General features: G+C 45.0%; 2 protein-coding genes across 2 annotated transcripts; one reads left to right on the forward strand and one right to left on the reverse strand.

The window, feature by feature from the left end:
- Positions 1-28,102: 28,102 nt before the first annotated feature.
- TOM1L1 (target of myb1 like 1 membrane trafficking protein) lies at positions 28,103-228,054 on the forward strand. The gene is made up of 16 exons (XM_069752503.1): positions 28,103-28,325; positions 92,867-92,951; positions 93,904-93,982; positions 94,915-95,064; positions 96,227-96,358; positions 119,500-119,580; positions 121,322-121,438; positions 128,281-128,414; positions 130,677-130,731; positions 131,123-131,276; positions 159,207-159,309; positions 159,787-159,847; positions 165,117-165,360; positions 168,138-168,216; positions 178,829-178,899; positions 226,110-228,054. Exons 1-15 carry the CDS (start codon positions 28,268-28,270, stop codon positions 178,884-178,886), a joined length of 1,590 nt encoding a protein of 529 aa, XP_069608604.1. The 5' UTR covers positions 28,103-28,267; the 3' UTR covers positions 178,887-178,899; positions 226,110-228,054.
- A 17,174-nt stretch (positions 228,055-245,228) lies between these two features.
- Positions 245,229-273,186, reverse strand: CCDC86 (coiled-coil domain containing 86). Its single transcript, XM_069752504.1, has 4 exons — positions 272,854-273,186; positions 251,078-251,207; positions 249,944-250,018; positions 245,229-249,452 (listed from the first exon to the last, which is right to left on the reverse strand). The coding sequence occupies exons 1-4, from the start codon at positions 273,090-273,092 to the stop codon at positions 249,294-249,296; spliced, it is 603 nt and encodes a 200-aa protein (XP_069608605.1). The 5' UTR covers positions 273,093-273,186; the 3' UTR covers positions 245,229-249,293.
- Between the last annotated feature and the right edge of the window lie 15,172 nt (positions 273,187-288,358).

Below are 288,358 nucleotides of genomic sequence, written 5' to 3' on the forward strand. Positions count from 1 at the left end.
CCGGACCTGCCTGACTGGAGCTGCGCTTCGCACCTTCTCAGGAGCCAGACGCCTCCAGGTGCCCAGGGGAGCCCAGCGACACCCATGGAGTTCCCCTTGGGTAAGTAAATTGCGGGGTTTTAGGATTCTAGGAGCTCCAGCCAGGCACGTCCTCCCTACTCCACTACATAGCCACGCCCCTTTTCAGCATCTTTTTACAGTCATTTTACAGACATTCTTCAATTCCATCAAATAATGAAGGAGACACTGGCATTTTTTGTTTTCTTAAGCAAAAATATTGAGAAAACGCTCAAAAAAGACCCTGGTGAAAGTCCCTTTGACTTTTATTGCAAAGTACTAAGCATCTCCCATGGGGAAAAAGCCTGAAGAATGTTTACTCATTTCTATTAACATTTTGGCGTTTTTGGAAATCTGTAGCAATTAAAAGAAACCCAAAAGCCTAAACTATATGCACAGCAAGGCATTTTGAGATAGAAAGGGATAGGAAGATTAATTCTGCATTTTCTGAGCACATTTTAAGGTGATTTTTGAACTGGGCCAACTCTAACACACCTGCAAAAATGTCATATAATCATGTGCTAAATATTCAGCATCTTACAGTGTGATTTTGTCATGGTGTTTTTCATATTTTTTGTGCAGTTTTTTTGGGGAGTGGGGGGAGTTAGAGCAATGTGCTTTAAATGCGGTTTATTTTTAGTCATTTTCTGTAGGCCTTTCTACTGGAAAAAAAAAACATTTCATAAAAGTTACAGAATATGCTTGTAAAAAAAATGGATGATAATTACAGCTTTTTAACAAACCAGAAAAAATGGCAAAAAAACATAAATGAGTTATCCTAAAAGTCAGCCTATCTGGTCAAACAAGAAAAGTGCTAAGGCCGGGGTCACACTTGCGTTTGGCTGGTCTGCGTATGGCTGTGTACATCCTCCATTAGGCTCCGCCTATTCCGCATGCGTAACATTGGGTACGCAGGGACATGCGTTGTATGTGTATGAATCCGCATGTGGCGTTTTGACATGCCCACCGTCCGCACTGGAACGCAACATTGATCTCTTGCAGTGCACAAAAGGTCATTTTACACAATGAATGATTGTTTCGCTCGTTCACTGGATAAACATTAGCCTGTTTACACTGAAAGATTGTCATGAAAATCCTAGCTCACGATGTGAATTTTGGACTTCTCAAAAAACTCCATGTAAACATAGCCCAGGGCTGGGACAAAGCATTTTGGTACACTAGGCAGAGGAAGCCAAAGGCGCCACCCCAACCCAAAGCAAATTAATAGCTCAGAGACTAAGGTAACATGACCCCTAGTGCCCCGCTTCCACAACGATGGGTTCGGTAGCAAACTCTGATGACCACTTCCATTAGAATTGTTACCTTTTTCACAAAAAAAGTTATCAAAAAGTTAAAAAAAAAGGGATGTGACTTAACAGGGAGTGCAATTTCAATGTTGGATACAGAATCAATCATTATTGTCTGACCATTTACACAATACAGGGGAAAAAATAGTGATATTCATCCCTGAATATCCCTGATGTAGTATATTTTAAATGTAGAACCCAAGGATAGTTATGGAAACTAATAAAGTTTAACTATAATCAGGGATGTATGGTTTCAATTAAGGTATCCAGCATTTGGCAAATACCCTAATAGAAAATATACAGACTCCTAATATAAATAAAGGGATACGTCTCATGTTTTTTGCATCCATCATGCAACAAAAAGAGCTTGCACAAAACTGATGTTGGTTCTGGTGATGTATTCCCTTTCTGATTACATATTCATGCAGTGATGGTTGTTCTATTGCTGTATTTGTGTAGTGATGATGATTTTACTAATATGTTCATCACCTGAATCATAATCAGTACATGAATACGAAACCAAAATCATCCTCAGTACATAATAATAATTATTATTATTTATTATAGAAACTTGACTCCAGCTCACCCAGTTGCTCTATGCTCATCCACCTGGGGCTCAGACAGCAGCCTCGCACTGGCCATTATATCAAGGATCATTGAAAAAATTGGAGTCTGGCTCAACAGGACTGGAATTTTCTTTTCTTTCATTTTTCAAAAGAAAATATAGTGCATACAAAAGAAAAATTTACACGGTCGACATGACCCAGTCGATGCATTTCGACTGGCAGTTGAAACGCGTTGACTGGGTCATGTCGACCATGTAAATTTTTCGTTTGTATGCACTATATTTTCTTTTGAAAAATAAAATAAAAGGAAAATCCAGTCCTGTTGAGCCAGACTCCAATTTTTTCTTTTATTATTGTTTATTATTATAGTGCAATTTATACCATAGCACTTTCCTTGTGAAAAGCTATTACATAACAAAAAAAGTACAATAATCTTGAACAAAATGAGTCACTGACTGGAACATTAGGAGAGAGGACACTGCCCACAAGTGCTCACAATCCACAACTTAAATAATTAGAGCACCAGAGCCATCAATAGTAGATGAATATGGCCCCAGAAATATCATCAGTAAATAAATACATCACCAGAACGACCATCAGTACATTAATGTCACCAAAACCACCATCAGTACATGAATACTTCACTAGAACCATCATTAGTACATGAATGCATCACTAGATACACCATCAGTACATGAATATATTCACAGACCCACCATCAGTCCTTGACTAAGTCACCAGCACAACCATCAGTAGGTTAATACATTACCAGAACCTCCATCAGTACATCAATGTCACCAGAACCACCAAAAGTACATGAATACATGACTATAACCAAGAGTACTTGAATACAAGAGCAAGCTTAGTACAACAATCTATTGTAATATCAAGTCAGCCTCATAAAAAGTATATCAAATGAACCTACAACCCTACAACAACTCCCAGTATGTTCTTAAAGAGGAGATTATGGGAGTTTTTATTAATAGCCATCATTAAACTACAGACCATGCAGGAACCACAGTACTGATCAGAATTAGTAAGTATCACAAGTAACCATTTACATCCCGGTACCTTATAGATTACATCTTCTCTGGAGTCATCTCTTTCTTTTTCTCTCCATCTTGTCTAGATGCCTTGACGACTTTTCACATCCACAGCCCTTCCCGGCAGACCTCCCTCTTCCCCAGTCTTTTGCAACACATCCCCCACAGTGCCCTTAAAAATGAGAGTGTTATTAAAATGCCGTCTGCATATAATTATCTGTCCATATTATGACCCTAAACAAGCCTATGGTATATAACCTCCACTCTGTCTAACATTATCATCTTTAACCACCACACCAATCACCCTTATGAACCACGGCATATACCATGGCTGTCCCATCTCTAATTTTCTATTACATTTTCTATATCTCCACACTGATCCCCCACCATGCTATCTACTCTCCTCATTGTGCCTCCATTTTACACTGTCCCCTATCCATATTCATTCTGTGCCCCTTGTACACTATACCCTCATACTGCCCACCACGCTGCCCCCTTCTAATTGTAAACACTCCTCACACTGTCTCCCTACACAGTATGATGGTCACCACAGCAAAACCAATATAGCAAGCTGGACAGAAAATATAGCAAACAAAAATAACATAAGCAGAACTTAGCTTATGCAGGAAGACAGGCCACAGGAACGATCCAGGAGGAAGCAAGACCAATTCTAGAACATGGACTGGAGGCCAGGATCAAAGCACCAGGTGGAGTTAAATAGAGCAGCACCTAACGACTTAACCTCATCACCTGAGGAAGGAAACTCAGAAGCCGCAGTACCACTCTCATCCACCAAAGGAAGCTTATGGACAGAACCAGCCGCAGTACCACTCACGACCACAGGAGGGAGCTTGGCCACAGAATTCACAACAGTACCCCCCCCTTGAGGAGGGGTCACCGAACCCTCACCAGAGCCCCCAGGCCGACCAGGATGAGCCACATGAAAGGCACGAACCAGATCGGCAGCATGGACATCAGAGGCAAAGACCCAGGAATTATCTTCCTGACCATAACCCTTCCACTTGACCAGGTACTGGAGTTTCCGTCTCGAAACACGAGAATCCAAAATCTTCTCCACAATATACTCCAATTCCCCTTCAACCAAAACCGGAGCAGGAGGATCAATAGATGGAACCACAGGTGCCACGTATCTCCGCAACAATGACCTATGGAACACGTTATGGATGGAAAAAGAAGCTGGAAGAGTCAAACGAAAAGACACAGGATTAAGAACCTCAGAAATCCTATATGGACCAATGAAACGAGGCTTAAATTTAGGAGAGGAAACCTTCATAGGAATATAACGAGATGACAACCAAACCAAATCCCCAACATGAAGTCGGGGACCCACACAGCGCCTGCGGTTAGCGAAACGTTGAGCCTTCTCCTGGGACAAAGTCAGATTGTCCACTACATGAGTCCAAATCTGCTGCAACCTATCCACCACAGTATCCACACCAGGACAGTCCGAATACTCAACCTGCCCTGAAGAGAAACGAGGGTGAAACCCAGAATTGCAGAAAAACGGCGAAACCAAAGTAGCCGAGCTGGCCCGATTATTAAGGGCGAACTCAGCCAAAGGCAAAAAGGACACCCAATCATCCTGATCAGCAGAAACAAAACATCTCAGATATGTTTCCAAGGTCTGATTGGTTCGTTCAGTCTGGCCATTTGTCTGAGGATGGAAAGCCGAGGAAAAAGACAAGTCAATGCCCATCCTAGCACAAAAAGCTCGCCAAAACCTCGAAACAAACTGGGAACCTCTGTCAGAAACGATGTTCTCTGGAATGCCATGTAAACGAACCACATGCTGGAAAAACAACGGCACCAAATCAGAGGAGGAAGGCAATTTAGACAAGGGCACCAAATGGACCATCTTAGAGAAGAGATCACAAACCACCCAAATGACCGACATTCTTTGAGAGACGGGGAGATCCGAAATAAAATCCATAGAGATATGTGTCCAAGGCCTCTTCGGGACCGGCAAGGGCAAAAGCAACCCACTGGCACGAGAACAGCAGGGCTTAGCCCGAGCACAAATCCCACAGGACTGCACAAAAGAACGTACATCCCGTGACAGAGACGGCCACCAAAAGGATCTAGCCACCAAATCTCTGGTACCAAAGATTCCAGGATGACCAGCCAACACCGAACAATGAACCTCAGAGATAACCCTATTCGTCCACCTATCAGGGACAAACAGTTTCTCCGCTGGGCAACGGTCAGGTCTATTAGCCTGAAATTTTTGCAGCACCCACCGCAAATCAGGGGAGATGGCAGACAAAATTACCCCCTCTTTGAGAATACCCGCCGGCTCAGACAAACCCGGAGAATCGGGTACAAAACTCCTAGACAGGGCATCCGCCTTCACATTTTTAGAGCCCGGAAGGTACGAAACCACAAAGTCAAAACGGGAGAAAAACAGCGACCAACGAGCCTGTCTAGGATTCAACCGTTTGGCAGACTCGAGATAAGTCAAGTTTTTGTGATCAGTCAAGATCACCACGCGATGCTTAGCTCCTTCAAGCCAATGACGCCACTCCTCGAATGCCCACTTCATGGCTAGCAACTCTCGATTGCCAACATCATAATTTCGCTCAGCAGGCGAAAATTTCCTGGAAAAGAAGGCGCATGGTTTCATCACCGAGCAATCAGAACTTCTCTGCGACAAAACAGCCCCTGCTCCAATTTCGGAAGCATCAACCTCGACCTGGAACGGAAGCGAAACATCTGGTTGGCACAACACAGGGGCAGAAGAAAAACGACGCTTCAACTCCTGAAAAGCTTCCACAGCAGCAGAAGACCAATTGACCACATCAGCACCCTTCTTGGTTAAATCAGTCAACGGTTTAGCAATGCTAGAAAAATTAGCGATGAAGCGACGATAAAAATTAGCAAAGCCCAGGAATTTCTGCAGACTCTTCAGAGATGTAGGCTGAGTCCAATCATAAGTGGCCTGAACTTTAACAGGGTCCATCTCGATAGTAGAAGGAGAAAAAATGAACCCCAAAAATGAAATCTTCTGAACACCAAAGAGACACTTTGACCCCTTCACAAACAAAGAATTACCACGCAGGACCTGGAACACCATTCTAACCTGCTTCACGTGAGACTCCCAATCATCCGAGAAGACCAAAATATCATCCAAGTATACAATCAGGAATTTATCCAGGTACTCTCGGAAGATGTCATGCATAAAGGACTGAAACACTGATGGAGCATTAGAAAGTCCGAATGGCATAACCAGGTACTCAAAATGGCCTTCGGGCGTATTAAATGCTGTTTTCCATTCATCGCCCCGTTTAATACGCACAAGATTATACGCACCACGAAGATCTATCTTGGTGAACCAACTAGCCCCCTTAATCCGAACAAACAAATCAGACAGCAGCGGCAAGGGGTACTGAAATTTGACCGTAATTTTATTTAGAAGGTGGTAATCAATACAAGGTCTCAGCGAACCATCCTTCTTGGCCACAAAAAAGAACCCCGCTCCCAATGGCGACGATGACGGGTGAATATGACCCTTCTCCAAAGACTCCTTCATGTAACTCCGCATAGCGGCGTGCTCAGGTACAGATAAATTAAACAGTCGACCCTTAGGAACCTTACTACCAGGAATCAAATCGATAGCACAAATCACAATCCCTATGCGGAGGTAGGGCATTGGACTTGGGCTCATCGAATACATCCCGGTAATCAGACAAGAACTCTGGGACCTCAGAAGGGGTGGATGATGAGATAGACAGAAATGGAACATCACCATGTACCCCCTGACAACCCCAGCTGGACACAGACATTGATTTCCAATCTAATACTGGGTTATGGACTTGTAGCCATGGCAACCCCAACACGACCACATCATGCAGATTATGCAACACCAGAAAGCGAATATCCTCCTGGTGCGCAGGAGCCATGCACATGGTCAGCTGGGTCCAATACTGAGGCTTATTCTTGGCCAAAGGCGTAGCATCAATTCCTCTCAATGGAATAGGACACTGCAAGGGCTCCAAGACAAACCCACAGCGCCTAGCAAACTCCAAGTCCATCAAATTCAGGGCAGCGCCTGAATCCACAAATGCCATGACAGAATAGGAAGACAAAGAGCAGATCAAAGTAACGGACAAAAGAAATTTCGACTGTACCGTACCAATGGTGGCAGACCTAGCGAACCGCTTAGTGCGCTTAGGACAATCGGAGATAGCATGAGTGGAATCACCACAGTAGAAACACAGCCCATTCTGACGTCTGTGTTCTTGCCTTTCAGCTCTGGTTAAAGTCCTATCGCACTGCATAGGCTCAGGTTTATGCTCAGATCATACCGCCAAATGGTGCACAGATTTACGCTCACGCAAGCGTCGACCGATCTGAATGGCCAAAGACATAGACTCATTCAGACCAGCAGGCATAGGAAATCCCACCATGACATCCTTAAGGGCTCCAGAGAGACCCTTTCTGAAAATAGCTGCCAGCGCACATTCATTCCATTGAGTGAGCACGGACCACTTTCTAAACTTCTGACAATAAATCTCTATCTCATCCTGACCCTGACACAGAGCCAGCAAATTTTTCTCTGCCTGATCCACTGAATTAGGTTCGTCGTACAGCAATCCGAGCGCCAGAAAAAACGCATCAATATTACATAATGCAGGATCTCCTGGCGCAAAGGAAAATGCCCAGTCTTGAGGGTCGCCACGTAATAAAGAAATAATAATTTTAACTTGTTGAACTGGGTCACCAGAGGAGCGGGGTTTCAAAGCCAGAAATAGTTTACAATTATTTTTAAAATTCAAAAACTTAGCTCTATCTCCAGAAAATAACTCAGGAATAGGAATTTTAGGTTCTAACATAGGATTCTGAACCACTAAATCTTGAATGTTCTGTACTCTTATAGTGAGATTATCCATCAAAGAGGACAGACCCTGAATGTCAATGTCCACACCTGTGTTCTGAACCACCCTGATGTATAGGGGAAAAGAAAGACAGAACACAGTGCAAAGAAAAAAAAATGGTCTCAGAACTTCTCTTTTCCCTCTATTGAGAAGCATTAGTACTTTGTGCCTCCAGTACTGTTATGAACAGGTAATTCAGAACCACAATGGACCTTGAAGTTCAGAACATACAAAGTGACCTGACATTTACCAAAAACATATGACGAGCTCTGAGACGTGGAAACTCTGCTGACCGCAATCCCTAATCCTATCACACCACACTAGAGGTAGCCGTGGATTGCGCCTAACGCTCCCTATGCAACTCGGCACAGCCTGAGAAACTAACTAGCCCTGAAGATAGAAAAATAAGCCTACCTTGCCTCAGAGAAATTCCCCAAAGGAAAAGGCAGCCTCCCACATACAATGACTGTGAGTAAAGATGAAATACAACACAGAGATGAAATAGATCTAGCAAAGTGAGGCCCGACTCACTGAACAGACCGAGGACAGGAAAGATAGCTTTGCGGTCAACACAAAAACCTACAAACAACCACGCAGAGGGGCAAAAAGACCCTCCGCACCGACTAACGGTACGGAGGTGCTCCCTCTGCATCTCAGAGCTTCCAGCAAGCAAGAAAAACCAATATAGCAAGCTGGACAGAAAATATAGCAAACAAAAATAACATAAGCAGAACTTAGCTTATGCAGGAAGACAGGCCACAGGAACAATCCAGGAGGAAGCAAGACCAATTCTAGAACATTGACTGGAGGCCAGGATCAAAGCACCAGGTGGAGTTAAATAGAGCAGCACCTAACGACTTAACCTCATCACCTGAGGAAGGAAACTCAGAAGCCGCAGTACCACTCTCATCCACCAAAGGAAGCTTATAGACAGAACCAGCCGCAGTACCACTCACGACCACAGGAGGGAGCTTGGCCACAGAATTCACAACACATAGCCCCCAGTATGATGACCTCCACAGCCCCATATACAGTATGGTGATCACACCTCCTCATATATTTTGCTGTCCCCCCCTTCACAGCCCATCATTTCGTGGCCTAAACGGACATCCCCCGCACAGCCTCTTATTTCATGCCCCCTGCACAGCCCCTCATTTTATTTCCCCTCTGCACAGCCTCTCAGTTTATTCCTCCATCTGCACAGCCCCTCAATTTATTCCCCCATCTGCACAACTCCTCCATTTATTCTACCAGGTGCACAGCCCCTAATTTTACCATCCTCTGCACAGCCCCTCAGCTTATTCCCCCCATCTGTACAGCCTCTAATTTTATTAACACAATCTTCACAGACCGTTACTTTATTCCCCTCGAATGCACAGCCCATCAGTTTATTCCCCATCTGCAAAGCCCCGCTGTTTATTCACCCCATCTGCACAGCCCCTAATTTTATTCCCCCTGTTGAACAGCCCCTCATTTTAGCCCCCTGCACAGCCTCTCTTCTTATTCACCCATCTAAATAGCCCGTCAGTTTATTCTCCCCATCAATAAGCAAAAGAGTCGAGCGCACTGCTAATAACAAATGCCAATAGATACAAAACTATGAGGGTGCGGAAGCAGCAATAAACATGAACTATGTAACAAAAAAGAAAAGCATTACTGCAAAAATACGCACTCCATCAAAGAATACAAACAAAATAAATAAGATAAATAGACTGATTTTATTAACAGATCAAAAAAACACACTACAAAACGATAAAAACACAATTAAAAACAAGTAGACAACATCACAACAACACAGGTGATAAAGACCATACCTAGATGTAATAAGGCGACTAAACACAGACCAATTGGCTCATGGGGTATATGCGATAGTAGTGCCTAGAAAAAAATCAAAAAATCGTGCCATATAGGTCCCTAAAGAACCATTTAAAAAAATAGTGAAAATAAGGCACAAATATTTAATCTATAACAATAAAAATAGGCAAGATATGAGCCAAAGAAAGGGCTGAGAAGCCACCAATATACAATAATATAACTAGATATTTAAAGCATAAATAGGAGGAAACCCCCCATAATAATACAACCTGGTGGTACGATGTCCCCACGCGTATCGCCTGGCAGACCAGGCTTCGTCAGGGAAGGTGCCAGTTGAGCTGTCTATCAGCCTTAAATACTATTAACAGATTAACCTAATCCAGTTCCTGTGTGGGCCGGCGGCATGAGGTAGGAGGACCATAAACAACTGGGAAACAAGTTGCAGGAGAGGTAAGGATAGAGTGCCAACACCCAACATCAGCAGGCGAGCAATTAGCAGGTAAACATAAGCACATAGGAAACAAGCTGCAGAAATGACTCACATAGAGCGCCACAGCGCATAACGTCAGCAAGCGTCCAAGAGATGGTAACCAAGGCGCAAAAGCGCCTGCGCCGATGACTAGCGAGCCGGAGAGAGCCGCGCGTGCGCAAAGAGCCCCAAAGGGATAACAGAGGAAAAATAACCAAGGCGCATGGCGCCTGCGCCGATGAGTAGCGACCCAGAATAGACCGCACATGCGCAAAGACCACAAAGGAATAGCAGATATGGCAATATGCCATATACTAGAATAGGGACGTAAGGACTAATGCGTCCGTGGCAACGATGTATATATAAGTGCCAGTATACAAAAAGGGGGCTCATAATAAAACCCACCCTCACAAAGAGGAGGGGAAAAAAAAGGCATATGGGCTGCGAAACAATATATATATGTGGGCTGCAAAAAGATAAAAAAAATATATATATATATAAAAAAAAATAATAAAGGAACACAAATAACGCACATGTAGAGCCATACAGACCCAGACATCCCCCAGGGGCAACCATAAGCACATCTCACATACATCCAAACAAATCCAAAAATGAGACAACGCATTGCAAATATAAAATATTTGTGCATGAAAGTAACGCATACAAACATCAAATATTTGCGCATAGAACTGAATCCAGAATATAAGTTTATTAGAGCATAATAAAAATGGATAAATAATACAAAAAACCGACCATATTATATGATAACACATTCAAAAATAATAGAGACAATAAGACAATATAAGGACTGAAAAAGTATATATGTAAGAAATAAATAAAAAAAAAAATAAAAATACAATCCATGAGCCAATGAACTTTATAAAGTCTAATGAGCGCACCCCTTGAGCCAGACCTAGGTGTAGGTGGAAAGCAAAATATAAGGGAAAAAATCCCTCTATAAAAGGCAAACAACTAGGAGTAAAGGCACATATCCAAATGGAACAAAAGAAATGTGTAAGCACATGATAACAATAAAGATGCCACCGACAGCGGACGTCAACCAAGCTGTAAAGAGTGACCCAATGACCACTTATCCTAAGCGGGGAACACGGCTCCAGCCAAAATGTGCTAATCCCGAAAGCAGGAAGTCAACCGAGGAATCCAGTGAATAGCAGTTCTTCATTGAGGCCTGCAGGGGTGATAGACCCAAGGTTAAAAATCCATTTAGATTCCATCCGTAAAAGAAGTTGTCTATACTCCCCACCTCTATTAGACATATGAATCCTATCTAAACCAATGACCCTAGTGTTGGTGACCTGACCTCCATGTTGGGACAGAAAATGGGACGCCACCGGGGTGAGCACTTTACCCTTCAGGGAGTCACTTTGTGCCAAATTAATGGTAGAAAAGTGTTTTTGTATGCAGCGCCTAAGCTCCTGAGATGTCTGGCCGACATACACACGTTGGCAGGGGCAAATGATGGCATAAATGACAAGAGTGGTTCTACAATTAATATAGGATCGTAACCTGTGTCTACTCCGGTCCGTAGGATTCACAAAAAAATCCTTCGTTGGACACATGTAAGAACAAATATTGCAGTTGCCACATGCAAAGGAACCATGGAGCTCAATACCCCGATGCAACCTGACTGTCTGCCGCCTATAGTGACTATTGGTCAGGAGATCCCTGAAGTTGAGCGCTCTCCTAGCAGTAAGCTGTGGTTGATCGGTAACCACCCTAGATGTAGATAAGTCGGTGGTAAGAATACCCCAATGCCTCTGAAGAATATCTCTAATTTGTGACCAGTCACTGTTAAAATCGGTAACAAATCTCAATTTGTTGTCCCGTACCTTTTTTTGTGGCAGCAGCAAAGACTCCTGAGTATGGGCATTAGCCCGCTGGAAGGCTGTAGCAATGCTCCTCCGTGGATAATGCCGCTGCTTAAACCTATTGGTTAATATACGAGCCTCTTGATGGAAATCCAAATCCGAAGTACAGTTCCTCCTGATTCTTAAGAACTGTCCAACAGGTACCCCGTTCTTAGTATGCACAGGATGGAAGCTCCTGTAATCCAGAAGACTGTTCGTCGCAGTGAGCTTCCGAAACAACTTGGTAGTAAGTACCCCATCCGTAGCCATAACCTGCAGGTCCAAAAAGGTCACTGTAGAGGGAGAGAGGAAATGAGTCAGCACGATGTTGTGGGAGTTCCTATTGAGAAGGTCAATGAAATTGAGACACTCATCATAGCCACCAGACCAAACAAAAAATAAATCGTCGATATATCGACTCCAATACCGGACATGGCGCTTGAACTCCTCTAGGGGGTAGAGCATGGTGGCTTCCCACCAACCTAAAAACAGGTTGGCGACAGCCGGGGCACAACACGCCCCCATGGCCACCCCCGAGGTCTGCAGATAAAAAGACCTATCAAAAAGGAAAAAATTGTGCTTCATCACAAACTCTAAAAGATCGACCACCAAAGAGTCGTGCATTCGATCCGAATGTCCTAGTTGGTCAAGGAAAAATAGAGTCGCAGTAATCCCATCTTCATGACAAATGTTTGAATAGAGCGACTCAACGTCACACGTTACCAAAAGAGAGTCAGGGGATAAAGACACCTCTCGACAAATGCGGATAAAGTGAGAGGAGTCTTGAACAAAAGAAAGCAAATTTCTGGTAAGGGGCTGTAAAAAATGATCAACATAGATACAAGCCTTTTCACAAAGACCGCCAATCCCAGCTACAATGGGCCGACCTGGTGGTCTACATGGGTCTTTATGAATCTTAGGCAACATATAAAAAGTCGCCGTCACGGGAGCCTCCACCCACATAAAATCAAATTCATGATGACTGATGACGCCAAGATCTCTAGCCCTTTCCAAAAGTTGTCTAAATTTGCCTGCAAAAACTGCAGTCGGATCTGATGGAAGTTTCCTATAATACCTACTATTGTTCAACTGACGGTGAGCCTCCTCCAAATAGAGTGAATGTGGCCAAAGGACCACATTGCCCCCTTTATCTGCTTCTTTTATGATAAAGGTGTTATTAGCTCTTAAATCTTTAAGGGCTTGCCTTTCCTCTCTGCTAAGGTTGCCCAGGGTAGATGTACGTGGACGCAGGGCCACAATATCCCTTTTGGCAAGTTCAAAAAACACCCTGATAGCAGGAACAAGGGAAAATGGTGGTGCCACCTTAGATTTATTTCTAAAGAGACCAGGGTTCTTACCATCAACAGGGGCATCTTGTTCTCGTAGGAGTTGTAGTAAATCCTGAAAAACTTGTTGGTCCGTTTGTCCAAAATCTTCTGCCATGAGTGGCCTATTGTGCAGCACCTGTAGCAAAAGACGTCTACAAAATAAATATAAATCCTTTACTACAGTAAATTTATCCAGTTCCTGAACCGGGGAGAAGGTAAGGCCCCGTTAAAGTACAGACAACTCAATAGGCGAAAGGACATAGTCAGAAAGATTGAGAACCTGTAATACGTCTGAGGGTACCTGAACATGAGTGGAGGAATCAACCGCAGGGCTAGCGGTAGTTATTTGCACTAGGTCTTCTGAGCCCTCTGGGCCATTTGTCGGTGACCTCCATATCTCGTGGCCCGAGGTGGCGGGAATACGGCGCCTCCGCCCCCTACGAGTCCGGCGTCGGCGTCGCTCTCTGCTGATGATAAAAAATCACTCTCCGAGGTGTAATCGGTTCTCTGCACGGCAGTTTGTTTGGCATCACCTGTCTTATGGGGCTGAGCGCCTTGTCTTCGATTCCCATGATGTCTCCATTTAAAAGCCCTATTAGAATCAAAGTCATGGCGATCTCTAGAGAATTTAGATTTCTTTCTGGACATGACCTCACGGTCGTATTTGTCCAGGCTCTCTTTCAACTTGATCTTAAAGGGCTGTACTTGTGTGACATCATCGAAATTAGCCAATTTTACTTCTAAATCCTTGATATCGCCCTTTGTCTTAACCAAAAGTTCTCGATCATGTGTCAAAAGCATATTCATAATAATACTTGAACATTTAAGAAGACCCTGTTCCCATGTATCCCGAAATCCAGAGGAAGCTTCCCATGCTGGATAGATAGACACCCTAAGGCCACGAGGAGCAATATTGAGCTTAACATATTCATCAAGGCTGCGGATATTCCACCACAAACGGATGCCTGCCCGATGTGCAGATGTCAGCTCCGAAGTAAGTTTGTGAAAGTCTGAATCTGGCCTGGGCGACTCTCCAGCAGAAAAAACATCCATAGATTGGGCTCGCCATGCCGCCTCACGAGCCTCCCAGTCCATGTCCACCCGTATGAACAGGCCACAGACCGTAACTGAGAAATAAAAAAGAGGACGTACAATAAATAAGAGTACGACCAAGAAAATAATACTGTAATTCTAAATAGAATGCGTGCAGCCCGAAAAGAACACCCACCAAACGGTGAGTAAAACAACAGAAGTCAATAAGCAAAAGAGTCGAGCGCACTGCTAATAACAAATGCCAATAGATACAAAACTATGAGGGTGCGGAAGCAGCAATAAACATGAACTATGTAACAAAAAAGAAAAGCATTACTGCAAAAATACGCACTCCATCAAAGAATACAAACAAAATAAATAAGATAAATAGACTGATTTTATTAACAGATCAAAAAAACACACTACAAAACGATAAAAACACAATTAAAAACAAGTAGACAACATCACAACAACACAGGTGATAAAGACCATACCTAGATGTAATAAGGCGACTAAACACAGACCAATTGGCTCATGGGGTATATGCGATAGTAGTGCCTAGAAAAAATCAAAAAATCGTGCCATATAGGTCCCTAAAGAACCATTTAAAAAAATAGTGAAAATAAGGCACAAAGATTTAATCTATAACAATAAAAATAGGCAAGATATGAGCCAAAGAAAGGGCTGAGAAGCCACCAATATACAATAATATCACTAGATATTTAAAGCATAAATAGGAGGAAACCCCCCATAATAATACAACCTGGTGGTACGATGTCCCCACGCGTATCGCCTGGCAGACCAGGCTTCGTCAGGGAAGGTGCCAGTTGAGCTGTCTATCAGCCTTAAATACTATTAACAGATTAACCTAATCCAGTTCCTGTGTGGGCCGGCGGCATGAGGTAGGAGGACCATAAACAACTGGGAAACAAGTTGCAGGAGAGGTAAGGATAGAGCGCCAACACCCAACATCAGCAGGCGTGCAATTAGCAGGTAAACATAAGCACATAGGAAACAAGCTGCAGAAATGACTCACATAGAGCGCCACAGCGCATAACGTCAGCAAGCGTCCAAGAGATGGTAACCAAGGCGCAAAAGCGCCTGCGCCGATGACTAGCGAGCCGGAGAGAGCCGCGCGTGCGCAAAGAGCCCCAAAGGAATAACAGAGGAAAAATAACCAAGGCGCATGGCGCCTGCGCCAATGAGTAGCGACCCAGAATAGACCGCACATGCGCAAAGACCACAAAGGAATAGCAGATAGGGCAATATGCCATATACTAGAATAGGGACGTAAGGACTAATGCGTCCGTGGCAACGATGTATATATAAGTGCCAGTATACAAAAAGGGGGCTCATAATAAAACCCACCCTCACAAAGAGGAGGGGAAAAAAAAGGCATATGGGCTGCGAAACAATATATATATGTGGGCTGCAAAAAGATTAAAAAAATAAATAAATTAAAAAAAAAATAATAAAGGAACACAAATAATGCACATGTAGAGCCATACAGACCCAGACATCCCCCAGGGGCAACCATAAGCACATCTCACATACATCCAAACAAATCCAAAAATGAGACAACGCATTGCAAATATAAAATATTTGTGCATGAAAGTAACGCATACAAACATCAAATATTTGCGCATAGAACTGAATCCAGAATATAAGTTTATTAGAGCATAATAAAAATGGATAAATAATACAAAAAACCGACCATATTATATGATAACACATTCAAAAATAATAGAGACAATAAGACAATATAAGGACTGAAAAAGTATATATGTAAGAAATAAATAAAAAAAAAAATAAAAATACAACCCATGAGCCAATGAACTTTATAAAGTCTAATGAGCGCACCCCTTGAGCCAGACCTAGGTGTAGGTGGAAAGCAAAATATAAGGGAAAAAATCCCTCTATAAAAGGCAAACAACTAGGAGTAAAGGCACATATCCAAATGGAACAAAAGAAATGTGTAAGCACATGATAACAATAAAGATGCCACCGACAGCGGACGTCAACCAAGCTGTAAAGAGTGACCCAATGACCACTTATCCTAAGCGGGGAACACGGCTCCAGCCAAAATGTGCTAATCCCGAAAGCAGGAAGTCAACCGAGGAATCCAGTGAATAGCAGTTCTTCATTGAGGCCTGCAGGGCTGATAGACCCAAGGTTAAAAATCCATTTAGATTCCATCCGTAAAAGAAGTTGTCTATACTCCCCACCTCTATTAGACATATGAATCCTATCTAAACCAATGACCCTAGTGTTGGTGACCTGACCTCCATGTTGGGACAGAAAATGGGACGCCACCGGGGTGAGCACTTTACCCTTCAGGGAGTCACTTCGTGCCAAATTAATGGTAGAAAAGTGTTTTTGTATGCGGCGCCTAAGCTCCTGAGATGTCTGGCCGACATACACACGTTGGCAGGGGCAAATGATGGCATAAATGACAAGAGTGGTTCTACAATTAATATAGGATCGTAACCTGTGTCTACTCCGGTCCGTATGATTCACAAAAAAATCCTTCGTTGGACACATGTAAGAACAAATATTGCAGTTGCCACATGCAAAGGAACCATGGAGCTCAATACCCCGATGCAACCTGACTGTCTGCCGCCTATAGTGACTATTGGTCAGGAGATCCCTGAAGTTGGGCGCTCTCCTAGCAGTAAGCTGTGGTTGATCGGTAACCACTCTAGATGTAGATAAGTCGGTGGTAAGAATACCCCAATGCCTCTGAAGAATATCTCTAATTTGTGACCAGTCTCTGTTAAAACCGGTAACAAATCTCAATTTGTTGTCCCGTACCTTTTTTTGTGGCAGCAGCAAAGACTCCTGAGTATGGGCATTAGCCCGCTGGAAGGCTGTAGCAATGCTCCTCCGTGGATAATGCCGCTGCTTAAACCTATTGGTTAATATACGAGCCTCTTGATGGAAATCCAAATCCGAAGTACAGTTCCTCCTGATTCTTAAGAACTGTCCAACAGGTACCCCGTTCTTAGTATGCACAGGATGGAAGCTCCTGTAATCCAGAAGACTGTTCGTCGCAGTGGGCTTCCAAAACAACTTGGTAGTAAGTACCCCATCCGTAGCCATAACCTGCAGGTCCAAAAAGGTCACTGTAGAGGGAGAGAGGAAATGAGTCAGCACGATGTTGTGGGAGTTCCTATTGAGAAGGTCAATGAAATTGAGACACTCATCATAGCCACCAGACCAAACAAAAAATAAATCGTCGATATATCGACTCCAATACCGGACATGGCGCTTGAACTCCTCTAGGGGGTAGACCATGGTGGCTTCCCACCAACCTAAAAACAGGTTGGCGACAGCCGGGGCACAACACGCCCCCATGGCCACCCCCGAGGTCTGCAGATAAAAAGACCTATCAAAAAGGAAAAAATTGTGCTTCATCACAAACTCTAAAAGATCGACCACCAAAGAGTCGTGCATTCGATCCGAATGTCCTAGTTGGTCAAGGAAAAATAGAGTCGCAGTAATCCCATCTTCATGACAAATGTTTGAATAGAGCGACTCAACATTACACGTTACCAAAAGAGAGTCAGGGGATAAAGACACCTCTCGACAAATGCGGATAAAGTGAGAGGAGTCTTGAACAAAAGAAGGCAAATTTCTGGTAAGGGGCTGTAAAAAATGATCAACGTAGATACAAGCCTTTTCACAAAGACCGCCAATCCCAGCCACAATGGGCCGACCTGGTGGTCTACATTGGTCCTTATGAATCTTAGGCAACATATAAAAAGTCGCCGTCACGGGAGCCTCCACCCACATAAAATCAAATTCATGATGACTGATGACGCCAAGATCTCTAGCCCTTTCCAAAAGTTGTCTAAATTTGCCTGCAAAAACTGCAGTCGGATCTGATGGAAGTTTCCTATAATACCTACTATTGTTCAACTGACGGTGAGCCTCCTCCAAATAGAGTGAATGTGGCCAAAGGACCACATTGCCCCCTTTATCTGCTTCTTTTATGATAAACGTGTTATTAGCTCTTAAATCTTTAAGGGCTTGCCTTTCCTCTCTGCTAAGGTTGCCCAGGGTAGATGTACGTGGACGCAGGGCCACAATATCCCTTTTGGCAAGTTCAAAAAACACCCTGATAGCAGGAACAAGGGAATACTGTATACTGGCACTTATATATACATCGTTGCCACGGACGCATTAGTCCTTACGTCCCTATTCTAGTATATGGCATATTGCCATATCTGCTATTCCTTTGTGGTCTTTGCGCATGTGCGGTCTATTCTGGGTCGCTACTCATCGGCGCAGGCGCCATGCGCCTTGGTTATTTTTCCTCTGTTATCCCTTTGGGGCTCTTTGCGCACGCGCGGCTCTCTCCGGCTCGCTAGTCATCGGCGCAGGCGCTTTTGCGCCTTGGTTACCATCTCTTGGACGCTTGCTGACGTTATGCGCTGTGGCGCTCTATGTGAGTCATTTCTGCAGCTTGTTTCCTATGTGCTTATGTTTACCTGCTAATTGCACGCCTGCTGATGTTGGGTGTTGGCGCTCTATCCTTACCTCTCCTGCAACTTGTTTCCCAGTTGTTTATGGTCCTCCTACCTCATGCCGCCGGCCCACACAGGAACTGGATTAGGTTAATCTGTTAATAGTATTTAAGGCTGATAGACAGCTCAACTGGCACCTTCCCTGACGAAGCCTGGTCTGCCAGGCGATACGCGTGGGGACATCGTACCACCAGGTTGTATTATTATGGGGGGTTTCCTCCTATTTATGCTTTAAATATCTAGTGATATTATTGTATATTGGTGGCTTCTCAGCCCTTTCTTTGGCTCATATCTTGCCTATTTTTATTGTTATAGATTACCCCTTAGTGGCGGAGCCAAATTTTTGAAATCTGACCAGTGTCACTTTATGTGGTAATAACTCTACAACGCTTCAACAAATCCCAGTGATTTTGAGATTGTTTTTTCGTGACACATTATGCTTTATGATAATGGTAAATTTAGGTCAATATGTTTTGTGTTTATTTATAAAAAATATCAAAAATTTGAAAAAAATGTTAAAAAATAGCAATTTTTGAAGTTTGAATGATTATCCCTTTAATCCAGATGGCCATACCACAGCAAACCATTAATAAATAACATTTCCCACATGTCGGCTTTACATCAGCACCATTTGTAAAATGTTATTTTATTTTGTTAGCATTTTAGGAGGTTTAAAAATGTAGCAGCAGTTTTTCATTTTTTCAAGGAAATTTACAACATTTATTTTTTTAGGGAACTATCCATGTTTGAAGTGACTTTAGGGGTCTCATATATTGGGAACCCCCAAACATGATACCATTTTAAAAACAGCACCCCCTGACATATTGAAAACTGCTGTCATGTAGTTTATTAACCCTTCAGGTGCTTTACAGGAATTAATGCAAAGTGGTATGACAGAAATGAAAATGTGCATTTTTACCACCTAAATGCCTCTAACTTCTGAACAGGTTACTACAGCCGTCAGACTCTAAGGCCGCTATTTGGTCATGAATTGCCATGGCAAACATCAGGACCACAAAATCATGATCAGAGGGCACCAATTGGGATAAAGAGGAAGCCCCCACACTCTGTTAACCATTTATAATGATGTAGTCACAATTTACAGCAGCATCTAAGGGGTTAAACAGATTTGGACGGTGCAAACACTGACTGTGGCTGATGCAGAAAGTTGTCAGTCATAGTGCACAACCGACAGCTACTGGATTGTCACCTGTATGGGGATGCTATTCTCTTATATCTCAGGTCAGTTAAAAGGCGTATTGGCGGTCATTAAGGGGTTAAATCTTTGTGCCTTATTTTCACTATTTTTTGAAATGGTTCTTTAGGGACCTATATGGCACGATTTTTTGATTTTTTTCTAGGCACTACTATCGCATATACCCCATGAGCCAATTGGTCTGTGTTTAGTCGCCTTATTACATCTAGGTATGGTCTTTATCACCTGTGTTGTTGTGATGTTGTCTACTTGTTTTTAATTGTGTTTTTATCGTTTTGTAGTGTGTTTTTTTGATCTGTTAATAAAATCAGTCTATTTATCTTATTTATTTTGTTTGTATTCTTTGATGGAGTGCGTATTTTTGCAGTAATGCTTTTCTTTTTTGTTACATAGTTCATGTTTATTGCTGCTTCCGCACCCTCATAGTTTTGTATCTATTGGCATTTGTTATTAGCAGTGCGCTCGACTCTTTTGCTTATTGACTTCTGTTGTTTTACTCACCGTTTGGTGGGTGTTCTTTTCGGGCTGCACGCATTCTATTTAGAATTACAGTATTATTTTCTTGGTCGTACTCTTATTTATTGTACGTCCTCTTTTTTATTTCTCAGTTACGGTCTGTGGCCTGTTCATACGGGTGGACATGGACTGGGAGGCTCGTGAGGCGGCATGGCGAGCCCAATCTATGGATGTTTTTTCTGCTGGAGAGTCGCCCAGGCCAGATTCGGACTTTCACAAACTTACTTCGGAGCTGACATCTGCACATCGGGCAGGCATCCGTTTGTGGTGGAATATCCGCAGCCTTGAGGAATATGTTAAGCTGAATACTGCTCCTCGTGGCCTTAGGGTGTCTATCTATCCAGCATGGAAACCTTCCTCTGGATTTCGGGATACATGGGAACAGGGTCTTCTTAAATGTTCAAGTATTATTATGAATATGCTTTTGACACATGATCGAGAACTTTTGGTTAAGACAAAGGGCGATATCAAGGATTTAGAAGTAAAATTGGCTAATTTCGATGATGTCACACAAGTACAGCCCTTTAAGATCAAGTTGAAAGAGAGCCTGGACAAATACGACCGTGAGGTCATGTCCAGAAAGAAATCTAAATTCTCTAGAGATCGCCATGACTTTGATTCTAATAGGGCTTTTAAATGGAGACATCATGGGAATCGAAGACAAGGCGCTCAGCCCCATAAGACAGGTGATGCCAAACAAACTGCCGTGCAGAGAACCGATTACACCTCGGAGAGTGATTTTTTATCATCAGCAGAGAGCGACGCCGACGCCGGACTCGTAGGGGGCGGAGGCGCCGTATTCCCGCCACCTCGGACCACGAGATATGGAGGTCACCGACAAATGGCCCAGAGGGCTCAGAAGACCTAGCGCAAATAACTACCGCTAGCCCTGCGGTTGATTCCTCCACTCATGTTCAGGTACCCTCAGACGTATTACAGGTTCTCAATCTTTCTGACTATGTCCTTTCGCCTATTGAGTTGTCTGTACTTCAACGGGGCCTTACCTTCTCCCCGGTTCAGGAACTGGATAAATTTACTGTAGTAAAGGATTTATATTTATTTTGTAGACGTCTTTTGCTACAGGTGCTGCACAATAGGCCACTCATGGCAGAAGATTTTGGACAAACTGACCAACAAGTTTTTCAGGATTTACTACAACTCCTACGAGAACAAGATGCCCCTGTTGATGGTAAGAACCCTGGTCTCTTTAGAAATAAATCTAAGGTGGCACCACCATTTTCCCTTGTTCCTGCTATCAGGGTGTTTTTTGAACTTGCCAAAAGGGATATTGTGGCCCTGCGTCCACGTACATCTACCCTGGGCAACCTTAGCAGAGAGGAAAGGCAAGCCCTTAAAGATTTAAGAGCTAATAACACCTTTATCATAAAAGAAGCAGATAAAAGGAGCAATGTGGTCCTTTGGCCACATTCACTCTATTTGGAGGAGGCTCACCGTCAGTTGAACAATAGTAGGTATTATAGGAAACTTCCATCAGATCCGTCTGCAGTTTTTGCAGGCAAATTTAGACAACTTTTGGAAAGGGCTAGAGATCTTGGCGTCATCAGTCATCATGAATTTGATTTTATGTGGGTGGAGGCTCCCGTGACGGCGACTTTTTATATGTTGCCTAAGATTCATAAAGACCCATGTAGACCACCAGGTCGGCCCATTGTGGCTGGGATTGGCGGTCTTTGTGAAAAGGCTTGTATCTACGTTGATCATTTTTTACAGCCCCTTACCAGAAATTTGCCTTCTTTTGTTCAAGACTCCTCTCACTTTATCCGCATTTGTCGAGAGGTGTCTTTATCCCCTGACTCTCTTTTGGTAACGTGTGACGTTGAGTCGCTCTATTCAAACATTTGTCATGAAGATGGGATTACTGCGACTCTATTTTTCCTTGACCAACTAGGACATTCGGATCGAATGCACGACTCTTTGGTGGTCGATCTTTTAGAGTTTGTGATGAAGCACAATTTTTTCCTTTTTGATAGGTCTTTTTATCTGCAGACCTCGGGGGTGGCCATGGGGGCGTGTTGTGCCCCGGCTGTCGCCAACCTGTTTTTAGGTTGGTGGGAAGCCACCATGGTCTACCCCCTAGAGGAGTTCAAGCGCCATGTCCGGTATTGGAGTCGATATATCGACGATTTATTTTTTGTTTGGTCTGGTGGCTATGATGAGTGTCTCAATTTCATTGACCTTCTCAATAGGAACTCCCACAACATCGTGCTGACTCATTTCCTCTCTCCCTCTACAGTGACCTTTTTGGACCTGCAGGTTATGGCTACGGATGGGGTACTTACTACCAAGTTGTTTCGGAAGCCCACTGCGACGAACAGTCTTCTGGATTACAGGAGCTTCCATCCTGTGCATACTAAGAACGGGGTACCTGTTGGACAGTTCTTAAGAATCAGGAGGAACTGTACTTCGGATTTGGATTTCCATCAAGAGGCTCGTATATTAACCAATAGGTTTAAGCAGCGGCATTATCCACGGAGGAGCATTGCTACAGCCTTCCAGCGGGCTAATGCCCATACTCAGGAGTCTTTGCTGCTGCCACAAAAAAAGGTACGGGACAACAAATTGAGATTTGTTACCGGTTTTAACAGAGACTGGTCACAAATTAGAGATATTCTTCAGAGGCATTGGGGTATTCTTACCACCGACTTATCTACATCTAGGGTGGTTACCGATCAACCACAGCTTACTGCTAGGAGAGCGCTCAACTTCAGGGATCTCCTGACCAATAGTCACTATAGGCGGCAGACAGTCAGGTTGCACCGGGGTATTGAGCTCCATGGTTCCTTTGCATGTGGCAACTGCAATATTTGTTCTTACATGTGTCCAACGAAGGATTTTTTTGTGAATCCTACGGACCGGAGTAGACACAGGTTACGATCCTATATTAATTGTAGAACCACTCTTGTCATTTATGCCATCATTTGCCCCTGCCAACGTGTGTATGTCGGCCAGACATCTCAGGAGCTTAGGCGCTGCATACAAAAACACTTTTCTACCATTAATTTGGCACAAAGTGACTCCCTGAAGGGTAAAGTGCTCACCCCGGTGGCGTCCCATTTTCTGTCCCAACATGGAGGTCAGGTCACCAACACTAGGGTCATTGGTTTAGATAGGATTCATATGTCTAATAGAGGTGGGGAGTATAGACAACTTCTTTTACGGATGGAATCTAAATGGATTTTTAACCTTGGGTCTATCACCCCTGCAGGCCTCAATGAAGAACTGCTATTCACTGGATTCCTCGGTTGACTTCCTGCTTTCGGGATTAGCACATTTTGGCTGGAGCCGTGTTCCCCGCTTAGGATAAGTGGTCATTGGGTCACTCTTTACAGCTTGGTTGACGTCCGCTGTCGGTGGCATCTTTATTGTTATCATGTGCTTACACATTTCTTTTGTTCCATTTGGATATGTGCCTTTACTCCTAGTTGTTTGCCTTTTATAGAGGGATTTTTTCCCTTATATTTTGCTTTCCACCTACACCTAGGTCTGGCTCAAGGGGTGCGCTCATTAGACTTTATAAAGTTCATTGGCTCATGGGTTGTATTTTTATTTTTTTTTTTATTTATTTCTTACATATATACTTTTTCAGTCCTTATATTGTCTTATTGTCTCTATTATTTTTGAATGTGTTATCATATAATATGGTCGGTTTTTTGTATTATTTATCCATTTTTATTATGCTCTAATAAACTTATATTCTGGATTCAGTTCTATGCGCAAATATTTGATGTTTGTATGCGTTACTTTCATGCACAAATATTTTATATTTGCAATGCGTTGTCTCATTTTTGGATTTGTTTGGATGTATGTGAGATGTGCTTATGGTTGCCCCTGGGGGATGTCTGGGTCTGTATGGCTCTACATGTGCGTTATTTGTGTTCCTTTATTATTTTTATTTTTTTATTTTTTTTTTTTTAATCTTTTTGCAGCCCACATATATATATTGTTTCGCAGCCCATATGCCTTTTTTTTCCCCTCCTCTTTGTGAGGGTGGGTTTTATTATGAGCCCCCTTTTTGTATACTGGCACTTATATATACATCGTTGCCACGGACGCATTAGTCCTTACGTCCCTATTCTAGTATATGGCATATTGCCCTATCTGCTATTCCTTTGTGGTCTTTGCGCATGTGCGGTCTATTCTGGGTCGCTACTCATCGGCGCAGGCGCCATGCGCCTTGGTTATTTTTCCTCTGTTATCCCTTTGGGGCTCTTTGCGCACGCGCGGCTCTCTCCGGCTCGCTAGTCATCGGCGCAGGCGCTTTTGCGCCTTGGTTACCATCTCTTGGACGCTTGCTGACGTTATGCGCTGTGGCGCTCTATGTGAGTCATTTCTGCAGCTTGTTTCCTATGTGCTTATGTTTACCTGCTAATTGCACGCCTGCTGATGTTGGGTGTTGGCGCTCTATCCTTACCTCTCCTGCAACTTGTTTCCCAGTTGTTTATGGTCCTCCTACCTCATGCCGCCGGCCCACACAGGAACTGGATTAGGTTAATCTGTTAATAGTATTTAAGGCTGATAGACAGCTCAACTGGCACCTTCCCTGACGAAGCCTGGTCTGCCAGGCGATACGCGTGGGGACATCGTACCACCAGGTTGTATTATTATGGGGGGTTTCCTCCTATTTATGCTTTAAATATCTAGTGATATTATTGTATATTGGTGGCTTCTCAGCCCTTTCTTTGGCTCATATCTTGCCTATTTTTATTGTTATAGATTAAATCTTTGTGCCTTATTTTCACTATTTTTTTAAATGGTTCTTTAGGGACCTATATGGCACGATTTTTTGATTTTTTCTAGGCACTACTATCGCATATACCCCATGAGCCAATTGGTCTGTGTTTAGTCGCCTTATTACATCTAGGTATGGTCTTTATCACCTGTGTTGTTGTGATGTTGTCTACTTGTTTTTAATTGTGTTTTTATCGTTTTGTAGTGTGTTTTTTTGATCTGTTAATAAAATCAGTCTATTTATCTTATTTATTTTGTTTATATTCTTTGATGGAGTGCGTATTTTTGCAGTAATGCTTTTCTTTTTTGTTACTTTATTCTCCCCATCTGCATAGCCCATCTGTTTATTCACCCGCATCTGCACAGCCCCTCATTTTAACCTTTCTGTGCCCAGCCCCTCAGCTTATTCCCCATCAGCACATCACCTCATTGTATCCCATCCTCTGCACAGCCCCTCAGCTTATTACCCCTATATGCACAGCCTGTCAGTTTATTTTCCTCATCTGCACAGCCTGTCAGTTTATTTCCTCATCTGCACAGCCCCTTAGTTTATTCCCTCTCAACTCATTTTATTCCCCCATCAGCACAGCCCTTCACCTCATTTTATAGCCCCATCAATGCAGCCCCTCACCTCATTTTATACCCTCCATCAGCACAGCCCCTCATCTCATTTTATTCCATCAGTATAGCCCCTCCTGTCATTTTATTCTCCCATCAGCACAGCTCCTCAACTCATTTTATTCCCCATCAGCACAGCGCCTCCACTCATTTTATTTCCCAATCAATACAGCCCCTCATTTTATTTCCCAATCAATACAGCCCTTCCCCTAATTTGAGTCCCCCAATCAGTACAGCCCCTGCCCTCATTGTATACCCCCCCTGCATAGTAATATCAGAAAAAGAAAGAAACTCATACTCACATAATCTTGGCTAACGTTCACCGTCTCCTCTGTGCTGTGCAGCAGTGAATGCTGGATCGAGCTATGACGTCACTGCACCACGCCATCCAACATACCCTGTGTGCGCCTTCTCCAACAAGACACAGCCTATAAGTGGCCTGCAACTTGCTGGAGATCCTGGCAGAGCAGGGGAGATAACAGCTCCTCTTCTTCTGTGCCGCTAGCGTACACAGCAATTGCATTCACGTCTGATAGATGCAAATACAATTGAGAGCAGGAAGGGAGTGATGGCCGGGGAACAAGACATGGAGAGGAGTGAGCAGTGTCAGTGACTGACTGGCATCCGTGCCTGCACCCCTCCTCAGGAAGGCAGGAGAGAATGCTCCCTCGAGTAGGCAGGAGAGTGCCTACCCCGCCTACCTCTCATCTCGGCCCTGATAAAGGCTCATATTGCTTTGAATGTTGCAGACAAGTGATGGATTATGGAATACTCTTCCCTGAACTGGGCAAAGTGGGGCCCATGCTTATGGCTGTTCCAGTACAGCCTGTGTACCAGAACAACAAAAGATTTTGAAGCAGTGGCAACCCCACCATGAGCCTACCTTCCACCCAACATCTCACTTTCACTGATATTTGCATTATAGGGATGAAAATACCAGTGAATACATTGATGGAACAAGGACCTCACTTCTAATGTCACTGTTTAAATTGTCTTAACTCGTACCGAATTTATTGTTTGTACATGTCCCAGGTTAATTGTAAAGTGCTGCGGAATATGTTGGCGCTATATAAATTAAAATTATTATTATTATTATTATTAAGGGGCCTACGGCTCTGGTGTGCCTAAGAGAGCAGCAGGCTCAAGAGAGGGTGAGTTACATAATACTTTTTAAGGCGGCTGTGTGGAGTCATCACTCTGAGTGAGTGGCTGTGTGGGGACATACAGTATAAGACTGTGTAATGGGGCTTTGTGCGGACATCATTCTGTATGGGGGGCTGTGTGGGGAGAAAATATTGTATAATAGGGCTGTGTGGGGACATCGTTCTGAATGGGGGGCTGTGTGGGGAGAAAATATTGTTAGGGAGGCCGTGTGGGGACATCATTCTGAATGGGGGGCTGTATCTGTGTGTGGAGATAATATTGTGTAAGGGGGCTGAGTGGGGACATCTTTCTGAATGGGGGGCTGTATCTGTGTGCGGAGATATAATTGTGTAAGGGGGCTGTGTGGTGACATCATACTATTTGTGGGAACATCATACTGTTTGAGGTGCTGTGTGTGGACATCATTCTATGTGGACACATCATACTGTGTGTGGAGGCATGATATTGTGTTGGGAGCTGTTGATCAAAATAAAATGGATGAATAACACGAGCCCTATGATTTATTGAGTTTATAAACTTTATAAAAATAAGTAAATTATGTTTTTATTAGCTGCTACAGGTAAGAATACATTTTATTAGAAGCTTGATGATAACATGTATTAGCAGCAGCAGCGAGTCAACAGACTGCTCAATATTAAGTGATAAAAATGTATATAAAACAATAATAAGTAGAATTAATTTTGGCCGGTTGGTTCGTCCCTCCAGGACAATCACAGTTTCTCGTAAGGGCCCCTTTGAGAAATGAATGGCCCACACCTGCTCCGGACAATTATACTGTATGTGTATACACATTATGTACATCTCTACGAGGAGTTCAGAACTTCATCACAATGTCATTATTACCAGTGCAGGGAACAGTCATTCTCACGTGATAGTCAGTGCCGTGAGTTACCTGTCGCTGCTTCCTGGGTTCCTGTTACGCCCAAGTCCTCCCCCAGCCTTTCTCCTGAGCCAGGTACTGTAACTTCTGCTGACAACAGCTCTCTTCACGCTGAATGGACTAGAAAACTGCAAACAACAAATCTTTGGATTTATGAATTTTACTGTCAAGATTCTCTGTTGAAAATTTCATGATTGCAAGAGATAAGACACTACGGAATCATGGCTTTTGGGAAAACTTCTAAAGATCCCTTTAGCACCCATGTGGGGCATCTCATTGGTAAGTGACAGAAGATTTTATCAAATTCTCAGGGGAGAAGACAATCTGCCATAGCAACACCCCTTGGGGCTTTTGCACTCGTGCTGTTGACCTGAGGATGGCTTATGTACAGCGGAAGGAGCAGTAATCACACTAAATGCAACAATTTATTATGGTTGAAAGCGTAAAAATGTGAAAAAGTCTGTAATGGAATTTGACCTAAACTTTTGCATAAGATCGGTTGTGATTTGGTGAAACTCATTTTCAAATCTGGCAGTGCTTTATCCATAGATGGATGAAAACTGCCGATATCTTACAGAATGATCACAATACTGTACACATAAAACGTGGCCCCGTAATCAGGTGTGATTATGAGCTTGTGTCCTCTGGGGGCCACCAAGCACCAGGCTCAGAAATGACTGCAACCTCCGTATTCCCTGTAGCTACGCCCCAGCCCTATAGATTTACATGATGAGATCATTGCCGCTATATGTTTTGTGGTTATGTAACCTACGGATGTAACAAGTCATTAACCTCTGATGTGCGCTGTCATGCGGCGATAAGTATTTTTACAATAGTTCCGTCATTTCAATTATTACTAAATGTTGGATCTCATCTATATGATCCAAAGTGTTAATTTGATTAAGAAAAGGAGTCCTGACTGTAAAAGACGAAATGATGTAGCCCCCAGTGTAACCTGGGGTCCACACATTACATTATGGAGGGTCCAAATATTTGCTTACCACCAGGTCTGCTGTACAATATCTGCAGCTCAGCCTACACTTCTCTGTTCTTCCTTTAAAGAGAATGCATCATTTGAAACTAACATTATTTAAATTAGATCTTTATTACATGTGTACTGTCGTTTTTAAAAATCTTGGTGGTATTTTTTTATTTTTATATGCGATCATCCATAAAGAAAATTGTGTGCCATTTTTCAAAGTACCCAACAACATACAAACTCCTTGCAGATGTTGTCCTTGGTGAGATTCGAACCCAGGACCCAAGCACTGCAAAGAAACAGTGCTAACCACTGAGCCATACAAAACCAGTTTCAATCTAAAATATTAATGTTCACAATCATTGCAATGTGTAAGCATGTTCAGGGTTTGCGTGATTTTTTTATTCTTGCTCCAAAAATTGTTAGCAGGCGCAACAAGATGAAAAACAAGCAACCCTTAAAATGATTTAAATTAAAAAAATCTATTAAAAAAGAGATTATTGTTACGTATTTATAAAGCATATTTTGAATGTACTTCAACCCATGCTTACCTTTGCAAATGTATGTGCACATTTTAAAGGCACTTTATTGAGAGCCCCATTATCCGACTGGTAGTACAACAACAGTATACACATGGACTATGTATGCATGGTCTAGGATAAAAACAAAATGAGCAAATAACTTGTAGTAAGTAATTACAGTAAATAAAAAAATAAATAGTAATAGTAGATGTTAGGTCTCGAGTTCCCGCTTCTGCACAGGGGGAATCTCGAGCCATCTCCGCTGCGGTCTCCCATTCTTATCCAGCCGCAGTGGAGCCTGCTCAGCAGGGACGTCGGTCCCAGCGTCTTGCTCAGTCTCACTCTGTACAGAGAGTTACTGCTGCTTCTTCAGCTTCTGCCATTAAAGCCAGTGCTGGTCAGCAGCGAGCGGACTTCTCTGGGACTAAGTCCTTGTCTGCACACACTGAGCATGCCCAGGGCAAGATCTCCCGTTGGAGATCGAGGGTCATGTGCTCAGGCTCTGCAGCACATTCCATTGGTCCTCTTGGCAGGTCTTGGAAGGGCAAAGTTTCTGTGGCCACTTCCTGTGCTGCAACTATATAAACTGCGCATGACCGCACGGCCATGCGCTAGTGTACAATTGTTAATGTGTGTATGTTGTGAGTGCAAGTCGTCCTTGGATACCCCTACCCTATTGAATGTCTGTTCGCGGAAGGTGTATGGTTGCTATCTAGCGCCCGACTTATCCTACAGCACGAATCACACATTACAGTGTCCAGTTGCTGTGACCGCCAGTACGGCGCCGTGCACTTCCTCTGTGCTTTCCTTACCCAAGCCTGGGTGGTTAGTGGCGTTCGTCAGTGAGGCACCGCATGCACTCTTGTGCCTTAATATTGTTATATAGTTTCCTTACACACCCAGTTGCGGTGTTGTGCCAGCAAGGGTCTAATCGGACTTCAATCCTAGTTGGGGTTGAGTTCGCTGACTACTTGCTCGCGCTCTATGTGCGGTACCGCGGTCCTGTGACGCAACAGGATCGCTTCCTTCACGCTGGGTGAAGTTTAACCCACGTGTGTATACTTATGAGTACCGCCATATAGTCCGTCATTACTTGGCAGCAGGTTCCATCTCTGCACGGTGGACCCCTGGCTGCGAACGCACCATACTCTATCTGTCTTATTATTTGGTGCGTTCCGCTAGCCCTAACAGTAGATGTAAATAACATAGTGTACTTAGGGTACTTAGTTGACACTATTTTGATCAAAAAGGTGTAGAAGCCATCCCACCACGGCAAGAATGGACCTTAACTCTTGTAGTTCACCATGCTTTATGTCAGCAGACTTCAAAGTAGACTGTGACAGAGAAGGACCCACGTCTGACTGTTCAGACACCCGTCCATGGACTCTATATAGACAAAATGTATTCATGTTCTCTGTGTGATGCGGCTACAGTGCAGTTTAGTGCAACCTCCACCAGGGGGTGCTGGTGAGGGAAAGGAGGTTGCGCACTAACAGCGTAGCAACACTGAGCAGCTGCATATGTGTCACAGGTAACGAAAGAGTGGTCAGACGAGCAAAGTCAGAAACTGTCAGGAGCATAAGTACCAGAGGTTACAGCATGCACGAAGTCAGAGACAAGCCAGGAGTAAGAGCCAAACGGGAGTGCGGATTCCAAAAGTGAAACGAAGTCAGGGTACAAGCCAGAAGTCAAAGCCGGTTGGGGAATGAGGTATCAGAGACGGAAAGCAAGAGGTGGGGTACAGAGATCAGGCCGAGTCATACACTGTAAGGAAACCACCAGACACACACTACAGGGATAGGGAACAGGTCTCGCACAAATATGGGAAGTCAGAGGCAGAAGGATCACCAGGGTATACGGGTCAGCTGCTCTAGACTGGAAGCATGAACTATCACTGACGCTGGCCAGCAGACTGCAGAAGACTTAAAAAGCCCAGCCAGCTCCAAAGCGAGGCCGAGGGGATTAACCCCCCCCCATGATCAATCCAGAGAGAGCATAGCAGAAAATAAACAAACCCCAAACTGGATCATGACATCCTGGTGTTTGGGGGAAAGAGATGTCACCAACATGGCCAACTCAGGGACTGGTTGGTTTCAAATTAAAATATCTTCGACATTAAAAAGAAAGGCCCAAATACATTAATTATGATCTCTCCATATTTAAATCTAATTTTTAAAAATTAAATATATGCAAACTAAAAGACAATTTTGAGGCAGCTCAATTTTCAATTTGCATTTTAAATTTATTTTATCAGCAGGTCCTCCATATTCCATAATCCTCCATATGCATGACCTCTGAATAACCACCCCGGCATCACTGATGGGCAGCTTTCTGCCTATACACAGTGTACACAGAAAGCTGCCAATCAGTGGTGTGGGCGAGGTTATACAGAGCTCAGCATTAGAGAACTGCTAGACCTGCAGCAAAGAAAACAATGATTTAATAAAAACTGCAGCAAGCAGCCTAGTAAGTGATATATTGCTGGAATCAGGCTTTCCACCCCTACATCAGGCAGCACTTAGATAGGGTAGCAAAAACCTGGTGAATTACTCCCTTTAACCACTATAGAAGAACACTTGTGGCAGAGCCAGCAAATTAGGGTTCCTACTCATCTTTTCCATGGGTAGCTTCAGCTCCTTCTTTTAATGAGATGTTAGCCAAAAAATTAAGGGCAGAAGACCACGAAGGATAAGTAGTATATGAATATCTCCTCACTTACATGACAGGTTGGCATCTTGCAATGTTATCCCTATTTATAGTTTTTATAGTTTTTATTCTTCTCTATGTACAACCCGTCAAAGCTTATTGCCGTGCTAATAATTGGAAGAACAAGCTGACTGCTATGTACTACTATAATGGTGCTATGCAGAAAATGCTTAGCAAAAAAGCAGAAAGATTTTAACATTGCTTTTTATTTAGAGTGGTATCAATGGTTCTTTGCAGAGTTCATGCCTACAATTGTGATGTGTCAAATTTGCATGTAATTTACTTGAACACATAGCTGCTAGGATTTGCTTATTTTCTTGTACATTGGTGGCAGGGCCGGCTCCAGGTTTTCGAGGGCCCCGGGCGAAAGAGTCTCAGTGGGCCCCCCCCTTTAACACATACCCTGATTTATGATGCACAGATACGGCAGAGAAATGTATAGTACAATGCCAGATTTCACTTCTTACATGAGTGACAGCTATTGTAGATTCTGCAGTGTATATATACAGGAGGAAAGGTGCTGTGCAGTGTATATATACAGGAGAGGTGCTGTGCAGTGTATATATACAGGAGGAAAGGTGCTGTGCAGTGTATATATACAGGAGAGGTGCTGTGCAGTGTATATATACAGGAGGAAAGGTGCTGTGCAGTGTATATATACAGGAGAGGTGCTTTTCTGTTTTGAGTTTTTCTATGAAACAAAGACTTTTCTACATAAACAACGTTGTTTGGTTTTGCAGCCCCAACAGATCTGTGCTACAAAGTAACAGGCGGCTCGGGCATTAATGAGGGACCTGATGCTGAATCCTTTCCACAAACTCTAATGACCCAATTAGTGCCCTGTCATTAGAAGCTCATTAAACGCCTCCCTGTCCCGAGCAGTCATGTACAGTATGGGGGGATCCTGCAGCCCACCCCCTGACTGCTCCATACCATACACTGCCCTCTGTCGCGCTCACTATTATCCTGTGCATTTCTCCGTCATCGTTACCCCATGTTACACTTGTCACCCCCCACTACAGAGTAGCAGGGCAGCCAATGTCACAGGTCACCCCCTCCCGGACCCTAATGGCAGCAGGAAATGTCTGCTCCTCTATTGGGTTGGAACCTGATTTAATCAAGGAATAATGTGGATTTGTTGCTGGTGGCTGCAGGGGAAGGGTTAAAGGATGCCATGTCCTTGGTGGGAGCAGTGGGAGCTGCTGGGACCTGGACAGAGACAACCAATGTTGCTGTGACTGCACAGTGTAACCTGGAGGAGAGAAGCTGAGACTCCGGAGCAGAAATCACCCACATGCCAGCACTGGGCAAAGTCCCTCCAGTCTCCAGCCTGGGGCCACGGGGCCCCAACGTACAGCCCACAGCTCAGTTTTATCCATGGCAGCAGCTCCCCTCCCTCCTGGCATCTGGTTAACCCCATTTATGCGGGTCGGATTGTTATCTTTAAGGTTCAGCAATAACCTTCATACAGATGGGAAGGGGTTAAGCTTCTTCCTACCCCACTGGTGCAGGTTTGGTGCAGCATGCATGTATTCTGGGTGAGCTGGGCGGCTACAGGCTGCACCCCACCAGCTTCTCCTCCAGACATCACCCACATTTTTAGGCAGCGGAGACAGACAGCAGCAGACTGAGCCACAACTGCAAGATACCTTTGCACTCAGGCACTGGTAGAACGGAGCTCCTCCGGAATCTGCCTGATAAACTTCAGCACTGTCTGCAGCCAGCCAGGGGGGAGAGCAGAGAAGGTGCTCTCTCTGCCCACAATGTCACACTGGCTGCCTTCTGTTAACCCCTATGTGTGCCTGCCTGGCTGCACTGACTGAGTGAGAAGATGCTTGTGTCAGAGCTGGCACATAGGGGTTAAGAGAACACAGCCAGCAGTGACTTTGTGGGGGGAGAGAGCATGTTATCTCCTGCTCTGCTCTCCCAGCTGTATCTATGACAGCTAAGTGGGCCCCCCTCTCTCCCCAGGGCCCCGGCATTTGCCCGCTGTGCCGGGTGCTGACGCCGGCCCTGATTGGTGGCCAAGGTGTTTAAAGCTTCATTCCAACTATAATATCATAATAATTCTTAATATATGTGACCTATATTTTCAAGAGTCATCATCCTTCCACCTCTCGTGTCTCCCCTTTTCCCCATAGTTTGTAAGCTTGCGAGCAGGGCCCTCACTCCTCTTGGTATCTATTTTGAACTGTGATTTCTGTTATGCTGTAATGTCTATTGTCTGTACAAGTCCCCTCTATAATTTGTAAAGCGCTGCGGAATATGTTGGCGCTATATAAATAAAAATTATTATTATTATTATTATCCTGGCTTATTGGCAGTTACATTTTGGTAATGATATCACAAAGACTGATAAGTAGTGATAACTTGCGAACCTCTGGATGTTCGGATCCGGGTACCAGAACAGTACCCGAACCTTAACCAAACCCCATTCACATGAATGGGGGGGCCCGAACATCCAACTTTTGCCACGCTGTCATGTGCATGACAGCGTGGCAAGCACTGCCTGTGATCGGCGGTAAGATTAATACCACCGGTCAGAGAGCTGCGGTTCACGCGCTGTCAGATGATAGCGTGAGCCTGCAGCTGATACCTGAGGTAAAAAGTTTACCTCCAGTCACGGGCGTCAGATGATGGGACTACTACTCCCAGTTGCGGGCTTACGCTGTCAACTGACAGCATGGGAACCTCAGCGCTCTGACCAGTGGCAATGATCTTACGGCAGATCAGAGCCGCAGGTGTTTCTCGTGTTGTCATGAAGATGACAGTGCAAAAAACACCCAGTGTTCGGGGTGCCGAAACCGAAACGTAACATACACTTTATAGTGAAGCCCGTGTTCGAGGTCCATGCCCAAACAATAGGTGTTTGGTTCAGACCCCGATCTTTACTGTTTGGGTTCGCCCATCTCTACTGACCAGTATTCAGCAACAAGTGCAGATATAATATATGGGGGTGTCAATCAGAGGGCAGGCCACCCTAATGTACTACAGTACATTACTTATCCCCTATTTACACAATATTATTTTATTTCCTTATGCTCCTATAAATGGTGTACGCATAAATGGTAACTAAAATATATTTGTATGAATCATTATACTTGTTACCCAATGCAATACAATACGTCTTTGTTCTGCATTGGGTATGCAAAAATTGGGTGGGTACTATACCAATTGTTTGCACAACTAAAAGTGTGCAAGGTACACGTGTACTTGAAAATTCTTCTTATTGACATAAGAAAGTTACATCAACATTAATTTTAGAAGTATTTTGCTGCCGTCACATCACTGTACTGGGAGAAAAAAGTTGATATTGTAGAAAAAAAATAAAGATTTGTGCTACATATATTATTATCAGTCAGATGCAGTTTTGCTCCAACCAAATGATTCTAGCGACTAAATATCTATGTCCTATGCAAGTCTGATGAAATCAGCTTAAAGCCAAATTCTCAAGTTGTGTCTTGAGCAAATTAGAGCAATCCAGTTTCCTTACGGTATGTTTATTTCCTGGTTTCTGGTGAGACCGGCTCTTCTCCCTTAGTGACAGTTATGGTAAATAAAATAGAGCTGTAGTATTTGAGCTATTATTGGTTTGTTCTGAAATGTACGCAGTTATCACTATATTTACACATAGAGCTAAAAGGGCATTTAAACAAGCACACAGCTCCAGACAGTGAGAGCCATGAATAGGAGACCTGCGCTGAAATCTGCAGTTCATGGGGGCTTGACATTTTGCAAGATTTGTAACAGCAGCTTGTCGGGAGCTGAGAGTGAGGTGGAGGGAGATGAGCAGCTAACTGCTGTATAGAAATGATTGGGCTGGAGAGAGGTAGCTGGTATATTAAGAGTTAAACTCTTTTGCAATGTAACTACTGCACGCTCGGACAAGATATGGGCAGACACTACTGGTCAAGGTCCATAGAAATCAGCTGGACACTATGAAAGATAAAAGCTCTCATTGCAGTTGAATGACAGCAAATAAAAAAGCAAGTCAATTGCAAACTTGCCTTTTTTCATGCTTTTTAGGTAACTAAAGCAGTTTATTAGAAAGTCCCTTATTTGGAATTCTATTTGTCAGAGCTAAAAATATCATCATAGGCACACCAATCAGAAAATATCACACATTTGTTGTTGTATCTACCTACAAAGTGGAAAATCTGTAAGTATTTTTTAAAAAATATGTTTATAGAAATCCCTTCATTAAAGGAAACCTGTCACCCCGAAACTCGCGGGTGAGGTAAGCCCACCGGCATCAGGGGCTTATCTACAGCATTCTGTAATGCTGTAGATAAGCCCCGATGTTACCTGAAAGAGGAGAAAAAGACGTTAGATTATACTCACCCAGGGGCGGTCCCGCTGCTGGTCCGGTCGGATGGGCGTCTCTGGTCCGCTCCGGCGCCTCCCATCTTCATTCCAAGACGTCCTCTTCTGATCTTCAGCTCCGGTGCAGGCGTACTTTGTCTGCCCTGTTGAGGGCAGAGCAAAGTACTGCAGTGCGCAGGCGCCGGGCCTCTCTGACCTTTCCGGCACCTGCGCACTGCAGTACTTTCCTCTGCCCTCAACAGGGCAGACAAAGTACGCCTGCGTCGGAGCCGTGGCTGAAGATCAGAAGAGGACGTCTTGGAATGAAGATGGGAGGCGCCGCAGTGGACCAGAGACGCCCATCCGACCGGACCAGCAGCGGGACCGCCCCTGGGTGAGTATAATCTAACGTCTTTTTCTCCTCTTTCAGGTAACATCGGGGGCTTATCTACAGCATTACAGAATGCTGTAGATAAGCCCCTGATGCCGGTGGGCTTACCTCACCCACGATTTTTGGGGTGACAGGTTCCCTTTAAGTAATTAGGTACAATAATGGGCACACTCACTACCCAGTGTCCTAAACTCTGTAGCAAAGTCGTAACATGGATCACAGAGTTGAAGTGCTAAAGGTCTATATATAAAATGGATCTTTTGTGAACTACTTTTTCCATATCTTTTGTTAGGATTCTACAGTCTAGATAATTCTACAGGTATGGAAAAATTATGTTATTGTTATTTGTTTATTTTGTATATGTTTGTAAATGTTTTGGTGTGGCTAAACGTCACTATTACTCAGGGTAGTACTAGCAATATATTTATAGTTTACTGCTTAACCTCATAATATCATCTTATTAATTTATTATGTCAATATGCAGTATATTGTATTTTTCTTTTCTAGATTTAAGGGTACTTACAATAGAAGTACACAAATTACTTGTACTAGTAAGTCTGGGTTATGGCAAAAATTACTCCTTAAAATTTACTTTCTAAGGCCACGTTCACATGTTCAGTATTTGGTCAGTTTTTTACACCATTATTTGTAAGCCAAGATCAGGAGTGGAACAATCAGAGGAAAAGTATCATAGAAACAAGTCCCTACTTCTGCATTTATCACCCACTCCTGATTTTGGCTTACAAATACTGATGTAAAATACTGACCAAATACTGAGTGTTGAACGTGGCCTACCTGCTTTGCCTTGTATTTTCGAAACACTACAAAAAGCAAGTGTTCATTATCTAGAGGAATATAAAAGCACATCTGAATATCACAGCCAGCCTATCCTTGCATTAAATTGCTTGATTTTCCATTTAATCATAGCACCAGCTTCTACAGGTGTTTTTTTTTAATAAATTTAGTTTTACTGAAAACATGAGTTTGTTTTTCTGGTAAAACTAAAACGTTGCATCTGCATTTTATAAAGTACTCCCCACTATAAATATACATGTAGCACACAAACCCTAACAAGTAAGAGGTAATAATTAACTAGATTGAAGGCTTTTAGATAAGTAAATCAATAAAAATAGAAAATGGCTAACACACCCTCACAGCAGGATATACAAAATGAAATTTATGTGCAAAGTATCAATGACACCATATAAAGGTGATTTAGGTCAATGCTAACCTAACTTTAACTGAAATGACGTCCCTCCGAAAATGAAATAAACCAGTTAATGTATTCAAGGATTGCTTGGAAGCCAGGGAATCACAGACTGCGCACAAGGAAAAACATTGAATTTTATAAAGAGAAGATCCGCTGTCCTTTTGGAAAAGCTATGTTAGAAAGGTTAGTGTTTGGAATGTGTAAGGTGCTTCCTTCTACAGCCGCCCGTAGTGGTATTTCATTTTCCACTATAAATGTGTATAACTTCACTTAATGAAGGTATAATACATTTAGTACAGTGGAAATCAATCCTTCACACATGTGAATGTCTGGGTCTGCATGTGTATGTTAGGGAAGAGTTTGCCTAACTAGCACAAAGCCCTTTCTTACAGATAACTGGACAGCTGACACATGCTGCCCGATCCATGAGAATCATGTACCAGACACTGACTGCATGATTTCATGTATATCTTTAATTCTGTGGCGCTTCAAAGAGAGATATACTATAATAGCCGCCGGAGAACAAGCCGCATGGGTTACTAGCCGAACAGGCAGGTGTCTCTGGAGGCTTTTCCCTGCCTGTTGCCCTGAGTTAACAGGTCTCTCCCTATGTGCGCATATAAAGATGGACCTTTAACTCTAGGGCAGCAGGCAAGGAGAAGCCACCGGGGACCCGCCTATCTCCAGCACGGCTTGGTACTCGGCTTGCTTTTAAATAACATTTTTCTCAGAAGCACCATAGCATTTCAGAATTAGGGATATGCATAAATTCTGCATCTAGTGTCTCATGCATTTGGCTGTGAGCAGGTTGCAGGATGCAGTAACGGACAGGAGGCAGAGCAAGGGTTAACTATATTTTCCTTGAACAGGGGGTTACTCCACGCAGGGAGAGGAAGGGGTAAATAGGAGTATAGCTGATGGTATAAACACAAATAATGTGCTGGGTGAGTTAAACAACAAGAAAAAGTAATGAAGCAGTTCTTTAAGGGTTAACTTATCGGTCCGGCGGCATCCTGACTGTTGAGTCTTAGGTTCAAACGGTGGCGCCAAACAGCGCGTGATGAGTCCGGTGTCGTCCTGAAGGCGTTGATCTGGTTGCCAGCGGTGATGGAGGGTCCTTGGCATCTTAGATGGGGTCCTGGGTCCAGGGTTCGTTGTGCGGTATGAAGTACAATCTCCAACTCCATCGGAGCTTAACATAGCTTGACAGAAATAAGCAGGTGAGATGAGGCACAGTTCCCAGTGAGTCACTCGGTCCTTCCTATGCGGCACGCAGGCAGAACTTACTGGCCCGGAGCGTTTGGCACCTTCAGCTGGAGGAGCCACCGAGCACACGGCACGTTTCATGTCACAGTCTCTGTATCGGGTTGCAGGGAGTCTATCCCGTGGGCCTGCCCTGTCATGGGGCTCAGAGGACGGAGCACCAACTGCTGCGCGCTGCTTGTTCCCGCCAGAGTTGACTGCTTCCACTCACGCTCTGGCCTTTTTAGCTTGGTCATGCCCACTGCTGTCAAGTGCAAAGGTCAGTCCGAGTTTTTAAGCTTTCACCGGACAACAGAGGAGACAGCCCCGATAGTTCCGGACCTGGCGCAAGAGAGGTACCCCCGGTCCGGTCCCTCTTCTTACACGGCCTGTGGATCAGGCGGAATGTCTCAGCTGTCAGGTTCACTTTAAAGGGAATCTGTGTGTGTGCTTGGTGTATACATGTGTGTGCTATGTGTGTGTATGTGCTCTGTGTATACTTGTGTTTGTGTGTGTTCTCGGTGTGTATACATATGTGTATGTGATCAGTGTATCCATGTGTGTGTGCTATCTGTATATATATATGTGTGTGGAACATACAGTGTTTGTGCACATGCTGCGTGTGTATGTAGCAGCCATTTTTAAATACCGGCAGCGCAGATGAGAATACATAGGTGTAAACATGTCAGCAATCATCCAATAAATGCTGTCTATTCATCGAGTGATTGGATTGTTTATGCCACAACAAAAATCATTGTTCTCGGTAGCACATCGCCTGTTGAAAACTGCAAATATGCTGCTGTAACAAGATACTGTATGGGGACAGATTGATCTACTAGTGATCGTTCTGTCCCCATTATTGTTCCTCAGCCAGTGTAAAGTGGTCGGGAAACAAGCGTCGGACGACTTCAATATTGTCAATCGCGCTCGTTTAGGGGCCGGAACTCAGCGCTTGTAAATACAACGGAAATGTTTCCTTGTGAAGGTGCAATATGTGAGCATTTAGGAACCCACTTTATCTAAAACCGGCCCTGGCAGCCGCACAAGGGCCCCAAAGTGTAAGGAGGCCTCCTTAGACAGCTGGTGAAACTGTGCATTATTAGCTATTAAACTGAAAAGAGCCCACAAACTATTGTTGCACAGGGGCCCTCTTCTGTCTGTTCAGTCCCATAGAAGAACCAGCCACCAAGCCCGCCTGTACTGTAAATCCCATTATTATGCCAGACGAATGTTCAGGCAGGTTGACGCATGCAGTCTTTTTGTATATGATGAATGAATACTTTGTACTCTTCCTCACTGTGTGATTTCGCCAGCTTTTTCCTCTTTTATTACCGTCATGTCAATAGAAGTTATGTAATCTCTCCGAGGATCTCTCTGTAGCCCGGAGCTGCATACAAGTAGATATCCCCAAGCTCACCAGGGACTGCTGTGCTGTGGGTCACTGTCAGGACAGATAGCAGACTGCTCCTGAGAAACACAGATGGGCTGAGATTCTGTTCAGCGCTCCTGTGATGCACGTGAAGCAATCCCCTAGATAACTGATAGGAGCCATCACTGCGCTCTCGTGCTACCTGTGGGCTTTCACAGCAGGAGAACAAAAATCGGATGTTGAATAATATTTTTTGAGCGAGAAACGAGAATACAAAATAAAAAAGGCTGCAGTTATTATGAAGGAACAATTGGAATATCCAAAATCTCTGGTTATGTGGTAGATTTAACGGATAGCTGTCATTTTTGTTTCATAACTCCTTAGTACACATGAGAATAAGCAACTTTGTGATCTATCTTATTAGAGAAATCTGCTTCTTTCTCCTCCTGGACTGATCCTTCACTCTCAATTCATGGGGCAAAATCTGTCTTCAGTGAAGACAGATTATCACATTACTGAGATAGGAAATGACAGTTGGTTCTTTTAAAAACCTATGGAGGAGGAAGGAGCTAGAGGTAGACACAGACATTCCGCTGGAAGTTCTCCTGAAATGACAGTTACAGTTCTCCGTAGAACTTTATGAACACTAGCTGCCATCTCCTATCCCATTCACTGCATACAGATTTAGATCTTACCTGCGAATTAGAATTTTGAGAATGAAAGATTAGGTCTCGAGGAGAAAGAAAGAGGTTCAACCGATGGGATGAGTCCTTGCTATATAGTTTACTGATTTCCAGTTTAAGGCTCTCCAGCTCTTGTAAAAGTCCCAGGATGGATCATGGCAGGGCTCGAAAGGAAAGGAGCGTTGTTTGATTTTTAAAATGCAAAGTTGCGTAGAATAGTTTTAAGGCACCATGTTACATTTGTAGAGCCCCTGAGGTGCCAAGCCTACAGAAACTCAAATATTACCCTCATTTTAGAAACCAGACTACTCAATGAATTTATTTAGGTGGGTGATGAGCATCTCAAACCCACAGATGCGTCACAAATATTATAACATTTTCCATGACGGGATTTGGAAGGGAAGGAGCGCTGTTTAATTTTTGAAGCGCAAAATTTGCTTGGAATAGTCACTCCATTTTGGAAACCACATCACTCAAACCATTTTTAGGAGTGTACCGAACACTATGAGACCACAGAAACCTCAGAGAATTGTACAGGTCCTTCTCAAAAAATTAGCATATAGTGTTAAATTTCATTATTTACCATAATGTAATGATTACAATTAAACTTTCATATATTATAGATTCATTATCCACCAACTGAAATTTGTCAGGTCTTTTATTGTTTTAATACTGATGATTTTGGCATACAACTCCTGATAACCCAAAAAACCTGTCTCAATAAATTAGCATATCAAGAAAAGGTTCTCTAAACGACCTATTACCCTAATCTTCTGAATCAACTAATTAACTCTAAACACATGCAAAAGATACCTGAGGCTTTTATAAACTCCCTGCCTGGTTCATTACTCAAAACCCCCATCATGGGTAAGACTAGCGACCTGACAGATGTCAAGAAGGCCATCATTGACACCCTCAAGCAAGAGGGTAAGACCCAGAAAGAAATTTCTCAACAAATAGGCTGTTCCCAGAGTGCTGTATCAAGGCACCTCAATGGTAAGTCTGTTGGAAGGAAACAATGTGGCAGAAAACGCTGTACAACGAGAAGAGGAGACCGGACCCTGAGGAAGATTGTGGAGAAGGACCGATTCCAGATCTTGGGGAACCTGAGGAAGCAGTGGACTGAGTCTGGTGTGGAAACATCCAGAGCCACCGTGCACAGGCATGTGCAGGAAATGGGCTACAGGTGCCGCATTCCCCAGGTAAAGCCACTTTTGAACCATAAACAGCGGCAGAGGCGCCTGACCTGGGCTACAGAGAAGCAGCACTGGACTGTTGCTAAGTGGTCCCAAGTACTTTTTTCTGATGAAAGCAAATTTTGCATGTCATTCGGAAATCAAGGTGCCAGAGTCTGGAGGAAGACTGGGGAGAAGGAAATGCCAAAATGCCTGAAGTCCAGTGTCAAGTACCCACAGTCAGTGATGGTGTGGGGTGCCATGTCAGCTGCTGGTGTTGGTCCACTGTGTTTCATCAAGGGCAGGGTCAATGCAGCTAGCTATCAGGAGATTTTGGAGCACTTCATGCTTCCATCGGCTGAAATGCTTTATGGAGATGAAGATTTCATTTTTCAGCACGACCTGGCACCTGCTCACAGTGCCAAAACCACTGGTAAATGGTTTACTGACCATGGTATTACTGTGCTCAATTGGCCTGCCAACTCTCCTGACCTGAACCCCATAGAGAATCTGTGGGATATTGTGAAGAGAAAGTTGAGAGACGCAAGACCCAACACTCTGGATGAGCTTAAGGCCGCTATTGAAGCATCCTGGGCCTCCATAACATCTCAGCAGTGTCACAGGCTGATAGCCTCCATGCCACGCCGCATTGAAGCAGTCATTTCTGCCAAAGGATTCCCGACCAAGTATTGAGTGCATAACTGAACATTATTATTTGATGTTTTTTTTGTTTGTTATTAAAAAACACTTTTATTTGATTGGATGGGTGAAATATGCAAATTTATTGAGACAGGTTTTTTGGGTTATCAGGAGTTGTATGCCAAAATCATCAGTATTAAAACAATAAAAGACCTGACAAATTTCAGTTGGTGGATAATGAATCTATAATATATGAAAGTTTAATTGTAATCATTACATTATGGTAAATAATGAAATTGAACACTATATGCTAATTTTTTGAGAAGGACCTGTATAACATAAAGGCATAAAAACAAAATATGTTTTTTTTCAATAAAATGTTGTTTTAGTCCCAATGTTTCATTTTCACATGGAAAAAAATGGAACCCGAAATTTCTACTGAACACAGCAATACTCCATATGAGATTTTGTTTAAGAACATAGTAGAGCTTGGTAGTAAAGTAACACCATTTGCTTTATGGGATGCAGATGTTCTTGGAATAGATTGTGATGAGCACCATTAGTCGAGCCCCTGAGGTGCCAGAATAGCAGAAACCCCCTCTCCAAAAGTGACCCCATTTTAAAAACAACACCCATCTAGAAATTTATCTAGGGGTGTAGTGACCATTTTGTCAAAACAAGTGTCTCACAAAATGTTATTAAATTGTGCCGTGGAAATAAAAGAAATTATAGGAGACAATTGACCCCATAATTAATTAGTTACACAATTTCTCCCAAATGCAGCAATGTCCTATATGAGGTCAGAGGCTACTGTGTACTACATGCCATGCTACAAGCTACATGGCAGAGCTTGGAAGGAAGGAGCGAAATTTGACTTTTGGAGCACAGATTTTGCTGTAATAGGTTGCACATCTCATTTGCAGAGCCTCAGATGTTCCAGAATAGCAGATAACCTCAACATTTTGGAAATTACACCCCTCAATGAATACATCTATGGGTATAGTGACATTTTCTTGAATTTTTTATTTCTATGATATTAAAAGCCTGACGGACGGATTTTTATATATATCACATTTGCCCTCACTATTTTCACTCCACTAACCCTCACCCCTATCCTTCTCACACTATGAGAAACTACCGCAATCCCTCACACTTAAAACCTGTGCAACTGACCCCCATCCCCCTGCTTCTTCTCTCTGGAGCACTTTGGAATGCCCACTCTGTCTGCAACAAGCTCCACGTGATCCACAATCTCTTTACTTCCCGCAACCTTTCCTTCCTGGCCCTCACTGAGACCTGGCTGAAGCCCCCTCACACGGCCTCCCCTGCTACACTGAGTTACGGTGGCCTCCACTTTACCCACACTCCTCGCTCTGGCAACAGACATGGCGGAGGAGTGGGTTTCCTTTTTTCTAAAAACTGCTACTTCAACCAAATCCAACCCCTACCCTCCCTTATCGTCCCTTCTTTCACTCTGTCCGTATCTACTCTCCCTCTAATCTCCAAATGGCTGTCATATACCGACCACCGGGCTCAGTCACTGCCTTCATTGACCAATTCTCCACCTGGCTTCTTCACTTTCTCTCTGCTGACATCCCCACCATCGTAATGGGTGACTTTAATATCCCTACTGATACCCGCCAACCAGCAGCCTCCAAGCTCCTGGCCCTTACCTCATCCTTTGGACTTACTCAGTGGTCCTCCACAGCCACCCACACAGATGGACATATGCTTGACCACATCTTCACCCGCCTCTGTTCCTTATCTAATCTCACAACCTCTCCCATCCCACTATCTGACCACCATCTACTTACCTTCTCTTCCTTGTCCTCCTCACCCGCCCCCACGTCCAGCCAGTAGTACATCCTCGCAGAAACCTTGCACACCTAGACATTCACAGACTCTCAGACCCTCTTCTACCCCTGTCCTCCATATCTTCACTCCACGACCTGGATAGCGCCACTGCTTTCTATAACGCCACCTTCACATCAGCCATAGACTCAGTCGCCCCTCTCATGCATGGCAAAGTGAGACAAATCAATAGGAAACCCTGGCATAACAACCTCACCAAAAAACTCCGACAAGCATCCAGGGTTGTGGAGCGGTGTTGAAAAAAACACGCCTGGCAGACGACTTCACCGCTTTCAAACAAGCTACACTTGCCTTCAAACTAGCCCTCACTTCTGCTAAACAGATCTATTTCAGTAACCTTGTATCTTCACTATCCTACAACCCAAAACAACTGTTCAGGACATTTAACTCTCTCCTCTGCCCCCCACTGCCACCTCCAACTCCCCTCATCTCTTCTGAGGACTTTGCCACCTACTTCAAAAACAAGATCGACGAAACAAGGCACACCTTTACTGTTCCATCACCCCAACCCCTACATATACCAGACCTCTGCCCTTCCCCAAAAACTTCCCTCTCCAACATCACTAAAGGAGAACTTACTCGTCTCCTTTCCAAATCACACCTCACCACCTGTGCACTTGACCCCATCCCTTCCCACCTGCTCCCCAACCTCACTAACATGCTCATTCCAGCCCTAACCCATCTCCTCAACCTATTGCTATCTTCTGGTACTTTCCCCTCTGCCTTCAAACATGCCACCATCACACCCATCCTCAAGAAAGCTAACCTTAACCCAACTGCTATGCCCAGCTATCGCCCAATATCACTGCTCCCGTTTGCTTCCAAACTCCTTGAGCAGCATTTCCATGGTGAACTTTCCTTCCACCTTTCATCTAACTCTCTCTTTGACAACCTTCAATCTGGCTTCCGCCCCCACCACTCCACCAAAACTGCTCTGACCAAAATTACTAATGACTTACTCACAGCCAAAGCTAACAGACAGTTCTCCATCCTTCTCCTTCTCGACCTGTCCTCTGCTTTCGACACAGTCGACCACTGCCTACTGATACAGATTCTTTTTTCCCTCGGAATCAAAGGCCTTGCTCTGTCCTGGATTGCCTCATACCTTTCCGACCGCACATTTAGCGTTTCCCACTCCCACACTACCTCCTCACCCTGCCCCCTCTCTGTTGGAGTCCCTCAAGGCTCTTTCCTAGGGCCTCTACTTTTTTCCATTTATACCCTTGGCCTAGGACAACTCATAAAGTCCCTTGGCTTCCAGTACCACCTGTATGCGGACGACACTCAGATCTACCTCTCTGGCTCAGATGTCGCCTCTCTTCTGTTCAGAATCCCGGAGTGTCTGTCAGCCATATCCTCCTTCTTCAACTCTCGCTTCCTAAAACTCAATGTAGACAAAACCGAACTCATCATCTTTCCCCAATCTCGCGTATCCCTCCTACCTGATCTATCTATTATGGTAAACGGCATCACGCTCTCTCCGGCACCTGAAATCCGCTGCCTTGGGGTAACTTTTGATTCTGCCCTGTCCTTCAAACCACACGTCCAAACTCTTGCCACCTCCTGTCGCCTCCAACTCAAAAATATTGCCAGACTCCATCCCTTCCTCAGCCCACAATCTACTAAAACTCTTGTGCATGCCCTCATCATCTCCCGCCTCGATTACTGTAACACCCTCCTCTGTGGCCTCCCCGCTAACTCCCTTGCACCACTCCAGTCTGTCCTCAACTCTGCTGCTCAGCTAATCCACCTCTCTCGCTACTCCCCTGCTTCACCACTCTGCAAATCCCTCCACTAGCTCCCAATTCTCCAACGAATCCAGTTCAAACTACTAACACTGATCTACAAAGCCATCCACAACCTGTCCCCTCCCTATATCTCTGAAGTAATCTCCCCTAGCTTCCCTCTCGTAATCTTCGATCCTCCCAAGACCTCCTACTCTCCTCCACACTTATTTGTTCCTCACACAACCGCCTCCATGATTTCTCCTGAATATCCCCCATCCTCTGGAATTCCACGCCTCAACACATCCAATTATCCACCACCCTCGGATCCTTCAGACGGAACATGAAAACCCATCTCTTCAGGAAAGCCTACAGCCTGTGATAACCATTCTGCCTCTTCACCAACCACCCGAGCTGCCACCTCACCAACCACCCGAGCCGCTGCCACGTTACCAACCACTCGAGCTGCCGTGTCGCCACCGCCAGAGCTGCCGCCTCACCAACCACCTGAGCTGCCGCCTCACCAACCACCCGAGCTGCCTCCTCACCACCACCAGTGCTGCAGCACACCGACCTCCTGTCTCTTCCCCATTATCCTGAAGAATGTAAGTCCGCAAGGACAGGGTCCTCTCCCTCTGTACCAGTCTGTCATTGTAAATTTGGTTACTGTTAACGATATCTATAACCCTGTATGTAACCCCTTTTCACATGTACAGCACCAGGGAATTAATGGTGCTATATAAATAAATAATAATAATAATAATAAAATAATAATATATATATATATTTTTTAATTTTACCAGTGTCTTTGGCTGGCCCGTACCAGGTATTGCAAGGTACAATGAGGGAGACCAAAACTTAAGACATTTAAGAAACTATGGTCATTTCAAGTTCCCTAGTTTGATATGTCCCGTTACCCCTGGACTTGCAGTTGCTAGAATTCCTGCCCCCAGATCCCGTCTCTGGAGAATCACTCACACCTTCTGTCTCTCTCCTGGATCTCGCTATCCATTCCCTCGGTCTCTACTCACCCCAGGAACACCCAAGTTATGCAGCTTTGTTTACCTGTTGAATTCCTGACAGGAAACTGTCTTCCCTTCACTATAACCCCTCTGGACTAGCCCCAACTAAAAACCCAAATCGTCCTTATTAATTCCCTGCTTCTGGTAGAACACTACCTATCACTGACAAGACATATTACTAAATATGTCACACATAAATTACATTGTAACAACACATGTGTTATTCAGGGGAAACGTGAGCAATACATCTTCTTGCAAATACAGTGGAAAAGTCCCAGATTTGGGTCTGCACCCGGTGATCTTGAACGTCTGCAGAATGTCCCTCACTGCCACCGTACCTCTTACATCACCTCCTGCTAGAGTACAAAGAAATGATGGATTGGGGTGTTGCTAGGGGCACGGCAAAAATTTGCGGCAACGCACATAATTTGTCTATCTTTGTGTTCTTCAAAATTTGGGAGGTTTCCATAACAAAAAAGAGGCAAAAACCTTATTTGGTTAGGTGCAGAAATACTGGAACATCAAATACACAGCGTGGCTCTGCATAACACCTTACCACAGCTTATAGTGAGGCTGGGCTTTTCAGGAGTATTAAGATGACAGCCATAGGCACCCTAAGCAGCCATGGTAACTCAGCAGTCGTCATTTCATTTCAATGCTGCTGGCAGTAATTAGCCGCGCTCTTTATTTTATTTTGCCTCACAATATTTGGAATACTATAACTTTTTTTTATTTTTCCACGGATTGAATTGCATGAGGGATTATTTTGTGGAATAAGTTGACATTTTCATTGATACTATTTTTCTTTACATACAGCTTTTAAACACTTTTTATTCCATTTTTTATGCTAATACGATGAAAAAGTTGCCGTTTTAGTAAGGTGTTTATTTATTTTATTGACTGAGTTCACCGAACGGAAAAGACAGAGAAATTGCAATATGAAATGTATGTTACACTCACCCAGTGGAATCGGAAGCTGGAGCCCAACTCTGTCCTACAAACTGGTAGTCCTGTTCCCCACTGTGCTCCACTGGGAACTGCTAATCTCTGGTGACCCAGGTACTGATATTAGTGGTACAGGGTATGATAATATAGTACAGGGTGTAACATGGTATGTCTCAGCTGCAGGACATTTTGGGGATGCCCAGGCAGCCATGCTAAATGAGGCTAGCCAGCTCAATGATGCTTCTACGGTTTGGGGCAAGGTTTCTTTTTCTTTGCGAATCGCAAATCAAATCCCAAAGTGTTTGACTTTGTGTGGAACCGTGAATTTCAGGAAAGTCTACTCGATCCTCACTCCTCTCTAGACAGTTTTATAGCTCAGAATATTAAAAATAGGGCCTGCACGTCTTTAGTATTCAACTAATGAACTGGATTGACAAATACGCTATGTGGACATTATACAAACATATACATGATGGGTCAGCCCACTGCGATTAATGAACACATGAACTCTACTATTGCCGTAAACATTAAAAATGTAAAATACAAAGCTAATATTTTTTTATCAAAAATATAAAAGCCATCCAACCACGTGCACCTAAATATGGACGATACCTACTACTTGTGTCTCACCTCTTTATGGGCGAATTTCGACCTCTTTGGAAATGAAAGGAAACTAGGCATAGCTTACAACTAAAAAAAGACAGTGTTTAGGGACCATCCATGTTTAGGTACACCTTGATGTGGATGGATGGCTTTGGCACTTTTTGATACAAAAATATTAGCCATGTAACTTACATTTAATGTGTATAGCAATAGTGGAGTTCTTGTATCCATTAGTCGCAGCATGCTGATGCATAGTGTATATTTATTGCTTAGATTGTTCCAGATGCAGCAATAGGAATTCTGTGTACTTTCGATTATCTTTGTTTTGACATAAAATTTGTGTTTTTAATGATGAACATTTTTTCTGTAATATATTACCTGTTCATTTTATTATATTCTTTTTTACATTTATGCAAATCTTATTTACTTTTTTTTTAACTGGCTCCACTAGGGCACTTGAACATTTTACAGTTTGATCTACTTCTGTACTGCATTACATTAGAACTGTCATTTTTACATTACAGGCCATTGTAACTGAGTCGCCCACCAGGGCCGTGGGGTACTCGGTAGCGGGTCCAGTGTTCACAGGGTTATGTCACGTTGGCTGCGACCCGGTCCGTGGCCCTGGGTGCCCATGTAAAAGGGAAAGGTCTTTAAAGGGAATAAAGTTTATGTTCGTGACGCCACCAGTGGTATTCAATCAGGGCGACTGACGCTGATTTAAGGGGTTCGCTGGGGTGATGTTATGGCAGCTAGATGGTATACCTTTCCATAGCTGAAGTATATCCCCAGGGCTTTACAGTGTGTAAATGGTGGTACTACCTGTGGCTTCAGATAAGGTCCTGAAAGATGTTCTCTCTGTCCCCCATATAGGATAGGATACGACCCATATGACTGGTGACTTGAGGCGGTTTATAAGGACTCTAGCGTGCCCCAGCCTCTAAGGATGTCACTGTGCCTTTAGGTGTATGTGGGGACAGATAACTTGCAATTCAGCTGTCCTGCCGGTCTCTGCTGTAAGGCGTGGAGGTCCTTACAACCTCGGTGGTCCGGTTACCGGTTATCTGCGCTTCAGAGGGAGGCAGCCTGATCTTAGCTGATGTTACTCTCCTGTGCTTCGCTCTCCTGCACACTCAGTGAACAATGTTCGGTTTACTGTATGTCTCTTCCTCCAGGAGCTGCAGTACTTCAGACTACAGGCCCCTTCATAAAAGATCTTCCTTCATCGCTTCCAAACGAAACATCACTCTCCCGCGAGGAAAGCAATGTCACTGTGACAACCAGGACCCTGGGGCGTCACATAACTTTACCTTGGGTTGCCATAGCAATCATTGGCACCCTGCTATAACATTACATGTATATGTATTCAGAAGCATGCACATTACGCACTAATACACATTAAATGCACATATCTACAATACACAAACATACACAAACATAAACCTACATACCACACACACATACCCAGTATTTATATACACAAAGCCACAGCTGATGTTTTTACCGTTTCTGAGACACCGAAAGCCTAAAAAAAATAGGAATCTCCCTATACCATCCATGAAAAGCAGTGCAGAGGGGTAGAATTGTGCTCAGTAACTTACAGACAGTGTCAGGTCAGTGCCATTATACTGATTAAAATGAAACCTTGGTTAATTAAATCTGTCTTGTGGTTGTTGTTTAATCTTTATTTTCAGTTTTCAGTTAATGTGGTGCATCATGTGGTGCTTACATATGCTTCCTTATGGACTTATGACAGGTCACCGATCCTTCAGTGACCTGCATCCTATTCTACATAATGCATATAATATTGTTGATATTATTGTTGTGAGGCTTAGGAAAAAAAATTTACATCCAGCAAAATGGCACCGGCGGCGCATGCTCAGTAGTATCTATCGCTGACCGACATCACACTTTTAACTATATCGGCATCCTGTGAATGCTGACGTCATTACAATGCATCCACTGTACTGTAGATCTGTTGAATCTGAAGACACCATAAAGGGACTGGAGCAGCAGGCAGTGGCGAGTATTTTTTTTTATGTGGGGGCCATTACACTGTATGGAGCATGATATGGGGCCATTATACTGCATGGAGAAGGATGTGGGGCCATTATACTGTATGGAGCACTATATGGGACTATGTGTGGACTACTATATGAGGCTAGTATGAAGCACTGTGTGAGGCCATTATAGCATATGGAGTAATATGTGGGGCCTTTATACTGTATGAAATGCAATAGAAGGCTTCATTATACTGTATGGTGGATTAAGTGGGGCACATTTTGCTTTATGGATTATTCTTTGTGGCCATTATACTGTATTGAGCGCTGTATGGGGAATACAGTTGGAGAATCATACTGTGATGGGGTCACCATTCTTTGTTGGGGGTATTGAGGGAGGGGTGTTATGATCCGGTGACCTAGGAGCTGCATGAGAACTTTCACTGGAGAAAGTGGCCACTGTACTGACCACAATCCTGAACTTAACACCGCAACTAGAAGTAGCCGTGGAGTGTACCTAACACACCTAGACACCTCGTCACAACCAGAGAACTAAATACCCCTAAAGATGGAAATAGGAATACTATCTTGCCTCAGAGAAAATCCCCAAAGGATCGACAGCCCCCCACAAATATTGGCGGTGAGTCAGAGAGGAAAAAACATACACAGGCAGAAAAACAGGATTAGCACAGGAGGCCACTCTAGCTAGATAGGACAGGATAGGACAGAGTTCTGTGCGGTCAGTATAAAAACCCTTCAAAACATCCACAGCAGAATATACAAAAACTTCCTACATCTTTACTAAAAGATGTAGGAGCGTAAATCTGCAACTCCAGTGAATCCTACAATCAGAGCAGGAATAAAACTGAAACAAGCACACTGGCAGTGTGCCACAGAAACAAAAACCAAACACTTATCTTTGCTGAAATAGGCAGAGAGCAGGAGAAGCCAGAAAGTGATCCAACACTTCACAAGGAACATTGACTACTGGCAAGGTCTAAAGGATCCTGCCCACTTAAATATCCCAGTCAGAATTGTAATCATACGATACACCTGGCCAGGTCTGTCACTCAGAGACAACTGCATTCCCACCTACAACCACTGGAGGGAACCCAGGAGCAGAATTCACAACAGTACCCCCCCCTTGAGGAGGGGTCACCGAACCCTCACCAGGGCCCCCAGGACGATCAGGACGAGCCAGATGAAAGGCACGGACCAAATCAGCAGCATGGACATCAGAGGCAAAAACCCAAGAATTATCCTCCTGGCCATAACCCTTCCATTTGACCAGGTACTGGAGCTTCCGCCTCGAAAAATGGGAATCCAAAATCTTCTCAACAACATATTCCAACTCCCCATCAACCAACACAGGGGCCGGAGGATCAACAGAGGGAACAATGGGCTCCACATATTTCCGCAACAAAGATCTATGGAAGACATTATGGATAGCAAAAGAGGCCGGAAGCACCAGTCGAAAAGACACCGGATTAATAATCTCAGAAATCCTATAAGGACCAATAAACCGAGGCTTAAACTTAGGAGAAGAAACCTTCATAGGAACATGACGGGAAGACAACCAGACCAGATCCCCAACCCGAAGCCGGGAACCAACACACCGACGACGATTAGCAAAACGTTGAGCCTCCTCTTGAGACAACACCAACTTGTCCACCACATGAGTCCAAATCTGCTGCAACCTGTCCACCACAGAATCCACACCAGGACAGTCAGAAGGCTCAACCTGCCCAGAAGAAAAACGAGGATGAAAACCAAAATTACAAAAGAAAGGCGAAACCAAGGTAGCAGAACTAGCCCGATTATTAAGGGCAAACTCGGCCAATGGCAAGAAGGCCACCCAATCATCCTGATCAGCAGACACAAAGCATCTCAAATAAGTCTCCAAGGTCTGATTAGTTCGCTCGGTCTGGCCATTTGTCTGAGGATGAAACGCAGAAGAAAAAGACAAATCAATGCCCAGCCTAGCACAAAAGGCCCGCCAAAACCTAGAAACAAACTGGGAACCTCTGTCGGACACAATATTCTCCGGAATACCATGCAAACGAACCACATGCTGAAAGAACAACGGAACCAAATCTGAAGAGGAAGGCAATTTAGGTAAGGGCACCAAATGAACCATCTTAGAGAACCGGTCACAAACAACGCAGATAACAGACATCTTCTGGGAGACCGGAAGATCAGAAATAAAATCCATCGAAATATGCGTCCAGGGCCTCTCAGGGACTGGCAATGGCAAAAGCAACCCACTAGCACGGGAACAACAAGGCTTGGCCCGCGCACAAGTCCCACAGTACTGCACAAAAGAACGCACATCACGTGACAATGAAGGCCACCAAAAGGACCTGCCAACCAAATCTCTGGTACCAAAAATGCCAGTATGACTGGCCAACACGGAACAGTGAACCTCAGAAATCACTCTACTAGTCCATCTGTCAGGAACAAACAATTTCCCCACAGGACAGCGGTCAGGTTTGTCAGCCTGAAATTCCTGAAGAACCCGTCGTAAATCAGGGGAAATGGCAGAAAGGACCACCGCCTCTTTCAGAATACCGACCAGCTCTAAGACCTCAGGAGAATCAGGCAAAAAACTCCTAGAGAGGGCATCAGCCTTAATATTCTTAGAACCCGGAAGGTACGAGACCACGAAATCAAAACGGGAAAAAAAACAAGGACCATCGAGCCTGTCTAGGATTCAGCCGTTTAGCAGACTCGAGGTAAATCAAATTCTTATGATCGGTCAAGACCACAATACGGTGCTTAGCTCCCTAAAGCCAATGTCGCCACTCCTCAAACGCCCACTTCATAGCCAACAGCTCCCGATTGCCGACATCATAATTGCGTTCAGCAGGCGAAAACTTACGGGAAAAGAAGGCATACGGTTTCATTAAGGAACTAACAGGATCCCTCTGAGACAAAACGGCCCCTGCCCCAATCTCAGAAGCGTCAACCTCAACCTGAAACGGCAGAGAAACATCTGGTTGGCGCAACACTGGAGCAGAAGTAAATCGACGTTTAAGCTCCTGAAAGGCAGAGACAGCCGCAGAGGACCAATTCGCCACATCAGCGCCTTTCTTCGTCAAATCGGTCAAGGGTTTAACCACACTGGAAAAATTAGCAATGAAACGGCGATAAAAATTTGCAAAACCCAAAAATTTCTGAAGGCTCTTCACAGATGTGGGCTGAATCCAATCATGAATGGCCTGAACCTTAACCGGATCCATCTCTATAGACGAAGGAGAAAAAATGAAGCCCAAAAAAGAGACTTTCTGCACCCCAAAGAGACACTTAGACCCTTTCACAAACAGGGCATTGTCACGAAGGATCTGAAATACCATCCTGACCTGTTGCACATGAGACTCCCAATCATCGGAAAAAATAAAAATATCGTCCAAATATACAATCAAGAATTTATCAAGATAAGTCCGGAAGATATCATGCATGAAGGACTGAAAAACAGATGGAGCATTAGAGAGTCCGAATGGCATCACAAGGTATTCAAAATGGCCTTCGGGCGTATTAAATGCAGTTTTCCATTCATCACCCTGCTTAATACGAACAAGATTATATGCCCCCCGAAGGTCAATCTTCGTAAACCAACTAGCTCCCTTAATCCTAGCAAACAAATCGGAAAGCAAAGGTAAAGAGTACTGAAACTTGACCGTGATTTTATTCAAGAGGCGATAATCTATACAGGGTCTCAAGGAACCATCTTTTTTAGCAACAAAAAAGAACCCCGCTCCCAACGGTGAAGAAGATGGCCGAATATGCCCTTTCTCCAAAGACTCCTTAATATAGCTCCGCATGGCGGTATGTTCAGGCACAGATAGAGTAAAAAGTCGACCCTTAGGAAACTTACAGCCTGGAATCAAGTCAATAGCACAATCGCAGTCCCTGTGCGGTGGAAGGAAACTGGACTTGGGCTCATCGAATACATGCTGAAAATCAGACAAAAACTCTGGAATTTCAGAAGGTGAAGAAGAGGAGATTGACATCAAAGGAACATCATTATGAACCCCCTGACAACCCCAACTAGTCACAGACATGGACTTCCAGTCCAACACAGGATTATATACCTGCAACCATGGAAAACCCAGCACGATAGCATCATGCAAGTTATGCAACACCAGGAATCGACAATCTTCCTGATAGGCTGGCGCCATGCGCATGGTCACCTGTGTCCAAAACTGGGGCTTATTTTTAGCCAAGGGCGTAGCATCAATGCCTCTTAAAGGAATAGGGTTCTGCAAAGGCTGCAAGGGAAAACCATAATGCTTGGCAAACTCAAAATCCATTAAATTCAAGGCGGCGCCTGAAACCACAAACGCCATGACAGAAAATCATGACAATGAGCAGATCAAGGACACAGATAACAGAAATTTAGGTTGTACAGTACTGATGGTAATTGAACTGGCGATCCTCTTTGACCGCTTAGGGCAGACAGAAATGACATGAGAAGCGTCGCCACAATAATAACACAACCTATTTTGAAGTCTGAAACCTTGTCGTTCCGCTCTAGACAGAATTCTATCACATTGCATAGGCTCAGAAATTTGCTCTGAGGATAACGCCACAGCGCGCACAGTTCTGCGCTCCCGCAGGCGTCGGTCAATCTGAATGTCCAGAGACATACAGGTCCTTCTCAAAAAATTAGCATATAGTGTTAAATTTCATTATTTACCATAATGTAATGATTACAATTAAACTTTCATATATTATAGATTCATTATCCACCAACTGAAATTTGTCAGGTCTTTTATTGTTTTAATACTGATGATTTTGGCATACAACTCCTGATAACCCAAAAAACCTGTCTCAATAAATTAGCATATTTCACCCATCCAATCAAATAAAAGTGTTTTTTAATAACAAACAAAAAAACCAACAAATAATAATGTTCAGTTATGCACTCAATACTTGGTCGGGAATCCTTTGGCAGAAATGACTGCTTCAATGCGGCGTGGCATGGAGGCAATCAGCCTGTGACACTGCTGAGATGTTATGGAGGCCCAGGATGCTTCAATAGCGGCCTTAAGCTCATCCAGAGTGTTGGGTCTTGCGTCTCTCAACTTTCTCTTCACAATATCCCACAGATTCTCTATGGGGTTCAGGTCAGGAGAGTTGGCAGGCCAATTGAGCACAGTAATACCATGGTCAGTAAACCATTTACCAGTGGTTTTGGCACTGTGAGCAGGTGCCAGGTCGTGCTGAAAATTGAAATCTTCATCTCCATAAAGCATTTCAGCCGATGGAAGCATGAAGTGCTCCAAAATCTCCTGATAGCTAGCTGCATTGACCCTGCCCTTGATGAAACACAGTGGACCAACACCAGCAGCTGACATGGCACCCCACACCATCACTGACTGTGGGTACTTGACACTGGACTTCAGGCATTTTGGCATTTCCTTCTCCCCAGTCTTCCTCCAGACTCTGGCACCTTGATTTCCGAATGACATGCAAAATTTGCTTTCATCAGAAAAAAGTACTTGGGACCACTTAGCAACAGTCCAGTGCTGCTTCTCTGTAGCCCAGGTCAGGCGCCTCTGCCGCTGTTTATGGTTCAAAAGTGGCTTTACCTGGGGAATGCGGCACCTGTAGCCCATTTCCTGCACACGCCTGTGCACGGTGGCTCTGGATGTTTCCACACCAGACTCAGTCCACTGCTTCCTCAGGTTCCCCAAGGTCTGGAATCGGTCCTTCTCCACAATCTTCCTCAGGGTCCGGTCTCCTCTTCTCGTTGTACAGCGTTTTCTGCCACATTGTTTCCTTCCAACAGACTTACCATTGAGGTGCATTAATACAGCACTCTGGGAACAGCCTATTTGTTGAGAAATTTCTTTCTGGGTCTTACCCTCTTGCTTGAGGGTGTCAATGATGGCCTTCTTGACATCTGTCAGGTCGCTAGTCTTACCCATGATGGGGGTTTTGAGTAATGAACCAGGCAGGGAGTTTATAAAAGCCTCAGGTATCTTTTGCATGTGTTTAGAGTTAATTAGTTGATTCAGAAGATTAGGGTAATAGGTCGTTTAGAGAACCTTTTCTTGATATGCTAATTTATTGAGACAGGTTTTTTGGGTTATCAGGAGTTGTATGCCAAAATCATCAGTATTAATACAATAAAAGACCTGACAAATTTCAGTTGGTGGATAATGAATCTATAATATATGAAAGTTTAATTGTAATCATTACATTATGGTAAATAATGAAATTTAACACTATATGCTAATTTTTTGAGAAGGACCTGTAGAATCACTCAGACCGGAAGGTGTGGGAAACCCCACCATAACATCTTTTACGGATTCAGAAAGCCCCCTTCTGAAAATTGCCGCCAAAGCATCATTATTCCATTTAGTCAACACAGACCATTTTCTGAATTTCTGACAATACAATTCTGCCGCCTCTTGACTCTGAGACAGGGCCAACAAGGTTTTCTCAGCTTGATCCACAGAATTAGGTTCCTCATATAATAGTCCTAAAGCCTGAAAAAAGGAGTCAATATTAAGCAAAGCCGGATTCCCAGATTCCAGGGAAAACGCCCAATCCTGCGGGTCGCCACGCAGCAGGGAGATTACGATTTTTACCTGCTGAATGGAATCACCAGAGGATCGAGGTCTCAGATCAAAAAACAGTTTACAGTTGTTTTTAAAACTCAAAAATTTAGACCTGTCACCAGAAAACAAATCAGGAATAGGAATCTTTGGTTCTAAAGCAGGAGTTTGAACAATATAATCAGAAATACCTTGCACTCTAGCAGCAAGCTGGTCTACACAAGAAGCTAATTCCTGAACATTCATGCTTGCACCAGGCTCCTCAGGCACCCAGAGATAAAGAGGGAGAAGACAAAACAGACTGGAGAAAAAAAAATGGCTCAAGAGCTTCCTTCCCTTCTTCTGAGATGCATTTAACTCATTGTTGGCCAGTAGTACTGTTATGATCCGGTGACCTAGGAGCTGCATGAGAACTTTCACTGGAGAAAGTGGCCACTGTACTGACCGCAATCCTGAACTTAACACCACAACTAGAAGTAGCCGTGGAGTGTACCTAACACACCTAGACACCTTGTCACAGCCGGAGGACTAAATACCCCTAAAGATGAAAATCGGAATACTATCTTGCCTCAGAGAAAATCCCCAAAGGATAGACAGCCCCCCACAAATATTGGCGGTGAGTCGGAGAGGAAAAAAACATACACAGGCAGAAAAACAGGATTAGCACAGGAGGCCACTCTAGCTAGATAGGACAGGATAGGACAGAGTTCTGTGCGGTCAGTATAAAAACCCTTCAAAACATGCACAGCAGAATATACAAAAACTTCCTACATCTTTACTAAAAGATGTAGGAGCGTAAATCTGCAATTCCAGTGAATCCTACAATCAGAGCAGGAATAAAACTGAAACAATCACACTGGCAGTGTGCCACAGAAACAAAAACCAAACACTTATCTTTGCTGAAATAGGCAGCGAGCAGGAGAAGCCAGAAAGTGATCCAACACTTCACAAGGAACATTGACTACTGGCAAGGGCTAAAGGATCCTGCCCACTTAAATATTCCAGTCAGAATTGTAATCATCCGATACACCTGGCCAGGTCTGTGACTCAGAGACAACTGCATTCCCACCTACAACCACTGGAGGGAACCCAAGAGCAGAATTCACAACAGAGGGGGTACAGTATGGTCAGTGTGGACAGTTCTGTAGAGCAATTTACTGTGCTGATATCTAACTGTGTTTTGGGGGCATGTTTGTTGGCATCATATTTTGTGATCTGTATTATTCGAGGTTTTACATCCTTTCTGATTACATATTTAAATTAGGCCATTTGGTCATATTGTTTTTACGGCTCTTACATAACATATTATTCCAATATTTTATTCTAAGATCTATTAATTAAAATGTACTTTGTTCTTGGGACAACACTTTTAAGTTTGTATCCATCTGAAAAAGTTCACAGTTATATTTGATGAGGATAAACTTACCCAATTGTAGACTTTTTTTAACTAAATATCAAGGTTGTCCCACGTGTTTGTCCAAGCTTTTAATTTTGTATTTGAATTTGACATCCCTGATTTAGAGGTCAATAACCTTTTCTAGCTTCTGAGTCACTTTCAGTAATGACAGGTGGTGTTGAAGCACACAGGATATTAAAACCCTACCAAAGACACGACTAAGTTTAATCACCCTTACCTAGTGAGATATGCCAGTGATATGGTTTGCACTTTAGTGCTAAGGTTTGTTAATACCTTGACATACCTGCTGCCATTATTTCACAAGATGCTGGGATGGACTCTGACAAGAGGAGTATACGAACCTCTTATTTTCTTTTTACTAGTTTGCTAAAAGTCAGGCACTAGTTATAGGCCACTTCAGTTATGACTCTGCAGAACATCCATTACTGGTGTGCCATTCCACCATTATGATGAGCGCAGTCCTCCACATGTGATCAAACAGAGACTGCAGATCACATTATATTTTAGCCATAACAGTGGGCCCACTTCATTTTTTTTCTGTGGTGGGGGCGGGGTTATACAGAGAAGGACTACACAGCACAAGACAACTAGTCCTCAAATGATAATCTTCTGCTGGTATAAAAACAGATTTTTTTTTGACACCATAAAAAGCAACCTAGTAGTGACACAGTACTGTAAATGGGATCTCTGCCCCTGTATCATGCTGCCTTCAGATTACATAGCAAAAAGTTGCTGACAAATTCCCTTTAAAATCATAGAGAGAAAATATATTTGCAGACACAACATAATTGGATGATTAAAAGTGAATGATTGATGTCTACTGACCAGGATACCAATGTGAATACATTAATAGATTTACTGTTATCTGTACAATCACAATAATAGGTCACACATAATAATATCACACAATAATAGGTGACACATAACGTATGTCTGCCCCGGGACACTAGGAAATTGGACTGACATTTGATGGGCATCTAGAACAGTGTTCCCCAACTCCAGTCCTCAAGGCTCACCAGCAAGTCATGTTTCCAGGAATTCCTTAGTATTGCACAGGTGATAATTGCATCACCTGCACAGGCAATAATTCCATCACCTGTGCAATACTAAGGAAATACTGAAAACATGACCTGTTCGTGAGCCTTGAGGACTGGAGATGGGGAACACTGATCTAGAAGCATAGGTTGGGTAACACTAATGTACAATGTAGTGTGATGAATCTGGATGACTGAGATTTTATGTAATTGCAGCGCCCCAGAGATCTGGTCGTTGCAGTATGGCGCTCTGCCACTAAGGGGAGCAGCGGTACGTCTGATGGCACTAAGGAGTGACCAGGTATCACCAGAACACATTACACTTCACACTCCGGCCACTAGGGGGAGAAAAAGGCTTTATTTATTGGGCCACTCCTCACACTGGCAAAACTAGGGACTGGGGAGGAAGTTAGTCAGAAGCTGACTGGGTTGGAACCAGGCAACATACCGTGGCAGGGGGTGTTGCAGGGAGAAGGCACAGGGGGGGTCCTGTTATGACCTGGTGGTCAGGACAATAATGGACCTGGTGGTTAAGAGCACACGGAATGACCTGATAGTTACTGATAATAAAGGACGAGCTCTGGGACGTGGGAACTCTGCTGACCGCAATCCCTAATCCTATCAAACACACTAGAAATAGCCGTGGATTTCGCCTAACGCTCCCTATGCAACTCGGCACAGCCTAAGGAACTAGCTAGCCCTGAAGATAGAAAAATAAAGCCTACCTTGCCTCAGAGAAATTCCCCAAAGGAAAAGGCAGCCCCCCACATATAATGACTGTGAGTGAAGATGAAAATACAAACACAGAGATGAAATAGATTTAGCAAAGTGAGGCCAGACTTACTGAACAGACCGAGGATAGGAAAGGTTACTTTGCGGTCAGCACAAAAACCTACAAAAAGACCACGCAGAGGGCGCAAAAAAGACCCTCCGCACCGACTCACGGTGCGGAGGCGCTTCCTCTGCGTCCCAGAGCTTCCAGCAAGCAAGACAACAATAAAAATAGCAAGCTGGACAGAAAATTAGCAAACCAAAGAAATACAAGCTGGAACTTAGCTTCTGCTGGGAAGACAGGTCACAAGAACGATCCAGGAGTGAACTAGACCAATACTGGAACATTGACAGGTGGCATGGAACAAAGATCTAAGTGGAGTTAAATAGAGCAGCCAGCTAACGAATTAACCTCGTCACCTGTGGAAGGAAACTCAGAAACACCCACCAGAAGAAGTCCATGGACAGAACCAGCCGAAGTACCATTCATGACCACAGGAGGAAGCCCGACAACAGAACTCACAACAGTACCCCCCCCCTTGAGGAGGGGTCACCGAACCCTCACCAGAGCCCCCAGGCCGACCAGGATGAGCCAAATGAAAGGCACGAACCAGATCGGCAGCATGAACATCAGAGGCAAAAACCCAGGAATTATCTTCCTGACCATAACCCTTCCACTTGACCAGGTACTGGAGTTTCCGTCTCGAAACACGAGAATCTAAAATCTTCTCCACCACATACTCCAACTCCCCCTCAACCAACACCGGGGCAGGAGGATCAACGGATGGAACCACAGGCGCCACGTATCTCCGCAACAACGACCTATGGAACACATTATGGATGGCAAAAGAAGCAGGAAGGGCCAAACGAAATGACACAGGATTGATAACCTCAGAAATCTTATACGGACCAATGAAACGAGGCTTAAACTTAGGAGAGGAAACCTTCATAGGAACATAACGAGACGACAACCAAACCAAATCCCCAACACGAAGTCGGGGACCCACACAGCGCCGGCGGTTAGCGAAACGTTGAGCCTTCTCCTGGGACAATGTCAAATTGTCCACCACATGAGTCCAAATCTGCTGCAACCTATCCACCACAGTATCTACACCAGGACAGTCCGAAGACTCAACCTGCCCTGAAGAGAAACGAGGATGGAAACCAGAATTGCAGAAAAACGGCGAAACCAAAGTAGCCGAGCTGGCCCGATTATTAAGGGCGAACTCAGCCAACGGCAAAAAGGACACCCAATCATCCTGATCAGCAGAAACAAAGCATCTCAGATATGATTCCAAAGTTTGATTAGTTCGTTCGGTTTGGCCATTTGTCTGAGGATGGAAAGCCGAGGAAAAAGACAAATCAATGCCCATCCTTGCACAAAAGGATCGCCAAAACCTCGAAACAAACTGGGAACCTCTGTCAGAAACCATGTTCTCCGGGATACCATGTAAATGAACCACATGCTGGAAAAATAATAGCACCAAATCAGAGGAGGAAGGCAATTTAGACAAAGGTACCAAATGGATCATCTTAGAAAAGCGATCACAAACCACCCAAATGACCGACATCTTTTGAGAGACGGGGAGATCCGAAATAAAATCCATAGAAATATGCGTCCAGGGCCTCTTCGGGAACGGCAAGGGCAAAAGCAACCCACTGGCACGAGAACAGCAGGGCTTAGCCCGAGCACAAGTCCCACAGGACTGCACAAAAGAACGCACATCCCGTGACAAAGACGGCCACCAAAAGGATCTAGCCACCAAATCTCTGGTACCAAAGATTCCAGGATGCCCAGCCAACACTGAACAATGAATCTCAGAGATAACTCTACTAGTCCATCTATCAGGGACAAACAGTTTCTCCGCTGGGCAACGGTCAGGTCTATCAGCCTGAAATTTTTGCAGCACCCGCCGCAAATCAGGGGAGATGGCAGACAAAATTACCCCCTCTTTGAGAATACCCGCCGGCTCAGGAACACCCGGAGAGTCAGGCACAAAACTCCTTGACAGGGCATCAGCCTTCACATTCTTAGAGCCCGGAAGGTACGAAACCACAAAATCAAAACGGGAGAAAAATAACGACTATCGAGCCTGTCTCGGATTCAACCGTTTGGCAGACTCAAGATAAGTCAAATTCTTGTGATCTGTCAAGACCACCACGCGATGCTTGGCTCCTTCAAGCCAATGACGCCACTCCTCGAATGCCCACTTCATGGCCAACAACTCACGATTACCAACATCATAATTACGCTCAGCAGGCGAAAACTTTCTAGAAAAGAAAGCACATGGCTTCATCACCGAGCCATCAGAACTTCTTTGCGACAAAACAGCCCCTGCTCCAATCTCAGAAGCATCAACCTCAACCTGAAACGGGAGCGAAACATCTGGCTGGCACAACACAGGGGCAGAAGAAAAACGACGCTTCAACTCCTGAAAAGCCTCTACAGCTGCAGAAGACCAATTGACCACATCAGCACCCTTCTTGGTCAAATCAGTCAACGGTTTAGCAACAGTAGAAAAATTAGCGATGAAGTGCCGATAAAAATTAGCAAAGCCCAGGAAGTTTTGCAGGCTCTTCACAGATGTCGGCTGAGTCCAATCGTAAATGGCCTGGACTTTAACAGGGTCCATCTCGATAGTAGAAGGGGAAAAAATGAACCCCAAAAATGAAACCTTCTGAACTCCAAAGAGACACTTTGACCCCTTCACAAACAAGGAATTCGCATGAAGGACCTGGAACACCATTCTGACCTGCTTCACATGAGACTCCCAATCATCCGAAAAGACCAAAATATCATCCAAATACACAATCAGGAATTTATCCAGGTACTCTCGGAAGATGTCATGCATAAAGGACTGAAATACTGATGGAGCATTGGAAAGCCCGAATGGCATAACCAGGTACTCAAAATGGCCCTCGGGCGTATTAAATGCTGTTTTCCATTCATCGCCTTGTTTAATATGCACAAGATTATACGCCCCTCGAAGATCTATCTTGGTGAACCAACTAGCCCCTTTAATACGAGCAAACAAATCAGACAGCAACGGCAAAGGATACTGAAATTTGACTGTAATTTTATTAAGAAGGCGGTAATCAATACAAGGTCTCAAAGAACCATCCTTCTTGGCCACAAAAAAGAACCCTGCTCCCAATGGTGACGACGACGGGCGAATATGACCCTTCTCCAAGGATTCCTTTACATAACTCCGCATAGCGGCGTGTTCTGGCACAGATAAATTGAACAATCGGCCCTTAGGAAGCTTACTACCAGGAATCAAATTAATTGCACAATCGCAATCCCTATGAGGAGGTAGGGCACTGGCTTTGGGCTCATCAAATACATCCCGATAATCCGACAAAAACTCTGGAACTTCAGAAGGAGTGGAAGACGAAATAGACAAAAATGGAACATCACCATGTACCCCCTGGCAACCCCAGCTGGACACAGACATAGATTTCCAGTCCAATACTGGATTATGAACCTGTAGCCATGGCAACCCCAAAACGACCACATCATGCAGATTATGCAACACCAGAAAGCGGATATCCTCCTGATGTGCAGGAGCCATGCACATGGTCAATTGGGTCCAGTACTGAGGCTTAATCTTGGCCAAAGGCGTAGCATCAATTCCTCTCAATGGAAAAGGATACTGCAAGGGCTCCAAGAAAAAACCACAGCGCCTAGCATAGTCCAAGTCCATCAAATTCAGGGCAGCACCTGAATCCACAAATGCCATAACAGAATAGGATGACAAAGAGCAAATCAGAGTAACGGACAATAGAAATTTAGACTGTACCGTACCAATGGTGGCAGACCTAGCGAACCGCTTAGTGCGCTTAGGACAATCGGAGATAGCATGAGTGGAATCACCACAGTAAAAACATAGCCCATTCCGACGTCTGTGTTCTTGCCGTTCAGCTCTGGTCAAAGTCCTATCACATTGCATAGGCTCAGGCCCATGCTCAGATAGTACCGCCAAATGGTGCACAGCTTTACGCTCACGCAAGCGTCGATCGATCTGAATGGCCAAGGACATAGACTCATTCAGACCAGCAGGCATGGGAAATCCCACCATGACATCCTTAAGGGCTTCAGAGAGACCCTTTCTGAAGATTGCTGCCAGGGCACATTCATTCCACTGAGTGAGCACAGACCACTTTCTAAACTTCTGACAATATATCTCCGCTTCATCCTGACCCTGACACAGAGCCAGCAAGATTTTCTCTGCCTGATCCACTAAATTAGGTTCGTCATAAAGCAATCCAAGCGCCAGGAAAAACGCATCAACATCACGCAATGCCGGATCTCCTGGCACAAGGGAAAATGCCCAGCCTTGAGGGTCACCACGTAACAAAGAAATAATGATCTTTACTTGTTGAACAGGGTCACCTGAGGAGCGAGGTTTCAAGGCAAGAAACAATTTACAATTATTTTTGAAATTCAAGAACTTAGATCTATCACCAAAAAACAAATCAGGAATTGGAATCCTAGGCTCTGACATCGGATTCTGAACCACAAAATCTTGAATGTTTTGTACCCTTGTAGTGAGATTATCCATCCAAGAGGACAGACCTTGAATGTCCATGTTTACACCTGTGTCCTGAACCACCCAGAGGTAAAGGGGAAAAGAGAGACAAAACAAACTGCAAAGAAAAAAAAATGGTCTCAGAACTTCTCTTATCCGTCTATTGAGATGCATTAGTACTTTAGGCCACCTGTACTGTTATGACCTGGTGGTCAGGACAATAATGGACCTGGTGGTTAAGAGCACACGGAATGACCTGTTAGTTACTGATAATTAAGGACGAGCTCTGGGACATGGGAACTCTGCTGACAGCAATCCCTAATCCTATCAAACACACTAGAAATAGCCGTGGATTTCGCCTAACGCTCCCTATGCAACTCGGCACAGCCTAAGGAACTAGCTAGCCCTGAAGATAGAAAAATAAAGCCTACCTTGCCTCAGAGAAAATCCCCAAAGGAAAAGGCAGCCCCCCACATATAATGATTGTGAGTAAAGATGAAAATACAAACACAGAGATTAAATAGATTTAGCAAAGTGAGGCCCGACTTACTGAACAGACCGAGGATAGGAAAGGTTACTTTGCGGTCAGCACAAAAACCTACAAAAAGACCACGCAGAGGGCGCAAAAAAGACCCTCCGCACCGACTAACGGTGCGGAGGCGCTCCCTCTGCGTCCCAGAGCTTCCAGCAAGCAAGACAACAATAAAAATAGCAAGCTGGACAGAAAAATAGCAAACCAATGAAATACAAGCTGGAACTTAGCTTCTGCTGGGAAGACAGGTCACAAGAACGATCCAGGAGTGAACTAGACCAATACTGGAACATTGACAGGTGGCATGGAACAAAGATCTAAGTGGAGTTAAATAGAGCAGCCAGCTAATGAATTAACCTCGTCACCTGTGGAAGGAAACTCAGAAACACCCACCAGAAGAAGTCCATGGACAGAACCAGCCGAAGTACCATTCATGACCACAGGAGGAAGCCCGACAACAGAACTCACAACAGAGTCCCTGTCAGGCGTGGGAACCTGGCAGGTGCCTAGCGAACAGAACAGAACGTGACGGAACCACGCCTGCACACCCTGCGGCGGTATCCGAAGAAAGAGACACGAAGGGAAGGATATTGTGGAACCGTGTAAACGAAATCAAGCACAAAGGAGAGCCAGTAAGAGTCGTGCCGAGAGAGAGAAAGGCAACATCTTACTGAGGCGCGTAGTCGGTGGCCGGAACACCGTAGGAGTAACTGACTTCAGGCCTTACTTCAAACTCCGCTGGACAGTCAGTCATAGGTTGGCTGTCTACCTTCTACACCTACGAAGACATAGGGGGCAACATTGGGAGAGGGGCGTCTCTTGGGTCCTGGAAGACCTCCAAGCCTTCCCGTCCTATGGCGTCCTAGCCATAACATACCTGGGGGACGTTAGAAACTAGTAACATCTGGAACCAAAGAACGAGAGAGAGCTGTAGAGAACGAACGAGAAGAGCAGTTGTGAGGACTATTCCGAATGCTCAGCAAGATAGGACTACAACACACAGGCGCTAGTGGTAGGCAACAATTTCCATCTGTGAAGGAAGCTCTGGATGTGCCCATCGGACCGGCCGGTCTCTGATAGCCCTGTTAAACATACTCTGGATAGAGGATCTTGAAGCCTTCAGTAAAGAGGTAAAGAGACTGCAACCTTGTGTCCTCATTATTGACTGTACCTCACACCATCACCATCAACCTTACTGGGAAGCCCTGGGGACATACTTCACCTGTGGGAAGGTATACCATCCAGCTGCCATTCCATCACCCCAGTGGACCCCATAGCAGCATCGGTCACCCTGACCGAACACCACAGGTGGCGTCACGAACCCCTGACAAACTGCAATACTACTTTCATTGGACGCCCCTTAGCAGGGTCGCGGACCGGATCTAGCCACCGTGACAGCCTCAGAACCGAACCAGAGAGGCCCGGTACTGAAACGCGTGGCCCTGTGTATGGTGGCGCTCCATAATCATACCGTTCACTCTATAACATAATCCTTACCTACGGAACTCGAATCCTCCATTGGACAACACTTTTGAAATTTGTCAGACTTCTATATTTTATTTGTATTTTTTTTATATCGATGGCTAACACAGACTCTATCTATCTTACTGGGGCCAACACATCTGAGCAGCATGCTAGTGGGGGAGCCCAGATCCCAATATTGCCCTTGGACCCATATGAGTTATACTCCTGAATCCGATCAATCAGACATTTATTGCGCACACACTTAATATTTGTATGAAGGAACTTCTAGGTAAGGAACTTGTCATCATAGCTAACTGATTTGCCATCAAGTATTGCAGTTTTTGGTTGATTGTGATGATGAATGCCTTTTTCTCTGCAGCTCTTTATAGAGGAATCAAATGTATCTCCTCCATATAGATCACCTACAAAAAGAGTGGTATAAAAATACAGTAATGACATCTTGGTTGCTGTTGATACCAGTGTCATCTCTTGTTAGCAGACTTTGATACAGTTCATAGGAATAAAGCTCAGCACAGTGTATCTATATATATAATTGTCTAAGGGTTTTTCCGTCTGTCTGTCTTTCTGTCTGTCTGTCTGTCCAGGAAATCCCGCGTCTCTGATTGGTCGAGGCCACCAGGCCTCGACCAATCAGCGACGGGCACAGCATCGACGTAGAAATCCCGCGCCTCTGATTGGTCGAGGCCGCCAGGCCTCGACCAATCAGCAACGGGCACAGCGACGATGATATCATAAAGGACGTAGAAATCCCGCGTCTCTGATTCAGTGACGGGCACAGTATCGACGTAGATGTCATAATGGTTGCCATGGCGACGATGATGTCATAAAGGTTGCCTCGACTAATCAGCGACGGGCACAATCTGCCGCGAATTCTGGAATCATCATTGTCCATATACTACGGGGACATGCATATTCTAGAATACCCGATGCGTTAGAATCGGGCCACAATCTAGTGTTATTATAAATGATAGACTGAATAACCCTTGAAAAATAAATTGAGAATACACTCATAAAGAAAATTGGTTGTCCAGCCTTTGTGAAATCTTTGGCAGCGACTGTAACTGTAGCTTCCTAAATCCTGATGGACACACTGTTAGGCTTCAGCTACACTAGCCGGTTCCAGCAGTCATCAAGTAATCGCAAGTATTTGATTTGCATAGTTGTGATCACGTTCTGAATAGTCTCAACCGGTTTGCGTAGTGTCACAGAAGCACAAACATGTACATTGCACACTGTCAGGATTCAGCAGCCTGCAGTCACATAGCGTGATGGCAGACTTTTCTTCTGAAAGAGAACCTGTTAGGCGATTCATGCTGCCCAAACCGCGTTTCAGAAAAAATATACTTTAAGAATCATGCATCATTGTCACTGACCAGACTAGTCCAGCACCAACCTCGGCCATTCCCTTCCTATGTACATGCAAAGGAGGGACCTGACAATCACGTGTAGCAGTGCTCAGAACATCCGGCCGGTGGTGGAGCCAAACTAACCTGGTCTACGGCTTTGGTTCATGACTACGAGCTTTAAGGTTTCTTCTCTTTGGAATTCCGGCACATTTCAGAAAATATATATCTGATTTCGATCATGCCGCGTGGCTGCGATTCCTCCTGTCTGTCGTTTGGGCAAAATCTGTGACCCCCCCCCCCCAGGTGTTTGTAACTAAAAGAGCCACCTTGTGCAGCAGTAATGCTGCATTCTGACAAGGTGGCTCTTTTAGTTTGGGTCCCTGACACTGCTGAAAGAATCGCTTTTGAAATGTGTCCCTCATACCATGAAATCGCCATGGAGGCAGGTCTTTCCCCCCTAATCCAGATGCCTCACAGCCGTCACTCGTGGCTTCTGAGCGCCGGGCGCCGCCTCCTCTTCTTCATTAGCGTCCCCGGCGCCTGCGCTGTAAGTTCAAAGAGCAGTGCAACTGCGCATGTCTGAAAAAAAATAAAAGCGCAGGCTCCGGGGACGCTAAAGAAGAAGAGAAGGCGGCGCTGTGAGGCCGGGAAGAGGGGTGACAGGCTCCCTTTAAATATGTAAATTTCTTGTAGGAGTTCCTTGCAATTTTCAATCTAGCAACGATGTATTGTGGTACCGTGTTAGCCAGAAAAATCGATGTGAATACTTTTCTGCCCAATGATGACAGAAGTATTCTAGGAGTGATACCTTTATTGGCTAACCAGAAAATAATATATTTGCATATTATATTATTTTCTGGTAAGCCAATAAAGGTATCACTCCTAGAATACTTCTGTCATCATTGGGCAGAAAAGTATTCACATCAATCTAGCAACACAATTTGAATGATATTAGAACGTAAAAGTTTGATAGAAGTTTAACTTTCAAAACCAAGTGCTTCTTATCTCCAGCCTATATATGTCGTGCCTACTGGGCAAGTAATTTCGACTTATAATGTTACATTCACTTTACATGCCAGATTTAACGTTAGGCAACAGTTTCTCCGATAATGAAAACTAGGCAAGGAATCCCACTTCCGGCAAACACAGCTTTATTAGTCTGGTGTCTCCAAATAAAACAAATAAGAGCAGATCAATTTTATATTACTTTATGGCACATTGATATGAAATTTCCCAACTTTCATTTTGTCTCCTGCGTTTGCACAGACTTAAGCCCTTCAGTAGTGTGGGTGGTTTTTGAGTTTTCTAATTTCCTATGAAGAACAGAACTATTTTCTGATATTAGGGAACATTATCTATTTTGCTTCTCTTTAACAGAAAACTGTTCTAGCTATTGAAGGTATTTCTGCTCATATATTTGTGAAATGACCAAGTGTGAATGCATCTTAAAGAGTATTCTGTTTAATAAATATTTGTATTGTGCAAAAAATAATAATTCCCTGGCATTTGTTTTTAGAACTTTACACAAGTCTTCTTTTGTTCTTCCTGGAAATGTATTTTTAATTTGATAACTGAGTTTTACATAGTTGTTAAAAGGGTTAAACAGTTCTGTTTGTCTCCTAGAGCTCTCTGTCCTGAGTTATCTCAGCTGTTCTGATTTCGCCACTCCCCTCTGGTATAAATGCTCACCTCTTTGACTGCATAGCTGAAGGTGTGAGCTGTGTGTAGAGAGGTCATCTAGGAGTCATCTCAGGAGATACTGTATCTGTTTGGACGTTTGTCTACGTGCCTTCCTTTACCTAATCTCCTATTTGGTTAGCCTAACCTTTTCTTTCCCTTTTCCCCTTTCTGTAGTCTTGGAGCGTGTTGAGTGATTGCTGTTTCTTTTATCGTTGGCTGTTTCTCTTTGTGTCTTTGTGTTAGAGCAGGACTAGCGTTACTGCTGCACTACACACTACTAAGAGATGTTCTCAGGGTAAGACAGGGATAGGAACGTGATCACTGTATGGGGTGAATGAACCCATCTAGGGACTCTAGGGAGCTTAAGGTTGTGCACGGCAAATGTCAGGAGTGCCTAATCTTCCCTAGTAGCAGAGCTCCTCTTCCGTCTCGTCGTTAGCCATTTTGCTTCTGGCAGAAGCGTGACAAACGTATCCTGAAAGGAAGCCCCTGACACTACAGGAAAGAAATATGATGAAGCAATAAAAAATCGGCAATGGAGAAATATCACAGCATCAAAGATCTCATGAAAAGTGGCAATAGAGAAAGCATATATTAACACATTAAGTAAATACTAGTCCAAGGGAAACTGGTTGTGAGAATTATTGCATCAAGTGGGACATGGTGAAATAATCCAAAAGCAGCAAGAAAATGTCAGACCGAACATATAATACAAGGAATTAGTGCGAATTGGCATAAAGTGCATAATGCTAATATACAGTGCCTTGCGAAAGTATTCGGCCCCCTGGAACTTTTCAACCTATTCCCACATATCATGCTTCCAACATAAAGATACCAAATGTAAATTTTTGATGAAGAATCAACAAGCGGAACACAATTGTGAAGTTGAACGAAATTTATTGGTTATTTTAAATTTTTGTGGAAATTCAAAAACTGAAAAGTGGGGTGTGCAATATTATTCGGCCCTTTTAACTGCGATTACAGCTGCAAGTCGCTTGGGGTATGTCTCTATCAGTTTTGTACATCGAGAGACTGAAATTCTTGCCCATTTTTCCTTGGCAAACAGCTCGAGCTCAGTGAGGTTTGATGGAGATCATTTGTGAACAGCAGTTGTCAGCTCTTTCCACAGATTCTCGAATAGATTGAGGTCTGGACTTTGACTTGGCCATTCTAACACCTGGATACGTATATTTGTGAACCATTCTATTGTAGATTTTGCTTTATGTTTGGGGTCATTGTCTTGTTGGAAGACAAATCTCCATCCCAGTCTCAGGTCTTTTTCAGACTCCAACAGGTTTTCTTCAAGAATGGTCCTGTATTCGTCTCCATCCATCTTCCCATCAATTTTAACCATCTTCCCTGTCCTTGCTGAAGAAAAGCAGGCCCAAACCATGATGCTGCCGCCACCATGTTTGACAGTTGGGATGGTGTGTTCAGGGTGATGAGCTGTGTTGCCTTTACGCCAAACATATCATTTGGCATTGTTGCCAAAAAGTGCGATTTTTGGTTTCCTCTGACCAGAGCACCTTCTTCCACATGTTTGGTGTGTCTACCAGGTGGCTTGTTGCAAACTTGAAACAACACTTTTTATGGATATCTTTGAGAAATGGCTTTCTTCTTGCCACTCTTCCATAAAGACCAGATTTGTTCAGTGTACATCTGATTGTTGTCCTATGGACAGACTGTCCCACCTCAGCTGTAGATCTCTGCAGTTCATCCAGAGTTATCATGGGCCTCTTGGCTGATTCTCTGATCAGTCTTCTCCTTGTTTGAGATGAAAGTTTAGAGGGACGGACGTGTCTTGGTAGATTTGCAGTGGTATGATACTCCTTCCATTTCAATATGATCGCTTGCACAGTGCTCCTTGAGATGTTTAAAGTTTTGGAAATCATTTTGTATCCAAATCCAGCTTTAAACTTCTCCACAACAGTATTACGGACCTGCCTGTTGTGTTTCTTGGTCTTCATGATGCTCTCTGTGCTTCAAACAGAACCTTGAGACTATCACAGAGCAGGTGCATTTATACGGAGACTTGATTATACACAGGTGGATTATATTTATAATCATTAGGCATTTAGGACAACATTGGATCATTCAGAGATCCACAATGAACTTCTGGAGTGAGTTTGCTGCACTGAAAGTAAAGGGGCCGAATAATATTGCACGCCCCACTTTTCTGTTTTTGAATTTCCACAAAAATTTAAAATAACCAATAAATTTCGTTCAACTTCACAATTGTGTTCCACTTGTTGTTGATTCTTCACCAAAAATTTACATTTGGTATCTTTATGTTTGAAGAATGATATGTGGGAAAAGATTGAAAAGTTCCAGGGGGCCGAATTTTTTCGCAAGGCACTGTATATGGGATAAATCGGCCTCCAGATCATTAGATTTATACTACATTTAAAAAACAACAACTGTATTTGATGTGCTCCCATTTTGCATGTGTGCATATATCCCCACCCCTTCCCCTGTTATCTGATCCTTTGAATAAACTTTTGCATTTTTACTAATACTCAGGACATATGATTGTTTCCTTTTGTTAATGGTTTTTGCAATGTATTTCCAACGATCTGTCCTCCTGATATGTTTAGGAAGTCCAGCCTTGTAGGGTGCATGTTATTTCCATCATTGGATTATTACGCTACATCACAGACGTGCGATATTGTTCCTTCAGTTATTTATGTTATAGGTACTGTACATACAGTAGCTGTAGAGTGAGTTTTCCCATGTTCTTTCTTCAGCCCAACATAAAGCATAGTCATTCTCTACTGCAAATAATGGTAATAGCCTGGAGCAAGATCTGAAGTGTTAGGTGTCTCATGAAGACAGTGTCATACAAAACAATTATGTCTTTGAAGTTATCTATATAAAATATCCCTCAGTCACAGAGTACAACGTGCTGGATCAATGATCAAGTATAAATGATTATACAATAGTACCGTGCAAATGGCGGCAAGAGGAGATGGGGGGAAAAAAACAAGTTTAAGGAGAAATTATTATTTATTCTCAATTAGAAATGATAATTTATACAGTAAAGTATCCGTCCTTGGCATTTTCTAGTAGTCTCATAGAGAATGAATGGAGCTTTCTAAGTTCACTTAGTGTCCTATCTTATCTTTAGAACTTTAAAGGGAATCTGTCACCAGGTTTTTGCTACCCTGTATAAGAGAGAATAATGTAGGGGCAGAGACCCTGAATCCAGGGATGTTTCACTTACTGAGCTGTTTGCTGTTATTTTGATGAAATCACTGATTTATCTGCTGCAGATCTATCAGTTTTCTGAATGTTGAGCTCTCTATAACCCTGCCCACATCACTGATTGGCAGCTTTCTGCCTATGTACAGTGAGCACAGAAAGCCACCAATCAGTGGTGGGGGTGGGGTTACACAGTACCATGAATTTGGAGGACAGCCTGGCAGCAGGTTTACTTTCCCTCTAATGATAATCTCCTACTCATAAAACTGCAAGCTACTAAACTTATTAAAAATACACTAAGCAGAACAGCAAGTGACACATCGCTGGAATCATGGTCTCTCTGTCTCTAGCTTATGCTGCTCTCAGCTAGGTGGCAAAAGCCTGGTGACAGGTTACCTTTACGTCATGACAAAAAAGGAACAGAATTGTCACTACAGTGGTGAGGAGGGTACCTGATGTGATCCAAGAGGTCCCACTGTCCCATATGAGGAGACCAGTCCTATAAAGAATTTCTGATAGCTGCTGTTTCTACACATAATAAAGGAGTAGGGCTAAGATCATATTAGACATTTTTGCAGCTTTTTTTACATAGATTTTCAGTTGCATTTTACAGTACCAGCAGTCTATGAGATTTCAGAAATCTCATGCACGCACCTTGTTTTTTTGTCATCAGGATTTTTTGCTTAGCATGTTTTTTTTGCATAATGGAGCGTGTCACTTGTTGCAGCTTTTTTTTCAGCATTTTTTCAGCGTTTTTCACCCATGGAAATGAATAGGCGGTGAAAAAATCCTGAAGAAACGCACCAAAAATGCAGGTATCAGGTTTTGCTGCATTTTTTGTGCCAAAACCTGATTCTATAGAATAGGACTTTTTTTTCAACACTAAACTTTATCAGCATGCATAAGAGGCAAATCTAGCATGCCAAAAGCGTAGCAAAAAATGCAACAAAAACCAAGGAAAACATGCTCTTTTTCTCCAGCTTCATTCCTGCCAAGAGATCAGGTTTTGCTGCAGAAAAAAAACGTTGAAAAGACGCCTAGTGTGAACTTACCCTAATAGAACTCTGTTTTGAACAACCACTGCTTGTTAGAGGGAAAGATTGTGTAACACCCTAGGTAACCGGTTGTTAAAGTGGCAATGCTTTCTGAACGTGGAGAGTGATGTCATGCTTGGAAGCAAGGAAGGATCCCTTTAACAGGTATTCAGCATATACAACTCCGTTCTGACTCCAGGCCAGAAGGGGGAGCTCTACACCCGACTTCAGGGGAGCTGCTCTCTCTGGAGTCAGTTGCTAGGCAGTTGGGGACAGAGAGACAACGTGAGGACCTTGTGTGAGGCATAAGGCAGCAAGGGACTAAAACAACACAACGCTAGAAGGAAGGCTTCCAACTCCACCTGGTTGGAGCTATTGCTGAGATGCTTCCAAGCCGGCCGGACCACCACCAGCACCTGTAATCTAGTACCCTGGACTGTGGCTGCCTTGAACCAAGTAAAGAGGTAAAGAGACTGCAACCCTGTGTCCTCCGTTTCTTACTACACCACCTATCACCATCTTCATCTATTACACCGGGAGCCCTGGGGACCCAGCTTCACCTATGAGAAGCCATGCCATCCCTGCTGCCATAACATCACCCCAGTGGACCCCTTTAAGCAGCGTTGGTCACCCCTGACCGAATACCACAGGTGACATCTGAAACTTTTATTATTTTACAAACCCCTTTAAAGACTTTCCCTTTAACATGGGCACCCAGGACCATGGACCGGGTCACCGCAGCCGTGACACATCCCTTTAAGTACTGGATCCGGTACCGAGTACCCTATGGCCCTGGCGGGCGTTCCATTTTGGCATCATGAACAGGATCAGACGACCCAGCAAACTGGGTCTTGTGCGCCTAATAGACTATACTTAAAAGAGAGACATTATTAAATTGTGTACCAGAGACTTTAATGGGTTTCTAAATCATCGCCATAACTGTGTCACACGGTGCGTGCAAAAGAATTTTAAAAAATTGCCACCATTACAGCGTCACATGGCGTGTGGGAAGAAAAGGGGGCATGCTGTCATGGGCGGCACCCAGAAGAAAGAGCACGAAGTGAAGCTCTAGAGCGCTCTGTTGTGAGCGGGTAGAAAGCAGGAAGACCCAACTAGGAGACCGGAAGGAGTTCTTCCAGCCCGCCGATGGAGCAGTTCCTGATCAAGGTAATAGAGCGCAGGGCCTGGCTGAAGTTGACAAGGGGGAGAAGGAACATGTCCAGCCCAGGTGGAGATGCAGCGCCGGCAGCAGCCGCAGCCCCCATGATGCCGCCAGACTCAGCGGTGGCTGCAGCCCCAATAATGCTGCCAGACCCAGCGTTGGCCATAGCCGCAGCCCCAGCTAATATAATGCCGGTACAATACAGTACGATACAATACATACTAGGAGTGGCCTGGTTACCCCAGTACTCAGGGGTGTCACACACCCTGAGTGATTTTAAGAAGAGACTCTGCAGTTTGTTTAAAATGTACCCCCTGTCTCAGGAGCAAAAAGTCAACATCCTCATTGGACAGTTAACTGGTGCAGCCCAGAGGGCAGTAAAGTCCTGGCCAAACACTGATAAAGGGACTGTCCAACAGATATTGGCTGGGCTGAAGGACACTTAACACTCGCACTGCAGTAGAAATAAAAATGAGATTATTTGCATGTAAACAGAGGGTGCATGACAGTATAAAGGACTATGCCCTTAATCAAAATTGTGCAGTCCATGCAAGTGCCCCCAAAGGAGAAGATCCAGCTGGCCTCCCGTCCAGGAGGATGCAGACCTGAGGACCTGCCCTAGAACAAGAAGTAAAGTAAAGTAAGTCTTGAGTTACCGGTCGTGCGGGTTGGTGTCCTACCTAAAGGGGGACAGAGAAATAACGTGAGGACCTTGTGTGAGGTCTAAGGCAGCAAGGGACTACAACAACACAGCGCTAGAAGGAAGGCTTCCAACTCCACCTAGTTAGGGGGATTCCTGAGATGCTTCCAAGCCAGCCGGACCACCACAAGCACCTGTGATCTGGTACCCTGGACTGTCGCTGCCTTGAACCAAGTAAAGAGGTAAAGAGACTGCAACCCTGTGTCCTCCGTTTCTTACTACACCACCTATCACCATCTTCATCTATTACACCAGGAGCCCTGGGGACCCAGCTTCATCTGTGGGAAGCCATGCCATCCCTGCTGCCATAACATCACCCCAGTGGACCCCTTTAAGCAGCGTTGGTCACCCTTGACCAAATACCATAGGTGGCGTCACAAACTTTTATTATTTCACAAACCCCTTTAAAGACTTTCCCTTTAACATGGGCGCCCAGGGCCACGGACCGGGTCACCGCCGCCGTTACACATTCCTTTAAGTGCCTGGCGGGCATTCCAATTACATTAGGCTTCAATTTCCTGCAGCACCACCACAGATGAAAAAGGCATTAGTCAGTGGCCATTCAAAACAATGTGATAGTTTTGCAATACAGATGAGTTTTTCCTGGACAAAAAAAAAAGCTCTTCTAATAATTCTTCACTGTGTCGACTAATTGATTATGCCGAACCAAGACCCCTATCCAATAAAACACACAACATCAGTCTATAATACACTATTAAAAATCATAGGAGTCCGATAGTGTAATAGCACTCTGTACCCTAAAGGAATACCCACCACTGTGGGACTCCTATGATATTCTCTAATACAGGCACTTTACAAGCACAGAGACACTTTATCTTTATATTTCGGAGCTTCTTTGGTCTCTTCTGGCTGGTGCCTTCCCAATGGCAAGTGCGGTCATCTGATGACTTCTAAAAGAGAAAGAAACGCGTCGGCAGGGAATTTTTCCTACTTGGGCATTGCCCTTGTTAGAGCAGGAGCAAATGCAGGGGTGACGACAGGGCAGTGTGAGGGATACTTCTACCCATATGGACGTGACCCAGAGGATAGCCTGCATACAAATTGGGTGAGATCCACATGTTTTCTTGTCCGTTTTTCATTCACTTTATTTGCACTAGAACACTTTATTGTCACTTTAGTCCAATCATCTTTAGTCAGGAAGCAATAAATCTAACATACATCTTTACACCTATAAATGGATGGAGAAAGCATTTTTGTGATTAATTATATCCACACTTGACACTTGATAAAAGACCTCTATTAGGGTTATTGCTGCTCTGCTGAAGTTTTAATTTTAATCTTACAAAGAAAAGATAATTTTTAATAGTATCCTCCAAGCTGATGTTGTATGGTTATACTGAGAAGGTGCCCTTTTTTGACAGAAATCAAGAGCTTTTCGCTTCATATTTATTCCATGTCCAATAAACCCTAATAGTATCCCATGATAAATAGTGTGAGAACAAAAAGTGCTAACACTGTAGTATGCTGGTACTTTAATTATGTACTGTACTGAGCTTTGTTCTGGTACTGTATTTATGTGCTCAGCTGGGTTTTGGTACTGTATATATGTACAGTTAGTTTTCTTTTACCATATGTGCTGATCATGGTTCTGCTATTTTACTTACGTAATGGGCTTAGTTCTGACACCATGTCCTTCACTTAGTTCTGCTACTGCACCTAGTTAGACAATGTAACTAAATAGGCTGCTAATGCTATGGTTCTGAATGTGGATACCATATGTAATAGATAAGTGTACTATGTATCTGAGATTATGTGTGTATATGTTACATTCATAATGTGGCAAACTAGTTTAAAATTCTAGGCTGAAGGAATCATAGAAGGTAGAAAGTAAATACAGAATGATTTACCTACTGGATACAAAAATATCTACTTATGATCCAGTGTAGTGAAAGTCTTTCATTGTCTTATTATGTGATTATTAGTTTAGCCATTATGTTTCCTGGCACATAGAAAAGTAGGGAACCTTTTGTTAAAACGTTGAAATCTAGGCCTGGGTCTTAACCAGTTTTATGACAAAGAATGACACAAACAAGAATTACTACTGAATGCACGTAGCAACGATGAAAAATATCCAACATCACATCTGTTTTTTTTTTTTTCAAAAGATTTAGCTTTGAAATATCTGTCAAATAAATAAAAGTGATTACTGGCAATATATGGCCACAATTTGTCAGTATAGATGTTTAAAGGGAAAGTATTAGGTAGCACTTGTTGCTTTATTAGTTTGTGATGTCTGCTTTTAATGTGGAGGGAGTATTGGGAGGGGATTGTATGGGGGATAAAATTGTTTGTTTTCTTATTTTATGTGTCTTAATACAAGGCTCCAGTAGCATATACAGCTATTTGTAAAATGCAATAGACAATACTAAGCAGTATGAATACTTTCCTATACATCCTACAGAATGATAGCAGCAGTCTACAGGGTGGGCCATGTATATGGATACACCTAAATAAAATGGGAATGGTTGGTGATATCAGCTTCCCGTTTTTGGCTCATTAGTATATGGGAGAGGGAAAACTTTTCAATATGGGTGGTGACCGTTGCAGCCATTTTGAAGTCGGCCATTTTTTAATGCAACTTTATAAATGGCCCACCCAGGTGTATCCATATAAATGGCCCACCCTGTATAACATAACTGGTACTGAGGTTGTATGTGTTATTCCCAGGGCCTGGAAACTACTGCTCTGCACATACCCTTGGGTCTCTCTATATTAAGAGTATAGTCACCAGGTTCCTGCAGCACCAATAACCCAAAATGAGCTTGTAGCTAAGCTGAATCGCTGCTTATTAAGCTATTGTTTTTGTACTTAAAATCCTATGGAAGACAACAGATAACACATTCCCAAACTAATAATCACATAAGACTACTACGCTGGATCCTAAGTAAATAATTTTGCATGCAGCAATAATATTCTCCCATACATACACTTTCCAAAGTTAAGTGCTCTCCATTCTAGAATTTTAAACTGTGATCGTAATGACATATGTATACAAACCCACAGACATAGCACACTACATCTAGGTGTCCGTCTCCGGTAAGCGTACACATCCAAAAATGATGCACAACAGAGAGAATATCGCTCTGTCGGCAACCCTATAGCTTATGGCCCCATCGGCGCATTCGCCCGAATACAGTTTCGCAGGGGGTGCGATCGTAAGTCCCGACGGGGCCACTGAAGGGGCGCCCAATCGCAATGTGAAAACACACTTAGTGTAAAAAGATACCAGCAGGGAAAGAGGTTTTTCCTGGCAAATCAACGTTGGGGTATCCAGGTCTTTGAAAAGGTTTATTTTACAGGCTGTATAGTATCAGATTGAAGGTAAGAAGAAGAAAAGATATGGCAGATGGCAAAATTAGGCAAGATATGAAACATCAGTGTCAGATCTTATGGATCTCCTAAAAGTGAACCCACAAAACCATGACAACGACCCTCCCAAGGGTGAGCTGGCCAGGTGGACCACCCCCAATACAGGGAGCTTTAGGGACACAGACCCAAGGGAGACTATTGCCGCAGAAGCTGATACCGGGGAACAGGAAGTAGGAGAGGAAAGATGTGGAAGTGGCTAAGGTGGAGACACAGGACAGAGTGACAGTGACAGAGACCCAGAGTGGACTGGATATGGCGGATGCCCAGGACAGACAGGGTATGGCGGAAACACAGAATGGGCAGGATATGGTGGACAGACTGGATATGGTAGAAACACAGGATGGGCAGGATATGGCGGAAAGACTGATATGATATGATAAACACAGGACCAGTAGGATATGGCGGAGACACTGGACAAGCAGGATATGGCAGATGACCAGGACTGACAGGGTAAGGCGTAGACACAGGACTGACAGAGTATCGCCCTGTAGAGAACAAAGCACAGAGAGACCTGGGTCAAGTGAGACAAATGACAATCAGGAAGGAGCAGAGGAAGGAGATACCTTAAATAGACCGACTGCTGCAGAACTTCCGGGTCGAGATCCTCCAGAGTCATAGAGAGGTGGAACGGAGCATCTACAGAGCAGAGGAAGGAAGTGCGCATGCGCAGAAGGAGTTGGAGAGAGGAGTGCGCACGCGCACCCGACGGGAGCCAGGGACCGGCGGCGAGACTGGAGGAGTAGAGACCAGAAGGCGCGCGCACACCGCAGTAGAAAGAGAAGGAAGCACCCAGGGGAGTGTTTGTAGTTATATTCTCTTCAGCACCACTGTGTGCACAAGTTGGAAGAGATCCATCAAAGGCTTTAGGCTGTAGAAGTGGAGTAAAGACATCACCTTGGATGAAGCTTCGCTGCGCTGTTTACATCCGGCAATACAAAATCACTACAATATTAGGGGCCAAGTCATTGACTACCACTTTGATATTGATGATCTATAGATTATGGCATCAATATCAGATTAGTGGAAGTCCAACACCCCAACTGATCAGCTGTTATTAGTTCTTGCAGTAGTTGATGGTTTATCCATAAACACCCCTGATGATTTGCTGTTACCAACTTCACCGGCGGCTAGATGTTCTCAGTAGGGTTGAGCGAAACGGGTCGAACATTTTCAAAAGTCGCCGACTTTTGGCGAAGTCGAGTTTCATGAAACCCGATCCGACCCCTGTGCGTGGTCGGCCATGCGGTACGCGACTTTCGCGCCAAAGTCGCGTTTCAATGACGTGAAAAGCGCCATTTCTCAGCCAATGAAGGTAAACGCAGAGTGTGGGCAGCGTGATGACATAGGTCCTGGTCCCCACCATCTTAGAGAAGGGCATTGCAATGATTGGCTTGCTGTCTGCGGCGTCACAGGGGCTATAAAGGGGAGTTCCCGCCGACCGCCATGTTACTGCTGCTGATCTGAGCTTAGGGAGAGGTTGCTGCCGCTTCGTCAGAAGCAGGGATAGCGTTAGGCAGGGTCCATTAACCACAAAACCGCTTGTGCTGTAGCGATTTCCACTGTCCAACACCACCTTCGGTGTGCAGGGACAGTGGAAGCTCCTTTTTTTTTTTTTTTTTTTTTTTTTTTTCCTCAGCGCTGTAGCTCATTGGGCTGCCCTAGAAGGCTCCCTGATAGCTGCATTGCTGTGTGTACGCCGCTGTGCAAAGCAACTGCTTTTTTCAAAGCACAAATCCTCTTGTTCCTTCCTTTCTGCACAGCTATCTTGTTTGTTTGTCCACACTTTTTATTTAATTTGTGCATCAGTCCACTCCTTATTGCTGCCTGCCATACCTGGCTGAGATTACTGCAGGGAGATAGTAATTGAAGGACAGTTCCTTTTTTTTTTTTTTTTTTTTTGTGGGAGATTAAGATTGACATTTCTGCTAGAGTGCCATCTCTGTCTGTGTCATCTCTCACTCAGTGGGCCATAGAAAGCCTATTTATTTTTTTGCTTGATTTGGGTTCCAAAATCTACCAGAAAAAATCACAACATCAATCAGTGGGAGAAAAATATTGGCCTCAGGGCTTGTGTGCCACTCCTTACTCCTGTGTGTGCCATCTCTCACTCAGTGGGCCATAGAAAGCCTATTAATTTTTTTGCTTGATTTGGGTTCTAAATTCTACCTGAAAAAATCAATAAATCAATCAGTGGGAGATTAATATTGGCCTTTGGGCTTGTGTGCCAGTCCTAAGCGTGCCATCTCTCTCTCTCTCAGATAGTGGGCCATAGAAAGCCTATTTTTTATTATTTTATTGGGTTTATAAATTTTCCCTGGAAAAAAAAAAAAGTGGGAGATTAATATTGGCCTCTGGGCTTGTGTGCCAGTACTGAGCGTGCCATCTCTCTCACAAATAGTGGGCCATAGAAAGCCTATTTATTTTTTTGGTTGATTTGGGTTCATAATTCTACCTGAAAAAATCAATCAATCAATCAGTGGGAGATTAATATTGGCCTTTGGGCTTGTGTGCCAGTCCTAAGCGTGCCATCTCTCTCTCTCAGATAGTGGGCCATAGAAAGCCTATTTATTATTATTTTTTTTATTGGGTTTATAAATTTTCCCTGGAAAAAAAAAAAAAGTGGGAGATTAATATTGGCCTCTGGGCTTGTGTGCCAGTCCTGAGCGTGCCATCTCTCTCACAAATAGTGGGCCATAGAAAGCCTATTTATTTTTTGGGTTGATTTGGGTTCCTAATTCTACCTGAAAAAATCAATCAATCAATCAGTGGGAGAAAAATATTGGCCTCAGGGCTTGTGTGCCACTCCTTACTCCTGTGTGTGCCATCTCTCACTCAGTGGGCCATAGAAAGCCTATTAATTTTTTTGCTTGATTTGGGTTCCAAAATCTACCTGAAAAAAATCACTAAATCAATCAGTGGGAGATTAATGTTGGCCTCTGGGCTTGTGTGCCACTCCTGACTCCTGTGTGCGTCATCTGTCACTCAGTGGGCCCTAGAAAGCCTATTTTTTGTTTTATTTGTTTTCTAAATTCTCCCTGAAACAATCATTTTATTTTCTTTGGTTTCTAAATTATTCCTGAAAAAAATCATTTTTTTTGTATTTTTTTTTCTCTCAAGTCTCCCTGAAAAAAAAAAAAAAAAAAAAATCTGTGGGAGATTCATATTGCCCCTTCTGCTTGTGTGCCAGTCTTGACTCCTGGGTGTGCCATCTCTCTCTCTCTCCCCAATTGTGGGCCATAGAAAGCCTATTCATTTTTTTGCTTGATTTGGGTTCCAAAATCTACCAAAAAAAATAACTAAATCAATCGGTGGGAGATTAATATTGGCCTCTGGGCTTGTGTGCCACTCCTGACTCCTGTGTGCGTCATCTGTCACTCAGTGGGCCCTAGAAAGCCTATTTTTTGTTTTATTTGTTTTCTAAATTCTCCCTGAAACAATCATTTTATTTTCTTTGGTTTCTAAATTATTCCTGAAAAAAATCATTATTTTGGTATTTTTTTTTTCTCCCAAGTCTCCCTGAAAAAAAAAAAAAAAAAAAAAATCTGTGGGAGATTCATATTGCCCCTTCTGCTTGTGTGCCAGTCTTGACTCCTGGGTGTGCCATCTCTCTCTCTCTCCCCAATTGTGGGCCATAGAAAGCCTATTAATTTTTTTGCTTGATTTGGGTTCCAAAATCTACCAAAAAAAATAACTAAATCAATCGGTGGGAGATTAATATTGGCCTCTGGGCTTGTGTGCCACTCCTGACTCCTGTGTGCGTCCTCTCTCACTCAGTGGGCCCTACAAAGCCTTTTTTTTTTTTTTTTCCTAAATTCTCCCTGAAACAATCATTTCATTTTATTTGTTTTATAAATTCTTCTGTAAAAAATAATTTTTTTTTAATTTTTTTTTTTCTGAAGTCTCCCTTTTAAAAAAAACAAACACAAATCAGTGGGAGATAAATATTTACATTTGCGCTTCAGTGACAGTCCTGCGTGTGTGCCATCTCATTTGTTGCCAACAACAACAGAGTGTGTAACATTGTGGCTGATTTTCGTTGTGGTCTCACCCACCTGTAAAGGGGTAGCTAAATCATACTGAAGTTATAGCTCACCGTGTAAGTTGTGTGACAGCAACAAATACCGTTCGTTTGTTAACGTTTTTAAAACAATGAGGAAGTCTGGTGGAAGAGGTCGTGGTTCATTGTCAGCTGGTAATGAGGGTAGTGGTAGTGGTGGAGCATCAGCTGGTCGTGGGAAAAAAAATATTGCACCTAAGTCTGGAGCTGTGGAGCCAGGTTCGTCGTCTGGCTACACAAGGCCTCGAACGCTCCCTTTTCTGGGAGTAGGAAAACCGCTTTTAAAGCCGGAGCAGCAAGAGCAAGTTTTGGCTTATCTTGCTGACTCAGCCTCTAGCTCTTTTGCCTCCTCTCGTGAAACTGGTAAATGTCAAAGCAGCGCGTCGTTAGTGGATGTTCACGGTCAGGGACAAGTCGCTTCCTTGTCCTCTTCAGCAAAAACAACAACAGAGAAGAATGCAGCAGGCGACACAACGGGTTACTCCATGGAGCTCTTTACACATACCGTCCCTGGCTTAGAAAGTGAAGCAGTTAACAGTCCATGCCCATTACAAGTTGAATCTGACATGGAGTGCACTGATGCACAGCCACAGCCAGACTACTATCCTGGTCCTTTGACTCAGACCACAACATTGCCATCGCAGGGTGCTGATCAAGAATCAGACCCTGATGAGACTATGTTGCCCCATCACGAACGCTATACCACCGACCGCCACGGTGACACAGACGAAGTTGCACACGAGCTACAAGAAGAGGTAATAGATGACCCAGTTCTTGACCCCGATTGGCAGCCATTGGGGGAACAGGGTGCAGGCGGCAGCAGTTCTGAAGCGGAGGAGGAGGGGCCGCAGCAGGCATCAACATCGCAACAGGTTCCATCTGCCGGGCCCGTATCTTGCCCAAAACGCGTGGCAAAGCTAAAACCTGTTGGAGGACAGCGTGGCCATCCGGTTAAAGCTCAGTCTGCAATGCCTGAAAAGGTATCCGATGCTAGAAAGAGTGCAGTCTGGCATTTTTTTAAACAACATCCAATTGATCAGCGCAAAGTCATCTGTCAAAAATGTTCAACTACCTTAAGCAGAGGACAGAATCTGAAAAGTCTCAATACAAGTTGCATGCATAGACATTTAACCACCATGCATTTGCAAGCCTGGACTAACTACCAAATGTCCCTTAAGGTTGTAGCACCCTCGGCCAATGAAGCTAGTCAGCAACGCAACATCCCTTCCGGCAGTGTAGGGCCACCATTTTCCGCACCACCTGCAGTATCTGTGCAGGTTTCTTTGCCAGGCCAAAGCCGTCAGGGTCAGGGAATCACCAGTTTCGTAGTAGGAAACACTGCATCTAGGGCACCGGTGGCAACAATACCATCTCCCACCGTCTCTCAGTCTGCCATGTCCACCGGCACCCCCGCTAGTTCCACGATCTCCAGCTCTCCAGTCCAGCTCACCCTACATGAGACTATGGTTAGAAAAAGGAAGTACTTAGCCTCGCATCCGCGTACACAGGGTTTGAACGCACACATAGCTAGACTAATCTCGTTAGAGATGATGCCCTACCGGTTAGTTGAAAGCGAAGCTTTCAAAGCCCTGATGGACTACGCTGTACCACGCTACGAGCTACCCAGTCGACACTTTTTTTCCAGAAAAGCCATCCCAGCCCTCCACCAGCATGTTAAAGAGCGCATCGTCCATGCACTCAGGCAATCTGTGAGCACAAAGGTGCACCTGACAACAGATGCATGGACCAGTAGGCATGGCCAGGGACGTTACGTGTCCATCACGGCACACTGGTTAAATGTGGTGGATGCAGGGTCCACAGGGGACAGCAAGTTTGGGACAGTTCTGCCTAGCCCACGGTCTAGGAAACAATTGGCTGTAGCCGTTCGCACCCCCTCCTCCTCCTCTTCGTCCTCCTGCAGAAGCGAGAGCTCGTCCACAGACCGCAGTCGCACAACCACTCCATCCGCAGCTGCCACTGTTGCACACCAGGTCTCCCATTATGGGGCAGCTACTGGCAAACGTCAGCAGGCTGTATTGGCTATGAAGCGTTTGGGCGACAACAGACACACCGCGGAAGTTCTGTCCGAGTTCTTGCAGAAAGAAACGCAGTCGTGGCTGGGCACTGTAGATCTTGAGGCAGGCAAGGTAGTGAGTGATAACGGAAGGAATTTCATGGCTGCCATCTCCCTTTCCCAACTGAAACACATTCCTTGCCTGGCTCACACCTTAAACCTGGTGGTGCAGTGCTTCCTGAAAAGTTATCCGGGGTTATCCGACCTGCTCCTCAAAGTGCGTGGACTTTGCTCACATATCCGCCATTCGCCCGTACACTCCAGCCGTATGCAGACCTATCAGCGTTCTTTGAACCTTCCCCAGCATCGCCTAATCATAGACGTTGCAACAAGGTGGAACTCAACACTGCACATGCTTCAGAGACTGTGTGAACAGAGGCGGGCTGTTATGTTTTTGTGGGAGGATACACATACACGGGCAGGCAGTAGGATGGCAGACATGAAGTTGTCAGGTGTGCAGTGGTCAAAGATTCAAGACATGTGTCAAGTCCTTCAGTGTTTTGAGGAATGCACATGGCTGGTTAGTGCAGACAACGCCATAATAAGCATGAGCATCCCCCTAATGCGTCTGCTGATGCAAAGTTTGACGCACATAAAGGATCAGGCGTCTGCAGCTGAGGAAGAGGAAAGCCTTGATGACAGTCAGCCATTGTCTGGCCAGGGCAGTGTACAGGACGAGGTAGCGGGCGAAGAGGAGGAGGAGGACGAGGAGGATGATGGGGATGATTATATTTTTAATGAGGAAGCTTTTCCGGGGCCACTGGAAATTGGTGGCGCGGCAAGGCCGGGTTCTGGTTTTTTGAGGGACACAAGTGACGTGGATTTGCCTGAAACTGCCCCTCAACCAAGCACAACCGCAGATTTGAGAACTGGAACTTTGGCCCACATGGCGGATTATGCCTTACGTATCCTCAAAAGGGACACACGCATAACTAAAATGATGAATGATGACGATTACTGGTTGGCCTGCCTCCTTGATCCTCGCTATAAAGGCAAATTGCAAAATATAATGCCACATGAGAACTTGGAACTAATATTAGCAACCAAACAATCAACTCTTGTTGACCGTTTGCTTCTGGCATTCCCTGCACACAGCGCCCGTGATCGTTCTCACACGAGCTGCAGGGGCCAGCAGACCAGAGGAGTTAGAGGGGCAGAAATCAGAAGTGGCGTTGGCCAGAGGGGTTTTCTGACCAGGTTGTGGAGTGATTTTGCTATGACCGCAGACAGGACAGGTACTGCAGCATCAATTCAAAGTGACAGGAGACAACATTTGTCCAGTATGGTTACAAACTATTTTTCATCCCTTATCGATGTTCTCCCTCAACCGTCATTCCCATTTGATTACTGGGCATCAAAATTAGACACCTGGCCAGAATTGGCAGAATATGCATTGCAGGAGCTTGCTTGCCCGGCAGCTAGTGTCCTATCAGAAAGAGTATTCAGTGCTGCAGGTTCAATACTAACAGAAAAAAGGACTCGTCTGGCTACCCAAAATGTAGATGATCTAACCTTCATTAAAATGAACCACAACTGGATTTCGAAATCTTTTGCCCCACCTTGCCCGGCTGACACCTAGCTTTCCTATGAAAAGGTCTTGCCTGTGGACTATTCTGAATGCCTTTTCCAATCTCGTAATTTTCAGCACCTGATTGTCCAGCATACGACATGTTTACACCTCACTAAATGGCCAAACTCCCCACATGGGGCCGTGGTATCGACACTTGGCGACAGCACCCGTGAGAGTGCAGTTTGTCTGAAGAGGTGGGTGAGCCCGCTTTTGGTCGACGGCACTGCCATTGGGTCCCTCCTAGTACAATAAAGTGTCTCTGGCGGTGGTGGTGCGCACCCAACGTCAGACACACCGTTGTAATATGAGGGGCCCTGGGCCTGTACCGCCGGCCACAAGACAGTTTCCCCCCACCCCAGCTCAAACAGTGCTCTACCACTTGCAAAATTATCTCACAGCTCCACCAATGTTTAGTCTATGCGCTGACATCCTTCAATGCCTGCCACTGACAATACCATTGTATTGACATTTTTGTTATGTTAGGCCTTCGATGCCTGTCTGTGGTCACTCCTTCCACTAGGCCTCCACTGACCACACCACTGCTGCCCGTGTACCCCTGGAACCAATTTAAAATTGCCTACAGCCAGGCCAATTTTTTTATTTTAGGCCTTCGATGCCTGTCTGCGGTCCATTCTTTCAACTACTACTACACTGACCAGGTCACTGCTGCCCGTGTACCCCTGGAACCAATTTAAAATTGCCTACAGCCATGTGTTATTATTTTAGGCCTTCGATGCCTGTCTGCGGTCACTCCTTCCACTAGGCCTCCACTGACCACACCACTGCTGTCCGTGTACCCCTGGAACCAATTTAAAATTGCCTACAGCCATGTGTTATTATTTTAGGCCTTCGATGCCTGTCTGCGGTCACTCCTTCCACTAGGCCTCCACTGACCACACCAATGCTGCCCGTGTACCCCTGGAACCAATTTAAAATTGCCTACAGCCAGCCCAATTTTTTTATTTTAGGCCTTCGATGCCTGTCTGCGGTCCATTCTTTCAACTACTACTACACTGACCAGGTCACTGCTGCCCGTGTACCCCTGGAACCAATTTAAAATTGCCTACAGCCATGTGTTATTATTTTAGGCCTTCGATGCCTGTCTGCGGTCACTCCTTCCACTAGGCCTCCACTGACCACACCACTGCTGCCCGTGTACCCCTGGAACCAATTTAAAATTGCCTACAGCCATGTGTTATTATTTTAGGCCTTCGATGCCTGTCTGCGGTCACTCCTTCCACTAGGCCTCCACTGACCACACCACTGCTGCCCGTGTACCCCTGGAACCAATTTAAAATTGCCTACAGCCAGCCCAATTTTTTTATTTTAGGCCTTCGATGCCTGTCTGCGGTCCATTCTTTCAACTACTACTACACTGACCAGGTCACTGCTGCCCGTGTACCCCTGGAACCAATTTAAAATTGCCTACAGCCATGTGTTATTATTTTAGGCCTTCGATGCCTGTCTGCGGTCACTCCTTCCACTAGGCCTCCACTGACCACACCACTGCTGCCCGTGTACCCCTGGAACCAATTTAAAATTGCCTACAGCCATGTGTTATTATTTTAGGCCTTCGATGCCTGTCTGCGGTCACTCCTTCCACTAGGCCTCCACTGACCACACCACTGCTGCCCGTGTACCCCTGGAACCAATTTAAAATTGCCTACAGCCAGCCCAATTTTTTTATTTTAGGCCTTCGATGCCTGTCTGCGGTCCATTCTTTCAACTACTACTACACTGACCAGGTCACTGCTGCCCGTGTACCCCTGGAACCAATTTAAAATTGCCTACAGCCATGTGTTATTATTTTAGGCCTTCGATGCCTGTCTGCGGTCACTCCTTCCACTAGGCCTCCACTGACCACACCACTGCTGCCCGTGTACCCCTGGAACCAATTTAAAATTGCCTACAGCCAGGCCAATTTTTTTATTTTAGGCCTTCGAAGCCTGTCTGCGGTCCCTCCTTCCACTAGGCCTCCACTGACCTGTCTACTGCTGCCCGTGTACCCCTTGAACCAACATCATAAAATAAAAAAAAAAGTATTTTGCTTATAAAAAAGAAAATACTGGTGAGATATCAAATGCAGACATTTTAACATTAAAAACAAACACACAACTAAAATCTGGTACAGTACTAAAAATGGCCACCAGCTACAATTACTTTCTCCTGCAAGTAGTTAACTGAAAGGTTTTTTAAATTGAAAACACACATATGGCATCCACCGAGTGTTGTCCTGTCGCGTCTTCTTTATATTATTGCCGAGAAGATGCAAAACAATGAAAATAATAAAATCATTAATTACCAAAATAATAGAGAAAGTCAACACCACATTGCAAATAAACATTCATTCCAAATAAAGAAGCAGGGCGCGTCCGAGGGTGAGTATATACCTAATAAGAATATAATCACCCTCGGACGCGCAATGCTTATTTCCAACAGCCTTCCTTCCTAAGAATCAGCCCTTCCGTGGTGTAGAGAGACGTTGTGTTACACTCCAAGGTGTTCCCCAGGTTGCCTTTCCTGAGCTTCGATCTTCCGCCTCTCGTTTAGTAGTTGTTGGAAACTACGCTGCATTAGGCCTTCAAATTGGGTATGGGGTGTAGAGAGATGGTGTGTTCCACTCCAAGGTGTTCCCCAGGTTGCCTTTCCTGAGCTTCGATCTTCCGGCTCACGTTTAGTAGTTCTTGGAAACTACACTGCATTAGGCCTTCAAATTGGGTATGGGGTGTAGAGAGAGGGTGTGTTACACTCCAAGGTGTTCCCCAGGTTGCCTTTCCTGAGCTTCGATCTTCCGGCTCTCGTTTAGTAGTTCTTGGAAACTACACTGCATTAGGCCTTCAAATTGGGTATGGGGTGTAGAGAGAGGGTGTGTTACACTCCAAGGTGTTCCCCAGGTTGCCTTTCCTGAGCTTCGATCTTCCGGCTCTCGTTTAGTAGTTCTTGGAAACTACACTGCATTAGGCCTACAAATTGGGTATGGGGTGGAGAGAGATGGTGTGTTACACTCCAAGGTGTTCCCCAGGTTTCCTTGCCATTGCTTCGGTCTTCCGACTCTCGTTTAGTAGTTGTAGAAAAGTACACTGCATTAGGCCTACAAAATGGGTATGGGGTGGAGAGAGATGGTGTGTTACACTCCAAGGTGTTCCCCAGGTTGCCTTTCCTGAGCTTCTATCTTCAGGCTCTCATTAAATTGTGGTTAAATGGAACAACTGCATTTGGCGTACTAGTTGGTTTGGGGCCTACTATCGGTGTCTGCCACTCCTTGCTGTTCTCCTGGTTTCCTGTCCTGAAATTCCATTTTCAGGCTCTCGTTAAGTAGTTGTTAATGTTAGACTGCATTTGGCCTACTAGTTGGGTTGGGGCCTACTATCGGTGTCTGCCACTCCTTGCTGTTCTCCTCCACTGAACAAAGCTGTGCCGCCTGTTTACTACGGTTGCCAATTTTGAACTGCATTTCGACTACTTACTGATTTGGCCCTACTCTCTGTGTCAGCCTCTCATTCCAGTTGTCCTCCACTGCAATGCCCCCTGGTTATTCCTGTGTTACCAATTTTGAACTGCATTTAGCCCACTTTATTCTTTGGGCCTATATCTGTGTTTCCACTTCATCGTGCCCATTGCCCAGCCAGTGATAGATGAGTCTGCTGGTACATTGACCCATAACGCAACATTCCCCGTGCATGCTACACAACAACATTGTGACCCTGCTGAAAGTCAGGTTGCTCTTCCCGCATACCATACCACCTTACACGGGGACAAAGAGGAAGGTGCAGATGAAAGTGCAGGTTCCTTCATCAGGTGGGGGGAGGAATACTAGTTGGCGACGTCACTGGCACAGGGCCTCTCATAGTACGCAAAAGTGTTGCTGCCGGTGGGAGGCGCCCCCGCCGTGCAAACACACCGCTGTACTTTGAGGGGCCCTGTGCCAGTGCCAATGCCAACAAGTGGGCCCCCCCTGCTTGCTCAGGATCACAGCACTTGCAAAGTTGAAATACTTACCTCTCCCTGCTCCACTGCCGTGACGTGGTCCAGATTTCCTGGGCCCACTAATTACTTGAACCAGCCCTACCCCACACAACTTTAGCCAAATGACCCCCAATTTCAAATGCCTTCCAATTATTATAAGGTAAATTACGCTTGACAAGCTTCATTAAGAAGAATGGATGGTTTTGACATTAAAATGGGCACTCTAGGTGTTTTCCTGGCCCCCACTCACTGCCGACTATGCTGCCCCATTGACTTGCATTGGGTTTCGTGTTTCGGTCGATCCCGACTTTACGTCATAATCGGCCGATTTCACTCGACCCGACTTTTGAGATAGTCTGGTTTCGCGAAACCCGGCTCGACTCTAAAAAGGTCAAGGTCGCTCAACTCTAGTTCTCAGATGACAGCAACGACATCAAAACTAGAGTGGCCACTGCCAGGGCTGCAAATCCACCCCCTATTCATAAGAAATGATGGAGCACATGTGTTCTACGACCTATCCTAAGCAGTACGAAAAAAGAAATAAAGCCATCAGCACACCACCAATAGTAAAATGTTCATGGATTCAAGATGTTGACCAATTCACAGATCCTTGAGACTGGTATCCACGAGTAGACAAAGAATATGGGAAGGAGTGGTAGAATCCGGCACCGGCCAGATTCCCCCATTAATTCTCCCTGTCCTTTATCTTAAAGATAGGCCAATCGTAGTGGCTGCACCCCTTTAAGGATTGATAACATATAGATTGTCTAGATAGTATATGTATTATTGGAGAACTTTTTATCCAAAACCAAAAAAGACATTTAAATGGGTTGGCCATTTTATGTTTATTTTAACAAATATTTTGGAGCTGGGGACTTGACTTTATGTCACCTCTGAACTATAATTAATCTTTAATTCATTTCTTATAGAAATTCACACAATTTCAACAAACAAATCAGAAGACTGGGGACAGTTTATGAATATCTGCGATGTTATTAATACCTCTGCTGATGGGTAAGTTCGCATAAAGAGGCACCACATCTGCAACATCATTTGTATCAGCCATATGAACATAAAAGCTTTAGTGTTTTGCAGCGTATGTTTCAAGAGCAGAGATATGTGACTGAATTATAGAACGGTGGATTAGGAGAAATTTTTTAATTAATTCATTGCTTCTAATTCATTATTTAAACGCAAAGTAAAACACCAACGTACATTTAAAAAAAAATTTACAATAAATCTTCATGCCTTCCTTTTTTTTAACTTTGCTGCTTCTGTTGCAAATGTTGGAATTGGGTTATTTGTCTGATTTTTGGCATAATTCCTGGGAGTAAGAAGGAATAACTCATTTACTACTGTGGTAGATCGGCTCACTCAGCTGTACACGGAGGTAGACACGGGAGAACTGTCTCTTTAAGACCTTTGCTGGTTTATTATATATGCAACATAAACCATAGTGATGTCGAAATAAGCATGGCTCTTTTGAGCAAAACCAAGAAAATAAAACAAAGTGATAGCACAAAGTATAGTCCTTATAGTAGTGGGGATTCGCCCATTCAGGGTTTGCAAAAACACACACGTTTCAGGTTAGCCCAAGCACAAACACTTCTCTGCAGTTAGCCTCTCCAGTCACACTGAACACTGTATATCTCGGGATGCCTTCTATTTAAACACCAGACCACACCCTGGGGTGGAGATAAGGTGGACAACCTCCCACCCGGTCTATGGTTGGCCACAAAAACCCAGCCCTTAAAATGCCTGATTAATCCCTCTCAACACATAATGTGCTGGAGGAAATGTCTGGGTTCAGATCACTGAAGCTAATAGCCTCCGTGAAACAAATCTCCCCTACAGAACTTTGCCAGTGACTTTGTCACACTACGTAAACTGTACAACCAGATGATACTGAATCCTTTTACTTAAAATTGGATTTGTAATCATCTTCACCATTAATACATTACATTAGGTCACGGGATGCAGTCAAAGCTTTGAAGAAGAGGATAAACAAAAACTACAATCAGAAAGAAGTACGGTATTCCCTTTCTGTAAGTATCATTTAAAGGATTTGTTCCCTTTCAGAAAATGTTATATATGTACAGCTTGCTGCAAAAATGCAACTCTGCTTTACTTACCCTCCACAGGTCCAGCACTGTATATATGCCGCTGCCCTAGTCTCATTTGTTTGGCTGCAGCGGTGACATCAGTGAAGCTACATCACGTCAACATTGTTGCAGCCAATCACAAAGCCCAGCAAATCTCTGCTGATATACACAGCACAAGCTACTGAGTTTAGTGATTGGCTGCAGCCCTGCAACCAAATAATGGAAACCGGGGCAGCGGCGGAGGCACAGCGCTGAATATTTGGAACAGATTTATGAAAGAGGACAAGCCGTTTAAGAAAACCTAAATATGTAAATTGATTCATACTTTACAGTTATTCATGAATATTTAAAGGGGTTATCTACCTTAGAGAACTGCTAATCAACTCCCCCAAGGTGATAGTATTAACATACCCCAACAGAATTTTTGCTTTCTTGGCCTTTTTTCAGAAAATATGAATGATAACACCAAAACTTTTCCTCCACTCATGGTTAGTGGTTGGGTGAAGCCATTTATTGTCAAACTACTGTGGTTTCTCTTTTCAAATCATAATGACAACCCAAAACATCCAAATGACCCTGATCAAAAGTTCACATACCCTGGTGATTTTGGCCCGATAACATGCACAGAAGTTGACACAAATGGGTTTGAATGGCAACTAAAGCTACTGTGAGTTTTTATCACAGTCATTGGCAGACCATGTAATTCATGGCTGGGTTAGTACTATAGCGAACATCTCCCTTTTCAGCTGCACTTCACCTAGGTAGTAAAATGATGCCCATGAGTTTGATGTCCAAATGCCCTTAAGCAGACAGTGGGATTTTCTGGTTGTGATCTTGTTAACCATTTCTCTGTGCTTTCTCGACTTGAAATCTAGTTGCTGGAAATGTGCATGCAAAACTGCAACACCACATTTCAGTCCTTGGTCCTGAAGAAGGAATTCTGCAAGGATGTGCTGGTTAAACTCTTAAACCCCAAGTACAATCTACCAATCGAAATGCAAAACAGGATACTTCGCTTCATCAAGGTAATTATTTCATGAGTAACTGCTTTTGTGTGCCGCCGGCGGTTCGGACCGGACCGTTCAGCTGTATAGAAATACATGCAGCCTCACACTCCGGTCCCGAATGCCGGCGGCGGTGCTGGGTATTGATGTGAGAGACTGGCGCGAGTTTCTCGCATTGCACTCACAAGTGTGACCTCGGCCTAAGGGCTAGACTCGGTCAACTGTGCATGTGTTCCAGAATGGTGCGAAGAGAGTAAGCCATTGTCAGAAAATAAAGTGAAAGGGTGTGTTTCACCCAACTTCTGAAAATCGAGGCCCTCCCATACACAGGTGGTTGGCCTGTTCTGTTAAAATCGATGGGTTCAAATGCCATTAATCTGAAGCTTAACAAATGGGCCGATTCATCAGGATTGGCGTAGTCCACACCGGTCTTGCTGAAATAGATGGCACCACTTAATGAATTCAATTCACTTCAGAAAGTGGTCAACACTTAGACCTGAGTCAAACTGGTGAGAAAAAAGCCAAAAGTCATTAACATTTTTTGCAACTCAACTGTTGAGTAAAAAATTTGCAACTTTTCAAAGTTTTGTGGATTAAAAGCTTTGATGAATCAGCCCCACAGACTCCTATCTCTAGAAGAAAACATCCTCACTTGAAGGGAATCTGTCTGAAGGTTTTCGCTACCAAATCTGAGAGCAGCATGATGTAGGGAAAGAGACCCAGATTCTAGTGTTGTATCACTTACAGGACAGTAAGTTTTATCTGCTATAGATCTACCAGTCCTCTGAATGCTGCGCTCTGCATAACCCCGCCCACATCACTGATTGGCAGCTTTGTGTGTATACTGTGTATAGGCAGTAAGCTGACAATCAATGGTGTGGGTGGGGTTAAGTCACACATATGAATATAGAGGACTACATGGCAGCAGGTTTACTAAACCTAATCTCCTGATAAAGCAGCGAGTTAATCATAACTACAGCACAGTAAGTGACACATTGTTGGAATCAGGGTCTCTGTCCCTATATTATTCTGCTCTCAGATTAAATAGCAAAAACCTGCTGACATATTCCCTTTAATTCATTTGATTCCACACATAATAATGGCTCACTTCTGCTCCCAAACAGGTCTATACCCAAGTCACATTCATTATAATCATTGCTATGTTTCTTGTTCTTCCTCCCAGAGGTGGTCTACACAGTCACATGGGAATGTTGACGTCACAGAAGTCAAAGAGCTGTATTTGGAGATGATGAAAAAAGGAATCCAGTTCCCTTCTTTGGATGCTAGTGAAGAAATAACCACAGAAATGCAAAAGGTAATGCTGTGCAAATGTAACGCAATTCCCCCAATTCATTAAAGGGTTTGGCACCAATTGTTAAGTTCTAAAAAAAATCACAAAATATTTTTGCATTGCATACTACAGTATTTTTTTCTCAAAAACGTGCCACTTTTTGAATGCAGCTCTCAGAACACCGAACAGAGCGGTGTGAATGGCGCACATGCTCACAATACACATGTCACGCAGCCACTGACTCACTGCCGCTGCAGAGCGTGTGCGAACAGGCAATGAAGCTGGGGATGTACACCCAGAGTCAGTGCGCAATGTCGGGGAGCTAGTCGTCAGTGTAAAAGCCTGAGATTTACTCGGTGATTGTGTGATGTCCGGGCAGTCCACGCCATCATTCAGACTGGGCTGGGTGTGACTATTATGAAGAAGACCATGACTGGAACGATCGAAAGCCCCACCCATATGACTGAAAGACGGGTCTTCTGTGCAATTACCTCAGGATAAAAGATGTTTTTAACATAAATACTGGAGCATTTTTCTTAAAGGGAACCTGTCACCAGAAATAACACTATTAACCTGCACACAGGGGACTAATTTGCAGGTTAATAGCGTTATGATGCTGTCCAGCGCCTGCATGCAGTCGAATGAAGCTGGGAGAAAATGAACTTTATTCTCCCCGCCAACATTCGGTTTGAGTCAAGGAGGCGGGGGCGGCGCTGGATCAGTCACCACTCTGAGAATGCAGACCTTCCTCCTGGCCCTGACTGACACTCCCTCTGCATTGGGGCTCAGCTGTTAGTCAGAGCCAGGGGCGCTGTTACAATATGTACAGTGGGGCAAAAAAGTATTTAGTCAGTCAGCAATAGTGCAAGTTCCACCACTTAAAAAGATGAGAGGCGTCTGTAATTTACATCATAGGTAGACCTCAACTATGGGAGACAAACTGAGAAAAAAAAATCCAGAAAATCACATTGTCTGTTTTTTTAACACTTTATTTGCATATTATTGTGGAAAATAAGTATTTGGTCAGAAACAAACAATCAAGATTTCTGGCTCTCACAGACCTGTAACTTCTTCTTTAACCCCTTTCTGCCATTAGACGTACTATTGCGTCCATGTGGGGTGGGCTTTACTTCCCAAGGACGCAATAGTACGTCATATGCGATCGGCAGCGCTCACGGGGGGAGCGCCGCCGATCGCGGCCGGGTGTCAGCTGTTTATCGCAGCTGACATCCGGCACTATGTGCCAGGAGCGGTCACGGACCGCCCCCGGCACATTAACCCCCGGCACACCGCGATCAAAGATGATCGCGATGTGCCGGCGGTACAGGGAAGCACCGCGCAGGGAGGGGGCTCCCTGCGGGCTTCCCTGAGCCCCCCGCAGCAACGCGATGTGATCGCGTTGCTGCGAGGGTCTTACCTCCCTCCCTCCCTGCTCCAGGCCCGGATCCAAGATGGCCGCGGATCCGGGTCCTGCAGGGAGGGAGGTGGCTTCACAGAGCCTGCTCAGAGCAGGCACTGTGAAGCAGCCTGCACTCCTATCAGATCAGTGATCTGACAGAGTGCTGTGCAAACTGTCAGATCACTGATCTGTGATGTCCCCCCCTGGGACAAAGTAAAAAAGTAAAAAAAAAAAATTTCAAATGTGTAAAAAAAAATAAAAAAAAATATTCCAAAATAATGAAAAAAAAAATAAAAATATTATTCCCATAAATACATTTCTTTATCTAAATAAAAAAAAAAAAACAATAAAAGTACACATATTTAGTATCGCCGCGTCCGTAACGGCCCGACCTATAAAACTGGCCCACTAGTTAACCCCTTCAGTAAACACCGTAAGAAAAAAAAAAAAAAAAACGAGGCAAAAAACAACGCTTTATTATCATACCGCCGAACAAAAAGTGGAATAACACGCGATCAAAAAGACAGATATAACTAACCATGGTACCGCTGAAAACGTCATCTTGTCCCGCAAAAAACGAGCCGCCATACAGCATCATCAGCAAAAAAATAAAAAAGTTATAGTCCTGAGAATAAAGCGATGCAAAAATAATTATTTTTTCTATAAAATAGTTTTTATCGTATAAAAGCGCCAAAACATAAAAAAATGATATAAATGAGGTGTCGCTGTAATCGTACTGACCCGAAGAATAAAACTGCTTCATCAATTTTACCAAACGCGGAACGGTATAAACGCCTCCCCCAAAAGAAATTCATGAATAGCTGGTTTTTGGTCATTCTGCCTCACAAAAATCGGAATAAAAAGCGATCAAAAAATGTCACGTGCCCGAAAATGTTACCAATAAAAACATCAACTCGTCCCGCAAAAACCAAGACCTCACATGACTCTGTGGACCAGAATATAGAAAAATTATAGCTCTCAAAATGTGGTAACGCAAAAAATATTTTTTGCAATAAAAAGCGTCTTTCAGTGTGTGACGGCTGCCAATCATAAAAATCCGCTAAAAAACCCGCTATAAAAGTAAATCAAACCCCCCTTCATCACCCCCTTAGTTAGGGAAAAATTAAAAAAAATGTATTTATTTCCATTTTCCCATTAGGGCTAGGGTTAGAGTTAGGGCTAGGGTTAGGGCTAGGGTTAGGGCTAGGGTTAGGGCTAGGGCTAGGGCTAGGGTTAGGGCTAGGGCTAGGGTTAGGGCTAGGGTTAGGGCTAGGGTTAGGGCTAGGGTTAGGGCTAGGGTTAGGATTAGGGTTAGGGCTAGGGTTAGGGCTAGGGCTACAGTTTGGGTTGGGGCTAAAGTTAAAGTTAGGGTTTAGATTACATTTACGGTTGGGAATAGGGTTGGGATTAGGGTTAGGGGTGTGTCAGGGTTAGAGGTGTGGTTAGGGTTACTGTTGGGATTAGGGTTAAGGATGTGTTTGGATTAGGGTTTCAGTTATAATTGGGGGGTTTCCACTGTTTAGGCACATCAGGGGCTCTCCAAATGCGACATGGCGTCCGATCTCAATTCCAGCCAATTCTGCGTTGAAAAAGTAAAACAGTGCTTCTTCCCTTCCGAGCTCTCCCGTGTGCCCAAACAGGGGTTTACCCCAACATATGGGGTATCAGCGTACTCAGGACAAATAGGACAACAACTTTTGGGGTCCAATTTCTCCTGCTACCCTTGGGAAAATACAAAACTCGGGGCTAAAACATATTTTTTGTGGGAAAAAAAAAGATTTTTTATTTTCACGGCTCTGCGTTATAAACTGTAGTGAAACACTTGGGGGTTCAAAGTTCTCACAACACATCTAGATTAGTTCCCTGGGGGGTCTAGTTTCCAATATGGGGTCACTTGTGGGGGGTTTCTACTGTTTAGGTACATTAGGGGTTCTGCAAACGCAATGTGACGTCTGCAGACCATTCCATCTAAGTCTGCATTCCAAATGGCGCTCCTTCCCTTCCGAGCTCTGCCATGCGCTCAAACGTTGGTTTCCCCCAACATACGGGGTATCAGCGTACTCAGGACAAATTGGACAACAACTTTTGGGGTCGAATTTCTCCTGTTACCCTCGGGAAAATACAAAACTGGGGGCTAAAAAATAATTTTGGGGGGAAAGATTTTTTTTTTTAATTTTCACGGCTCTGCGTTACAAACTGTAGTGAAACACTTGGGGGTTCAAAGCTATCACAACACATCTAGATGAGTTCCTTAGGGGGTCTAGTTTCCAAAATGGTGTCACTTGTGGGAGGTTTCTACTGTTTAGGTACATTAGGGGCTCTGCAAATGCAATGTGACACCTGCAGACCATTCCATCTAAGTCCTCATTCCAAATGGAGCTCCTTCCCTTCCGAGCCCTCCCATGCGCCCAAACAGTGGTTCCCCCCCACATATGGGGTATCAGCGCACTCAGGACAAATTGGACAACAAATTGTGGGGTCGAATATCTCCTTTTACCTTCGGGAAAATACAAAATTGGGGGCTAAAAAATAATTTTTGTGGGAAAAAATTTTTGTTTTATTTTTACGGCTCTCCATTATAAACTTCTGTGAAGCCCTTGGTGGGTCAAAGCGCTCAGCACACATCTAGATAAGTTCCTAAGGGGGTCTACTTTCCAAAATGGTGTCACTTGTGGGGGGTTTCTACTGTTTAGGTACATTAGGGGCTCTGCAAACGCAATGTGACACCTGCAGACCATTCCATCAAAGTCTGCATTCAAATGGCACTCCTTCCCTTCTGAGCCCTCCCATGTGCCCAAACAGTGGTTCCCCCCACATATGGTGTATCATCGCACTCAGGACAAATTGGGCAACAAATTTTGGGGTCCAATTTCTCCTGTTACCCTCAGGAAAATACAAAACTGGGGGCTAAAAAAATAATTTTTGTGGGAAAAAAATTTTGTTTTATTTTTACGGCTCTGCATTATAAACTTCTGTGAAGCACTTGGTGGGTCAAAGTGCTCACCACACCTCTAGATAAGTTCCTTAGGGGGTCTACTTTCCAAAATGGTGTCATTTGTGGGGGGTTTCAATGTTTAGGCACATCAGTGGCTCTTCAAACGCAACATGGCGTCCCATCTCAATTCCTGTCAATTTTGCTTTGAAAAGTCAAACGGCGCTCCTTCCCTTCCGAGCTCTCCCATCCACCCAAACAGTGGTTTACCCCCACATATGGGGTATCCGCGTACTCAGGACAAATTGTACAACAACTTTTGGGGTCCAATTTCTTCTCTTACCCTTGGGAAAATAAAAAATTGGGGGCAAAAAGATAATTTTTGTGAAAAAATATGATTTTTTATTTTTACGGTTCTACATTATAAACTTCTGTGAAGCACTTGGTGGGTCAAAGTGCTCACCACACCTCTAGATAAGTTCCTTAGGGGGTCTACTTTCCAAAATGGTGTCACTTGTGGGGGGTTTCAATGTTTAGGCACATCAGTGGCTCTTCAAACGCAACATGACGTCCCATCTCAATTCCTGTCAATTTTGCATTGAAAAGTCAAACGGCGCTCCTTCCCTTCCGAGCTCTCCCATCCGCCCAAACAGTGGTTTACCCCCACATATGGGCTATCAGCGTACTCAGGACAAATTGTACAACAACTTTTGGGGTCCAATTTCTTCTCTTACCCTTGGGAAAATAAAAAATTGGGGGCGAAAAGATAATTTTTGTGAAAAAATATGATTTTTTATTTTTACGGTTCTACATTATAAACTTCTGTGAAGCACTTGTTGGGTCAAAGTGCTCACCACACCTCTAGATAAGTTCCTTAGGGGGTCTACTTTCCAAAATGGTGTCACTTGTGGGGGGTTTCAATGTTTAGCCACATCAGGGGCTCTCCAAACGAAACATGGCGTCCCATCTCAATTCCAGTCAATTTTGCATTGAAAAGTCAAATGGCACTCCTTCGCTTCCGAGCTCTGCCATGCGCCCAAACAGTGGTTTACCCCCACATGTGGGGTATTGGCATACTCAGGACAAATTGTACAACAATGTTTGGGGTCCATTTTCTCCTGTTACCCTTGGTAAAATAAAACAAATTGGAGCTGAATTACATTTTTTGTGAAAAAAAGTTAAATGTTCATTTTTATTTAAACATTCAAAAAATTCCTGTGAAGCACCAGAAGGGTTAATAAACTTCTTGAATATGGTTTTGAGCACCTTGAGGGGTGTAGTTTTTAGAATGGTGTCACGCTTGGGTATTTTCTATCATATAGACCCCTCAAAATGACTTCAAATGAGATGTGGTCCCTAAAATAAAATGGTGTTGTAGAAATGAGAAATTGCTGGTCAACTTTTAACCCTTATAACTCCCTAACAAAAAAAAATTTTTGTTCCAAAATTGTGCTGATGTAAAGTAGACATGTGGGAAATGTTACTTATTAAGTATTTTGTGTGACATATCTCTGTGATTTAATTGCATAAAAATTCAAAGTTGGAAAATTGCGAAATTTTCATAATTTTCGCCAAATTTCCGTTTTTTTCACAAATAAACGCAGGTACTATCAAATAATTTTTACCATTGTCATGAAGTACAATATGTCACGAGAAAACAATGTCAGAATCACCAGGATCCATTGAAGCGTTCCAGAGTTATAACCTCATAAAGGGACAGTGGTCAGAATTGTAAAAATTGGCCCGGTCATTAACGTGCAAACCACCCTTGGGGGTAAAGGGGTTAAGAGACTCCTCTTTCCTCCACTCATTACCTGTAGTAATGGCACCTGTTTAAACTTGTTATCAGTATAAAAAGACACCTGTGCACACCCTCAAACAGTCTGACTCCAAACTCCACTATGGTGAAGACCAAAGAGCTGTCAAAGGACACCAGAAACAAAATTGTAGCCCTGCACCAGGATGGGAAGACTGAATCTGCAATAGCCAACCAGCTTGGAGTGAAGAAATCAACAGTGGGAGCAATAATTAGAAAATGGAAGACATACAAGACCACTGATAATCTCCCTCGATCTGGGGCTCCACGCAAAATCAAACCCCGTGGGGTCAGAATGATCACAAGAACGGTGAGCAAAAATCCCAGAACCACGCGGGGGGACCTAGTGAATGAACTGCAGAGAGCTGGGACCAATGTAACAAGGCCTACCATAAGTAACACACTACGCCACCATGGACTCAGATCCTGCAATGCCAGACGTGACCCACTGCTTAAGCCAGTACATGTCCGGGCCCGTCTGAAGTTTGCTAGAGAGCATTTGGATGATCCAGAGGAGTTTTGGGAGAATGTCCCATGGTCTGATGAAACCAAACTGGAACTGTTTGGTAGAAACACAATTTGTCGTGTTTGGAGGAAAAAGAATACTGAGTTGCATCCATCAAACACCATACCTACTGTAAAGCATGGTGGTGGAAACATCATGCTTTGGGGCTGTTTCTCTGCAAAGGGGCCAGGACGACTGATCCGGGTACATGAAAGAATGAATGGGGCCATGTATCGTGAGATTTTGAGTGCAAACCTCCTTCCATCAGCAAGGGCATTGAAGATGAAACGCGGCTGGGTCTTTCAACATGACAATGATCCAAAGCACACCGCCAGGGCAACGAAGGAGTGGCTTCGTAAGAAGCATTTCAAGGTCCTGGAGTGGCCTAGCCAGTCTCCAGATCTCAACCCTATAGAAAACCTTTGGAGGGAGTTGAAAGTCCGTGTTGCCAAGCGAAAAGCCAAAAACATCCCTGCTCTAGAGGAGATCTGCATGGAGGAATGGGCCAACATACCAACAACAGTGTGTGGCAACCTTGTGAAGACTTACAGAAAACGTTTGACCTCTGTCATTGCCAACAAAGGATATATTACAAAGTATTGAGATGAAATTTTGTTTCTGACCAAATACTTATTTTCCACCATAATATGCAAATAAATTGTTAAAAAAACAGACAATGTGATTTTCTGGATTTTTTTTCTCACTTTGTCTCCCATAGTTGAGGTCTACCTATGATGTAAATTACAGACACCTCTCATCTTTTTAAGTGGTGGAACTTGCACTATTGCTGACTGACTAAATACTTTTTTGCCCCACTGTATATATGTATATAGTCTGTATGTATAATTGGAGCTGTGACTGAAGCAGCGCCGCCCCCACCTCCATGACTCAAACCGAAAGCTGGCGAAGAGAATAAAGTTAATTATCTGCTCGCTACATTTGGCTGTATGCAGACACCAGATAGCATTATAACACCGTTAACCTGCAGGTTAACCACATACCTGCAGGTTAAATGTGTCATTTCTCGAGACAGGTTCCCTTTAAGAGCAACATGTTAGTTATGTACATTGCATTAGTAATAAGACATTGGGGAAGGTTCAGTAAAGACAAATTACGTGACAGGTTCCCTTTAAGAGCAACATGTTAGTTATGTACATTGCATTACTAATAAGACAGTGGGGGAAGTTCAGTATCGACAAATTACGTGACAGGTTCCCTTTAAAAATGAAAAAAAAAGCATGGTGGACCACATTTTTACATACTCCTAAAAGGGATCAGACACTACCAGAACATAGGCCAAAGTGACCCTATCTGCTATAGTTAATGGTTTAGAAGGGCGTTTCGCACAATGCTTAGGCTGGTATTTCAGCCGGCAGCTATATCGGCCAGCTCTCCCATCAGAGGAGTGAGCGCTCGTGTGTTTTCCATAAGGGAGCTGTCTCCGACATGTCTGGTGGCAGTTTATTTCAGAGGGAACAAAAGGATCAATGGTCCAAAATTGGAAAAGACGGATCCGTAACTCCTGCGATTAATCAGTTGTCCGCATCTCCACATGCACATACGCAGATTGCTAAGCCCATCACTATCAGAGGGTTGAGCCAATATTAGATTAATGCATATCGGGGGCTTAAACGTCAGCCCAAGAATTGGGAACTGAAGACAGGGTCAGAAGGTCAATCAAAGATTGTTACGGAGTTAGGTCAAAACAGAGGCAGGCCAGGTAAGCCCAGGAAATCACAGAAATCACAGAAAATAGTCATACCTTGGCAAAGGAATGTTACTGCTCTGGACATGACATTGTGCCTATTGGGCTGTAACAAGGTGGCATGGGGTAGTAGTCATGGGCCAGTCCACTCAGCCACAGTCAGTGAGCACCCCTGCTCCTTGCACATAAATGGATGGAAGCAGTCCCAGCCCTGTAACACAGTCAATTACCTCCAGCACTCGGCTGCTCTCCACACAGGAACGGCGTTCTCCACATGTATCACACGGCACGCTTTGGTTCCAACAGTAGAAAACTTGTTTAATAAAGATGAAACAAGGAGATATCACTTCCTGCACTTTACCTGGCAAAAGATGTCACATCACAGCAGTAGCAGCAGAAGCTCCTATACAGCTCCTGGGAGCTAACAGTTTCTGGGTGGGCACTTTCTCAGTCCTGGTGCCCATTTCCATTGCCCGGGGGTTCAGGGCAGTACTTTTTTCCCTCCAGGGGAGTCAGCCTCCGGACACTGCAGAGCCTCTGGCCCTGAGCAAGACTGCCTGGGCACTGACTGGGAGACAGGAACTTCCTGACCCTTTGAGGCTGCTGATCCAGCCCCCTTAGTTAGCCTCCTACTAGCCCTAATCTAACACATGCCTCTGGCCCTGAGCAAGACTGCCTGGGCACTGACTGGGAGACAGGAACTTCCTGTCCCTTTGAGGCTGCTGATCCAGCCCCCTTAGTTAGCCTCCTACTAGCCCTAATCTAACACATGCCTCTGGCCCTGAGCAAGACTGCCTGGGCACTGACTGGGAGACAGGAACTTCCTGTCCCTTTGAGGCTGCTGATCCAGCCCCCTTAGTTAACACATGCATATTGTATATTACAATGCACAATAGTATAACAAAACAATGAAACATTAAAACACACAAACATTAAGACAATATCAGACATACAAACACAGCACATGAATAACAGTAATACATCATATTAACAGTAGTTTAAAGCCAAACCGTCAGGGCAATACATGGGGCACACATGCCCGGCATACAGGAGAGATGGAGCAACTGAGGGTCCCTGCCACCTCCTTACAGGGGTATGCTCACACTAGCATGAAGCATCCGATGATTATCTCATGTGAGAGAATCGGAGGCTATACGCAAAGGACACTCAGATCAAACACTGCTGTGATCGTGAGACAAGTGTCATTCTACTGTGATCTGATACACTTCTCCAGTGAGTGAGTCGGCAAATATCGGACAGCACTGGGATGACATCCGAGTGCAGTCCGATGTTTCACATGCACCCATGGACTTGCCATCTGCAGCATACAGTCGATTCAGCATCAGAAAATAAACACTAGTCGGCATTGTTCCATAGTATAACTATCTAATGAAAGATTGGATAGCACACGTTCCAGTTATACATTGGCTACTTGCCAGTGGTAGCAAGCCCTTAGATAAAGCTCTATGGTGGATTCTGTTCACTTTTATGTTATTTTTTTTCATATGGCCTGATACAAATTAGTTTTGTTGGCGTATGCTGTAAAAATGACAGGTTGTGACAAATGTGTATGAGGCTTTTTTTTCTATGGCTAATATGCCATTTATGATTGATGCCAACTTTGTAAATGAAAAGGACTTGCAGAAGTATACTGCATAATGCAGTATAGCCACATTATTGTCAGGAAAGGGGTTATATATGTGAATGGAGAATCCCTCTGGGTGCTGCACTCTTGCTTTGAGCACATTTCCTTTTTCTTAGCAATGTTCTCACTTGTACAGGTTATCAGAAAGTTTCTTTTAATTATGGTTTATTGAAGCAGTTAATTATGCCTATGTACTTGGATGTAATTAGATCTTTTTTATCTTATTTGCCCAGCTGCTTTGTTTATGCCATGTAATATATCAGCTGGTACAGGCATGGCAATGATTCTTCTGCTTTTAATAATTGTGTATGACAAACGACCAGCCATGCATTTTCTACACGCCGCTCTGCCATTAGGAATACAGAGTTAGAGCTCAGCTTTGGCTATTTTAAAGGAACATTATTTAAAGTACAGATTCCTACTCAGATTTTTGTACACCAGTCTATATCCAAAGCCAGGTTGGAGTAGGCCTCTCAATGAACTTGGCACATCTTCCAACTGGCCATGTGCCACCATCAGTAAATGTAGGCCATCATAGACACCGTACATTTCTGCTATACTTTACACCACATTTGTGGGAAATTACAGTGAATCCGTTGGGCCGCTTTAAGCCATGCCCCTTCTGATAGCAAATGCCCATTATTAACAGTTGTTGACGATGTCGAAAAAAAATACCAAATGTTGCTACTTTTTAACACCAGTTTTCCGGCAAATAATGCTTGATAAGATTTGTTGGCATTGAATAGCTTTGCTTACAACTGGAAGAGTTTTTCTCAAGTTGGTATGTTCAGGAGCAGACTGCTACTGGCCCTTGGCTTCCTGCTTTGCCAAGAGTGGTGTGCTCTTGAAGGTTGACACATAGTCCAGTGCGTGCCATGGCTTGGTCCAAACTAGCAGAGAGAGCTTTGCCTCTGTAGCATGGGACAAGTGCAGGGGAACTAAGGCTGGTCAAACCCAACATCAGAGGAACGTAAAGCATGGAGCTTTCCTTTCTTAGGTAACCAGATAGGATGGGACTACTAGAAGGCGGTAACCTTGAGAATGGAGAGGATGTCCTGCATTGAGCAGGGGGTTGGACACAATGACCTTTGAGGTCCCTTCCAACTATGATCTTTAATAAATTGCAAAGTTTCTTGGGTTTACAACCACTCTGCAATTTTACCTATTTATGAACTTGAGACAACCCCTTGAAGCACCTTCATAAAAGCTATAGAAAACACTTAGGTGTCCATGACATTTGGAGTTACAACCTCTGCTCATGGTAGTGTCAATCACCACAAATATGTTTCATACCAACCAAAAACAGATAATTTATAGGTTACTTTTCCTACCAGGCAGTTACATTTTCCCTATTTAGGCCTCATTCAGACTTCAAGGATTTTTCAAGTTTGCAAAAAAACAGCACTAGGGTCATCTGTGTCTTTCATTTGATTTTCATAAGTGTTTGGTCAGCATATCACTTTTTACTATTAGAGCTTCATCAGCGATTGTAACACATGAAAGAAATAAATAAATGACAAAGCTTCTCCTATACATTGCAATTTTAATCAAGGATATTGCACAGACTGCACGCAGACGCCACCCGTGTGCTGTCCATGACAAAGGCCATTGGCGAGTCATGCGTGATCCCCCCTTTACATATACTGTACCATACTTCACCCCTTTCTGTTATGTCTATGATTTTTAGACTTGTATGGATAATTTTAATCAGTGATTCTTATTAAAAAAAACAGACTTTTTTTCAGACATGAATTCTGCAAAACAGCATGGACATGTGAACCGCTCCATAGCTTATAATGGGCACTTGCTCTATCCACGACAACCATGGATAGAACATGTACATGAAAAAAGCAGAAGTCTGAACTAGAACTAAGAAGGATTTTCACCCTTGATATCTCCTGGTAGGGTGTCCATATACATTACATGTGATAGCTTATGTAGGGGAATCAGAGGAACAGCTGGTGATATAACTGGGTGCGCATAAAGAACCCTGAAAACTTACAGGTCATAGAAATGTATGATAGGTGTGTTCATCTTCCAGGCAGGAATCCATTGCAGTGGAAAATGTAATGTTAACACCCCGCCTAATGATCTCAACTTCCAAGGCACAGTAACATTTCTGTAACCCTGAAAAAAGTTGGGCACATTGGAAAAGTGCAAAGTTCTGAGGAAATGCCTCTGTTCATGGTGGGATTGAAGAAGAGCTTGAAATCAGTAAACTATGACAAGTATCAATACAAGTATGTAGGAGTACAGGATCAGAGGTGAGGTGACTTTTTTTACTTTTTTATATTAAATATAGCAGGCACAGATGTAACTTATGGCTTACCAGTGCAAAATCTTTGGGAGGGCCTCCTACCTACCATATGTAACATATAGTGCAGCACCCCAGGTAGCCGGTTGCTGCAGTGATGTTGCCTTCCCTTCGGGGAGGGTGATGTCATGCTTGGAGGCAAGGGGGATTCTTTCTATGAGGTAAGGCACTTACATTCAACACATCTGAATCTAGGCCAGGAGGGGGAGCTCTGAACCCAGATTCAGGGGAGCATCCCTTAGCTATATGGATCCAGGTCTGGAGGAGCCAGTCAGTCTTGGAGAGTGGTAGAGGAGAGAGAAGAGTAGAAGGACGTCTGGAGCAGACGTGGGGGCCGAGCAGCCACGAGGGAGCTGCTACCCCTGGAAAGTGTGAGAAGCAGAAGGAGAGTTGAATTGTGAAGGAGCTTAGAGGGAAGAAGCACAGTGGAGGAAAGGGCTCAGGAGGGGAACAGCGTAAGGACACCCTCAGAGCCAGAGCGCAGAAGCCGGGTCCCGGGAGCCCGAGATCGTGTTGTTCTCCAGGATGCGCAACAGACCCGGAGGGCTTATTACTATATGCCAATTGCCTGTAGCAAGCCTGAGGTGAAGCAGTAATCCTAAGAGCCGGGTCATCTAAGAGATCCTATAAACAGGCTCAAACTGCCTATTGTACAGACATCTGTCTTAGGACAGGAGAGAGGGGACCTTGTCAGCAAGCTTTAAGCCGCAGGGACCTCGCCATCTGGCGCAAGTAGGAAAGGCTTACGGATTTCACCTGAGGTGGAATCCCTTATTGCCTCCAAGCCAGCTGGACTACAACTACCCTACACCTGGTACCCTGGACTGAGGACTGCTACCATCAGTAAACCAAGTAAAAGACTGCAAACTCTGTGTCCTCCACATTCATCGGCATACACCATCTTTGCCACACACCTTGGTAGCCCTAGTGACCCCACTTCACCTGTGGGAAGCATCACCATCTTGCTGCAACAACATCACCCCAGAGGACCCCTTTAAGCAGCATCGGTCCCTACTGACCGAATACCACAGGTGGCGTCACGAACATAGACATTACAAATTCCCTTAAAAGACCTTCCCCTTTAATTGGACGCCAAGGGCCACGGACCGGGTCGCAGCCACCGTGACATCCCCTTTAAGACCGGACCCGCTACCGAGTACCCTGCAGCCCTGGTGGGGCGTTCCATATAGTACCTCTGCTTGCTTATGCATCAGAGGGACTTTAATCTCTTAAGGCACCAAGGCCCACTCTAATTGCCTGCAAGGGACGTTAATCTTACCCCGTGAGATAAAATACATTGGGGGTGATTCACCAACATCAACGATTCTCCTGCCAATGTTGATTAGTGGGTATATTGAAGTAGACACTCTAGGTTCATTAAGAGGCTCACAGGACACCTCTGAATGAATCAAACGAGGCGTGTAGTAGTGTTCCTAGCTATGTGCCTGCCATTATTCAGGTAACTGCCTTGTGCTGCACACCAGGATTGGGAACACCTGATTGGCTATCTGAAATTGATGACCTATCCTAAGGACAGGTGCAGACAGCCATACTATTGGTCAGAGTGCGAAAAAACAAAACATCAGATCGATGTTAGTCTATGGGGCTGTACCCATGTCAAATTTTTTCCTTCTACAGAGAATGTCTGTGGAAAAAATTGCTTCATGTCTGACTTTTATCCGATATTGTAATCGCACTCAGCCATGCAAGTCAATGAGTCTGTGGAAAATACCTGATCATCGGATAACATCAGAGTCTTGTACGATTTCCATGCACTGACACAATGGAGAAGATGGAGAAATTTTGCTCTCCATCTTCTCCTCAGTGTGCCCCAATTCTTTCATCCGGGAGAATTACTGACACTCTGATCAGAGTATTATTTGCATAATCATCCCCATTCTTTCAGATGAGAGACTCTATGGCTGTCTGCGCATGCCTTAAGGATCGATATAAAAGTACTGGACCACCACTTTTGGTGGTCTTTTTGTCACTCTATATTAGCTCTCTGACCGAGCACTCTGCCCTTCAGCATGTGTTGGATTTGAATAGCAACAGTGTCCTACCTATCCATAAAATCAGACTTGGAAGAGAAGTATTCGCATCTACCCAGGAATTCAGATTTCAGAGAGGTATTCACATTCGACACGTTAGGACCCAGCAGTTTTGAAACCACCTTGTTTTTCGGTTGTTGGTCATGCATGAATTGGCCAAATTAAGTGCTAAGTGTCTTATTTTTTCCTAGTATCCAGAAGCAGTATTGCTATTTATATTTCTTCTATTTTATATTGAAGTACTTTAGCACTACAGAGTGCCAAGTTTTTCATATATGCAATTTGGACCTGCATGACCATATGTGTGGTTTGGAGGGGGGAGTTGGAGAGGTTGATTATACTGACAGATTGCCTTTTTCTCACCTGCCCAGTGACTGATCCACTCTCAAAGACAAAAGAAGGCTATATGGAGGAACACAGGTGCAAACAGTCAGTGAGGCTACAAAAATTTAACCTACCCATACTGTCTGCAACTAACATGATTTGTATTAACTAACTAGGACTTACCACACACACATAGGAGAACATCCACTATCTAACTCAAGGGTCTATTAAGGACATATAATAGGAAAAACTGTAATCACACTCAGAGGGCACAGGAACAGAAATCCCTTGGTTCGTTGTATTCAGCAGCTCATTGCAGTTACTGGCCCTTAGCACCAAAGTAATAAACTCTCAGCTGTTGGCACAGTCACTGTCCTCATAACATGGTCTGGAAGGACCAAATCTTCACAGAGCAATCATTCCTGGATTAAATCCTTCACCTTTCCAGACCTATATTTATAGGACAGGCTTCTGGAGAAAATTAGATCAGTAAGTAATTTATCGTTGCATAGACATAACACAACAGTCTCCTCTCTAGTTGCCAATCCTAGATTGAACAGCAGAGAGATATATTTTTTAATTGTGTCTTTTTCTTTGTGTCTCTTTATCACAACTGTACAGTGTGCTATTGTTTTATGCCACATTTTATTGGTATTTTTGTGTTTTGCTTCTATGGTGCCAATGTTGGTCCCTAAGCATTTTTCAACATGTACCATACTTTGTGATTTATAGAGAAATAAAATGTTTTCAAGCACTTCCCGGGCCTATGTACTGGATTATTTGAAGAAATAAATTCTTTAAAGTAGATACTTTAGTGGAATGAAAAGATTTTTCTTTCTTGTGTAGTTTTATGAAGTTAAGAGGAATTTGACGCAAAATTTTGATGCTTTCTTTTGTAACAAATGTTTATGTCAGAGCTTCTCATCGGGTTATGATATATCATGCATAGAGTATGTGAGTACGTGGCAAATTTGCAGTGAATTTTTTGTAATCATTGCATATCTTTGCTGTCTGCAATCCAAAGGGGGAAATCTGCAGTGAATCCGCACAAACTTTCCATGATGAGATCAGCATGATTGGGTGAGAGTTTTGCAACCGCCTAATTTGCTGCAGAAATTCCACAGTGGATCAGTCCCTTGTTGACATAAATAACCGCTAAATACCTTATTCAACACACCTTATCATGGATATGACTGTCGTGAACCATAATAAATTGCTCACACTTACTTGTAAGTAGAGTTGAGCAAATTTTTCAAAATTTGTTTCCGATTACGATAGGCAGTGAATATTGTATTTGCAGTATTCACCGAACACAGCCGAACGTAGTGAATGGGAGAAAAAATGGACAAATATGTTCAGAATCGATCTTCAAAAATAAAGTCGGCATGAGTAGGGTGCCAATATGGCACAAATATGGCAAACTCAGATTCAGCGACCAACTCTGAACATATTTGCTCAACTCTATTTGTAAGGATTAGGAAGAAAAAAATTGTAGCATTCTCCATTGCATAACCTATTGTTTGCCACCTCAAGGGAACCCCACAGAGCAGCTCACAGCACTACATGCTTATTATATGGACTAAGGTGTGTTTATGGACCTTTAGGCTATGGTCCCACTATCAGTATTTGGTCAGTATTTCACATCAGTATTTGTAAGCCAAAACCTGGAGTGGGTGATAAATATGGAACTGATGCTCGAATTTCTAGAATACTTTTCCATTCCTGGTTTTGACTTACAAATACTGGTGTAAAATACTGACCAAATACTGCTAGTGTGATCGTAGCCTTAGACTCAATATTTTAAATCAAGGTGTCCAAATATCCTAACATATAGGAATATTGTTGGATTAAAAAAAGAGAAGATAATCAAAGGGCAGCATAAATCAGATCCTGGCTGCATGATGTCAGTCGGGTATGTTTTAAATATCTGGCTGGGGACCATAGCCAGAGATGAGAATAGCCCGGCTGCTGCCCCCGGCTGCTCCCCATACCACTATAGTTGATTGATAGATCTCTCTCATATGTGTACATCAGTAAATACCTGTAAAGTAATTAGAGCAGGGAGAAGTCGACCAAAGGTGACGCCGGACCTGTCTTTTCTCCGTCTATGGTCCCCAGATCCTTCAACTAAAAAAAATCAAGTATTATTACATTTTATACTGAAGTCTTGATCCTGAGTGAGCTGGAGTAAAATACATTGAATTCACTAAGAGCTTCTTAATGAATTTGTTGCTTGTTTCAGCTGGTGTTCTATGAGAAATGCACTAAAGGCATGAACTAGAGTACTTTTCTTCAATAATCTACTCCACTTTTCTGGAGTAATTTACAATGAATTTATCGCCAACTTTGCTAATCTCTGGCTCATTTTTCAAAAAGTTGGTGGGGCTGATATAAAACCTTTAGAAGAGGAAATATTTTTGTGTAACTGCAACAATTTTATACCAGTTTTCTGATGCAAACTGATGAATCGGGCCCAACATCTTAGATGACCTTTTCTTGCAATGAACATCACGTAAAGACCACAGCCTGCATAGATGACTAGTAGAAATGAGCAGACCAGAACTGTAAAGTTCTGGATTCATGCTAGACACCCAATGTCTGATGTTGAACTCCGAACACGGACATCTCACTGAAGTCCATTGTATAGTTGAGAGAGAGTTTACTACGACCATTTTACAGCATCAAAGTTTGGGTTCCAATTGGCTTCTATGGGGTTCGGCTTCAGTTCAAGTTCTGGTACCCGAATCAATCTTTGGACTGCAGTTCGACCAAACCCAACGAATCTGAACATCCAAGGGTCCGCTCATCCCTAATGACTAGCTTTTATTAATGATTATTCCTAGAGATGATGGACATATAAAACCTTAGATATTACAAGTATTTTCTATAGAAATCAAATATTTATTTCTTTGATAATACTGTACTCTAAAGGTTAAAGAATTCTAAAGCCCATTCTACGCCTGACCCTCTCAGCGGTGCTACAGGACACGTCCTATTTAAACAAATGCATTCATCTTATAGATTTCTTATGGAACTAGACGCTCATGGCTTGTTTAATAGCCAGAAGCAGCTGAGTCTGCAAGAACATTTTTATGAGCTCTGTGGCTGCTTTCATGCATAGCATCATAATTTTATTACATTACTTTAGAAACAAAGCCAGAAAGGCCTGACAGCATCTTATATACGTAATGTTCATTTTGTTAAGAAACGATTAGGGCACATGTACTAATTAGCAAGATCTGTATATCAGAACCTATCATTGCCTATCAGGGCCAGTTTTAGACAAAGTGGGGCCCTGGGCAAAAGTTTAAAGTGGGGCCCCAAATGCTCACATATTGCACAATCACAAAGAAACATTTCTGTTGTATTTACATGCGCTGAGATCAGGCCGTTAAACAAGCAACAAACAATATTGAAGCTATTCGATGCATGTCTGCTGGCTTTACACTGGCTGAGGAAGAATGATGAGGACAGATAGTCCTCGATTCAGTATAAAGCAGGTCCCATGTAGTACATATAGTATAATGCACTGACTATGATCTTGATAGAATATAATGAAGCCCCCTCAGAGTATAATGCAGCCCCCTTGTAAAGTACACTGCAGCCCAGCTCATAGAGTATAATGCAGCCCCCTCATAGAGTATAATGCAGTCCACCACAGACAGCATAATGTAGTCCCCTCATAGAGCATAATGCAGCCCCCTCAGAGTATAATGCAGCCCCACACACAGTATAATGCAGCCCCCACACACAGTATAATTCAGCACCCCAAACGCAGTATAATTCAGCCCCCCACACAGTATAATTCAGTCCCACCACACACAGTATAGTGCAACCCCCACACACACAGTATAGTGCAGTCTCCCACACACACACACAGTATAATGCAGCCCCTACACACAAAGTATAATGCACCCCACCCCACACACAGTAAAATGCAGCCCCCCACACAGTATAATGCAGCCACCATGCACAGTATAATGCAGCCCCCACACACACAGTATAATGCAACCCCCACACAGTATAATGCAGCCCCCTCCCACACACACAGTATAATGCAGCCCCCCACACGTACACAGTGTAATGCAGCACCCACTCACAGTATAATGCAGCCCCTCACACACACACACAGTATAATGCAGCCCCTTCACAGTATAATGCAGCCCCCACAAACACAGTATGGGCAGCCCTCCACACACAGTATAATGCAGTCCCCCCCACACACAGTATAGTGGAGAACCCCACACACACAGTATACTGCAGCCCCCACCCACAATATAATGCAGCCCCCACACACAGTGTAGTGCAGCTCCCCATAAACAATATAGTGCAGCCCCCACAAACTGTATAATGCAGCCTCCACACAAACAGTATAGTGCAGCCCCCACACATAGTATAATACAGCCCCACCACACACACAGTATAGTGCAGTTCCCCTACACACAGTATAATGCAGTCCCCACACATACACAGTAGAATGAAGTCCTGGCACACACAGTGTAATGCAGTCCCCACACCTACACAGTAGAATGAAGTCCCGGCACACACAGTATACTGCAGCCCCCACACACAATATAATGCAGCCCCCACACACAGTGTAGTGCAGCTCCCCCATATACAGTATAGTTCAGCCCACACAAACTGTACAATGCAGCCTCCCACATACACAGTATAGTGCAGGCCCCCACACACAGTATAATGCAGCCCCAACACAAACAGTATAGTGCATCCCCCACACATAGTATAATACAGCCCCCACACACACACTATAGTGCAGTTCCCCTACACACAGTATAATGCAGCCCCCACACATACACAGTAGAATGAAGTCCCGGCACACACAATATGGTGCAGCCCCCACACACAGTATAATTCATACACACAGTGTAATGCAGCCCCTCACACACAGTATAATGCAGCACCCCCACAAGCACACAGTATAATGCAGCTCCCCCACACACAGTATAATACATACACACATTTTACCTTTCCTCTTCATTTCCCCGCTGCTCTGGCTTCTACAGAGCATCTCATCAGCTCCACTGCTGGCTCATGCTAAGTCAGAGGCAGAGGTGGGTGATGGGAGAGGGAGCATCATCTGACGCTCTCTCCTCCATCACTGTTTTAAACTGCGATAAGTTGAATGCGGGAGGGCTGGCACCGGGCCCCCCTTACTCTCGGGCCCCATAGCAGCCACATGGTATGCCACTGGTTGGGGTCCCATGGAGGAGCAGGGGCCAAAGGCAGCTGCCTTGTCTGCCTGCCCCTAATGCCGGCCTGGTTGCCTGTTAACACAACAATTAAAACACTTGTGGAATTACACCTTTGGAGTATGTACATACAGCTTTTTTATTCAGATTCCAGCTAGATCCCATCTATTAGTATTAGAGATGTTGGAGTTTTATTTTTATACTGTTAATTTTCTCATAGGACATAGATTTAAAGAAGCATTCCCATCAAAGTTTTTATCCTCTCAAAGGGGCTATCCACTACTCGGATAGCCCCCTCTCAATCCCTATATCTCTCCCCAGTAAAATAATAACACCTATTCTAACCTCCTATGCTGGCGCCCTTCCAGCGGTGTTGGCATTGGCTCTCCCAGGGCTCGCGTGACATTGTTTTTGTCTTGTGATCCCTACAGCCATTTATCACTGGCTTTACGCTTCCTTTCTTTGGACTTAATTGACATCTGGAGGAAATAAAAGAGCACCCGCAGCACTCACTTCCTCTGGATCTCTGATTTGTCCGACGGTGGTTAGAGTAAAAACAGTGCCGGTTGGCTATAGGGATCGCGTGACATAATATTGTCACGTGAACGGTGCCAGTGCTAAATGTAAGTATCAGTGTTATTATTTTACTGGGGAAAACATAAGAATTGAGAAGGGGATGTTGGACTTTTGGACATGTGGAGAAAATTAGAGAGCAGTTGAAGCTCTCACTTCCGTCATATGTCTGATTTGTCCAAAGGAGAGGAGAGTTAAGTCAGCGCTGATTGGCTGCTGGAATCATGTAACATAACGCAACTCAAACATGTACACATCTACTGACCCAAAAAACAACTGAAGAGTCACTCAAATATTCTCAAAACTGTATAAATAAGCTACATTTGGGATTCTGTTCTGTGGAGAGATAAAGCAAAAATGGAACTTTTCTGGCCTATGGTTCAGCAGTATGCTTAAAAGAACACCTTGCCTACAGTGAAGCATGGTGGTAGCTCAGCGTTCATCTAGGGCTGCTTTGCAGCTAGTTTAAATGGATTGTCCACTACTTGGAAAACCCCTTCTCAATCATGTTCTACCAAGAAAAATAATAACACCTACTGACCTTATTTGCCAGCATAGTTCCATCAGTGTCAGTACTGGTTCTCCCAGGCCACACAATGTCACACGATTCGTGTGGTCAATCACTCTCACCGCCTTTGGACAATCAGACATCTGAAGGAAGTGAGAGAGCAGCCGTTGATTGACTGTAGGGATTGGGTGACAACAATGTTAGGTGAGCCCAGGGAATGCTAGTAGTAACAGCGATGGAACGGCACCAGCACTGGAGGTGAATGTAGGTGTTATTATTTTACTTGGTAGAAACGTGATTGAGAAGGGGTTGTCCTAGTAGTTGACATGACCTTTAACCCCTTTCCGACGTTAGGCATAATAGTATGCCCATGTCAGAATCCCTCCCCTTTATGTGGGCTCATGCCATGTTACATGTCAGCTTTTTTGAACAGCTGACGTGCTTCTAACAGACGCGAGTGGAATTGCGATCCACCAAAAGGCTGTTAACCTTGCAATCTCTGACAGTCGCAATTAACTTGGGCTACTGAAATCCTACCCATCGGTGACCCTGTCTTGTGATCGCAAGGTGGTTGGCACTCATAGCAAGTGAGCATTTCTGCTACATACAGGCGATCTGATCATTGCCTGTGTATAGCAGAGCGATCAGACAACTGCAGCTTCTAATCTCCCATAGAGACTATTCAAGCATGCAAAAAGTAAAAATAAATGTTTTTAAAAATATAAAAAAAATAAAAAATATGAAAGTTCAAATCATACCCCTTCACCCCCTTTCAACCCATCCAAAATAAAACAATAAAAATAAATCAAATATGCAGACATTTGGTATCACCGTGTTCAGAATCGCCCAATCAATCAATTAAAAAAAAGGATTAACTTGATCGCTAAGCGGCGTAACGAGAAAAAAAGTCAAAACGCCAGAATTATGTTTTTTTGGTCGCTACTACATTGCAATAAAATGTAATAATGGGTGATCAAATGATCGCATATACACCAAAATGGTATCAATAAAAACATCAGCTCGGCGCACAAAAAATAAGCCCTCAACCAACATGAGATCACGAAAAATGGAGATGCTACGGGTATCAGAAAATGGCGCTATTTTTTTTAATCAAAGTTTGAATTTTTGTTTCACCACTCAAACAAAAAAGAACCTAGACATTATGAACTCATAATGACCTGGAGAATCATATTGGCAGGTCAGTTTTAGCATTTAGTGAACATAGTAAAAACAAAATAAAAAAACAACTGTGGAATTGCACTTTTTTGCAGTTTCACCACTCTTGGAATTTTTTTCCCGTTTTCCAGTACACGATATGTTAAAACCAATGGTGTCGTTTAAAAGTCCAACTTGTCCCACAAAAAAAGCAAGCCCTCAGATGGCCATTTTGACCAAAATAAAAATAAAAAAAAGTTATGGCTCTGGGAAGAAGGGGAGCAAAAAACGAAAACACACAAACGAAAATACCTCTGGTCATGAGGGGGTTAATATACTTTTTTAGGGGTGATAGACTCCATTTAACAACAAGTATCCCAACTCTGGATCAGGGGATCATTACCATAGGCAGATGTGAATACAATTTGAATAGGGCAGATTGGTTTATCAGAATTGTGCCACAGGCACAAAGATTTGGCAAGTGTCAGATATCTGGTTCTGTCGACAATATGTAAAATAGATGAACATGCAGTATATACTACATTCTTCTATCTTTAGCTAACTTAACAAATGTATGTTCAGATGAACTTTGTCACACCACTGCGCTGTTGAGCCATTGGGTATCCTGGATGGCTTATTGTCCGTCTTTGATGTATCACCTTGTCAACAACTCATTTTCACCCATAGAACTTTTTCTGTTTTGCACGTGATGAAGATAAAACAAGCAAAAAAAGCTGGACTCTGCTCTAATCTGCATTTTTTAATGTCGCTGTTATGGTCCCCTAACGGAAAATGACTGTAGTCCTGGATCTGTCCCATGAAAGGCACCAGTAGTGCATGACAGCCATCATAGACTATAATTGGGTCCGTCGGGTTCTCTGTGCTGTTTGTCCTGACAAACTTGTGCAGTGTACTGTATCTTAGAGAATGTCACAGACAGAAAAAGGTGCAAATCACTACAATAAGACAATAAGAACAGCAAATAACTTGAGGAGATAAAGCAATGTATTTTTTCATCTGATTTTCAGGGCATCAAGAAAGTTATTTGCGATAGAACTACTACCCCATCATTTACAGATAAGTCTATGCAGCAGCTTTCATCTGAACAGGTACTGTCTGTATAACAGGGGGGTTTATTAAACCTCTACTTAGTTTTCATAAGCTATACATTGTTACTCTCCTGATATAAGCCATATAATATGACTGTCCTGACATAAACGATATATTGTGACTCATCTGATATAAACCATACAGTATACTGTGACTATCCTGACATAAGCCATATATTGTGACTCTCCTGACATAAACCATTTATTGTGACTCTAGTGACATAAGCTATATATTGTGACTCTCCTGACATAAGCCATATATTGTGACTCTCCTGACATAAACCATATATTGTGACTGCAGTGACATAAGCCATATATTGTGACTCTCCTGACATAAGCCATATATTGTGACTCTAGTGACATAAGCCATATATTGTGACTCTCCTGACATAAGCCATATATTGTGACTCTAGTGACATAAGCCATATATTGTGACTCTCCTGACATAAACCATATATTGTGACTGCAGTGACATAAGCCGTATATTGTGACTCTCCTGACATAAGCCATATATTGTGACTCTCCTGACATAAGCCATATATTGTGAATCTAGTGACATAAGTCAAATATTGTGACTCTCCTGACATTAGCCATATATTGTGACTCTTCTGACATAAGTCAAATATTGTGACTCTCCTGACATTAGCCATATATTGTGACTCTTCCGACATAAGCCATATATTGTGAATCTCCTGACATAAGCCATATATTGTGACTCTCCTGACATAAGCCATATATTGTGACTCTCCTGACATAAGCCATATATTGTGACTCTAGTGACATAAGCCATATATTGTGACTCTCCTGACATAAGCCATATATTGTGACTCTCCTGACATAAGCCATATATTGTGACTCTCCTGACATAAGCCATATATTGTGACTCTCCTGACATAAGCCATATATTGTGACTCTTCTGACATAAGCAATATATTGTGACTCTTCTGACATAAGCCATATATTGTGACTCTTCTGACATAAGCCATATATTGTGACTCTTCTGACATAAGCCATATATTGTGACTCTCCTGACATAAGCCATATATTGTGACTCTCCTGACATAAGCCATATATTGTGACTCTTCTGACATAAGCCATATATTGTGACTCTCCTGACATAAGCCATATATTGTGACTCTTCTGACATAAGCCATATATTGTGACTCTCCTGACATAAGCCATATATTGTGACTCTTCTGACATAAGCCATATATTGTGACTCTTCTGACATAAGCCATATATTGTGACTCTCCTGACATAAGCCATATATTGTGACTCTCCTGACATAAGCCATATATTGTGAATCTTCTGACATAAGTTATATATTGTGACTCTCCTGACATAAGCCATATATTGTGACTCTTCTGACATAAGCCATATATTCTGACTCTTCTGACATAAGCCATATATTGTGACTCTCCTGACATAAGCCATATATTGTGACTCTCCTGACATAAGCCATATATTGTGAATCTTCTGACATAAGTTATATATTGTGACTCTCCTGACATAAGCCATATATTGTGACTCTCCTGACATAAGCCATATATTGTGACTCTTCTGACATAAGCCATATATTGTGACTCTCCTGACATAAGCCATATATTGTGACTCTCCTGACATAAGCCATATATTGTGACTCTCCTGACATAAGCCATATATTGCAACTCTTCTAAAATAAGCCATATAATGTAATGTTGGTACTGAATGTTACTGCATCAAAATGTTTTCTGTTCTATAGATCGGTAAACTGTACAGTGAACTGGATATGGTGAAAATGAATATGAGAGTCATGTCAGAAATCTTGCTTGAGAACACCCCGGGAGCAGAGCTACAGCAAGACATGGACCTCTTGCAGGTATCTTCTCGTTTATGATTAGTGATCAGGATGGCCTACTGTCTGTGGTTCAGCAATTTCTGCATTATTGCACTAGTAGTTGAAACCAACCACACTTGTATTCTTTATTGCTTTATTATTATTATCTTTTCTTTAAAGGGAACCTGTCACCTCCAAAATCGTAGATGAGCTAAGCCCACCAGCATCAGGGGCTTATCTACTGTACAGCATTCTGGAATGCTGTAGATAAGCCCCCGATGTATCCTGAAAGATGAGAAAAAGAGGTTAGATTATACTCACCCAGGGCAAAGATACGTTTTCTGGAGGGCACCACAAAATACATACGGGGATGCATCTCCACAGGCTCCCCTCAACTCTCTTGGCCGTACCAGTCTTTGTCTCGCCGGGTCTGTATAGTGTTTCCAGCACCTCCAAAGATCGAGGCTCTGTACTTTTCTATCTTTTGCCCTCGACTTATTTTCACACCCATATGATATTGGGAGCATTTGTTCCCTCATATAAAGAGTAGGGTCTGCACTATTAGGGTGGGCCTCTTTTGCTGGTTCTTTTGGAGGCGTTTCAAACTGGTTTACATTAATGTATTATGCTACACTGTCCAGTAAGGGGATCTAGGCAGTATTATACTGCTGTTTTTCTAAATGATTTTCTGCATTTTTGCTTATGAATGTGCAATATTAGTCTTATGGGATAGTGCATTCTGCATGATACGCATTGATATCTTGGTAAATATTTCTATGTTATATATGTATGTTATGGCCTGTTGAGGGACAGCCTTAGGCTTTATCATAAGCCGCCTGGGTAGTTTATATGTCTATGACTTTTTAAATGCTTTTATTGGTACTTGTCTGTTGTGAATTCAATAAAACCTTTTGTATTTTGTAGTGATCCCTGTTGTGGTCTTTAGCTTTTTCTATGTAATAATAATTATAATCACTCAAGGGAGGTCCCGCTGCGGTGGGCATCACGGTCCGGTCCAGGGCCTCCCATCTTCTTATGATGAAGTCCTCTTCTTGTCTTAACGCTCCAGCGCAAGTGTACTTTGTCTGTCCTGTTGAGGGCAGAGCAAAGTACTGCAGTGCGCAGGCACCAGGAAAGGTCAGAGAGGCCCGGCGCCTGCGCACTGCAGTACTGCGCCTGCCCAGGTGAGTATAATCTAACCTCATTTTCTTATCTTTCAGGATACATCAGGGGCTTATCTACAGCATTACAGAATGCTATAGATAAGCCCCTGATGCCGGTGGGCTTAGCTCATCTATGATTTTGGGGGTTACAGGTTCCCTTTAAGCACCAGGGCACTGTACATATGAAAAAAGTGCAAACAGGATTTATGACACATAACATATGTTATATACTCATGTTATCTGCAACAAAATTGTACAGTTAGTATGAAGCGTCTCATACATAGAGCTGTGTTGCTGGATTTTCTGAATAGTTGGGTTTTCTAGATGCTTTAGAATATTTCAAATGTGAGTTTTGGTGTAGCAAGTATAGAGTATAAGGGATCTACTGGATAAATCGTAAGCCCCTATATACATTAGACTAATGTTGGCCAACAGTCTATGTGTATTGGAGCCCTGGACAATTGATTGTTGGGAAAGTAAATGATCCGACATGTCTAATTTCAAACTAGAGATCTTTTTGTTCTCCTTGAGATAAGCCACCATCAGACATGCCTCGAAGAGAACACAGGAGTTTTCAGCCTAGCGAGTGTGCATGTGTACGGGAAAGAATGCCGAGCTAGCTGTTGTCCGAACGATCAACCCAAACCATTGTACAGCCGTCTAATGTGTATGACGGCTTTACAGTTGGCTGTACTGTATGAGGAGTGAACAAGAGCAGACCAAAAAAGAAGGTTGTGGGAGATTAGATAATTATTAATTCTGTACCCGGGTTTAAATAAACCAAGACTTGAATTGCACCCACACTGTGGTTCTACATTTGAGTATATGGATGCTGAGTCTGCCCTGGTCCTGTCTGCTCCTCATCTTGGATATGGAGGTTGGAAAAAAAAATCTCACTGCACCTTATCTGTTAGCTACACCTCCATTCGCCTTATGTGGAGACAGAACATGGACAGCTTTGTAAGTCATTGTTAGTATTTTTAACTCAATTCTCTGGCTAATGGATATCCAGTGAGCAGATTTACAAGGAGGAGTGGCAAAGTAGTAATAAGGGAAGAAGTAGATTAACTATGCAGTGGAGTTGAGGTTGGATTTGAAGGGTGTAAAGGTGTGAACTGGAAGGTCACTAAGGAAAATATTGCAGCAATCTAGGCAGGAACTGATTAGGGAATGCACTACAATTTGTGTTGACTTAAAGTTAAGGAAAGAACAAACTTAAGGAAAGTTTTTAGTCGGAGAAGGCGAGAGGTAGAAAACATTTGAATGTGCAGTTTAACTGACAGGACAGACTGAGATAGAGATGGGCAAACCCGAAAAGTAAAGTTCGGCGTCCGTACCGAACACGTACTGTTCTGGCATGGACACCGAACATGGACTTCACCAGGGAGTCCGTGTTGCTGTTCAGGTTCGGCAGCCCGAACTCCGTGTGTTTGTTGTGCTGTCATGTGCATGACAGCGTGGCAAACAGCGCTTCTGATCGGCGGTAAAATCATCCCAGCTGGTCAGAGAGCTGCGATTCCCACTCTGTCAAAAGAAAGCGCGAACGCTCAGCTGTGATCAGAGATATAAAGTTTACCTCCGGTCACTGGTATCAGCTGATGGGACAACTGCTCCCATCATATGACACCTCCTGCCGCTAATAACAGTGAGAGCAGGAGCAGCAGATGGGAGTATTCATCAGCCGATCCTGTGTTGTAAATAAATAATTTAAAAAAAAATGGCATGTGTTCCCCTGTATTTTTGCTAACCAGCCAGGCAAAACTCACAGCTTGGGGCTGCAACCCTCAGCTGTCAGCTTCAGCAAGGCTAGTTATCAAGAGTAGAGGGGTCCCCACGCTCTATTTTTAATTATTTAAATAAATTATTTTTAAAAATGGTGTGAGGTCCCCCCCATTTTTGACAACCAACCTTGCTAAAGCAGACAGCTGGGGGCTGGTATTCTCAGGCTGGTAAGGGGCCATGGATATTGCCCCCCCCCCCAGCCTACAAATAGCATCCTGCAGCTGCCCAGAAAAGGCACAACTATTAGATGCGCCAATTCTGGCGCTTTGCCCAGCTCTTCCCACTTGTCCTGTAGCGGTTGCACGTGGGGTTCAATAACTTACAAAGTTATTTTCCTTCTATTAAAGCTCCTAGACCCTAATGTACACCCCTAAACTCCCCTAGAAAAGTATGGTGACCCAAAACAGTATGATACCCCATCTGCGACCCCTACAAAGGCCTCCATGCAGTATAATGGGCCTACCTACAGTATAATGGACCCCACATCTCACCACACTGTATAGTGGCTGCAATTAGTGCTCCAAACAGTATAATGACTGCAACACAGCCCTCCACACATTATTATCGACCCCACACTGTATGTAATTGCTGCATACAGTATAATAGCCCTCACATAGCCCTCCATAAAATATAAAGTCTCCCACATAGCCCTCCAAATATTATAATGGACTAATGGCCTATACATAGCCTTCTATATAGTATAAAGAGCTCCACATAGCTCTCCATATAGTATAATGGGTGTCATATTGCCTTCAATATAATATAATGCACTCCACAGTCCTCCAATTAGCATAATGGGCCCCACATAGTCCTCCATGTATTATAATACACCCCTACAGTTTTCCCATATAGTATAATGCTTCAGTCTGAGACCAGTGCTTTGAGCAGAGGAAGCTCTTGTACTTCTCAGACTCTGAATATACAAATCTTAGGCTTAGGGTCTGTTCCTCACAGCATATCTATGCTGTAATTACCTGTTCACTGCAAGAGGTCCTACTTCAATAGAGTTTAAAATGTCAGCCCTCTCTCGCTCACATCCCCAGTTATAATTAGTTTCTCACTCCCCCAGTTACACTTAATCCAATATGTTCAATGTGAGTACAATATGTCCCCTCTCTGGAGATGTCTTAATGGATTTTGTTTTTTCTCTGCGACATTCCATATAGTATAATGGATCCCTCATAGTCCTCCTAATAGTATAATGAACCCCATAGTCTTCCATATAGTATAATGCATATTTTCCTCCATATAGAATAATGCACACAACATAGTCCTCCATATAATATAATGGACTCCACATTGCTTTTCATATAGTATAATTAACCCCCAATAGTCCTCCATATGGTATAAATCACCCCCATAGTCCTTTATTTAGTATAATGTACCCTGTAGTCCTCCATATAGCCTAGTGCCCTCCCCATCATCCTCCATACAGTGTAATAAGCCCCACATTACCATTTATATAATATAATGGACTCCATATAGTCCTTCATATAGTATAATGCACTTCCCATAGTCCTCCATATAGTAAAATGCACCCTCACAGTCCTCTATATAGTATAACGCATTTCCCATAGTTGTCCATATAGTATAATGTCTATATAGTATAACGCATTTCCCATAGTTGTCCATATAGTATAATGTACTCCCCATAGTCCTCCATATAGTATATGTACCCCAAAATTCCTCCATGTAGTATTATACACTCCCAATAGTTTTCCATATAATATAATGCACCCCCTTTGTTCTCTATATAGTATAATGCACCCCTTAGTACTGCATACAATATAATGCACAGCCCATAGTCTTCCATGTAGTATAATGCACCCCCATAGTTCTCCATATAGTATAATGCACTCCCCATAGTCTTCCATGTAGTGTATTGCACTCCATAATCATCCATATAGTATAATGCACCCAATAGTCCTCCATAAAGTAAAATGCCCTCCCCATAGTCTTCCATATAGTATAATGCACCCAGTCATAATCCTCCATATGTTATCATTCACCCCATAGTCCTCCATATATTATAATGCACCCTCCATAGTCCTCCAAACAGTATTCTGGTGACTCTAATGTATTCACTGACTAAAAAAAACAAAAAGACATATACAATATTCACCTCTCCGCCTTGTTCCCCTGCTGCTCCGCTCTATGCAGCAAGATCTCTGAAGCTTTGTCTTCACTGCTCGATTGCCGCACTGAGACGTCAGATCTCAGGCACAGAAGGAGAATGATAGAGTAGGTAACGGACAGCTCCCTCTTTCATCATTGCTTTCAACTGTATCAGTATCCAGGATGCTGATACAGGTGAACCTGCGTTGCCAGGTGGGGGCCGACTCACTGGCCCCATAGCGGCCGCAAAGTCTGCCACCATTGGCAGTATGCCACTGCTTTCAACTGTATCAGCAGATTTTAGCTTCAACATGAAGTTGTATGGAATATTGTCTGTATGAGTATATTCATGCAAAACGATACACTGCTTTAAATTATCACTCCGGTGGTTCTTTTTATTGCAACACCACTTGAGTGGTGCAACTAGTCTAAGTTCGCTACCACTAGTATTATCCTTACCAGCCACCATCTTCAACTTTTATCAGCGCCACTCCGGTAGGTCTCCAGCAGGTTTTGATCTGTTGTATCGCTCCAGTGTTTGCTCAGCAATCCATACGTCACAAGTCAGTGTAAGTCTATGAGATTCAGACGAGGCCCTCATAGACTTACATTGAGAGCGTGTAACTATTACTTCTGACTTCAGGTCAGTCAGTAGATGCAATCACAAGATGGTGACGCCAGGAACAGCTGAAGAGAGCAGCTGCTTAGCATAATCCTAGGGTCAGAAAACATAGATTTGTGGAACCACTCCAGCGTTGAAATAAAAAAAATGCTGATAAAGTTTGTAGTCATGTACTGTGCAGTGCAAATGGAAAATTCATCATGTGTTTTTTTCCCTTTAAAGGGACCCTGTTATGTCCAGAAAGACTATTTACCTTTACCTGCAGTAAAAAGATAAGTTAAGGCTGAGTTTCTGGAGCTGCAGCTACAGGGAAAAAAGTGAACTTATATCCTCCCTGCAGCCACTTTGTTGCAGTCATTGGAGAGCATGCTGTAAACTTAGATTGGCTGCCTGCTTTTCACACACAATCTGCACACATACACTGTGGAAAAGGCTGTCATTCAAAGTGCCAGGGAGTGATTACAGCCTCATTCACTGTGTAGTGGGCAGTGATTGTAACCACACCCTGCACTGCCCTTATGAATGGAAGCGAGTGTCCGCACCGATGATACAATATCATTTTTTCCTCCCGCCGCTGTTCTAGTAAAGCATGCAGCCCTGATTTTAACGCTATGGGATGCGGATTAACCCTATATCTGGAGACAGTATTTTTGGATGTGGCAGGCTCCCTTTAAATAAACTTCTCTATCCCACATCTATCCCTTTCTCTAACCTTTCATGTTCAGCAACCCACTTTCTTATTTGAAATTCCTCCGGTTTCATCCTTTTATCCCATAGTCTATATTTCACCCTCCTCCTGTTTCTCGCTTCCTAGGTTGCTTTTCCCTCTGCAGACACATTTCTTATCTCTTGTGAATGCAGTCTTCTCTGTAACAATGTGGGAAGCACATTCTCTTATTAACACCCAGCTCCTAGCCCGGCATTACCTCCTGTCCGCTCACATATAGTCTAGATCAATGGTAGTCGCACTGCTTTGTCAGCTTACACAAGTCGCTCTCACTTCTGGGCCTCCGGCTCTACAAATGAGGATGCAGGATTGGAATTCATATCAGAGGCAGCAATTTACACTACCTGCATTGTCAGCAGTGAAACCTTCCCATCGTCACCCCATACAGTATTTACTTTGACATCTCCCAACAAAGAAATCTCTATGTTACTATCATGTCGCTTATTAAAGCCTGATCTCTGCTGAAATCTAACAGGAGCTGGAAAAAGTTTGCCGGGAAATGCAAGCCAGGATCTTACAGCTTTTGGAAATTGTACAAAATGAGGATGTAATCATTGAACTGGTGCAAGTCAATGATGACTTGAATAATATTTTCCTGAGACACACAAGGTAACTCGTTTACATTTTTATTATTTTCCTTCCGACAGCTGAGAGCGTTATCACTGCCATGTGATTAAAATTACGTTTTATTTAATAAACTTGCACTCTACTGTCCCATATTTTGCGTAAATTTTATTTTTACTTTTGGCTTTTCTAAGCCAATCCCGACCAGCATCTCCAAAACAGGCGGATCTTGGATGAGACGGGGCGTAGCAAGGGCCGTCCAAAACTTTAGTGCCGTAAATTATGCCAGAAATGTATTCCAGACCCTTCAGTTTTAAGATGTGCCAAATTTATTTAAGAGGCATGTGCCAAGGCAAAAGTCACTGGCAGGGAGCAGGATGTAGCAGCTGGGCCAGGAGCAGAAGAGAGAATGATAAATGCAGGGATGTGTGACTTCCTGTTTCTGCATAGAGCAGAGAAAAGAGAAGTATTAAGCTGGGTAGAAAGGAAAAATGAGCAATTGTAAGTACACAGCGCTGTATAATACAGTATGGTGATTGCAATATAGTAAGAGGATAAAAACTTTGATGGGAGTGCTTCTATAAGATTGGCATGCAGAATGCCAGTTTTCATAAATCAGGCCCATATTTTTTTTTCTTACTTCACTAGGGTACTAGAGTACCATTGCACAAAAAAAGTGACATTTCAAAAAAAGTTGCAAATAATCAATTATCAAGAAATCCACAAAAATGACGAAGACTGGAAAAAAAACTAGCATAAACAATGTGCAAACACCAAAGTAGAAATGCCTGAAATCACAACGTTTTCTTAAGTCACAAAAAGAACGATGAATTGGAGCCTTAGGCTTCATAATCTGCAGCCCAATTTCATCAACCGCCATGAACTAATGTGATAAATCTACGGAATTTTAAGACTGTCCAGTATAAACTTAGAGTGACTAAATATTGGACAGTTTTAATAAGGCTGGACAGACATCTGTCTGAGATGGTTTAGTGAATCCTGCATTGAGCAGGAGTTTGGATACAATGACCCTGGAGGTCCCTTCCAACTCTAACATTCTATGATTCTATGAGTCTGTTTGTAAATGTATTCCTACTAAATCGACAGTCGGTACTGAACTTAATGACAAGTGAAAACATAGTATTCTCAGCACTGATCAGCTTACTATTGTCAAGAAAATGAATTATTAGGCCCTGATTCATCAAGAGCAGTGATTTTACTGGGGCATGTTGGAGTCAGACACTCCTGATGCCGTGGCATTCACCTCCATATGCCTAACCACAAATTTTACATCTGCTCATTTTCGCATAGGTGGGAGAAACAGGAGTGAAAACGTCAAAACTCGGACAATTTTTTACAACGTTTCAAAGAAATTTAAAGCAGAATTCTGGCAAGATTGCATTGAATATTCGGTGTCATTGTTTTAATAAAATTAAAGGGAACCTGTCACCTGAATTTGACGGGACCAGTTTTGGGTCATATGGGCGGAGTTTTCGGGTGTTTGATTCACCCTTTCCTTACCCGCTGGCTGCATGCTGGCCGCAATATTGGATTGAAGTTCATTCTCTGTCCTCCGTAGTACACGCCTGCGCAAGGCAAGACTGCCTTGCGCAAGACTGCCTTGCGCAGGCGTGTACTACGGAGGACAGAGAATGAACTTCAATCCAATATTGCGGCCAGCATGCAGCCAGCGGGTAAGGAAAGGGTGAATCAAACACCCGAAAACTCCGCCCATATGACCCAAAACTGGTCCCGTCAAATTCAGGTGACAGGTTCCCTTTAAGCCTAGAGAGTAGTCCTATTTAGCTGTTGTCTCCAAACCTTCCCAACTCCTCCCTGTGGTCTGGACTGTCGGCACCAGCAATGAGCTTTGTCATTGTGTCCAGCACTGGAACCATCGATCAATGCCAATAACTTGGGACAGGCCACTGGGCACCAGTCATCTAACACATACTATTCAAGAAAGCAAAAAGCAACATTTTGACCCCAGGCTATTGCAGAGTTTGATCTGGCACTGAGAATTAGGGATGCCAAAGCCCGTACCCTCACCAATACTATCTTGTGATATGTTTCTGTGTCAGTAAAGCAGATAGAAATGTCTGCACACACTTTGAAGATTAATTTCTAGATGCTGTTTTCACTTCGATACAAGTTAGATTTTGTTTTATATTCTCACTCCTAATAAACCATCAAGCCAAGACCATCTTATCTAAATTATCCACTGGTATCTTGTGACAGTGATTAGTTATGCTGTAATTAGTTGCATATTTTTATCTTTAGTATAATTACCGCTTTTGCGCATTTTAGGTTCTTACGCAATAGAAATAACCAGATGACGAAAAGCAATCAAGATCAAAATGTGGTAAGGCAGTCACATTACTGTAATATTCTGCTCCTCTTTTTCTATTTCCTAAAAACGTATGAATAAACTGACAAGTAGGTGTTACCATTACCGTTAGGGGTGTGTCCCTACGCAGTTTGCTACTGTCAACACTGATTGGATAGTGACAACGGGCACACCCCCAACTAGTAACATCGAATTGTCAATTTAGACAGAGGAAAATCGCATTGCAGAATTCTAAGAAAAGACGCTTCCGAGTTTATGCATTAAAGATCGTATGATAATATTCTAAAACGACTACGCAGAGCAGAAGAACAACTTCTTTTATAAAATATTGCAATAATGAATGAGTATTCTTATTTTGATTGATGTGAGCCATTTGTATAATGTGATATTCACATTGTCCTTTCAGAGTGGGGTGAATCAGCCTTCAGCGCCTTCAAGTGAACTCATTGAACTAGACCAAGTGCCTAAACTACAGAACCAGAGTAATGGCTACCCTCCATCTGCTGCTGCTCTTCCTGCTTCAGTGCCAAGTGTGAACCCTCAGCAAGCTCACATTTTTGGTAAGGCTGGTTTCACATTTGCGTTTTTTGCCGCTGCGTTTTAGCGCAAAAAAAGCATGCGTTTTTTTTCTATACTTAACATTAAAAACGCATGCGTTTTTTTGCATGTGTTTTGCCGACGCATGCGTCGTTTCTATGCTTGCGTTTTGTTGCGGAAATACAACCTGTAGTAATTTCTAGCGGCGTTTTTTGCGGCAAAAAACGTATTGCTGTCTATGTAAATGCATGAGTTTTTAAGCACATGCATTTGCATGCATTTTTAAACGCATGCATTTCAATAGAAAAACACAAGAATACACACTGATAAGCCACCCCCCAACCCTAACCCTAACCCTAGGGATCCTAACCCTAACCCTAACCCTAGGGATCCTAACCCTAACCCTAGGGATCCTAACCCTAACCCTAACCCTAAGGGTAAGGATCCTAACCCTAACCCTAGGGGTTAGGGTTAGGATCCCTAGGGTTAGGGTTAGGGTTAGGATCCCTAGGGTTAGGGTTAGGGTTAGGATCCCTAGGTTAGGGTTAGGGTTCGGGTTAGGATCCCTAGGGTTACTAGGGATCCTAACCCTAACCCTAGGGATCCTAACCCCTAACCCTAGGGATCCTAACCCTAACCCTAGCTATTTCTGTTTATAGTGGGTTTTCTAGTTGATTTTGATGATTGGCAGCTGTCACACACTTCTCATCATGCGTTTCAATATCGCAAACGCAGGAAAAAACGCATGTAAACGCGTCAAAACGCTGCGTTTTTTTACCACATGCAAAATCGCATGCGTCTAAAAAACGCAGCGTTTGCACGCGTTTACATGTGTTTTTTGCACCACCTGCGTTTGTGTTAAAAACGCTGCGTTTTTTAACGCAAATGTGTAACTAGCCTAAGCAAGTATTAGTTTGGTCTTATCATAGAAATATGAAGCCCAATATGTCACGAAAGAACAATCTCAGAATCCCTAGGATCCGTTGAAGCGTTCCTGAGTTATTACATCATAAGGGGACGCTGATCAGAATTGCAAAAAATGGCCAGGTCATTAAGGTCAAAATAGGCTGGGTCATGAAGGGGTTAAGAAAACAAGAAATAGAATTGCAGTATTTTTTTGTCCATTTTGCCTTCCAAAGAGTGTAATAAAAAGTTATCAAAATTGTAAAACTTACGCCTCTTAGAATATTGTAATGCAAAAACAATTGCTTTTCATTTCTGTGCAAGAAAAAACATTTAAAAAAATATATACATTTCCTCTGGATAAAATTGTATTGGCGCACAGAATGAAGTTAATACTACTGTACTAGCCTGAGTACATGTGGGGGTTGCCTGGTTGCTAGGGAATCCCCACATGTAATCAAGCTGTCTAGCAGCCGCAAATCATGCAGTTGCGGCGACGAAAACTAAATCTCGGAGCAGTCACAAATACTCGGAGATCACCCAAGCGTGCTTGGGAAAACCCGAGCAACGGGTATATTCGCTCATCACTAATAACAATGAGAAATAACACGGAAAAAGTATTGAACACGATTACTGAAATGTATTTAATACTTTGTACTAAAGCCTTTGATGGTGATGACAGCTTCAAGATGCCTCTTATACGGAGAAACTAGTCGCATGCATTGCTCAGGTGTGATTTTGGCCCATTCTTCCACACAATCACTCTTCAAATCCTGAAGGTCCCGTTGGCTCCTTCTATGAACTCTGAGCTTTAGTTCCTTCCGCACATTTTCCATTGGATTCAGATCAGATGATTGCCTTGGCCATTCTAGCAGCTTTATTTTCTTTCTCTGAAACCAATTGAGAGTTTCCTTGGCTGTATGTTTGGGATCATTGTCTTGCTGAAATGTCCACCCTCATTTCATCTTCATCATCCTGGTAGATGGCAGCAGATTTTATCAAGAATGTCTCAATACATTTGTCCATTCATCCTTCCTTCAATTATATGAAGTTTGCCAGTGCAGTATCCTTAAAAATCAGCCCCACACCATGAAGTTCCCATCTCCAAACTTCACAGTTGGTACGGTGTTTTAGCATGGTGTGTATAATGGCATCCAAAGAGTTAAAAGGTACCAAAGTACACGTTTGGTATCACCCAGGCGAGAAGGACCCAACCTTTAAAACTTTCATGTTAGTTAACCCCTTCAATGAACAACGTAAAATAAATAAATAAAAACGTGGCAAAAAACATACCGCCTATAAAAAGTGGAATGAAATGCAATCAAAAAGTTAAATGTAAAAAAAAAATGGTACAGCTGAAAACGTCATCATATCCTGCAAAAAAAACCATGGTAGAGCGGAGACATAAAAAGTTATATCTCTCAAAATATAGCGCTGCATAAAAAAAGGATTTAAATTTGGTATTGCTGTAATCGTACTGACTCGAAGAATAAAATTGTCTTATCAATTTTACCACACGGTGGATGACGTAAAAAGACCCCAAAAATCAATTCCCGAATTGCTGATTTTTGTTCATTCTGCCTCCCAAAAATTGGAACAGAGATCTATCGAAAAATGTCATGCGCAAACAAATGGTACAAATAAAAATGATTTTTTTTTTTTTTTAATTTAATGACAGCAAGCAGAGATCATTTTTAGAATCTTCATTGACTGAATCCAGAAATCACATTTAATTCAAATAAACTCTATGAAATCCACCACAAAGAAATATTAAAGCTTTTTAAAACCACTCATTGTCAGGTGCCAGTGTCGCAGTCCATGCACGAATCGTAAGAGAGGCTGCAGGGTTCTTTAACAATTAAACTTCCAGCCTCTTCCATACCTAATCAATAGAGGTCTGTGTCCTCTTCAACGGGCCGGATAATTGGGCCCCTTAGGGCAGAAGAACGTCCTGACTTAGTGCTCAGGGACCGGATGCATATAGTACATGCTGAGTAAGCTTACACGTAGCTGGAATTATAATTAAACACCACATACTTGTCACATTAGAGAGTGTAAATGCCTTGTCCTTGTCACATTGTGGAGTCGCGGTACAAATAGCTGTCATAGAGCATATCCGTTCTAATGTAATGAGGACCTAGTACCGTGAGTGTTCCTGCTCGCTTATTAACTGATGCAATACTACAACCAGTCAATGCTGCAAGGCATTTGGATAGAAAGAACTAAAAGCTTTTTCCTCTGGGCTGAATTTAAAGGGAATCTGACAGCAGGTTTCTGCTACCTAGTCTGAGAGCAGCGCAATGTAGGAAAAGGGTCACTTAGTTTACTGTGTGACACAATCAGAGCTCTTAGGCTATGTTCACGTACCCAGTAATCATCCATGAGAACGAATCCAGCAGCAATGCATTGGCAAAAATAGTTTTGCAGACACAACCTTTTTTGTACATTTTTAAAAAAACTGATTTCAGTTGGATCCGTTTTTTTAGCAATGAAGTCAATGGAAAATTGATTAGCTAAATAGCCATCCATTTTCTTCCATTTCAAACTGATCCAGTAACACAAAAATGGATCCTTTTGAAATGAAAGAAAAAGGATGGTTGTTTAACGGATCCTTTTTCCATAGACTTGTATGTAAAAAAAAAACTGATCCGGTTGAAATCATTTTTTTCAGGATGGCAAAAAAATCGTGTCGGGACAAATTTTTTGTCTACGGATTGCTGCTGGATCCATTCTGAGGCTGTAGTCACAATGGCGACAAAAAAATCGGATGCAATAAGCTAGCGTGACTCCAGCCGAACAGATGATTACCGAACATGTGAACAGAGCCTTAGATGTATCATGTAACAGAGCTTAGGAAGCTAACTCTGCCCACTCTAGGCTCTGTATGTACATTGTCTATAGACAGTGAGCTGCTTATCACAAGAGGGGGCATGGTCGGACTGCTTGGCACAAGGCAGCTAATCAAGCAATGATAATGTCCTTGTGATACAATCCTCACTGTAAGTAACTGCACACAGCTGTTACATAGTGACACATAGCTGAAATCTGTGTTTTAACCCCTACCTCAAGCTGACCTCAGATTATATAACAAAAACATGCTAACAGATTCTCATTAAAAGTGCTTTTAAAGGGGCGGATCTAACACCATCAATGAGGGTCGATTAACTATATGCAAGTGCAGCGCCCCAGAGTCTTGGTCGTTGCAGTAATGTTGCTCTGCCGCTAAGGGGAGTGATGTTATGTCTGATTGCACTAAAGGAGTTCCACTGACCAGGTATCACAGTCACACATTACACTTCACACTCCAGCCACTAGGGGGAGCGAAAGGCACTATGTATTAGGCCACTCCTCACACTGGTAAAACTAGGGGTCGGATAGGAAGTTAGAACAGAACGCAGCCTGGGAGAGCTCCAGGGAGGACCTGTCAGGAGTGGGTTCCTGGCAGGTACCTAGCAGAAAGGACAGAACGTTACGGAGCCGCGCCTGCACTACCTTGCGGCGGCATCCTAAGGAAGGACACAAAGCAAAGGATATTGTGGAGAAGTGAGAAACGAAATCGCAGCACAAGGCGATATCCAGTAGGAGCCGTGCCCCGAGATCGGCAACATCCTACTGAGGCGCGTAGCCGGTGGCCGGAACACCGAGGAAGTGACAGACTCCAAGCATTACTTCGAACAGCGGCAGGACAGTTGATTTTAGGTTGGCTGTCTACCTTACATCACCTAAGCAGACATAGGGGGCAAAGTTGGTGAGGGGCGTCTCTAGGGTCCCAGAATAGCTCCGAGCCTTCCCGTCAAACGGGTGCGTCCTATCCACACAATAACTTGGGGGACGGAGAGCAAGAGAAAGAACAGATACGAAAGTTGCGAGGGCTATCCCGAATGCTCAGCAGGGAAGAACTACAACACACAGGCGCTAGTTGGTAGGCACTGATTTCCACCTGCAAAGGGAACTCTGGATGTGCCTTCGGACCGGCCGGACTCAGCCAGCCCTGTTAGCAGTGCTCTGGATTGCGGATCCCGAAGCCTTCAGTAAAAGGTAAAGAGACTGCAAGCCTGTGTCCTCGTTATTAACTGCGCCTCACATCATCGCCACCTACATTACTGGGAAGCCCTGGGGACATACTTCACCTGTGGGAAGGTATACCATCTAGCTGCCATTCCATCACCCCAGCAGAACCCCTAGCAGCATCGGTCATCCTGACCGTATAACACAGGTGGCGTCACGAACCCTTGACAAACTACATCACCCTTTCAATGGATGCCCCTTAGCAGGGTCCCGACCGGGTCCAGCCACCGTGACAACCCCAGCACCGAGACAGGGAGGACCGGTACCGAGTACACCGCGGCCCTGTGTCTGGGGGCGCTCCACAAGTGCTTGTATACAGGCCAGCCTGTTCAATCAGGTTTATTCAGATGTCTGTGTAAATCGTTTCTAGATCAGACCACAATGCACAGATTGCCACAGGCTTCCCAACTCAAGTGTGGCAAGTTGCAACTTCATATATTTCTATGAAGCTGTCATGCTCGGGTCGGGAGACTCCCAGCCAGTCTGTGCATTGCGGTCCGATCTCAGACTAAATTATACAGATATCTGATTGCACCCTTAGAGTTAGTGCAAATTAATTTGCTGGACCCAGTCCAGCAGCCAGGTTGGTAATTTCTGGCCACTGGACAAGAGAAATAAGAACTACCTCCTACATCCTGGCATCTATGGCTCTTCTTTGGGTTAGCTAGCCTCATGTTCCAGGCTGTCTAATAAAAAGCAGAACCATTGATGCTGGCAGGTAACAAGCGAATCTCCCGCGCCCATTCAGTGGCCAGAGATTACTGACCTAATTCCTGGATTGAGTCCTGCAAATTGATTTGCACTAGCTCTAATACTGATGGGAACAGAGAATACAATCAATATGTCCCCATATTACAGAATAATGTGATTGACAGTGTATCCTATGTGTGCATTGGATGATGTGCTGCTGATAATGCTGAATTTTATTCCGATATTAAAGTTTTGATCACCTGACGAATGCGTGTTTTCTGCATTTGTCATTCAGCACTGGCATGCTAACATGGGCCGATAATCAGGAATGGCTATTCTTATGAAAGCTCATTTACCAATTTTTAATCCACAATCAGTGCTTTGTGATAATTTTCATGATACAGCACATTAGGTTTAATTGCAGTCCTGTGTAAAATTGCTGATAACTGTTAACATTTCTAGGCCCACGCACCAAGTGCACGTGCTTTTGGTCCTTCAACCAGTGCCATTTATCTTTAGGTGTCAGACTACCATGGCTCTAATAGTCAGTATCATGCAACTTGTGGAGAAGTGTTTACAAAGGCATGATGATATCATAGGCTTAGTGTACTGTAAGAGGAAGCAGTGATATTCCTGAAGATGCCTTGCGGGATTTGGCATCAGTGAAGAGAGACTCCCATCTGCTAGTCAGATAAAATCAAGTGGATCCAATTGGTGCTGGAAGATTTGCAGGGGGAGTGACTTTGTGTGCTGGACCTCATCAGGTGACCCAGATAAGAGAGTTCCTTGATATAAAAGCCCTGAGTGCCAAGCTACAGGAAGATTTGGTGCCAGAGAAAAGAGCAGAGCAGACGCACTTCCGGAATGTCGCTGAAGCTGATGTAATAGGCCCCAATGGGAATTCTGCCACCAAGAGGTCAGTCACTGCCTGGCAAGACCCAGATTCCATTCATGAGGAGAGGACTCCAAGTTCCATCTGAGCTGGTCAGGAACGGGATTCACGCCCCACGTCGGCCAAACCTCAGAGACCGGGCATCGCCTGTCAAAAGCCAAGAGCTCATATCTTTTCTGCACCCAGCCCAAGAGATTTCTGCTGACGGTCAAGCCAAGAAGGTCCTTGAGGGAACTTCAACAGGAGAGGCACGACTGCGATTGCAAAGGAACAGAGTGAATGAGCAGGGTCATCACTTCCTGCTATAACCTTCGGTAACGGGGTCGGCTGGAATTAAGGCAATAGATTGGGAGGGGACTTGGGAGGCTCAGCGCACTATAATAGACTATGTCAGAGAGAAACTTGAGTCCTAGTGGGAAAACCCAGCGACCCCCGCTAGAGACAGATTGACATGGAGAACTCACGTGGTGACTTCCCTGAATGGGGCACCACCTTTGCTTAAGCTATACAGCGAAGGACTTTATCTGACATTCTAGGCTTAATGTTATTTGTTTAATTTTTTACTTGCTTTGTTATTGTCATTAATTGTTCAGAGTTAATTTAAATTACTATAAAACTACTACTGCCTTTAATAGTAATCCCTAATCCATTTAAAAATCCATAACCCATCTCTTTAATCTATCACTAACTTTTGGTACCTTCCCCTCTGCTTTCAAACATGCCACAATCACACCTATCCTGAAACAGCCATCTCTTGACCCAAACGCTATGTCCAGCTACCGCCCCATATCTTTGCTCCCATTTGCTTCCAAACTACTTGGGCAGCACGTCCATGCTGAAATTTCCTCTCACCTTGCAATGCATCTCTCTCTTTGACAGCCTACAATCTGGCTTCCGTCCCCACCATTCCACTGAGACTGCCCTGACCAAACTTATGAACGACTTACTTACAGCCAAAACTAACAGACAATTCTCTATACTCCTCCGTCTAGACCTGTCCTCTGCCTTCAACATAGTTGACCACTGAATACTACTACAAATCCTATTTGCCCTATGCTGGATCTCCTCATACCTTACCAGCCGCACATTTAGCATTTCCTACTCCCATACTACCTCTTCATCTTGCCCCCTCTTTGTTGGTGTCCCTCAAGGCTCTGTCCTAGGACCCCTTCTCTTCTCAATCTATACCCTTTTGCCTGGGACAACTCATAAAATCCTATGGCTTCCAGTATCATCTATATGCCGATGTCACTCAGATCTATCTCTCTGGCCCAGATGTCACCTCTCTGCTGTCCAGAATCCCAGAGTGTCTATCAGCCATATCCTTCGTCTTCTCCTCTCGCTTCCTCAAACTCAATGTGGACAAATCTGAACTAATTATCTTTCCTCCATCTCGCACACCTTTCCTACCTGATCTATCTATCACAATAAATGAATTCATACTTTTCCCTGTCCCTGCCTTGGAGTAACCCTTGACTTTGCCCTGTCCTTTAAATCGCACATCCAAGTTCTCGCCACCTCCTGTTGCCTCCAGATCAAAAATATTTCCAGAATCCGTCCTTTCCTCAACTCTCACTCTACCAAAATGCTTGTTCAAGCCCAAATCATCTCCCACCTTGACTACTGCAACATGCTCCTCTGTGGCCTACCTTCTAACACTCTCCCACCCCACCAGTCCATCCTTAACTCTTCTGCCCAACTAATTAATCTCTCTCCTCGCTAGACTCCTGCTTCCCCTCTTTGAAAATCCCTTCACTGGCTCCCATTTTCCCAGTGTATCCAGTTTAAACTACTAACACTGACCTACAAAGCCATCCATAACCTGTCTCCTCCATATATGTCCGAACTAATCTTTCAATATCTTCCCTCACATAATATCCGGTCCCTCCAAGACCTCCTTCTCTCCTCAATGCTTATTCGCTCCTCACCCAATCGCCTCCAGGGCTTCTCCCAAATATCCCCCATCATCTGGAATTCTGTGCCCCAACACGTCCGGTTATCCACCACATTTGGATCCTTCAAATGGAACCTGAAAACCCATCTCTTCAAAGAAGCTTACAACCTGTAATGACCACACGGCCACCTCAACACCATCGGAGCTACTGCAACCCTCGACCTACTGTCTCCTTCCCCAGAATCCTGTAGAATGTAAGCCCGCAAGGGCAGGGTCCTCTTCCCTCTGTACCAGTCTGTCATTGTTAGTTTGTTTACTGTGATATTTGTATTTTGATGTAACCCCTTCTCATGTACAGCACCATGGAATTAATGATGCTATACAAATAAATAATAATAATAATAGAAATATATGGATCACTGACTGACTGCCTTGCATTAGCTGTGCGTTGAATCCAGGTTCCTGCTTTACAGTACCGTGGGTATATATTAAGTAGCAGTGGATCACAAACTTAGCTCTGCAGCATCTGTAGCCATGACTTCTCTCCACCAACACATAACCTTTCTAAATGACCATTAAAAAGAACAGCCTGGCTCTCATGAGAACTCTTTCAATCCCCCTCTTTCCATTGTTGTGTGAGTGGTTTTCCACCTGCTGTGCACATTGCTATTGATCCATCTGAGTGAGTATTCAGGCGGAATGACCTTAATGTAAATGCACACACCTCTCCTGCTTTGCGTGTTGAGTTATCTACCGCAATGTCCGCCTCAGTGCTCGTATTCATCAGATATACAAAGTTCAGCAAGAAAACAAGTAATCGATTCAAATCTTAGTTTTTGCTGTTGCTCTAGCACACAGATAATTAGGACTGACAAGGTTTCTGAACCTGGCCTTTATACCAGTCATGATCACCCCAACACTGCCGATCACAATGACATTATGAATCATTACCATAAATTCTACTGCGCTGAAAGCGTGGGGCTAGGTGAGGAGTTATAACACGTCTATACGTTATCAGTCATACTTGCCATCTTTTCATATGTGTTTTGCATAAAGTGAAGTGAAGTGTGCCACCACAACCGTTTCTGCCCCCTACAAGTGGAGCACCCCTCAGGGCGTGGGATACTCGGTGCCGGGTCAGCACAGTTCTTAAAGGGGATGTGTCACAGCAGCGGTGACCCGGTCCGTGGCCCTGGGCGTCCAATAAAAGGGGATATAAGGTGTAGTGGATTATAAAGTCTAATGTAGTAATGTTCATGACGCCACCTGTGGTACTCAGCCAGGGATGGCCGACGCTGCTTAAAGGGATCTGCTGGGGCCGATGATGATGCAGCTTAGATGGTTTTGCTCCACTCAGGTGGAGCGGAGACCCCAGGGCTACCAGGACAGTCTAAGAGGGGTTGTAGATGTTGAGGTTCAGGAAAGAATAGGAGGACACAGGGTTTGCAGTCTCTTTACCTTTTAATTGCCAGTGCAGTCTGGGGCACAGGTTACAGGTGATGTTTGAAATCCGGGAAGCCTGGAAGCGGTTCGGAATCCACCTAGCCAGGTGGGTTTGGAAGCCTTCCTTTCTGCTCTGAATTCTAGATTTTTGATGCATTAGCTGTCCTCAAGTCCCTCTCTCAATCTGTCCCTCAGATGGAACACTACCAGCATGGCAGGCAGCTCGAGCCTTTTTACAGGTGTCCCTCTCTCGTGGTGGCTCCAGGCTCTATTCTGCTTCTGTGCCTTCAGGTGTAGCTGTGGCCAGGAGACTTGCAATCTTCTGCCCTCTGGTATCAGCTGTGGTGAATACAGTTCCCACACAACCTCGGACCCCGGGGTCCGGTTTCTTGCACTCAATCCTGGGGGTGAGCTTAATCGCAGCTCCACTCCCAGTTTCTCTCTCCTCATGTGCTTCTTCTCCCTTCACTGTCTCACACAGACTGACCTCTAACTCCTCCTCCAATCAAGAACTTATAGGGAAGCTACCCTGAAACCGGGTTTAGAGCTTTAGAGCTCCCCCTTCTGGCCTGGAGTCAGGAAAGTGTTGTATGGCAATGTTTATTAATGTTTATTATGATGGAATATAGGCTGAACTGGATGGACAAATGTCTTTTTTCGGCCTTACTAACTATGTTACTATGTTACTATGTTATGTTACCTGCCAAGGGGATTCCTTCTCGCTTCCAGGCATGGCATCACTCTCCCCGGAGGCAGGCGATACCACTTTGGCAACCGGACTCCTGGGGTGTCACACAAGTACTTCTGTCTGATGACCAGCTATCGTGGTGCCACAAACATGAAATGTGTTCACTAAGTGGTCCCAGGGGACTTCTGGGGTGCTTAACAAATTGCCAAATGCTGTAGGTGTCAGGAAGTCTCCACTTTTTCTGGTAGCCTCCCAGAATGTTGGCAAGTACAGGGCTGGGTGAGGATTTATAACTCTTCTAGTTATCATCAGTCATACTTGCCATTTGTTCACACGTCTTTTGCACTAAAGCGGCATGTGAAGTGTGGCGCCGCACCTTTTTCTGTCCTCTAGATGAGTATCTGACAAGGCATCCTGGTGCTACAAACATGAAATGTGATCACCAAGATGGACCAGGAGACTACTGCGGTGCCTGGATAACTTGTCAACTTCTCCTGGAGTCTGGAAGTCTCCACTTTTTCTAGTGGCCTCCCAGAATATTACTTTTTTTAAAACTAATATCTCATAGTTCCAGGATATCTGCAATCTATTTTGCTGGCTTCTAAAAGAGAGCTACAACATAATCTAGAATCTAGAAGCAAAAAACTAGGTTGAGAAGGCCAGTTATTATGATGTTCGGTTCATGGACTAGTTAAAATGGAAGCTGTCAAAAACTGTTTTTCCCCAAAACCATTCATATGGTTGTGTAGGCCTTTAAAATGCAATCTAGTTCAACCCTTTATGACCTCAAAGCCCTAGCAGCAGCGAGAATTCGAGTTTAGAAGTTGTGCCTGGAAGAGCATTAGGGCTTCTGGTATCTCAGCACTTCTCCCTGGCTGACTGACCTGTCAATCAGCCAGGGGAGGTGCTGCTAGATAGGAAATGAGGCTGAGGAGCTAGAGGTGCATCATCATGCCCCAATGCACTTCCAGACACAATTTCTCACTGTTAGAGCAGTACTTTGGGGGTCATAAAGGGATCTACAGGATAATTTTTTTAAACGGCTAAATAACCATATTAATGGTTTGGGGAGTAAATGTTTCTAACAGGTGCCCTTTAATGTTAGTGAGGGAGTCTGGACAAACACTGTTGCCTCCTCAGCATTTCTATACATTGCCTAGATAATCCTCAGTATCTAAATAATATTGTCCAACAGTGTATAGACAATAAAGTTTTGCAAAACCTGAGTATGAGAGGGATGATAGGCCCAAGATGGTGTCGTCTCAAGAAATATTGCCTCTTTTGCTCAAACTGTGCTAGTAGGAATTCATTTTCTGACACTTCTAATAGCTCAGAAATTAATACACTGGAAAACCTCTTTGAGTCGAAGTTTGCAAATATCAAACTTTACCAATGATATTGCTCTTAGCACAGTCAGCCATCTAAAACCTGCACACAAAGGTATAGTAGTGTAAATTTCAGCAATATCGTGTTCTGTATCTCCTAATGTGCTGGTGGTTGCCTTTATACATTTCCCCCATTGTGAATTCTATGGTATTAGATTTGTCAACTCACTTTATTTTTAGGGCAAGGACTAAGGACACCCATCTAGATTCTAGATAAAACAAATAAATAATTGTTAAGGTCCTTGCAGGAAAGGCCCTTCATAGCAACAGACTAGTTTGTAATTTGCTGGCCAGGAGGACAGGAGGCACAGTGACAGATCCCACAAAGACAATGAGATAAGTAGCAAGTGACAGACCCCACACTATAAATGGAGGGCAGGTAGAGTGATAGATCTCGCACTACACAATGAGCCAAGTAGTAATTGACGAATTCCGCTCTACACATGGAGGGCAGGTAGAGAGGAACAGATTCTGCACTATGCAATGAGACAAGTAGCAAGTGACAGTCATTACACTACACAAGGAGGGCAGGTAGAGAGTGACAGATCCCACATGAGGCAAGAGAGAGAGACACAATGAGGCAAAAAGCAAGTGACAGACCCCACACCACAAATGGAAAGCAGGTAGAGAGAACAGACCCCGTACTACACAATGAGGCAAGTAGCAAGTAACAAACCCTGCACTACACATGGAAGGCAAGTAGAGAGTGACAGGTCCCAAACTACACATGGAGGGAGGTAGAGTAACAGACTCCACCATTTTACATGGAGGGCAGATAGAGAGTGACAGTTCAAAATATATCATGGCGTGCAGATAGAGAGTGACAGATCCCACACTACACAATGAGGCAGATAGAAGGTCACAAACATCACACTACACATTGAGTGCAGGTAATGAGTGGCATATCAAAACATATAATGGATGCTCACTTGCTATAGCTATAGCCAACTGCTAGGCGGTGCTCATAGCAATCCGACTATGACAACCACAGAGGTCTGCTACAGACCCTGGGTTGTCATGCTAGCCCATCAGCAATCCGCGGTCATCTGACATGGGCGTCGATGAGCGCGCTTCCTGTGCAATCGTGTTAAATGACACTGTCAGAGATTGACAGCGACATTTAATAGGTTAACAGCTGCGGGTGGATCGCGATTCCACCTGCGGCTGTTAGGGAAACATGTCATCTGTTCACCTGGCAAGTGCCGTAAAAGATCTGGACTCAGCGCCGGAGCTCATATCAAAGGGAAAGACCCAACATGTACAGCGCATGTGGTGAAGGGGAAATGGAGCGCCCCCAGGGGCTAGGGGAACTCGGTACCAGGTCCTTCTGTTCTCAAGGGGGATATCATGGTGGCTGACCCGGTCCGCGGCCCTCAGGAGGTCCGTTATAAAAGGGAAAGGTCTTTAAAGGGATAGAGTTTGTGTTCGTGGCACCACCCTGTGGTATTCGGTCAGGGTGACCGACGCTGCTTTAAGGGGTCCGCTGGGGTGATGTTATGGCAGCTAGATGGTATACCTTCCCACAGGTGAAGTATGTCCCCAGGGCTTCCCAGTGTGTAGATGGTGGATGGTGTGAGGTGCAGTGAAGAGCGAGGACACAAGGTTGCAGTCTCTTTACCTTTTTACTAAAGGCTTCAGCATCCACAGTCCAGAGCACCAGATCACAGGGTAGGCAGAGTCCGGCCGGTTTGGAGGCAAATCCAGAGTCCCCTTATCCAGGTGGAAATCAGTAGCCTTCTTCCAGGGCCGGCGTCAGCACCCTGCATACCCGGGCAAGCGCAGGGGGCCCATTCAGGGCCGGGGTTAGGGGCATGCAGCTGCCAGTTCCTAGGGCCCCCGCTCCCCCAGGGGCCCTCAGCTAGCGGCACATCACGCAGCCACTATGGGGCCCCTGTGAGGCAGGGGGGCCCGCCTGCCACCAGCGCCACTCCCCTGCTGCATTGAACTATACCGCCGTCTGCCGGTAAAGTTCAAAGCAAATGATGGAGGAGAGAGCGTCACCTGACGCTCCCTCTCCCATCATTCCCCGCTCTGCCTCTGACACTGCGGGTGCGCGATGACGTCATCGCGCACTCGCTGTGTGCCAGGCAGTGCAGCGGCAGCAGCCGAGACGGGAGCATGGAGTAGCGCGGTCACGTTGAGAGGTGAGGAGTGTTTTGTTTGTTTTTTTTAACTATAACAATGAGTGCTGGACTGGACTATGGGGCCATTCTTGGGGGTAGGGGGGCTGTGTTGGATACTACATGTCTGTGCTATATACTACATGGCTGTTCTATATACTACGTGGGCCGTGTTATATACTACGTGGGCTGTGTTATATAATATGTGGCTGTGCTATATACTATATGGGCTGTTATATGCTATGTGGGCTGTGCTATATACTACATGGCTGTTCTGTATACTACGTGGGCCGTGTTATATACTATGTGGCTGTGCTATATACTATATGGGCTGTTATATGCTACATGGGCTGTGCTATATACTACGTGGCTATGTTATATGCTACGTGGGCTGTTATATACTACATGGCTGTGTTATATGCTACGAGGCTGTGTTATGTGCTACGTGGGCTGTTATATACTACATGGCTGTGTTATATGCTACGTGGCTGTGTTATATGCTACATGGCTGTGTTATATGCTACGTGAGCTGTGTTATATGCGATCATAAATCGTGGTATGTGTTAAAGGGGGGCCCACTGAGACACTTTCGCCCGGGGCCCTCAAAAACCTGAAGCCGGCCCTGCCTTCCTCTAGCGCCTAGGTGTTGTAGTACCTTATTGCTGAGCCTCTCATAAGGTCCTCACAGCTGTTGTAGATGTTCTAGATGTTATGTTTCTCTTTCTGTCACCCTGTTGGATAGGACAACCCATATGACCGGTGGCCTGAGGCTTTTTACAGGGAATCTATCATGCCCCGGCCTCTCGTGGGTGCTACCTTGCCTCCTGGGTATGGGGCGGATTAGTAACGTGAAATTAGCTGTCCTGCTGGTCTCTGGAGCAAGGCATAAAGGCTGTTGCTCCCTCGGTGTTCCGGCTACTGGATCCTGCGCCTCAGAAAGAGGCAGCCTGTGCAGGGCAGAACTCCTTCTGGTTTCCACTCCTTTTGCTATGACTTCTTCTCACTCTCTACAATACAGTTCTCTGTTCGTGTCCTTTCTTAGGAACTGCCGCACGTGGCGCAGGCGCAGCTCCGTGACCTTCCGTCTAGGCCTCTGACAGGATCCCACCCCTGTCAGGGACCAACTAGCTGAGCCGAAGCTCAGCCAGCAACTGCCTAACTTCCTCTCAGGCCACCAGTTTTACCTAAGTGTGAAGAGTGCCCTAATAAATAGGAGCATAGCTCCCCCTGTTGGTCTAGAGTATGAAATGTGTTGTATGTTTGTGGAACCTGGTGAAGAGATCTCATTTATTGCCTCCAAACGTAACATTACTCCCCCCTAGAGGAGAATGATATTACTGCAACGACCAGGACGCTGCAGTAAAAAAAAGTAATAAATACTGAAAGCATTTTACCTAGATGAGGATTGCTGGAATTTAGCTTTATTTTGCTCTGGATCCAGTCTGGACAGTGACAGACCCTGCAATGTTAGAAAATGGTTCACATATCACTCTGTGAACAGCACTCCCAGGTTGACGTCTCTACATAAACCATCTGTTTAATGTGAAGACCTGAAGGAGTTTACCTATTAAATAAAAGTCTTATTCTACACAAAGCTGTATGTGAGATTTCAGCAGTTGTCAGAGTAACCCACGTGAGTGGCTTAATTATCAGGCTCCGGGAGATGCCATAGCACTTTGGATTTTTCCTTGCCTGACCTAAGAACTGGTTACCCAGGAAACGGAATTTCTTGAAAATGTATTTCATATTCAGTGTATTTTGCATTACATATCATTATTGTTGCAAATTGCACATAAACTTTACAGCCCCATCGATGAATGTAAGTGTAACCGATGGGGCGGCCATGGCCAATGGTCGCATCTGCAACCTGCCACACTACAGAAAAAGGTGGAGCCTGGCTAGGTGTGTGTGCTGTTACCTTAGCGAAACGTCACTTCAGACCTCATGCTGCTGCTTGACATGGCAGGGCAGGACCCTCCTTGGAGTGCCACTGCATCTTCATTTCCCTATAGGAGAACACATGTCCCAGCCTGGCCATCTTCTCCTCTATTACCCTCAGGTCTGGCTACTACACTTTATATTCTTCTCTAGTATAGATAACATTTGTTGTAGGCCTCACTTGCCCCTTAATCCTTGTTTACTTCAGAACATGCTATCTGAGTTTGGTTTCCCTTCTTCGCACAGAACAACCTTTTCAATGCAGGTCTGCTAATATTAGGACTATAAATCCTTCTCTTTTCAATACTCTTCCCTATCTGCCTAACAACAGGAAACTGTGTTTTCTATGCTGACGTAACTTCTCCCACCATGGGCTGTCTGTTGTGAATTCTGTTGTCAAGCTCCCACCTGTGGTCATGAATGGTACTTCGGCTGGTTCTGTCCATGGGCTTCCTCTGGTGGTTGTGAGTGGGGCTGCGGCTTCTGAGGTTCCTTCCACAGGTGACGAGGTTAATTCGTTAGCTGGCTGCTCTATTTAACTCCACTTAGATCTTTGCTCCATGCCACCTGTCAATGTTCCAGTATTGATCTAGTTCACTCCTGGATCGTTCCTGTGACCTGTCTTCCCAGCAGAAGCTAAGTTACTGCTTGTTTTTCTCTGGTTTGCTATTTTTCTGTCCAGCTGGCTATTTTGATTGTTGTCTTGCTTGCTGGAAGCTCTGGGACGCAGAGGGAGTGCCTCCGCACCGTGAGTCGGTGCGGAGGGTCTTTTTGCGCCCTCTGCGTGGTCTTTTTGTAGTTTTTTGTGCTGACCGCAAAGCTGCCTTTCCTATCCTCTGTCTGTTCAGTAAGTCGGGCCTCACTTTGCTAAATCTATTTCATCTCTGTGTTTGTAATTTTCATCTTTACTCACAGTCATTATATGTGGGGGGCTGCCTGTTCCTTTGGGGAATTTCTCTGAGGCAAGGAAGGCTTTATTTTTCTATCTTTAGGGCTAGCTAGTTCCTTAGGCTGTGACGAGGCGCCTAGGGAGCGTCAGGAGCGTTCCACGGCTATTTCTAGTGTGTGTGATAGGATTAGGGATTGCGGTCAGCAGAGTTCCCACGTCTCAGAGCTCGTCCTATATAATTAGTAATTATCAGGTCATTCTGTGTGCTCTTAACCACCAGGTCCATTATTGTCCTGACCACCAGGTCATAACAGCTGTCCCAATAGTTAACCATACCCGCTAGTTAGCCAAGTCCTGCAGGCCACAAAATAGATAAAACATCTTTCAAAGCCTGGCAATGCATTATGTAAGGAGGAAGATCGTGCTGTGGGTACCTGGATTATGCCAGGTCCGGAACTGTCGAGGCTGTGTGGCGTCCCAGGGTCCTGGTCGTCGCAATAATGTCGCTTTCCTCTCGGGGAGAGTGATATTACGTTTGGAGGCAAAGAAGGATAACTGCATCCAGGTATCACAAACATGCAACACATTTCACACTCCAGGCCACCAGGGGGAGCTTCTGCTCTATTTATTACGTCACTCCCCACATATATATATATAACTAGTAGTCTGTAGGGAAAGTTAGAAAGTTCCAGACAGTAGTCTGATGAGGATGGAGGGTCCAGGGAGCTGTGCATGCCCTCAGAGCTGCAGTTCCCAGAAGGAGACATTTTGAAGGAGAATTGTATTGTAGTGAGCGTGGAGGGAAGCTTAGTGAAGGAGTGGATACTAGAAGGGAATCAGCCCTGTTCAGGCTGCCTCCTTCTAAGGCGCAGAATCCCTGTAGCCGGAATACCGAGGGAGCACGGACCTCTATGCCTAGCTCCAGAGACCGGCAGGACAGCTAATTTCATGTTACCTGCCCGACCCACACCCAGGAGATGCAGTGACAACTAACGGAGCCGGATCATCTAAGAGATCCTGTAAACAGGCTCAAGTCACTTGTCATACGGGTTTTGTCTTATCCTATATGGGGGACAGAGAGAGACTTAACAACTGTGAGGACAACACTACAGCGCAAGGGAAGGCTACTGATTTCCACCTGGATAAGGGGACTCTGGAATTGCCTCCAAACCGGACGGACTCTGCCTGCCCTGTGATCTGTGCTCAGGACTGTGGATTCCTGAAGTCTTCAGTAAACCAGGTAAAAGACTGCAAACCTGTGTCCTCGTTCTTTACTGCACCATCCACCATCTCCCTCTATCTACCTACTGGGAAGCCCTGGAGACATACTTCACCTGTGGGAAGGTATACCATCTAGCTGCCATAACGTCACCCCAGTGGACCCCTCAAAGCAGCGTAGGTCACCCTGACCGAATACCACAGGTGGCATCACAAACATAAACTTTATTCCCCTTTAAAGACCTTTCCCTTTCATTGGACGTCCCAAGGGCCATGGACCGGGTCGCCACCATGACATCCCCCTGCGAAGTAACGGACCCGGTACCGAGTACCCCACTGCCCTAACTGGGGGCGCTCCAGCTGCATCCAGTGTTGCCGTGGGGAAAGAATAGGGGACCGGACGGGTCGCATAACCTGGGGAGAGGGGGCGTGGCTAAGCCGAGCAGTGTGTAAGAAGTGCGGGAAAGAAGTCTCAGTTTCCCGCCGGCAGCGAGAGCAGAGGCAAGTGTGCGGTGCACTCTGCAGTGTGAGAGACAGCACGGAGTTGAGCCACGGCAGAACTTTCGCGTAAGTGCCGTTAATCCAGTGAGTGTGCAGAGCGCCGCGCGCCCTGCAAAGCAGAGTACAGTGCTCGCTCGGAGGAGCAGGTGCCACATGCAGGACCCTGAGGTGCGTTCCCCATTGCTGACAGACATGCAGCAGCACACCTGTTGTACAGAGGCTCCTGCAGTGCTCCCCATTTTGGCTGCACAGATTTATGGGCCAGGGGCTCAGTGGGCAATACCTGTGACAGCCCGTTGCCGCCAGAAGCTGGACCGTGCTTTGTTGGAATTCTTCTGCTGACACCACGCCGGCCAAGGCCGGTACGCCAACTCCCATCAGACTGTGTGTGGATAAGGACCAGAGAAGACTACGATAAGTGCCATTTAAATATCAGACTGTTGAGTTAATCCTTTAACCCCCCCTTCTTTATTGTTCATCGCTCATTGTTTATTAACTCCCTGCGAGGAGACCACTGCCATCTCTCTTGTTAAAAAATTAAATAATATTGTTATACAGCCTTGTTTTGCAATCCCTGCGTTACTGCATTCCTGCACCTGCTTACACATTATATAACCGTACAGTCGCGTGTAAAAGTATTCACCCTCCTTGGCATTTTCTGTATTTTGCTACCTCACAACCCGGTATTTCACAGTTTTTTTAAAGGGAAGGTGCCATCAAACAAAAATTTTTTTCAGAAATTGTAAAAATGTAAAGAATTAATGATTACATTTTCTTAAAAAATATTATCATTTGTTTATAATTTAGTAAAATATGAAAAATAATTTGAAAAGTTTTGGAATTTCCACTTTTCAACACTAGGGGGAGCAGCTGCTGAAATTTCAGAAAAACCTAGTGTACAACTAGCTCACATTACTGCACTGCAGTAATTATGGGCGGAGTCTGCTGACCTGTGTGATGTCTCCTCTCCTCCCCTTCTGGGTGTTTGCTAAGGGATTAGAGAGGATGATATTCAGGAACCCAGTGAGGAGCCATTTTGTTGGTGACTGCAGAGTATGGCTGCCGTCACACTATCAGTATTTGGTCAGTATTTTACCTCAGTATTTGTAAGCCAAAACCAGGAGTGGAACAAATAGAGGAAAAGTATAATGGAAACATATGCACCACTTCTGCATTTATCACCCACTCCTGGTTTTGGCTACAAATACTGAGGTAAAATACAAACCAAATAATGATAGTGTGAAGGCAGCCTTATACTGACAAGTAGACGGTCACCGAGGATGGCAGGCAGCAAAAGGATTCTGGGAGATATGTGGTGGAGGGAGCAGGGTGACAGCAGCACAGAGTATTTCAGGAGAGCAGTATGCTGGTCTATGGGGGCCCCCTGTTCAGTGCGCGGAGCAGCCAGGGATTGTACCATAGAGCGCTGTCTTTTATACACATGGATGGACCGTCTGCTCCACAGAAATCCAGGAAACATTTCTGCGGATTGATGGCCTGGTCTGATCCAGACTTTGCATGCAGACCCCATTCCCCTCCTCAGATCCTGTCTTCTCCATCCTGTCCATGTGTGAAAGCGAGGCGACAGGCGCAGTCCGGAGTGACGCTGGGAAGGAAATGTAGCCATATAGTAACGATAAAAATGAGACCCCTCTCTTCAGCTGCCTCACCAGCCTTCCCCTGACTACACCTAACTGGAGGTCATGCTTTACCCTCTATTACCCCAGACCTGCGTGCAGGTGCTCAGCCAGAACCACCGTAGAATGGGTCCGCTTTCTGAAGATAATACTGCCATAGTGTTCTCGCATAATACCGCCATATAGATCACACACAATACTATCAAATAGCTCACACAATACTGTCATACAGTTCTCACATAATACCACCATATAGATCACACATAATACCGCCAGTGTTCTCACATACCACCATATAGATCACACATAATACCGCCAGTGTTCTCACATACCACCATATGCTTCTCACATAATACCACCATATAGATCACCCATAATGCCGCCACATAGATCTCAGATGTATTGTAAATAAAGACTCGGCCAGAATAAAGTCCTTTATTAATCTTTTTTATACCATACCGAACGCATAATCCTCGACTCCCTCATCTCCCACAACAAAACATAATAAACCACAATGGGGAAAGACACGCAGGGGGGAGAGGAGTGCATAGGAGAGGATTAGATACTGACTGCTGAGCCGTGTATCTAATCCTGTCCTGTGTGATACTGTGCTGCGCCGTGTATCTAATCCTATCTTGTGTGATACTGTACACAGGACAGGATTAGCTACACAGGACTAGATTAGCTACACAGGACAGAGGTAGCAGTGGTAGATGGTATATAGAGGCAGGCAGCAGTGGTAGATGGTATATAGAGGCAGGCAGCAGTCGTAGATGGTATATAGAGGCATGCAGCAGTGGTAGATGGTATATAGAGGCAGGCAGCAGTCGTAGATGGTATATAGAGGCAGGCAGCAGTCGTAGATGGTATATAGAGGCAGGCAGCAGTGGTAGTTGGTATATAGAGGCAGGCAGCAGTGGTATATAGGGGCTAGTAGCAGTGGTATATAGGGGCTAGTAGCAGTGGTATATAGGGGCTAGTAGCAGTGGTATATAGGGGCTAGTAGCAGTGGTATATAGTGGCTGGTAGCAGTGGTATATAGGGGCTAGTAGCAGTGGTATATAGGAGCAGGTAGCAGTGGTATATAGGGGCTAGTAGCAGTGGTATATAGGGGCAGGTAGCAGTGGTATATAGGGGCTAGTAGCAGTGGTATATAGGGGCTAGTAGCAGTGGTATATAGGGGCTAGTAGCAGTGGTATATAGGGGCTAGTAGCAGTGGTATATAGGAGCAGGTAGCAGTGGTATATAGGGGCTAGTAGCAGTGGTATATAGGAACTAGTAGCAGTGGTATATAGGGGCTAGTAGCAGTGGTATATAGGGGCTAGTAGCAGTGGTATATAGGAGCAGGTAGCAGTGGTATATAGGGGCTAGTAGCAGTGGTATAAAGGGGCTAGTAGCAGTGGTATATAGGGGCTAGTAGCAGTGGTATATAGGGGCTAGTAGCAGTGGTATATAGGGGCTAGTAGCAGTGGTATATAGGGGCTAGTAGCAGTGGTATATAGTGGCTGGTAGCAGTGGTATATAGGGGCTAGTAGCAGTGGTATATAGGGGCTAGTAGCAGTGGTATATAGGGGCTAGTAGCAGTGGTATATAGGGGCTAGTAGCAGTGGTATATAGGGGCTAGTAGCAGTGGTATATAGGGGCAGGTAGCAGTGGTATATAGGAGCAGGTAGCAGTGGTGTATAGGGGCTAGTAGCAGTGGTATATAGGGGCTAGTAGCAGTGGTATATAGGGGCTAGTAGCAGTGGTATATAGGAGCAGGCAGCAGTGGTATATAGGGGCTAGTAGCAGTGGTATATAGGGGCTAGTAGCAGTGGTATATAGGGGCTAGTAGCAGTGGTATATAGGGGCTAGTAGCAGTGGTATATAGGGGCTAGTAGCAGTGGTATATAGGGGCTAGTAGCAGTGGTATATAGTGGCTGGTAGCAGTGGTATATAGGGGATAGTAGCAGTGGTATATAGGGGCTAGTAGCAGTGGTATATAGGGGCTAGTAGCAGTGGTATATAGGGGCTAGTAGCAGTGGTATATAGGGGCTAGTAGCAGTGGTATATAGGGGCAGGTAGCAGTGGTATATAGGAGCAGGTAGCAGTGGTATATAGGGGCTGGTAGCAGTGGTATATAAGGGCTGGTAGCAGTGGTATATAGGGGCAGGTAGCAGTGGTATATAGGGGCTAGTAGCAGTGGTATATAGGGGCTAGTAGCAGTGGTATATAGGGGCTAGTAGCAGTGGTATATAGTGGCTGGTAGCAGTGGTATATAGGGGCAGGTAGCAGTGGTATATAGGAGCAGGTAGCAGTGGTATATAGGGGCTAGTAGCAGTGGTATATAGGGGCAGGTAGCAGTGGTATATAGGGGCTAGTAGCAGTGGTATATAGGGGCAGGTAGCAGTGGTATATAGGGGCTAGTAGCAGTGGTATATAGGGGCTAGTAGCAGTGGTATATAGGGGCTAGTAGCAGTGGTATATAGGGGCTAGTAGCAGTGGTATATAGGGGCAGGTAGCAGTGGTATATAGGAGCAGGTAGCAGTGGTATATAGGGGCTAGTAGCAGTGGTATATAGGGGCTAGTAGCAGTGGTATATAGGGGCTAGTAGCAGTGGTATATAGGGGCTAGTAGCAGTGGTATATAGGGGCAGGTAGCAGTGGTATATAGGAGCAGGTAGCAGTGGTATATAGGGGCTAGTAGCAGTGGTATATAGGGGCTATTAGCAGTGGTATATAGGGGCTAGTAGCAGTGGTATATAGGGGCTAGTAGCAGTGGTATATAGTGGCTGGTAGCAGTGGTATATAGGGGCTAGTAGCAGTGGTATATAGGGGCTAGTAGCAGTGGTATATAGGGGCTAGTAGCAGTGGTATATAGGGGCTAGTAGCAGTGGTATATAGGGGCTGGTAGCAGTGGTATATAGGAGCAGGTAGCAGTGGTATATAGGGGCTGGTAGCAGTGGTATATAGGGGCTAGTAGCAGTGGTATATAGGAGCAGGTAGCAGTGGTATATAGGGGCTGGTAGCAGTGGTATATAGGAGCAGGTAGCAGTGGTAGATGCATAAGAAAATAAAAACTCTGTACTTACCTTCAGTCCTCTCCCAGGAAGTGCTGAGTCATGTTCAGGGCAGAGCAGTGTGACGATCTCCCTGCTCTGCTCTGAACGGCAGTGAGCAGTGATTGCAGCCTGTGCTGTAATAATAAGTACAGGCTGCAATCACAGCTCCAGGCTGCAGATACTCATCCCAACCCTCGCTCCCAGCAGCAGCTTCTCCCTGGCAGCTCCTGCTGTGATCGCACACACTGAGCTGTGTGTGCGATGACAGAGGAAAAATACAAAATGGCAGCGATCTCCTCTCACAGCTGTGACGTAGCAGCCCAGTGGGCGTGCCCAAGTCACAGCTGAGAGGCAGGAGGAGCGGTCGGAGCCCGACTGTTGGCTCCTATGCCCATGGCTGCCGTAAGTGAGGTGTGCAAGTGTCGTGTCCAGACACTTACACCCACACTAATGAAAATGGCGGCCTCCAGTGGCAAAAGTAAAAATGAATAAATAAAAAAGTATTAAAGTACTACATTTACTTTTGTATTAAAAATAATTGATTATATAATCAATAATTATTAATACAAAAACTAAAATCACGGCACCCTCCCTTTAAGGGTTTGCATCAGTTCATTCTAAGAACATGCCTACAACTGTGAACATTTGGTTTTGTTTTTTATTGTGAAACAAACAACTAATAGGGCAAAAATAACTGAAAACTTCCTAAAGGCAAAACTGCTCCAGCTCCTTCAACTTAGATGGTTTCCTCTGGTGAACAGCAATCTTCAAATCTGACCACATATATTCAGTTGGATTAAAGGCCCCTTCACATTAAGCGACGCTGCAGCGATACCGACAACGATCCGGATCGCTGCAGTGTCGCTGTTTGGTCGCTGGAGAGCTGTCACACAGACCGCTCTCCAGCGACCAACGATGCCGGTAACCAGGGTAAATATCGGGTAACTAAGCGCAGGGCCGCGCTTAGTAACCCGATGTTTACCCTGGTTACCATGCTAAAAGTAAAAAAAAACAAACACTAGATACTTACCTACAGCCGTCTGTCCTCCAGCGCTGCGCTCTGCTTCTCTGCACTCCTCCTGTACTGTCTGGGAGCCGGAAAGCAGAGCGGTGACGTCACCGCTCTGCTTTCCGGCTCACAGCCAGTACAGGAGGAGTGCAGAGCACAGCGCTGGAGGACAGACAGCGGTAGGCAAGTATCTAGTGTTTGTTTTTTTTTACTTTTAGCATGGTAACCAGGGTAAACATCGGGTTACTAAGCGCGGCCCTGCGCTTAGTTACCCGATGTTTACCCTGGTTACCAGTGAAGACATCGCTGGATCGGTGTCACACACGCCGATCCAGCGATGTCTCCAGGGAGATCCAGCGACGAAATAAAGTTCTGGACTTTGTTCATCTCCCAGCAGGGGCCTGATCGTTGGTCGCTGTCACACAGAACGATTTCATTAACGATATCGTTGCTACGTCACAAATAGCAACGATATCGTTAACAATATCGTTATGTGTGAAGGTACCTTAAGGTCTTGGCTTTGACTAGGCCACTCCAAAACATTTCCACGTTTCCCCTTAAACTAATCAAGTGTTGCTTTAGCAGCATGCTTTGGGTCATTGTCTTGTTGGAAGGTGAATCTACTTCCCAGTCGCAAATCACTGACAGACTGGAAAAAGGTTTTGATCCAGAATATCCTTGTATTTTGCACCATCCATCATTCCCTAAACTCAGACCATTTTCTCCGTCCCTGTTGCAGAAAAACATCCCTTAATTCACAGCTTAAAATGATTATTTTATGAGTGCAACAATGGTATCAGACTCACAGAAAAGACTCCAATTAACTTACTATATTATCAAAAATTAACTTTTATTTATCAATCTAAAATTACCAAAAAGTGCAATTCACAAAGTACCATCCCAATTAAGAATTTGTCAAAAACACTAAATAGAGAGACCAGGTGGAGGTGCCTACCCCTGCTCTACTACTATAACAGCCCTCCCTACCAGCAGAGGTTGGCACCCTATTCCTGTGCAAATGGCGCCCCCACTCAAATTTAGCTCTCCCTTCTAACCCTGAGAGACCCTGTAAAGAATTAGATGAAAAGAACATATTGGTCTAATGGGGTGTAAGAGGTCTAATTACGTGTACAGTATAGACCAAAAGTTTGGACACACCTTCTCATTTAAAGATTTTTCTGTATTTTCATGACTATGAACATTGTAAATTCACACTGAAGGCATCAAAACTATGAATTAACACGTGGAATTATATACTTAAAGTAATGATGGCCACTCATTTTTCTTTACTTAGCTGCTTTTTTCTTGCCATAATACAAATTCTAACAGTCTATTCAGTAGGACTATCAGCTGTGTATCCACCAGACTTCTGCACAACACAACTGATGGTCCCAACCCCATTTATAAGGCAAGAAATTCCACTTATTAAACCGGACAGGGTACACCTGTGAAGTGAAAACCATTCCTGGTGACTAGCTCTTGAAGCTCATCAAGAGAATGCCAAGAGTGTGCAAAGCAGTCATCAAAGCAAAAGGTGGCTACTTTGAAGAACTTAGAATATAAGACATAATTTCAGTTGTTTCACAATTTTCTGTTAAGTATATCATTCCACATGTGTTAATTCATGTGATGCTCAGTGTGAATGTACAATTTTCATAGTCATGAAAATACAGACAAATCTTTAAATGAGAAGGTGTGTCCAAACTTTTGGTCTGTACTGTAGCTGACAAATTTAGTAGTACTATAGCTATAATAAAGTTTGCATAAATGGAGCTAGATATTATTACTTTTGTCAGATTCAAGTTATTTCTGTGACCATTGTGGGTTTTTCGGTCATTAAAGGAGGGGCACCAACAATTTTGACCACGTGTGTATGAAGGTAATTGCTTGCACCAGAAATGTTTAGGGGCTTCATCGCAAAAGGGGTGAATACATATGCACATGCCAATTTTTAGTTTTTTGATCCCATAAACTTACTTCATGCCTATATTTTTCTCACCTCACCAACTTAACTAGTGCTGATACATCACACAAAAATCAGATTATAAAAATATTTAAACACAGGTTGTAATGTAACAAAATAGGTAAAAAGCCAAAGAAAATGAATACAATTTTTAAGCCATTGTATGTTTACCTCTTCTCCACTCCTTTACATCAGTATGACCACCAAAAATATATTGATGAAAGTGAAGCTATATGGGCCTTTAAAGGGAATCTGTTAGTAGGATCAACCCTCCCAAACCGTTTAAATGGGCATGTATTTTATAGGAAGCTGAATAAAATGATATCTTAATATCTGCAATTTGATGTCTTATTCCAGAGAAATCTATGTATGGGTTCTACTATAGCATGTGGCTATATGGCTATTACCCAAAAATGCATCAAACAAGTTTCTCAGTACATACAATTTTTATACTTTATGTAAACAATTTTTAGTGTGTGCGAATGTCTTTTTCTGTATTTCCACTGCACACCAATTTTTGCCTCTAATAAAGATTTTTTTGTACTGTCAATTAACATGGTTTGTGAAATTATTTGACCCTATGTCGGATTTCCTCTTTTTGGTTTACAAGGCATATTTAAGTCTATGGAGATGGGAGAGAGGGAGGAGAGGAGCATAGTGCAAAAAATGACAAAATAAGCCAAGTTAAAGAGACAGAGATTATGCTGTAGTTTCATTTACTCATCCCAGGGCAGGATTCACAGCTACACTGCTCAGCACAGCGGGATAATCCTTTCAAAACCTCAGCTGCTTCTGTCTGTGTGCTTCCTAAGAAAATAAGAGCGGGAATACCTCGTCTATGTGTGTTGCATATAGGAAAAGCAAATAGTCTCTACCCACTAGCTCAGAGCCAAATTGAATATTAGAGATAGGACCTGCAGTGAGGAAAAACTCGTTAAAAATGCAGGATACAAGTTATGTAGTGGCAAGAAATAGTGTTATTCCTCATGTACAAACACATCACAACTTACTCTGAAATATTACGTGTAAGTATAGGTACTGTGGAAGATCGGCTCACTCAGCTGCTCAAAGATGTAGTCACAGGAATACTTTCCATTTAAGTTTTCAACTGGTTTATTAAAACATACTGTATTAACCAGTGCAACGTCAAGTAAATTAACACAGCTCTACGGGCATAATGGGAAAAACAAAATAGCATACTGTACAGTCTGTGTGGCGGTGGGGATTCGTCCACTCATTAACACGAGCACAGCTCTGGAGATTTTGTCTCCAGACACACTGAATGAGTCCACATTTATCTTCTGAACCACACCCTGGGGTGGAGATACAGTGAATAGCCTCCCACCCACTCTTTACTGTTCACAAAAACCCATCCCTTAATATGGCCGATTATCCCCTCTCAGCACTTAGAATGCTGGAGCATTTTTCCAGGTTAACATCACTAAGGCTGTGACCTTCTCATAGTACCCTTTAAATATGGTTTAGCATCAGAGGACGTACTGGTTCTCCTTTAGGAGATGGGTAATTAGCATAAATATGGATTAAGAAGTCAATTCAATTTTAAATTCATTGTTTGGGATGATTGATGAATTTCATTACTAAGCATTTATTGATGACAAGTTCATGTTATGTTTCTGCACATGTCATTGACAACCATGCTTACGCTAAATTGCAGATACTGGAGACACGCAACAACCACCACCATCCTACGAGAGGAGCAATAACTTTATGTACCCACAGATGGACCTGCTGGAACTAAGAGAGGCTGTAAATACTCCGTAAGTAAAGAATTATTTTATTCTAATTATGTTGTCTATCAAAACAGTCATGGTTGGATGAATGGACTCCGTCAGGTAGTGCAGACATTGATAAGCTGTGTTTGACCGGTGAGGATCAACCTCTAGGGCCGCTGCCAAATAAAAAAAGAGGCCCCAGTGACCGGGCAAGCACAAGGTTTGCTTTAAATTTTACTCTGGGAAAGTGCCCACTAGTCTGAACAGGAAACTATTAGCTCAGTTCTGTCCTCAGTCCTGGGAGTCTGACCCTCATAGATCAAACTTGATATGGATACAATTACTATTCGCATGACTAATCCTACCTGACCTGAAAGTGACTATGACTATGACTATGACTATACTGACTATGTGTCTATCCATATGTGGAGACATTGTTGTGGATAATGATTAGAATCATAACCGATCATTTGGCTGTTGTGCAGGTTTTTAGAAGTTCAGTTGTTTGTTTTTTTTAACCAGATTTCCATATGGAGGACAGAACCAATTGCCGACTCTTCCTCCAAGACCCCTGTATGATAATGTAAGTCTATATAATGAAGCAAATACTATCTACAACAATATGGTTGTGATTTGTTACATTTTTGACACATCTATTAATTAAACAGGAATAATTAATAGAAAAAAACTGTCACCAGGTTTTTGCTACCCTATCTGAGAGCAGCATAATGTAGAAACAGACACCCTGACTCCAGCGATGCGTCACTTACTGGTTGCTGCAGTTTTGATAAAATCACTGCTGCAGATCTATCTGGTAGCTCAGAGTGCCGAGCTCTGTATAACCCCGCCTCCACCACTTAACCAGGGATTCAAGCTTCAGGAGGCTAATTTGCATATTCCAGGTGCCTTCTGGGAGAAGCGAAGTCTCCCTAAGCTAGAAGATCGTTGGGTACAGCCGGGACCAGCTGCTTCGAAAGCATCACCAAACCAGGGATTCAAGCTTCAGGAGGCTAATTTGCATATTCCAGGTGCCTTCTGGGAGAAGCGAAGTCTCCCTAAGCTAGAAGATCGTTGGGTACAGCCGGGACCAGCTGCTTCGAAAGCATCACCAAACCAGGGATTCAAGCTTCAGGAGGCTAATTTGCATATTCCAGGTGCCTTCTGGGAGAAGCGAAGTCTCCCTAAGCTAGAAGATCGTTGGGTACAGCCGGGACCAGCTGCTTCGAAAGCATCACCAAACCGCGCGCCGTATTTTTGCCTGTAGGACATTATTGCAAGAGAGCTTGGCTGAGTAGATTACACAAGAAGGAAAACACACAGCAAGTCAGCAGGATCTAGGAGCAACATGGCAGATGTGACAACCTACATGGTGAGCTGCAGCATGTGCTACATGTTCACAGATCGACCAGAAGAAGAATTAAATTTCACCTGTCAGAAGTGTAGACTAGTGGCCCTTTTAGAAGAAAAGGTGCGGGGTCTGGAAGAAAGAATAGCAACTTTGAAACTCATCAAAGAGAATGAAGACTTTCTAGACAGAACAGAAGCATCTCTACTGGTCACAGAAGGTGCAAAAAGTGTCAGAGAACCTCCAAAAGCAGATGAGTGGAAGCATGTGACCAAAAGAAGCAAGAAGACCATGGAGAAATCACCAACCACACAACTGAAGAACCGATATCAAATCTTTGTAGAGGATGAAGATGGCACACCTAAGAATGAAGCAATACCAGCAAGCAAAAAAGAAAAGGGCACACAGCAACAAGTGACAGCAAAAAGTACAGCCAAGAAGCAACGAAGAGTGGTGGTGGTGGGAGACTCACTACTGAGAGGCACTGAAGCAGCCATCTGCAGACCGGACATAACTGCAAGAGAAGTATGCTGCCTTCCAGGTGCGATGATCAAGGATGTGACCGATAGGATACCAAAGCTCTTCAGCTCCAAGGACGTCCACCCATTTCTTCTGATACATGTTGGCACCAATGACACGGCAAGGAAGGACCTACCGACAATCTGCAAGGACTTTGAAGAGTTGGGGAAGAAAGTAAAGGAACTGGATGCACAGGTAGTTTTTTCTTCTATCCTTCCAGTAGACGGGCATGGCACCAGGAGATGGAACAGGATCCTTGATGCAAACAACTGGCTAAGACGATGGTGCAGACAACAAGGATTTGGATTCCTGGACCACGGTGTGAATTACTGTTATGATGGACTCCTCGCCAGAGACGGACTACACCTCAACAAACCTGGGAAACACACATTCGCCAGAAGACTCGCTACACTCATCAGGAGGGCGTTAAACTAGAAGAAGAGGGGACGGGAAGAAAAACATTAGACTCGAACAAAGACGACCCAGGAAAACATACTCAGAAGGGAGGTAAGAACATTTCTAAAACAATCCACAGTGAGGAGATTGGAACAAAACAAAATCCTCTGAACTGCATGCTCGCAAACGCCAGAAGCCTGACAAACAAGATGGAAGAACTAGAAGCAGAAATATCTACAGGTAACTTTGACATAGTGGGAATAACCGAGACATGGTTAGATGAAAGCTATGACTGGGCAGTTAACTTACAGGGTTACAGTCTGTTTAGAAAGGATCGTAAAAATCGGAGAGGAGGAGGGGTTTGTCTCTATGTAAAGTCTTGTCTAAAGTCCACTTTAAGGGAGGATATTAGCGAAGGGAATGAGGATGTCGAGTCCATATGGGTTGAAATTCATGGAGGGAAAAATGGTAACAAAATTCTCATTGGGGTCTGTTACAAACCCCCAAATATAACAGAAACCATGGAAAGTCTACTTCTAAAGCAGATAGATGAAGCTGCAACCCATAATGAGGTCCTGGTTATGGGGGACTTTAACTACCCGGATATTAACTGGGAAACAGAAACCTGTGAAACCCATAAAGGCAACAGGTTTCTGCTAATAACCAAGAAAAATTATCTTTCACAATTGGTGCAGAATCCAACCAGAGGAGCAGCACTTTTAGACCTAATACTATCTAATAGACCTGACAGAATAACAAATCTGCAGGTGGTTGGGCATTTAGGAAATAGCGACCACAATATTGTGCAGTTTCACCTGTCTTTCACTAGGGGGACTTGTCAGGGAGTCACAAAAACATTGAACTTTAGGAAGGCAAAGTTTGAACAGCTTAGAGATGCCCTTAATCTGGTAGACTGGGACAATATCCTCAGAAATGAGAATACAGATAATAAATGGGAAATGTTTAAGAACATCCTAAATAGGCAGTGTAAGCGGTTTATACCTTGTGGGAATAAAAGGACTAGAAATAGGAAAAACCCAATGTGGCTAAACAAAGAAGTAAGACAGGCAATTAACAGTAAAAAGAAAGCATTTGCACTACTAAAGCAGGATGGCACCAATGAAGCTCTAAAAAACTATAGGGAGAAAAATACTTTATCTAAAAAACTAATTAAAGCTGCCAAAAAGGAAACAGAGAAGCACATTGCTAAGGAGAGTAAAACTAATCCCAAACTGTTCTTCAACTATATCAATAGTAAAAGAATAAAAACTGAAAATGTAGGCCCCTTAAAAAATAGTGAGGAAAGAATGGTTGTAGATGATGAGGAAAAAGCTAACATATTAAACACCTTCTTCTCCACGGTATTCACGGTGGAAAATGAAATGCTAGGTGAAATCCCAAGAAACAATGAAAACCCTATATTAAGGGTCACCAATCTAACCCAAGAAGAGGTGCGAAACCGGCTAAATAAGATTAAAATAGATAAATCTCCGGGTCCGGATGGCATACACCCACGAGTACTAAGAGAACTAAGTAATGTAATAGATAAACCATTATTTCTTATTTTTAGTGACTCTATAGCGACAGGGTCTGTTCCGCAGGACTGGCGCATAGCAAATGTGGTGCCAATATTCAAAAAGGGCTCTAAAAGTGAACCTGGAAATTATAGGCCAGTAAGTCTAACCTCTATTGTTGGTAAAATATTTGAAGGGTTTCTGAGGGATGTTATTCTGGATTATCTCAATGAGAATAACTGTTTAACTCCATATCAGCATGGGTTTATGAGAAATCGCTCCTGTCAAACCAATCTAATCAGTTTTTATGAAGAGGTAAGCTATAGACTGGACCACGGTGAGTCATTGGACGTGGTATATCTCGATTTTTCCAAAGCGTTTGATACCGTGCCGCACAAGAGGTTGGTACACAAAATGAGAATGCTTGGTCTGGGGGAAAATGTGTGTAAATGGGTTAGTAACTGGCTTAGTGATAGAAAGCAGAGGGTGGTTATAAATGGTATAGTCTCTAACTGGGTCGCTGTGACCAGTGGGGTACCGCAGGGGTCAGTATTGGGACCTGTTCTCTTCAACATATTCATTAATGATCTGGTAGAAGGTTTACACAGTAAAATATCGATATTTGCAGATGATACAAAACTATGTAAAGCAGTTAATACAAGAGAAGATAGTATTCTGCTACAGATGGATCTGGATAAGTTGGAAACTTGGGCTGAAAGGTGGCAGATGAGGTTTAACAATGATAAATGTAAGGTTATACACATGGGAAGAAGGAATCAATGTCACCATTACACACTGAACGGGAAACCACTGGGTAAATCTGACAGGGAGAAGGACTTGGGGATCCTAGTTAATGATAAACTTACCTGGAGCAGCCAGTGCCAGGCAGCAGCTGCCAAGGCAAACAGGATCATGGGGTGCATTAAAAGAGGTCTGGATACACATGATGAGAGCATTATACTGCCTCTGTACAAATCCCTAGTTAGACCGCACATGGAGTACTGTGTCCAGTTTTGGGCACCGGTGCTCAGGAAGGATATAATGGAACTAGAGAGAGTACAAAGGAGGGCAACAAAATTAATAAAGGGGATGGGAGAACTACAATACCCAGATAGATTAGCGAAATTAGGATTATTTAGTCTAGAAAAAAGACGACTGAGGGGCGATCTAATAACCATGTATAAGTATATAAGGGGACAATACAAATATCTCGCTGAGGATCTGTTTATACCAAGGAAGGTGACAGGCACAAGGGGGCATTCTTTGCGTCTGGAGGAGAGAAGGTTTTTCCACCAACATAGAAGAGGATTCTTTACTGTTAGGGCAGTGAGAATCTGGAATTGCTTGCCTGAGGAGGTGGTGATGGCGAACTCAGTCGAGGGGTTCAAGAGAGGCCTGGATGTCTTCCTGGAGCAGAACAATATTGTATCATACAATTATTAGGTTCTGTAGAAGGACGTAGATCTGGGTATTTATTATGATAGAATATAGGCTGAACTGGATGGACAAATGTCTTTTTTCGGCCTTACTAACTATGTTACTATGTTACTATGTTACAAGCAGAAAGCTGCCAATCAGTGGTGGGGGTGTGGTTGGGTTACCTGGCAGCAGGTTTACTAGTCCTCTAGTGATAATCTCCTGCTGATAAAACAATGATTTTATAAAAACTACATTAAGCAGCCCTGTATGGGACACATCGCTGGAATCAGAATTTCTGCACCTACATTATGCTGCAAAAACCTGGTGACGGATTCTCTTTAAGTGATTAACACTCCAAATGTATAATGTAGAGGATGTTAAAACTAAACACAGATTTTCCACACTGAAATAAAACAATTGTAGTATTATTGAGGCACATGCTGTATTCAGTGCCATCATGGTAGTAACTATGTTTGAAGACAAACAAGGCCATAACATAATTCTAATTTTCAAAGACTAGAATGAGTGAAATGCTTTATTGCAAGCCTTTTCCACCAACATGATGTGGGTACCATTAATGGCAATATGTATGCTGCGAATAGTTAGCAACATTAAAATGAACAATATACTTTGTGATCTTTGTTATTTATGTTTTACAGGCTGCTTATCCTACAACTTTCCCTCCAGCAATGCAAGCTGCGCCTCCTTTTTTCCCAAGGGTTCCAGCTTTGACACCTTTTTTCCCATTAGTTCAACATGAAACTCCAATCTTACCCACAGTTCCCATATTAACAGATCCGATACCTGCACAAACAAATATACCTTTATTTCCTGCGGTCTCACCTCTGACCCCTACAGTTGTGCCATTACCAAAGGAGTCCCCGAATAAACCTTATCAAAAAGGTGAACAGAGGCACATGCAAATCCAATTAGGGGCAGTAATGATGTACATTAAAGTGTATATAAACTTGTTTTTTTTTTTTCCTTTTTTAGCTAGAAATTAAATTTGGATATATTTTGTAATATGATCAATTACCCTATATTACTGCCTTCAAAATAGGTAAGGAAGTGCGCTTTAATAGGTGCAAAGATCCGTACCCTTTATCTAAAGTACAGATCTCTCAAATAGGAGTGTAATGGTGGGGTTTCATTTTATATAGCCGCAAAACTGAGATGAGTACAGGATGTGAGCCTGTATAGCGCCCTTACTGTGACCGCAGCATGTTCTCTATACACCCTGGTAGAGAAGTGATTGTCGACTTTTCCCACAATCACTCCAGGACCCCAATCTTGCACAGCACCCTCACTTTGACTGCAGCATGTAACCTGCTATATTCCCTGGTAGAGAAGAGGGGTGTCTGCAGGAACAAACATATCATTGGTGCCACCTGTGCAGCCAAGTAGGGGCCCAAAAGGTAAGAAGACCCAATTCCATCTTCAAAGCAGGTGGAATTGTGTATTTTGATGAGCTATTTGACTGCAACCGGCACATATTGTGTTCTTGCACTGGGGCCTGTCTATGTCCACCACTGCCTGCAGAGAAGTGTCTGTCTGCTGTTCCCAGGAGCGCTCTCCATGTCCCCCGCTCCTGCACAGTGCTCTCCACCTCCACATTCCCCACTCCTGCACAGCGCTCTCCACATCCCCCGCTCCTGCACAGTGCTCTCCACATCCCCCGCTCCTGCACAGTGCTCTCCATGTCCCCTGCTCCTGCACAGTGCTCTCCACATTCCCCACTCCTGCACAGTGCTCTCCACATCCCCCGCTCCTGCACAGCGCTCTCCACATCCCCCGCTCCTGCACAGAGCTCTCCACATCCCCCGCTCCTGCACAGCGCTCTCCATGCCTCCCGCACCTGCACAGCACTCTCCACGTCCCCCGCTCCTGCATAGTGCTCTCCACGACGTCCCCCGCTCCTGCACACTGCTCTCCACGTCTCCCGCTCCTGCACAGAGCTCTCCACATCCCCCGCTCCTGCACAGCGCTCTCCACGTCCCCCGCTCCTGCACAGCGCTCTCCACATCCCTCACTCCTGCACAGCGCTCTCCACATCCCCCGCTCCTGCACAGTGCTCTCCATGTCCTCCGCTCCTGCATAGTGCTCTCCACGTCCCCTGCTCCTGCACAGCGCTCTCCACGTCCCCCGCTCCTGCACAGCGCTCTCCACTTCCCCCACTCCTGCATAGCACTCCCCACATCCCCCGCTCCTGCACAGCGCTCTCCACGTCCCCCACTCCTGCACAGCGCTCTCCACGTCCCCCACTCCTGCACAGCACTCTCCACTTCCCCCGTTCCTGCACAGAGCTCTCCACGTCCCCCACTCCTGCACAGCGCTCCGCACATCCCCCAATCCTGCACAGCGCTCTCCACATCCCCTGCTCCTTCACAGCCCTCTCCACATCCCCCACTCCTGCACAGCGCTCCTCACGTCCCCTGCTCCTCCACAGCGCTCTCCATGTCCCCCGCTCCTGCACAGCGCTCTCCATGTTCCCCGCTCCTGCACAGCGCTCTCCATGTTCCCCGCTCCTGCACAGCGCTCTCCACATCCCCCACTCCTGCACAGCGCTCTCCACATCCCCCGCTCCTGTACAGAGCTCTCCACGTCCCCCACTCCTGCACAGAGCTCTCCACGTCCCCCAGTCCTGCACAGCGCTCTCCACTTCCCCCACTCCTGCAGAGCTCTCCATGTCCCCCACTCCTGAACAGCGCTTCCCACGTCCCTCGATCCTGCACAGCGCTCTTCACGTCCGCACTCCTGCACAGTGCTCCTCATGTCTCCTGCTCCTGCACAGCGCTCTCTGCGTCCCCCGCTCCTGCACAGCGCTCTCCACGTCCCCTGCTCCTGCATAGCGCTCTCCACATCTCTCACTCCTGCACTGCGCTCTCAATGTGACTGCAGTGCATTCACCTTTATACACCCTTGTAGACAAGAAAAATGCCTGTTTATTTTCCCCACAACCACTCCAGGATCCCGTTAACCGTTACATGCACATGCAGAGTGTAGACTCCATATCTTTCAGCATGCAAGATATGGTGTACGGATCCAAGAAATTGGTGCATACATCTATTTCCTACATGAACTAGGCAAAATAGGATAGTTGACCCTATTACAGTATTTTTACCAAATCATTTTTCTAGGTTAAAAGTAAAAAAAAAAACGTATAGATACTTTTTAAGAATGACTAACCAGATAGGACATCTTTCTATTAGTATAATAGTGGAATGTGGTCTTGTGTTAGTATAGAACTAAGAGCTCTTTTTATCACGGTAGCTTTGTATAAAAAGTGATTTGCATTAAATTCTTGCTATAAAAGTCTAGCATACCAACATTGTGACCCCCGATGACATGACTACCTGGTAATACCCAGCTGTATAAAGTTAGGGTTCTCCTTTAACCAGATATCAGCAGAGCCTTACATACACTTCAATGGTTTACATGAAGGGGGCTGGCTGACTGCTTAGTTCAATAGCTAGGCCATCCCATTCCCTGCATATAAATCAATGAGAGAGGCTGGTTTGGCAATTGAAATATTCTGTGAGCCAGCCCCTTGCACAACTGGTCTGGTCACTTGCAGATATAAGTGCTTTTTAATGCACAGATAAGTCAGGATAAATAATGCTGACCATTCTATGTCTTTACACCATATTTAGGTTTGACCTAGATTCCAATGTATATTTCAGGTACCAATGAAAGTGCACCTTTGCCAAATTACTACGAGCTTTTAGAGTTTGATCCCCTGGCGGAGAACTCCAAGACTGAGTACGTACAACTGCATATAATGTGTCACAGGTGTTGTATTGTTTGGCCATTGTCATTATGAATGTGATACATCAATCTCAATGTTATTCCATGCCATTTTACCTTTTAAGACATGTGTTCAATCCACAAATTTACTCCCATTTGGGAATATCTCTCCAAATATTTCCAAAGCACTGGACATTTTGATGACCTATCTGTAGGACAGATCATCAATATCAGATTGATTGAGCAAATAACAGCCAATCAGTGAGGGTTCCGGGTGTCGGACCCCCATTAATCTGATATGAATCATCAATCCTGTGGGTGTTGTGACCCAACAATCCCCTTAACGTCATATTTTTGTTGTGATGTGGAATGTAACAAGCCCATGACGTTGTTTTCTGTAATTTGAACCCCACAATTTCCAGACCACCAGGTGGTTCCAAACTAAGATTGGGACTTCAGATTCTGAATTTACTGATTTTTTTTTTTTATTGAAGGACATACAGTGCCTTGCAAAAGTATTCGGCCCCCTTGAAATTTTCAACCTTTTCCCACATATCATGCTTCAAACATAAAGATACCAAATGTAAATTTTTGATGAAGAATCAACAACAAGTGGAACACAATTGTGAAGTTGAACGAAATTTATTGGTTATTTTACATTTTTGTGGAAATTCAAATACTGAAAAGTGGGGCGTGCAATATTATTCGGCCCCTTTAACTTAATACTTTGCTGCGCCACCTTTTGCTGCGATTACAGCTGCAAGTCGCTTGGGGTATGTCTCTATCAGTTTTGTACATCGAGAGACTGAAATTCTTCCCCATTCTTCCTTGGCAAACAGCTCGAGCTCAGTGAGGTTTGATGGAGATCGTTTGTGAACAGCAGTTTTCAACTCTTTCCACAGATTCTCGATTGGATCGAGGTCTGGACTTAGACTTGGCCATTCTAACACCTGGATATGTTTATTTGTGAACCATTCCATTGTAGATTTTGCTTTATGCTTAGGATCATTGTCTTGTTGGAAGACAAATCTCCATCCCAGTCTCAGGTCTTTTGCATACTCCAACAGGTTTTCTTCAAGAATGGTCCTGTATTTGGCTCCATCTATCTTCCCATCAATTTTAACCATCTTCCCTGTCCCTGCTGAAGAAAAGCAGGCCCAAACCATGATGCTGCCACCACAATGTTTGACAGTGGGGATGGTGTGTTCAGGGTGATGAGCTGTGTTGCCTTTATGCCAAACATATCGTTTGGCATTGTTGCCAAAAAGTTCGATTTTGGTTTCATCTGACCAGAGCACCTTCTTCCACATGTTTGGGGTGTCTCCCAGGTGACTTGTTGCAAACTTTAAACTACACTTTTTATGGATATTTTTGAGAAATGGCTTTCTTCTTGCCACTCTTCCATAAAAGCCAGATTTGTACAGTGTACGACTGATTGGTGTCCTATGGACAGACTGTCCCACCTCAGCTGTAGATCTCTGCAGTTCATCCAGAGTGATCATGGGTCTCTTGGCTGCATCTCTGATCAGTCTTCTCCTTGTTTGAGATAAAAGTTTAGAGGGATGGCCGGGTCTTGGTAGATTTGCAGTGGTATGATACTCCTTCCATTTCAATATGATCGCTTGCACAGTGCTCCTTGAGATGTTTAAAGTTTTGGAAATCATTTTGTATCCAAATCTGGCTTTAAACTTCTCCACAACAGTATCACGGACCTGTCTGTTGTGTTCCTTGGTCTTCATGATGCTCTCTGTGCTTCAAACAGAACCCTGAGACTATCACAGAGCAGGTGCATTTATACGGAGACTTGATTACACACAGGTGGATTATATTTATCATCATTAGGCATTTAGGACAACATTGGATCATTCAGAGATCCACAATGAACTTCTGGAGTGAGTTTGCTGCACTGAAAGAAAAGGGGCCGAATAATATTGCACGCCCCACTTTTCAGTATTTGAATTTCCACAAAAAATTAAAATAACCAATACATTTCGTTCAACTTCACAATTATGTTCCACTTATTGTTGATTCTTCACCAAAAATATACATTTGTTATCTTTATGTTCTTTGGTATCTTTATGACGTCCTCTTTTTTCTCTTTTCCCCTCTCTTTGTGCAATTGTTTTTGGCGTTCCTCCATTTCTTACACAACCAGGGAGCTGCTCACTTTTCTACTTGCTAAGAGGAGTTTATATTTCTATATCAGGATTTATTGTGATCTTGCATTAAGTTCCTTTTTCTGCTGTCTCCCTGGGGACGCCCGATGTGAGACATCAGGTGATTTAAGATTTATTGGCATTGATACTGTTTTCAAGGGCTAATTATCCATGTGTGCACACATATACATGCTGCACTTTGCCTTGACATTGTATTGTTATGTCACAGTCATATGGGACTTTTGGTTATGTGTTTTGTCTTTTAATGGTTTTATTATGTCTGCTAATAAATATTGCACATAATTTCAACATTGCCTTGTGATTTGGGGTATGCGCCTTGTATGCACGGATCTTTTTCTCCTCCTCTCCACATGTTTAGCCTCTCTGTGTACGAGGCAGCAGCCCCATCCATATTAGTCCTTATTTAGATATGCCCTATAGTAGTGCTCCCTACCTTTTTTGTTCTTGAAGCATGATATGTGGGAAAAGGTTGAAAAGTTCAAGGGGGCCGGATACTTTCTCAAAGGCACTGTAGTGGAAGTATATACTAGAGAAGGTTGGATGTAAAAGTAAGAAATAACAATACATCTATATAGAGGGGAAAATTGTGTGAAAGTCAGACTGAGAGAAGACAACAGGAGCTGAATAGACACAGCAAAGGAGAACCTTTGTTCTATTAACTGGCATTGTGGCCCAAACCCACACCTATATTTTGAGTAACTCTTCTCTGACATGGTGCTCGGGAGTCTAAAGACCCCCATTCACATTGGAGTACATTTGACTGTACATGCTGATTTTGATGGAGCAGCTATCTAATGTGTATGGAGGTCTCCCAACAACTCTTCAGTTGACACCAGGAATTTAGAATTTAAATACCCACTGCTTTTCTTATTCCTGGATTTAACACACCACCAGAGATATCTGGCAAAAAATTACTCTCCTTTCCCTATAGAGAAATCAAGCATGTGGATCGCCCCCAGACACAGGGCCACGAGTTCTCGGTACCGGGCCTCTCTGGTTCGGTTCAGAGGCCGTCACGGTGGCTAGACCCAGTCCGCGACCCTGCTATGGGGCGTCCAATAAAGGTGGTACAGTCTGTCAGGGATTCGTGACGCCACCTGTGGTGTTCGGTCAGGGTGACCGACGCTGCTGTGGGGTCCGCTGGGGTGATGGAATGGCAGCTAGATGGTATATCTTCCCACAGGTGAAGTATGTCCCCAGGGTTTCCCAGTAAGGTGGATGGTGATGGTGTAGGGTGCAGTCAATAACGAGGACACAAGGTTGCAGTCTCTTTACCTCTTTACTGTAGACTTCAGGATCCTCAATCCAAAGCACGCTTAACAGGGCTTTCTGAGACCGGCCGGTCCGATGGGCACATCCAGAGTTCCCTTTGCAGGTGGGAATCAGTGCCTACCACTAGCGCCTGTGTGTTGTAGTGCTACCCTGCTGAGCATTCGGAATAGTCCTCACAACTTCTGTTCTTCTTCGTTCTTTCTTTCTATATATCTTTCTCTTGTTCCGTATGTTACTAGTTTCTCGTCCCCCAGGTATGTTATGGCTAGGACGCACCCGTATGACGGGAAGGCTCGGAGCTCTTCCGGGACCCTAGAGACGCCCCTCTCCACGCGTTGCCCCCTATGTTTTCATAGGAAATTTAAGGTAGACAGCCAACCTATAATTAACTGTCCTGTGGAGTTCGAAGTAAGGCCTAGAGTCAGTTACTCCCACGGTGTTCCGGCCACCGGCTACGTGCCTCAGTAGGATGTTGCCTCGGTCTCACGGCATGACTCCTACTGGTTCTCCTTTGTGCTCTATCTTGTTTCTCACTGTTCCACAATATCCTTCCCTTCGTGTCACTTTCTTAGGATACCGCCGCGGGGTGTGCAGGCGCGGTTCCGTAACGTTCTGCTCTGTTCGCTAGGCGCCTGCCAGGTTCCCATACCTGACAGGGACCCTCCTGTGTCTTCTCCCTGCAACACCCCCTGCCACGGGATGTTGCCTGAATCCAACCCAGTCAGCTTCTGACTAACTTCCTATCCAACCCCTAGTTTTACCAGTGTGAGGAGTGGCCCAATAAATAAAGCCTTTTTCTCCCCCTAGTGGCCGGAGTGTGAAGTGTAATGTGTGCTGGTGATACCTGGTCAGTAGAATTCCTTCAGTGCCATCAGACGTACCATCACTCCCCTTAGTGGCAGAGCGTCATACTGCAACGACCAGATCTCTGGGGCGCTGCACATGCATGGCCAGACATACCATGCATGTCTATGGTAGGGACAGTAGAGATAGCTGCAGACTGAACACAGTTGTATGGCGATTTATCTAAGCAGTACTAGCTGTAGATAAGAGAGATGTATGGAGGAAATCTGATTTTGGAATCTCATCTGCCCTGGTAAGATCAGCAAAACTTGTCATTATTATATTTACTAATATGCAAAGGCACTCCTTAACACTGGCACCGCAACACCAAGAAGGGAACGTCCTGGAATTATGGAAATCACAGGATGGATAATCATGGAACTGGTATGGGAATGATGAAAAAAGGGAAACAACATTGTCTTGATTCATTCATTCAATATTTTCTTGGTGTAGCAATTTTGATGTTAGGTACTGTGAATACATTTATATATATATATTGTAAGCGGGTCACTGGTAAAATTCTAGAAAGAAGATGTGTTTGACTGAGGTTATTAGCTTCAGTGCGATAAAGCTGGAAATTTGGTCTAGCATGTTATGTGCTGAGAGGGGCTAATTGGCCATGATAGGGCCAGGTTTTTTTGAACAACTAAAGAGTTGGGCGAGACTGCTGTTCACCATATCTCCACCTAAGGGTATGTTCCAGGAAGTAAAAGTTTAACCTCTGAACTCAATCAAGGTTGTGTGTTCTGAAACTGAGCTGACTTCGGCTGCGTTCACATTAGCGTTGCGTCGGGCGCAGCCCCGGCGACGCATGCACATTCGCCCCTATATTTAACATGGGGGGAGCATGGACATGCGTTGCACTTGCGTTTTGTGACGCATGCGTCACTGTGGTGCATGCATCAGGGCGCAGAGGACGCTGCATGGTGCAGTTTTTTCTGCGCCAAAAACCATGCAAAAGTGGACGCATGCGTCACAAAACGCTGCATTGTGCATGCGTTTACATTTGCGTTGTGCGTTGCATCGCCGACGCTGCACCGCACAACGCAAATGTGAACATAGCCTTCCAGAGCTGTGCTCTTGTTAAATAATTATACAGATTGCAGTGAGTGCTGTTTGTTTATGCCAACAAGACTAAATATGGCTATTTTGTTTTGGACTGGTTTATGATGCATGTTTTTAATAAACCAGTTGAACATGTAAATGTAAATTATCCCTCTGAGTACCTCATTAAGCAGCCATGTGAGCAGATCTACGACAATATATACAGTATATATATATATATATATATATATATATATATATATATATCCAGTATATAAATCTATCTTTCTATCTATCTATCTATCTATCTATCTATCTATATGCACAACTTCAAAAAATATAAAGGGAACACTAATATGCCACATCCTAGATATCACTGAATGAAATATTCCAATTGCAAGTCTTTATTCATTGCATAGTGGAATGTGTTGAGAACAATACAACGTAAAAAATTTCAATGTAAATCAAAATTAATATCCCATGGAGGTCTGGATTTGGAGTGATACTCAAAATCAAAGTGGGAAATCAAATTAAAGACTGATCCAACTTCAGTGGAAATGCCTCAAGACAAGGAAATGACGCTCAGTATTGTGTGTGGCTTCTCTGTGACTGTATGACCTCCTTACAAGGCCTGGGCATGGTCTTGATGAAGTGGTAGATCTTCTCCTGAGGGATTTCCATCCAGACCTGAAATAAAGCATCAGTTAACTCCTGGACAGTCTGTAGTGCAACGTGGCATTGGTGGATTGAACGAGACATGATGTCCCAAATGTGCTCGATTGGATTCGGGTCAGGGGAACGGGAGGCCAGTCCATAGCATCAACGCCTTCATCATGCAGGAACTGCTGACATACTTCAATCACATGAGGTCTAGCATTGTCATGCAGCAGAAGGAACCCAGGGTCCAGTGCACCTGCATATGGTCTCACAATGAGTCTGAGAATCTCATCCCGGTACCTAATGGCAGTCAGGGTACCTCTGCCTAGCACATGGAGGGCTGTGTGGCCCTCCAACAAATGCCTCCCACACCATTACTGACCCACTGCCAAACGGTCATGCTGGAGGATGTTGCAGGCAGCAGAACATTCTCCACAGCATCTCCAGACTCTGTCACGTCTGTCACATGTACTCAGTGTGAACCTGCTCTCATTCGTGAAAAGCACAGAGCGCCAATGTCGAATCTGCCAATCTTGGTGTTCTCTGGCAAAAGCCAATCACCCTGCACGGTGTTGGGCTGTGAGCACAACACCCTCTTGTGGACATCGGACCCTCATACCACGCTCAGTCTTTTTCTGACAGTTTGAGTAGACACATGGATGTTAGTGGCCTGGTGGAGGTCACTTTGCAGGGGTCTGTCACTGCTTTTCCTGTTCCACCTTGCACAAAGAAGAAGGTAGCAGTCCTTCTGCTGGATTGTTGCCCTCTTACAGCCCTCTCCATGACTCCTGGTATATTGGACTGTCTCCTGGTATCTGCTCCATGCTCTAGACACTGTGCTGACAGCTCACATTGATGTGCCATCCTGGATAAGCTGCACTACCTGAGCAACTTCTGTGGGTTGTAGACACAGTCTCATGCTACTGTACAACACCTCTAGAGGTGAGAGCAATGACAAAATGAAAAAGTGACCAAAACAACAGCCAAAAAGGATGAAAACAGAGAACTGCCTATAATTTCTACCTGTCGTCTGTCCAATTGCACAACAGCAGGAGAAAATGATGCACAATCAGCATTGATTCATAACTGGACAAGTTGATTTCACAGCAGTGTGATTGACTTTGAGATACATTGTGTTGTTAAGTGTTCCCTTTATTTTTTTGAGCAGTGTGTATATATTGGCTGTGTGCCTTGCTGCAATGTCATACCTCGTGTCATCTTCATCATCATGGTAGATGGCAGATTTTTATCAAGAATGTCTAGGTACATTTGTTCATTCATCCTTCATTCAATAATATGAAGTTTTCCAGTACCATATGTTGAAAATTAGCCCCACACCATGATGTTATCACCTCCAAACTTCACTGTTGGTATGGTGTTTTTGGAGTGATATGCAGTGTCTTTTGACTTCCAAACATGGTGTGTATCATGGCATCCAAATAGTTCAATTTTGGTCTCATCTGTCCAGATTATATTCTCCCAATATTTCACAGGTTTGACTAAATGTTGTTGAGCAAACATTAAACATGCTTGAACAGACTTTTTGTGTGGTGATCATGCATATAGGACATGGATGTTGAGTTCATTACTTATTGTTTTCTTTGAAACAATTGTACCTACTGATTCAAGGTCTTTCTGTAGCTCTCCACAGCTCCACAACTTAATATATGGACATTTATTATTTGATTTCTTTGCCTGTGTTGATTGGATGGGTTGTTACCAACATCTGGTGAGAATTTCATGTCAAGAGCACATTTAGAAATATACTGTATTTACGTTAAAAATTGGTGATGCGTTCAATACTTCTTTCACCCTCTGTGTATATTGCTGCATTGCTGGATAGGATAGGATTAATTACCAGCTCTGCAGTGTTTGACTAGAAGCACCTGCAGTGTTTCTCTAAGAAGCGGGAAGTAGATTTAAGTGTGGCAGTTTCCTGAGGGAGTGTCAGTCTGTTAGATGAAGCAGACTTGAATGTGCTGCTGATGAGTGAAAAGCTAAAATGTGAACTGTAGCTGGGAGACAAAGACAAGCCAGGGATCGTGCCTGTTCTGTGTATTAAGGTTGCTCCAGGAGAAAGGACTGCAATTTCCTTTGGTGAGCCCGCAATGACATATGTGATCCCGATTAAATGCATAGGCCATGTGCATAGAACCACAAGTATCAATGGATGCTAAGGACAACAGCTGTTTTGTTTGACCGAGCTGAGGTTAGCTCAGCTGTATAGGAGTACCCAAAGTCTATTCTGTTTATTTATTGCCTGGATAAGGCTAGGGATTTATGTTTATAATTTTGTTTTGGTCCTCTGCAACCTGTGGAAAGCAATAAAAACTGCACATGTTTGGACCAAAACTGCATTGCATGTGTGAACACTACTTAAGGCCTAATGCCTACCAGACGGAGTGAAATGGTCAAAATTACTGTTATTGTGAACAGTTAAGCAAGTTGAAGATGAAATGATCTCTAAAAGGCCTAAAGTTAAAGATGACACATTTTCTTTGTATTTTAGGCAAAAAAAATATGTATCGTTTTTCATTTTAAAATTACTAAAAGGAAAATGGCCCTATGCAAAAAGTTTGGGCACCCTGCCTGCACGGTTAGAACCTAGTAGCAACCCCTTTTGAAAATGCAACAGCTTGTAAACGCTTTTTATAGCCAGTGTGATGCAGTGACCCCTGTTGCAGCTAGGGGGCGCTGTGTGTGCTCCTCGGGATATGCATGAAGGAGTGTCTGTGGTTATAATGGTGGTGAAACAGTGACTGGCAGAATTGTAATTGGCCGATATGTGGCGCAGAGGGAGTCTGCGTGGTAAGTCTCACATAATGTTGTTGTTCTGGGACTTGTAGTCTCACAAGTGTTTGTATAGTTGAAAGGGAGACTTACTAGGCTAGTTGTGAGAGATGGGAGGGTCAAACTAGCCACACACCCACACTCCCGCCTAGGGGAGTGGTTACAGGTAGATAATGTGACCAGGGTGAGGGTCACATGTTCCTGTGTGGTTTCTGTGTATGGATCTGAATGGTCCATGTGCTGAAGGTCCTGGAGAGCCTATGTGTTGGGAGTGCCATCTCCCTGAATAGCACATGGTGGGGCTTTGGACCTGGTGGCCTGGGTGTTGGACGGTCCCAGCCGGGGACAGACGTCCTTAATAGCACCTGGACAGGCTAGCTGTGTGATCCTGGATGGCTTGTGTGTTGGGAGTTCCTACGTGGGGACTGGATCCCTGGACAGCATACTGAAATGCCGTGGATCAGGTGGCCTGGGTGTTGGACAGTTCCAGCCGGGGATGTACGTCCTGAATAGCACCTGGACAGGCCACATGCCTGTGTTGGGAGTCCTGGGAGTAAGACTACCTGAACAGCACGTGGGAAGGAGTGAACTGTTCATGATGTGGTTTATGATACCTTAATAAGCCAAATAGACTGTTTTGTGTGAAAAACCGTGCCCGTGTGCCTAAATATCGTGGCCAAGCGAGTGTACCCCCTTACACCAACCAAGAGTCTTTCAATTCTTGTTTGAGGGATTTTCATACATTTTTCCTTGGAAAATCCTTCCAGTTCTGTGAGATTCCTGGGTCGTCTTGCACGAACTTCTCCTACATACAGAAATGTAGAAATGAGCGAATTAGATCGGGTCCCTGCTTATTCAGCAAGCTATAGCACTTACCGAATAAGCTGCAGAGGGAACCAGATACCTGGATCACGTCGGCTGATCAGCTGTTCCGAGCCACAGCTGCATGTGTCGTGGCTATGTGACAGGCAGAACAGATGCATGGAGAGCCCAAGAAACAGGCACGCCATGCATGTGTTGTGCCTGTCTCACAGCCGCGACACATGCAGCTGCAGCGTGGGATGGCTGATCAGCCGGCGCACTCCATGTACCCGGGTTCCCTCTGCATCATATTCGGTAATCGCTATAGCTTGCCGAATAAGCAGGGACCCGATCAAAATCGCTCATTTCTACAGAGGACATGTTTCCAAAATGCATCAGGCTTGTGTAGATGTTCTTCTGCATACTTCTGACGCTGAATTTTATGGTGAGGATGCCGGAGAGGTTTCCTCTGATGACTCTTCCATGCTTTCAAATAAGCTGCTGCAAGAGTGGCCTGGTAGTGACTTTCTCCTCTCTCCCCATTGAAATCACACACATTCTCGGCCGAGCGCTCATATGTATGGGAAGTTGGGAAAGATAGCTATTTCATTTATTTGACCAGCAGACAGCTCTGCATTAGTAGCCTTCATATCATCTAGGACATAAATATGAATAAAGCTTATGTGCCAGTTATTTCTATTGGTATGTATGTGATTATATACATGTTACGAGATCACTGCTTAAGCGCCTTTTTTCCCAAACTGAGCCAGTCAAAATCTTCAGCAAATCTCCATGCCCTTTATAATAGATTACTAGTGAGATTTGCTGGACCCCTACAGGAGAACCCCTGTGGGAGCTGTAATAAAAGCTGGTGATAATGAGTGTCACATATAGCAGAGAGAACGCTGAGTGACAATTATTGTAACAGCCTGACGGATGGGGAAACCACAAAGCTTTATATTTACTGGTGATTATTATTATTCACTATTTTAGGTCTGCAAGTTACTGGCCAGAGTAATATTAATGTGTTTCCTTTATTCCAGCTCTATTTATGAAGAAATTGACAGCACAACATGGAAACCAATGAAGCATTCTAGCTAGCGCTCTCTGCATGGTAATAACTCTTATGTTTCTGTTCTTTAATATACCTTTGTATTTGCGGCAGGATTTCAGCGGATTCAGACTAGCATAAATAATATGAGATTGCAAAAAAAGAAACTGTGCAATTCTAGTCCTTCCGCTGTGCCTGGTATTGCAGATCAACCCTATTTAAATGGATGTGGTCAGGCTACAATACCAGACACAACCATAGACAAGTGCTCCTAAGAAGACGATTCACACGTAGTCAGGAGGCAATATTGCCTAAGGTCACTGTCACGGCACAGCTGTCGGATGACCCAGGACGATTGGCTCCTTCCCTGTCTCTAACACTAGGGGCGCCCTGGCTTGCTCTGCTCTCTAGGATACTTCAGATTGCCAAGATGCTGGGGCCCCCGCCATTGTCTTATCTCCTAAGTTAGCCCTCTGTCTGTTCTCTTCCCCCAACCAGGGAAGAGGGGGTACTACTGTGCACTGTAGTACACCAACCCGACAAAAAAGGGAGCGCAAACAAGGGTTAGCAGAAAACTCCAGGCATAGAAAATATTCACTCACATATAACAGAGGAATGCACCGGGGCGTGGAGGTACTAAACCAAAATAGAGAAGGATAGGAAGTTACCACACATATAAACCAAGCAACAATCACAGATAACTCCTCCAACTCTCCTTCTCATATGAACTCCTCTCCCTCCGTTAGTCATGCAGCAATAAAGCTAGCTCTGACAAGTATTAGTATCACAGCCCAGATTAGAAAGGGATAAAGGAGTGGCTAACTGGGCACAGCTGTGAGCACAGGGATTTCCAACATGGCCGATTAGCCTCTGTTCTGCCAGAAGAAATAAACACATTTAAAATGATTGAGAAGTGGCTCTTCTGAGTTTCAGAGTAGGATCAATCAGACGCTGCTGTCCACTGGCTCCACTCTGTCACGGTAAGCCCGTCACAGCCTCCTTCGCATATCCTTATTTTTACACAGACCGCGTGTCCCTTCAAATCACAAGGCGACATGCCCGTTTTTTTCCAGCAGCACAGATAACAAGGGGTAATACAAGTCTATGAGTCCGTGAAATACACAATGGTATCCGTTTGCCATCCGTGTGCTGTCCATATTTAACATGTCAAAGTATAGGAGAAGCTTTGTAATCTAATTCTGTCTTTATCCATACTGGAAAAACACTGATGAATAATGGTAAAAACAGACACACGGACCGTACACTGATGGTAAAAACGGACACACAGACCGTACACTGATGGTAAAAACGGACACACAGACCGTACACTGATGGTAAAAATGGACACACAGACTGTACACTGATGGTAAAAATAGGCACACTAACCATGCACTGATGGTAAAAACGGACACACAGACCATACACTGATGGTAAAAATGGGCACACTGACCATACACTGATGGTAAAAACGGACACACAGACCGTACACTGATGGTAAAAATGGGCACACGGATAATACACTGATGGTATAAATGGATACACGGAGCATATAAAATAGTGCCTATAAAAAATTACCAAAATTAGCCTCTATGTTTTCCCTTAAAGGGAAGGTGCCGCGTTTTAATATTGTAAAAAAAAAAAAAAAAAGACCTCTTTAACCCCTTCACCCCAAAGCCTGTTTTCACCTAAGTGACAGGGCCAATTTTTACAATTCTGACCACTGTCACTTTATGAGGTTATAACTCTGAAACGCTTCAACGGATCCTGGTGATTCTGACATTGTTTTCTCGTGACATATTGTACTTCATGATAGTGGTAAAACTTCTTCGATATGACTTGCATTTATTTGTGAAAAAAACAAAAATTTGTCGGAAATTATGAAAATTTAGCAATTTTCAAACTCTTAGTTTTTATGCCCTTAAATTAGAGAGTTATATCACATAATATAGTTAATAAACAACATTTCCCACATGTCTGCTTTACATCAGCACAATTTTGGAAACATAATTTTTTTTTGTTAGGACGTTATAAGGGTTAAAAGTTGACCAGCGATTTCTCATTTTTGCAACAAAATTTGCAAAACCATTTTTTTACGGACCACCTCACACTTGAAGTGACTTTGAGGGGTCTATATGACAGAAAATGCCCAAAAGTGACACCATTCTAAAAACTGCACCCCTCAAGGTACTCAAAACCACATTCAAAAAGTTTATTAACCCTTCAGGTGCTTCACAGGAATTTTTTGAATGTTTAAAAAAATTGAACATTTAACTTTTTTTCACAAAATTTTTACTTCAGGTCCAATTTGTTTCATTTTACCAAGGGTAACAGGAGAAATTGGACCACAAAAGTCGTTGTACAATTTGTCCTGAGTACGCCGATACCCCATATGTGGGGGTAAACCACTGTTTGGGCACATGGCAGAGCTCGGAAGGGAAGGAGCGCTATTTGACTTTTCAATGCAAGATTTGCTGGAATTGAGATCGGAGCCCATGTCACGATTGGAGAGCCCCTGATGTGCCTAAACAGTGGAAACCCCCACAGGTGACACCATTTTGGAAAGTAGACCCCCTAAGGAACTAATCTAGATGTGTGGTGAGCACTTTGAACCTCCAAGTGCTTCACAGAAGTTTATAATGTAGAGCCGTAAAAAAAAAAATTTTATTAATTTTCACAAAAAATGATCTTTTTGCCCCAAATTTTTTATTTTCCCAAGGGTAAAAGGATAAATTGTACCCCAAAAGTTGTTGTGCAATTTGTCCTGAGTACGTCGATACTTCATATATGGGGATAAACCACTGTTTGAGCGCATGGCAGAGCTCGGAAGGGAAGGAGTGCCATTTGACTTTTCAATGCAAAATTGGCTGGAATTGAGATCGGACGCCATGTCGCATTTGGAGAGCCCCTGACGTGCCTTAACAGTGGAAACCCCCCACAAGTGACCCCATTTTGGAAAGAAGACCCCCTAATGAACTTATCTAGATGTGTGGTGAGCACTTTTAACCCCCAATTGTTTCACTAAAGTTTAGAATGTAGCATTGTGAAAATTAAAAAATCATTTTTTCTTTCCACAAAATGATGTTTTAGCCCGCAATTTTTTTTTCCCAAGGGTAACAGGAGAAATTGGACCACAAATGTTATTGTCCAATTTGTCCTGAGTACGATGATACCCCACATGTGGGGGGGAACCACCGTTTGAGTGCATGGCAGAGCTCGGAAGGGAAGGAGCACCGTTTGAAATGCAGACTTAGATGGAATGGACTGCAGGTGTCATGTTGCATTTGCAGAGCCCCTGATGTACCTAAACAGTAGAAACCCCCCACAAGTGACCCCATATTGGAAACTAGACCCCCAAAGGAACTTATCTAGATGTGTTGTGAGAGCTTCGAACCAACAAGTGTTTCACTACAGTTTATAACGCAGAGCCGTGAAAATAAAAAATTTTTTTTTTTTCCACGAAAATGATATTTTATCCCCTATGTTTTTATTTTCCCAAGGGTAACAGGACAAATTGGACCCCAAAAGTTGTTGTCCAACTTGTCCTGAGAACGCTGATACCCCATATGTTGGGGGGAACCACTGTTTGGGTGCACGGCAGAGCTCGAAAGGGAAGGAGCGCCATTTGAAATGCAGACTTAGATGGATTGGTCTGCAGGCGTCATGTTGCATTTGCAGAGCCCCTGATGTACCTAAACAGTAGAAACCCCCCACAAGTGACCCCATATTGGAAACTAGACCCCAAAGGAACTTATCTAGATGTGTTGTGAGAGCTTCGAACCAACAAGTGTTTCACTACAGTTTATAACGCAGAGCCGTGAAAATAAAAAATATTTTTTTTTTCCACGAAAATGATATTTTATCCCCTATGTTTTTATTTTCCCAAGGGTAACAGGACAAATTGGACCCCAAAAGTTGTTGTCCAACTTGTCCTGAGAACGCTGATACCCCATATGTTGGGGGGAACCACTGTTTGGGCACACAGGAGAACTCGGAAGGGAAGGAGCCCTGTTTTACTTTTTCAAAGCAGAATTGGCTGGAATTGAGATCGGACGCCATGTCGCGTTTGGAGAGCCCCTGATGTGCCTAAACAGTGGAAACCCCCAATTATAACTGAAACCCTAACCCCAACCCTAACTCTAGCCCTAACCCTAGCCCTAACCCTAGCCCTAACCCTAACCCTAGCCCTAACCCTAGCACTAACCCTAGCACTAACCCTAGCACTAATGGGAAAATGGAAATAAATACATTTTTTTACATTTTATTATTTTTCCCTAACTAAGGGGGTGATGAAGGGGGGTTTGATTTACTTTTATAGCGTTTTTTTGGCGGATTTTTATGATTGGCAGCCGTCACACACTAAAAGACGCTTTTTATTGCAAAAAATAGTTTTTGCATCACCACATTTTGAGAGCTATAATTTATCCATATTTTGGCCCACAGAGTCATGTGAGATCTTGTTTTTTGCGGGATGAGTTGACGTTTTTATTGGTAACATTTTCAGGCAGATGACATTTTTTGATCGCTTTTTATTCCGATTTTTGGGAGGCGGAATGAACAAAAACCAGCAATTCCTGAATTTCTTTTAGGGGGGGCGTTTATACCGTTCCACGTGTGGTAAAATGGATAAAGCAGTTTTATTCTTCGGGTCAGTACGATTACAGCGATACCTCATTTATGTAATTTTTTTATGTTTTGGCGCTTTTACACAATAAAAACTATTTTATATAAAAAAATAATTGTTTTTTGCATCGCATTATTCTGAGAGCTATAACTTTTTTATTTTTCTGCTGATGATGCTGTATGGCGGCTTTTTTTTTGCGGGACAAGATGACGTTTTCAGCGGTACCATGGTTATTTATATCCGTCGTTTTGATCGCGTGTTATTCCACTTTTTGTTCGCCTGTATGATAATAAAGCGTTGTTTTTTGCCTTGTTTTTTTTTTTTTTTTTTGCGGTGTTCACTGAAGGGGTTAACTAGTGGGATAGTTTTATAGAGCGGGTCGTTACGGACGCGGCGATACCAAATATGTGTACATTTATTGTTTTTTTTTTTTTTTTACATAAATAAATGGATTTATTGGGAAATGTTTTTTTTTTTTAATTTGGGGATTTTTTTTTTTTTTTACTTTCTAACATTGTCCCAGGGTGGGACATCTCTGTATTAGATCAGATCGTTGATCTGACACTGTGCATAGCAGTCTCTCAGCAGGCGCCGGCTAGCCAGGTCACTTCATGACCCGGAAGGAGTCCGGCGGCCATCTTGGATCCGGGGACTCCTTCCGGGTCACCGGAGCAACGCGATCTCATTGCGTTGCTCCGGTGGGAGAGCACAGGGAGCCCCCGTCCCTGCGCGATCCCCCTCTATGCCGCTGTCACTACTGACAGCGGCATCAGAGGGGTTAAATGCCCGCGATCGGCGATAGCGCCGATCGTGGGCATTGCTGCGGGGTGTCAGCTGTCATATACAGCTGACACCCGCACCCGATCACCGCGGCGCTCAGCGCGAGACCGCGGTGATCGATGCGCCGTACTACTACTGCTGCTGGCACTAATGCAGTGCCGGCAGCGCAGTACTAGTACGGCGCATGGCGCGAAGGGGTTAATTGCTTATTTTTATGTTATTTTCAAGTGCATGGTATTTATTGTTTTTTTTTTTATTCATTTTTTTTTCTGCCACTGGGCGCCGCCATTTTCATTTGCAGGACTGTAAGTGTAGCTGCACGACACTTACAGTCTTCACATACGGCTGCCCTGGGCATAGACAGCTGTAGTCGGAAGGCGACCCCATAGCTAGCAATGCATTACACATAAGCTTCTCTCTGCTCTGATGTGGCCACGCCCCCTGGGCTGTCTCCACATCACAGTAGAGGCAGGAGATCGGCGCCATCTTGCTTCAGCCACAGTGGAGTGTACCTGACTGTGAGCTGCTCCACTGTGACTGAGAGCCGTGCTGTTGGAGGGGCAGCTCCATCTGTCTCCCCTCACATTGTCAGCGGCCGTTCCCTGTCTTCTGCTGCCTGGTGTGTGGCTGAATCTCTAGAATCGCTAGAGAGGGTGAAGTGCTGGGGTCTGATGTTCTCTTATCAGGAGCTGCAGAGAGGTAACAGAGGGGGATGGGGGAGGCTCTGTGCTGCTCGACCTCTCACTGCAGCTCCTCACAGGACATCAGACCCTGCATCTATCACTATACTGTGCTGAGCCATGTATCTAATCCTCTCCTGTGTAATACTGTCTGCTGAGCAGTGTATCTAATCCTATCCTGTGCTGACCTGTGTATCTAATCCTGTGAAATACTGACTGCTGAGCCGTGTATCTAATCCTCTCCTGTGTGATACTGTCTGCTGAGCCGTGTATCTAATCCTATCCTGTGTGATACTGTCTGCTGAGCCGTGTATCTAATCCTATCCTGTGCTGACCTGTGTATCTAATACTGTGGAATACTGACTGCTGAGCCGTGTATCTAATCCTCTCCTGTGTGATAATGTCTGGTGAGCCGTGTATCTAATCCTATCCTGTGTGATAATGTCTGGTGAGCCGTGTATCTAATCCTATCCTGTGTGATAGTGTCTGCTGAGCCGTGTATCTAATCCTCTCCTGTGTGATACTGTCTGCTGAGCCGTGTATCTAATCCTATCCTGTGTGATACTGTCTGCTGAGCCGTGTATCTAATCCTCTCCTGTGTGATAGTGTCTGCTGAGCCGTGTATCTAATCCTCTCCTGTGTGATACTGTCTGCTGAGCCGTGTATCTAATCCTCTCCTGTGTGATACTGTCTGGTGAGCCGTGTATCTAATCCTCTCCTGTGTGATACTGTCTGCTGAGCCGTGTATCTAATCCTATCCTGTGTGATAGTGTCTGCTGAGCTGTGTATCTAATCCTCTCCTGTGTGATACTATCTGGTGAGCCGTGTATCTAATCCTCTCCTGTGTGATACTGTCTGCTGAGCCGTGTATCTAATCCTATCCTGTGTGATACTGTCTGCTGAGCCATGAATCTAATCCTCTCCTGTGTGATAGTGTCTGCTGAGCCGTGAATCTAATCCTCTCCTGTGTGATAGTGTCTGCTGAGCCGTGTATCTAATCCTATCCTGTGCTGACCTGTGTATCTAATCCTCCTGTGGAATACTGACTGCTGAGCCATGTATCTAATCCTCTCCTGTGTGATAGTGTCTGCTGAGCCGTGTATCTAATCCTATCCTGTGTGATAGTGTCTGCTGAGCCGTGTATCTAATCCTCTCCTGTGTGATACTGTCTGCTGAGCCGTGTATCTAATCCTATCCTGTGTGATACTGTCTGGTGAGCCGTGTATCTAATCCTCTCCTGTGTGATAGCGTCTGCTGAGCCGTGTATCTAATCCTCTCCTGTGTGATACTGTCTGCTGAGCCGTGTATCTAATCCTATCCTGTGTGATACTGTCTGCTGAGCCGTGTATCTAATCCTATCCTGTGCTGACCTGTGTATCTAATCCTCCTGTTGAATACTGACTGCTGAGCCGTGTATCTAATCCTATCCTGTGTGATACTGTCTGGTGAGCCGTGTATCTAATCCTCTCCTGTGTGATACTGTCTGGTGAGCCGTGTATCTAATCCTCTCCTGTGTGATACTGTCTGCTGAGCCGTGTATCTAATCCTCTCCTGTGTGATAGTGTCTGCTGAGCCGTGTATCTAATCCTATCCTGTGCTGACCTGTGTATCTAATCCTCCTGTGGAATACTGACTGCTGAGCCGTGTATCTAATCCTCTCCTGTGTGATACTGTCTGGTGAGCCGTGTATCTAATCCTCTCCTGTGTGATAGTGTCTGCTGAGCCGTGTATCTAATCCTCTCCTGTGTGATACTGTCTGGTGAGCCGTGTATCTAATCCTCTCCTGTGTGATACTGTCTGGTGAGCCGTGTATCTAATCCTCTCCTGTGTGATAGTGTCTGCTGAGCCGTGTATCTAATCCTCTCCTGTGTGATAGTGTCTGCTGAGCCGTGTATCTAATCCTCTCCTGTGTAATACTGTCTGCTGAGCAGTATATCTAATCCTATCCTGTGCTGACCTGTGTATCTAATCCTGTGGAATACTGACTGCTGAGCCGTGTATCTAATCCTCTCCTGTGTGATAATGTCTGGTGAGCCGTGTATCTAATCCTATCCTGTGTGATAATGTCTGGTGAGCCGTGTATCTAATCCTATCCTGTGTGATAGTGTCTGCTGAGCCGTGTATCTAATCCTCTCCTGTGTGATACTGTCTGCTGAGCCGTGTATCTAATCCTATCCTGTGTGATACTGTCTGCTGAGCCGTGTATCTAATCCTCTCCTGTGTGATAGTGTCTGCTGAGCCGTGTATCTAATCCTCTCCTGTGTGATACTGTCTGGTGAGCCGTGTATCTAATCCTCTCCTGTGTGATACTGTCTGGTGAGCCGTGTATCTAATCCTCTCCTGTGTGATACTGTCTGCTGAGCCGTGTATCTAATCCTATCCTGTGTGATAGTGTCTGCTGAGCTGTGTATCTAATCCTCTCCTGTGTGATACTATCTGGTGAGCCGTGTATCTAATCCTCTCCTGTGTGATACTGTCTGCTGAGCCGTGTATCTAATCCTATCCTGTGTGATACTGTCTGCTGAGCCATGAATCTAATCCTCTCCTGTGTGATAGTGTCTGCTGAGCCGTGAATCTAATCCTCTCCTGTGTGATAGTGTCTGCTGAGCCGTGTATCTAATCCTATCCTGTGCTGACCTGTGTATCTAATCCTCCTGTGGAATACTGACTGCTGAGCCATGTATCTAATCCTCTCCTGTGTGATAGTGTCTGCTGAGCCGTGTATCTAATCCTATCCTGTGTGATAGTGTCTGCTGAGCCGTGTATCTAATCCTCTCCTGTGTGATACTGTCTGCTGAGCCGTGTATCTAATCCTATCCTGTGTGATACTGTCTGGTGAGCCGTGTATCTAATCCTCTCCTGTGTGATAGCGTCTGCTGAGCCGTGTATCTAATCCTCTCCTGTGTGATACTGTCTGCTGAGCCGTGTATCTAATCCTATCCTGTGTGATACTGTCTGCTGAGCCGTGTATCTAATCCTATCCTGTGCTGACCTGTGTATCTAATCCTCCTGTTGAATACTGACTGCTGAGCCGTGTATCTAATCCTATCCTGTGTGATACTGTCTGGTGAGCCGTGTATCTAATCCTCTCCTCTGTGATACTGTCTGGTGAGCCGTGTATCTAATCCTCTCCTGTGTGATACTGTCTGCTGAGCCGTGTATCTAATCCTCTCCTGTGTGATAGTGTCTGCTGAGCCGTGTATCTAATCCTATCCTGTGCTGACCTGTGTATCTAATCCTCCTGTGGAATACTGACTGCTGAGCCGTGTATCTAATCCTCTCCTGTGTGATACTGTCTGGTGAGCCGTGTATCTAATCCTCTCCTGTGTGATAGTGTCTGCTGAGCCGTGTATCTAATCCTCTCCTGTGTGATACTGTCTGGTGAGCCGTGTATCTAATCCTCTCCTGTGTGATACTGTCTGGTGAGCCGTGTATCTAATCCTCTCCTGTGTGATAGTGTCTGCTGAGCCGTGTATCTAATCCTCTCCTGTGTGATAGTGTCTGCTGAGCCGTGTATCTAATCCTCTCCTGTGTAATACTGTCTGCTGAGCAGTATATCTAATCCTATCCTGTGCTGACCTGTGTATCTAATCCTGTGGAATACTGACTGCTGAGCCGTGTATCTAATCCTCTCCTGTGTGATAGTGTCTGCTGAGCCGTGTATCTAATCCTATCCTGTGTGATACTGTCTGCTGAGCCGTGTATCTAATCCTATCCTGTGCTGACCTGTGTATCTAATACTGTGGAATACTGACTGCTGAGCCGTGTATCTAATCCTCTCCTGTGTGATAATGTCTGGTGAGCCATGTATCTAATCCTATCCTGTGTGATAATGTCTGGTGAGCCGTGTATCTAATCCTATCCTGTGTGATAGTGTCTGCTGAGCAGTGTATCTAATCCTATCCTGTGCTGACCTGTGTATCTAATCCTATCCTGTACTGACCTGTGTATCTAATACTGTGGAATACTGACTGCTGAGCCGTGTATCTAATCCTCTCCTGTGTGATACTGTCTGGTGAGCCGTGTATCTAATCCTATCCTGTGTGATAGTGTCTGCTGAGCCGTGTATCTAATCCTATCCTGTGTGATACTGTCTGCTGAGCCGTGTATCTAATCCTATCCTGTGTGATACTGTGTGGTGAGCCGTGTATCTAATCCTCTCCTGTGTGATAGTGTCTGCTGAGCCGTGTATCTAATCCTCTCCTGTGTGATACTGTCTGCTGAGCCGTGTATCTAATCCTATCCTGTGTGATAGTGTCTGCTGAGCCGTGTATCTAATCCTCTCCTGTGTGATACTGTCTGCTGAGCCGTGTATCTAATCCTATCCTGTGTGATAGTGTCTGCTGAGCCGTGTATCTAATCCTCTCCTGTGTGATAGTGTCTGGTGAGCCGTGTATCTAATCCTCTCCTGTGTGATAGTGTCTGCTGAGCTGTGTATCTAATCCTCTCCTGTGTGATACTGTCTGCTGAGCCGTGTATCTAATCCTCTCCTGTGTGATAGTGTCTGCTGAGCCATGTATCTAATCCTCTCCTGTGTGATAGTGTCTGCTGAGCCGTGTATCTAATCCTCTCCTGTGTGATAGTGTCTGCTGAGCCGTGTATCTAATCCTATCCTGTGTGATAGTGTCTGGTGAGCCGTGTATCTAATCCTCTCCTGTGTGATAGTGTCTGGTGAGCCGTGTATCTAATCCTCTCCTGTGTGATAGTGTCTGGTGAGCCGTGTATCTAATCCTCTCCTGTGTGATAGTGTCTGGTGAGCCGTGTATCTAATCCTCTCCTGTGTGATAGTGTCTGCTGAGCCGTGTATCTAATCCTCTCCTGTGTGATACTGTCTGCTGAGCCGTGTATCTAATCCTCTCCTGTGTGATACTGTCTGCTGAGCCGTGTATCTAATCCTCTCCTGTGTGATAGTGTCTGCTGAGCCGTGTATCTAATCCTATCCTGTGTAATACTGTCTGGTGAGCCGTGTATCTAATCCTCTCCTGTGTGATACTGTCTGGTGAGCCGTGTATCTAATCCTCTCCTGTGTGATACTGTCTGCTGAGCCGTGTATCTAATCCTCTCCTGTGTGATAGTGTCTGCTGAGCTGTGTATCTAATCCTATCCTGTGCTGACCTGTATATCTAATCCTCCTGTGGAATACTGACTGCTGAGCCGTGTATCTAATCCTCTCCTGTGTGATAGTGTCTGCTGAGCCGTGTATCTAATCCTATCCTGTGTGATACTGTCTGCTGAGCCGTGTATCTAATCCTCTCCTGTGTGATACTGTCTGGTGAGCCGTGTATCTAATCCTCTCCTGTGTGATAGTGTCTGCTGAGCCGTGTATCTAATCCTATCCTGTGTGATACTGTCTGGTGAGCCGTGTATCTAATCCTCTCCTGTGTGATACTGTCTGCTGAGCCGTGTATCTAATCCTCTCCTGTGTGATAGTGTCTGCTGAGTCGTGTATCTAATCCTATCCTGTGTGATACTGTCTGGTGAGCCGTGTATCTAATCCTCTCCTGTGTGATACTGTCTGGTGAGCCGTGTATCTAATCCACTCCTGTGTGATACTGTCTGCTGAGCCGTGTATCTAATCCTCTCCTGTGTGATACTGTCTGCTGAGCCGTGTATCTAATCCTCTCCTGTGTGATACTGTCTGCTGAGTCGTGTATCTAATCCTCTCCTGTGTGATAGTGTCTGCTGAGCCGTGTATCTAATCCTATCCTGTGCTGACCTGTGTATCTAATCCTCCTGTTGAATACTGACTGCTGAGCCGTGTATCTAATCCTATCCTGTGTGATACTGTCTGGTGAGCCGTGTATCTAATCCTCTCCTGTGTGATACTGTCTGGTGAGCCGTGTATCTAATCCTCTCCTGTGTGATACTGTCTGCTGAGCCGTGTATCTAATCCTCTCCTGTGTGATAGTGTCTGCTGAGCCGTGTATCTAATCCTATCCTGTGCTGACCTGTGTATCTAATCCTCCTGTGGAATACTGACTGCTGAGCCGTGTATCTAATCCTCTCCTGTGTGATAGTGTCTGCTGAGCCGTGTATCTAATCCTCTCCTGTGTGATACTGTTTGCTGAGCCGTGTATCTAATCCTCTCCTGTGTGATAGTGTCTGCTGAGCCGTGTATCTAATCCTATCCTGTGTGATAGTGTCTGCTGAGCCGTGTATCTAATCCTCTCCTGTGTGATAGTGTCTGCTGAGCCGTGTATCTAATCCTCTCCTGTGTGATAGTGTCTGCTGAGCCGTGTATCTAATCCTATCCTGTGTGATACTGTCTGGTGAGCCGTGTATCTAATCCTCTCCTGTGTGATAGTGTCTGGTGAGCCGTGTATCTAATCCTCTCCTGTGTGATAGTGTCTGGTGAGCCGTGTATCTAATCCTCTCCTGTGTGATAGTGTCTAGTGAGCCGTGTATCTAATCCTCTCCTGTGTGATACTGTCTGGTGAGCCGTGTATCTAATCCTCTCCTGTGTGATAGTGTCTGCTGAGCCGTGTATCTAATCCTCTCCTGTGTGATACTGTCTGCTGAGCCGTGTATCTAATCCTATCCTGTGTGATACTGTCTGCTGAGCCGTGTATCTAATCCTCTCCTGTGTGATAGTGTCTGCTGAGCCATGTATCTAATCCTCTCCTGTGTGATACTGTCTGGTGAGCCGTGTATCTAATCCTCTCCTGTGTGATAGTGTCTGCTGAGCCGTGTATCTAATCCTCTCCTGTGTGATACTGTCTGCTGAGCCGTGTATCTAATCCTCTCCTGTGTGATAGTGTCTGCTGAGCCGTGTATCTAATCCTATCCTGTGCTGACCTGTGTATCTAATCCTCCTGTTGAATACTGACTGCTGAGCCGTGTATCTAATCCTATCCTGTGTGATACTGTCTGGTGAGCCGTGTATCTAATCCTCTCCTGTGTGATACTGTCTGGTGAGCCGTGTATCTAATCCTCTCCTGTGTGATACTGTCTGCTGAGCCGTGTATCTAATCCTCTCCTGTGTGATAGTGTCTGCTGAGCCGTGTATCTAATCCTATCCTGTGCTGACCTGTGTATCTAATCCTCCTGTGGAATACTGACTGCTGAGCCGTGTATCTAATCCTCTCCTGTGTGATACTGTCTGGTGAGCCGTGTATCGAATCCTCTCCTGTGTGATAGTGTCTGCTGAGCCGTGTATCTAATCCTCTCCTGTGTGATACTGTCTGGTGAGCCGTGTATCTAATCCTCTCCTGTGTGATAGTGTCTGCTGAGCCGTGTATCTAATCCTCTCCTGTGTGATAGTGTCTGCTGAGCCGTGTATCTAATCCTCTCCTGTGTAATACTGTCTGCTGAGCAGTGTATCTAATCCTATCCTGTGCTGACCTGTGTATCTAATCCTGTGGAATACTGACTGCTGAGCCGTGTATCTAATCCTCTCCTGTGTGATAGTGTCTGCTGAGCCGTGTATCTAATCCTCTCCTGTGTAATACTGTCTGCTGAGCAGTGTATCTAATCCTATCCTGTGCTGACCTGTGTATCTAATCCTGTGGAATACTGACTGCTGAGCCGTGTATCTAATCCTCTCCTGTGTGATAGTGTCTGCTGAGCCGTGTATCTAATCCTCTCCTGTGTGATAGTGTCTGCTGAGCCGTGTATCTAATCCTCTCCTGTGTGATACTGTCTGGTGAGCCGTGTATCTAATCCTCTCCTGTGTGATAGTGTCTGGTGAGCCGTGTATCTAATCCTCTCCTGTGTGATAGTGTCTGCTGAGCCGTGTATCTAATCCTCTCCTGTGTGATAGTGTCTAGTGAGCCGTGTATCTAATCCTCTCCTGTGTGATACTGTCTGGTGAGTTGTGTATCTAATCCTATCCTGTGCTGACCTGTGTATCTAATACTGTGGAATACTGACTGCTGAGCCGTGTATCTAATCCTCTCCTGTGTGATAATGTCTGGTGAGCCGTGTATCTAATCCTATCCTGTGTGATAGTGTCTGTTGAGCAGTGTATCTAATCCTATCCTGTGCTGACCTGTGTATCTAATCCTATCCTGTACTGACCTGTGTATCTAATACTGTGGAATACTGACTGCTGAGCCGTGTATCTAATCCTCTCCTGTGTGATACTGTCTGGTGAGCCGTGTATCTAATCCTATCCTGTGTGATAGTGTCTGCTGAGCCGTGTATCTAATCCTCTCCTGTGTGATACTGTCTGCTGAGCCGTGTATCTAATCCTATCCTGTGTGATACTGTCTGGTGAGCCGTGTATCTAATCCTCTCCTGTGTGATAGTGTCTGCTGAGCCGTGTATCTAATCCTCTCCTGTGTGATACTGTCTGCTGAGCCGTGTATCTAATCCTATCCTGTGTGATAGTGTCTGCTGAGCCGTGTATCTAATCCTCTCCTGTGTGATACTGTCTGCTGAGCCGTGTATCTAATCCTATCCTGTGTGATAGTGTCTGCTGAGCCGTGTATCTAATCCTCTCCTGTGTGATAGTGTCTGGTGAGCCGTGTATCTAATCCTCTCCTGTGTGATAGTGTCTGCTGAGCCGTGTATCTAATCCTATCCTGTGTGATAGTGTCTGCTGAGCCGTGTATCTAATCCTCTCCTGTGTGATACTGTCTGCTGAGCCGTGTATCTAATCCTCTCCTGTGTGATAGTGTCTGGTGAGCCGTGTATCTAATCCTCTCCTGTGTGATAGTGTCTGCTGAGCCGTGTATCTAATCCTCTCCTGTGTGATACTGTCTGCTGAGCCGTGTATCTAATCCTCTCCTGTGTGATAGTGTCTGGTGAGCCGTGTATCTAATCCTCTCCTGTGTGATAGTGTCTGCTGAGCCGTGTATCTAATCCTATCCTGTGTGATACTGTCTGGTGAGCCGTGTATCTAATCCTCTCCTGTGTGATAGTGTCTGGTGAGCCGTGTATCTAATCCTCTCCTGTGTGATAGTGTCTGCTGAGCCGTGTATCTAATCCTATCCTGTGTGATACTGTCTGGTGAGCCGTGTATCTAATCCTCTCCTGTGTGATACTGTCTGCTGAGCCGTGTATCTAATCCTCTCCTGTGTGATAGTGTCTGCTGAGCCGTGTATCTAATCCTATCCTGTGTGATACTGTCTGGTGAGCCGTGTATCTAATCCTCTCCTGTGTGATACTGTCTGGTGAGCCGTGTATCTAATCCTCTCCTGTGTGATACTGTCTGCTGAGCCGTGTATCTAATCCTCTCCTGTGTGATAGTGTCTGCTGAGCCGTGTATCTAATCCTATCCTGTGCTGACCTGTGTATCTAATCCTCTTGTGGAATACTGACTGCTGAGCCGTGTATCTAATCCTCTCCTGTGTGATAGTGTCTGCTGAGCCGTGTATCTAATCCTCTCCTGTGTGATAGTGTCTGCTGAGCCGTGTATCTAATCCTCTCCTGTGTGATACTGTCTGGTGAGCCGTGTATCTAATCCTATCCTGTGTGATACTGTCTGGTGAGCCGTGTATCTAATCCTATCCTGTGCTGACCTGTGTATCTAAGGCTATGTGCACACTTCCGGATTTTTAGCGTTTTTTTTTTGCGGAATTTCGCCATAAAAACGCTATAAATCCGCTAAAAAAACGCATACCGCAAAAAATCCGGACATGCTCTATCTTTTTGCGGATTTTTTGCAGATTTCCTATCAAAAAGGACATTCCGGAAAATAAAAAAAAAAAACGCAAAAAATCCGCAAAAAAACGCGCAAATTCCGCGAGAAATCCGCGTGAAAAAAGCACGCGGATTTCTGGCAGAATTCTCAGGATTATGTCAGGAAAAAATCCTGACGTGTGCACATAGCCTAATCCTGTGAAATACTGACTGCTGAGCCGTGTATCTAATCCTCTCCTGTGTGCTATTGACTGCTGAGCCGTGTATCTAATCCTCTCCTGTGTGATACTGTCTGCTGAGCCGTGTATCTAATCCTCTCCTGTGTGCTATTGACTGCTGAGCCGTGTATCTAATCCTCTCCTGTGTGATACTGTCTGCTGAGCCGTGCATCTAATCCTATACTGTGTGATATTATGCTGAGCCGTGTATCTAATCCTCTCCTGTGTGATACTGTCTGGTGAACCGTGTATCTAATCCACTTCTATGCACTCCTCTCCCCCCCTGCATATCTTTCCCCATTGCACACACAACTCAATGCGTGCGATAACAGGAGCTGCGTGCATCATGCTGTATTATGGCATTATGTGAGATCTATATGACGGTATTATGTGATCTGTATGGTGGTATTATGGTTGATCAGTATTGTGAGAATTATATGGTGGTATTGTGTGTGATCTATATGGCGGTATTATGTGAGAACACGTGCAGCATTGTGTGTGATCTATATGGCGGTATTATGTGAGAACACTATGGCAGTATTATGTGTGATCTATATGGCGGTATGTGAGAACACTATGGCAGTATTATGTGTGATCTATATGGCGGTATGTGAGAACACTATGGCAGTATTGTGTGATCTATATGGCGGTATTATGTGAACACTATGGCAGTATTATGTGTGATCTATATGGCGGTATTATGTGAGAACACTATGGCAGTATTATGTGTGATCTATATGGTGGTATGTGAGAACACTGGCGGTATTATGTGTGATCTATATGGTGGTATGTGAGAACACTGGCGGTATTATGTGTGATCTATATGGCGGTATTATGTGAGAACACTATGGCAGTATTATGTGTGATCTATATGGCGGTATGTGAGAACACTGGCGGTTTTATGTGTGATCTATATGGCGGTATGTGAGAACACTGGCGGTATTATGTGTGATCTATATGGCGGTATGTGAGAACACTGGCGGTATTATGTGTGATCTATATGGTGGTATTATGTGAGAACTGTATGACAGTATTGTGTGATCTATTTGATAGTATTGTGTGTGATCTATATGGCGGTATTATGTGAGAACACTATGGCAGTATTATGTGTGATCTATATGGCGGTATGTGAGAACACTGGCGGTATTTGTGATCTATATGGCGGTATGTGAGAACACTGGCGGTATTATGTGTGATCTATATGGCGGTATGTGAGAACACTGGCGGTATTATGTGTGATCTATATGGCGGTATGTGAGAACACTGGCGGTATTATGTGTGATCTATATGGTGGTATTATGTGAGAACTGTATGACAGTATTGTGTGATCTATTTGACAGTATTGTGTGTGATCTATATGGTGGTATTATGTGAGAACACTATGGCAGTATTATCTTCAGAAAGCGGACCCATTTTTTGGTGGTTCTAGCTGAGCACCTGCACGCTGGTCTGGGGTAATAGAGGGGACAGCATGACCTCCAGTTAGGTGCAGTCAGGGCTGGTGAGGCAGCTGAAGAGAGGGGTCTCATTTTTATTGTTACTATATGGCTACATTTCCTTCCCAGCGTCACCCCGTACTGCGCCTGTCGCCTCGCTTTCACACATTGCCAGGACAGGATGGGGAAGACAGGATCTGAAGAGGGGAATGGGGTCTGTATGCAAAGTCTGGATCAGAACAGGCCATCAATCCGCAGAAATGTTTCCTGGATTTCTGTGGAGCAGACAAGCAGACGGTCCATCCATGTGTATAAAAGACAGCGCTCTATGTACAATCCCTGGCTGCTCCGCACACCGAACAGGGGGCCCCCATAGACCAGCACACTGCTCTCCTGAAATACTCTGTGCTGCTGTCACCCTGCTCCCTCCACCACATATCTCCCAGAATCCTTGCTGCCTGCCATCCTCGGTGACCGTCTACTTGTCAGTATAAGGCTGCTTTCACACTAGCATCGGTACGGGCCCGTCACAGTGCGTCGTACCGACGCATGCTGTGAAAGAAATGCCCGACGTGGGCAGCGGAAGCAGTCTTACCACGCTTCCGCTGCCCCATTGTAAGGTCTGGGCATGAGGGGGCGGAGTTTCTGCCGTGCATGTGCGGTTGAAAATGGCGGACTCGACGCACAAACGTTACATGTAACTTTTTTTGTGGCGGCGGTCCGCCAAAACATGACGCAACCGTCGCACGGCAGTTACGACGTGTGGCAATACGTCGCAATGCATCGGTAATGTTAGTCTATGGGGAAAAAACGCATCCTGCAGACAACTTTGCAGGATGCATTTTTTCTCCTGAACGACGCATTGCAACGTACAGCCAACAACGCTAGTGTGAAAGTAGCCTAAGGCTGCCGTCCACTATCAGTATTTGGTCAGTATTTTACCTTAGTATTTGTAAGCCAAAACCAGGAGTGGTTGATAAATACAGAAGTGGTGCATATGTTTCTATTATACTTTTCCTCTATTTGTTCCACTCCTGGTTTTGGCTTACAAATACTGAGGTAAAATACTGACCATACTCTGCAGTCACCAACAAAATGGCTGCTCACTGGGTTCCTGAATATCATCCTCTTATCCCTTAGCAAACACCCAGAAGGAGAGGAGAGGAGACATCACACACTCAGCAGACTCCGCCCATAATTACTGCAGTGCAGTAATGTGAGCTAGTTGTACACTAGGTTTTTCTGAAATTTCAGCAGCTGCTCCCCCTAGTGTTGAAAAGTGGAAATTCCAAAACTTTTCAAATTATTTTTCATATTTTACTAAATTACAAACAAATGATAATATTTTTTAAGAAAATGTAATCATTAATTCTTTACATTTTTACAATTTCTGAAAAAAAAAATTTTTTGATGGCACCTTCCCTTTAAGCTTTGTTCACACTGCATTTTTCTGCAATGTAAAACATGAAAAAATTCTCAGAAAAGATTTGCAAAACTCTTCCTTTTCAATTCTATTATAAAGGGACTTGCAGTTGATATATTTGGGTTTTTGAGTGCTTAAACACTTCAAGTTTTCAAGCGATTTAAAGAAGTGAGCTGAATTTCTGCAGAGTTTTCCACTATAAAGCCGTTCCATACTTTGTAATAGAAGTAAATGGGTAGGACTCTAGTACGAGTTTTGGCCTAAGGAAAAACACACTAGGCTTTTATTTATTTTGCAATGGATTTTAAATACGGTATGTCCTCTCCCTGCTGCTTATAATAAAGGATGTGACTATAAAATATATTGGAAAATTGCTGTTCATGAACAACACCCAACACCAAGACCCTGGGACAATGGTCTGCTATTATCTCCAGCACAACATCCATCATAGACCACCATTGATTGTGGAAATATAATGCTATAACTGTCTCCATAGTTTTCGGACTGACAGTCCATTTTCATAATGTTCCCTAATTAGAGTCCATAAGTGCCACACAGCAAGAAGTGCATTATTAAATATAGCAACGATGGGGCAAAAGCAATGGCTCAGTGAAGAATTCACTGTGTGCAGTGGAATCTGTCATCAAGTTTGTCTTACCTCATCTGAGAGCAGCATGATGTAGGGGCAGAGACCCTAATTCCAGTGATATGTCACTTACTGGGCTGATTGCTGAAGTTTTGCTAAAATCACTGTTTTCTCTGCTGCAGATCTGCTAGTGCTCTGAATGCTGAGCTCTGTATAAACCATCCACACCAATGATTGGAAGCCTTCTGAGTACACTGTGCATAGGCAGAAAGCTGCTGATCAGTGGTGGAGGCAGGATTATTCAGAGCTCGTAAATATGGAGGACTATATGGCAGCAGTTTGCTAATCTTCCAGTGATAATCATCTGCCGGTAAAACGGTGATGTTATCAAAGTTGCGGCAAACAGCTCAGTAAGTCATACATTTCTGTCTATACATCATGATGCATTCAGATTATGACAAAAATTCTGGTAACAGATTTCTTTTAGGCCAGTTTCAGATGTCAGTGTCTCTGGTACATGTGTTGACAGTTTTCTCACGTACCGGAGACACTGACAAATGTAGACCCATTCAAATGAAAGTGTCCGTGTGCAAAACATGCAGACATGTACGTTTTCATCCGGACACACGGGCGGCAAAACGTGCCACACAAGGACACATGGAGAACAGTGCACACTGTCCTCCATGTGCATGGACGGCTGCCGGAGAAGTAGCGCTACTGTAAGCCGCTATTCCCCGGCGGCTGGTGCTGAACGCAGCTTTCATCCATTCTCCTCTGCCGATAAGCAGGGAGGAATGAATGAATGAAAAACCTTATGTGGGGTCCCCGTATGTTTTTAAACCTACCCGGCAAAACTCACAGGTGTGGGCTATTCTCAGGCTGGTAAGGAGGCATGGATATGGGCCCCCCAGCTTAAAAACAGCAGCCCGCAGCTGCCCAGAAAAAGCGCATCTATTAGATGCGCCAATTCTGGAGCTTTGCCCGGTTCTTCCCACTTGCCCTGTAGCAGTGGTAAGTGGGGTAATGGGGGTTAATGTCACCTTCCTGTTGTAAGGTGACATTAAGCCTGGCTTAGTAATGGAGAGGTGTCAATAAGACACCGCTTCATTACTAATCCTATAGTTGGTAAAGGGTTAAATAAACACCACACAGTAAGAATAAAGTATTTTAATTAAATCATACACCACACAGTTTTGCCATCTTTATTGTTTCTGCTAATCCAAGCGACACCCTCCATCTCCTGTAAAAAAAAAAAAATAATAATAAACCAACAATATACCATACCTGTCCGGCGTTCAGTTCCACGCCATAATCCATATCTGGTGAATGTACAGTTTACATCCGGGAGCGGTGCTAATGTGACCGACTCTGCTGTAAACTACTGGGGAATGAATGATACGCATCGGGCGCAGGCTCAGTAACTAGCGGTCACATCACTGAGTCTGTGCTCGCTGCCGGCGTGAACTCCTGTGACCTCAGGACCATGGGAGAATGCAAGTGATGAGGTCACTGTGACAGAGCTTGAACTGCCGTGACCTCATCACTTGCCTTCTCCCATGATCCTGAGGTCACAGGAGTTCATGCCGGCAGCGAGCACAGAATCAGTGACGTCAGCGCTAGTTACTGAGCCTGTGCCCGCTGCTTCTCATTCATTCATTCATTCTCCCCTGCTCGCGCTTCTTGCCAGCAGAGCAGGGGAGAATGGATGACAGCCAGCTTCAGCACCAGCCGCCGGGCAACAGCGCTTACATTAGCGCTACTTCCTCGGTGGCCATCCATGTGGTACTGATGCGGCACACGGTTGCCACACATGTGCCGCACATAGTACACACACGGACACTGATATCTCTGGTACTGTTTTTTCCGGTAACGAAAATATCAGGATGTGTGAAACTGGTCTTTAGCAGTAGTGTCAATAAATGGCAAAAAAAAAAACAGAATAGAAACCAGATGTGTCACAATGGACCATGTGTTGGGCTGTTATATCTAATCAGTAAAACCTTTTGGTTACTGTAACTAATAATCTGTTATTTGTCTTATATCTTTGTCTTATATTAGTCTTTGTATCAAGTTTTTTTAGTGACTCAATTTTTTGCATTTGGTATAGCTTGTGAATATCATTCTGCTATTTTTGGATAGGGACTACCCAGGGTTTATAGCCATAGGTAGAAAAAATAAGCAGCTACCAGATATTTCATGAACCGATTTCCCACATGTGGATAAGGATCTGAGGGTAAAAACCAAGGCTACGTTTACAAGTTCAGTATTTTACATCAGTGTTTGCAAGCCAAAACCCGAAGTGGAACAATATAATAATAATACTTTTTATTTATATGGCGCCAACATATTCCGCAGCACTTTACTGACATCTCTGTAATGTAAAGACATTACAGAGTAAGGCCGGCTTCACACTTGCGAGTTTTACGGACGTAAGAGCGCAAAAACTACGTCCGTAAAACTCGCAAAAAATACGGCACAATTATTCTCTATGCCCCTGCTCCTATCTGCCGTATTTTACTGATCAGTATTATACGGCTTTCTACGGCCGTACAAAATCGCAGCATGCTGCATTTGTCACCGTACTGCGCAAGAAATACGCCAATGAAAGTCTATGGAAGCGTGAAAAATACGGATTACACACGGACAAGCAGTGTGACTTGTGAGAAATACGCAGCGGTGTTAGAGAGAAAAGCCGGTAATTCAGTGCGGTGTACAGTAAAATCACACTGACAGCTTACAGTAGAATAGGTAGAATAAATGTGTACACATAGAATAGGTATATATATATATATATATATATATATATATGTCAGTGAGACACATATATGTATATATATTAATATTTATTCCAGCGCTAGACAGCTTGAAAGCCGGTAATTCAATTACCGGCTTTTTCTTTCTCCTTCCTAAACCCGACATGATTTGAGACATGGTTTACATACAGTAAACCATGTCTTCTCTCCATTTTTTTTGCAGATTCCACACTACTAATGTCAGTAGTGTGTATCTGCAAAATTTGGCCGTTCTAGCTCTTAAAATAAAGGGTTAAATGGCGGAAAAAATTGGCGTGGGCTCCCGCGCAATTTTCTCCGCCAGAGTAGTAAAGCCAGTGACTGAGGGCAGATATTAATAGCCTGGAGAGGGTCCATGGTTATTGCCCCCCCCCCCCCCCCCGGCTAAAAACATCTGCCCCCAGCCACCCCAGAAAAGGCACATCTGGAAGATGCGCCTATTCTGGCACTTGGCCACTCTCTTCTCATTCCCGTGTAGCGGTGGGATATGGGGTAATGAAGGGTTAATGCCACCTTGCTATTGTAAGGTGACATTAAGCCTAATTAATAATGGAGAGGCGTCAATTATGACACCTATCCATTATTAATCCAATTGTAGTAAAGGGTTAAATAAAACACAAACACATTATTTAAAATTATTTTAATGAAATAAAAACAATGGTTGTTGGAGTATTTTATTCTACGCCCAATCCAGTCACTGAAGACCCTCGTTCTGTGAGTAAAAAAACATAATAAACCAACAATATCCTTACCCTCCGCAGATCTGTAACGTCCAACGATGTAAATCCATCTGAAGGGGTTAAAATATTTTGCAGCAAGGAGTTCCGCTAATGCAGGCTGCTCCTTGCTGCAAAACCCCGGGGAATGAGGCTAAATATAGATCAATTATGTATATTTAGCTTCATTTGCGGTGAGGCGCCCTCTGCTGGATGTTCATAGATCGTGGGAACTTACCTAGAAAGCTCCCAGGCTTTCTAGGAAAGTTCCCACGATCTATGAACATCCAGCAGAGGGCGCCTCACCGCAAATGAAGCTAAATATAGATCATTGATCTATATTTAGCCTCATTCCCCGGGGTTTTGCAGCAAGGAGCAGCCTGCATTAGCGGAACTCCTTGCTGCAAAATGTTTTAACCCCTTCAGAAGGATTTACATCGTTGGACGTTACAGATCTGCGGAGGGTAAGGATATTGTTGGTTTATTATGTTTTTTTACTTACAGAACGAGGGTCTTCAGTGACTGGATTGGGCGTAGAATAAAATACTCCAACAACCATTGTTTTTATTTCATTAAAATAATTTTAAATGTGTTTGTGTTTTATTTAACCCTTTACTACAATTGGATTAATAATGGATAGGTGTCATAATTGACGCCTCTCCATTATTAATTAGGCTTAATGTCACCTTACAATAGCAAGGTGGCATTAACCCTTCATTACCCCATATCCCACCGCTATACGGGAATGGGAAGAGAGTGGCCAAGTGCCAGAATAGGCGCATCTTCCAGATGTGCCTTTTCTGGGGTGGCTGGGGGCAGATGTTTTTAGCCAGGGGGGGGGCCAATAACCGTGGACCCTCTCCAGGCTATTAATATCTGCCCTCAGTCACTGGCTTTACTACTCTGGCGGAGAAAATTGTGCGGGAGCCCACGCCAATTTTTTCCGCCATTTAACCCTTTAATTTACTAGCTAGAACGGCCAAATTTTGCAGATACACTCTACTGACATTAGTAGTGTGGAATCTGCAAAAAAAAGGAGAGAAGACATGGTTTACTGTATGTAAACCATGTCTCAAATCATGTCGGGTTTTAGGAAGGAGAAAGAAAAAGCCGGTAATTGAATTACCGGCTTTCAAGCTGTATAGCGCTGGAAAAAATATTAATATATATACATATATATATATATATATACATATATACATACATTTTCTTTTTGGGACACATGGATCACTTCTATAGCGGTATGTTGGTTTTGCAAGCCTGCGAGAAAACCACGCAGTACGGATGCCATACGGATTACATACGGAGGATGCCATGCGCAAAAAACGCTGACACACCCTGCCTACGGAGGAGCTACGGACCACTATTTTCGGGACTTTTCAGCGTATTGCGGCCGTAATATACGGACCGTATTTTCATACGCTGAGTGTGAAGCCGGCCTAAGGCTGGGGTGTCTCGCATCAATACCCGGCACTGCTGCTGGCACTCGGGACTGGTGCGTGCGGCTGCACAGAAATACATGCAGTCACACAGTCCGGTCCCGAGTGCCGGTGGCAGTGCCGGGTATTGATGCGAGAGACTCGTGCGAGTTTCTCGCATTGAACTCACAAGTGTGACCTCGGCCTAACACATAATTCAACAGATATCAAAAGGAGTGAGGGCTGCACTTGCAAGCTTACTGTTATGCTAGAGTAGTAGGAGAAATAATATACTGTATAAAGTCGCACCCAAAAGGTGATAGGGCAGACAAATGAAAACACCCGTGTAATGCTAAACAGACTGCAGTCAGAATAACAGAACCTAAACACCCAGAGAAAAGGTGTGTCTGCTGTGGCTCGGTGGACAGTGAAGCTGACCACTAGTGTTGAGCGATACCTTCCGATATCGGAAAGTATCGGTATCGGTTTGGATCGGCCGATATTCAAAAAATATCGGATATCGCCGATACCGATACCCGATCCCAATGCAAGTCAATGGGACCAAAATATCGGAATTAAAATAAACCCTTTCTTTCCTTGTAGGTTCATTCTACATGAAGGAAAACAACTAAGAATAATGCCGGATGTATTTGGGGAGGTGGCGGAGACATTAAAGTCATAGAGGTTTATCCCAATCAAATAGAATAGCATGTTTTTTGTTTTTTTTTAAGACGTTCGGAGTGACAAAGATATTGACTATGTAAATTTTTTTTTTATTTTGTCAGATATTGATGTTTCACTATTCCACGCCCTTCCCCTTCTTTTTTTTCTTTTTTTTTTTCTTTTCCCACACTTTCATCTTCATCATCATCAGCATCTTTGACATCAACTTCTTCACCTTATTCATCTTCTTCTTCATCTTCTACCTATTTTTTTTTTTTTATTACATTCTTCATATTCATTTTATTCAACTATTATTATTCTTCTTATTCTACATATTCTTTTTATTCCACTGTTATTATTCTTCCTATTCTACTTCTTCATCATATTCTCATTTGTGACAGGCATTCCCGTAGTTGTTATCTATAAAAGTTTGAAGATTACACCTTCCGTTCTGCCAGTCACAAAAGTTACATTTGTCCGCGTTCAGTTTGGCCTGCAGCATCAGGCTTTATCCAGGGGCACCACGAGGAGGAACGGACTCACCCCCATACACTGCTTAGTCTTCTTCTGCATATAATTTAGATAATATCTTTTGCTCTGATATTAAGTCTTATGCTTAATGTTCTTCTGCTCTTTGTTCTGCAGCCTCTTGTTCTTCTGCTTCTCGGTCTTCCATGTTGTCGTCTCCAGGGTCGTCGTCTCCAGTGTCGTCATCTCCGCCGTCGTCGTCGTCGTCATCGGGGTGGTCTTCCGTGTCGTCGTCATCGTGGTGGTCTTCCGGGTCGTCGACGTTAGGGTCTTCAACTTGGAAATGTAGCAGAAGGTACAAGAAGGCTGAGAAAATGCCAAGAACCAGCTGATGGAACTGGAACTCGGATGGCTACCCGAAGGTTCAAGAGCCTATGGAACTACCGAGGACCAGCTGACGTTACTGGAACCCGGTTACTAAGCAGGAGGTACCCGTGCTAAAAAGCACTACCAAGGACCGCCTGACGTTGACGGAACTCGGATACCCAGAAGGAGGCACCTAAGCCAAAGGCTCTGCCCGGAACCAGCTGACGTTACTGGAACCAGGATGGGGAGCAGAAGGTACAAGAGCAAAAGACACTGCCGAGAACCAGCTGACGGTACTGGAACCCGGATGGGTAGCCGAAGGTCCAAGAGCCAATGGAACTACCGAGGACCAGCTGACGTTACTGGAACCCGGTTACTAAGCAGGAGGTACCCGTGCCTGAAAGCACTACCAAGGACCACCTGACGTTGGTGGAACTTGGATACCCAGAAGGAGGCACCTAAGCCAAAGGCTCTGCCCGGAACCAGCTGACGGTACTGGAACCAGGATGGGGAGCAGAAGGTACAAGAGCAAAAGACACTGCCGAGAACCAGCTGACGGTGCTGGAACCAGGTGGTGGACCCGAAGGCCCACAGGAGAGGAGAGAACAGCTAGGCCGCGAGGCAGCCGCAGTTACCGAACCCCAACAGTCCTACAGGGGGAGCTGGGCCTACTGGCACTACATAACCAGCCTTGACTACCAGTTCACGCAGCCCACATAGGAAGCTCCTAAACTGGAGGCACCCTGGAGTTGGCTAACTCGACCGCACCACGACGGGGCAAGCATAGGCGTCTCAGTGAAGTTGACACAACCCGGAAACAGCTGACGGTGCTGAAACCAGGCTTGGCACGAGGGAGTACCTGTGACAAGAACACTGCTGAGAACCAGCTGGCGGTGCTGGAACCCGGATGCGTTGCCCCAGTGTGCAAGAGCCAATGGCACGACCGAGGACCAGCTGACGGTGCTGGAACCCGGTTACTAAGCTGTAGGTGCCCGCGCTTAAAAGCACTACCAAGGACCGCCTGGCGTTGGCGGAACTCGGATACCCAGGAGGAGGCACCTAAGCCAAAGGCTCGGCCCGGAACCAGCTGACGGTGCTGGAACCAGGTGGTGGACCCCAAGGCCCACAGGAGAGGAGAGAACAGCTAGGCCGCGAGGCAGCCGCAGTTACCGAACCCCAACAGTCCTACAGGGGGAGCTGGGCCTACTGGCACTACAGAACCAGCCTTGACTACCAGTTCACGCAGCCCACATAGGAAGCTCCTAAACTGGAGGCACCCTGGAGTTGGCTAACTCGACCGCACCACGACGGGGCAAGCATAGGCGTCTCAGTGAAGTTGACACAACCCGGAAACAGCTGACGGTGCTGAAACCAGGCTTGGCACGAGGGAGTACCTGTGACAAGAACACTGCTGAGAACCAGCTGGCGGTGCTGGAACCCGGATGCGTTGCCCCAGTGTGCAAGAGCCAATGGCACGACCGAGGACCAGCTGACGGTGCTGGAACCCGGTTACTAAGCTGTAGGTGCCCGCGCTTAAAAGCACTACCAAGGACCGCCTGGCGTTGGCGGAACTCGGATACCCAGGAGGAGGCACCTAAGCCAAAGGCTCGGCCCGGAACCAGCTGACGGTGCTGGAACCAGGTGGTGGACCCCAAGGCCCACAGGAGAGGAGAGAACAGCTAGGCCGCGAGGCAGCCGCAGTTACCGAACCCCAACAGTCCTACAGGGGGAGCTGGGCCTACTGGCACTACAGAACCAGCCTTGACTACCAGTTCACGCAGCCCACATAGGAAGCTCCTAAACTGGAGGCACCCTGGAGTTGGCTAACCCGACCGCACCACGACGAGGCAAGCATAGGTGTCTCAGTGAGCTTGACACAACCCGGAAACAGCTGACGGTGCTGAAACCAGGCTTGGCACGAGGGAGTACCTGTGACAAAAACACTGCCGAGAACCAGCTGGCGGTGCTGGAACCCGGATGCGTTGCCCCAGTGTGCAAGAGCCAATGGCACGACCGAGGACCAGCTGACGGTGCTGGAACCCGGTTACTAAGCTGTAGGTGCCCGCGCTTAAAAGCACTACCAAGGACCGCCTGGCGTTGGCGGAACTCGGATACCCAGGAGGAGGCACCTAAGCCAAAGGCTCGGCCCGGAACCAGCTGACGGTGCTGGAACCAGGTGGTGGACCCCAAGGCCCACAGGAGAGGAGAGAACAGCTAGGCCGCGAGGCAGCCGCAGTTACCGAACCCCAACAGTCCTACAGGGGGAGCTGGGCCTACTGGCACTACAGAACCAGCCTTGACTACCAGTTCACGCAGCCCACATAGGAAGCTCCTAAACTGGAGGCACCCTGGAGTTGGCTAACCCGACCGCACCACGACGAGGCAAGCATAGGTGTCTCAGTGAGCTTGACACAACCCGGAAACAGCTGACGGTGCTGAAACCAGGCTTGGCACGAGGGAGTACCTGTGACAAAAACACTGCCGAGAACCAGCTGGCGGTGCTGGAACCCGGATGCGTTGCCCCAGTGTGCAAGAGCCAATGGCACGACCGAGGACCAGCTGACGGTGCTGGAACCCGGTTACTAAGCTGTAGGTGCCCGCGCTTAAAAGCACTACCAAGGACCGCCTGGCGTTGGCGGAACTCGGATACCCAGGAGGAGGCACCTAAGCCAAAGGCTCGGCCCGGAACCAGCTGACGGTGCTGGAACCAGGTGGTGGACCCGAAGGTCCACAGGAGAGGAGAGAACAGCTAGGCCGCGAGGCAGCCGCAGTTACCGAACCCCAACAGTCCTACAGGGGGAGCTGGGCCTACTGGCACTACAGAACCAGCCTTGACTACCAGTTCACGCAGCCCACATAGGAAGCTCCTAAACTGGAGGCACCCTGGAGTTGGCTAACCCGACCGCACCACGACGAGGCAAGCATAGGTGTCTCAGTGAGCTTGACACAACCCGGAAACAGCTGACGGTGCTGAAACCAGGCTTGGCACGAGGGAGTACCTGTGACAAAAACACTGCCGAGAACCAGCTGGCGGTGCTGGAACCCGGATGCGTTGCCCCAGTGTGCAAGAGCCAATGGCACGACCGAGGACCAGCTGACGGTGCTGGAACCCGGTTACTAAGCTGTAGGTGCCCGCGCTTAAAAGCACTACCAAGGACCGCCTGGCGTTGGCGGAACTCGGATACCCAGGAGGAGGCACCTAAGCCAAAGGCTCGGCCCGGAACCAGCTGACGGTGCTGGAACCAGGTGGTGGACCCCAAGGCCCACAGGAGAGGAGAGAACAGCTAGGCCGCGAGGCAGCCGCAGTTACCGAACCCCAACAGTCCTACAGGGGGAGCTGGGCCTACTGGCACTACAGAACCAGCCTTGACTACCAGTTCACGCAGCCCACATAGGAAGCTCCTAAACTGGAGGCACCCTGGAGTTGGCTAACCCGACCGCACCACGACGAGGCAAGCATAGGTGTCTCAGTGAGCTTGACACAACCCGGAAACAGCTGACGGTGCTGAAACCAGGCTTGGCACGAGGGAGTACCTGTGACAAAAACACTGCCGAGAACCAGCTGGCGGTGCTGGAACCCGGATGCGTTGCCCCAGTGTGCAAGAGCCAATGGCACGACCGAGGACCAGCTGACGGTGCTGGAACCCGGTTACTAAGCTGTAGGTGCCCGCGCTTAAAAGCACTACCAAGGACCGCCTGGCGTTGGCGGAACTCGGATACCCAGGAGGAGGCACCTAAGCCAAAGGCTCGGCCCGGAACCAGCTGACGGTGCTGGAACCAGGTGGTGGACCCCAAGGCCCACAGGAGAGGAGAGAACAGCTAGGCCGCGAGGCAGCCGCAGTTACCGAACCCCAACAGTCCTACAGGGGGAGCTGGGCCTACTGGCACTACAGAACCAGCCTTGACTACCAGTTCACGCAGCCCACATAGGAAGCTCCTAAACTGGAGGCACCCTGGAGTTGGCTAACCCGACCGCACCACGACGAGGCAAGCATAGGTGTCTCAGTGAGCTTGACACAACCCGGAAACAGCTGACGGTGCTGAAACCAGGCTTGGCACGAGGGAGTACCTGTGACAAAAACACTGCCGAGAACCAGCTGGCGGTGCTGGAACCCGGATGCGTTGCCCCAGTGTGCAAGAGCCAATGGCACGACCGAGGACCAGCTGACGGTGCTGGAACCCGGTTACTAAGCTGTAGGTGCCCGCGCTTAAAAGCACTACCAAGGACCGCCTGGCGTTGGCGGAACTCGGATACCCAGGAGGAGGCACCTAAGCCAAAGGCTCGGCCCGGAACCAGCTGACGGTGCTGGAACCAGGTGGTGGACCCGAAGGTCCACAGGAGAGGAGAGAACAGCTAGGCCGCGAGGCAGCCGCAGTTACCGAACCCCAACAGTCCTACAGGGGGAGCTGGGCCTACTGGCACTACAGAACCAGCCTTGACTACCAGTTCACGCAGCCCACATAGGAAGCTCCTAAACTGGAGGCACCCTGGAGTTGGCTAACCCGACCGCACCACGACGAGGCAAGCATAGGTGTCTCAGTGAGCTTGACACAACCCGGAAACAGCTGACGGTGCTGAAACCAGGCTTGGCACGAGGGAGTACCTGTGACAAAAACACTGCCGAGAACCAGCTGGCGGTGCTGGAACCCGGATGCGTTGCCCCAGTGTGCAAGAGCCAATGGCACGACCGAGGACCAGCTGACGGTGCTGGAACCCGGTTACTAAGCTGTAGGTGCCCGCGCTTAAAAGCACTACCAAGGACCGCCTGGCGTTGGCGGAACTCGGATACCCAGGAGGAGGCACCTAAGCCAAAGGCTCGGCCCGGAACCAGCTGACGGTGCTGGAACCAGGTGGTGGACCCGAAGGTCCACAGGAGAGGAGAGAACAGCTAGGCCGCGAGGCAGCCGCAGTTACCGAACCCCAACAGTCCTACAGGGGGAGCTGGGCCTACTGGCACTACAGAACCAGCCTTGACTACCAGTTCACGCAGCCCACATAGGAAGCTCCTAAACTGGAGGCACCCTGGAGTTGGCTAACTCGACCGCACCACGACGGGGCAAGCATAGGCGTCTCAGTGAAGTTGACACAACCCGGAAACAGCTGACGGTGCTGAAACCAGGCTTGGCACGAGGGAGTACCTGTGACAAGAACACTGCCGAGAACCAGCTGGCGGTGCTGGAACCCGGATGCGTTGCCTTGCCTATTAAAGATTGTCTTCCTAGAGCCCCAACTAGCGGTGTTGGAGCAAAGGGTAAGCAGGGGGAGATGAGTGTAGGCCGAAGCCTGCACTGGAGGCAGCTTTATGTCTGCGTTGCGTTTGCAGGACACTTTGCCGGCTACACACTGGGGGAACAGCTGGCGTTGCTGAACCCCACTAACACAATGGCGTGTGTTTTTCTCTGTGCAGCTAGCACTTGCGGGCAAAAACTAGCGATGTTAGAGCCCGTGTTGAAGCAGGAGGAGGAGGAGAGGAGCAGAGTGTAGGCCGAAGCTTAGTTGAACCAATTTCAAAGGAAACCTTTAACCCCCCCCTCAGGTGTTACAAAGTACAAGAGACACACCTTGTGCAGTATTAATGCTGCACAAGTGAAAGGTTGCTCTATTAATTTGTCTACTTGCACACGCTGAATGAAAGACATACACAATTTACCCCATTCTACAGTCAAACTGTAGTGGATGCGTGACTTTTCATTTCATGTTGGCCGGTGCGGTTAACGATGGCCATAAATCCCAGACCCACAGTGTCTTTTCATAAAGCCACACTGCGGTGCTGGGATTCGTGGCCTTGAGCAGTAAATATTTTGGCCGCTCACACACGTCCTTACACCTGCTTCAGACTGGGCGGCCTCTGCTGATCCCTTCTTGCATGCCGCGGCCATGAGGCTGCACAGTCTGAAGAAGGCTGAAGGAGATGAGTTAAGACAGGCGAAGATATGCACTGCTCGTGCCCATCAATCACACCCTCGCAGTCAAAATAATTAAGACAACGAGGAGCATTTTATTCAGGCAGGGCGGACGAACAGGCGCAAGTAGCCAACCAATGATGTCAGAAGACGGGAAGCGCTACCAAGGGGGGTGCTGCGTATCATTAGAAAGGAAAGTCACACCTCAGGGACAGTGGAATGGTCTCAAAGAGACACATTTTGTACGTGTTGAGTTCCACGTGGGCAAGGAGAAAACATCAGCCACCTTGTACAAATGCAGCAGTACTGCTGTACAAGGTGGCTGTTATACATAGAAACACCTGGGGGTGGGGGCCAGGCTCCCTTCAATTTCAGTTCATGTGCCAGCGTGGCTTGTGCTGGACACGATGCCGGCTACACAGCGGGGGAACAGCAGGCGGTGCTGAACCCCACTAACACATTGGCTGGTGTTTTTCTCTGTGCAGCTAGCATGTCCGGGCAGAAACTGGCGTTGTTTGAGCCCAGGGTCAGCAGGAGGAGGAGAGGAGCAAAGTGTAGGCCGAAGCCTGCACTGGTGGCAGCTTTTGGTCGGTTGTGCCAGCGTGGCTTGTGCTGGACACGTTGCCGACTACACAGCAGGGGAACAGCTGGCGGTGCTGAACCCCACTAACACATTGGCTGGTGTTTTTCTCTGTGCAGCTAGCATTTCCGGGCAAAAACTAGCGGTGTTTGAGCCCAGGGTCAGCAGGAGGAGTAGAGGAGCAGAGTGTAGGCCGAAGCCTAGTTGAACCAATTTCAAAGGTTACCTTTAACCCCCCCCTCAGGTGTTGCAAGGTACAAGAGCCACACCTTGTGCAGCATTAATGCTGCACAAGTAAAAGGTTGCTCTATTTGTTTTGCTCCTTGCACACGCTGACTAAAACACGTACACTATTTAGCCCATTATACTGTCAAACAGTTGTGGAGGCGTGACTTGTCTTTTTAACGAGACGCAGCACAGGTGTCAAAATTTGCACCTAGGTACTGGGCGCAGATTCCTGAGCGTTGTTATTTGCTGTACAGGAGTCTGCGCTATTGTGATCCCTTGGCCATGCGCTGTGAGCGCTTCCTGTCTTCTGACCTCATTTCATGTCGGCCGTTGCGGTTAGCGATGGACATGAATCCCAGACCCACAGTGTGTTTTTAAAAAATCACACTGCGGTGCTGGGATTCGTGCCCTGGTGCACTAAATATGTTTGCCGCTCACACATGTCCTTACACCTGCTTCAGACTGGGCGGCCTCATCTGATCCCTTATCGCCTGCCGCGGCCATGAGGACACCCAGTCTGAAGAAGGCGGAAGGAGATGAGTGAACACAGGCAAACATATGCACTGCACATGCCCATCAATCACACCCTCGCTGTCCAAAAAAATAAGACACCGAGGGCCGTTGTTTCGAGCAGGGGAGATGCACAGGCGCAGCCAGCTAACCAATGATGTCAAAAGACGGGCAGCGCTAACAAGGGTGGTGCTGCGTGTCATTACAAAGGAAAGTCACACCTCAGGGACATTGTAATGGTCTCTAATGAGACACATTTTGTACGTGTTGAGTTCCACGTGGGCAAGGAGAAAAAGTCAGCCACCTCGTACAAATGCAGCAGTACTGCTGTACAAGGTGGCTGATATACATAGAAACACCTGTGGGTGGGGGGCAGGCTCCCTTCAATTTCAGTTCATGTGCCTGCGTGGCGTTTGCAGGTCACGTTGCAAGCTACACAGCAGGGGAACAGCTGGCGTTGCTGAACCCCACTGACACATTGACTGGTGTTTTTCTCTGTGCAGATTGCATGTCCGGGCAAAAACTAGCGGTGTTAGAGCCCAGGGTCAGCAGGAGGAGGAGGAGAGGAGCAAAGTGTAGGCCGAAGCCTGCACTGGTGGCAGCTTTTGGTCGGTTGTGCCAGCGTGGCTTGTGCTGGACACGATGCCGGCTACACAGCGGGGGAACAGCAGGCGGTGCTGAACCCCACTAACACATTGGCTGGTGTTTTTCTCTGTGCAGCTAGCATGTCCGGGCAGAAACTGGCGTTGTTTGAGCCCAGGGTCAGCAGGAGGAGGAGAGGAGCAGAGTGTAGGCCGAAGCCTAGTTGAACCAATTTCAAAGGTTACCTTTAACCCCCCCCTCAGGTGTTGCAAGGTACAAGAGCCACACCTTGTGCAGCATTAATGCTGCACAAGTAAAAGGTTGCTCTATTTGTTTTGCTCCTTGCACACGCTGACTAAAACACGTACACTATTTAGCCCATTATACTGTCAAACAGTTGTGGAGGCGTGACTTGTCTTTTTAACGAGACGCAGCACAGGTGTCAAAATTTGCACCTAGGTACTGGGCGCAGATTCCTGAGCGTTGTTATTTGCTGTACAGGAGTCTGCGCTATTGTGATCCCTTGGCCATGCGCTGTGAGCGCTTCCTGTCTTCTGACCTCATTTCATGTCGGCCGTTGCGGTTAGCGATGGACATGAATCCCAGACCCACAGTGTGTTTTTAAAAAATCACACTGCGGTGCTGGGATTCGTGCCCTGGTGCACTAAATATGTTTGCCGCTCACACATGTCCTTACACCTGCTTCAGACTGGGCGGCCTCATCTGATCCCTTATCGCCTGCCGCGGCCATGAGGACACCCAGTCTGAAGAAGGCGGAAGGAGATGAGTGAACACAGGCAAACATATGCACTGCACATGCCCATCAATCACACCCTCGCTGTCCAAAAAAATAAGACACCGAGGGCCGTTGTTTCGAGCAGGGGAGATGCACAGGCGCAGCCAGCTAACCAATGATGTCAAAAGACGGGCAGCGCTAACAAGGGTGGTGCTGCGTGTCATTACAAAGGAAAGTCACACCTCAGGGACATTGTAATGGTCTCTAATGAGACACATTTTGTACGTGTTGAGTTCCACGTGGGCAAGGAGAAAAAGTCAGCCACCTCGTACAAATGCAGCAGTACTGCTGTACAAGGTGGCTGATATACATAGAAACACCTGTGGGTGGGGGGCAGGCTCCCTTCAATTTCAGTTCATGTGCCTGCGTGGCGTTTGCAGGTCACGTTGCAAGCTACACAGCAGGGGAACAGCTGGCGTTGCTGAACCCCACTGACACATTGACTGGTGTTTTTCTCTGTGCAGATTGCATGTCCGGGCAAAAACTAGCGGTGTTAGAGCCCAGGGTCAGCAGGAGGAGGAGGAGAGGAGCAAAGTGTAGGCCGAAGCCTGCACTGGTGGCAGCTTTTGGTCGGTTGTGCCAGCGTGGCTTGTGCTGGACACGATGCCGGCTACACAGCGGGGGAACAGCAGGCGGTGCTGAACCCCACTAACACATTGGCTGGTGTTTTTCTCTGTGCAGCTAGCATGTCCGGGCAGAAACTGGCGTTGTTTGAGCCCAGGGTCAGCAGGAGGAGGAGAGGAGCAGAGTGTAGGCCGAAGCCTAGTTGAACCAATTTCAAAGGTTACCTTTAACCCCCCCCTCAGGTGTTGCAAGGTACAAGAGCCACACCTTGTGCAGCATTAATGCTGCACAAGTAAAAGGTTGCTCTATTTGTTTTGCTCCTTGCACACGCTGACTAAAACACGTACACTATTTAGCCCATTATACTGTCAAACAGTTGTGGAGGCGTGACTTGTCTTTTTAACGAGACGCAGCACAGGTGTCAAAATTTGCACCTAGGTACTGGGCGCAGATTCCTGAGCGTTGTTATTTGCTGTACAGGAGTCTGCGCTATTGTGATCCCTTGGCCATGCGCTGTGAGCGCTTCCTGTCTTCTGACCTCATTTCATGTCGGCCGTTGCGGTTAGCGATGGACATGAATCCCAGACCCACAGTGTGTTTTCAAACAATCACACTACGTGGCTGGGATTCGTGGCCTTGTGCAGTAAATAGGTTTGCCGCTTACACATGTCCTTACACCGGCTCCAGACTGGGCGGCCTCAGCTGATCCCTTATCGCCTACCACGGCCAGGAGGCCGCACAGTCTGAAGAAGGCGGAAGGAGATGAGTTAAGACAGGCGAACATATGCACTGCTCGTGCCCATAAACCACACCCTCGCTGACAAAATAAATATGACAACGAGGGGCGTTGTTTCTAGCAGGGCGGATGCACAGGCGCAGCCAGCTAACCATGATGACAAAAGACGGGAAACGCTACCAAGGGGGGTGCTGCGTATCATTACAAAGGAAAGTCACACCTCAGGGACAGTGGAATGGTCTCAATGAGACACATTTTGTACGTGTTGAGTTCCACGTGGGCAAGGAGAAAAAGTCAGCCACCTTGTACAAATGCAGCAGTACTGCTGTACTAGGTGGCTGTTATACATAGAAACACCTGGGGGGGTGGGGCCAGGTTCCCTTTTAATTTCAGTTCCTGTGCCTGCATGGCGTTTGCAGGTCACGTTGCCGGCTACACAGCAGGGGAACAGCTGGCGTTGCTGAACCCCACTAACACATTGGCTGGTGTTTTTCTCTGTGCAGCTAGCACTTCCGGGCAAAAACTAGCGGTGTTTGAGCCCAGGGTCAGCAGGAGGAGGAGAGGAGCAGAGTGTAGGCCGAAGCCTGCACTGGTGGCAGCTTTTGTTCTGTTGTGCCAGCGTGGCTTGTGCTGGACACGTTGCCGACTACACAGCAGGGGAACAGCTGGCGGTGCTGAACCCCACTGACACATCACCTAGTGTTTTTTTCTGTGTAGACAACACTTCCAGGTGGCAACTGACAGTGTTGAAACCCAGGGAATCAAAGAGGAGCAGAGTGTAGGCCGAAGCCTGCAGTGGAGCAAGTTGAAAGGGAACCTTTAACCCCCCCCCCCAGGCATTTGTTGCTGAAAGAGCCATCTTGTACAGCAGTAATACTGCACATGGAAAATGGTGGCTCCGAAAATTATGCTCCTTGCAAACGCTGAAGTACACACTCATATAATGTGTCCCCTCACACCGTCAAACCATCCCGGAAGTGGGACTTTCCTTTGTAATGTGACACAGCACAGCCGTCATTCCAACCCCCTTGGTGCCGGGCACCACCTCCTCAACGTTGTTTGGTTCTGTCACGGAGCCCGCACTGTAATGTTATCCCTTGGCCATGCACAGTTAGCGGTGCCCGTCTTCTGACATCATGTAGGTGTCAGGCTGGCAGTGCCTGTGCGTCCAAGCTGCCCGAGATCCAACCTTGCAGTGTCATCTAATGTAGTCCCACTGCGGGCCAGGGATCCATGGGCATGCGCAGTGCATATCATCGCCTCTCACTCACCTCCTTCCTGCTTCTTCAGACTGTGCGGCGTCACGGCCGTGGCATGCTATTAGGGATCAGCTGACGCCGCCTAGTCTGAAGAAGCGTGAAGAAGGGGAGTGAGAGGCTAGTATATGCACTGCGCATGGCCATGGATACCAGGCCCACTGTGGGATCACATTAGACGACACTGCGAGGTGTGATTTCGGGCAGCGTGGACGCACAGGCGCAGCCAGGACGACAACAAATGATGTCAGAGGACGGGCAGCGCAAACTGTGCATGGCCAAGGGATAACATAACAGCGCAGGGTCCATGACGGAATCAAACAACGCTAAGGAGGCAGCGCACGGTGCCAAGGGGGTAGCAATGACGGCTGTGCTGTGTCACATTACAAAGGAAAGTCCCACCTCCGGGACGGTTGGACGGTGTGAGGGGACACATTACATGAGTGTGTAGTTCAGCGTTTGCAAGGAGCATAATTTCAAGAGCGACCTTTCCCTTGTGCAGTATTAGTGCTGCACATGGTGGCTCTTTCAGTAACAAACGCCTAGGGGGGGGGGGGGGACAGGTCCCCTTACATTTTAGTTGTGCCAGCGTGGCGGTCGCATGACACGTTGCCGGATACACAGCTGGGGATCAGCTGACGTTACTGAACCCCAATAACAGAGGAGCGACTGTTGACTGTGCACACAGCACTTCCAGGCACCAACTGGCGGTGTTAGAGCCCAGGGACAGCAGGAGGAGCAGATTGGAGGTATTGCCGCACACACAGCTGGGGATCAGCTGACGTTACTGAACCCTAATAACAGAGGAGCGACTGTTGACTGTGCACACAGCACTTCCAGGCACCAACTGGCGGTGTTAGAGCCCAGGGACAGCAGGAGGAGCAGAGGAACAGAGTGTAGGCCGAAGCCTGATTGGAGCAAGTTGAAAGGAAACCTTTAACCCCCCCCCCCCAAGACGTTTGTAGCTGAAAGAGCCATGTTGTGCAGCACTAAGGATGCAAAAGGAAAAGGTTGCTCTTTTAATTATGCTCCTTGCAAACACCGAAGTAAACACTAAAAATGTGTCCCTTTATACCGTTAAACCGTTCCGGAGGTGCGAATTTCCTTCGTAATGGGACACAGCACAGCTGTCATTCCTATCCCCTTGATGCCGTGCGCTGCCTCCTCAGCGTTGTTTTAAGCTGCCACGGAGCCTGCGCTGTTCTGTTAGCCCTTGGCCATGCCCAATTAGCGCTGCCTGTCTTCTGACATAATTTGGTGTCAGGCTGTCAGTGCCTGTGCGTCCACGCTGCTCCAGATCCCACCTCGCAGTCTCATCTAACGTAATCCCACTGCGGGCCTTGGAACCATGGGCATGCACAGTGCATAACCTCGACTCTCACTCCCCTCCTTCCCTCTTCTTCAGACTGTGCGGTGTCACGGCCGTGGCATGCTAGGGATCAGCTGACGGCGCACAGTCTAAAGAAGGCGGAGGGAAATGAGCGAGAGCCCGAGGGGAAGATATGCACTGCGCATGCCCATGGATCCCAGGCCCGCAGTGTGACTCAATCAGAAGACACTGCGAGGCGGGATCTCGGGCACCGCGGCCGCACAGGCGCAGCCAGCCTGACACCAAATTATGTCAGAAGACAGGCAGCGCAAATAGGGCATGCCCAAGGGATAACAGAACAGCGCAGGCTCCGTGACAGCTTAAAACAACGCTGAGGAGGCAGCGCATGGCACCAAGGGGGTAGGAATGACGGCTGTGCTGCGTCACATTACGAAGGAAAGTCCCAGCTCCGGGACGGTATAACGGTATCAGTGAACACATTTTATAAGTGTTAAGTTCTGCGTGTGCAAAGAGCTAAAAAAAAAGAGCTACCTTTTCCTTGTGCAGCATTACTGCTGCACAAGATGGCTCTTTCAGTAACAAACGACGGGGGGGGGGGGGGGGGACAGGTTCCCTTACATTTAGGTTGTTGTGCCAGCGTGGCGGTCGCAGGACACATTGCCGGCTACACAGCTGGGGATCAGCTGACGTTACTGAAACCCAATAACACTGGGTCGTATGTTTTTACTGTGCAGCCTGCACTTCTGAGCCGCAACTGGCGGTGTTGGAGCCCAGGAATAGCAGTTCAGGTGGTAGAAAGATGAACACAGCAGGAGACCTGGATGACACCCAATTACTTAATCAGGCAGAGGAGTGGCAAATTCCTGCGAGATCCAGGCCTGGTTCATTTTCAGGAAAGTAAGCCGGTCAACGTTATCGGAGGATAGTCGCATGCGACGGTCTGTTAGTACACCACCTGCGGCACTAAAGACACGTTCCGATAAGACACTAGCCGCAGGGCAAGCCAGCACCTCCAATGCATACTGGCTTAGCTCTGGCCATGTATCCAGCTTAGAGACCCAAAACTTGAACGGGGAAGAGCCGTCTGGGAGTACAGTAAGAGGGCAAGCCATGTAGTCTGTCACCATCTGACGGAACCGTTGCCTCCTGCTGACTGGAGCCGCCGGTGATGGTGTAGACATTTGGGGCGGGCACACAAAAGTGTGCCAGAGTTGTGCCATACTGGGCTTGCCTTGGGCAGAGGCACTGCTTCTGCTCCCTCTTTGGGCAGAGCCTCCCCCACTGCCTCGACGCACTGAGCTGCTTTGTAAAGCACTAGCAGCACTCCTCTCAGTTGGACAGGAGAAGATGATGGAATTCACCAGTGTGTCGTGGTACTCCCGCAATTTACGCTCCCGGGTCAACGCAGGGATGAGGTTTTGGACGTTGTCCCGGTAGCGAGGATCGAGGAGGGTGAACACCCAATAATCAGGCATGTTGAGAATGTGGTCGATGCGGCGGTCGTTTCTCAGGCACTGCAGCATGAAATCCACCATGTGCTGCAGAGTGCCAGCCGGCCCAGAAACGCTGTCCCCTGCTTGAGACATGATCTCTGCCCGCTCGTCATCACCCCACCCTCGCTGTACACACTGACCACTGGACAATTGTGTCGCTCCCTCCTCTGGACGGAGCTCTTCCTCCTCCATTGACTCCTCCTCATCCTCCTCACAAATTGGCCCCTGCGTACCCCTTTGTGAGGAACCACGTGGCGCTGACTCTCCAGAAGCTGATGGAAAAGGTGACTCCTCATCCTCCACCTCTTCCACCACATCATCCCTTAACCCTTGCAAAGTTTGCTGAAGCAGGCAGATAAGGGGGACAGTCATGCTGACTAGTGCATCATCTGCACTTGCCATCCGCGTGGAATAATCAAAAGGACGCAAAACCTGGCAGACGTCCTTCATAGTGGCCCACTCTGTGGTTGTGAAGTCTGATCGGCGCTGACTGCGACTTCTTTGCGCCTGATGCAGCTGGTACTCCATAACTGCTTGCTGCTGCTCACACAACCGCTCCAACATATGTAACGTGGAATTCCACCGGGTAGGTAGGTCACATATGATGCGGTGTTCCGGAAGGCGGAATCGGCGCTGCAGAGCAGCAATGCGGGATCTGGCCAAGCTGGAACGCCGCAAGTGAGCACACTCTAGGCGGACCTTGTGCAGCAGGGCATCAAGATCCGGATAGTCCCTCAGAAAACTCTGCACAACCAAATTGAGCACATGTGCCAGACATGGGATGTGAGTGAGGTTGCCAAGGGCCAAAGCTGCCACCAGATTTCGGCCATTGTCACACACTACCATGCCTGGCTGGAGATTCGCTGGCAGTAACCACACATCGCTCTCCTGCTTTATGGCATTCCAGAGCTCCTGCGCTGTGTGGCTTCGATGCCCCAATGAAACTAGTTTCAAGACGGCCTGCTGACGTTTGGCCACGGCTGTGCTCATGTCGGTCATAGGTAAACGTTCACGGGTCCATGTGGGGGTGGACTGTGACGGATCCTGCAGAGAGGAATCAGAGGAACTGGTGTAAGAGGAGGAGTCGATGCGTACAGACTGGATTCCTGCAATCCTTGGAGTGGGCAGGACACGTCCTGCGCCACTCGCACGATCTGTACCTGGCTCAACAACATTAACCCAATGGGCAGTGAGGGAAACATATCGCCCCTGTCCATGCTGACTGGTCCACGCATCGGTGGTGAGGTGGACCTTGCTACTGACGGCGTTCAGTAGCGCATGTTTTATGTTTGCCTCAACATGCCTGTGCAGGGCAGGGACAGCCTGCCTGCTGAAGTAAAAGCGGCTGGGCACCTTGTACTGTGGGACTGCCAATGCCATCAAGTCACGGAAGCTGTCAGTCTCCACCAGCCTGAACGAGAGCATTTCCAGGGACAACAGTTTGGCAATGCCTGCATTCAGAGCCTGTGCTCGGGGGTGGTTGGCCGAGAATGCCCGCCTTTTCTCCCATGCCTGTACTACCGATGGCTGTAGAGTAGACTGGGAGTGTGAGGATGACTGGGAAGGTGGTGCTGTGGGTGGAATTACACAAGGTCTCTGGGAGGAAGCCAAACCAGCTGTGCGTGAGCTGGAGGAAGAGGCAACACGAGCTGAAGAGGTGGTAGCTGCCGCTGTTGGTTGGCCTACATCTTCAGTGTGTTTCTGTAACTCCACCGCGTGCCTGGTCCGCACATGTTTCCACATATTTGTGGTATTGAGGTTGCTGACATTTTTCCCTCTTTTTACTTTATGATGACACAGCTTGCATTTGACAAAACAAATGTCATCTGCAACTGTGTCAAAAAAGGACCAGGCACTGCAAGTCTTGGGAGCGCCCTTTTTGGCTTTGGAAAGAGACAGGCTCCTAACGGGTGCCAAAGTGGAGGCTACAGGCTCCGCAGTCTTCCCCCTCCCTCTCCCTCTTTGGCCCGTAAGAGGAAGCTCTTCCTCTGAGCTGCTCCCACCACCTTCCTGTTCCTCACGCCACGATGGGTCAAGGACCTCATCATCTCCACTACCCTCTGCCACCAACTGCTCCTCCTGGGTAGTCTCAGCAGCACAGTACGCACGAGAAAGCGGCACCTGAGTTTCATCATCAGATGCGTACTGCGCTGTGGTCACCGGAGGCACTGGCCCACCTGCCTCTTCAGAGTCAGAGAGAAAAAGGTGTTGGGCATCACTGCACACTGCCTCTTCTTCCATTTCTCCAATGCTGCTTGGCTGGCCCCCTGTTTCCAAGCCAAGAGATTCAGAGAACAGAAGTAGAGACGGCTCCTGTCCTGGGCTCTCTGACTGCCTGGCCAATTTGGCAGGTGGTGAAGAGACAGATGGCTGCTCTCCAGTGCTCTGTGCCTGAGAGGATGTGGCACTAACTGAAGTCGATGCCGAGGCGTTAGCTGCCATCCACCCGACAACGGCTTCAATTTGGTCTTCACGCAGCAGCGGTGCACGGCGCTCTCCGACAAAGCTGCGCATGAAGGACTGTTCCCTGCTGAAACTGAGTGACGACGAGTCACCGGCGCCCGCAGCAGGCACAGAATCACCACGTCCTCTCCCTGCTCCTCTCCCTGCTCCGCGCCCACGCCCACGTGCCTTACTCCCTGCCCTCTTCATCTTGGTTGACAGATAAAGATAAGCAGAAAAGTACTAAGGCCTTAGTGTGCTTATTCCTGTAATGCTCCTCCTAACAGGTGTAAGAAACACTAATGTTGTAAATTGTGGACTAAACTTTATTATTTTTCAAATGTGGCCTACACAAGTGTAAGTTGTGTTTGGTGAACTTAACCTTTTTTTTGGTGCAGATCGGGCTACAGAGCTAGTTTAAATCACACGGAGACCGTGCAGACAGCCGTAAACGGCGCTGCAAGGCCAAGAAACCCTCCTCTAGGTTATCCTATATAGTGTTTTTCCACTATTTAGCTGGATACAAGTGGAAAGACACTAATAGGAATTTTTTTTTTCAAATTTTAAACTGGCTGCACTATTTGAAAAAAAGGAAATTGTTTTTCAAGGTATGAGGCAGTAACGCACCCTGAGCTGAATCCAACCGGCTATGGCTGCACACAGACTACAGGGCGAGCTGGGCTCACACGGAGACCGTGCAGACAGCCGTAAACGGCGCTGCAAGGCCAAAAAACCCTCCTCTAGGTTATCCTATATAGTGTTTTTCCACTATTTAGCTGGATACGAGTGGAAAGACACTAATAGGAATTTTTTTTTTCAAATTTTAAACAGGCTGCACTATTTGAAAAAAAGGAAAATTTTTCTCAAGGTATGAGCCAGTAACGAACCCTGAGCTGAATCCAACCGGCTATGGCTGCACACAGACTACAGGGCGAGCTGGGCTCACACGGAGACCGTGCAGACAGCCGTAAACGGCGCTGCAAGGCCAAAAAACCCTCCTCTAGGTTATCCTATATAGTGTTTTTCCACTATTTAGCTGGATACGAGTGGAAAGACACTAATAGGAATTTTTTTTTTCAAATTTTAAACAGGCTGCACTATTTGAAAAAAAGGAAAATTTTTCTCAAGGTATGAGCCAGTAACGAACCCTGAGCTGAATCCAACCGGCTATGGCTGCACACAGACTACAGGGCGAGCTGGGCTCACACGGAGACCGTGCAGACAGCCGTAAACGGCGCTGCAAGGCCAAAAAACCCTCCTCTAGGTTATCCTATATAGTGTTTTTCCACTATTTAGCTGGATACGAGTGGAAAGACACTAATAGGAATTTTTTTTTTCAAATTTTAAACAGGCTGCACTATTTGAAAAAAAGGAAAATTTTTCTCAAGGTATGAGCCAGTAACGAACCCTGAGCTGAATCCAACCGGCTATGGCTGCACACAGACTACAGGGCGAGCTGGGCTCACACGGAGACCGTGCAGACAGCCGTAAACGGCGCTGCAAGGCCCAAAAACCCCCCTCTAGGTTATCCTATGTAGTGTTTTTCCACAATAGAGCTGGAGACTGGTGGAAAAACACTAATAGGAAATTTGAGAAAAAATGTGCAGCAGGCTGCACTAAGAGCAAAAAAGAACAACTGTGTGAGGCAGTGTGAACCCCCCCTGAGCTGAATACAACCGGGTATATGGCTGCACACAGACTACAGAGTGAGCTGCACACACACACACACACAGAGACCTTGCAGAACGCTGTTAAAACAGCGCTGCAAGGCAAGAGCAAGGTGAACAGTGAAGAACACACAGCGTTTTGCTAAATTAGCCTTTGGAAAGGAAAATAAAGCAATTAGCTAGCTCAACTGGCCCTCAGTTAGAACACAGCGTCCTGTCCCTAACTGAAATCACAGCAGAGTGAGCGCAAAACGGCGGCAGCGCTTTTTTATAGTGCAGAGTGACATCATTTCAGCAGCCAATCCAAGCCTTGCCAGTACTTACATGCCCACCATGCTAAACAGGATGTGCCCACACTTTCATTCATTCCTCATTGGCTGCTGCGTTCAATTTGAATTCTGGGAACTTCCGATTCCGGTATCCGATACGCGGGAAGTATCGGAATTCAGTATCGGAATTCCGATACCGCAAATATCGGCCGATACCCGATACTTGCGGTATCGGAATGCTCAACACTACTGACCACACAATACAGGCTCAAGGGTTCTAACCCATGAGCATGAAAATGACAATCTATGAGGAAATAGGGAAGGCATGAAAGGTAAATGGTAAAAAGTGCTTGTATTGCATGGTACAGCCTCCATTATGATAAATAGGGTGTTCACATAACGCTGCATGATCCGGTGAACAGTTAGTTTTTGTACAGTTACAGGCTGCTATTAAGCGCATGGAGGGTGTGTAAAAAGATGTTATGAGAGTCCAGATTTGGAAGAAAATTTTGTAAGGGCAAAATGGGAAAAGTTACATAAGTGAGGTGAGGTGATTTGCAATTTTAGGCCACGCCTCAAACTGTTGGTATTGGGAATTAGGGCTTGTTTTCACTTGCGAGGAACACGTCCCTGTCTCGCATGTGGAAACGAAGCTCTGGTGCCGGCACTCCGGAGCGGAGCGTGCGGCCGCATAGCAACACATGGAGCTGCACGCTCCGCTCCGGAGTGCCGGCATCAGAGCTTCGTTTCCACATGCGAGACACGGACGTGTTCCTCGCAAGTGAAAACAAGCCCTTAATCAAATTGTCCTGGGTAGTGCATTGCAGAGAATTGGCGCAGTAAGCAAGAACATTTAGAAATGGGACTTGGACGTTTGGATTATTGAGGATGTTAGCATTAGGTCATTAGTGAAACAGAGGCACGGGTAGGGTGGTAGACTGAGATGTAGGGTCGTGCTGAACCATGGAGCACTCTGTGGGTGAGAATGATACGTTTATATTTGTTCAATGACAGGCACAGGGTAGAGGCATCGGTGTACTGGCTGGAATGGAATATGACCCTGGCTGCTACATTCAGGAAGGATTGGAGAGAGGAGAGTTTAGTAAGAGGGAGACCGATAAGTAGAGAGCTGGAATAGTCCAGACAAGAATGAATGAGTTACAGTGAGAGTTTTCGCAGAGATAAAGGTAAGACAAGGTTGAATTGTACAGAAGTGTTTGAGGTGTAGGTGAAATGAGCAAGCGAGTGATCGTATGTGGGGGAAGAATGAAAGATCTGAGTCAACTATAACCCCATGAGAGCGGGCATGTTACTAGAGAGTAATAGGTAAAAACACAATGAAATGGCAATATCGAGCATAGGGAGATTAGTGGATGGACTTCAGTGTTTGACAGATTGAGTTTTAGATAGATGGACAACATTATGTAAAGGCCCCTTCACATTAAGCGACGCTGCAGCGATACCGACAACGATCCGGATCGCTGCAGCGTCGCTGTTTGGTCGCTGGAGAGCTGTCACACAGACCGCTCTCCAGCGACCAACGATGCCGGTAACCAGGGTAAACATCGGGTAACTAAGCGCAGGGCCGCGCTTAGTAACCCGATGTTTACCCTGGTTACCATGCTAAAAGTAAAAAAAAACAAACACTAGATACTTACCTACCGCTGTCTGTCCTCCAGCGCTGCGCTCTGCTTCTCTGCTCTCCTCCTGTACTGTCTGTGAGCTGGAAAGCAGAGCGGTGACGTCATCGCTCTGCTTTCCGGCTCACAGCCAGTACAGGAGGAGAGCAGAGCGCAGCGCTGGAGGACAGACAGCGGTAGGTAAGTATCTAGTGTTTGGTTTTTTTTACTTTTAGCATGGTAACCAGGGTAAACATCGGGTTACTAAGCGCGGCCCTGCGCTTAGTTACCCGATGTTTACCCTGGTTACCAGTGAAGACATCGCTGGATCGGTGTCACACACGCCGATCCAGCGATGTCAGCAGGAGTCCAGCGACGAAATAAAGTTCTGGACTTTATTCAGCGACCAACGATCTCCCAGCAGGGGCCTGATCGTTGGTCGCTGTCACACGTAACGATTTCATTAACGATATCGTTGCTACATCACAAATAGCAACGATATCGTTAACAATATCGTTATGTGTGAAGGTACCTTTAGAGACAGCAGACAATCACTGGTATTTTGCAATAATGCAGGGGTGATGTCAGGAGTCGATGTGTATAATTGGGTGTCATCAACTTACAGATGGTACTGAAAACCGAATCTACTGATGATGTATCCAATAGGGGCTGTGTACAAGGAGAAAAAGAGGGGCCCAGGACTGATCCTTGAGGAACTCTGACAGTAGGGTGAAGAGGAGCCAGCAAAAGATACAATCAAGGAGCAGTCAGAGAGGTAGCAGTATCCTTGAGGTCCAATGCACAGAGCAAAGTGAGGAGGAGCTGGTGATCCACAGTGTAGAATGCAGCAGAGATCCAGGAGAATCAGCAGGGAGCAGAGACCAATAGATCTAGCTGTTAGTAGATCATTAGAGATAGAGACTTTTGGGAATTGGGAGAAAATTTCCTGTGGAATATGTTTTGTTTTGTTTTTTTTCAATTACTGTCCAGATCTTCAGCGCCGACCTTGGTTGTTGGGGGCTGAAATCTGGAAGGGCAGAGTTGTATGTCTTAAGCATAGACTTAAAATGAATGAAACCTTTGGCCAGATTGGATTTTCTCCACAGACGTTCGGCGCACCTGGAGCACTCATGCCAGGGGAAAAATATAATAGAAACGCGTCACCTCTTCAGGATTTATCACCCACTGCTGGTTTTGGCTTTTAAAAACTGAGGTAAAAAACTGACCAAATACTGAACGTGTGAGCGTGGCCTGACATGCAAAAACGACTTTAATTTGGTTGCATTTATTATGACAAAGAAGGTGCAAAGAGTACATTTATAGGGGCACTTAGTTTCATATGGAAGATCTGGGTGTTCTAGAACGTTCCTGTCACTTATACCTCTTCTCTTTGTGTATCCTCTTTGAGTACTGTATATTTTCGTCACGACAGATGTGTATAAATAGGTGACACTTTAAAGGGGGGTACATACTTTTTTGCGGCACGACAACATGTGTAAATTGACTGAGGCATTCTTATTTCTAATTGCCCAAAAACCTCTGTGACAGGTCACTATCGTACCGAGGATGATGGAAAGATGGATGTAGAGAAACGATTGATTTCACAGATTTGCCGTTGATGCGACAAGAAGCCAGTGGCATTACCTTGAAGGAAGACGTGACGAATGGAGAGCTTCCTCCTCCACCTGCAATGGAAGGCTGCCATAGGTCTCAAGGCCATGAACTGTCAAGAATATTCATGGCAACCATGTGGCGGCACACTATAATACTGTTAATACAGAACGGTCATTTATTCCATGGTCTTAAACTTTCAATCATGCCGATGCTGGATTATTAACCAATTCTTCCCCCAAACTTCAAGACACTCATTTTTTTTATTTGCAGATAATCCTAGGACTATATGGCGATTTTTTTTTTTGTATTCTCCCGTATATTTCATTGTAGATAAATCCAACTGCAGATGTGATGATTGATGCAGTTTATGTTTTCCTGGTACACTATAGGGAGATGAGAATGGATCCTGATCTAACACCACCCACCTATCAAACCGGTCTATTTTATGGACTTCCAATAAGGGGAGCCTACTATACACAGATTTATATGGCTGCTATGGAATTTAAAGGGCTATTCTCAAGTTTGGCAGTTATTTCCTATCTGTTGAATAGGGTATAACAACCTGCTCACTGGGGTCCGACCATTGAAACCCCCCTGATCCCAAGAAACAGTAAATGTGTAAATGGAGCAGTAGTTGATCATGCGCACTTCTTCTCCATTCGTTCTTGGTGAGACCGCCGGAGATCACCAAGCACTGCTCTCATCTGGTCTTCCATGTTCCTATAAGAACAAAATAGAGAAACAGTGCGCATAACCGACCACCACTTCACGCAGAGCCGGAATCAGTGGTCGTAGCCCAGCGAAAGGGAAGTTATCCCCTATATCACAGATGGGGATAATTTCTAAACTTCAGAGCAATGTTCCCCAACTCCGGTCCTCAAGAGCCACCAACAGGTCATGTTTTCAGGATTTCCTTAGTTTTGCACAGGTGATAATTGCATCACGTGCACAGGCAATAATTGCATCACCTGTGCAATACTAAGGAAATCCTGAAAACATGACCTGTTGGTGGCTCTTGAGGACCGAACTTGGGGGAACACTGCTTTAGAGTATCCCTTTAAATGGAACCTGACAGCTCAGTGAACGCACATATTTTTTTCATTTTAATACATTCTCTGTCTTTAGTTTTTTTTAAATCATGGGCAACCAATTTAACCCTATGGTCACAGGACAGGGCATCGGGGTCTTTGGGCATATGTTTGAAAAACAATATAAAGATATTCTAAAGATATATAACAATCCCATTCATTATAGCATCATAAACAGCAAGGAATGTATCAAAGGCTTCAGGCCAATTTGTCATTTTCATATTAAATTGTGCTTTATCACTTCCCCACTAGTTATACCGAGGAGCGAAATGGGAGAATTTATTGGATTTTTTTTTTTCTTTTTTATCAAATGGACACGGTGTTACGCGACTAATACAGTTCAGATCCATTCTCTTTATTCAGCAGATGTCACCGAATGAAAATTTGATTAGTTTCAAATGAAACTTTTACTGTTTCTCATCTGTTTAATTTTAGACTTAGTGAAGCATTGCCGCAATTAACCTCAACAGGATAAATTTCCATTTTCTAATGCGGTAGCAATGGAGGGAGTCACATTCTTCCTAAATTAAAACCTTTCCTTGTTCGTGTGCACGGACAGTAATAGATAGAAATACCTATCTACAATAGTTTTATTTTTTTTTTTTTTGCAATTAACAACATGTACAACAAGTGTTGAGGAGACACAGGACATTTTTTAACCTTTCACTGAATTCCACCCAGAGAGAACATGATCGCTGCAGAGAAGAGTAACGAAATCCTCTAGTGCCATCTAGTGGTCATTATTAATATTGCTTGTAGGAATCATTTCAATAAAACCATTTTCTTCTTGACATAGATTTGTCTCCTTTTATCAGATGAATGATTAGGATTTGGATGTATGCACTGAAAGTAGTATTGGGGATCCTTCACATACTATTTTTCAGTGATTTATGCGCTTTTAGAAAAACACCATCAATTCTATGCAGCTCATTAAGTTTTTTTCACCGTTTTTTGCGATGATGAAACATCTTGAATATACATGTCAGGAGCATTTCTTAATGTATATCTAAGATGTATGTGACTATATACCATTGTGGTCATTGGGCACAGTGCAGAAAAACCTACTGTGTGGTATCCTCTGTCTAAGAAAGTTGGTATACTGCACTTCCCTATGCAATCATAAAAATGTAGACATGTTCGAATATTTTGAAATTCCGATTCGCCTCAATTAGTTTCTCCTAAAAATCTTGATCTATTCACTGTGACTCGCAATACTGCAAAACTGTTAATTGCCCTGATGAGTAACACTCTTAGGTCTCCTAGGACTGTATCCAACCCCTTCAAAACTCTGACATTACTAAAGTGACCTCAAGATGGTAAACTGAAACAAATGGCAAACTGGTGGTGAACAATAGCCCTCAACTATCACCAGGTTTTTGCTATGTAAGCTCTCAGCTTGATGTAGGGACAGAGACCTTGATTCCAGCGATATATATCACCTACTGGACTGCATATTGTCATTTTTGATACAATCAGTATTTTCTGTGCTGCAGATCTAGCAGTGTTCTGAATGATGATCTATCTATAACCCCATTAACACCACTGATTGGCAGTTTTCTATGTATACCGTGCGTAGGCAGAAAGCTGCTAATCAGTGGCAGGTGTGGAGGCTACACAGAACAGGAGGACACAATGGCACAAGACAGCTACTACTGGTAAAATGCTAATTTTATTGAAACATCATCACACAGCCATGTGACACGTCACTGGAATCAGGCTCTCAATTCCTGCATCATGCTGCTTTCAGATTACATAACAAACACCACCTGACAGTGCAGAATGCTATTAAAAGCAATTTGACAGGTTTTTCAAGTAAAGAAAAAACGTCCAAAAATTATCCTTCTTAGCCATTTTTGATCAGGTAGACCATTCAGTCACTCCCTTTAAGTCCAAGAGAATGACTGAAACTTCCTGCACAAGGGTGTATTAAGCACTAGATCTTGCCTTCCGCAGGCGTGTACTATGGAGGACAGAGAATGAACTTCAATCCAATATTGCAGCCAGCATGCAGCCAGCGGGTAAGGAAAGGGTGAATCAAACACCCGAAAACCCCGCCCCTATTGCTGAAGATTGTTCCCTCCAAATTCAGGTGACAGTGTCCCTTTAAGTTAAAGAAAAAAACAGAAGAGAAAATAGTGGATGCAACTGGGATGACACCTGAGAAAAAAAAATCATTTGGTTTCTCTTAGATGGTGTCACTCACATGGATGCGTGAATCTAGACTAATACAATTATCTTCTTGAGTGCTGTAGTTCTAAAACACATCACTGGAGTATTCCTGCAATGATTTAGGGTTTTCTCTTCCTAGCTCTATTTTTGAGCTGTGAGCTCTGTTGTCCTCTCACTATTCTAAATAACCTTAAAATGGCTGCTTCATTCCCTGCCTCATGTTTTATAGGGGCTCTGACAGTCTCTCCTGACTGGCTGCACTATACTATGTGACGTAATAGTTGCAAGGCATTATATTGACTCCCAAGCGCCCCTGCCTAAGGTCATGTGAGCCTCCTCTGACTAATGCAATCTTTCTGATTTATGTAAAAATCTGTCAGCCCCTAATTCAACAATTGAAAAAATTGCCAAAAAGTGGCAGCTGCACAGGTTGCACCAATGATATGTCCGCCCCTTGAGGTAAGCTGTGTAGGCTGTACAGAGTTTAATCCCTTGTTGCCAGAGTTTGCTAAACTGGAGGGTTTTGCTGAGTGAGAGGAGAGGGGCGTACATACATTGGCCCGGATGCAATCTGGAAATACATTAAACTTTTTTTGAACAATTACAAAATGAGTCCACTTTACCCTACGGCCAGTTTTATAGATCCTTACAACTCGGGCACACCTATACAACTCAAATCAAATCTAAAGTACTGAGTGTAAGGCCCCTTTCACACATCAGGTTTTTGCCGTCAGGCACAATCCGGCGATTTGTGAAAAAAATGGATCAGTTTTTTTCGCATAGCGATGGATTGTGCCTGATGGCCTCACGTTTCATCTGTTTTTTGCCGGATCCGTCAAAAATTATTCTCTCTCTCTCCTCCCCGGAAGAAGGTCCAAACTCTATGCCTGGTAAACAAAAACAGATCCAGCAAAAAACGGATCAGGCACATCAGTTTTTCACAATTTGCACCGGATCCGTTTTTTTTTTAAATTCGCCAGATTATGCCTGATGGCAAAAAACTGATGTGTGAAAGTAGCCTAACTCCCTGACTGATTTTGTAAACGGGGAAAGCGATCTCTAGTTTATACCAGTACTTTCTAAATGCGGGTTTAAAGTGAACATGTCGGCAGGATCGTGCACAGTAACCTACAGAAAGTGTCAGGTCGGCGCCATTATACTGATTACAGTGATACCTGGGTTGATGAAATCCGTCTTGTGGTTGTTGTTTAATCTTTATTTGTAGTTTTTAGTTAATGATAAGCTCGTGCTTCGGGGCGGCCTGTGGGGTCTTCATGTGGTGCTCTGCTTAGGGTATTCATAATGAAGACTGCTGACAGTTCACTGATCCCTCACTGACCTGCCCCCTAGTTTACATACTGAATATATGTACAGCACAATCGCACGTTTACTGTGTTGTTAATAAATGTGGTTGAGGTTACCCTGATAGTATAAAAAAAATCCATTTGAAAATGGGCATGCCGTGTCTGCGCAGTAGCAGCTATCAGTGTATATACAAGTGATCCGATAGCTGCTATTGCGCAGGCGGCGCCATATTGCTAAAGGAGAAAAAAAATGTCCTCCTCCAAGATGGCCATTTTAAAACTGATTTTTTTTCTACTCCTCAAGGTAAACCTTAGGCACATTTATTATTAACACAGTAAACATGCGACTATGCTGCAGCGGAGGTTCCATGGCTGGCGCCTGCCTGCAGAAGGTTTTTTTTCTTCAGTATGTACAGATATTCATTATGTAAACTAGGTGGCAGGTCAGTGAGGGATAAGTGACCTGTCAGCAGTCTTCATTGTGAATACCTTAATCAGAGCACCACATGAAGACCCCACAGGCCGCCCCGAAGCACGAGCTTATCATTAACTCAAAACTACAAATACAGATTAAACAACAACCACTAGACAGATTTCATCACCCAAGGTATCATTGTAATCAGTATAACGGCGCCGACCTGACATTGTCTGTAGGTTACTATGCACAATCTTGCTGACAGGTTCCCTTTAAATCATTTCCAACAAGTAAAGCACAATGGGAGACAAACATGGGAGAGATCACAGAGGAGCAATGGAATTCCATACTAAGCTTAACGCGATGTCTTTCTCATTCTGAGGCACAAAGGTTGTCACAATTATACCTGATTCACAGAAAATATAAAAGTCCAAAATTTGTGCACAGTATTGTCAGTAGACAGAATAAAAATTGCCCGAGATGTGAACTACCTGATACACATCTTATACATATGATGTGGGAGTGGAGAAGGGGCGGACATACCGTTGGTGCAACTTGTGCAGTCACACAGGGGGCCCATTTCCTCAAAGCAGGTGAGATTGTGCATTATGATGAGCTACTGGGCTGCAAAGGGCCCATATATTGTTCTTGCACAGGGGCCCTCTCCTATGTCCGCCAGTGTAGTAGAGTAAGCCAAGTATATTAGTGACTGAAATGCTCTGGCATTTCAGAGAAAACCTAATTTGAGCTGCCGTGTGTGATTTACAGGTCTCTCCCTTGTGTGGATATATGTGGAGACCAGTCTGGCCAACTTCTCCCAGTGCCACATCAGGTGATTGAAAGATCCCTCCCAATGTACTCGTGATGGAGAGACCTGCCAATCATTAAAGATGAGTGAATATGTTCGGAAACAACAAATAAACATTTGATGTGACCACCTTTGCCTTCAAAACAGCATTCTTCTAGGTACTTGTATGCAGTTTTTGAAGGACCTCAGCAGGGAGCTTGTTCCAAACATCCTAGAGAACTTACCACAGATCTGTAGATGTCACTTGTGCAAATCCTTCTGTCTCTTCATATAATCCCACCCAGCCTTGATGGTGTTGAGACCATGGCTCTGTGGAGGCCATATCATCACTTACCAAGACTCCTTGTTCTTCTTTACACGTAAGAAAGTTCTTAATGACCTTGGCTGAATTTTTGGTGTTAGGCTACGTTCACATTAGCGCTGTGTCGGCCGCAGCCGCGGCGACACATGCGTCATGCGCCCCTATATTTAACATGGGGGCGCATGGACATGCGTTGTCTTGCGTTTTGTGACGCATGCGTCATTTTTGGCGCAAGCGTCAGGGCGCAGGGGACGCTGCAAGTTGCATTTTTTTTGCGTCCAAAATCAAGTCAAAAATGGACGCATGCGTCACAAAACAATGCGTTTTTGCATGCGTTGTGCAATACACAACAGCGCAAATGTGAACGTAGCCTTATTGTGATAAGCCACGGTGGAGACGCCTGGTGTTGCAGAGGGGCCCGCTGGTACATGTAGTTCCTATAGTGATGGAGGGACCTTCACAGGTTGGCTCCCCGTTGCCACATACTAGTAGTGTGAAAGCACTCATGGTTTTGGCCCTACTATTCCCTATTGCAGGGGGAAGGACAAAGGTAGTGGCGTGGCAGACACGTGGATCTGCTTTTCGGATAGAAGCACATAGGAAAACAAATATGCAGGAAAGCACTTATTCAGCCTTATCTCTCCTGACTGTATGAGGGCTCACTCCTTTGTGGAGAAGATTATTTAAGTGAATGATGTCCCCTCAACATCGACTGGAGCAATGGAGCTTCCTTCCTCTGCCTTGACTAGACAGGAACAGACAAAACTGGTTTTAACAGGAAGTTTGCACAGAGCTGACAGGCTCCATACAGTTATTTCTATGGCAGCTTGTTGTGAGGAAATTAATCACCTAACTTTCATACCCATACATTGACCAGCAGATGGCAGCAAAGTACAAGTTATAAATCCTCAGTGCCCACATTACCATGCTCAATGTATTATACATCTAACTCCCATTGCAAGAAAGCTTCTGACACAGGACAGCTGTTTCACTCAGTAGATCGGGTACAGGGATACCACATTGTTGTTCCTCTTTGGTGCAGAATAAATATGGAGCCAAGCAGACCCCTCCCTGATTATATTACATTATAGAACTGTCTGGGTGTTACGTTTGACTCCGATCTCTCCTTCACCTCCCATATACAATCTCTTGCCCGGTCGTGCCGCTTACACCTAAAGAACATCTCTAGAATCCGCCCTTTTCTCACCATGGAAACAACAAAAACCCTGACTGTCGCCCTGATCCACTCCCACCTGGACTACTGTAATGCTCTATTAATTGGCCTCCCCCTCACGCGACTTTCCCCTCTCCAGTCTATCCTTAATGCAGCAGCCAGGGTCGTCTATCTGGCAAATCATTACTCGGACACGTCCGCTCTTCGCCAGTCATTACACTGGCTGCCCATTCATTACAGGATACAATTCAAAGTACTTGTTCTCACCCACAAAGCTCTCCACAGTGCGGCACCCCCTTACATCTCCTCCCTCATTTCTGTCTATCGGCCTAACCAACCAATGCGCTCTGCAAACGACTTTCGACTAACCTCTGCACTAATCCGTACCTCCCACTCCCGACTCCAAGACTTCTCCCGTGCTGCACCAATCCTCTGGAATGCTCTACCCCAAGATATTAGGACCATCCACAATTTGCATAGTTTTAGGCGCTCGCTCAAAACACATTTGTTCAGAGCGGCCTATCACGTTCACTAATCAAAGTCATTTTATGTTTGTGTGTGTGTAGCCCATTCACTACTTCCATCTATCCCCCACCCTCTGAAGATGGCTGGACCATCATTGTAAATATATCATTGTAAATACACACCTGTGCTTTGTTACCTCCCCCACCTTATTGTAGATTGTAAGCTCTCACGAGTAAGATCGTCTTATTTCGCTTTAATTATTGTATTGTTAACGTTGTTACTTATGACTGTTGTGTTTGAAACTGTAAAGCGCTGCGGAATATATTGGCGCTATATAAACATTATTATTATTATAGAGCAGTTTCCTTAGCTCCCAAATGTCCTGAATTCGGCAGTACTGTCTCGCATCCCATCACATCACAGCTTATCTCCTGGCTTCTTTATCTCACCTCTCTGACTTTATCGCTCCTCCTCGGTGGTGGGGCCGTTCTCTGCTCAGGAAAAAATGCTGGGCATCGGTGCAGATGCTTTCCTCCTTTGGGTTCTGTGAATCTTTGGACCAGACCTCTGATACCCACGGAATAGAATGTCTGAACAGCTCTGCAGAATGGCCCATCTGTGGGTGCATACAGTCAGTCGGGCTTTTGGACATTTGTGATTGGGATGCCACCTCTGAGGATTGTACTGTGTGTGATATTAAGGTTGAGGAGAGGTCACTTGATGCAGCGCTTGTCATCTACAGTAGCTCATGCTCTTTCTGGGCCTCATCTACAAGGCATACCGCTGTGTGGCTGCCAAACAAAGGGAGTAGAGTAGCCTGGCCAGGAACAGATGTTGTCAGTGGTCTTTGGATAGAACGAGACAGGGTTTGTTCAGATGAACTTTCATTAACACCTTAGGCCCAGACCTTTCAATCACCTGTCACTAAGAGATCAATCAGTATTTATTTTCTGTGATACTGTGCATGAATACTATTAGCATTAACGATTTTGTTTAGCAAATGGGGCCTCCTGGCTGAACCAAATATTAGGCCTAATTATTTGATCAGGAAATGTGGCCTCCTGATTCCTGACTGCATCACAGTTCTAGCCCAAGCGATTTGGATTAGCAAATGGGGCCTCCTGGCTGAACCCAAATAATAGGCCTAACGATTTTGATTAGCAAAATAGGCCTCCTAATTCCTAATTGCAACACTGTTTTAGCCCAAATCATTTGGATTGGCAAATTGGGCCTGCTGGCTGACTCACAATATTAGACCCAATGATTTTGATCAGCAAATGGGGCCTCCCGTTTCCTGACTGTGAGAGTTTTAGCCCAAACGATTTTGAGTATCATAGAATGGTAGATTTGGAAGGGACCTCTTGGTCATCTGGTCCAACCCCCTGCTCAAAGCTGGATTCACTAAGTCATCCCAGACAGATGTTGAGTCCATTGAAGGAGACTCACCACCTCTTGTGGCAGCCTGTTCCACTCATTGATCACCCTCACTGTCAAAAAGTTTTTTCTAATCTGTGTCTCCTCCCATTCAGTTTCATCCCATTGCTTCTAGTCTTTCCTTGTGCAAATGAGAATAAAGATGATTCTTCTACACTGTGACATCCCTTCAGATACTTGCAGACAGCTATTAAGTCTCCTCTCAGTCTTTCTTGCAAGCTAAACATTCCCGAATCCTGTAACCGTTCCTCATAGGACATGGTTTGCAAACCGGTCACCATCCCGGTCACTCTTCTCTGAACTTGCTCCAGTTTGTTGAGGTCTTTTTTTAAATGTGGTGCCTAAAACTGGACACAGTATTCCAGATGAGGTCTTACCAAGAAGGAGTAGAGGGCAATAATGACTTTGCGTGATCTAGACTATATGCTCCTGTTAATACATCCCAGAATTGTATTTACCTATTTTGCTGCTGAATCACACTGTTAACTCATGTTTAGTTTATGATCTATTAGTATACTATTATTATTATTTATTGTTATAGCGCCATTTATTCCATGGCGCTTTACATGTGAGGAGGGGTATACATAATAAAAACAAGTACAATAATCTTAAACAATACAAGTCATAACTGGTACAGGAGGAGTGAGGACCCTGCCCGCGAGGGCTCACAATCTACAAGGGATAGGTGAGGATAAAGTAGGGTAGAGCTGGTCATGCAGCAGTTTGGTCGATTGGTGGTTATGGCAGGTTGTAGGCTTGTAGGATTTTTGAAGGTTTCGATGGTAGGCGAGAGTCTGATGTGTTGTGGTAGAGGGTTCCAGAGTAGGGGTGATGCGCGAGAGAAATCTTGTATACGATTGTAAGAAGAGGAGATAAGAGGGGAGTAGAGTAGATCTTGTGAGGATCGGAGGTTGCGTGTAGGTAAGTACCGGGAGACGATGTTACAGATGTATGGAGGAGACAGATTGTGGATGGCTTTGTACGTCATGGTTAGGGTTTTGTACTGGAGTCTCGGGGCAATGGGGAGCCAGTGAAGGGATTGACAGAGGGGAGAGGCCAGGGAATAGCGGGGGGACAGGTGGATTAGTCAGGCAGCAGAGTTTAGAATAGATTGGAGGGGTGCGAGAGTGTTAGAGGGGAGTCCACAGAGCAGGAGGTTGCAGTAGTCAAGGCAAGAGATGATGAGGGCATGGACTAGGGTTTTTGCAGATTCTTGGTTGAGGAATGAACGGATTCGTGAAATATTTTTGAGTTGAAGTCGTCAGGAAGTGGTGAGAGCTTGGATATGTGGTTTGAAGGAGAGATCAGCGTCAAGGATTACCCCGAGGCAGCGAGCTTGTGGGATTGGGGAGAGTGGGCAGCTATTTACTGTAATGGATAGATTACTTATCCTGTAAATCCCAATGAAAATTCCAGTGCTTCCAGCTCACTTGTCCTGCTGGTCCTTGTTAGAGTGGCCTGCAGATATTAGGTCCTAACAATATCCTCGGGACAGAAATAAATAGTCAATGGCCAATGCAGTCATGTAACCGTAGTATCATCAGCGGTGCAGCCAGGGATTGACGGTAGCTGTAACCTGTGTATGATCAGCTCAAAAGTCCTGCAAAACGGTTTCCAACTATGAGCAGGAATATTAGATCAGCAGTATGCTAGCGGCAAGAAGTTTTCAGGTAAATACTAGATATTTTGTGAGCAGGGCAAATTCCCTGCTTCAAGTTCAGTTTTTAAAAAGTGTTAACTACATCTTTAAAACAACAGGTTTAACCCCTTAGCGACCGCCGATACGCCTTTTAACGGCGGCCGCTAAGGGTACTTAAACCACAGCGCCGTTAATTAACGTCGCTGTGGAAAAAGTAAATAGCGCCCCCCAGAGTCGGATTTTCTCCGGGGTCTCGGCTGCCAGGGGTAGCCGAGACCCTAGAGAACATGATTCGGGGGTTTTTAACCCACCCCGCATTTGCGATCGCCGGTAATTAACCGTTTACCGGCGATCGCAAAAAAAAAAAACGCGATCTCTTTTTAATTTCTCTATCCTCCGATGTGATCGCACATCGGAGGATAGAGAAAAGGGGTCTCGGGTAGCCCCCCAATACTTACCTATCTCCCCCGATGCTCCTCGTGGCTCCCGGTGGGCGCCGCCATCTTGAAAATGGCGGGCGCATGCGCAGTGCGCCCGCCGGCCGGCCCCGCGAAAATCTTTGGGGTCTCGGCTGCCGGGGGTAGCCGAGACCCCAAAGAGCATGATCGGGGGTCGGTTTTAGCGACCCCTGTTTTGCGATCACCGGTAATTAACTGTTTACCGGCGACCGCAAAAAAAAAAAAAAAGCTAAGTGTAATTCTGTCCTCTGATGTGATCGCACATCAGAGGACAGAGAAATAGGGGGATTCGGGGACCCTATCATACTCACCTGTGTCCCTGGATCCTCCTGCTGCTCCTCCTGGCTGCCGCATCTTCTGGGCAAAAGAAAATGGCAGGCGCATGTGCAGTGCGCCCGCCATCTGTCTCCATCTGCCGGCCGGCAGCAGAAGAGCAGTTGGGGCTAAAATTAGGGTTAGGGTTAGGGGTAGGGTTAGGGTAAGGGCTAGGGGTAGGGCTAGGGCTAGGGTTAGGGCTAAATTTAGGGTTAGGGTTGGGGCTAAATTTAGAGTTAGGGTTGGCGCTAAATTTAGGGTTAGGCTTCTTTCACACTTACGTCGGTACGGGGCCGTCGCAATGCATCGGCCCGACATACCGACGCACGTTGTGAAAATTGTGCACAACGTGGGCAGCGGATGTAGTTTTTCAACGCATCCGCAGCCCAATCTATGTCCTGGGGAGGAGAGGGCGGAGTTACGGCCACGCATGCGCGGTCAGAAATGGTGGATGCGACGTACAAAAAAACGTTACATTGAACGTTTTTTTGTGCTGACGGTCCGCCAAAACACTGATCCAGTGCACTACGGACGCGACGTGTGGCCATCCGTCACGATCCGTCGGCAATACAAGTCTATGGGCAAAAAACGCATCCTGCGGGCACATTTGCAGGATCCGTTTCTTGTCCAAAATGACAGATTGCGACGGATGCCAAACGACGCAAGTGTGAAAGTAGCCTTAGGGCTAGGGTTAGGGTTGGGGCTAAAGTTAGGGTTAGAGTTGGGATTAGGGTTAGGATTAGGGTTGGTATTAGGGTTAGGGTTGGTATTAGGGTTAGGGTTGGTATTAGGGTTACGCTTGGGATTAGGGTTAGGTTTGGGATTAGGGTTAAGGTTAGGGTTGTGATTAGGGGTGTATTGGGATTAGGGTTAGGTTTGAGGTTAGGGTTGAGATTAGGATTAGGGGTGTGTTGGATTTAGGGTTTTGATTAGGGTTATGGTTAGGGTTGACATTAGGGTTGTTTTGGGGTAAGGGTTGGGATTATCGTTAGGGTTAGTGATTAGGATTATGGATCGGGTTGGGATTAGGGTTAGGGGTGTGTTGGAGTTGGGTTGGAGCTAGAATTGTGGGGTTTCCACTGTTTAGGTACATCAGGGGGTCTCCAAACACAACAGCCAATTTTGCGCTCAAAAAGTCAAATGGTGCTCCCTCCCTTCTGAGCTCTGCCGTGCGCCCAAACAGTGGGTTGCCCCCACATATTTGGCATCAGCATACTCGGGATAAATTGGACAACAACTTCTGGGGTCCAATTTCTCTTGTTACCCTTGTGAAAATAAAAACTTGGGGGCTACAAAATCCTTTTTGTGGAAAAATATATATATATTTTTTTATGACTCTGCATTATAAACTTCTGTGAAGCACTTGGGCATTCAAAGTTCTCACCACACATCTATATAAGTTCCTTGGGGGGTCTAGTTTCCAAAACGGGGTCACTTGTGGGGGGTTACTGCTGTTTAGGTACATCAGGGGCTCTGCAAACGCAACATAATGCCCGCAGACCATTCCATCTAAGTCTGCATTCCAAAAAGGCGCTCCTTCCCTTCCGAGCTCTGCCGTGCGCCCAAACAGTGGTTTACCCCCACATATGGGATACCAGCATACTCAGGACAAATTGGACAACTTTTGGGGTCCAATTTCTCTTGTTACCCTTGTGAAAATAAAAACTTTGGGGCTAAAAAATCTGTTTTGTGGAAAAAAAATATTTTTTAATTTCACGACTCTGCATTATAAACTTCTGTGAAGCACTTGGGCATTCAAAGTTCTCACCACACATCTAGATAAGTTCCTTAAGGGGTCTAGTTTCCAAAATGGGGTCACTTGTGGGGGGTTTCTACTGTTTAGGCACATCAGGGGCTCTCCAAACGCGACATGGCGTCCAATCTCAATTCCAGCCAATTCTACATTGAAAAAGTAAAACGGCGCTCCTTCACTTCCAAGCTCTGCGGTGCGCCCAAACAGTGGTTTACCCTCACATATGGGGTATCGACGTATTCAGGAGAAATCGCACAACAACTTTTGTGGTCTAATTTCGCCTGTTACCCTTGTGAAAATAAGAATTTGTGGGCGAAAAGATCATTTTTGTGTAAACAAAAGCGATTTTTTATTTTCACGGCTCTACGTTATAAACTTCTGTGAAGCACTTGGGGGTTCAAAGTGCTCACCACACATCTAGATAAGTTCCTTAAGGGGTCTAGTTTCCAAAATGGTGTCACTTGTGGGGGGTTTCCACTGTTTAGGCACATCAGGGGCTCTCTAAACGTGACATGGTGTCCGATCTCAATTCCAGCCAATTCTGCATTGAAAAAGTCAAACGGCGCTCCTTCACTTCCAAGTTCTGCGGTGCGCCCAAAAAGTGGTTTACCCCCACATATGGGGTATTGGCGTATTCAGGAGAAATTGCATAACAAAATTTATGGTTACATTTCTGTTTTTACACTTGTGAAAATAAAAAAAATGGTTCTGAATTAAGATGTTTGCAAAAAAAAGTTAAATGTTCATTTTTTCCTTCCACATTGTTTCAGTTCCTGTGAAGCACGTAAAGGGTTAATAAACTTCTTGAATGTGGTTTTGAGAACCTTGAGGGGTGTAGTTTTTAGAATGGTGTCACACTTCATTATTTTCTATCATATAGACCCCTCAAAATGACTTCAAATGTGATGTGGTCCCTAAAAAAAAAATGGTGTTGTAAAAATGAGAAATTGCTGGTCAACTTTTAACCCTTATAACTCCCTAACAAAAAAAATTTTGTTTCCAAAATTGTGCTGATGTAAAGTAGACATGTGGGAAATGTTATTTATTAACTATTTTTCGTGACATATCTCTCTGATTTAAGGGCATAAAAATACAAAGTTTGAAAATTGCAAAATTTTACAAATTTTCGCCATATTTCCGTTTTTTTCATAAATAATCGCAAGTAATATCGAAGAAATGTTACCACTAACATGAAGTACATTATGTCACGAAAAAACAATCTCAGAATCAGCGGGATCCATTGAAGCGTTCCAGAGTTATAACCTCATAAAGTGACAGTGGTCAGAATTGCAAAAATTGGCCCGGTCATTAAGTACCAAATTGGCTCTGTCACTAAGGGGTTAATATATACTCTTACCAGTATTCAGTGCAAGGCTGGATGAGTCAATTTAGTGATTTGTTTTCTCATTTTGATTCTCATAGTTTTGGTCTACGTATGAAGTCAATTACACGCCTCTCATCTTTTTAAGCGGGAGAATTTGCAAAATTGGTTGTTACATACTTTTTCCCCACTGTATATATGCTGTAACAAACAGCAATTGCTACACCCCCACGGTCAGTAATCAGCAGCGCTTTGGACGCAGCACATGTCCACTCCGTCCAAAGCGCTGCCGGCTTATGAACGGAGATTACTCTGCATGTCTTCATTGAACCGTCATTGGACTGGTGATATTTGTCTTGCAGAGACTGAGCATCTCCGCACGTTAAATAGACATGCTGAGGTCTGGAAAGACACAATGCATATCTGTCTCCGCAGGGAAGCCACGGGTGCCACTGCACGCATAATGGACACGGGATTTCTTGAAATCCCATCCACTATGCTGTAATATCTGGCCGCCACGAGTTGGATACTGCGGATGTACACAGCGTCCAACCCGCATTTACTGACAATGTACCCTCAGAAATCTGCGTGGAATGCAAAGAGACGCAGTAAGCATCGGTGGCCACGTATACAGGATGAACACTATGCTGTACCTAGGACTGGACTTTAAGAGAAACATCAAATGTAGCAGAACAGAAAATCAAAAATAATCTCAGTCAAAACAACCAAGGGCCGCGATAGTGGAACCTATAGCCCGAGTACCAGAGGTGGCACTCGGAGCCCTCTGTTGGCACATGCGCCGTCAACAGCCAGCTCCTAGCAATCAATTGCACTAGCACTTTTCAGGCGTGAGTACAACTGAAGCCCTGATCGTCGGGTCTGGGCAACGCCAGCTGCATGATCAGGTCATGTGATCAGGCTGCTGCCATCACTCATTTGGTCTTGTAGTCGTCTGGGTGTGCAGATTTATGAGGCATGGCAGAAATATAATTGCAGAGGCCGTGCTGAGTCATGTGCCTATCCTACTGGAGCTTCGCCGTAGCGCTGCTGTGTCCTCTTTTACCTGAGCATATGCTCATGACCTACATAAGTTGTCTCATCACTGACCTTCCCTAGCTGCAACTTATACAATTTAGCTACTCTGTACCTATAATGCGCAGCTCACAATATGAGGAATAACACCGTGCAATGAATGGGATTCTAGTGTCTGACTGCAAGTCAGTCCATAATCAGTGGGAAACCCATAGCAACCAATCACAGTACAGCTTTCATATTACTAGCGCAGTTTGAAAAATGGAATCTGAGCTGCGATTGGTTGCTATAGGCAACAAAAGCAATGACACACATTAACTAATGTTGTCTATGACCGGTTTCAGATATCGACTTTCAAGGTGCGAGTACAGATTGTGATGTCCGGAATGGCCATAGAGCTCCTGACCCAAACTCAACCACCACATACACATGCATAAGGGTGTTGAATCAGGGTGGGAAGTCCATAGCTGGTTCGGACATCACAGACAGATGACCGAAACCAGTCTAAAGCTACATTCACACGTTCAGTATTTCTAAGCCAAAATCATGAGTGGAACAATCAGAGGATAACTATAGCAGAAACACGTCACTTCTGCATTTCTCACCCACTCCTGGTTTTGGCTTCTACATACTGAGGTAAAATACGGACCAAATACTGAATGTGGGAACGTGTTCTAAGGGTATGTGCACAAAAAGTCTTTCTGGTGGATTGCACTTCAAAATCTGGGGAGCTAAGGGGTGGAGAAATTTGAGGACAGTTTGGGGAGCAAGGAAGGGTTGGGTGCAGACAGTATATGGAGCAGGGGTGGGAGGCATGTATAATGAAAAAGTATGAGAGGGAATGGGTGCAGACAGCGAGGGCGGAGAAAGAAATTTGGGGACACAGTATGGAAAGCGAGGGAGGGGATGGGTGCGGACACAGTATGGGGGGCGGGGATGTGTGCAGACATTGTATTAACAGCAAGAAATGTGATAGCATGTGAAGCGATGGAGAGGATTTGTGCATAAACAGTATGAGGAAGGAGGGAGGGGATGGTTGCGGACAGTATGAAGAGCAAGGGGAGGAATGTATTCAGACAAAGTAGGAGGGGTGAATGTATGTGGACGCAGTATGGGGAGGGAGGGGGATGGATGAAGCCGCAGTGTGAGGCACAGGAGGGATGTGTAAAGATACAGCATGGAAAGTGGGGGTAAATCTGGGAAGAGACAGTATGGTTAGCAGTGTGGATGCCAGAGGAAACAGCATGTGGGAGGGGGAAATGTGTGAGGAGACTATTGAGTGGAGTACTGTCAGGAGACAATACCATAAGGACAGTGTGTGGGTCATATTTTGTGCAGTGAATATAGTGAGTCACAATTATTTATTCAGGGACTCTGCCTAGGACAGATAATGTTATTCAGGAGCATTATAATGACACTGGTCATCGTATCGAGATGTGCAGCAGAAGACCGGAGAAGATGGAAGTCTGCAGAGACAAGACTGTGAAAAGTTATCATGGCGTCTGGACAAGATGAAGGAACGAGAGTGATTCCAGAGACAACATCATCTATCACAGGGGTGGGCAATTAATTTTGCCATGGGGCCACATGAGAAAGTGGGATGGTTTTAGAGGGCCGAACTAATATAATTACCGTATTTTTCGGACTATAAGACGCACTGGACCATAAGGCGCACCCCAAATTTGGGGTGAAAATAGCAGAAAAAAAGATTTTTTATAAGATGGGGGTCCGTCTTATTGTCCGAATTTACAGTATCTTACGGTAAGAATCTTACCTGAGGGCTGGTGGTCGCAGAGCAGGATCACAAGAGGCATGGTGTCGGCAGAGGTGGGGTGATGCGGTGTGGCGTGCACCTGAGCAGGGTCCCTTCCTGCTTAGGCGGGCGACGCCACGCCCTGGTGTCCATGGGGGGGTTGCAGCAGTGGTGGTGCGGCGGCTGAGGTGCAGTATGGCGTGTGCAGGGTCCCTTCCACCGGTGAGGTGACGCAGCGGCCAGGAATGTGATGTGTGCACCAGAGTCGGGTTGAATATCGGTGGCGGCGGCCATCTTCCCGAGGCCACGCGTGCGCAGATGGAGTGCTCTGCTTCACGGGGCTTCAGGAAAATGGATGTAGATCGCGGTGGCCATTTTCCTGAAGCCGAGATCTAAATCTGCAATCTCGGCTTCAGGAAAATGGCCGCCGCGATCTCCATCTGCGCACGCGCGGCCTCCCGTGGCCATTTTCCTGAAGCCCCGTGAAGCAGAGCACTCCATCTGCGCACGCGCGGCCTCGGGAAGATGGCCGCCGCCGCCACCGATGAATAGGTAATCAACTCGGCTCTGCTCCTCCTCAGAAAACAGCTGGCTGAGCGGTGCCGAGGGCGGCTGTCACAAGTGACAGCTAGCTGGCGGGCCGCTTAAAATCATCAGGCGGGCCGGATGCGGCCCGCATCTTGCCCAGGTCTGATCTATCAGGTACCTGGATGTAAATGTGTGTGATCCTGCTTGTGTCTTATCAATACTGTGGTCCCTGTATGGTCCACAGTCTGATAATGACATCATAACTCTTAGAATCTTCTTACCATTCTTAAGGACATACCGTGAGTTGTAAATTAATGTGATACAAGTGTATATCGGGCTGACCAGACATTACAATTGATGTACCATGTACTGTTGGTCCTAATGATGTATTTCTGTTCTGCTGGTGGATCAGGTGAGGCATGTCTTTACTGATGAGGGTTGTGATGCTGTGGTTTTGTACTCATGGGGATTTTACTGATGTATTTCTGTACTGCCAGGGGTTCTAGTTGATAATTTAGTATGGCCCCAGAACGAAGTTATAAATATCCAAATACCCCTTGGCAGAAAAAAAGCTTCCCCACTCCTGGTCTCACACCAGCTGCTTTCGAGGTCTCTACCAGGACAGGAAATAACGAGATCCGTTCCTTGGTCACCTAACCACTAAAGACCTCAGGTGACTGGAACAAAACATCATCAGATATGCTTCTGCTGATGCCATGTTACACGTCTCAGTAGTCAAGTGGCCAAAGAATGAGACAATATTGCTCCCATTCTAGCTGGAGACCACCAGAGTGACAGAACATTGAAAGTCCTATTATTGTATTTCTCATTTAAGATAAAAAGATGTTTATGTATGACTTGTTTTTCTAAACTAAAACCTCAGTATTCAGGTTAAAATGCTGTGTTGGCACTTTGAGATAAAGAAGTGGGTTTTGGGCTGCAGTTTGGGCAGTCGGTCTCTAATCGGTTCACTCTCACTGCCCTAGGGCATACAGTATACTAGACCACCAAGAATGGGTTCTGATACATTAAGGCTTTAATGATAGCATGAAGAGCCCTAGAAGATTGTTCGATACTACTTAGATGAAAGAAGGGGAAAATGGAAACAGAAAAATCCTTTATTTGGAAGCTTCCGTGGAGTGGTGATGCGTCTGGCTGTGCGGCAAGATTTTTTTTAGGTTGTACCCGATTTTATTAAGCCAATTAGAATAGTATATACAGTGCCTACATAATGGTTAATAGGGAAATTACAGGTCAGTCTGTGATGGCAGAAGGCAAGAATCCGGGGTGGATAGGGGTGGAGCCGCATATTCATCACTGTAATAAGCAGCACCACGTCACCGCTCATACAGGAAGAGCTGCGACGCTGAGAGGAAGCATTGAGAGAGCTGGGTAAGTATTTTAATGCCAGCGGGTGGGCGCACAGGGGGTGGGAGCGGGGAGATTACCGGGAACTATATTTTAATAAAAAAAAACAATGATTTTTCATTCCTTCTCTCCAGCGAACTTGCTGGGAAGAAGGAATGAATTCCGGATTCAGCACCCAAAGCAGGGGACAGCGCTTACTATAGCGCTGTCTCCTGCACGGTGCGTGTGGTACCCAGTCAGCACACGGCTGCCGCACATGTGCCACACTGATGTGCCACGTGAGCACACGGACATACGGACACGGATAACTCCGGTACCGACTTTACTGGTTTCGGAATTATCTGGACGTGTGGGACAGGCCTTAGTATGGAGCCTGAAGAATGGTCAGGTCAGATCGTTTTAGCGGTTTGGCATTTGTGAAAACCTGAAGCTATTTATAGGGAATCTGGCAGCTGTTTTTTTCTATCCAATCTGATATAGGGATAGAGAGCCTGATTCCAGCAATATGTCATTTTTATAATGTAGAGGCGCAAAGCCTAATTACAGGGGTGTATTACTTACTAGGATGTGTGCTTTAGTTTCAATGCAATCAGTGTTTTATTAGCAGGAGATTATCACTGCCTGACGAGGGCTCATATGCAGCCAGTTCAATTAATCTCTGTAAGGGTATGTGCACACTTATTCTGGAGGAATGCGGATTTTTCCGCAGCGGATTTGGAAAAACCGCAGTGCAAAACCGCTGCGGTTTTTCCTGCGGATTTATCGCGGTTACTACTGCGGATTCCGTTGCGGCTTTACACCTGCAGTTTTCTATTGGAACAGGTGTAAAACCGCAACGGAATCCGCACAAAGAATTGACATGCTGCGGAATGTAAACCGCTGCGTTTCTACGCGTTTTTTTCCGCAGCATGTGCACTGCGGAGTTCGTTTCCCGTAGGTTAACATGGTACAGATCCGCAGCAAAACCTGCAGCGTGTGCACATACCCTAACTCCACCACCTCTACTGATTGGCAGCTTGCTGACAAGTCACAGTGTAGACAAGAATCTGTAAGGGTATGAGCACACGTATTTTGGAGCGCTGCGGATTTGTGAAATCCGCAGGAAAAAAGGCACTGCGTTTTACCTGCGGATTTATTGCGGAATTAATGCGGATTCCACTGCGGTTTTACACCTGCAGAATCCTATTGAGGAGCAGGTGTAAACCGCAGCGGAATCCACACAAAGAATTGACATGCTGCAGAACATAAACCACTGCGTTTCCACGCGGTTTGTTCCACAGCATGGGCACTGCGTATTGCGTTTCCCATGGATTTACATTGTACTGTAAACACATGGGAAACTGCTGCGGACCCGCAGCTGCAGAACTGTTGCGGATCCGCAGCAAAATCCGTAGCTGTGCACATAGCCCTAGGCTATGTGCACACTTTGCGGATTTTGCTGCGGATTCGCAGCAGTTTTCCATGCGTTGTACAGTACCATGTAAACGTATGGAAAACGAAATCCGCAGTGCCCATGGTGCGGAAAATACAGAGCGGAAACGCTGTGTTGTATTTTCAGCAGCTTGTCAATTCTTTGTGTGGATTCTGCAGTGGTTTACACCTGTTCCTAAATAGGAATCTGTAGGTGTAAAGCCGCAGGTGGAATCCGCACACAGACTGCAGGACATCCGCGGTAAATCCTCAGCGTGTTTTACCTGCGGATTTTACTGTAAAATCCACACACGAAACCGCAACATGTGCACATAGCGTAAGTCAGCAATGTGGGCTTATACAACCCCTGGCAAAAATTATGGAATCCCCGGCCTTGGAGGATGTTCATTCAGTTGTGTAATTTTGTAGAAAAAAAAGCAGATCACAGACATGGCACAAAACTAAAATCATTTCAAATGGCAACTTTCTGGCTTTAAGAAACACACACACACAACAAGAACAAAAAAAATTTGTGATAGTCAGTAATAGTTACTTTTTTAACCAAACATAGGGTAAATATTATGGAATCGTTCAATTCCGAGGAAAAAATTATGGAATCACCCTGTAAATCTTCATTCCCAAAAGTAACACCTGCATCAAATTAGATCTGCTCGTTAGTCTGCATCTGAAAAGGAGTGATCACAGCTTGGAGAGCTGTTGCACCAAGTGGACGGACATGAATCATGGCTTCAACACGAGAGATGTCAATTGAAACTAAGGAGAGGATTATCAAACTCTTAAAAGAGGGTAAATCATCACACAACATTGCAAAAGTTGTTGGTTGTTCACAGTCAGCTGTGTCTAAAATGTGGACCAAATACAAACAACATGAGAAGATTGTTGAAGGCAAACATACTGGTAGACCCAAGGAAGACATCAAAGTGTCAAGAATAGAAACGTAAAGCAATATGTCTCCAAAACAGGAAATGCACAACAAAACAAATGAAGAACCATTGGGAGGAAACTGGAGTCAACGTCTGTGACCGAACTGTACGAAACCGCCTAAAGGAAATGGGATTTACATACAGAAAAGCTAAACTAAAGTCATCATTAACACCTAAACAGAAAAAAACAAGGTTACAATGGGCTAAGGAAAAGCAATCGTGGAGTATGGATGACTGGATGAAAGTCATATTCAGTGATGAATCACGTATCTGCATTGGCCAAGGTGATGATGCTGGAACTTTTGTTTAGTGCCGTTTCAATGTAATTTATAAAGATGACTGCCTGAAGAGAACATGCAAATTTCCACAGTCATTGATGAGATAGGGGCTGCATGTCAGGTAAAGGCACTGGGGAGATGGCTGTTATTACATCTTCAATCAATGCTCAAGGTTATCTTGATATTTTCGACACTTTTCTTATCCCATCAACTGAAAGGATGTTTGGGGATGATGAAATCATTTTTTCAAGATGATAATGCATCCTGCCATAGAGCAAAAATTGTGAAAACATTCCTTGAAAAAAAAAGACACAAGGTCAATGTCATGACCTGCAAATAGTCCGGATCTCAATCCAATTGAAAATCTTTGGTGGAAGTTGAAGAGAATGGTCCATGACAAGGCTCCAACCTGCAAAGCTGATCTGGAACAGCAATCAAAGACAGTTGGAGCCAGATTGATGAAGAGTCCTGTCTGACACTCATTAAGTGAATGCCTCAGAGACTGCAAGCTGTAATAAAAGCCAGAGGTGGTGCAGCAAAATACTAGTAATGTTTTGGAGTGTTTTTTGTTTTTCATGATTCCATAATTTTTTCCTCAGAATTGAGCGATTCCATAATTTTTTCCCTATGCTTGGTTAAAAAAAGTAACCATTACTGACTACCACATTTTTTATTCTTGATTTCTTTTAGTGTTTCTTAAAGCCAGAAAGTTGCCATTTGAAATGACTGTAGTTTTGTGCCATGTCTGTGATCTGACTTTTTTCTACAAAATTACACAACTGAATGAACATCCTCCAAGGCCGGTGATTCCATAATTTTTGCCAGGGGCTGTATATACAGCTCAACATTCTGACCAATGCTACATCTACAGCAGAATGAACAAGGATTCAATCAAACTGCAGACTTGCTCAAAAGAGTTTAAAAACTGTGCACACATACCCTTAGAACAATTAGTCCAGAAAGTAGTTTTAAGTACTTGTAAGGCCACAGTCTACATAAACCCAAAAGTCTCTTTTGTAGATCTCCGCACAGTGACACATTACTTCTCAATACCATATGTGCTCCCCTCGTTACAAAAACGCAATGGCTGATCCGCACACTGCCGGGGTGTACGCTCTGGGTGGCGTTTCTGTCCAACTCCGATGGCAGAATGCATTTTCTTCATCTAGAAACAGCCTCCTTTCTTTCTGTCCCCTTGGAAGAAGCACTCTTCCTCTGAGACAGCTTCTTCCCAGCTTTTGACATCATGAGGGTGTCTCTCTTCTCTATGCTGCGCAATTGCTTCTTGCGGGCTCGTTTCAATTTCGCTGGATTTCGGATCTAATGGAAGAGAACATACATTTGGTTAGCAATAAAGTACAGAATCTGAGAGACATTTACACAAAAAAAGTGGAGACTGCCGTGAATATTCTATATGTGGCAGATTAGAATCATCGATTTTCAGCCATTTAGGGTCAACATTCACCTTAAAGGAACACTATATGCAGAAAATATACAAACGGTTCACCTAAAACTGCAACAAAGAAGTAATAAACCCCTCAAAAATTAAAGCCTTAAATTGAATCTTTTTTTTTTTTTATAGCAAAACACATTTTTTATTAATGAAAAAAAGAATGTTTCTTAACTTCTTTTGTAGGAAGGATTAACACTGCCTATTTATTCTAAATGTACATTTTTTACAGATAGGCTTATGTAATGTAGCCGGCATTAACAGTATAAAACTATTGTGAAACAAGGGCCGACGACGAGACAAAACCAGCCCCCTTTCTTTCTTAACATTGCAATCAACATGGACAACAGAGACCACTTACCACTTGTACCACCTCAGCTTTCCTCTCATTTTCCAACCTACGTCTCAGGTTTTCTTCTCGACGTCTCCTTTTCGCCTGTAAAGAAAAAAAAAAAAACGTAATACATGACAATTTTCTCTCCACCATCTTGACAAGCTCCATCAATGCAGTATAGGATATTAGGGTATGCCCACATAGATTTTGAAGCAGAAAACGCCAGTGGTGTTTTAGTGAAGTGGTATCTTTGGCGTCTTTACAGTCGCCTTTGCAACGCCTTTTCACTTTAATTCTATATATATAAGATATTATCGACTTCCAAGCAGAAGCCAACTGAAGAATGGGCAGGCCACTTATTTTAGCAGCTTCACGACTTTCGAAGCCTAAAGCAGCTAAAAGATGCTCAAGGAGACGGAACATGTTGTTTTGACATTACTATGCATGATCAAGCACATTCTCGGGTGGGATCTGCCTGAAAAAGACAGTGTGCACATACCTTTACCGATCTTCGATACATAAAACCAAGTATCGTACATTTTACATGAGATTTTTTTTGTGTAAAACCTTGTCTAAAAACTGCATAAGACAATTTTGTTGCCTGATATGATTTTCACTCAAACACAAGTTTATGTGACACGCTTCACACAAAAACCACATGGTAAGCCATCAGCTATTCATCATAAAACGATGAGCTTCTAACGCCTTGCTGAAGTCTCAGATATGAGCCCATAGACAAAGATTAATGGTGGCAAGCGTCATACTGAAGAGCTGACTAATTATTGTCATACAATACCCCTTTTTTCCACTAGCTAGACTGTGAAATTTCTGATCTGCTTTCGTATCCCTTTGGTTATCGGTGGGAAAGCGTTCTCTGGAGTGATGAATAACGTGATGGACAAAACTGTTTGGGGGAAACATGGGCAAAAACGCTTCCTGACCAAATTTTACTGCCTAATATAAAATTTGGTGGCGAAGAAGTGACAATGGCATGAGACGGCTTTTCTGGCTTTGGGCTAGACCATTTCTCAGACAGTTGTGATGGTCAAGCATCTCCGCACATCTCAGTTTTCGCATGATGCCTTCAATAGGTCAGTAAAGGACACAATGAGTCATGGCTCCTGCTACTCATCTAGTCCCGCATTAGAGAAATGGTCTCACCTCTTTCTCTTGCTGCTTTTCATCCTTCAGTTGTTGGGCTAAAGTTTTGAGTAACTTTTTCTCCTGTCTTTGTTTCATCTTCACCTCCCAGGAGGTGCACAGTGAGCGATCTCTTACCATGTTGGAGAACCTGTAGGAAAAAAAATAATTAAATAAAAAGATTAAACACAACATTTTAGCATATTAACAATGACCACGTCTACAATAAATTATGGTACATGTCGGCTTATTTTGTAACCATAAAGATACTTTTAGCTCAAGGTCCGTATTCCTACAGCCATTCCCTTCCTGGACTTTTAATGAAAGTGTGAGCTGGCAGTACATCGACTCATGCTGTCTGTGGCTTAGGCCTGCGTATAGACGCTGAAAATGCTGTGGTATTCCAGACAATACACACATTTAAGGCTATGTGCACACGTTCCGGATTTCTTGCGGTTTCCAGCTGCAAAAATGTTTAAAAAACACTTACATTAAGCATCCCATAATTTTTTAATGCATTCAGCAATTTTTGTGCACATGTTGCGTTTTTTTTTAAAACGCTTCGCGGAAAAAAGCGCAGCATGTTCATAAATTTTGTAGACTTTTCACGGATTTCCGACTATATTATTGCATGGGAAGCTCCGGAAAAAAACCGCGAAAGTAGTCTGGATTTGCTCAGGAAAATTCTGCACACTTTCCTGAACGTGGGCACATAGCCTTAAAGCTGCCAGGGTCCATGTGTCTCGAATGACTAATCCTAAAGGCAGTTAACTGGTGGCTTCTCCTGCTCCTCATACATTAGATTGGCAAGTTTTTCCCTATACACAACCACAGATAGTGACCTGTTAGTCAAGGGGAGCAGTGAGAGGAGAAATTTGGTCAGACACACGGCCCCAGAACGGCTTGTAAGGCTATGTGTGCATGTTGCGGATTTGCTTGTGTAAAATTCTGCGCAGTTTCTGCCTCTCTTGGCAGAAAACGCAGTAGAAAATCTGTGCGGTTTTTATGCAGATTTGAATGCGGATTTTCTTGTGTTTTTGTAAATTCATAGAGCTAAATAAAGATTATTTAAAAAAAAAAAAAAAAATTGTGATGCAATTTCCTTCAACCTCTTCAGCCAGATACCCTCATTAATATTAAATAAAGAAACACACACACCAGCCTATGTAGGAGCATTAACATAATTAACCTACAGTGGGCAAAAAATATTTAGTCAGCCACCAATTGTGCAAGTTCTCCCACTTAAAAAGATGAGAGAGGCCTGTAATTGACGTCATATGTAGACCACAACTATGAGAGTCAAAATGAGAAAACAAATCCACAAAATCACTTTTTCTGATTTGGCAAGATTTATTTTTTAAATGATGGTGGAAAATACTGTAAGTAATTGGTCGCCTAAAAACATGCAAGATTTCTGGCTCTCACAGACCTGTAACGTCTTTAAGAGGCTCCTCTGTTCTCCACTCATTACCTGTAGTAATGGCACCTGTTTGAACTTATCAGTATAAAAGACACCTGTGCACACCCTCAAACAGTCTGACTCCAAACTCCACTATGGTGAAGACTAGTGATGAGCGAGTATACTCGTTGCTCGGGTGATCTCCGAGTATTTGTTAGTGTTCGGAGATTTAGTTTTCATCACCTCAGCTGAATGATTTACAGCTACTAGCCAGCCTAAGTACATGTGGGGGTTGCCTGGTTGCTAGGGGGAATCCTCACATGTATTCAATCAGGCTAGTAGCTGTAAATCATTCATCTGTGGTAATGAAAACTAAATATCCGAACACTAACAAATACTCGGAGGTCACCCGAGCAATGAGTATACTCACTCATCACTAGTGAAGACCAAAGAGCTGTCGAAGGATACCAGAAACAAAACTGTAGCCCTGCACCAGGCTGGGAAGACTGAATCTGCAATAGCCAACCAGCTTGGTGTGATGAAATCAACTGTGGGAGCAATAATAAGAAAATGGAAGACATACAAGACCACTGAAAATCTCCCTCGATCTGGGGCTCCACGCAAGATCTCACCCCGTGGGGTCAAAATGATCACAAGAACGGTGAGCAATTTTCCAGAACCACACGCTGGGAACCTAGTGAATGACCTGCATAGGTCATGCTGGGACCACCGTAACAAATTATACCATCAGTAACACACTACGCCGCCAGGGACTCAGACCCTGCAGTGCCAGATATGCCCCCGCTGCTTAAGCAACATCATGTTTTGGGGCTGCAAAGGGACCAGGGCGACTGATCTGTGTACATGAAAGAATGAATGGGGCCATGAATCATGAGATTTTGAGTGTAAACCTCCTTCCATCAGCAAGGGCATTGAAGATGAAACATGGATGAGTCTTTCTGCATGATAATGATCATTTATTTTCAAGATAAATCTTGCCAAATCAGACAAGGTGATTTTCTGGATTTGTTTTCTCATTTTGATTCTCATAGTTGTGGTCTATGTATGAAGTCAATTACACGCCTCTCATCTTTTTAAGCGGGAGAATTTGCAAAATTGGTTGCTACATACTTTTTCCCCCACTGTACATATGCTGTAACAAAACAGCAATTGCTACACCCCCACGGTCAGTAATCAGCAGCGCTTTGGACGCAGCACATGTCCGCTCCATCCAAAGCGCTGCCGGCTTTTGAACGGAGATTACTCTGCATGTGTTCATTGAACCGTCATTGGACTGGTGATATTTGTCTTGCGGAGACTGAGCATCTCCGCACGTTAAATAGACATGCTGCGGACTGGAAAGACACAATGCATATCTGTCTCCGCAGGGAAGCCACGGGTGCCGCTGCACGCATAATGGACATGGGATTTCTTGAAATCCCATCCACTATGCTGTAATATCTGGCTGCCACGAGTTGGATACTGCGGATGTGCACAGCGTCCAACCCGCAGCATTTACTGACAATGTACCCTCAGAAATGTGCGTGAAATGCAAAGTTTATTTTTCAAAAAAATAAAAAAATAAATTGCGTGGGTTCCCGGATAAATTTAATAACCAACAAAGGGAAAGCCGACGGCTGAGGGCAGATGTTAATATTCTGGGAAGGAGCCAATAGCCATAAAGGTTCCAAGGCTATTAATATCAGCTCACAGCTGTTTGCTTAGCATTTAATGGCTAGTTTACAATGGAACTCCAGAAAAAAATTTAAAAGGGGCTCACCCTATAAAATCAAACCAGCAAAGGCTAGGCAGACTGCTGCAGGCTGATATTAATAGCCTGGGAAGGAGCCTTGAATATTGCCCCCCACCCCTCCAGCTAAAAATGTCAGCTCTCACTTGCCCCAGAAATGGCGCATCTTATAGATGCGCCAATTCTGGCACTTAGCCTCACTCTTCCCACTTGCCCTGTATCGGTGGCAAGTGGGGTTCATATTTGTGGGGTTGATGTCACCTTCGTATTGTCAGGTGACATCAAGCCCACAGGTTAGTAATGGAGAGGCGTCTATAAGACACCTATCCATTATTAATCCTATAGTTACATAGTAAATACACAGCCAGAATAAAGTCCTTTAATTAACCCCTTTACTCCCAAGGGTGGTTTGCACGTTATGGACCGGGCCAATTTTTACAATTCTGACCACTGTCCCTTTATGAGGTTATAACTCTAGAACGCTTCAACGGAGCCCGGTGATTCTGACATTGTTTTCTCGTGACATATTGTACTTCATGATAGTGGTAAAATTTCTTTGATATTACCTGCGTTTATTTGTGAAAAAAAACGGAAATTTGGCAAAAATTTCGCAATTTTCCAACTTTGAATTTTTATGCAATTAAATCACAGAGATATGTCACACAAAATACTTAATAAGTAACATTTCCCACATGTCTACTTTACATCAGCACAATTTTGGAACCAAAAATTTTTTTTGTTAGAAAGTTATAAGGGTTTTAACCCAGCAATTTCTCATTTTTACAACACCATTTTTTTTTAGGGACCACATCTCATTTGAAGTCATTTTGAGGGGTCTATATGATAGAAAATACCCAAGTGTGACACCATTCTAAAAACTGCACCCCTCAAGGTGCTCAAAACCACATTCAAGAAGTTTATTAACCCTTCAGGTGTTTCACAGGAATTTTTGGAATGTTTAAATAAAAATGAACATTTAACTTTTTTTTCACAAAAAATTTACTTCAGCTCCAATTTGTTTTATTTTACCAAGGGTAACAGGAGAAAATGGACCCCAAACGTTGTTGTACAATTTGTCCTGAGTACGCCAATACCCGACATGTGGGGGTAAACCACTGTTTGGGCGCATGACAGAGCTTGGAAGCGAAGGAGCGCCATTTGACTTTTCAATGCAAAATTGACTGGAATTGAGATGGGACGCCATGTTGCGTTTGGAGAGCCACTGATGTGCCTAAACATTGAAACCCCCCACAAGTGACACCACTTTGGAAAGTAGACCCCCTAAGGAACTTATCTAGAGGTGTGGTGAGCACTTTGACCCATTAAGTGCTTCATAGAAGTTTATAATGAAGAACCGTAAAAATAAAAAATCTTTTTTTTCCCACAAAAATTATTTTTTAGCCCCCAGTTTTGTATTTTCCAGAGGGTAACAGGAGAAATTGGACCCCAAAAGTTGTTGTCCAATTTGTCCTGAGTGCGCCGATACCCCATATGTGGGGGGGAACCACAGTTTGGGCACATGGGAGGGATCGAAAGGGAAGGAGCGCCATTTGGAAAGCAGACTTAGATGGAATGGTCTGCAGGCGTCACACTGCGTTTGCAGAGCCCTTAATGTACCTAAACAGTATAAACCCCCCACAAGTGACCCCATATTGGAAACTAGACCCCCCAAGGAACTTATCTAGATGTGTTGTGAGAACTTTGAACCCCCAAGTGTTTCACTACAGTTTATATCGCAGAGCCGTGAAAATAAAAAAATGCTTTTTTTTTTCCCCCTCACAAAAATTATTTTTCAGCCCCCAGTTTTGTATTTTCCCAAGGGTAACAGGAGAAATTGGACCCCAAAAGTTGTTGTCCAATTTGTCCTGAGTACACTGATACCCCATATGTTGGGGTAAACCCCTGTTTGGGCACACGGGAGAGCTCGGAAGGGAAGAAGCACTGTTTTACTTTTTCAACGCAGAATTGGCTGGAATTGAGATCGGACGCCATGTCGCGTTTGGAGAGCCCCTGTTGTGCCTAAACAGTGGAAACCCCCCCAAAAAACCCTAATCCAAACATACCCCTAACCCTAATCCCAACGGTAACCCTAACCACACCTCTAACCCAGACACACCCCTAACCCTAATCCCAACCGTAAATGTAATCCAAACCCTAACTTTAGCCCCAACCCTAACTGTAGCCTTAACCCTAGCCCCAACCCTAACTGTAGCCCTAACCCTAGCCCCAACCCTAACTGTAGCCCTAACCCTAGCCCCAACCCTAACTGTAGCCCTAACCCTAGCCCCAACCCTAACTGTAGCCCTAACCCTAGCCCCAACCCTAACCCTAGCCCCAACCCTAACCCTAGCCCCAACCCTAATGGGAGAATGGAAAAATACATTTTTTAATTTTTCCCTAACTAAGGGGGTGATGAAGGGGGGTTTGATTTACTTTTATAGCGGGGTTTTTAGCGGATTTTTATGATTGGCAGCCGTCACACAATAAAAGACGCTTTTTATTGCAAAAAATATTTTTTGCGTTACCACATTTTGAGAGCTATAATTTTTCCATATTTTGGTCCACAGTTATGTGAGGTCTTGTTTTTTGCGGGACGAGTTGAAGTTTTTATTGGTAACATTTTCGGGGACGTGACATTTTTTGATCGCTTTTTATTCTGATTTTTGTGAGGCAGAATGACCAAAAACCAGCTATTCATGAATTTCTTTTGAGGGAGGCGTTTATACCATTCCGCGTTTGGTAAAATGGATAAAGCAGTTTTATTCTTTGGGTCAGTATGATTACAGCGATACCTCATTTATATCATTTTTTTATGTTTTGGCGCTTTTATACGATAAAAACTATTTTATAGAAAAAAATAACTATTTTTGCATTGCTTTATTCTGAGGACTATAACTTTGTTTTTTTGCAGGACAAGATGACGTTTTCAGCGGTACCATGGTTATTTATATCGGTCTTTTTGATCGCGCGTTATTCCACTTTTTGTTCGGTGGTATGATATTAAAGCGTTGTTTTTGCCTCGTTTTTTTTTCTTACGGTGTTTACTGAAGGGGTTAACTAGTGATATAGTTTTATAGGTGGGGTCGTTACGGACGCGGCGATACTAAATGTGTACTTTTATTGTTTGTTTGTTTTTATTTAGATAAAGAAATGAATTTATGGGAATAATATATATATATTTTTTTTCATTTAGGTTTTTTTTTTTTTTTCACGTGTGGAAATTTTTTTACTTTGTCCCGGGGGGGACATCACAGATCGGTGATCTGACAGTCTGCACAGCACTCTGTCAGATCACCGATCTGACTTGCAGCACTGTAGGCTTCACAGTGCCTGCTCTGAGCAGACCGTCGCAGCAACGCGATCACATTGCGTTGCTGCGGGGGTCTCAGGGAAGCACGCAGGGAGCCCCCTCCCTGCGCGATGCTTCCCTGTACCGCCGACACACCGCGATCATGTTTGATCGCGGTGTGCCGGGGGTTAATGTGCCGGGGGCGGTCCGTGACCGCTCCTGGCACATAGTGCCGGATGTCAGCTGCGATAGGCAGCTGACACCCGGCCACAATCAGCCGCGCTCCCCCCGTGAGCGTGGCCGATCGCGCTGGACGTACTATTACGTCCTTGGGAAGTAGGGCCCACCCCACATGGACGGAACAGTACGTCCATTGGCAGAAAGGGGTTAAAATAATCACACAGACTCCTTTACTGAATCTTAATTTTCCATGCTTACTGAACGCTTAATCCCGACGCCCTAGTCTCCTGCAACAAAAATAAAATATTAAACCATCATATAATACTCCCTGTCCGATGTAATCCATTACCGAGTGTTGCACGACGATCTCACGTGTAGAACAGTCACACCGGGAGATGTGACCGCTCTACCTGGCCATACCCTGCAGGAGCGATTATCTCCTGACAGTGTATCACGGAGAGTTCACCGGAGTTCATCAGCTCTGGTGCTCTCACTTATGGCACCGCTGTGTGCAAATTTTCTCACACAGTGGTGCCGCAAGTGAGAACACCGGAGCCGATCAGCTGATGAACTTCGGTGAAATCTTGCGGCGACTCAGTGATAAACTGCAGGAGCGATTACCTCCTGTCAGTGTATCGCCAGAAGCCGGGTAGAGCAGTCACATCGGGAGATGTGACTGTTCTACACGTGAGATCGTCATGGGACACTTGGTATTAACCCCTTCGCGATCTGTGACACAGCGTATGGATCATGAAAGTCGGTACCAATCCGACCTGTGACGCATATGCTGTGTCAGAGAATGATAGCGCTCCTGCAGGTCGGGTTAAAAGGTTAACTGGAATTTCACCCGACCTGCAGGGACAGGGGGAGTGGTACTTGAGCCCAAGGGGGTGGCTGCATCCCCCCATGGCTACGATCGCTCTGATTGAAAGTGAAACATCACTTTCAACAGCCAATCAGAGCAATCATAATATTTCACCAATGAAAATTGGTGAAATATTACAATCCAGCCATGGCCAATGCTGCAATATCATCGGTCATGGCTGGAGACCGCGATCTGCCCCCCCACCGATCCACCGCCCCCATCCTGTCCTCTGCTCCCCTCTGTCCTCCTGTCCGATGTCCCTCCCGCTGTCCGTCAGTCTTCTCCATGGGCGCCGCCATCTTCCAAAATGGCGGGCGCATCCGCAGTGCGCCCGCCGAATCTGCCGGCTGGCAGATTCATTCCAGGTACATTTTGATCGCTGTTATAGGTTCTATCACAGTGATCAAAATACAAAAAAATAATAATTCCCCCCCCCCCCCCTTGGTAGGGAACATAAAATAAAGAAAATATATTTACTTTTATTTTTCCACTAGGGTTAGGGTTAGTTAGAACTAGGGTTAGAGCTAGGGTTAGAACTGGGTTAGGGTTGCAATTAGGGTTAGAATTAGGCTATGTGCACACGGTGAGGATTTGGCTACGGATCCGCAGCGGATTGGCCGCTGTGGATTCGTAGCAGTTTTCCATCACATTTACAGTATCATGTAAACCTATGGAAAACCAAATCCGTTGTGCCCATGGTGCGGAAAATACCGCGCGGAAATGCTGCGTTGTATTTTACGCAGCATGTCAATTCTTTGTGTGGATTCAGCAACGTTTTACACCTGTTCAATAGAAATCTGCGGGTGAAATCCGCACAAAAAACATTGGAAATCCACAGTAAATCCGCAGGTAAAACGCAGTGCGTTTTACCTGTGGATTTTTAAAAAAAACTGTGCAGAAAAATCCTCTCACGAATCCGCAAAGTGGGCACATAGCCTTAGGGTTGGAAAATAGAATTAATCTTACCGGTAATTCGGTTTCTAGGAACCTTCCACGACGGCATATGGAGGTTGTCTCTTTGCTCTAATGGGGAACAGGAAATACAGAGAGGTTAAAAATACCTCCCACTTGCCAGTGACTTACAACTGAGACCATAGCACCGGTTTACCTTCTGAATCCCAGAACTAATCCAGGAATATGTATCGGGTGGGAAATGAGCGCCGTCATGGAAGGTTCCTAGAAACCGAGTTACCGGTAAGATTAATTCTATTTTTTCTAGTCACCTTCCACGACGCCATATGGAGGAATACCAACTAATTTGGCACTAGGGAGGGACAACGGCCTGGAGAACTTTACGGCCGAAGACTAAGTCCTTATTGGACAATACATCCAATCTATAATGTTTAGAGAAGGTATGAAGTGAAGACCACGTTGCTGCCCTGCAGATCTGCTCTGGAGATGCACCTGCCCTTTCTGCCCAGGAAACTGATGTAGATCTGGTTGAGTGGGCCTTGATCCCTACTGGAGGTAGTTTATTTTGAGCAAGGTAAGCTTGTGTTATAGCTTTTTTGATCCATGTAGCAATGGTACTTTTAGCTACTTTTTTCCCCTTATTTTGTCCTGAGAGACGGACAAAGAGGTTATGATCAATTCTGAGAGCACGGGTCTGATCTAAGTATTGTAATAGAATACGCCGGACATCTAGAGTGCTGAATTTACTTTCTTCCGAGTTTGCAGCTTTATGGCAAAAGGTTGGTAGAACGATCTCTTGGGAACGATGAAATTCAGAGACAACTTTTGGAAGAAAAGAAGGATCAAGACGAAGCACTATTGAATCTTCTTTAACTAGAAGATAAGGTTCTCTTATCGATGAGGCCTGTAATTCACCCACTCTCCTAGCCGAAGTTATGGCTACCAAAAACACAGTATTATAAGCAAGATTTTGTGGAGAACAGGAAGACAAAGGTTCAAAAGGTGGACCTGTAAGACCTTGGAGCACCACATTGAGTTCCCATGGAGGAACTATGATCTGTTTTCTAGGATTCATTCTAGTTGCTGATGTCATAAACCTTTTGATCCAGCGATGACCTTCTAGATCTTGGTCAAAGACAGAGCTGACTGCAGAGACCTGGACTTTCAGAGTACTGGGTCTAAGACCTATCTCCAAGCCTTTTTGGAAAAAATCTAATATCCTAGGTATATTTGGCTTGAGAGGGTCTGGAAGGTTAGGTAGACAAAACGATGAAAACTTTTTCCAGATTTTATTGTAGATGGCGTTTGTTACTGGTTTCCTAGATTTTTGCAGGGTAGCTACGACAGGGTTTGATAACCCTTTTGCTTTCAATACCTGGGCTTCAGTAACCACGCCGCTAAGTTCCATCTCTGAGGGTCTGAGTGAAGAATGGGTCCCTGAGAGAGGAGATTGTCCTTTACTGGTAATATTACCGGCCCGTCCACTTGTAGTTGTATGATCAAGTTGAACCAAATTCTTTTGGGCCATAATGGAGCTATCAAAATAGTCGGGGTCCCTTCTATCCGTATTTTCCATAGAACCTTTGCAAGAATTGGGATTGGTGGAAATGCGTAGGCTAGATGAAAACGCCAATCTTGGACTAAGGCATCTATTCCTCTGGGATTGCCTCTTAGGTTCAAGGAGAAGAAGGTTTCGACCTTTGAGTTCTGGTGAGAGGCAAAGAGGTCTACGTCTGGGAGACCCCACTTGCATACTAGCATGTTGAATGTTTGAAGATCCAGGCCAGGGGTGTCAAACTGCATTCCTCGAGGGCTGCAAACAGGTCATGTTTTCAGGATTTCCTTGTACTGCACAGGTGATAATTTAATCACCAACTCATTATTTGTGTAGGTGATTAAATTATCACCTGTGCAGTACAAGGAAATCCTGAAAACATGACCTGTTTGCAGCCCTCGAAGAATGCAGTTTGACACCCCTGATCCAGGCTCCATTCGCCAGGATGAACGTCCTGACGACTCAGGTAATCTGCCTGAATATTTGCAGTACCTTTCAGGTGAATTGCTGTCATGGACAGTAAGTGTTTTTCGGCCCAACAAAAAATTTGAGCGGAGATTTTCTTTAAGCTGAGGAATTTTGTACTGCCCTGGTGCTTGATGTAAGCCACCGTGGTCATGTTGTCTGAATATATCTGAACATGTTGTCCAGAAATCTGACGACTTGATGCTAACAGGGCCTCTTCCACAGCTTTGAGCTCTCTGAAATTTGATGATTTCTCGCTGATCGACTGGTTCCAAAGCAATTGTTACCATCCACCTCTCGTGTCTCCCCTTTTCCCCATAGTTTGTAAGCTTGCGAGCAGGGCCCTCACTCCTCCTGGTATCTGTTTTGAACTGTATTTCTGTTATGCTGTAATGTCTATTGTCTGTACAAGTCCCCTCTATAATTTGTAAAGCGCTGCGGAATATGTTGGCGCTATATAAATAAAATTATTATTATTATTATTATTCCAAAGACCTTGATAAGGAACATGGTTTATTATGGCTCCCCAGCCCCTCTTGCTGGCATCTGACTTGATCGTGGTTAGTGGGAACTGAATCCAACTCACACCCTTCAGGAGGTTTCTGGAATTCATCCACCATGTTAAGGATGCTTTCACTCGCCCCGGTGTGTGGATCCTTTTGGATAGAGTGCCAGGACGACCATCCCAATTGTCTAGAATGTGGGCTTGAAGGATTCTTGAGTGAGCTTGAGCCCAAGCCACCGACTGTATGCAGGCTGTCACGGAGCCCAAGAGTGACATTCCCTCTCGATGAGTAGGAGATCTCATTTCTTTGAATTTTCTGATCTTTGCTACTAAGGGTAGTCTGTGATCGTCTGGAAGAAAGGACATTTGTTTTGCCGAGTTCAGAATCACTCCCAGAAATTTCCTAGTTTTTGAGGGTTGAAGCTGGGATTTTTTTATATTTGGAATCCAACCCAGAGACCTTAATATCTCTAAAGTGGTTGACACATGGGATATCAGGGTTATCTCGGTGGGAGCTACTATCAGGAGGTCGTCCAGATAGGGCACTATACAGACACCTTGTTTCCGGATAAATGACACAACCTCTGCCATTATCTTGGAGAACACTCTCGGTGCTGAGGAAAATGCCGAAGGGAAGGACTCCAAACTGATAGTGCTCCACTTGACGACTCCCCTGTATCGCAAACTTGAGATATTTTCTGTGCCTCGGGTGAATAGGAATGTGAAAATATGCATCCTTTAGGTCGATGGTTGCCATAAAGGAGTGATGCCCTATCAGAGGAATGGCAGATTTTACAGACTCCATCTTGAACTTGCAATATTTCACATGTTGATTTAGACCCTTCAAGTTTATAATGATACGGACGTCCCCTGATGGTTTGGGTACCAGGAATAATGTCCTAGCCCCCATTCCGATTGTGGAACTGGGGAGATCACGTTTGATTTCATATGATCTCTGAGACCTAATGTCAACAAATTGTGATCTTTTGATGTTGGAAGGGTAGTAATTTTTAGACCCTGATGGGGGGAGGAAATTATTTCTATCAATAGGCCCTCTTTGATAACATTGAGAACCCAGTGGGAACTGGTGATGTTTTCCCACTGACCCACATATTTTGAGAGTCTTCCCCCCACCGGGTCAGAGTCATTGTTTGTCCTGTTGGGACTGCTGCTGTTGTGGGACAAAAATATTTTTCCCTCTACCTTTTGCGTAGCTCCATCTGCCGGTTTTGCCTTTACCTCTCGCTTGAGAGGGCTGAGACTGTGGGGCACGAAAAAAACTGTTTTCTAGGTTGTTTTTGCTCCGGGAGCGCCTTTTTCTTGTCAGTAGCTTTGTCAAAAATATCATCTAAGGCCAGACCAAAAACATATTCTCCCTTAAAGGGTATGGCACACAATTTGGCTTTAGAGGTGATATCACCACTCCATATTTTAAGCCAGAGGGCTCTTCTGGCAGAGTTGGAAAGCACAAGGGATCTGGCGGCAACTCTAACAGATTCCAGAGAAGCGTCCGCCAGAAACCCAGTAGCCCTATGTAGAATAGGGAGTGAATCTAATATCTCGCCTCTTGAAGTACCTTGAGATATGTGAGTTTCCAATTTTTCTAGCCAGCAGGAGAGGGCCCTAGCTACACAAGTAGAGGCGATGTTAGCCTTAAAGGGACACTGTCACCTGAATTTGGAGGGAACAATCTTCAGCCATGGAGGCGGGGTTTTTGGGTGTTTGATTTACCCTTTCCTTACCCGCTGGCTGCAATATTGGATTGAAGTTCATTCTCTGTCCTCCGTAGTATATGCCTGCACAAGGCAATCTTGCCTTGCGCAGGCGTGTACTATGGAGGACAGAGAATGAACTTCAATCCAATATTGCAGCCAGCATGCAGCCAGCGGGTAAGGAAAGGGTGAATCAAAAACCCCAAAACCCCGCCTCCATGGCTGAAGATTGTTCCCTCCAAATTCAGGTGACAGTGTCCCTTTAAGGACAGATGTAGAAGTTTCCCATGATTTCTTCAGGAGTCTTTCAATCTTCCTATCCATAGGATCCTTCAATTGTGAAGAATCCTCAAAAGGGAGTGCTGTTCTCTTGGCAACTCTAGCCACCTGCACATCAACCTTTGGAATGTCCAGTTTAACGAATTCACCCTCTAGAGGAAATCTATGTTTCATTTCTGAAGGGGTACTAAGGCGTTTCTCAGGCAGTTCCCATTCCTGATCAATCATACTAACAATGTTAGCGTGTACTGGGAACCCCACCCTCTTCTCCGATCTGAGCCCACCAAACATTTGATCCTGTATGGACTGTGGTTCAGGTTCCTCTTCTAGTCCCATAGTGTTACGAACAGCAGACACTAGATCCACAATATAATCTGAGGAAAAGAGGTATTTTCTGACCTCAGCCTTAGGTGATACTGGATCTTCCCAGCCGACGGATGAGGTTTGAGAGAGGTCCGAATCAGTATCAGATTCAACAACCTGAATTTTCCTCTTTTTAGCTGGGGAAAGTGGTGGCGGAGGAGTAAAAGCTGCCAAGGAAGATTGTACCTCCTGTTTAACAAGAGAGCGTATTTCATCTAGCAGAGATGGTTGCTTGGCTTTTATTATCCTGTCAGTGCATGGCTGGCAGAGTTATTTATCCCAGTTAGGAGGGAATTGAACAGTACCGACTGGGCACTTCTTTTTATAGGCAGCTTTAGGGGCAGACTTTTCTCCCTGAAACAGAAAGGGAGAGGAGTGAGGACAACTAAACCCCCTAAAAAGGTACTACCTCCCGGATCCCATCCCTGCAAACACTCACTGTAGCAGGGGTAGCGCTGGGCTCTGCAGACGCAGGGCATGAAGAACCATCCATACTGAGGAATTAGCCTTACCTCAGTGGTGATTCAACAGGATTTTATGGACTCCGTCCCAGCACCTGCCTCCAGCGATCGTACACTCCCAGAGTTCGCAGATTTAGATCTCGGCTTCAGGAAAATGGCCGCCGCGATCTCCATCTGCACATGCGCGGCCTCCCGCGGCCATTTTCCTGAAGCCCAGGGAAGCAGAGCACTCCATCTGCGCACGCGCGGCCTCAGGAAGATGGCCGCCACCACCGATAACATGATTCACCCGGCTCTGCTGCTTACCGGGCTGCTGCATCATCTCACTGGTGAAAGGGACCCCGCTCACTGTGCCTCCTTATCCCCGCACCTCTGCCGCCGCACCTCACCGGTGAAAGGGAACACGCTCACGCCGTGCTGCTGCATCATCTCACCGGTGAAAGGGACCCCGCTCACTGCGCCTCCTCATCCCCGCACCTCTGCCGGTAACCAGTGCTGCAACCCTCCCATGGACACCAGGCCATGGCGTCACCCACCTAAGCAGGAAGGGACCCTGCTCAGGTGCACGCCGTACCGCATGACCCCACCTCTGCCGACACCATGCCTCCTGTGACCCTGCTCTGCCACCACCAGCCCTCAGGTAGGAAAATACTAAAACCCTATGTGTCATATTTGTCTATACCTATGGTAGATTTTACCTATGCCTATGGTAGATTTTTTTTGTCATATTTGTCTATACCTATGGTAGATTTTTTACAGTGTGCGGGAAATCAGCAATTCCGCAGTATTAATGAACATGTTGCTTTTTTTTCCGCAATTCGTTTTTTTTGCGGAAAAAAAATCGCAACATTTGCACAAGTTTTGCGGATTACATTGAAATGATTGGGAACCATATGTAAGCATTTTTTTCACGTTTTTATCGTGTTTTTATAGCAAAAAAAAACCGCGAAAAATACTGAACGTGTGCACATAGCCTTACAACTCCCTTCTCTGTGTACCTGAACTGAGAGAGGGAGGGGGATGTTTTGAGTGAGATAATATTAAGGCTAGGTTCTCATTTCGTTTTCGGGTGAGCGCTAACAGACAGTGTTGCACGGCGAAATTAACGCCGTGCAACGTGTCCGTTAGCGCTCCCATTGCCAGCAATGTTAAAGCGCATTGCTAGTGCGTGCCATTTTCGGCACGCGCTAGCGATGTGCCTTTTTTTGTGGCGCGCCTCGGACGCTGCTTGCAGCGTCCGAGGCGCGCCCGAGGTCCGTTCCCCGCTCTCGCAGATCGGGATCTGCGCTAGCGGGGACGTTTAACGCGACTCCTAAAAAGACATTGCGTTAGCTCAATCCCCTAGCGCTAAACGGATTGCCCTAACGCAATGAGAACCTAGCCTAATATTGTCTACCTTGAGATAGTTTATAAACCCTCCTCTCACACATCCAGTACTCTAGCAACCACAGAATGCAGAGTAAGTGGACATGCTAGCTGGGGCATATCTTAACCCCTTTCTGACATCGGACGTACTATCCCGTCGAGGTGGGGTGGGCCCCTATGACCACGGACGGGATAGTACGTCCAGCGCGATCGGCGGCGCTCACGGGGGGAGCGCCGCCGATCGCGGCCGGGTGTCAGCTGCCTATCGCAGCTGACATCCGGCACTATGTGCCAGGAGCGGTCACGGACCGCCCCCGGCACATTAACCCCCGGCACACCGCGATCAAAGATGATCGCGATGTGCCGGCGGTGCAGGGAAGCATCGCGCAGGGAGGGGGCTCCCTGCGGGCTTCCCTGAGCCCCCCGCAGCAACGCGATGTGATCGCGCTGCTGCGAGGGTCTTACCTTCCTCCCTGCCTGTTCCAGACCCGGATCCAAGATGGCCGCGGATCCGGGTCCTGCAGGGAGGGAGGTGGCTTCACAGAGCCTGCTCAGAGCAGGCACTGTGACGCAGCCTGCACTGCTCTTAGATCGGTGATCTGACAGAGTGCTGTGCAAACTGTCAGATCACCGATCTGTGATGTCCCCCCCTGGGACAAAGAAAAAAAGTAAAAAAAAAAAAATTTTCAAGTGTGTAAAAAAAAAATAAAAAAAAAAATATTCCAAAATAATGAAAAAAAAAAAAATTATTCCCATAAATACATTTCTTTATCTAAATAAAAAAATTAAAAAAAACAATAAAAGTACACATATTTAGTATTGCCGCGTCCGTAACGGCCCGACCTATAAAACTGGTCCACTAATTAACCCCTTCAGTAAACACCGCAAGAAAAAAAAAAAAAAACACGAGGCAAAAAAACAACGCTTTATTTGCATACCGCCGAACAAAAAGTGGAATAACACGCGATCAAAAAGACAGATATAAATAACCATGGTTCCGCTGAAAACGTCATCTTGTCCCGCAAAAAACGAGCCGCCATACAACATCATCAGCAAAACAATAAAAAAGTTATAGTCCTGAGAATAAAGCGATGCAAAAATAGTTATTTTTTTCTATAAAATAGTTTTTATCGTATAAAAGCGCCAAAACATAAAAAATGATATAAATGAGGTGTCACTGTAATCGTACTGACCCGAAGAATAAAACTGCTTTATCAATTTTACCAAACGCGGAACGGTATAAACGCCTCCCCCAAAAGAAATTCATGAATAGCTGGTTTTTGGTCATTCTGCCTCACAAAAATCGGAAAAAAAAGCGATCAAAAAATGTCACGTCCCCGAAAATGTTACCAATAAAAACGTCAACTCGTCCCGCAAAAAACAAGACTTCACATGACTCTGTGGACCAAAATATGGAAAAATTATAGCTCTCAAAATGTGGTAACGCAAAAAATATTTTTTGCAATAAAAAGTGTCTTTCAGTGTGTGACGGCTGCCAATCATAAAAATCCGCTAAATAACCCGCTATAAAAGTAAATCAAACTCCCCTTCATCACCCCCTTAGTTAGGGAAAAATTAAAAATATGTATTTATTTCCATTTTCCCATTAGGGCTAGGGTTAGGGCTAGGATTAGGGTTAGGGTTAGGGCTAGGGCTAGGGTTAGGGCTAGGGTTAGGGCTAGGGTTAGGGCTAGGGCTACAGTTTGGGTTGGGGCTAAAGTTAGGGTTCGGGTTGGGGCTAAAGTTACAGTTAGGGTTTAGATTACATTTACAGTTGGGAATAGGGTTGGGATTAGGGTTAGGGGTGTGTCAGGGTTAGAGGTGTGGTTAGGGTTAGGGTACCGTCACACTATACGATTTACCTACGATCACGACCAGCGATATGACCTGGCCGTGATCGTAGGTAAATCGTAGTGTGGTCGCTGGGGAGCTGTCACACAGACAGCTCTCCAGCGACCAACGATGCTGAGGTCCCTGGGTAACCAGGGTAAACATTGGGTAACTAAGCGCAGGACCGCGCTTAGTTACCCGATGTTTACCCTGGTTACAAGCGTTAAACTAAAAAAAAACAAACAGCACATACTTACATTCTGGTGTCCGTCAGGTCCCTTGCAGTCTGCTTCCCTCTGCTTCCCGCACTCACAGACTGCCGGCCGTAAAGTGAAAGTGAAAGCACAGCCGCTGTGCTCTGCTTTCACTTTACGGCCGGCAGTCACAGTGCGGGAAGCAGACGGCAAGGGACCTGACGGACACCAGAATGTAAGTATGTGCTGTTTGTTTTTTTTTTAGTTTAACGCTTGTAACCAGGGTAAACATCGGGTAACTAAGCGCGGTCCTGCGCTTAGTTACCCGATGTTTACCCTGGTTACAAGTGAACGCATGGCTGGATCGCATCGCTAGATCGGTGTCACACACACCGATCTAGCGATGACAGCGGGAGATCCAGCGATGAAAGAAAGTTCCATACGATCTGCTACGACGTACGATTCTCAGCAGGATCCCTGATCGCTGCTGCGTGTCAGACACAGCGATATCGTAACGATATCGCTGGAACGTCACGAATCGTACCGTCGTAGCGATCGAAATGTTATAGTGTGACGGTACCCTTACTGTTGGGATTAGGGTTAGGGGTGTGTTTGGATTAGGGTTTGAGTTATAATTGTGGGGTTTCCACTGTTTAGGCACATCAGGGGCTCTCCAAACGCGACATGGCGTCCGATCTCAATTCCAGCCAATTCTGCGTTGAAAAAGTAAAACAGTGCTCCTTCCCTTCCAAGCTCTACCGTGTGCCCAAACAGGAGTTTACCCCAACATATGGGGTATCAGCGTACTCAGGACAAATAGGACAACAACTTTTGGGGTCCAATTTCTCCTGTTACCCTTGAGAAAATAAAAAATTGGGGGCGAAAAGATAATTTTTGTGAAAAAATATGATTTTTTATTTTTACGGTTCTACATTATAAACTTCTGTGAAGCACTTGGTGGGTCAAAGTGCTCACCACACCTCTAGATAAGTTCCTTAGGGGGTCTACTTTCCAAAATGGTGTCACTTGTGGGGGGTTTCAATGTTTAGGCACATCAGGGGCTCTCCAAACGAAACATGGCGTCCCATCTCAATTCCAGTCAATTTTGCATTGAAAAGTCAAATGGCACTCCTTCGCTTCCGAGCTCTGCCATGCGCCCAAACAGTGGTTTACCCCCACATGTGGGGTATTGGCGTACTCAGGACAAATTGTACAACAATGTTTGGGGTCCATTTTCTCCTGTTACCCTTGGTAAAATAAAACAAATTGGAGCTGAATTAAATTATTTGTGAAAAAAAGTTAAATGTTCATTTTTATTTAAACATTCAAAAAATTCCTGTGAAGCACCAGAAGGGTTAATAAACTTCTTGAATATGGTTTTGAGCACCTTGAGGGGTGCAGTTTTTAGAATGGTGTCACACTTGGGTATTTTCTATCATATAGACCCCTCAAAATGACTTCAAATGAGATGTGGTCCCTAAAAAAAAATGGTGTTGTAAAAATGAGAAATTGCTGGTCAACTTTTAACCCTTATATAACAAAAAAAAATTTTGGTTCCAAAATTGTGCTGATGTAAAGTAGACATGTGGGAAATGTTACTTATTAAGTATTTTGTGTGACATATCTCTGTGATTTAATTGCATAAAAATTCAAAGTTGGAAAATTGCGAAATTTTCATAATTTTTGCCAAATTTCCGTTTTTTTCACAAATAAACGCAGGTACTATCAAACAATTTTTACCACTATCATGAAGTACAATATGTCCCGAGAAAACAATGTCAGAATCATCAGGATCTGTTGAAGCGTTCCAGAGTTATAACCTCAAAGGGACAGTGGTCAGAATTGTAAAAATTGGCCCGGTCATTAACGTGCAAACCACCCTTGGGGGTAAAGGGGTTAAGGTACCGTCACACTCAGCAACTTTGCAACGAGAACGACAACAATCTGTGACGTTGCAGCGTCCTGGATAGCGATCTTGTTATGTTTGACACGCAGCAGCGATCAGGATCCCGCTGTGCCATCGCTGGTCGGAGCTAGAAGTCTAGAACTTTATTTGGTCGCTAGATCGGCGTGTATCGTCATGTTTGACATCAAAAGCAACGACGCCAGCTACGTTTTACATGGAGAAAGAACAATAAGCGAGTCGCCGTTACGTCACTGGATCGCTCCTGCATCGTTCTGCTGTTACAGTGTTTGACGTCTCTACAGCGACGCTGCAGCGATCTAGTTTAGGTCGGATCATTGTCTATATCGCTGCAGCGTCGCTTAGTGTGACGGTACCTTACTGAAGTCAAGCTGCAACACCAGGCTCTCCCATCATCACTTTGGTAAGTATTACGAATAACGGTTTTAAGCTCCGTTTTTTTTATTGGAAAAAGTTCATATTAGTGACAGAAAGTTACTTTCCCAGTTTCATTAAGATCTTTTTAGGGATTCAGTCTTTATGCGCCATGTTCTGCCATACCTATGCCTAGTGTGTTATCACGGTTGGAAACGGAATAACGGTTTTGAGCTCCGTTTTTTTTTATTGGAATATGTTCATATTAGTACAACAACGTTATCTTCCAAGTTTCATTAGGATCTTTTTAGGGATTCAGTCTTTATGCGCCATATTCTGCCATACCTATGCCTAGTGTGTTATCACGGTTGGAAACGGAATAACGGTTTTGAGCTCCGTTTTTTTTTATTGGAATATGTTCATATTAGTACAACAACGTTATCTTCCAAGTTTCATTAAGATCTTTTTAGGGATTCAGTCTTTATGCGCCATTTTCTGCCATACCTATGCCTAGTGTGTTATCACAGTTGGAAACGGAATAACGGTTTTAAACTCCGTTTTTTTATTGGAATATGTTCATATTAGTACAACAAGGTTATCTTCCAAGTTTCATTAAGATCTTTTTAGGGATTCAGTCTTTATGCGCCATATTCTTCCATGCCTATGCTTCCCGGGGCTTCAGGAAAATGGCCGCCGCGATCTCCATCTGCGCACGCGCGGCCTCAGGAAGATGGCCGCGCCCACCGATAACAACAGGATTCACCCGGCTCTGCTGCATCACCATACCGGGGAAAGGGACCCCGCTTACTGCGCCTCCTCTGCCGCTGCACCTCTGCCACCGGACCTCTGCCTGCACGGTAAGCCTGGGACCCCTCTCACTGAACCTCCTGATCCCAGCACCTCCTGATCCCAGCATCACCCCACCTCTGCCGACACCTTGCCTCCTGTGACCCTGCTCTGCCACCGCCAGCCCTCAGGTAAGATACTGTAAATTCGGACAATAAGACGGACCCCCATCTTATAAAAAATCTTTTTTTCTGCAATTTTTACCCCAAATTTGGGGTGCGTCTTATGGTCCGGTGCATCTTATAGTCCGAAAAATACGGTATGCACCCTCAGGTAAGATACTGTAAATTCGGACAATAAGACGGACCCACATCTTATAAAAAAAGTCTTTTTTTCTGCAATTTTCACCCCAAATTTGGGGTGCGTCTTATGGTCCGAAAAATACAGTATTTATTATTATAGCGCCATTTATTCCATGGCGCTATACATGTGAGGAGGGGTATACATAATAAAAACAAGTACACTAATCTTGAACAATACAAGTCACAACTGGTACAGGAGGAGAGAGGACCCTGCCCGCGAGGGCTCACAATCTACAAGTAAAATGTGAGGGTATGTGCACACGATGTGAATTTTGCTGCGGGTCCGCAGCAGATATGAGTTTACAGTTCAATGTAAACCTATGAGAAACCAAAAATGCTGTGCACATGCTGCGGAAAAAAACGCGCGGAAATGCAGCGGTTTAGGTTCCGCAGGATGTCACTTCTTTCTGTGGATTCAGCAGCAGTTTTACAACTGCCCCTATGGAAAACCGCAGTTGTAAATCCGCAGTGAAAACCGCAGCGATTTTCCACTGCGGATTTATCAAATTTGCTGCAGAAAAATCCGCAGGGTACCATTATACGTGTGCACATAGCCTAAATCAATGGCAAAAAAAAAAAATGCTGTGCTAATGGTGCAGAACAATCTGCACGGAAAACGCAGCAGATTGAAAAAAAAGGACCATGTCAATTCTTTCTGCAGATCTGCTGCGTTTCTGCACCAATTCCATAATAGAAATCTGCAGGGGTAAAAAAAGGAAGAAATCTGCACACAAAATCTGCAACGTGTGAACAGACCAAAAAAGGTGCAGATTCTGACCTGCGTTTTCTGCCAAGAAATGCAGAATCTGCACAGAAAATTCCAATCAAATCTGCAAGGTGTGCACATGGCCTTACACTGATGTCCTATCAGTACCAGGGGCAGTGTGACCCGGCAGCCCCGCTATGTTTAGATCAGACTGGAGGCCGGTCCGTGACGCCCCAGTGACCGAGGCAGCGCTGCAACCCCTGCACCAATGGCCCCGGAAACATGTGAAAGCGCTGCAGCCCCTCAGACCGCTGGTGACAGCGCGTGGGACCCTCAGGGGTGGTCACACAGGGGGGATAGCTCTGGACTTTACAGTGTGGCGCCCACAGGACCCTGCTCCATTATTAGAGCGCCCATATCTCTAGAGCCGAAATACATAACCCCCTCCCCGAACACTCAGGGGAGCAGCAGCTGGTCCCGGCCCCATAGTGCAGGCCGCGTCCACCAGGGGGCAGCACCGTGCACCCCGCCATCTGCTCACCTCTTCTTGGTCTCCTTCCACACTCGCCCAGACTTCGGCCTCCCCTGCGGGGTCTTAGGGGCCGGCGCCTCCCTTCTCCTCTTCAGCCCTGGCTGCTCCGTTCCTCGCCCTCCTTTCTTCTCCTCCCCTCTGTCGTGCCCCTCCTGTACCGTCCTCGCTGTCTCCCCTCCCCCCGGCAGCACGGCTCCCCTCAGCACTGGGGCTCCGGCGGTGCCTGACTTCTCCGCCATAGTTTCCATGACTCCCCTCAGATCGTTCTCGCCGATCTCCGCCTGCTCTCAGCTCCCGGCCTCCACGTGTCGTGTAGTGTCCTGGTGGACGCGCTGAGATGACGTCAGCCGGCGCTTCCGGAAGCCTGTTACCATGGAAACCGTGGAGCCTGCGCTGTGTGAACACAGAAGATGGCGCCTTATGTCCTGAGGGGTCTCGTGTAACGTGTGCTGTTACTGTCAGCCCCTCACATGGCTGCTGTGGTAACATGTCCGCTCTGATTACCGTCATTGCAGCTACACTGTCTCCACAGTCAGTGAGAACTCGTCACCAGGTCACTGCCGTCCGCACAGGCAGAGCGCCCCCTTCAGCACAGTAGTGTAAATGCATGGGACTGTACCATAGTAACATAGTTAGTAAGGCCGAAAAAAGACATTTGTCCATCCAGTTCAGCCTATATTCATCATAATAAATCCCCAGATCTACATCCTTCTACAGAACCTAATAATTGTATGATACCAGAGAGGCTGCACTGTGCTGCGGGCGCCCCTGTCACTGCCAGGAGGAGTTGTCAGAGGGGCGCTGGCAGTGAGGCCAGGAGGAGTTGTCAGAGGGGCGCTGGCAGTGAGGCCAGGAGGAGTTGTCAGAGGGGCGCTGGCAGTGAGGCCAGGAGGAGTTGTCAGAGGGGCGCTGGCAGTGAGGCCAGGAGGAGTTGTCAGAGGGGCGCTGGCAGTGAGGCCAGGAGGAGTTGTCAGAGGGGCGCTGGCAGTGAGGCCAGGAGGAGTTGTCAGAGGGGCGCTGGCAGTGAGGCCGTTCTGGGGCCCGCAGGACGTAGGCCCTAATCCGGGACCGTCCGCAGTATCCGGGGATTTATTCCAGTCACAGCCGGAGCCTCTAGAACGTTCTCATCGTTATGTAGCGTCACCTTATGGCATCTGGTGTCTGTTAGGCCGTGTTCACACGCTGCGGAAATCCTGTCCGGTGCTGATTACTGCATTTTTTAAATGCTTTTTTCCCCCCTTAGTTGATGAACCATTAAAAATTATTGTTTTGTCAGGCAATGGAGAGAAAAAAAGCACCCCCTCGCCCCAGTGCATATAATTATATACATTTTTTTCCCTATGGCTGATGAACATGTGGCTAACAATAACATTTAATGGTGGTTCCCCATCAGCCATCTCACATGCGCCAACCCCTGGGCCCGGCCGACATTGGACTTCACTACAGTTCAGTGGCGGTGGGCCCTGTAATCGCGGGCAGAACGACGAGGAAAGGCGATGCGCGGCCCTCCGTATGCTGCACAGACCACGTGATTGTCATCGCGCCACCTGTCGCCACCTGTGCCAGAAGAAGACGGCGTCGAGCGAGCGCCTCTTCAGAGCAGCAGGGGACATAGGTGAGCACTGGTATTTTTTATTTTTTTAACCCCTTCACGACCTTGCCCTTTTCCGTTTTTCTGTTTTTCGCTCCCCTCCTTCTCAGAGCCATAACTTTTTTATTTTTCCGTCAATATGGCCATGTGAGGGATTGTTTTTTTGCAGGACAAGTTGCACTTTTGTACCACATCATTGGTTTTACCATGTCGTGTACTAGAAAATGGGAAAAAAATTCCAAGTGTGATGAAATTGCAAAAAAAGTGCAATCCCGCACTTGTTTTCTGTTTGGCTTTTTTGCTAGGTTCACTAAATGCTAAAACTGACCTGATATTATGATTCTCCAGGTCATTACGAGTTCACAGACACCAAACATATATAGGTTACGTTTTTCCAAGGCCTCTTTCACACTTCCGTCTTTCAGCTCCCGTCACAATCCGTTGATTTTTGAGAATGCAGGATCCTGCATTTTCTCATAGACTTGTATTAGCGACGGACTGTGATGGATGGCCATCCGTTTCATCCGTCGTGCACTGGATCCTGCGTAAAAAAAACGGTTCGTTGGGCAGAGAAAATGTTCAGAGGAACCTTTATTCTGCACGTCGGAAAATCGGTCAGCGAGGCATCTTGCGCTGCCCGTCACTGGCTACAATGGAAGCCTATGGGCGCAGGAGGCGTCGCTGCCTGTGAAAAGCAGGAATCCAGCGACGGGTCCCATCTTTTCAAACTGAGCATGCGTGGAAGAATTTCCAATCAGGGAAATTCTTTCTCGTTCGCTCTCATTTTCTTTTTACTATTGATGCTGCCTATGCAGCATCAATAGTAACAAGATATAATGTTAAAAATACCGTATATACTCGAGTATAAGCCGAGATTTTCAGCCCAAATTTTTGGGCTGAAAGTGCCCCTCTCGGCTTATACTCGAGTCAAGGTGGGTGGCAGGGTCGGCGGGTGAGGGCGCTGAGGTATACTTACCTAGTCCCAGCGATCCTGGCGCTCCCCCTGCCGTCCCACGGTCTTCTGTGCTGCAGCTTCTTCCCCTCTTCAGCGGTCACGTGGGACCGCTCATTAGAAAAATGAATAGGCGGTTCCACCTCCCATAGGGGTGGAGCCGCGTATTCATTTCTCTAATCAGCGGTAACGGTGACCGCTGATAGAGGAAGAAGCTGCGGCACCGAAGACCGTGGGACGGCAGGGGGAGCGCCAGGATCGCTGGGACTAGGTAAGTATGTAATATTCAACTGTCCACGTTCCAGCCGCCGGGCGTCGCTCCATCTTCCCGGCGCCTGCGCTCTGACTGTTCAGGTCAGAGGGCGCGATGACGCATATAGTGTGCGCGGCGCCCTCTGCCTGATCAGTCAGAGCAGAGAGACGCCGGGACCGGACGCCGGGAGCTGCAAGCAAGAGAGGTGAGTATGTGTTTTTTTTTTTAATTGCAGCAGCAGCGACACAGATTTATGTGGAGCATCTATGGGGCACAATGAACGGTGCAGAGCACTGTATATGGGGCACAGCTATGGGGCACAATGAACAGTGCAGAGCACTGTATATGGCGCACAGCTATGGGGCACAATGAACGGTGCAGAGCACTGTATATGGGGCACAGCTATGGGGCACAATGAACGGTGCAGAGCACTGTATATGGGGCACAATGAACGGTGCAGAGCACTATGGGGCACAATGAACGGTGCAGAGCACTGTATGGGGCACAATGAACGGTGCAGAGCACTGTATATGGGGCACAATGAACGGTGCAGAGCACTGTATATGGGGCACAGCTATGGGGCACAATGAACGGTGCAGAGCACTGTATATGGGGCACAGCTCTGGGGCACAATGAACGGTGCAGAGCACTATATGGGGCACAATGAACGGCGCAGAGCACTGTATATGGGGCACAATGAACGGTGCAGAGCACTGTATATGGGGCACAATGAACGGTGCAGAGCACTGTATATGGGGCACAGCTATGGGGCACAATGAACGGTGCAGAGCACTGTATATGGGGCACAGCTCTGGGGCACAATGAACGGTGCAGAGCACTATATGGGGCACAATGAACGGCGCAGAGCACTGTATATGGGGCACAATGAACGGTGCAGAGCACTGTATATGGGGCACAATGAACGGTGCAGAGCACTATATGGGGCACAATGAACGGTGCAGAGCACTGTATATGGGGCACAGCTATGGGGCACAATGAACGGTGCAGAGCACAGTATGGGGCACAATGAACGGTGCAGAGCACTGTATATGGGGCACAATGAACGGTGCAGAGCACTGTATATGGGGCACAGCTATGGGGCACAATGAACGGTGCAGAGCACAGTATGGGGCACAATGAACGGTGCAGAGCACTATATGGGGCACAATGAACGGTGCAGAGCACTGTATGGGGCACAGCTATGGGACAAAATGAACGGTGCAAAGCATTGTATATGGGGCACAGATATGGGGCAATAATGAACGGTGCCGAGCACAGTATGGGGCACAATGAACGGTGCAGAGCACTATATGGGGCACAGATATGGGGCACAATGAACGGTGCAGAGCACTATATGGGGCACAATGAACGGTGCAGAGCACTATATGGGGCAATAATGAACGGTGCAGAGCACTATATGGCACAGCTATGGGACAAAATGAACGGTGCAGAGCACTATATGGGGCACAGCTATGAGGAAATATGAACGGTGCAGAGCACTATATGGCACAGCTATGGGGCAATAATGAACTGTGCAGAGCACTATATGGCACAGCTATGGGGCAATAATGAACGGTGCAGAGCACTATATGGCACAGCTATGGGGCAATAATGAACTGTGCAGAGCACTATATGGCACAGCTATGGGGCAATAATGAACGGTGCAGAGCACTATATGGCACAGCTATGGGGCAATAATGAACGTTGCAGAGCACTATATGGCACAGCTATGGGGCAAAAATGAAAGGTGCAGAGCACTATATGGCACAGCTATGGGGCAATAATGAACGGTGCAGAGCACTATATGGCACAGCTATGGGACAAAATGAACGGTGCAGAGCACTATATGGGGCACAGCTATGAGGAAATATGAACGGTGCAGAGCACTATATGGCACAGCTATGGGACAAAATGAACGGTGCAGAGCACTATATGGGGCACAGCTATGAGGAAATATGAACGGTGCAGAGCACTATATGGCACAGCTATGGGGAAATAATGATCTATTTTTATTTTTGAAATTCACCGGTAAATGCTGCATTTCCACCCTAGGCTTATACTCGAGTCAATAAGTTTTCCCAGTTTTTTGTGGCAAAATTAGGGGGGTCGGCTTATACTCGAGTATATACGGTAATAAAAAAAAATTAAAAATCACAATATTCTCACCTACCGGCGTTCCCGCACAGTGTTACCGATGCTCCCGGCAGCTAGCGTTACTTCCTAGTAATACATTGTGAAATCTCGCGAGAAGTCATGGTCTAGCGTGACTGCGACTTCTTGCGAGATTTCACAATGTATTACTAGGAACGCTAGCTGCCGGGAGCATCACTGCGCGGGAACACCGGTAGGTGAGAATACTGCGATTTTTTTATTTTTTTTAACCTGGTTTGTGTTGTGTATGCGGAAAACCGCTGCAAAGACGCATACACAACAGGTGCACATTGGCTCGACGGGTCAGTCAGAAAGACGGGCCCAGTGCGCACGTTTTCTACAATCTGCACAGGATCCGTCATTTCAACTTCTTGACGGATCCTGTGCAGATTTGGAAGGCGGAAGCGTGAAAGAAGCCTAAGTGGTGAAAAAAAATTCCAAACTTTGCTAAAAAAAGAAAAAAAAAATGTGCAATTTTCCAATACCCGTAGCGTCTCCACTTTTCGTGATCTAGGGTCGGGTGAGGGCTTATTTTTTGCATGCCTAGCTGACGTTTTTAATGACACCATTTTGGTGCAGATACGTTCTTTTGATTGCCCGTTATTGCATTTTGACAACCAAAAAAATGTAATTCTGGCGTTTCTAATTTTTTTCTCGCTATGCCGTTTAGCGATCAGGTTAATGCTTTTTTTATTGATAGATTGGGCGATTCTGAACGCGGCAATACCAAATATGTGTAGGTTTGATTTTTTTTATTTTGAATGGGGCGAAAGGTGCGTGATTTAAACTTTTATATTTTTTTCAACTTTTTTTTTTACTTTTGCCATGCTTCAATAGCCTCCATGGGAGGCTAAAGACACAAAAGAGAATGGTAAAACCAAAAACACTCAGTTTGAAAAAATGTTTGCAGTAATCCGCAAGTGCTAGTAAAAGATGTAAATAACAGGGTATTTGGTTGATACGTTTTTTGCAAAAAATGTATACTAAGCTGCTCTACCAATCTTCACGGTATACCCTTATCAGAGCAGTCCTAACTAATGTATGCAATCCCTATCTGATGTATTTAAAAACCTGATCATCTGTATATAACCTGTGTGAACAGGGTTCGGAGAGGAAAAATCCATGTGTGCATACAGGGTAGAACAGCTTTTGTGCAGATAGCCCAAGAGGAGTGGTGGAACTCCCCAGTCTTGTAGACACAAGAGAACAATCATGGAAACAGGAAACATCAGATAGGGATTGCATACATTAGTTAGGACTGCTCTGATAAGGGTATACCGTGAAGATTGGTAGAGCAGCTTAGTATACATTTTTTGCAAAAAACGTATCAACCAAATACCCTGTTTTTTACATCTTTTACTAGACTTGCGGATTACTGCAACATTTTTTCAAACTGAGTGTTTTTGGTTTTACTATTCTCTTTTGTGTCTTCAGATTTCTTGGTGGTGTGTGAACATGATCATACAGACTTGTTCACTGTGCAAGTAGCCCATGTGTTCCTGTTTCCATAATTGTTCTCTTGTGTCTACAAGACTGGGGAGTTCCACCACTCCTCTTGGGCTATCTGCACAAAAGCTGTTCTACCCTGTATGCACACATGGATTTTTCCTCTCCGAACCCTGTTCACACAGGTTATATACAGATGATCAGGTTTTTAAATACATCAGATAGGGATTGCATACATTAGTTAGGACTGCTCTGATAAGGGTATACCGTGAAGATTGGTAGAGCAGCTTAGTATACATTTTTTGCAAAAAACGTATCAACCAAATACCCTGTTATTTACATCTTTTACTAGCACTTGCGGATTACTGCAAACATTTTTTCAAACTGAGTGTTTTTGGTTTTACCATTCTCTTTTGTGTCTTCAGGTTTCTTGGAGGTGTGTGAACATGTTCTTACAGACTTGTTCACTGTGCAAGTAGCCCATGTGTTCCTGTTTCCATGATTGTTCTCTTGTGTCTACAAGACTGGGGAGTTCCACCACTCCTCTTGGGCTAGCTGCACAAAAGCTGTTCTACCCTGTATGCACACATGGATTTTTCCTCTCTGAACCCTGTTCACACAGGTAATATACAGATGATCAGGTTTTTAAATACATCAGATAGGGATTGCATACATTAGTTAGGACTGCTCTGATATGGGTATACCGTGAAGATTGGTAGAGCAGCTTAGTATACATTTTTTGCAAAAAACGTATCAACCAAATACCCTGTTATTTACATCTTTTACTAGCACTTGCGGATTACTGCAACATTTTTTCAAACTGAGTGTTTTTGGTTTTACCATTCTCTTTTGTGTCTTCAGGTTTCTTGGTGGTGTGTGAACATGTTCTTACAGACTTGTTCACTGTGCAAGTAGCCCATGTGTTCCTGTTTCCATGGGAGGCTAGTAGCTGGCAGAGCCTAATCGGCTCTGCTACATAGCAGCGATCATCAGATCGCTCCTATGTAGCTGAATTACAGGCTTTCTATCAGCGCCGACCACAGGGCGGCACTCACAGCAAGCTGGCATCAGCAACCATAGAGGTCTCAAGGAGACCTGGTTGCTATGCCAATGCATCGCTGACCCCCAATCATGTAACGGGGTCAGCGATGCGCTCATTTCCGGCCCAATGGCTGGAAGCGGCGGTTAAATGCCGCTGTCAGCGTTTGACAGCGGCATTTAACTAGTGAATAGCGGTGGGTGGATCGCAATTCCACCCATTGCTATTGCTGGCACATATGTCAGCTGTTCAAAACAGCTGACATGTCCCGGCTTTGATGCGGGCTCACCGCCACAGCCCGCATCAAAGCGGGGGTACCAACCTCCACATTAGTAGTACGGCGGAGGTCGGTAAGGGGTTAAAAATGCTGGGTCCGGACTATGCTCCTATTAGGGACCTGTGCTGCCTATTGGAGACCTATGCTGCCTACTGTGGACCTGTGCTGCCTATTGGGGACCTGTAATGCCTATTGGGGACCCGTGCTGCCTATTGGGGACTTATGCTGCCTATTGGGGACCCGTGCTGCCTATTGGGGACCTATGCTGCCTATTGGGGACCTGTGCTGCCTATTGGGGACCTGTGCTGCCTATTGGAGACTGTGCTGCCGATTGTGGACCGTGCTGCTTATTGGGGACCTGTGCTGCCTATTGGGGACCATGTTGCCCATTGGGGACTGTGCTGCCTATTGGGGACTGTGCTGTCTATTGGGGACCTGTGATGCCTGTTAGGGACCTGTGCTGCCTATTGGGGGGCCTATGCTGCCAATTGGGGACCTGAGCTGCCTATTGAGGACCTGTGCTGCCTATTGGGGACTATGCTGCCTACTGGGGACCTGTGCTGCCTACTGGGGACTATGCTGCCTATTGGGGACTATGCTGCCTATGGGGGACTATGCTGCCTATTGGGACCTGTGCTGCAAATTGAGGACTATGTTGCCTATTGGGGACATTTACCTGCCTATTGGGGACACACGCACCACAGCAGTCTAAGCGTGAGGTAAAAGCAGAGTTCCACCAGTATGGGCACTGGTGAGGCTGAAAGGATATGGACTGGCAAGGCTGATTTGATGGGCACTGATCAGACTGCATTGATGGGCAGTGCAGTCTGTATGTCTCTGTGGGCAATTTTATTGCTGGTATATTGTTTTTGTAGCGCAGTAAATACACTCATGGCCAAAAGTATTGACACCCCTGCAATTCTGTCAGATAACACTCAGTTTCTTCCTGAAAATGATTGCAAACACAAATTCTTTGGTATTATTATCTTCATTTAATTTGTCTTAAATGAAAAAAACACAAAAGAGAATGAAGCAAAAAGCAAAACATTGATCATTTCACACAAAACTCCAAAAATGGGCCAGACAAAAGTATTGGCACCCTCAGCCTAATACTTGGTTGCACAACCTTTAACCAAAATAACTGCGACCAACCACTTCCGGTAACCATCAATGAGTTTCTTACAATGCTCTGCTGGAATTTTAGACCATTCTCCTTTGGCAAACTGCTCCAGGTCCCTGATATTTGAAGGGTGCCTTCTCCAAACTGCCATTTTTAGATCTCTCCACAGGTGTTCTATGGGCTTCAGGTCTGGACTCACTGCTGGCCACCTTAGAAGTCTCCAGTGCTTTCTCTCAAACCATTTTCTAGTGCTTTTTGAAGTGTGTTTTGGGTCATTGTCCTGCTGGAAGACCCATGACCTCTGAGGGAGACCCAGCTTTCTCACACTGGACCCTACATTATGCTGCAAAATTTGTTGGTAGTCTTCAGACTTCATAATGCCATGCACACGGTCAAGCAGTCCAGTGCCAGAGGCAGCAAAGCAACCCCAAAACATCAGGGAACCTCCGCCATGTTTGACTGTAGGGACCGTGTTCTTTTCTTTGAATGCCTTTTTTTCTCCTATAAACTCTATGTTGATGCCTTTTCCCAAAAAGCTCTACTTTTGTCTCATCTGACCAGAGAACATTCTTCCAAAACGTTTTAGGCTTTTTCAAATAAGTTTTGGCAAACTCCAGTCTGGCTTTTTTATGTCTCGGGGTAAGAAGTGGGGTCTTCCTGGGTCTCCTACTATACAGTCCCTTTTCATTCAGACGCCGACGGATAGTTCGGGTTGACACTGTTGTACCCTCGGACTGCAGGGCAGCTTGAACTTGCTTAGATGTTAGTCGAGGTTCTTTATCCAACATCCGAACAATCTTGCGTCGAAATTTCTTGTCAATTTTTCTTTTCCGTCCACATCTAGGGAGGTTAGCCACAGTGCCATGGGCTTTAAACTTCTTGATGACAATGCGCACGGTAGACACAGGAACATTCAGGTCTTTGGAGATGGACTTGTAGCCTTAAGATTGCTCATGCTTCCTCACAATTTGGTTTCTCAAGTCCTCAGACAGTTCTTTGGTCTGCTTTCTTTTCTCCATGCTCAATGTGGTACACACAAGGACACAGGACAGAGGTTGAGTCAACTTTAACCCCTTCATGACCCAGCCTATTTTGACCTTAAAGACCTTGCCGTTTTTTGCAATTCTGACCAGTGTCCCTTTATGAGGTAATAACTCAGGAACGCATCAACGGATACTAGCGGTTCTGAGATTGTTTTTTCGTGACATATTGGGCTTCATGTTAATGGTAAATTTAGGTCAATAAATTCTGCGTTTATTTGTGATAAAAACGGAAATTTGGCGAAAATTTTGAAAATTTCGCAATTTTCACATTTTGAATTTTTATTCTGTTAAACCAGAGAGTTATGTGACACAAAATAGTTAATAAATAACATTTCCCACATGTATACTTTACATCAGCACAATTTTGGAAACAAAATTTTTTTTTGCTAGGAAGTTATAAGGGTTAAAATTTGACCAGCAATTTCTCATTTTTACAACAAATTTACAAAACCATTTTTTTTAGGGACCACCTCACATTTGAAGTCATTTTGAGGGGTCTATATGGCTGAAAATACCCAAAAGTGACACCATTCTAAAAAATGCACCCCTCAAGGTGCTCAAAACCACATTCAAGAAGTTTATTAACCCTTCAGGTGCTTCACAGCAGCAGAAGCAACATGGAAGGAAAAAATGAACATTTAACTTTTTGGTCACAAAAATGATCTTTTAGCAACAATTTTTTATTTTCCCAATGGTAAAAGGAGAAACTGAACCACGAAAGTTGTTGTCCAATTTGTCCTGAGTACGCTGAAACCTCATATGTGGGGGTAAACCACTGTTTGGGCGCACGGCAGGGCTTGATAGGGAAGGAGTGCCATTTGACTTTTTGAATGAAAAATTGGCTCCACTCTTTAGCGGACACCATGTCGCGTTTGGAGAGCCCCCGTGTGCCTAAACATTGGAGCTCCCCCACAAGTGACCCCATTTTGGAAACTAGACCCCCAAAGGAACTTATCTAGATGCCTAGTAAGCACTTTAAACCCTCAGGTGCTTCACAAATTGATCTGTAATAATGAAAAAGTACTTTTTTTCACAAAAAATTTCTTTTCGCCTCAATTTTTTAATTTTCACATGGGCAATAGGATAAAATGGATCCTAAAATTTGTTGGGCAATTTCTCCCGAGTACGCCGATACCTCATATGTGGGGGTAAACCACTGTTTGGGCACACGGCAGGGCTCGGAAGGGAAGGCGCGCCATTTGACTTTTTGAATGGAAAATTAGCTCCAATTGTTAGCGGACACCATGTCGCGTTTGGAGAGCCCCTGTGTGCCTAAACATTGGAGCTCCCCCACAAGTGACCCCATTTTGGAAACTAGACCCCCTAAGGAACTTATCTAGATGCATATTGAGCACTTTAAACCCCCAGGTGCTTCACAGAAGTTTATAACGCAGAGCCATGAAAATAAAAAATAATTTTTCTTTCCTCAAAAATGATTTTTTAGCCTGGAATTTCCTATTTTGCCAAGGGTAATAGGAGAAATTGGACCCCAAATGTTCTTGTCCAGTTTGTCCTGAGTACGCTGATACCCCATATGTGGGGGTAAACCACTGTTTGGGCGCACGGCAGGGCTCGGAAGGGTAGGCACGCCATTTGGCTTTTTAAATGGAAAATTAGCTTCAATCATTAGCGGACACCATGTCACGTTTGGAGAGCCCCTGTATGCCTAAACATTGGAGATCCCCCACAAATGACCCCATTTTGGAAACTAGACCCCCAAAGGAACTAATCTAGATGTGTGGTGAGGACTTTGAACCCCCAAGTGCTTCACAGAAGTTTATAACGCAGAGCCATGAAAAAAAATATATATATTTTCTCAAAAATGATTTTTTAGCCCGCAATTTTTTATTTTACCAAGGGTAACAGGAGAAATTTGACCCCAAAAGTTGTTGTCCAGTTTCTCCTGAGTACGCTGATACCCCATATGTGGGGGTAAACCACTGTTTGGGCACATGCCGGGGCTCGGAAGTGATGTTTTGAAATGCAGACTTTGATGGAATGCTCTGTGGGCGTCACGTTGCGTTTGCAGAGCCCCTGATGTGGCTAAACAGTAGAAACCCCCCACAAGTGACCCCATTTTGGAAACAAGACCCCGAAAGGAACTTATCTAGATGTGTGGTGAGGACTTTGAACCCCCAAGTGCTTCACAGAAGTTTATAACGCAGAGCCATGAAAATAAAAAATAAAAATTATTTTCTCAAAAATTATCTTTTAGCCTGCAATTTTTTATTTTCCCAAGGGTAACAGGAGAAATTTCACCGCAAAAGTTGTTGTCCAGTTTCTCCTGAGTACGCTGATACCCCATATGTGGGGGTAAACCACTGTTTGGGCACACGCCGGGGCTCGGAAGTGAAATAGTGACGTTTTGAAATGCAGACTTTGATGGAATGCTCTGCGGGCGTCACGTTGCGTTTGCAGAGCCCCTGATGTGGCTAAACAGTAGAAACCCCCCACAAGTGACCCCATTTTGGAAACTAGACCCCAAAAGGAACTTATCTAGATGTGTGGTGAGCACTTTGAACCCCCAAGTGCTTCACAGAAGTTTATAATGCAGGGCCGTGAAAATAATAAATACGTTTTCTTTCCTCAAAAATAATTATTTAGCCCAGAATTTTTTATTTTCCCAAGGGTTACAGGAGAAATTGGACCCCAAAAGTTATTGTCCAGTTTCTCCTGAGTACGCTGATACCCCATGTGTGGGGGTAAACCACTGTTTGGGCACACGTCGGGGCTCAGAAGGGAAGTAGTGACTTTTGAAATGCAGACTTTGATGGAATGGTCTGCGTGCGTCACGTTGCGTTTGCAGAGCCCCTGGTGTGCCTTAACAGTAGAAACCCCCCTCAAGTGACCCCATTTTAGAAACTAGCCCCCCAAGGAACTTATCTAGATATGTGGTGAGCACTTTGAACCCCCAAGTGCTTCACAGACGTTTACAACGCAGAGCCGTGAAAATAAAAAATCATTTTTCTTTCCTCAAAAATGATGTTTTAGCAAGCATTTTTTTATTTTCCCAAGGGTAACAGGAGAAATTGGACCCCAGTAATTGTTGCGCAGTTTGTCCTGAGTATGCTGGTACCCCATATGTGGGGGTAAACCGCTGTTTGGGCACACATCGGGGCTCGGAAGTGAGGGAGCACCATTTGACTTTTTGAATACAAGATTGGCTGGAATCAATGGTGGCGCCATGTTGCGTTTGGAGACCCCTGATGTGCCTAAACAGTGGTAACCCCTCAATTCTAACTCCAACACTAACCCCCCCACACCCCTAACCCTAATCCCAACTGTAGCCATAACCCTAATCACAACCCTAACCACAACCCTAATTCCAACCCTAACCCTAAGGCTATGTGCCCACGTTGCGGATTCGTGTGATATTTTTCAGCATCATTTTTTAAAAATCCGCGAGTAAAAGGCACTGCGTTTTACCGCGGATTTCCAGTGTTTTTTGTGCGGATTTCACCTGCAGATTCCTATTGAGGAACAGGTGTAAAACGCTGCGGAATTCGCACAAAGAATTGACATGCTGCGGAAAATACAACGCAGCGTTTCCGCGCTGTATTTTCCGCACCATGGGCACAGCGGATTTGGTTTTCCATAGGTTTACATGGTACTGTAAACCTGATGGAACTCTGCTGCGAATCCGCAGCGGCCAATCCGCTGCGGATCCGCAGCCAAATCCGCACCGTGTGCACATAGCCTAATTCTAAAGGTATGTGCACACGCTGCGGAAAATGCTGCGGATCCGCAGCAGGTTCCCATGAGTTTACAGTTCAATGTAAACCTATGGGAAACAAAAATCGCTGTACACATGCTGCAGAAAAACTGCACGGAAACGCAGCGGTTTACATTCCGCAGCATGTCACTTCTTTCTGCGGATTCCGCAGCGGTTTTACAACTGCTCCAATAGAAAATCGCAGTTGTAAAGCTGCAGTGAAATGTGCTGAAAAACTGCGGTAAATCCGCCATAAATCCGCAGCGGTTTAGCACTGCGGATTTATGAAATCTGCAGCGGAAAAATCCGCAGTGGACCAGAATACGTGTGCACATATCGAAACCCTAACCCTATTCTAACCTTAGTGGAAAAAAAAAAAATCTTTATTTTTTTATTGTCCCTACCTATGGGGGTGACAAAGGGGGGGGGTCATTTACTATTTTTTTTATTTTGATCACTGTGATAGGTTATATCTCAGTGATCAAAATGTACTTTGGAACGAATCTGCCAGCCGGCAGATTCGGCGGACGCACTGTGGATGCGCCCGCCATTTTGGAAGATGGCGGCGCCCAGGGAGAAGACGGACGGACCCCGGGAGGATCGGTAAGTATGATGGGGGGGGGATCGGAGCATGGGGGGGTTGGATCGGAGCGCGGGGGTGGATCGGAGCGCCGGGGGGTGGATCGCAGCACGGGGGGGTGGATCGCAGCACGGGGGGGTGGATCGCAGCACGGGGGGGTGAATCGGAGCACGGGGGTGGATCGGAGCGCGGGGGGGTTGGATCAGAGCACGGGGGTGATTGGAGCACGGGGGGAGCGGACAAGAGCACGGGGAGAGCGGAGCACAGGACGGAGGGGAGCCGGAGCAGTGTACCGGACAGATCGGTGGCTTGGGGGGGCGATCGTTGGGGTGGGGTGGGGGCACATTAGTGTTTCCAGCCATGGCCGATGATATTGCAGCATCGGCCATGGCTGGATTGTAATATTTCACCAGTTTTAATAGGTGAAATATTACAAATCGCTCTGATTGGCAGTTTCACTTTCAACAGCCAATCAGAGCGATCGTAGCCACGGGGGGTGAAGCCACCCCCCCGGGCTAAACTACCACTCCCCCTGTCCCTGCAGATCGGGTGAAATTGGAGTTAACCCATTCACCCGATCTGCAGGGACGCGATCTTTCCATGACGCCACATAGGCGTCATGGGTCGGATTGGCACCGACTTTCATGACGCCTACGTGGCGTCAAAGGTCGGGAAGGGGTTAATCCATGTCAACTGGCTGCAAGTGTGATTTAGTTATTGCCAACACCTGTTAGGTGCCACAGGTAAGTTACAGGTGCTGTTAAAGGGACACTGTCACCTGAATTTGGAGGGAACAATCTTCAGCCATGGAGGCGGGGTTTTTGGGTTTTTGATTCACCCTTTCCTTACCCGCTGGCTGCATGCTGGCTGCAATATTGGATTGAAGTTCATTCTCTGTCCTCCGTAGTACATGCCTGCACAAGACAATCTTGCCTTGCGCAGGCGTGTACTATGGAGGACAGAGAATGAACTTCAATCCAATATTGCAGCCAGCATGCAACCAGCGGGTAAGGAAAGGGTGAATCAAAAACCCCAAACCCCCGCCTCCATGGCTGAAGATTGTTCCCTCCAAATTCATGTGACAGTGTCTCTTTAATTACACAAATTAGAGAAGCATCACATGATTTTTCTACCAGTGCCAATACTTTTGTCCACCCCCTTTTTATGTTTGGTGTGGAATTATATCCAATTTGGCTTTAGGACAATTCTTTTTGTGTTTTTTCATTTAAGACAAATTAAATGAAGATAATAATACCAAACAATTTGTGTTTGCTATCATTTTCAGGAAGAAAATTAGTATTATCTGACAGAATTGCAGGGGTGTCAATACTTTTGGCCATGACTGTATAT

This window comes from Ranitomeya imitator, chromosome 2 (genome assembly GCF_032444005.1).
Source record: "Ranitomeya imitator isolate aRanImi1 chromosome 2, aRanImi1.pri, whole genome shotgun sequence".
Taxonomy (NCBI): Eukaryota; Metazoa; Chordata; class Amphibia; order Anura; family Dendrobatidae; genus Ranitomeya; species Ranitomeya imitator.

Bases quoted from the DNA above. Each gene is read 5' to 3' on its own strand.
- TOM1L1 (XM_069752503.1), top strand. From the start codon at position 28,268: ATGGCTTTTGGGAAAACTTCTAAAGATCCCTTTAGCACCCATGTGGGG. The intron at 96,359-119,499 runs GTAATGCTGTGC...TCTGATTTTCAG, and splicing joins TAACCACAGAAATGCAAAAG to GGCATCAAGAAAGTTATTTG. The intron at 131,277-159,206 runs GTAAGGCTGGTT...GCTAAATTGCAG, and splicing joins TCAGCAAGCTCACATTTTTG to ATACTGGAGACACGCAACAA.
- CCDC86 (XM_069752504.1), bottom strand. From the start codon at position 273,092: ATGGAAACTATGGCGGAGAAGTCAGGCACCGCCGGAGCCCCAGTGCTG. The intron at 251,208-272,853 runs GTGAGCAGATGG...TTTTTCCTACAG, and splicing joins TGGAAGGAGACCAAGAAGAG to GTTCTCCAACATGGTAAGAG. The intron at 250,019-251,077 runs GTGAGACCATTT...TTTTCTTTACAG, and splicing joins AAAAGCAGCAAGAGAAAGAG to GCGAAAAGGAGACGTCGAGA.